The sequence below is a fragment of the Pseudophryne corroboree genome, unplaced genomic scaffold, assembly GCF_028390025.1.
Source record: "Pseudophryne corroboree isolate aPseCor3 unplaced genomic scaffold, aPseCor3.hap2 scaffold_299, whole genome shotgun sequence".
NCBI lineage: Eukaryota > Metazoa > Chordata > Amphibia > Anura > Myobatrachidae > Pseudophryne > Pseudophryne corroboree.
The window spans coordinates 121,335-387,146 of record NW_026969662.1 but is presented as its reverse complement, the minus strand read 5'-3'; the positions used below and the strand labels follow the sequence as shown (position 1 = coordinate 387,146).

The window sequence follows — 265,812 nt, the reverse complement described above, 5'->3', positions numbered from 1 at the left end:
AAAAATATGTGAATAAAAGTGACAAAATTGAAAAAAGTGACATTAAACACAAAATTAAAAGTGCACATGTGAGAAAACACAAAACAAATGTTTGTGGGTGATAAAGATGTTACCTTGATAGGTAATGTCAAAAAGTGTACCTAGTTGTTGTTCAAAACGGTCTAAAGAGTGTGTATATTCAAATAATAAGAATACTAGTGAGTACAGAATGTGTAAGAATTATAGAAATAAAAATAATGATAATAATAGAACTGGTGAAAAGTGGGGAGGAAAGGGAAAGGACGGTGAGTCAAGGAGGACACCAAGGGGGGAGTAGGTTAAAAATTGGGGTAATAGTTGTATATTGTTGAAATATACTGGTGATTTAATTTGCTATTGCAATTATTATGTTGATACATCTAATGAAAAGTGGCCTGATACACAGCATGTAATGAAAATAGGTCTTGCAGGCCGGGGTAGCACGAATTTGTTGGAGCCTAAGGAAAGGTTGAGTTAAGAAAGGGGAAAGAGAGAAAGAGAGAGAGCGCATACATTGGCGCCATCGAGATCTAAATGGCGTGTCTCAATATCACATGTAAATAATCATCATAGGAACACCGTATAGTTTATGTGTTCGTTGAGACCTGATGGAGCTAAACTTCCCAATAGGTAGGTCCACTGGCTCTCCTTTTTGAGTAGTTCCTGCATTACATCGCCCCCTCTGATTCCAAGTTTGACCTTTTCCAGGCCAAAAGCTTGCATTCGATGGGTGTTGTCATTATGGTGGAGATGAAAATGTCTGGCCACCGTGGTTATTTGTCGGAAGTTCTGCATATCCCTATCCACGTTTCGGATTGTTCCTGCATGTTCCAAAATCCGTTGTTTAAACATCCGTGTGGTTATTCCCACATATCTTTTGCCACACAGGCACTGTAGGCAATACACCACATTGGTTGTTTTGCAGTTGAAGTAATCGGAGATCCTGTGTTGGTTACCAAATTTGTCTGTGATTTCTTGTGTTGGCTTCATATAGTCACAGGCCCTGCAGGTCCCACAAGGGTATGTGCCTCTTACTGAAGGAGAGACGGAAGGGAGTCGTTGGTAATGACTTTGTACCCAATAGTCCTTTAGGTTGGGTGACCTTCTCCAGCTCATCGAGACCTTGTCTCCCAGGCTAGTTGCTAGGTCTGAGTCAGACAACAGAACATGCCAGTGTTTTTGTATACCTTCTTTAAGTTGTCTCCACTCCTGACAGAAGTCTCCCACAAATCTCAGGTCATCTTGATCCTTCACTTTCTTTTCTTGGAAGATGAGGGAATTCCTAGTTGTTTTCAAAAGGGAGTTCCGTGCCTTTTTAATGGATCTATTGCTGTAGCCTCGTTCCTTGAGACGGGCCGCTACCTCCTCACTTTTGTGTCGGTAGGTTGCCTCATCCGAACAGTTCCTCTTTAATCTTAGGAACTCCCCTTTGGGGATGTTCGCCTCCTGTTAGTGCTTCATCTACACGTTATAGCCCTGAATTTTCCAATGCCTAGCTCTTTGCAAAAGAGAGATATTGGCAAGGAAAAGCTGTATTGTACCTTTGCATTTTTCTCCCAAACGAAAGACACTAGAATGAAAATTTTAAAGCCTCCTGTTAGTGCTTCATCTACACGTTATAGCCCTGAATTTTCCAATGCCTATCTCTTTGCAAAAGAGAGATATCGGCAAGGAAAAGCTGTAATGTACCTTTGCATTTTTCTCCCAAACGAAGGACACTAGAATGAAAATTTTAAAGCCTCCTGTCAGTGCTTCATCTACACGTTATAGCCCTGAATTTTCAAATGCCTATCTCTTTGCAAAAGAGAGATATCGGCAAGGAAAAGCTGTATTGTACCTTTGCATTTTTCTCCCAAACGAAAGACACTAGAATGAAAATTTTAAAGCCTCCTGTTAGTGCTTCATCTAAACGTTATAGCCCTGAATTTTCCAATGCCTATCTCTTTGCAAAAGAGAGATATCGGCAAGGAAAAACTGTATTGTACCTTTGCATTTTTCTCCCAAACGAAAGACACTAGAATGAAAATTTTAAAGCCTCCTGTTAGTGCTTCATCTACACGTTATAGCCCTGAATTTTCCAATGCCTAGCTCTTTGCAAAAGAGAGATATTGGCAAGGAAAAGCTGTATTGTACCTTTGCATTTTTCTCCCAAACGAAAGACACTAGAATGAAAATTTTAAAGTCTACTGTTAGTGCTTCATCTACACGTTATAGCCCTGAATTTTCCAATGCCTAGCTCTTTGCAAAAGAGAGATATCGGCAAGGAAAAGCTGTATTGTACCTTTGCATTTTTCTCCCAAACGAAAGACACTAGAATGAAAATTTTAAAGCCTCCTGTTAGTGCTTCATCTACACGTTATAGCCCTGAATTTTCCAATGCCTATCTCTTTGCAAAAGAGAGATATCGGCAAGGAAAAGCTGTATTGTACCTTTGCATTTTTCTCCCAAACGAAGGACACTAGAATGAAAATTTTAAAGCCTCCTATTAGTGCTTCATCTACACGTTATAGCCCTGAATTTTCCAATGCCTATCTCTTTGCAAAAGAGAGATATCGGCAAGGAAAAGCTGTATTGTACCTTTGCATTTTTCTCCCAAACGAAGGACACTAGAATGAAAATTTTAAAGCCTCCTGTTAGTGCTTCATCTACACGTTATAGCCCTGAATTTTCCAATGCCTATCTCTTAGCAAAAGAGAGATATCGGCAAGGAAAAGCTGTATTGTACCTTTGCATTTTTCTCCCAAACGAAAGACACTAGAATGAAAATTTTAAAGCCTCCTGTTAGTGCTTCATATACACGTTATAGCCCTGAATTTTCTCATGCCTATCTCTTTGCAAAAGAGAGATATCGGCAAGGAAAAGCTGCATTGTACTTTTACATTTTTCTCCCAAACGAAAGACACTAGAATGAAAATTTTAAAGCCTCCTGTTAGTGCTTCATCTACACGTTATAGCCCTGAATTTTCCAATGCCTATCTCTTTGCAAAAGAGAGATATCGGCAAGGAAAAGCTGCATTGTACTTTTACATTTTTCTCCCAAACGAAAGACACTAGAATGAAAATTTTAAAGCCTCCTTTTAGTGCTTCATCTACACGTAATAGCCCTGAATTTTCCAATGCCTATCTCTTTGCAAAAGAGAGATATCGGCAAGGAAATGCTGTATTGTACCTTTGCATTTTTCTCCCAAACGAAAGACACTAGAATGAAAATTTTAAAGCCTCCTGTTAGTGCTTCATCTACACGTAATAGCCCTGAATTTTCCAATGCCTAGCTCTTTGCAAAAGAGAGATATTGGCAAGAAAAAGCTGTATTGTACCTTTGCATTTTTCTCCCAAACGAAGGACACTAGAATGAAAATTTTAAAGCCTCCTGTTAGTGCTTCATCTACACGTAATAGCCCTGAATTTTCCAATGCCTATCTCTTTGCAAAAGAGAGATATCGGCAAGGAAAAGCAGCATTGTACTTTTGCATTTTTCTCCCAAACGAAAGACACTAGAATGAAAATTTTAAAGCCTCCTATTAGTGCTTCATCTACACGTTATAGCCCTGAATTTTCCAATGCCTAGCTCTTTGCAAAAGAGAGATATCGGCAAGGAAAAGCTGTATTGTACCTTTGCATTTTTCTCCCAAACGAAAGACACTAGAATGAAAATGTTAAAGCCTCCTGTTAGTGCTTCATCTACACGTTATAGCCCTGAATTTTCCAATGCCTATCTCTTTGCAAAAGAGAGATATCGGCAAGGAAAAGCTGTATTGTACCTTTGCATGTTTCTCCCAAACGAAGGACACTAGAATGAAAATTTTAAAGCCTCCTATTAGTGCTTCATCTACACGTTATAGCCCTGAATTTTCCAATGCCTATCTCTTTGCAAAAGAGAGATATCGGCAAGGAAAAGCTGTATTGTACCTTTGCATTTTTCTCCCAAACGAAGGACACTAGAATGAAAATTTTAAAGCCTTCTGTTAGTGCTTCATCTACACGTTATAGCCCTGAATTTTCAAATGCCTATCTCTTTGCAAAAGAGAGATATCGGCAAGGAAAAGCTGTATTGTACCTTTGCATTTTTCTCCCAAACGAAAGACACTAGAATGAAAATTTTAAAGCCTCCTGTTAGTGCTTCATCTACACGTTATAGCCCTGAATTTTCCAATGCCTATCTCTTTGCAAAAGAGAGATATCGGCAAGGAAAACTGTATTGTACCTTTGCATTTTTCTCCCAAACGAAAGACACTAGAATGAAAATTTTAAAGCCTCCTGTTAGTGCTTCATCTACACGTTATAGCCCTGAATTTTCCAATGCCTAGCTCTTTGCAAAAGAGAGATATTGGCAAGGAAAAGCTGTATTGTACCTTTGCATTTTTCTCCCAAACGAAAGACACTAGAATGAAAATTTTAAAGTCTACTGTTAGTGCTTCATCTACACGTTATAGCCCTGAATTTTCCAATGCCTAGCTCTTTGCAAAAGAGAGATATCGGCAAGGAAAAGCTGTATTGTACCTTTGCATTTTTCTCCCAAACGAAAGACACTAGAATGAAAATTTTAAAGCCTCCTGTTAGTGCTTCATCTACACGTTATAGCCCTGAATTTTCCAATGCCTATCTCTTTGCAAAAGAGAGATATCGGCAAGGAAAAGCTGTATTGTACCTTTGCATTTTTCTCCCAAACGAAGGACACTAGAATGAAAATTTTAAAGCCTCCTATTAGTGCTTCATCTACACGTTATAGCCCTGAATTTTCCAATGCCTATCTCTTTGCAAAAGAGAGATATCGGCAAGGAAAAGCTGTATTGTACCTTTGCATTTTTCTCCCAAACGAAGGACACTAGAATGAAAATTTTAAAGCCTCCTTTTAGTGCTTCATCTACACGTTATAGCCCTGAATTTTCCAATGCCTATCTCTTAGCAAAAGAGAGATATCGGCAAGGAAAAGCTGTATTGTACCTTTGCATTTTTCTCCCAAACGAAAGACACTAGAATGAAAATTTTAAAGCCTCCTGTTAGTGCTTCATATACACGTTATAGCCCTGAATTTTCCAATGCCTATCTCTTTGCAAAAGAGAGATATCGGCAAGGAAAAGCTGCATTGTACTTTTACATTTTTCTCCCAAACGAAAGACACTAGAATGAAAATTTTAAAGCCTCCTGTTAGTGCTTCATCTACACGTTATAGCCCTGAATTTTCCAATGCCTATCTCTTTGCAAAAGAGAGATATCGGCAAGGAAAAGCTGCATTGTACTTTTACATTTTTCTCCCAAACGAAAGACACTAGAATGAAAATTTTAAAGCCTCCTTTTAGTGCTTCATCTACACGTAATAGCCCTGAATTTTCCAATGCCTATCTCTTTGCAAAAGAGAGATATCGGCAAGGAAAAGCTGTATTGTACCTTTGCATTTTTCTCCCAAACGAAGGACACTAGAATGAAAATTTTAAAGCCTCCTTTTAGTGCTTCATCTACACGTTATAGCCCTGAATTTTCCAATGCCTATCTCTTAGCAAAAGAGAGATATCGGCAAGGAAAAGCTGTATTGTACCTTTGCATTTTTCTCCCAAACGAAAGACACTAGAATGAAAATTTTAAAGTCTACTGTTAGTGCTTCATCTACACGTTATAGCCCTGAATTTTCAAATGCCTAGCTCTTTGCAAAAGAGAGATATCGGCAAGGAAAAGCTGTATTGTACCTTTGCATTTTTCTCCCAAACGAAAGACACTAGAATGAAAATTTTAAAGCCTCCTGTTAGTGCTTCATCTACACGTTATAGCCCTGAATTTTCCAATGCCTATCTCTTTGCAAAAGAGAGATATCGGCAAGGAAAAGCTGTATTGTACCTTTGCATTTTTCTCCCAAACGAAAGACACTAGAATGAAAATTTTAAAGCCTCCTGTTAGTGCTTCATATACACGTTATAGCCCTGAATTTTCCAATGCCTATCTCTTTGCAAAAGAGAGATATCGGCAAGGAAAAGCTGCATTGTACTTTTACATTTTTCTCCCAAACGAAAGACACTAGAATGAAAATTTTAAAGCCTCCTGTTAGTGCTTCATCTACACGTTATAGCCCTGAATTTTCCAATGCCTATCTCTTTGCAAAAGAGAGATATCGGCAAGGAAAAGCTGCATTGTACTTTTAAATTTTTCTCCCAAACGAAAGACACTAGAATGAAAATTTTAAAGCCTCCTTTTAGTGCTTCATCTACACGTAATACCCCTGAATTTTCCAATGCCTATCTCTGCAAAAGAGAGATATCGGCAAGGAAATGCTGTATTGTACCTTTGCATTTTTCTCCCAAACGAAAGACACTAGAATGAAAATTTTAAAGCCTCCTGTTAGTGCTTCATCTACACGTTATAGCCCTGAATTTTCCAATGCCTATCTCTTTGCAAAAGAGAGATATCGGCAAGGAAAAGCTGTATTGTACCTTTGCATTTTTCTCCCAAACGAAGGACACTAAAATGAAAATTTTAAAGCCTCCTTTTAGTGCTTCATCTACACGTTATAGCCCTGAATTTTCCAATGCCTATCTCTTAGCAAAAGAGAGATATCGGCAAGGAAAAGCTGTATTGTACCTTTGCATTTTTCTCCCAAACGAAAGACACTAGAATGAAAATTTTAAAGCCTCCTGTTAGTGCTTCATATACACGTTATAGCCCTGAATTTTCCAATGCCTATCTCTTTGCAAAAGAGAGATATCGGCAAGGAAAAGCTGCATTGTACTTTTACATTTTTCTCCCAAACGAAAGACACTAGAATGAAAATTTTAAAGCCTCCTGTTAGTGCTTCATCTACACGTTATAGCCCTGAATTTTCCAATGCCTATCTCTTTGCAAAAGAGAGATATCGGCAAGGAAAAGCTGCATTGTACTTTTACATTTTTCTCCCAAACGAAAGACACTAGAATGAAAATTTTAAAGCCTCCTTTTAGTGCTTCATCTACACGTAATAGCCCTGAATTTTCCAATGCCTATCTCTTTGCAAAAGAGAGATATCGGCAAGGAAATGCTGTATTGTACCTTTGCATTTTTCTCCCAAACGAAAGACACTAGAATGAAAATTTTAAAGCCTCCTGTTAGTGCTTCATCTACACGTTATAGCCCTGAATTTTCCAATGCCTAGCTCTTTGCAAAAGAGAGATATTGGCAAGGAAAAGCTGTATTGTACCTTTGCATTTTTCTCCCAAACGAAGGACACTAGAATGAAAATTTTAAAGCCTCCTGTTAGTGCTTCATCTACACGTTATAGCCCTGAATTTTCCAATGCCTATCTCTTTGCAAAAGAGAGATATCGGCAAGGAAAAACTGTATTGTACCTTTGCATTTTTCTCCCAAACGAAAGACACTAGAATGAAAATTTTAAAGCCTCCTGTTAGTGCTTCATCTACACGTTATAGCCCTGAATTTTCCAATGCCTAGCTCTTTGCAAAAGAGAGATATCGGCAAGGAAAAGCTGTATTGTACCTTTGCATTTTTCTCCCAAACGAAAGACACTAGAATGAAAATTTTAAAGCCTCCTGTTAGTGCTTCATCTACACGTTATAGCCCTGAATTTTCCAATGCCTATCTCTTTGCAAAAGAGAGATATCGGCAAGGAAAAGCTGTATTGTACCTTTGCATTTTTCTCCCAAACGAAGGACACTAGAATGAAAATTTTAAAGCCTCCTATTAGTGCTTCATCTACACGTTATAGCCCTGAATTTTCCAATGCCTATCTCTTTGCAAAAGAGAGATATCGGCAAGGAAAAGCTGTATTGTACCTTTGCATTTTTCTCCCAAACGAAGGACACTAGAATGAAAATTTTAAAGCCTCCTTTTAGTGCTTCATCTACACGTTATAGCCCTGAATTTTCCAATGCCTATCTCTTAGCAAAAGAGAGATATCGGCAAGGAAAAGCTGTATTGTACCTTTGCATTTTTCTCCCAAACGAAAGACACTAGAATGAAAATTTTAAAGCCTCCTGTTAGTGCTTCATATACACGTTATAGCCCTGAATTTTCCAATGCCTATCTCTTTGCAAAAGAGAGATATCGGCAAGGAAAAGCTGCATTGTACTTTTACATTTTTCTCCCAAACGAAAGACACTAGAATGAAAATTTTAAAGCCTCCTGTTAGTGCTTCATCTACACGTTATAGCCCTGAATTTTCCAATGCCTATCTCTTTGCAAAAGAGAGATATCGGCAAGGAAAAGCTGCATTGTACTTTTAAATTTTTCTCCCAAACGAAAGACACTAGAATGAAAATTTTAAAGCCTCCTTTTAGTGCTTCATCTACACGTAATACCCCTGAATTTTCCAATGCCTATCTCTTTGCAAAAGAGAGATATCGGCAAGGAAATGCTGTATTGTACCTTTGCATTTTTCTCCCAAACGAAAGACACTAGAATGAAAATTTTAAAGCCTCCTGTTAGTGCTTCATCTACACGTTATAGCCCTGAATTTTCCAATGCCTATCTCTTTGCAAAAGAGAGATATCGGCAAGGAAAAGCTGTATTGTACCTTTGCATTTTTCTCCCAAACGAAGGACACTAAAATGAAAATTTTAAAGCCTCCTTTTAGTGCTTCATCTACACGTTATAGCCCTGAATTTTCCAATGCCTATCTCTTAGCAAAAGAGAGATATCGGCAAGGAAAAGCTGTATTGTACCTTTGCATTTTTCTCCCAAACGAAAGACACTAGAATGAAAATTTTAAAGCCTCCTGTTAGTGCTTCATATAAACGTTATAGCCCTGAATTTTCCAATGCCTATCTCTTTGCAAAAGAGAGATATCGGCAAGGAAAAGCTGCATTGTACTTTTACATTTTTCTCCCAAACGAAAGACACTAGAATGAAAATTTTAAAGCCTCCTGTTAGTGCTTCATCTACACGTTATAGCCCTGAATTTTCCAATGCCTATCTCTTTGCAAAAGAGAGATATCGGCAAGGAAAAGCTGCATTGTACTTTTACATTTTTCTCCCAAACGAAAGACACTAGAATGAAAATTTTAAAGCCTCCTTTTAGTGCTTCATCTACACGTAATAGCCCTGAATTTTCCAATGCCTATCTCTTTGCAAAAGAGAGATATCGGCAAGGAAATGCTGTATTGTACCTTTGCATTTTTCTCCCAAACGAAAGACACTAGAATGAAAATTTTAAAGCCTCCTGTTAGTGCTTCATCTACACGTTATAGCCCTGAATTTTCCAATGCCTAGCTCTTTGCAAAAGAGAGATATTGGCAAGGAAAAGCTGTATTGTACCTTTGCATTTTTCTCCCAAACGAAGGACACTAGAATGAAAATTTTAAAGCCTCCTGTTAGTGCTTCATCTACACGTTATAGCCCTGAATTTTCCAATGCCTATCTCTTTGCAAAAGAGAGATATCGGCAAGGAAAAACTGTATTGTACCTTTGCATTTTTCTCCCAAACGAAAGACACTAGAATGAAAATTTTAAAGCCTCCTGTTAGTGCTTCATCTACACGTTATAGCCCTGAATTTTCCAATGCCTAGCTCTTTGCAAAAGAGAGATATCGGCAAGGAAAAGCTGTATTGTACCTTTGCATTTTTCTCCCAAACGAAAGACACTAGAATGAAAATTTTAAAGCCTCCTGTTAGTGCTTCATCTACACGTTATAGCCCTGAATTTTCCAATGCCTATCTCTTTGCAAAAGAGAGATATCGGCAAGGAAAAGCTGTATTGTACCTTTGCATTTTTCTCCCAAACGAAGGACACTAGAATGAAAATTTTAAAGCCTCCTGTTAGTGCTTCATCTACACGTTATAGCCCTGAATTTTCCAATGCCTAGCTCTTTGCAAAAGAGAGATATCGGCAAGGAAAAGCTGTATTGTACCTTTGCATTTTTCTCCCAAACGAAAGACACTAGAATGAAAATTTTAAAGCCTCCTGTTAGTGCTTCATCTACACGTTATAGCCCTGAATTTTCCAATGCCTATCTCTTTGCAAAAGAGAGATATCGGCAAGGAAAAGCTGTATTGTACCTTTGCATTTTTCTCCCAAACGAAGGACACTAGAATGAAAATTTTAAAGCCTCCTATTAGTGCTTCATCTACACGTTATAGCCCTGAATTTTCCAATGCCTATCTCTTTGCAAAAGAGAGATATCGGCAAGGAAAAGCTGTATTGTACCTTTGCATTTTTCTCCCAAACGAAGGACACTAGAATGAAAATTTTAAAGCCTCCTGTTAGTGCTTCATCTACACGTTATAGCCCTGAATTTTCCAATGCCTATCTCTTAGCAAAAGAGAGATATCGGCAAGGAAAAGCTGTATTGTACCTTTGCATTTTTCTCCCAAACGAAAGACACTAGAATGAAAATTTTAAAGCCTCCTGTTAGTGCTTCATATACACTTTATAGCCCTGAATTTTCTCATGCCTATCTCTTTGCAAAAGAGAGATATCGGCAAGGAAAAGCTGCATTGTACTTTTACATTTTTCTCCCAAACGAAAGACACTAGAATGAAAATTTTAAAGCCTCCTTTTAGTGCTTCATCTACACGTAATAGCCCTGAATTTTCCAATGCCTAGCTCTTTGCAAAAGAGAGATATTGGCAAGGAAAAGCTGTAATGTACCTTTGCATTTTTCTCCCAAACGAAGGACACTAGAATGAAAATTTTAAAGCCTCCTGTTAGTGCTTCATCTACACGTTATAGCCCTGAATTTTCCAATGCCTATCTCTTTGCAAAAGAGAGATATCGGCAAGGAAAAGCAGCATTGTACTTTTGCATTTTTCTCCCAAACGAAAGACACTAGAATGAAAATTTTAAAGCCTCCTATTAGTGCTTCATCTACACGTTATAGCCCTGAATTTTCCAATGCCTAGCTCTTTGCAAAAGAGAGATATCGGCAAGGAAAAGCTGTATTGTACCTTTGCATTTTTCTCCCAAACGAAAGTCACTAGAATGAAAATTTTAAAGCCTCCTGTTAGTGCTTCATCTACACGTTATAGCCCTGAATTTTCCAATGCCTATCTCTTTGCAAAAGAGAGATATCGGCAAGGAAAAGCTGTATTGTACCTTTGCATGTTTCTCCCAAACGAAGGACACTAGAATGAAAATTTTAAAGCCTCCTATTAGTGCTTCATCTACACGTTATAGCCCTGAATTTTCCAATGCCTATCTCTTTGCAAAAGAGAGATATCGGCAAGGAAAAGCTGTATTGTACCTTTGCATTTTTCTCCCAAACGAAGGACACTAGAATGAAAATTTTAAAGCCTCCTGTTAGTGCTTCATCTACACGTTATAGCCCTGAATTTTCAAATGCCTATCTCTTTGCAAAAGAGAGATATCGGCAAGGAAAAGCTGTATTGTACCTTTGCATTTTTCTCCCAAACGAAAGACACTAGAATGAAAATTTTAAAGCCTCCTGTTAGTGCTTCATCTACACGTTATAGCCCTGAATTTTCCAATGCCTATCTCTTTGCAAAAGAGAGATATCGGCAAGGAAAAACTGTATTGTACCTTTGCATTTTTCTCCCAAACGAAGGACACTAGAATGAAAATTTTAAAGCCTCCTATTAGTGCTTCATCTACACGTTATAGCCCTGAATTTTCCAATGCCTATCTCTTTGCAAAAGAGAGATATCGGCAAGGAAAAGCTGCATTGTACTTTTACATTTTTCTCCCAAACGAAAGACACTAGAATTAAAATTTTAAAGCCTCCTTTTAGTGCTTCATCTACACGTAATAGCCCTGAATTTTCCAATGCCTATCTCTTTGCAAAAGAGAGATATCGGCAAGGAAATGCTGTATTGTACCTTTGCATTTTTCTCCCAAACGAGAGACACTAGAATGAAAATTTTAAAGCCTCCTGTTAGTGCTTCATCTACACGTTATAGCCCTGAATTTTCCAATGCCTAGCTCTTTGCAAAAGAGAGATATCGGCAAGGAAAAGCTGTATTGTACCTTTGCATTTTTCTCCCAAACGAAAGACACTAGAATGAAAATTTTAAAGCCTCCTGTTAGTGCTTCATCTACACGTTATAGCCCTGAATTTTCCAATGCCTATCTCTTTGCAAAAGAGAGATATCGGCAAGGAAAAGCTGTATTGTACCTTTGCATTTTTCTCCCAAACGAAGGACACTAGAATGAAAATTTTAAAGCCTCCTATTAGTGCTTCATCTACACGTTATAGCCCTGAATTTTCCAATGCCTATCTCTTTGCAAAAGAGAGATATCGGCAAGGAAAAGCTGTATTGTACCTTTGCATTTTTCTCCCAAACGAAGGACACTAGAATGAAAATTTTAAAGCCTCCTTTTAGTGCTTCATCTACACGTTATAGCCCTGAATTTTCCAATGCCTATCTCTTAGCAAAAGAGAGATATCGGCAAGGAAAAGCTGTATTGTACCTTTGCATTTTTCTCCCAAACGAAAGACACTAGAATGAAAATTTTAAAGCCTCCTGTTAGTGCTTCATATACACGTTATAGCCCTGAATTTTCCAATGCCTATCTCTTTGCAAAAGAGAGATATCGGCAAGGAAAAGCTGCATTGTACTTTTACATTTTTCTCCCAAACGAAAGACACTAGAATGAAAATTTTAAAGCCTCCTGTTAGTGCTTCATCTACACGTTATAGCCCTGAATTTTCCAATGCCTATCTCTTTGCAAAAGAGAGATATCGGCAAGGAAAAGCTGCATTGTACTTTTACATTTTTCTCCCAAACGAAAGACACTAGAATGAAAATTTTAAAGCCTCCTTTTAGTGCTTCATCTACACGTAATAGCCCTGAATTTTCCAATGCCTATCTCTTTGCAAAAGAGAGATATCGGCAAGGAAATGCTGTATTGTACCTTTGCATTTTTCTCCCAAACGAAAGACACTAGAATGAAAATTTTAAAGCCTCCTGTTAGTGCTTCATCTACACGTTATAGCCCTGAATTTTCCAATGCCTAGCTCTTTGCAAAAGAGAGATATTGGCAAGGAAAAGCTGTATTGTACCTTTGCATTTTTCTCCCAAACGAAGGACACTAGAATGAAAATTTTAAAGCCTCCTGTTAGTGCTTCATCTACACGTTATAGCCCTGAATTTTCCAATGCCTATCTCTTTGCAAAAGAGAGATATCGGCAAGGAAAAACTGTATTGTACCTTTGCATTTTTCTCCCGAACGAAAGACACTAGAATGAAAATTTTAAAGCCTCCTGTTAGTGCTTCATCTACACGTTATAGCCCTGAATTTTCCAATGCCTAGCTCTTTGCAAAAGAGAGATATTGGCAAGGAAAAGCTGTATTGTACCTTTGCATTTTTCTCCCAAACGAAAGACACTAGAATGAAAATTTTAAAGTCTACTGTTAGTGCTTCATCTACACGTTATAGCCCTGAATTTTCCAATGCCTATCTCTTTGCAAAAGAGAGATATCGGCAAGGAAAAGCTGTATTGTACCTTTGCATTTTTCTCCCAAACGAAAGACACTAGAATGAAAATTTTAAAGCCTCCTGTTAGTGCTTCATCTACACGTTATAGCCCTGAATTTTCCAATGCCTAGCTCTTTGCAAAAGAGAGATATCGGCAAGGAAAAGCTGTATTGTACCTTTGCATTTTTCTCCCAAACGAAAGACACTAGAATGAAAATTTTAAAGCCTCCTGTTAGTGCTTCATCTACACGTTATAGCCCTGAATTTTCCAATGCCTATCTCTTTGCAAAAGAGAGATATCGGCAAGGAAAAGCTGTATTGTACCTTTGCATTTTTCTCCCAAACGAAAGACACTAGAATGAAAATTTTAAAGCCTCCTGTTAGTGCTTCATCTACACGTTATAGCCCTGAATTTTCCAATGCCTAGCTCTTTGCAAAAGAGAGATATCGGCAAGGAAAAGCTGTATTGTACCTTTGCATTTTTCTCCCAAACGAAAGACACTAGAATGAAAATTTTAAAGCCTCCTGTTAGTGCTTCATCTACACGTTATAGCCCTGAATTTTCCAATGCCTATCTCTTTGCAAAAGAGAGATATCGGCAAGGAAAAGCTGTATTGTACCTTTGCATTTTTCTCCCAAACGAAGGACACTAGAATGAAAATTTTATAACCTCCTATTAGTGCTTCATCTACACGTTATAGCCCTGAATTTTCCAATGCCTATCTCTTTGCAAAAGAGAGATATCGGCAAGGAAAAGCTGCATTTTACCTTTGCATTTTTCTCCCAAACGAAGGACACTAGAATGAAAAATTTAAAGCCTCCTGTTAGTGCTTCATCTACACGTTATAGCCCTGAATTTTCCAATGCCTATCTCTTTGCAAAAGAGAGATATCGGCAAGGAAAAGCTGTATTGTACCTTTGCATTTTTCTCCCAAACGAAGGACACTAGAATGAAAATTTTAAAGCCTCCTATTAGTGCTTCATCTACACGTTATAGCCCTGAATTTTCCAATGCCTATCTCTTTGCAAAAGAGAGATATCGGCAAGGAAAAGCTGCATTGTACCTTTGCATTTTTCTCCCAAACGAAGGACACTAGAATGAAAATTTTAAAGCCTCCTATTAGTGCTTCATCAACACGTTATAGCCCTGAATTTTCCAATGCCTATCTCTTTGCAAAAGAGAGATATCGGCAAGGAAAAGCTGTATTGTACCTTTGCATTTTTCTCCCAAACGAAGGACACTAGAATGAAAATTTTAAAGCCTCCTGTTAGTGCTTCATCTATACGTTATAGCCCTGAATTTTCAAATGCCTATCTCTTTGCAAAAGAGAGATATCGGCAAGGAAAAGCTGTATTGTACCTTTGCATTTTTCTCCCAAACGAAAGACACTAGAATGAAAATTTTAAAGCCTCCTGTTAGTGCTTCATCTACACGTTATAGCCCTGAATTTTCCAATGCCTATCTCTTTGCAAAAGAGAGATATCGGCAAGGAAAAGCTGTATTGTACCTTTGCATTTTTCTCCCAAACGAAGGACACTAGAATGAAAATGTAAAAGCCTCCTGTTAGTGCTTCATCTACACGGTATAGCCCTGAATTTTCCAATGCCTAGCTCTTTGCAAAAGAGAGATATTGGCAAGGAAAAGCTGTATTGTACCTTTGCATTTTTCTCCTAAACGAAGTACACTAGAATGAAAATTTTAAAGCCTCCTGTTAGTGCTTCATCTACACGTTATAGCCCTGAATTTTCCAATGCCTATCTCTTTGCAAAAGAGAGATATCGGCAAGGAAAAACTGTATTGTACCTTTGCATTTTTCTCCCAAACGAAAGACACTAGAATGAAAATTTTAAAGCCTCCTGTTAGTGCTTCATCTACACGTTATAGCCCTAAATTTTCCAATGCCTAGCTCTTTGCAAAAGAGAGATATTGGCAAGGAAAAGCTGTATTGTACCTTTGCATTTTTCTCCCAAACGAAAGACACTAGAATGAAAATTTTAAAGCCTCCTGTTAGTGCTTCATCTACACGTTATAGCCCTGAATTTTCCAATGCCTAGCTCTTTGCAAAAGAGAGATATTGGCAAGGAAAAGCTGTATTGTACCTTTGCATTTTTCTCCCAAACGAAAGACACTAGAATGAAAATTTTAAAGCCTCCTGTTAGTGCTTCATCTACACGTTATAGCCCTGAATTTTCCAATGCCTAGCTCTTTGCAAAAGAGAGATATCGGCAAGGAAAAGCTGTATTGTACCTTTGCATTTTTCTCCCAAACGAAAGACACTAGAATGAAAATTTTAAAGCCTCCTGTTAGTGCTTCATCTACACGTTATAGCCCTGAATTGTCCAATGCCTATCTCTTTGCAAAAGAGAGATATCGGCAAGGAAAAGCTGTATTGTACCTTTGCATTTTTCTCCCAAACGAAGGACACTAGAATGAAAATTTTAAAGCCTCCTGTTAGTGCTTCATCTACACGTTATAGCCCTGAATTTTCCAATGCCTATCTCTTTGCAAAAGAGAGATATCGGCAAGGAAAAGCTGTATTGTACCTTTGCATTTTTCTCCCAAACGAAAGACACTAGAATGAAAATTTTAAAGCCTCCTGTTAGTGCTTCATCTACACGTTATAGCCCTGAATTTTCCAATGCCTAGCTCTTTGCAAAAGAGAGATATTGGCAAGGAAAAGCTGTAATGTACCTTTGCATTTTTCTCCCAAACGAAGGACACTAGAATGAAAATTTTAAAGCCTCCTGTTAGTGCTTCATCTACACGTTATAGCCCTGAATTTTCCAAAGCCTATCTCTTTGCAAAAGAGAGATATCGGCAAGGAAAAGCAGCATTGTACTTTTGCATTTTTCTCCCAAACGAAAGACACTAGAATGAAAATTTTAAAGCCTCCTGTTAGTGCTTCATCTACACGTTATAGCCCTGAATTTTCCAATGCCTAGCTCTTTGCAAAAGAGAGATATCGGCAAGGAAAAGCTGTATTGTACCTTTGCATTTTTCTCCCAAACGAAAGACACTAGAATGAAAATTTTAAAGCCTCCTGTTAGTGCTTCATCTACACGTTATAGCCCTGAATTTTCCAATGCCTATCTCTTTGCAAAAGAGAGATATCGGCAAGGAAAAGCTGTATTGTACCTTTGCATGTTTCTCCCAAACGAAGGACACTAGAATGAAAATTTTAAAGCCTCCTATTAGTGCTTCATCTACACGTTATAGCCCTGAATTTTCCAATGCCTATCTCTTTGCAAAAGAGAGATATCGGCAAGGAAAAGCTGTATTGTACCTTTGCATTTTTCTCCCAAACGAAGGACACTAGAATGAAAATTTTAAAGCCTCCTGTTAGTGCTTCATCTACACGTTATAGCCCTGAATTTTCAAATGCCTATCTCTTTGCAAAAGAGAGATATCGGCAAGGAAAAGCTGTATTGTACCTTTGCATTTTTCTCCCAAACGAAGGACACTAGAATGAAAATTTTAAAGCCTCCTATTAGTGCTTCATCTACACGTTATAGCCCTGAATTTTCCAATGCCTATCTCTTTGCAAAAGAGAGATATCGGCAAGGAAAAGCTGCATTGTACTTTTACATTTTTCTCCCAAACGAAAGACACTAGAATGAAAATTTTAAAGCCTCCTTTTAGTGCTTCATCTACACGTAATAGCCCTGAATTTTCCAATGCCTATCTCTTTGCAAAAGAGAGATATCGGCAAGGAAAAGCTGTATTGTACCTTTGCATTTTTCTCCCAAACGAAGGACACTAGAATGAAAATTTTAAAGCCTCCTGTTAGTGCTTCATCTACACGTTATAGCCCTGAATTTTCCAATGCCTAGCTCTTTGCAAAAGAGAGATATTGGCAAGGAAAAGCTGTATTGTACCTTTGCATTTTTCTCCCAAACGAAGGACACTAGAATGAAAATTTTAAAGCCTCCTGTTAGTGCTTCATCTACACGTTATAGCCCTGAATTTTCCAATGCCTATCTCTTTGCAAAAGAGAGATATCGGCAAGGAAAAACTGTATTGTACCTTTGCATTTTTCTCCCAAACGAAAGACACTAGAATGAAAATTTTAAAGCCTCCTGTTAGTGCTTCATCTACACGTTATAGCCCTGAATTTTCCAATGCCTAGCTCTTTGCAAAAGAGAGATATCGGCAAGGAAAAGCTGTATTGTACCTTTGCATTTTTCTCCCAAACGAAAGACACTAGAATGAAAATTTTAAAGCCTCCTGTTAGTGCTTCATCTACACGTTATAGCCCTGAATTTTCCAATGCCTATCTCTTTGCAAAAGAGAGATATCGGCAAGGAAAAGCTGTATTGTACCTTTGCATTTTTCTCCCAAACGAAGGACACTAGAATGAAAATTTTAAAGCCTCCTGTTAGTGCTTCATCTACACGTTATAGCCCTGAATTTTCCAATGCCTAGCTCTTTGCAAAAGAGAGATATCGGCAAGGAAAAGCTGTATTGTACCTTTGCATTTTTCTCCCAAACGAAAGACACTAGAATGAAAATTTTAAAGCCTCCTGTTAGTGCTTCATCTACACGTTATAGCCCTGAATTTTCCAATGCCTATCTCTTTGCAAAAGAGAGATATCGGCAAGGAAAAGCTGTATTGTACCTTTGCATTTTTCTCCCAAACGAAGGACACTAGAATGAAAATTTTAAAGCCTCCTATTAGTGCTTCATCTACACGTTATAGCCCTGAATTTTCCAATGCCTATCTCTTTGCAAAAGAGAGATATCGGCAAGGAAAAGCTGTATTGTACCTTTGCATTTTTCTCCCAAACGAAGGACACTAGAATGAAAATTTTAAAGCCTCCTGTTAGTGCTTCATCTACACGTTATAGCCCTGAATTTTCCAATGCCTATCTCTTAGCAAAAGAGAGATATCGGCAAGGAAAAGCTGTATTGTACCTTTGCATTTTTCTCCCAAACGAAAGACACTAGAATGAAAATTTTAAAGCCTCCTGTTAGTGCTTCATATACACTTTATAGCCCTGAATTTTCTCATGCCTATCTCTTTGCAAAAGAGAGATATCGGCAAGGAAAAGCTGCATTGTACTTTTACATTTTTCTCCCAAACGAAAGACACTAGAATGAAAATTTTAAAGCCTCCTTTTAGTGCTTCATCTACACGTAATAGCCCTGAATTTTCCAATGCCTATCTCTTTGCAAAAGAGAGATATCGGCAAGGAAATGCTGTATTGTACCTTTGCATTTTTCTCCCAAACGAAAGACACTAGAATGAAAATTTTAAAGCCTCCTGTTGGTGCTTCATCTACACGTTATAGCCCTGAATTTTCCAATGCCTAGCTCTTTGCAAAAGAGAGATATTGGCAAGGAAAAGCTGTAATGTACCTTTGCATTTTTCTCCCAAACGAAGGACACTAGAATGAAAATTTTAAAGCCTCCTGTTAGTGCTTCATCTACACGTTATAGCCCTGAATTTTCCAATGCCTATCTCTTTGCAAAAGAGAGATATCGGCAAGGAAAAGCAGCATTGTACTTTTGCATTTTTCTCCCAAACGAAAGACACTAGAATGAAAATTTTAAAGCCTCCTATTAGTGCTTCATCTACACGTTATAGCCCTGAATTTTCCAATGCCTAGCTCTTTGCAAAAGAGAGATATCGGCAAGGAAAAGCTGTATTGTACCTTTGCATTTTTCTCCCAAACGAAAGTCACTAGAATGAAAATTTTAAAGCCTCCTGTTAGTGCTTCATCTACACGTTATAGCCCTGAATTTTCCAATGCCTATCTCTTTGCAAAAGAGAGATATCGGCAAGGAAAAGCTGTATTGTACCTTTGCATGTTTCTCCCAAACGAAGGACACTAGAATGAAAATTTTAAAGCCTCCTATTAGTGCTTCATCTACACGTTATAGCCCTGAATTTTCCAATGCCTATCTCTTTGCAAAAGAGAGATATCGGCAAGGAAAAGCTGTATTGTACCTTTGCATTTTTCTCCCAAACGAAGGACACTAGAATGAAAATTTTAAAGCCTCCTGTTAGTGCTTCATCTACACGTTATAGCCCTGAATTTTCAAATGCCTATCTCTTTGCAAAAGAGAGATATCGGCAAGGAAAAGCTGTATTGTACCTTTGCATTTTTCTCCCAAACGAAAGACACTAGAATGAAAATTTTAAAGCCTCCTGTTAGTGCTTCATCTACACGTTATAGCCCTGAATTTTCCAATGCCTATCTCTTTGCAAAAGAGAGATATCGGCAAGGAAAAACTGTATTGTACCTTTGCATTTTTCTCCCAAACGAAGGACACTAGAATGAAAATTTTAAAGCCTCCTATTAGTGCTTCATCTACACGTTATAGCCCTGAATTTTCCAATGCCTATCTCTTTGCAAAAGAGAGATATCGGCAAGGAAAAGCTGCATTGTACTTTTACATTTTTCTCCCAAACGAAAGACACTAGAATGAAAATTTTAAAGCCTCCTTTTAGTGCTTCATCTACACGTAATAGCCCTGAATTTTCCAATGCCTATCTCTTTGCAAAAGAGAGATATCGGCAAGGAAATGCTGTATTGTACCTTTGCATTTTTCTCCCAAACGAGAGACACTAGAATGAAAATTTTAAAGCCTCCTGTTAGTGCTTCATCTACACGTTATAGCCCTGAATTTTCCAATGCCTAGCTCTTTGCAAAAGAGAGATATCGGCAAGGAAAAGCTGTATTGTACCTTTGCATTGTTCTCCCAAACGAAAGACACTAGAATGAAAATTTTAAAGCCTCCTGTTAGTGCTTCATCTACACGTTATAGCCCTGAATTTTCCAATGCCTATCTCTTTGCAAAAGAGAGATATCGGCAAGGAAAAGCTGTATTGTACCTTTGCATTTTTCTCCCAAACGAAGGACACTAGAATGAAAATTTTAAAGCCTCCTATTAGTGCTTCATCTACACGTTATAGCCCTGAATTTTCCAATGCCTATCTCTTTGCAAAAGAGAGATATCGGCAAGGAAAAGCTGTATTGTACCTTTGCATTTTTCTCCCAAACGAAGGACACTAGAATGAAAATTTTAAAGCCTCCTTTTAGTGCTTCATCTACACGTTATAGCCCTGAATTTTCCAATGCCTATCTCTTAGCAAAAGAGAGATATCGGCAAGGAAAAGCTGTATTGTACCTTTGCATTTTTCTCCCAAACGAAAGACACTAGAATGAAAATTTTAAAGCCTCCTGTTAGTGCTTCATATACACGTTATAGCCCTGAATTTTCCAATGCCTATCTCTTTGCAAAAGAGAGATATCGGCAAGGAAAAGCTGCATTGTACTTTTACATTTTTCTCCCAAACGAAAGACACTAGAATGAAAATTTTAAAGCCTCCTGTTAGTGCTTCATCTACACGTTATAGCCCTGAATTTTCCAATGCCTATCTCTTTGCAAAAGAGAGATATCGGCAAGGAAAAGCTGCATTGTACTTTTACATTTTTCTCCCAAACGAAAGACACTAGAATGAAAATTTTAAAGCCTCCTTTTAGTGCTTCATCTACACGTAATAGCCCTGAATTTTCCAATGCCTATCTCTTTGCAAAAGAGAGATATCGGCAAGGAAATGCTGTATTGTACCTTTGCATTTTTCTCCCAAACGAAAGACACTAGAATGAAAATTTTAAAGCCTCCTGTTAGTGCTTCATCTACACGTTATAGCCCTGAATTTTCCAATGCCTAGCTCTTTGCAAAAGAGAGATATTGGCAAGGAAAAGCTGTATTGTACCTTTGCATTTTTCTCCCAAACGAAGGACACTAGAATGAAAATTTTAAAGCCTCCTGTTAGTGCTTCATCTACACGTTATAGCCCTGAATTTTCCAATGCCTATCTCTTTGCAAAAGAGAGATATCGGCAAGGAAAAACTGTATTGTACCTTTGCATTTTTCTCCCGAACGAAAGACACTAGAATGAAAATTTTAAAGCCTCCTGTTAGTGCTTCATCTACACGTTATAGCCCTGAATTTTCCAATGCCTAGCTCTTTGCAAAAGAGAGATATTGGCAAGGAAAAGCTGTATTGTACCTTTGCATTTTTCTCCCAAACGAAAGACACTAGAATGAAAATTTTAAAGTCTACTGTTAGTGCTTCATCTACACGTTATAGCCCTGAATTTTCCAATGCCTATCTCTTTGCAAAAGAGAGATATCGGCAAGGAAAAGCTGTATTGTACCTTTGCATTTTTCTCCCAAACGAAAGACACTAGAATGAAAATTTTAAAGCCTCCTGTTAGTGCTTCATATACACGTTATAGCCCTGAATTTTCCAATGCCTATCTCTTTGCAAAAGAGAGATATCGGCAAGGAAAAGCTGTATTGTACCTTTGCATTTTTCTCCCAAACGAAAGACACTAGAATGAAAATTTTAAAGCCTCCTGTTAGTGCTTCATCTACACGTTATAGCCCTGAATTTTCCAATGCCTAGCTCTTTGCAAAAGAGAGATATCGGCAAGGAAAAGCTGTATTGTACCTTTGCATTTTTCTCCCAAACGAAAGACACTAGAATGAAAATTTTAAAGCCTCCTGTTAGTGCTTCATCTACACGTTATAGCCCTGAATTTTCCAATGCCTATCTCTTTGCAAAAGAGAGATATCGGCAAGGAAAAGCTGTATTGTACCTTTGCATTTTTCTCCCAAACGAAGGACACTAGAATGAAAATTTTATAACCTCCTATTAGTGCTTCATCTACACGTTATAGCCCTGAATTTTCCAATGCCTATCTCTTTGCAAAAGAGAGATATCGGCAAGGAAAAGCTGCATTGTACCTTTGCATTTTTCTCCCAAACGAAGGACACTAGAATGAAAAATTTAAAGCCTCCTGTTAGTGCTTCATCTACACGTTATAGCCCTGAATTTTCCAATGCCTATCTCTTTGCAAAAGAGAGATATCGGCAAGGAAAAGCTGTATTGTACCTTTGCATTTTTCTCCCAAACGAAGGACACTAGAATTAAAAATTTAAAGCCTCCTGTTAGTGCTTCATCTACACGTTATAGCCCTGAATTTTCCAATGCCTAGCTCTTTGCAAAAGAGAGATATCGGCAAGGAAAAGCTGTATTGTACCTTTGCATTTTTCTCCCAAACGAAAGACACTAGAATGAAAATTTTAAAGCCTCCAGTTAGTGCTTCATCTACACGTTATAGCCCTGAATTTTCCAATGCCTATCTCTTTGCAAAAGAGAGATATCGGCAAGGAAAAGCTGTATTGTACCTTTGCATTTTTCTCCCAAACGAAGGACACTAGAATGAAAATTTTAAAGCCTCCTATTAGTGCTTCATCTACACGTTATAGCCCTGAATTTTCCAATGCCTATCTCTTTGCAAAAGAGAGATATCGGCAAGGAAAAGCTGTATTGTACCTTTGCATTTTTCTCCCAAACGAAGGACACTAGAATGAAAATTTTAAAGCCTCCTGTTAGTGCTTCATCTATACGTTATAGCCCTGAATTTTCAAATGCCTATCTCTTTGCAAAAGAGAGATATCGGCAAGGAAAAGCTGTATTGTACCTTTGCATTTTTCTCCCAAACGAAAGACACTAGAATGAAAATTTTAAAGCCTCCTGTTAGTGCTTCATCTACACGTTATAGCCCTGAATTTTCCAATGCCTATCTCTTTGCAAAAGAGAGATATCGGCAAGGAAAAGCTGTATTGTACTTTTGCATTTTTCTCCCAAACGAAGGACACTAGAATGAAAATGTAAAAGCCTCCTGTTAGTGCTTCATCTACACGGTATAGCCCTGAATTTTCCAATGCCTATCTCTTAGCAAAAGAGAGATATCGGCAAGGAAAAGCTGTATTGTACCTTTGCATTTTTCTCCCAAACGAAAGACACTAGAATGAAAATTTTAAAGCCTCCTGTTAGTGCTTCATATACACGTTATAGCCCTGAATTTTCCAATGCCTATCTCTTTGCAAAAGAGAGATATCGGCAAGGAAAAGCTGCATTGTACTTTTACATTTTTCTCCCAAACGAAAGACACTAGAATGAAAATTTTAAAGCCTCCTGTTAGTGCTTCATCTACACGTTATAGCCCTGAATTTTCCAATGCCTATCTCTTTGCAAAAGAGAGATATCGGCAAGGAAAAGCTGCATTGTACTTTTACATTTTTCTCCCAAACGAAAGACACTAGAATGAAAATTTTAAAGCCTCCTTTTAGTGCTTCATCTACACGTAATAGCCCTGAATTTTCCAATGCCTATCTCTTTGCAAAAGAGAGATATCGGCAAGGAAATGCTGTATTGTACCTTTGCATTTTTCTCCCAAACGAAAGACACTAGAATGAAAATTTTAAAGCCTCCTGTTAGTGCTTCATCTACACGTTATAGCCCTGAATTTTCCAATGCCTAGCTCTTTGCAAAAGAGAGATATTGGCAAGGAAAAGCTGTATTGTACCTTTGCATTTTTCTCCCAAACGAAGGACACTAGAATGAAAATTTTAAAGCCTCCTGTTAGTGCTTCATCTACACGTTATAGCCCTGAATTTTCCAATGCCTATCTCTTTGCAAAAGAGAGATATCGGCAAGGAAAAACTGTATTTTACCTTTGCATTTTTCTCCCGAACGAAAGACACTAGAATGAAAATTTTAAAGCCTCCTGTTAGTGCTTCATCTACACGTTATAGCCCTGAATTTTCCAATGCCTAGCTCTTTGCAAAAGAGAGATATTGGCAAGGAAAAGCTGTATTGTACCTTTGCATTTTTCTCCCAAACGAAAGACACTAGAATGAAAATTTTAAAGTCTACTGTTAGTGCTTCATCTACACGTTATAGCCCTGAATTTTCCAATGCCTATCTCTTTGCAAAAGAGAGATATCGGCAAGGAAAAGCTGTATTGTACCTTTGCATTTTTCTCCCAAACGAAAGACACTAGAATGAAAATTTTAAAGCCTCCTGTTAGTGCTTCATATACACGTTATAGCCCTGAATTTTCCAATGCCTATCTCTTTGCAAAAGAGAGATATCGGCAAGGAAAAGCTGTATTGTACCTTTGCATTTTTCTCCCAAACGAAAGACACTAGAATGAAAATTTTAAAGCCTCCTGTTAGTGCTTCATCTACACGTTATAGCCCTGAATTTTCCAATGCCTAGCTCTTTGCAAAAGAGAGATATCGGCAAGGAAAAGCTGTATTGTACCTTTGCATTTTTCTCCCAAACGAAAGACACTAGAATGAAAATTTTAAAGCCTCCTGTTAGTGCTTCATCTACACGTTATAGCCCTGAATTTTCCAATGCCTATCTCTTTGCAAAAGAGAGATATCGGCAAGGAAAAGCTGTATTGTACCTTTGCATTTTTCTCCCAAACGAAGGACACTAGAATGAAAATTTTATAACCTCCTATTAGTGCTTCATCTACACGTTATAGCCCTGAATTTTCCAATGCCTATCTCTTTGCAAAAGAGAGATATCGGCAAGGAAAAGCTGCATTGTACCTTTGCATTTTTCTCCCAAACGAAGGACACTAGAATGAAAAATTTAAAGCCTCCTGTTAGTGCTTCATCTACACGTTATAGCCCTGAATTTTCCAATGCCTATCTCTTTGCAAAAGAGAGATATCGGCAAGGAAAAGCTGTATTGTACCTTTGCATTTTTCTCCCAAACGAAGGACACTAGAATGAAAAATTTAAAGCCTCCTGTTAGTGCTTCATCTACACGTTATAGCCCTGAATTTTCCAATGCCTAGCTCTTTGCAAAAGAGAGATATCGGCAAGGAAAAGCTGTATTGTACCTTTGCATTTTTCTCCCAAACGAAAGACACTAGAATGAAAATTTTAAAGCCTCCAGTTAGTGCTTCATCTACACGTTATAGCCCTGAATTTTCCAATGCCTATCTCTTTGCAAAAGAGAGATATCGGCAAGGAAAAGCTGTATTGTACCTTTGCATTTTTCTCCCAAACGAAGGACACTAGAATGAAAATTTTAAAGCCTCCTATTAGTGCTTCATCTACACGTTATAGCCCTGAATTTTCCAATGCCTATCTCTTTGCAAAAGAGAGATATCGGCAAGGAAAAGCTGTATTGTACCTTTGCATTTTTCTCCCAAACGAAGGACACTAGAATGAAAATTTTAAAGCCTCCTGTTAGTGCTTCATCTATACGTTATAGCCCTGAATTTTCAAATGCCTATCTCTTTGCAAAAGAGAGATATCGGCAAGGAAAAGCTGTATTGTACCTTTGCATTTTTCTCCCAAACGAAGGACACTAGAATGAAAATTTTATAACCTCCTATTAGTGCTTCATCTACACGTTATAGCCCTGAATTTTCCAATGCCTATCTCTTTGCAAAAGAGAGATATCGGCAAGGAAAAGCTGCATTGTACCTTTGCATTTTTCTCCCAAACGAAGGACACTAGAATGAAAAATTTAAAGCCTCCTGTTAGTGCTTCATCTACACGTTATAGCCCTGAATTTTCCAATGCCTATCTCTTTGCAAAAGAGAGATATCGGCAAGGAAAAGCTGTATTGTACCTTTGCATTTTTCTCCCAAACGAAGGACACTAGAATGAAAAATTTAAAGCCTCCTGTTAGTGCTTCATCTACACGTTATAGCCCTGAATTTTCCAATGCCTAGCTCTTTGCAAAAGAGAGATATCGGCAAGGAAAAGCTGTATTGTACCTTTGCATTTTTCTCCCAAACGAAAGACACTAGAATGAAAATTTTAAAGCCTCCAGTTAGTGCTTCATCTACACGTTATAGCCCTGAATTTTCCAATGCCTATCTCTTTGCAAAAGAGAGATATCGGCAAGGAAAAGCTGTATTGTACCTTTGCATTTTTCTCCCAAACGAAGGACACTAGAATGAAAATTTTAAAGCCTCCTATTAGTGCTTCATCTACACGTTATAGCCCTGAATTTTCCAATGCCTATCTCTTTGCAAAAGAGAGATATCGGCAAGGAAAAGCTGTATTGTACCTTTGCATTTTTCTCCCAAACGAAGGACACTAGAATGAAAATTTTAAAGCCTCCTGTTAGTGCTTCATCTATACGTTATAGCCCTGAATTTTCAAATGCCTATCTCTTTGCAAAAGAGAGATATCGGCAAGGAAAAGCTGTATTGTACCTTTGCATTTTTCTCCCAAACGAAAGACACTAGAATGAAAATTTTAAAGCCTCCTGTTAGTGCTTCATCTACACGTTATAGCCCTGAATTTTCCAATGCCTATCTCTTTGCAAAAGAGAGATATCGGCAAGGAAAAGCTGTATTGTACTTTTGCATTTTTCTCCCAAACGAAGGACACTAGAATGAAAATGTAAAAGCCTCCTGTTAGTGCTTCATCTACACGGTATAGCCCTGAATTTTCCAATGCCTATCTCTTAGCAAAAGAGAGATATCGGCAAGGAAAAGCTGTATTGTACCTTTGCATTTTTCTCCCAAACGAAAGACACTAGAATGAAAATTTTAAAGCCTCCTGTTAGTGCTTCATATACACGTTATAGCCCTGAATTTTCCAATGCCTATCTCTTTGCAAAAGAGAGATATCGGCAAGGAAAAGCTGCATTGTACTTTTACATTTTTCTCCCAAACGAAAGACACTAGAATGAAAATTTTAAAGCCTCCTGTTAGTGCTTCATCTACACGTTATAGCCCTGAATTTTCCAATGCCTATCTCTTTGCAAAAGAGAGATATCGGCAAGGAAAAGCTGCATTGTACTTTTACATTTTTCTCCCAAACGAAAGACACTAGAATGAAAATTTTAAAGCCTCCTTTTAGTGCTTCATCTACACGTAATAGCCCTGAATTTTCCAATGCCTATCTCTTTGCAAAAGAGAGATATCGGCAAGGAAATGCTGTATTGTACCTTTGCATTTTTCTCCCAAACGAAAGACACTAGAATGAAAATTTTAAAGCCTCCTGTTAGTGCTTCATCTACACGTTATAGCCCTGAATTTTCCAATGCCTAGCTCTTTGCAAAAGAGAGATATTGGCAAGGAAAAGCTGTATTGTACCTTTGCATTTTTCTCCCAAACGAAGGACACTAGAATGAAAATTTTAAAGCCTCCTGTTAGTGCTTCATCTACACGTTATAGCCCTGAATTTTCCAATGCCTATCTCTTTGCAAAAGAGAGATATCGGCAAGGAAAAACTGTATTGTACCTTTGCATTTTTCTCCCGAACGAAAGACACTAGAATGAAAATTTTAAAGCCTCCTGTTAGTGCTTCATCTACACGTTATAGCCCTGAATTTTCCAATGCCTAGCTCTTTGCAAAAGAGAGATATTGGCAAGGAAAAGCTGTATTGTACCTTTGCATTTTTCTCCCAAACGAAAGACACTAGAATGAAAATTTTAAAGTCTACTGTTAGTGCTTCATCTACACGTTATAGCCCTGAATTTTCCAATGCCTATCTCTTTGCAAAAGAGAGATATCGGCAAGGAAAAGCTGTATTGTACCTTTGCATTTTTCTCCCAAACGAAAGACACTAGAATGAAAATTTTAAAGCCTCCTGTTAGTGCTTCATATACACGTTATAGCCCTGAATTTTCCAATGCCTATCTCTTTGCAAAAGAGAGATATCGGCAAGGAAAAGCTGTATTGTACCTTTGCATTTTTCTCCCAAACGAAAGACACTAGAATGAAAATTTTAAAGCCTCCTGTTAGTGCTTCATCTACACGTTATAGCCCTGAATTTTCCAATGCCTAGCTCTTTGCAAAAGAGAGATATCGGCAAGGAAAAGCTGTATTGTACCTTTGCATTTTTCTCCCAAACGAAAGACACTAGAATGAAAATTTTAAAGCCTCCTGTTAGTGCTTCATCTACACGTTATAGCCCTGAATTTTCCAATGCCTATCTCTTTGCAAAAGAGAGATATCGGCAAGGAAAAGCTGTATTGTACCTTTGCATTTTTCTCCCAAACGAAGGACACTAGAATGAAAATTTTATAACCTCCTATTAGTGCTTCATCTACACGTTATAGCCCTGAATTTTCCAATGCCTATCTCTTTGCAAAAGAGAGATATCGGCAAGGAAAAGCTGCATTGTACCTTTGCATTTTTCTCCCAAACGAAGGACACTAGAATGAAAAATTTAAAGCCTCCTGTTAGTGCTTCATCTACACGTTATAGCCCTGAATTTTCCAATGCCTATCTCTTTGCAAAAGAGAGATATCGGCAAGGAAAAGCTGTATTGTACCTTTGCATTTTTCTCCCAAACGAAGGACACTAGAATGAAAAATTTAAAGCCTCCTGTTAGTGCTTCATCTACACGTTATAGCCCTGAATTTTCCAATGCCTAGCTCTTTGCAAAAGAGAGATATCGGCAAGGAAAAGCTGTATTGTACCTTTGCATTTTTCTCCCAAACGAAAGACACTAGAATGAAAATTTTAAAGCCTCCAGTTAGTGCTTCATCTACACGTTATAGCCCTGAATTTTCCAATGCCTATCTCTTTGCAAAAGAGAGATATCGGCAAGGAAAAGCTGTATTGTACCTTTGCATTTTTCTCCCAAACGAAGGACACTAGAATGAAAATTTTAAAGCCTCCTATTAGTGCTTCATCTACACGTTATAGCCCTGAATTTTCCAATGCCTATCTCTTTGCAAAAGAGAGATATCGGCAAGGAAAAGCTGTATTGTACCTTTGCATTTTTCTCCCAAACGAAGGACACTAGAATGAAAATTTTAAAGCCTCCTGTTAGTGCTTCATCTATACGTTATAGCCCTGAATTTTCAAATGCCTATCTCTTTGCAAAAGAGAGATATCGGCAAGGAAAAGCTGTATTGTACCTTTGCATTTTTCTCCCAAACGAAAGACACTAGAATGAAAATTTTAAAGCCTCCTGTTAGTGCTTCATCTACACGTTATAGCCCTGAATTTTCCAATGCCTATCTCTTTGCAAAAGAGAGATATCGGCAAGGAAAAGCTGTATTGTACCTTTGCATTTTTCTCCCAAACGAAGGACACTAGAATGAAAATGTAAAAGCCTCCTGTTAGTGCTTCATCTACACGGTATAGCCCTGAATTTTCCAATGCCTAGCTCTTTGCAAAAGAGAGATATTGGCAAGGAAAAGCTGTATTGTACCTTTGCATTTTTCTCCTAAACGAAGTACACTAGAATGAAAATTTTAAAGCCTCCTGTTAGTGCTTCATCTACACGTTATAGCCCTGAATTTTCCAATGCCTATCTCTTTGCAAAAGAGAGATATCGGCAAGGAAAAACTGTATTGTACCTTTGCATTTTTCTCCCAAACGAAAGACACTAGAATGAAAATTTTAAAGCCTCCTGTTAGTGCTTCATCTACACGTTATAGCCCTAAATTTTCCAATGCCTAGCTCTTTGCAAAAGAGAGATATTGGCAAGGAAAAGCTGTATTGTACCTTTGCATTTTTCTCCCAAACGAAAGACACTAGAATGAAAATTTTAAAGCCTCCTGTTAGTGCTTCATCTACACGTTATAGCCCTGAATTTTCCAATGCCTAGCTCTTTGCAAAAGAGAGATATTGGCAAGGAAAAGCTGTATTGTACCTTTGCATTTTTCTCCCAAACGAAAGACACTAGAATGAAAATTTTAAAGCCTCCTGTTAGTGCTTCATCTACACGTTATAGCCCTGAATTTTCCAATGCCTAGCTCTTTGCAAAAGAGAGATATCGGCAAGGAAAAGCTGTATTGTACCTTTGCATTTTTCTCCCAAACGAAAGACACTAGAATGAAAATTTTAAAGCCTCCTGTTAGTGCTTCATCTACACGTTATAGCCCTGAATTGTCCAATGCCTATCTCTTTGCAAAAGAGAGATATCGGCAAGGAAAAGCTGTATTGTACCTTTGCATTTTTCTCCCAAACGAAGGACACTAGAATGAAAATTTTAAAGCCTCCTGTTAGTGCTTCATCTACACGTTATAGCCCTGAATTTTCCAATGCCTATCTCTTTGCAAAAGAGAGATATCGGCAAGGAAAAGCTGTATTGTACCTTTGCATTTTTCTCCCAAACGAAAGACACTAGAATGAAAATTTTAAAGCCTCCTGTTAGTGCTTCATCTACACGTTATAGCCCTGAATTTTCCAATGCCTAGCTCTTTGCAAAAGAGAGATATTGGCAAGGAAAAGCTGTAATGTACCTTTGCATTTTTCTCCCAAACGAAGGACACTAGAATGAAAATTTTAAAGCCTCCTGTTAGTGCTTCATCTACACGTTATAGCCCTGAATTTTCCAAAGCCTATCTCTTTGCAAAAGAGAGATATCGGCAAGGAAAAGCAGCATTGTACTTTTGCATTTTTCTCCCAAACGAAAGACACTAGAATGAAAATTTTAAAGCCTCCTGTTAGTGCTTCATCTACACGTTATAGCCCTGAATTTTCCAATGCCTAGCTCTTTGCAAAAGAGAGATATCGGCAAGGAAAAGCTGTATTGTACCTTTGCATTTTTCTCCCAAACGAAAGACACTAGAATGAAAATTTTAAAGCCTCCTGTTAGTGCTTCATCTACACGTTATAGCCCTGAATTTTCCAATGCCTATCTCTTTGCAAAAGAGAGATATCGGCAAGGAAAAGCTGTATTGTACCTTTGCATTTTTCTCCCAAACGAAGGACACTAGAATGAAAATGTAAAAGCCTCCTGTTAGTGCTTCATCTACACGGTATAGCCCTGAATTTTCCAATGCCTAGCTCTTTGCAAAAGAGAGATATTGGCAAGGAAAAGCTGTATTGTACCTTTGCATTTTTCTCCTAAACGAAGTACACTAGAATGAAAATTTTAAAGCCTCCTGTTAGTGCTTCATCTACACGTTATAGCCCTGAATTTTCCAATGCCTATCTCTTTGCAAAAGAGAGATATCGGCAAGGAAAAACTGTATTGTACCTTTGCATTTTTCTCCCAAACGAAAGACACTAGAATGAAAATTTTAAAGCCTCCTGTTAGTGCTTCATCTACACGTTATAGCCCTAAATTTTCCAATGCCTAGCTCTTTGCAAAAGAGAGATATTGGCAAGGAAAAGCTGTATTGTACCTTTGCATTTTTCTCCCAAACGAAAGACACTAGAATGAAAATTTTAAAGCCTCCTGTTAGTGCTTCATCTACACGTTATAGCCCTGAATTTTCCAATGCCTAGCTCTTTGCAAAAGAGAGATATTGGCAAGGAAAAGCTGTATTGTACCTTTGCATTTTTCTCCCAAACGAAAGACACTAGAATGAAAATTTTAAAGCCTCCTGTTAGTGCTTCATCTACACGTTATAGCCCTGAATTTTCCAATGCCTAGCTCTTTGCAAAAGAGAGATATCGGCAAGGAAAAGCTGTATTGTACCTTTGCATTTTTCTCCCAAACGAAAGACACTAGAATGAAAATTTTAAAGCCTCCTGTTAGTGCTTCATCTACACGTTATAGCCCTGAATTGTCCAATGCCTATCTCTTTGCAAAAGAGAGATATCGGCAAGGAAAAGCTGTATTGTACCTTTGCATTTTTCTCCCAAACGAAGGACACTAGAATGAAAATTTTAAAGCCTCCTGTTAGTGCTTCATCTACACGTTATAGCCCTGAATTTTCCAATGCCTATCTCTTTGCAAAAGAGAGATATCGGCAAGGAAAAGCTGTATTGTACCTTTGCATTTTTCTCCCAAACGAAAGACACTAGAATGAAAATTTTAAAGCCTCCTGTTAGTGCTTCATCTACACGTTATAGCCCTGAATTTTCCAATGCCTAGCTCTTTGCAAAAGAGAGATATTGGCAAGGAAAAGCTGTAATGTACCTTTGCATTTTTCTCCCAAACGAAGGACACTAGAATGAAAATTTTAAAGCCTCCTGTTAGTGCTTCATCTACACGTTATAGCCCTGAATTTTCCAAAGCCTATCTCTTTGCAAAAGAGAGATATCGGCAAGGAAAAGCAGCATTGTACTTTTGCATTTTTCTCCCAAACGAAAGACACTAGAATGAAAATTTTAAAGCCTCCTGTTAGTGCTTCATCTACACGTTATAGCCCTGAATTTTCCAATGCCTAGCTCTTTGCAAAAGAGAGATATCGGCAAGGAAAAGCTGTATTGTACCTTTGCATTTTTCTCCCAAACGAAAGACACTAGAATGAAAATTTTAAAGCCTCCTGTTAGTGCTTCATGTACACGTTATAGCCCTGAATTTTCCAATGCCTATCTCTTTGCAAAAGAGAGATATCGGCAAGGAAAAGCTGTATTGTACCTTTGCATGTTTCTCCCAAACGAAGGACACTAGAATGAAAATTTTAAAGCCTCCTATTAGTGCTTCATCTACACGTTATAGCCCTGAATTTTCCAATGCCTATCTCTTTGCAAAAGAGAGATATCGGCAAGGAAAAGCTGTATTGTACCTTTGCATTTTTCTCCCAAACGAAGGACACTAGAATGAAAATTTTAAAGCCTCCTGTTAGTGCTTCATCTACACGTTATAGCCCTGAATTTTCAAATGCCTATCTCTTTGCAAAAGAGAGATATCGGCAAGGAAAAGCTGTATTGTACCTTTGCATTTTTCTCCCAAACGAAAGACACTAGAATGAAAATTTTAAAGCCTCCTGTTAGTGCTTCATCTACACGTTATAGCCCTGAATTTTCCAATGCCTATCTCTTTGCAAAAGAGAGATATCGGCAAGGAAAAACTGTATTGTACCTTTGCATTTTTCTCCCAAACGAAGGACACTAGAATGAAAATTTTAAAGCCTCCTATTAGTGCTTCATCTACACGTTATAGCCCTGAATTTTCCAATGCCTATCTCTTTGCAAAAGAGAGATATCGGCAAGGAAAAGCTGCATTGTACTTTTACATTTTTCTCCCAAACGAAAGACACTAGAATGAAAATTTTAAAGCCTCCTTTTAGTGCTTCATCTACACGTAATAGCCCTGAATTTTCCAATGCCTATCTCTTTGCAAAAGAGAGATATCGGCAAGGAAATGCTGTATTGTACCTTTGCATTTTTCTCCCAAACGAGAGACACTAGAATGAAAATTTTAAAGCCTCCTGTTAGTGCTTCATCTACACGTTATAGCCCTGAATTTTCCAATGCCTAGCTCTTTGCAAAAGAGAGATATCGGCAAGGAAAAGCTGTATTGTACCTTTGCATTTTTCTCCCAAACGAAAGACACTAGAATGAAAATTTTAAAGCCTCCTGTTAGTGCTTCATCTACACGTTATAGCCCTGAATTTTCCAATGCCTATCTCTTTGCAAAAGAGAGATATCGGCAAGGAAAAGCTGTATTGTACCTTTGCATTTTTCTCCCAAACGAAGGACACTAGAATGAAAATTTTAAAGCCTCCTATTAGTGCTTCATCTACACGTTATAGCCCTGAATTTTCCAATGCCTATCTCTTTGCAAAAGAGAGATATCGGCAAGGAAAAGCTGTATTGTACCTTTGCATTTTTCTCCCAAACGAAGGACACTAGAATGAAAATTTTAAAGCCTCCTTTTAGTGCTTCATCTACACGTTATAGCCCTGAATTTTCCAATGCCTATCTCTTAGCAAAAGAGAGATATCGGCAAAGAAAAGCTGTATTGTACCTTTGCATTTTTCTCCCAAACGAAAGACACTAGAATGAAAATTTTAAAGCCTCCTGTTAGTGCTTCATATACACGTTATAGCCCTGAATTTTCCAATGCCTATCTCTTTGCAAAAGAGAGATATCGGCAAGGAAAAGCTGCATTGTACTTTTACATTTTTCTCCCAAACGAAAGACACTAGAATGAAAATTTTAAAGCCTCCTGTTAGTGCTTCATCTACACGTTATAGCCCTGAATTTTCCAATGCCTATCTCTTTGCAAAAGAGAGATATCGGCAAGGAAAAGCTGCATTGTACTTTTACATTTTTCTCCCAAACGAAAGACACTAGAATGAAAATTTTAAAGCCTCCTTTTAGTGCTTCATCTACACGTAATAGCCCTGAATTTTCCAATGCCTATCTCTTTGCAAAAGAGAGATATCGGCAAGGAAATGCTGTATTGTGCCTTTGCATTTTTCTCCCAAACGAAAGACACTAGAATGAAAATTTTAAAGCCTCCTGTTAGTGCTTCATCTACACGTTATAGCCCTGAATTTTCCAATGCCTATCTCTTTGCAAAAGAGAGATATCGGCAAGGAAAAGCTGTATTGTACCTTTGCATATTTCTCCCAAACGAAGGACACTAGAATGAAAATTTTAAAGCCTCCTATTAGTGCTTCATCTACACGTTATAGCCCTGAATTTTCCAATGCCTATCTCTTTGCAAAAGAGAGATATCGGCAAGGAAAAGCTGTATTGTACCTTTGCATTTTTCTCCCAAACGAAGGACACTAGAATGAAAATTTTAAAGCCTCCTGTTAGTGCTTCATCTACACGTTATAGCCCTGAATTTTCAAATGCCTATCTCTTTGCAAAAGAGAGATATCGGCAAGGAAAAGCTGTATTGTACCTTTGCATTTTTCTCCCAAACGAAAGACACTAGAATGAAAATTTTAAAGCCTCCTGTTAGTGCTTCATCTACACGTTATAGCCCTGAATTTTCCAATGCCTATCTCTTTGCAAAAGAGAGATATCGGCAAGGAAAAACTGTATTGTACCTTTGCATTTTTCTCCCAAACGAAGGACACTAGAATGAAAATTTTAAAGCCTCCTATTAGTGCTTCATCTACACGTTATAGCCCTGAATTTTCCAATGCCTATCTCTTTGCAAAAGAGAGATATCGGCAAGGAAAAGCTGCATTGTACTTTTACATTTTTCTCCCAAACGAAAGACACTAGAATGAAAATTTTAAAGCCTCCTTTTAGTGCTTCATCTACACGTAATAGCCCTGAATTTTCCAATGCCTATCTCTTTGCAAAAGAGAGATATCGGCAAGGAAATGCTGTATTGTACCTTTGCATTTTTCTCCCAAACGAGAGACACTAGAATGAAAATTTTAAAGCCTCCTGTTAGTGCTTCATCTACACGTTATAGCCCTGAATTTTCCAATGCCTAGCTCTTTGCAAAAGAGAGATATCGGCAAGGAAAAGCTGTATTGTACCTTTGCATTTTTCTCCCAAACGAAAGACACTAGAATGAAAATTTTAAAGCCTCCTGTTAGTGCTTCATCTTCACGTTATAGCCCTGAATTTTCCAATGCCTATCTCTTTGCAAAAGAGAGATATCGGCAAGGAAAAGCTGTATTGTACCTTTGCATTTTTCTCCCAAACGAAGGACACTAGAATGAAAATTTTAAAGCCTCCTATTAGTGCTTCATCTACACGTTATAGCCCTGAATTTTCCAATGCCTATCTCTTTGCAAAAGAGAGATATCGGCAAGGAAAAGCTGTATTGTACCTTTGCATTTTTCTCCCAAACGAAGGACACTAGAATGAAAATTTTAAAGCCTCCTTTTAGTGCTTCATCTACACGTTATAGCCCTGAATTTTCCAATGCCTATCTCTTAGCAAAAGAGAGATATCGGCAAAGAAAAGCTGTATTGTACCTTTGCATTTTTCTCCCAAACGAAAGACACTAGAATGAAAATTTTAAAGCCTCCTGTTAGTGCTTCATATACACGTTATAGCCCTGAATTTTCCAATGCCTATCTCTTTGCAAAAGAGAGATATCGGCAAGGAAAAGCTGCATTGTACTTTTACATTTTTCTCCCAAACGAAAGACACTAGAATGAAAATTTTAAAGCCTCCTGTTAGTGCTTCATCTACACGTTATAGCCCTGAATTTTCCAATGCCTATCTCTTTGCAAAAGAGAGATATCGGCAAGGAAAAGCTGCATTGTACTTTTACATTTTTCTCCCAAACGAAAGACACTAGAATGAAAATTTTAAAGCCTCCTTTTAGTGCTTCATCTACACGTAATAGCCCTGAATTTTCCAATGCCTATCTCTTTGCAAAAGAGAGATATCGGCAAGGAAATGCTGTATTGTACCTTTGCATTTTTCTCCCAAACGAAAGACACTAGAATGAAAATTTTAAAGCCTCCTATTAGTGCTTCATCTACACGTTATAGCCCTGAATTTTCCAATGCCTATCTCTTTGCAAAAGAGAGATATCGGCAAGGAAAAGCTGTATTGTACCTTTGCATATTTCTCCCAAACGAAGGACACTAGAATGAAAATTTTAAAGCCTCCTATTAGTGCTTCATCTACACGTTATAGCCCTGAATTTTCCAATGCCTATCTCTTTGCAAAAGAGAGATATCGGCAAGGAAAAGCTGTATTGTACCTTTGCATTTTTCTCCCAAACGAAGGACACTAGAATGAAAATTTTAAAGCCTCCTGTTAGTGCTTCATCTACACGTTATAGCCCTGAATTTTCAAATGCCTATCTCTTTGCAAAAGAGAGATATCGGCAAGGAAAAGCTGTATTGTACCTTTGCATTTTTCTCCCAAACGAAAGACACTAGAATGAAAATTTTAAAGCCTCCTGTTAGTGCTTCATCTACACGTTATAGCCCTGAATTTTCCAATGCCTATCTCTTTGCAAAAGAGAGATATCGGCAAGGAAAAACTGTATTGTACCTTTGCATTTTTCTCCCAAACGAAGGACACTAGAATGAAAATTTTAAAGCCTCCTATTAGTGCTTCATCTACACGTTATAGCCCTGAATTTTCCAATGCCTATCTCTTTGCAAAAGAGAGATATCGGCAAGGAAAAGCTGCATTGTACTTTTACATTTTTCTCCCAAACGAAAGACACTAGAATGAAAATTTTAAAGCCTCCTTTTAGTGCTTCATCTACACGTAATAGCCCTGAATTTTCCAATGCCTATCTCTTTGCAAAAGAGAGATATCGGCAAGGAAATGCTGTATTGTACCTTTGCATTTTTCTCCCAAACGAGAGACACTAGAATGAAAATTTTAAAGCCTCCTGTTAGTGCTTCATCTACACGTTATAGCCCTGAATTTTCCAATGCCTAGCTCTTTGCAAAAGAGAGATATCGGCAAGGAAAAGCTGTATTGTACCTTTGCATTTTTCTCCCAAACGAAAGACACTAGAATGAAAATTTTAAAGCCTCCTGTTAGTGCTTCATCTACACGTTATAGCCCTGAATTTTCCAATGCCTATCTCTTTGCAAAAGAGAGATATCGGCAAGGAAAAGCTGTATTGTACCTTTGCATTTTTCTCCCAAACGAAGGACACTAGAATGAAAATTTTAAAGCCTCCTATTAGTGCTTCATCTACACGTTATAGCCCTGAATTTTCCAATGCCTATCTCTTTGCAAAAGAGAGATATCGGCAAGGAAAAGCTGTATTGTACCTTTGCATTTTTCTCCCAAACGAAGGACACTAGAATGAAAATTTTAAAGCCTCCTTTTAGTGCTTCATCTACACGTTATAGCCCTGAATTTTCCAATGCCTATCTCTTAGCAAAAGAGAGATATCGGCAAAGAAAAGCTGTATTGTACCTTTGCATTTTTCTCCCAAACGAAAGACACTAGAATGAAAATTTTAAAGCCTCCTGTTAGTGCTTCATATACACGTTATAGCCCTGAATTTTCCAATGCCTATCTCTTTGCAAAAGAGAGATATCGGCAAGGAAAAGCTGCATTGTACTTTTACATTTTTCTCCCAAACGAAAGACACTAGAATGAAAATTTTAAAGCCTCCTGTTAGTGCTTCATCTACACGTTATAGCCCTGAATTTTCCAATGCCTATCTCTTTGCAAAAGAGAGATATCGGCAAGGAAAAGCTGCATTGTACTTTTACATTTTTCTCCCAAACGAAAGACACTAGAATGAAAATTTTAAAGCCTCCTTTTAGTGCTTCATCTACACGTAATAGCCCTGAATTTTCCAATGCCTATCTCTTTGCAAAAGAGAGATATCGGCAAGGAAATGCTGTATTGTACCTTTGCATTTTTCTCCCAAACGAAAGACACTAGAATGAAAATTTTAAAGCCTCCTGTTAGTGCTTCATCTACACGTTATAGCCCTGAATTTTCCAATGCCTAGCTCTTTGCAAAAGAGAGATATTGGCAAGGAAAAGCTGTATTGTACCTTTGCATTTTTCTCCCAAACGAAGGACACTAGAATGAAAATTTTAAAGCCTCCTGTTAGTGCTTCATCTACACGTTATAGCCCTGAATTTTCCAATGCCTATCTCTTTGCAAAAGAGAGATATCGGCAAGGAAAAACTGTATTGTACCTTTGCATTTTTCTCCCGAACGAAAGACACTAGAATGAAAATTTTAAAGCCTCCTGTTAGTGCTTCATCTACACGTTATAGCCCTGAATTTTCCAATGCCTAGCTCTTTGCAAAAGAGAGATATTGGCAAGGAAAAGCTGTATTGTACCTTTGCATTTTTCTCCCAAACGAAAGACACTAGAATGAAAATTTTAAAGTCTACTGTTAGTGCTTCATCTACACGTTATAGCCCTGAATTTTCCAATGCCTATCTCTTTGCAAAAGAGAGATATCGGCAAGGAAAAGCTGTATTGTACCTTTGCATTTTTCTCCCAAACGAAAGACACTAGAATGAAAATTTTAAAGCCTCCTGTTAGTGCTTCATATACACGTTATAGCCCTGAATTTTCCAATGCCTATCTCTTTGCAAAAGAGAGATATCGGCAAGGAAAAGCTGTATTGTACCTTTGCATATTTCTCCCAAACGAAGGACACTAGAATGAAAATTTTAAAGCCTCCTATTAGTGCTTCATCTACACGTTATAGCCCTGAATTTTCCAATGCCTATCTCTTTGCAAAAGAGAGATATCGGCAAGGAAAAGCTGTATTGTACCTTTGCATTTTTCTCCCAAACGAAGGACACTAGAATGAAAATTTTAAAGCCTCCTGTTAGTGCTTCATCTACACGTTATAGCCCTGAATTTTCAAATGCCTATCTCTTTGCAAAAGAGAGATATCGGCAAGGAAAAGCTGTATTGTACCTTTGCATTTTTCTCCCAAACGAAAGACACTAGAATGAAAATTTTAAAGCCTCCTGTTAGTGCTTCATCTACACGTTATAGCCCTGAATTTTCCAATGCCTATCTCTTTGCAAAAGAGAGATATCGGCAAGGAAAAACTGTATTGTACCTTTGCATTTTTCTCCCAAACGAAGGACACTAGAATGAAAATTTTAAAGCCTCCTATTAGTGCTTCATCTACACGTTATAGCCCTGAATTTTCCAATGCCTATCTCTTTGCAAAAGAGAGATATCGGCAAGGAAAAGCTGCATTGTACTTTTACATTTTTCTCCCAAACGAAAGACACTAGAATGAAAATTTTAAAGCCTCCTTTTAGTGCTTCATCTACACGTAATAGCCCTGAATTTTCCAATGCCTATCTCTTTGCAAAAGAGAGATATCGGCAAGGAAATGCTGTATTGTACCTTTGCATTTTTCTCCCAAACGAGAGACACTAGAATGAAAATTTTAAAGCCTCCTGTTAGTGCTTCATCTACACGTTATAGCCCTGAATTTTCCAATGCCTAGCTCTTTGCAAAAGAGAGATATCGGCAAGGAAAAGCTGTATTGTACCTTTGCATTTTTCTCCCAAACGAAAGACACTAGAATGAAAATTTTAAAGCCTCCTGTTAGTGCTTCATCTACACGTTATAGCCCTGAATTTTCCAATGCCTATCTCTTTGCAAAAGAGAGATATCGGCAAGGAAAAGCTGTATTGTACCTTTGCATTTTTCTCCCAAACGAAGGACACTAGAATGAAAATTTTAAAGCCTCCTATTAGTGCTTCATCTACACGTTATAGCCCTGAATTTTCCAATGCCTATCTCTTTGCAAAAGAGAGATATCGGCAAGGAAAAGCTGTATTGTACCTTTGCATTTTTCTCCCAAACGAAGGACACTAGAATGAAAATTTTAAAGCCTCCTTTTAGTGCTTCATCTACACGTTATAGCCCTGAATTTTCCAATGCCTATCTCTTAGCAAAAGAGAGATATCGGCAAAGAAAAGCTGTATTGTACCTTTGCATTTTTCTCCCAAACGAAAGACACTAGAATGAAAATTTTAAAGCCTCCTGTTAGTGCTTCATATACACGTTATAGCCCTGAATTTTCCAATGCCTATCTCTTTGCAAAAGAGAGATATCGGCAAGGAAAAGCTGCATTGTACTTTTACATTTTTCTCCCAAACGAAAGACACTAGAATGAAAATTTTAAAGCCTCCTGTTAGTGCTTCATCTACACGTTATAGCCCTGAATTTTCCAATGCCTATCTCTTTGCAAAAGAGAGATATCGGCAAGGAAAAGCTGCATTGTACTTTTACATTTTTCTCCCAAACGAAAGACACTAGAATGAAAATTTTAAAGCCTCCTTTTAGTGCTTCATCTACACGTAATAGCCCTGAATTTTCCAATGCCTATCTCTTTGCAAAAGAGAGATATCGGCAAGGAAATGCTGTATTGTACCTTTGCATTTTTCTCCCAAACGAAAGACACTAGAATGAAAATTTTAAAGCCTCCTGTTAGTGCTTCATCTACACGTTATAGCCCTGAATTTTCCAATGCCTAGCTCTTTGCAAAAGAGAGATATTGGCAAGGAAAAGCTGTATTGTACCTTTGCATTTTTCTCCCAAACGAAGGACACTAGAATGAAAATTTTAAAGCCTCCTGTTAGTGCTTCATCTACACGTTATAGCCCTGAATTTTCCAATGCCTATCTCTTTGCAAAAGAGAGATATCGGCAAGGAAAAACTGTATTGTACCTTTGCATTTTTCTCCCGAACGAAAGACACTAGAATGAAAATTTTAAAGCCTCCTGTTAGTGCTTCATCTACACGTTATAGCCCTGAATTTTCCAATGCCTAGCTCTTTGCAAAAGAGAGATATTGGCAAGGAAAAGCTGTATTGTACCTTTGCATTTTTCTCCCAAACGAAAGACACTAGAATGAAAATTTTAAAGTCTACTGTTAGTGCTTCATCTACACGTTATAGCCCTGAATTTTCCAATGCCTATCTCTTTGCAAAAGAGAGATATCGGCAAGGAAAAGCTGTATTGTACCTTTGCATTTTTCTCCCAAACGAAAGACACTAGAATGAAAATTTTAAAGCCTCCTGTTAGTGCTTCATATACACGTTATAGCCCTGAATTTTCCAATGCCTATCTCTTTGCAAAAGAGAGATATCGGCAAGGAAAAGCTGTATTGTACCTTTGCATTTTTCTCCCAAACGAAAGACACTAGAATGAAAATTTTAAAGCCTCCTGTTAGTGCTTCATCTACACGTTATAGCCCTGAATTTTCCAATGCCTAGCTCTTTGCAAAAGAGAGATATCGGCAAGGAAAAGCTGTATTGTACCTTAGCATTTTTCTCCCAAACGAAAGACACTAGAATGAAAATTTTAAAGCCTCCTGTTAGTGCTTCATCTACACGTTATAGCCCTGAATTTTCCAATGCCTATCTCTTTGCAAAAGAGAGATATCGGCAAGGAAAAGCTGTATTGTACCTTTGCATTTTTCTCCCAAACGAAGGACACTAGAATGAAAATTTTATAACCTCCTATTAGTGCTTCATCTACACGTTATAGCCCTGAATTTTCCAATGCCTATCTCTTTGCAAAAGAGAGATATCGGCAAGGAAAAGCTGTATTGTACCTTTGCATTTTTCTCCCAAACGAAGTACACTAGAATGAAAATGTTAAAGCCTCCTGTTAGTGCTTCATCTACACGTTATAGCCCTGCATTTTCCAATGCCTATCTCTTTGCAAAAGAGAGATATCGGCAAGGAAAAGCTGCATTGTACTTTTGCATTTTTCTCCCAAACGAAAGACACTAGAATGAAAATTTTAAAGCCTCCTGTTAGTGCTTCATCTACACGTTATAGCCCTGAATTTTCCAATGCCTATCTCTTTGCAAAAGAGAGATATCGGCAAGGAAAAGCTGTATTGTACCTTTGCATTTTTCTCCCAAACGAAGGACACTAGAATGAAAAATTTAAAGCCTCCTGTTAGTGCTTCATCTACACGTTATAGCCCTGAATTTTCCAATGCCTATCTCTTTGCAAAAGAGAGATATCGGCAAGGAAAAGCTGTATTGTACCTTTGCATTTTTCTCCCAAACGAAAGACACTAGAATGAAAATTTTAAAGCCTACTGTTAGTGCTTCATCTACACGTTATAGCCCTGAATTTTCCAATGCCTAGCTCTTTGCAAAAGAGAGATATCGGCAAGGAAATGCTGTATTGTACCTTTGCATTTTTCTCCCAAACGAAAGACACTAGAATGAAAATGTTAAAGCCTACTGTTAGTGCTTCATCTACACGTTATAGCCCTGAATTTTCCAATGCCTAGCTCTTTGCAAAAGAGAGATATCGGCAAGGAAAAGCTGCATTGTACCTTTGCATTTTTCTCCCAAACGAAAGACACTAGAATGAAAATTTTAAAGCCTCCTGTTAGTGCTTCATCTACACGTTATAGCCCTGAATTTTCCAATGCCTATCTCTTTGCAAAAGAGAGATATCAGCAAGGAAAAGCTGTATTGTACCTTTGCATTTTTCTCCCAAACGAAGGACACTAGAATGAAAATTTTAAAGCCTCCTATTAGTGCTTCATCTACACGTTATAGCCCTGAATTTTCCAATGCCTATCTCTTTGCAAAAGAGAGATATCGGCAAGGAAAAACTGTATTGTAACTTTGCATTTTTCTCCCAAACGAAAGACACTAAAATTAAAATTTTAAAGCCTCCTGTTAGTGCTTCATCTACACGTTATAGCCCTGAATTTTCCAATGCCTATCTCTTTGCAAAAGAGAGATATCGGCAAGGAAAAGCTGTATTGTACCTTTGCATTTTTCTCCCAAACGAAAGATACTAGAATGAAAATTTTAAATCCTACTGTTAGTGCTTCATCTGCACGTTATAGCCCTGAATTTTCCAATGCCTAGCTCTTTGCAAAAGAGAGATATCGGCAAGGAAAAGCTGTATTGTACCTTTGCATTTTTCTCCCAAACGAAAGACACTAGAATGAAAATTTTAAAGCCTACTGTTAGTGCTTCATCTACACGTTATAGCCCTGAATTTTCCAATGCCTATCTCTTTTCAAAAGAGAGATATCGGCAAGGAAAAGATGTATTGTACCTTTGCATTTTTCTCCCAAACGAAGGATACTAGAATGAAAATGTTAAAGCCTCCTATTAGTGCTTCATCTACACGTTATAGCCCTGAATTTTCCAATGCCTATCTCTTTGCAAAAGAGAGATATCGGCAAGGAAAAGTGTATTGTACTTTTGCATTTTTCTCCCAAACGAAAGACACTAGAATGAAAATTTTAAAGCCTCCTGTTAGTGCTTCATCTACACGTTATAGCCCTGCATTTTCCAATGCCTATCTCTTTGCAAAAGAGAGATATCGGCAAGGAAAAGCTGCATTGAACTTTTGCATTTTTCTCCCAAACGAAAGACACTAGAATGAAAATTTTAAAGCCTCCTGTTAGTGCTTCATCTACACGTTATAGCCCTGAATTTTCCAATGCCTATCTCTTTGCAAAAGAGAGATATCGGCAAGGAAAAGCTGTATTGTGCCTTTGCATTTTTCTCCCAAACGAAAGACACTGGAATGAAAATGTTAAAGCCTACTGTTAGTGCTTCATCTACACGTTATAGCCCTGAATTTTCCAATGCCTAGCTCTTTGCAAAAGAGAGATATCGGCAAGGAAAAGCTGTATTGTACCTTTGCATTTTTCTCCCAAACGAAAGACACTAGAATGAAAATTTTAAAGCCTCCTGTTAGTGCTTCATCTACACGTTATAGCCCTGAATTTTCCAATGCCTATCTCTTTGCAAAAGAGAGATATCGGCAAGGAAAAGCTGTATTGTACCTTTGCATTTTTCTCCCAAACGAAAGACACTAGAATGAAAATTTTAAATCCTACTGTTAGTGCTTCATCTACACGTTATAGCCCTGAATTTTCCAATGCCTAGCTCTTTGCAAAAGAGAGATATCGACAAGGAAAAGCTGTATTGTACCTTTGCATTTTTCTCCCAAACGAAAGACACTAGAATGAAAATTTTAAAGCCTCCTGTTAGTGCTTCATCTACACGTTATAGCCCTGAATTTTCCAATGCCTATCTCTTTGCAAAAGAGAGATATCGGCAAGGAAAAGCTGTATTGTACCTTTGCATTTTTCTCCCAAACGAAGGACACTAGAATGAAAATTTTAAAGCCTCCTGTTAGTGCTTCATCTACACGTAATAGCCCTGAATTTTCCAATGCCTATCTCTTTGCAAAAGAGAGATATCGGCAAGGAAATGCTGTATTGTACCTTTGCATTTTTCTCCCAAACGAAAGACACTAGAATGAAAATTTTAAAGCCTCCTGTTAGTGCTTCATCTACACGTTATAGCCCTGCATTTTCCAATGCCTATCTCTTTGCAAAAGAGAGATATCGGCAAGGAAAAGCTGTATTGTACCTTTGCATTTTTCTCCCAAACGAAAGACACTAGAATGAAAATGTTAAAGCCTACTGTTAGTGCTTCATCTACACGTTATAGCCCTGAATTTTCCAATGCCTATCTCTTTGCAAAAGAGAGATATCGGCAAGGAAAAGCTGTATTGTACCTTTGCATTTTTCTCCCAAACGAAAGACACTAGAATGAAAATTTTAAAGCCTCCTGTTAGTGCTTCATCTACACGTTATAGCCCTGAATTTTCCAATGCCTAGCTCTTTGCAAAAGAGAGATATCGGCAAGGAAAAGCTGTATTGTACCTTTGCATTTTTCTCCCAAACGAAAGACACTAGAATGAAAATTTTAAAGCCTCCTGTTAGTGCTTTATCTACACGTTATAGCCCTGAATTTTCCAATGCCTATCTCTTTGCAAAAGAGAGATATCGGCAAGGAAAAGCTGTATTGTACCTTTGCATTTTTCTCCCAAACGAAGGACACTAGAATGAAAATTTTAAAGCCTCCTATTAGTGCTTCATCTACACGTTATAGCCCTGAATTTTCCAATGCCTATCTCTTTGCAAAAGAGAGATATCGGCAAGGAAAAGCTGTATTGTACCTTTGCATTTTTCTCCCAAACGAAGTACACTAGAATGAAAATTTTAAAGCCTCCTGTTAGTGCTTCATCTACACGTTATAGCCCTGAATTTTCCAATGCCTATCTCTTTGCAAAAGAGAGATATCGGCAAGGAAATGCTGTATTGTACCTTTGCATTTTTCTCCCAAACGAAAGACACTAGAATGAAAATTTTAAAGCCTCCTGTTAGTGCTTCATCTACACGTTATAGCCCTGCATTTTCCAATGCCTATCTCTTTGCAAAAGAGAGATATCGGCAAGGAAAAGCTGCATTGTACTTTTGCATTTTTCTCCCAAACGAAAGACACTAGAATGAAAATTTTAAAGCCTCCTGTTAGTGCTTCATCTACACGTTATAGCCCTGAATTTTCCAATGCCTAGCTCTTTGCAAAAGAGAGATATTGGCAAGGAAAAGCTGTATTGTACCTTTGCATTTTTCTCCCAAACGAAAGACACTAGAATGAAAATTTTAAAGCCTCCTGTTAGTGCTTCATCTACACGATATAGCCCTGAATTTTCCAATGCCTATCTCTTTGCAAAAGAGAGATATCGGCAAGGAAAAGCTGTATTGTACCTTTGCATTTTTCTCCCAAACGAAGGACACTAGAATGAAAATTTTAAAGCCTCCTGTTAGTGCTTCATCTACACGTTATAGCCCTGAATTTTCCAATGCCTATTTCTTTGCAAAAGAGAGATATCGGCAAGGAAAAGCTGTATTGTACCTTTGCATTTTTCTCCCAAACGAAAGACACTAGAATGAAATTTTTAAAGCCTACTGTTAGTGCTTCATCTACACGTTATAGCCCTGAATTTTCCAATGCCTAGCTCTTTGCAAAAGAGAGATATCGGCAAGGAAAAGATGTATTGTACCTTTGCATTTTTCTCCCAAACGAAAGACACTAGAATGAAAATTTTAAAGCCTCCTGTTAGTGCTTCATCTACACGTTATAGCCCTGAATTTTCCAATGCCTATCTCTTTGCAAAAGAGAGATATCGGCAAGGAAAAGCTATATTGTACCTTTGTTTTTTTCTCCCAAACGAAAGACACTAGAATGAAAATTTTAAAGCCTCCTATTAGTGCTTCATCTACACGTTATAGCCCTGAATTTTCCAATGCCTATCTCTTTGCAAAAGAGAGATATCGGCAAGGAAAAGCTGCATTGTACTTTTGCATTTTTCTCCCAAACGAAAGACACTAGAATGAAAATTTTAAAGCCTCCTGTTAGTGCTTCATCTACACGTTATAGCCCTGAATTTTCCAATGCCTAGCTCTTTGCAAAAGAGAGATATTGGCAAGGAAAAGCTGTATTGTACCTTTGCATTTTTCTCCCAAACGAAAGACACTAGAATGAAAATTTAAAAGCCTCCTGTTAGTGCTTCATGTACGCGGTATAGCCCTGAATTTTCCAATGCCTAGCTCTTTGCAAAAGAGAGATATCGGCAAGGAAAAGCTGTATTGTACCTTTGCATTTTTCTCCCAAACGAAAGACACTAGAATGAAAATTTTAAAGCCTCCTGTTAGTGCTTCATCTACACGTTATAGCCCTGAATTTTCCAATGCCTATCTCTTTGCAAAAGAGAGATATCGGCAAGGAAATGCTGTATTGTACCTTTGCATTTTTCTCCCAAACGAAAGACACTAGAATGAAAATTTTAAAGCCTCCTGTTAGTGCTTCATCTACACGTTATAGCCCTGAATTTTCCAATGCCTATCTCTTTGCAAAAGAGAGATATCGGCAAGGAAATGCTGTATTGTACCTTTGCATTTTTCTCCCAAACGAAAGACACTAGAATGAAAATTTTAAAGCCTCCTGTTAGTGCTTCATCTACACGTTATAGCCCTGCATTTTCCAATGCCTATCTCTTTGCAAAAGAGAGATATCGGCAAGGAAAAGCTGCATTGTACTTTTGCATTTTTCTCCCAAACGAAAGACACTAGAATGAAAATTTTAAAGCCTCCTGTTAGTGCTTCATCTACACGTTATTGCCCTGAATTTTCCAATGCCTAGCTCTTTGCAAAAGAGAGATATTGGCAAGGAAAAGCTGTATTGTACCTTTGCATTTTTCTCCCAAACGAAAGACACTAGAATGAAAATTTTAAAGCCTCCTGTTAGTGCTTCATCTACACGTTATAGCCCTGAATTTTCCAATGCCTATCTCTTTGCAAAAGAGAGATATCGGCAAGGAAAAACTGTATTGTACCTTTGCATTTTTCTCCCAAACGAAAGACACTAGAATGAAAATTTTAAAGCCTCCTGTTAGTGCTTCATCTACACGTTATAGCCCTGAATTTTCCAATGCCTATCTCTTTGCAAAAGAGAGATATCGGCAAGGAAAAGCTGTATTGTACCTTTGCATTTTTCTCCCAAACGAAGGACACTAGAATGAAAATTTTAAAGCCTCCTATTAGTGCTTCATCTACACGTTATAGCCCTGAATTTTCCAATGCCTATCTCTTTGCAAAAGAGAGATATCGGCAAGGAAAAGCTGTATTGTACCTTTGCATTTTTCTCCCAAACGAAGTACACTAGAATGAAAATGTTAAAGCCTCCTGTTAGTGCTTCATCTACACGTTATAGCCCTGAAGTTTCCAATGCCTATCTCTTTGCAAAAGAGAGATATCGGCAAGGAAAAGCTGTATTGTACCTTTGCATTTTTCTCCCAAACGAAAGACACTAGAATGAAAATTTTAAAGCCTCCTGTTAGTGCTTCATCTACACGTTATAGCCCTGAATTTTCCAATGCCTATCTCTTTGCAAAAGAGAGATATCGGCAAGGAAATGCTGTATTGTACCTTTGCATTTTTCTCCCAAACGAAAGACACTAGAATGAAAATTTTAAAGCCTCCTGTTAGTGCTTCATCTACACGTTATAGCCCTGCATTTTCCAATGCCTATCTCTTTGCAAAAGAGAGATATCGGCAAGGAAAAGCTGCATTGTACTTTTGCATTTTTCTCCCAAACGAAAGACACTAGAATGAAAATTTTAAAGCCTCCTGTTAGTGCTTCATCTACACGTTATAGCCCTGAATTTTCCAATGCCTATCTCTTTGCAAAAGAGAGATATCGGCAAGGAAAAGCTGTATTGTACCTTTGCTTTTTTCTCCCAAACGAAAGACACTAGAATGAAAATTTTAAAGCCTCCTATTAGTGCTTCATCTACACGTTATAGCCCTGAATTTTCCAATGCCTATCTCTTTGCAAAAGAGAGATATCGGCAAGGAAAAGCTGCATTGTACTTTTGCATTTTTCTCCCAAACGAAAGACACTAGAATGAAAATTTTAAAGCCTCCTGTTAGTGCTTCATCTACACGTTATAGCCCTGAATTTTCCAATGCCTAGCTCTTTACAAAAGAGAGATATTGGCAAGGAAAAGCTGTATTGTACCTTTGCATTTTTCTCCCAAACGAAAGACACTAGAATGAAAATTTAAAAGCCTCCTGTTAGTGCTTCATCTACACGGTATAGCCCTGAATTTTCCAATGCCTAGCTCTTTGCAAAAGAGAGATATCGGCAAGGAAAAGCTGTATTGTACCTTTGCATTTTTCTCCCAAACGAAAGACACTAGAATGAAAATTTTAAAGCCTCCTGTTAGTGCTTCATCTACACGTTATAGCCCTGAATTTTCCAATGCCTATCTCTTTGCAAAAGAGAGATATCGGCAAGGAAATGCTGTATTGTACCTTTGCATTTTTCTCCCAAACGAAAGACACTAGAATGAAAATTTTAAAGCCTCCTGTTAGTGCTTCATCTACACGTTATAGCCCTGCATTTTCCAATGCCTATCTCTTTGCAAAAGAGAGATATCGGCAAGGAAAAGCTGCATTGTACTTTTGCATTTTTCTCCCAAACGAAAGACACTAGAATGAAAATTTTAAAGCCTCCTGTTAGTGCTTCATCTACACGCTATTGCCCTGAATTTTCCAATGCCTAGCTCTTTGCAAAAGAGAGATATTGGCAAGGAAAAGCTGTATTGTACCTTTGCATTTTTCTCCCAAACGAAAGACACTAGAATGAAAATTTTAAAGCCTCCTGTTAGTGCTTCATCTACACGTTATAGCCCTGAATTTTCCAATGCCTATCTCTTTGCAAAAGAGAGATATCGGCAAGGAAAAACTGTATTGTACCTTTGCATTTTTCTCCCAAACGAAAGACACTAAAATGAAAATTTTAAAGCCTCCTGTTAGTGCTTCATCTACACGTTATAGCCCTGAATTTTCCAATGCCTATCTCTTTGCAAAAGAGAGATATCGGCAAGGAAAAGCTGTATTGTACCTTTGCATTTTTCTCCCAAACGAAGGACACTAGAATGAAAATTTAAAAGCCTCCTGTTAGTGCTTCATCTACACGGTATAGCCCTGAATTTTCCAATGCCTATCTCTTTGCAAAAGAGAGATATCGGCAAGGAAAAGCTGTATTGTACCTTTGCATTTTTCTCCCAAACGAAAGACACTAGAATGAAAATTTTAAAGCCTCCTGTTAGTGCTTCATCTACACGTTATAGCCCTGAATTTTCCAATGCCTAGCTCTTTGCAAAAGAGAGATATTGTGCTTCCTAGCTGTTTTTTATAAAATCACTTAATTAAATCTAACTCTGATTACGTCAGAGAAGGCCAGGTACCCTACACCATAAGAGGGGGTTTGAAATTTTGACTTGTCTACTTAAAGATCACCAAAATCTGATGACAAGGTCAATTACATCCCTGGGTGGGATTGAACCTCCAACCTTTTGGTTAATAGCCCATGTAAGTGCAAGAAATCCTGAAGCACTCACTCATCATGGGAAAGTACCAATGTGTATCTTGATTATTTACTTTTTAAAGTTTTTCTAGGAAACGTTCTAGATGAATGATTATTAGCCTTTGTCAGTATTGACTTTTGCAAGGTGTCTCTGTGGCGCAATCAGTTAGTGTGTAAGGCTATTAACCAAAAGGTTGGTGGTTCAATCCCACCCAGGGACTTAATTGACCTTGTTATCAGATTTTGGTGATCTTTAAGTAGACAAGTCAAAATTTCAAACCCACTGTTATGGTGTAGGGTACCTGGCCTTCTCTGATGTTTAGATTTGATTCAGTGATTTTATAAAAACAGCTAGGAAGCACAATTTAGCAGTGGGTTGCAGAGAAAAAGAAATATGCTGGCAGAAAAATCCAATTGAGTGATTAAACAGCTCTTCATTTTCTGGCTTTATTTTTATACTAACAAATTTGTTCTCTGAAAAGTGTCCACAAAGCCAAGTCTCTGATTAACACCTTTGTAGGGATGGTTTTTCACCTATTACTAAATTAAACTTGCTTCATTGGAAAGGCAGCAAGATGCATCCTCATTTCAATGTCTACTGAAATAATACAGGTTGACACCAGGAAACATTAACGCCACTGCATCCTTGCTGCTTTCGCATGTGGAAGTCTGTTTAATGTGAAAACAAGGTGATATCTAATTAGCACACAGGTAAGGAATTAAGAAAATCTTTATTTAAGGGTGAAGATGTTTCTCACAAAATCGTTGCCCCAATGCATCATTGAAATTCAAGCTGGAAAGATGATTTTAATATATCACTTGTACATTTTGCATTGCTCTTCTGGTGACAATGTAGTTTGTTTTGTCAATTACCATTTTAATAATCGGGTAAAGAAAATTAATTGGATTTTTGAAAGAAAACAATACTGTCAATATACTATTAAAACAAATTAAAATGGTAAAAGTTATTGTACTTTAAGTAAAAATAAAAGAGCAAAAATATTAATCCCAGTTTTTGATTACTTTAATTAACAAAAAAAAATGCACATAGCAGAGGATAGTTTCGATCAATCAACCTCTGGGTTATGGGCCCAGCATGCTTCCATTGCACTACTCTGCTGCTCATGGAAGTGTAAGAGATCCTGAAGACTAAATTGATTAAAGGCCTAAAAATACTGGACTATAAGGAAAGACTTACTAGGCTGAATATTTATACACTAGAAAAGAGGTGCCTAAGAGGAGATATTATTAATATCTTCAAATATGTAAAGATACATAACAAAGAGTTATCAGAGGAATTATTTATTAAACGAACACGTGGTCACTCGCTGCGACTGGAGGAAAGTTCAGAACGCAATGGAGGAAAGGTTTCTTCACTGTTAGGGCAATCAGGATGTGGAATTCCCTGCCAGGGAAGGTGGTAATGGCGGACTCTGTAATTGGATTTAAAAAAGGAATGGATACATTTCTGAATGAAAAAGCTATCCAAGGTTATAATACTTAAAATATCAACATGGTTAATCCGGGGGTAACATGAGTTATAGTAGCTAACTAGTCATAAAACATTATTCAGCAAGTATGTAGAATCATCACAACTTAAAACAGGTTGAACACGATGGGCAATTTGCCTCTATTCAACCTCAAAAACTATGTTACTATATTACTATGTTATTGTAGTATACAGAACACCACAATGCAATGAGCAGTGATAGTGAGCACTGATGAGGATACTAGAACTGATCCTCATCAGTGGAAGATGCAGCACTGGACTATTAGTAATGTACTGTAGTATGCTGAGTACCACAATGCAGCACAAGACAATGAGCAGTGATACTGAGCACTGATGAGGATACTACTGAGAACTGACACTGAGCAGGAGAGACACACTACTAGTATTACTGAGCAGCAATAAGTAACCACTGATACTGAGCACTGATATTGAGATTTCCACTGAGAGAACATAGCCACGTCCTCTCCGCTTTCTCTTCAATGCACGAGTAAAAATGGCAGCAACGCGCAGCTCTTTATATGGAATCCGAATCTCGCGAGAATCCGACAGCGGGATGATGACATTTTCCCTTGTTCAGGTTTTCCGAGTCAGGCGGGAACAACCGAGCCTGCCTCGGACCAGTGTAAACAACGTGGAGTTCGTGGGGAATTCGGTTCTCGGAGAACCGAACCCGCTCCTCTCTACCTTATACCCATCAATTTTTTTATTTTCAATCTAAGCCCCTGCAGTTTTCTGTAAGCATCTGCTTCGCTATGATGATCAACAAGTCACAAGGGCAAACACTCAGGGTTTGAGGCGTAGATCTTAGGACCAGCTGCTACAAGCATGGCAGAGGTGTCACTATCACTGGTGACACCCAGAGAGGTGGCGAGGGAGATTGTAATGCAGTGCGCGCAGATAAGCAGCGCAATGGTAAAAAGGAGGCATGGTTTCATAGGTAGGGGCGTGGCCTGGTGGCCTGAATCTACATTTTGTTGCTCCGGGTGTCCCGGGGGCTGCACCCGGGGACTAGTGTGTGAGCGGTGCTGGCTCCTGCACAGTGACAGGGCATGGCCACCCAGCATGACGCCTCCCTTCTTGACCATGCTGTAATTGCAGTCGCACTGCAGTTCAGCGTGATCATAAAAAATGGTGTAGGCTCCTGCTGGTGCAGACTGTATGTGCGCGCAGGAAGCCGCCACCATTTTTGTGATCACAGCGGCTGAATGTGATGTCATACAGCCGCTGTGACCACGCCCCCTGTGTCTCCTCCGTTGCAGACCCCATTTTGAAGCCTTGCCCCCGCACCGCTCCATCCCTGACTTGGAAATGGAGTGTTGCTGACCCACCTCTCCCCCCCTTCCCCGCCCCGATTGACAGGCAGAGGCGATCACATTCTCTGCGGGGTGCCGCAGAAAATGCAGGCACATGCGTATGCTCTTAGCAATTTTTGCAGTTGGATCGCTTATTGCGATTGCAATCCAACCTGAATCAGGCCCTATTACCTATCACAATGCGCTGCGGGCAGTACAAAATTGGGTTAATATAGGAGAAAAACCCCCAGACCTGTGCTCCTTAACTGTACCTGGTGGCTAGTGGAGCGGCTGCCCAGTAATCAGTGTCCACCGCAGTGCGCACACGGCCCACCCCCTACGGCCTCGCTCCCCTTCATCAGCGGCCTCGTGATCCGGAAGGGTGGTGTGTGTGTGACTGACCTTAGGATGAAACCGGAGCCTCCGCTGCAGTGACCCAGCAACCAGGGCACGGGAGTATACAGCGCCGCTGGGAGTGATGAAGCTGCAGTAAAGATGTCTATTAGACCTAGCCTGCTGCAGCCCTTGTAGATTCTCATAAAACAAGTTCTTCTTTTCTTGTCAAAATTAATAGCTAAGAATAGGCTGCCTGAGGCAGGCCCCTGTTAATTGGCCTGCTACTGAAGGCACCAACTACAAACTGAGCTCCCTGTTCATGGAAGCGGGGTTATAGAGGAGAATGCACTGAGCTTCTTGGGAACAGTCAAAAGCTTTGAGCCGGTTGGTGCCTCAGATCAAGATCCTACTCTACACCCCAATGTGAATCCTTGTGGAGTCCAGTGTACCCCACAGAAGAAATTAATGTGTCACACCCATTGGCAGCAACCTTAGAATAGCTGCTGACGGGCACAATTGAGAAAGGAAGGGGGGGGGGGGGACATTTGAATCCAGCACATAGATGCAATTCAAATATGTAATTTGTACCTTCCTATTTTAAAATATAATGGATGAACCTCACCCTGTGAGAACAATCTTCATGATCAAGAGATCTAATATGTAAAATAAGTATGAGTTGGGATAGGGCTGGGGAGGGTGGCAGCTCGGGCAGCCCCTCCCCCGTCAAGTTAAGTAGATTCAACTGAGGAAGCACAAGGGAACTCTCGTCTGGGGACAACAACTGCAGGGAGACCACATCTTTTCAGATGAACATGGGAGGGCGGAAGGCTGCCTAATACTGAAGCACCATCAAATATCAAACCATATCCAACAACTAGTACAAGCATTCCTGGGGGAAGGTCTGCAGCAGACGGATTTGCATACGGTGATGTCATCCAAGCAGTGGGCCAAAGTTGGCTGGAACCCTCATCTGCATATAAAAAGAGAAAAGGGGCATGCAGGGCATGGCGGCCTTTTGCAGTGCTTGGATGACCCCTAGTTCGCATTAAACACCCCCACCCTCCTTTGGTGTGGGGCTCATGTTGGCCATGCCCCATCCCCTGAAGCATTCATGCTGATTTCTTGCAGCAGCTGGGCACTGTAACAGCTCCAGAGCTGCTCTGTAAGGCAAGTAAAAGGGTGTGGGCCCTGCAGCACCACCTGTAGTTCGCATTGTGCGTTGGAAGGCACAAAGTAAGCAGACGGGAGGAGAAGTCAGGATAGTACACAAGGGCATCCTTTTCTCTTAGTCCGTAGAGGATGCTGGGGTCACATTAAGAACCATGGGGTATAGACGGGATCCGCAAGAGACATGGGCACTTTAAGACTTTCAAAGGGTGTGAACTGGCTCCTCCCTCTATGCCCCTCCTCCAGACTCCAGTTATAGGAACTGTGCCCAGGGAGACGGACATTTCGAGGAAAGGATTTATTGTTAAACTAAGGTGAGCATCTTACCAGCTCACACCTTAAGCATGCCGCAGAACGTGGCATTCAACAGAACACAAGCCAACGGCATGAACAATTGCAGCAAAAAGCTGACCAGAACCGTAACACAACATGTGTATAACCACAAGTAATAACTGCAGACACAGTATGGACTGGGACGGGTGCCCAGCATCCTCTACGTACTAAGAGAAAAGGATTTACCGGTAGGTATTAAAATCCTATTTTCTCATACGACCTAGAGGATGCTGGGGTCACATTAAGAACCATGGGGTTATACCAAAGCTCTTGAACGGGTGGGAGAGTGCGTACGACTCTGCAGCACCGAATGACCCAACTTGAGGTTATCATCAGCCAAGGTATCAAACTTGTAAAACTTAGCAAAAGTGTTTACTAAATAGCTGCTCGGCAAAGTTGCAATGCCGAGACTCCCCGACCAGCTGCCCAGGATGAACCCACCTTTCTAGTAGAATGGGTCTTCACCTAATTCAGTAACGGCAATCCTGCCGTGGAATGAGCATGCTGAATCTTACCACAGATCCAGCGCATAATGGTCTGCATGGAAGCAGGACACCCAATCATGTTGGGAGCATACAGGACAAACAGAGCCTCTGTTTTCCTAATCTGAACCGTTCTGGTGACATAAATTTTCAAAGTTCTGACCACAGCCAGAGACTTTGACTCAACGAAGGTGTCAGTGGCCAAAGGCACCATGTGGAAAGATGAACCACCTTCGGCAGAAATTGTTGACGTGTCCTCAATTCTGCTCTATCTTCATGAAAGATCAAATAAAGGCTCTTGTGATACTGCATGGTTTGTACTGTTTTCCATGTGCTCCCAGATCTTTCAAGCAAGTAGCATGGTCAAGAAAGTTCTGTTTGAAAAGAAACAAACATTTACTGTCATTGTTATGCAAATAAACTTACATTAAAGCTAACAAGAAAGCACACTCGTTCTGTCTTTAAACTGATAAAAGAAACCCCAATAATATGGGGCATGCAAAAATTGAGATAAAACTCAGTTTTGCTCCTCTCCACGGAAATCTTTAATAAAAGGCGAAATATTTGTTAGTTCTGAAGAGAAACCAGAGCATGACCAAGATTCCACCTGTCGCCTGAGTGCCATGCCAGCAGTTCTCATTCAGCTCAAAGTGAGCACCCAATTTGAATGAAAGAAAGCAGATTTCTCACCAGGCTTCCCCTTGCTATAAACATGGTTTGTACTCTTTTCCATGTGCTCCCAGATCTTTCAAACAATTAGTGTGGTCAAGAAAGTTCTGTTTGAAAAGAAACAAACATTTACTGTCATTTCTATGCAAATGAGCTTACATTAAAGCACACTCGTTCTATCTTTAAACCAATAAAATAAAACCCCAATAAGATGGGGCATGCAAAAATTGAGATAAAACTCAGTTTTGCTCCTCTCCACGGAAATCTTTAGTAAAAGGCGAAAGATTTGTTCGTTCTGAAGAGAAACCACAGCATGACCAAGATTCTACCTGTCGCCTGAGTGCCATGCCAGCAGTCCTCATTCAGCTCAAAGTGAGCACCCAATTTGAAAGAAAGAAAGCAGATTTCTCACCAAGCTTCCCCTTGCTATAAACATGGTTTGTACTCTTTTCCATGTGCTCCCAGATCTTTCAAGCAATTAGTATAGTCAAGAAAGTTCTGTTTGAAAAGAAACAAACATTTACTGTCATTTCTACGCAAATGAGCTTACATTAAAGCACACTCGTTCTATCTTTAAACTGATAAAAGAAACCCCAATAAGACGGGGCATGCAAAAATTGAGATAAAACTCAGTTTTGCTCCTCTCCATGGAAATCTTTAGTAAAAGGCGAAAGATTTGTTCGTTCTGAAGAGAAACCAGAGCATGACCAAGATTCCACCTGTCGCCTGAGTGCCGTGCCAGCAGTCCTCATTCAGCTCAAAGTGAGCACCCAATTTGAAAGAAAGAAAGCAGATTTCTCACCAGGCTTCCCCTTGCTATAAGCATGGTTTGTACTCTTTTCCATGTGCTCCCAGATCTTTCAAGCAATTAGTATGGTCAAGAAAGTTCTGCTTGAAAAGAAACAGACATTTATTGTCATTGTTATGCAAATAAACTTACATTAAAGCTAACAAGAAAGCACACTCGTTCTGTCTTTAATCCGATAAAAGAAACCCCAATAATATGGGGCATGCAAAAATTGAGATAAAACTCAGTTTTGCTCCTCTCCACGGAAATCTTTAGTAAAAGGCGAAAGATTTGTTCGTTCTGAAGAGAAACCAGAGCATGACCAAGATTCCACCTGTCGCCTGAGTGCCGTGCCAGCAGTCCTTATTCAGATCAAAGTGAGCGCCCAATTTGAAAGAAAGCAGATTTCTCACCTGTCTTCTCCTTGCTATAAGCATGGTTTGTACTGTATTCCATGTGCTCCCAGATCTTTCAAGCAAGTAGCATGGTCAAGAAAGTTCTGTTTGAAAAGAAACAAACATTTACTGTCATTTCTATGCAAATGAGCTTACATTAAAGCACACTCATTCTATCTTTAAACCGATAAAAGAAACCCCAAAAAGATGGGGCATGCAAAAATTGAGATAAAACTCGGTTTTGCTCCTCTCCACGGAAATCTTTAGTAAAAGGCGAAAGATTTGTTCGTTCTGAAGAGAAACCAGAGCATGACCAAGATTTTTATCTGAAAATATGTGTTCTCCCTGCAGTTGTTGTCCCCAGATGAGAGTTCCCTTGTGCTGCCTCAGTTGAATCTCCTTTACTTGACAGGGGGATGCTCGAGCAGCGACCCTCCCCAGCTCTAGCCCAACTCCTACTTACCTGCCAGGTGAGATACTATGATCATGAAGGTGCTTCTCCCAGGGCAAGGCTCACCCATTGCACTCTGGGTGTGCTGCTTCTGCGATTTCCCCAAATGTGGGAAACTTGACTGCATAATTTGTGTTTCCCCTGGTCGGCTCTCGTATAATTCAGATCTCTTTGTCTCAGGTCTCTCTCCAGCCTAGTTTGCTGTCTGTTTCTACTTCTCTTTTCTTGAGCCGCTCCCTTCTATGCCCTTGCGCACTATCCTGACTTCTCCCGTCTGCTTACTTCGTGCCTTCCAACGCACAATGCAAACTACAGGTAGTGCTGCAGGACCCACACCCTTTTACTTGCCTTACAGAGCGTCTCTGGAGCAGTTACAGTGCCCAGCTGCTGCAAGAAATCAGCTTGAATGCTTCAGGGGCTGGGGAATAGCCAACATGAGCCCCACACCGAAGGAGGGTGGAGGTGTGTAATGCGAACTAGGGGTCATCCAAGCGCCGCAAAAGGCCGCCATGCCCTGCACGCCCCTTGTCTCTTTTCATATGCAGACGAGGGTTGAAGCCAACTTTGACCCACTGTTTGGATGACATCACCATATGCAAATCCATCTGCTGCAGGCCTTCCCCCAGGAATGCTTGCACTAGTTGTTGCATTTGGTTTGTTGTTTGGGGGTGCTTCAGTATTAGGCAGCCTTCTGCCCTCCCATGTTCATCTGAAAATATGTGTTCTCCCTGCAGTTGTTGTCCCCAGATGAGAGTTCCCTTGTGCTGCCTCAGTTGAATCTCCTTTACTTGACAGAGATGTGCCTGAGCAGCGGCCCTCCCCAGCCCTATCCCAAATCATACTTATTTTGCATAGGCGATACCATGGTCATGAAGATTGTTCTCCCAGGGTGAGGTTCATTCATTGCATTCTGGGTATGCTGACCCCTGTGATTTCCCCAAATGTGGGAAACTCGACTGCATTATTTGTGGTAGTGGGGGACTGTGTTTGTGCTTTCCTCTGGTCAGCTCTGGTAAAAATCAGATTTCTTTATCTCAGATCTTCCTCTAGCCTTGTTCTTCTTTCGAGAGTTCCCTTGTGCTGCCTCAGTTGGATCTCTTTCACTTGACAAGGGGGTGCCCGAGCAGCGACCCTCCCCAGCTCTAGCCCAACTCCTACTTACCTGCCAGGTGAGATACTATGATCATGAAGGTGCTTCTCCCAGGGCAAGGCTCACCCATTGCACTCTAGTTGTGCTGCCCCTGTGATTTCCCCAAATGTGGGAAACTTGACTGCATAATTTGTGTTTCCCTTGGTCGGCTCTCGTATAATTCAGATCTCTTTGTCTCAGGTTTCTCTCCAGCCTAGTTTGCTGTCTGTTTCCACTTCTCTTTTCTTGAGCCGCTCCCTTCTATGCCCTTGCGCACTATCCTGACTTCTCCCGTCTGCTTACTTCGTGCCTTCCAACGCACAATGCAAACTACAGGTAGTGCTGCAGGGCCCACACCCTTTTACTTGCCTTACAGAGCAGCTCTGGAGCAGTTACAGTGCCCAGCTGCTGCAAGAAATCAGCTTGAATGCTTCAGGGGCTGGGGCATAGCCAACATGAGCCCCACACCGAAGGAGGGTGGAGGTGTGTAATGCGAACTAGGGGTCATCCAAGCGCCGCAAAAGGCCGCCATGCCCTGCACGCCCCTTTTCTCTTTTCATATGCAGACGAGGGTTGAAGCCAACTTTGACCCACTGCTTGGATGGCATCACCATATGCAAATCCATCTGCTGCAGGCCTTCCCCCAGGAATGCTTGCACTAGTTGTTGCATTTGGTTTGTTGTTTGGGGGTGCTTCAGTATTAGGCAGCCTTCTGCCCTCCCATGTTCATCTGAAAATATGTGTTCTCCCTGCAGTTGTTGTCCCCAGATGAGAGTTCCCTTGTGCTGCCTCAGTTGAATCTCCTTTACTTGACAGAGATGTGCCTGAGCAGCGGCCCTCCCCAGCCCTATCCCAAATCATACTTATTTTGCATAGGAGAGACCATGGTCTTGAAGATTGTTCTCCCAGGGTGAGGTTCATTCATTGCATTCTGGGTATGCTGACCCATGTGATTTCCCCAAATGTGGGAAACTCAACTGCATTATTTGTGGTAGTGGGGGACTGTGTTTGTGCTTTCCTCTGGTCAGCTCTAGTAAAAGTCAGATTTCTTTGTTTCAGTTCTTCCTCTAGCCTTGTTCTTCTTTCGAGAGTTCCCTTGTGCTGCCTCAGTGTGTATGGTTAGTAATCAAAAGGTTGGTGGTTCAATCCCACTAAGGGACGTAATTGACCTTGTTATCAGATTTTGGTGATATTTAAGTAGACAAGTCAAAATTTCAAACCCCCTGTTATGGTGTAGGGTACCTGGCCTTCTCTGATGTAATCAGAGTTAGATTTGATTCAGTGATTTTATAAAAACAGCTAGGAAGCACAATTTAGCAGTGGGTTGCAGAGAAAAAGAAATATGCTGGCAAAAAAATCCAATTGAGTGATTAAACAGCTCTTCATTTTCTGGCTTTATTTTTATGCTAACAAATTTGTTCTCTGAAAAGTGTCCACAAAGCCAAGTCTCTGATTAACACCTTTGTAGGGATGGTTTTTCACCTATTACTAAATTAAACTTGCTTCATTGGAAAGGCAGCAAGATGCATCCTCATTTCAATGTCTACTGAAATAATACAGGTTGACACCAGGAAACATTAACGCCACTGCATCCTTGCTGCTTTCGCATGTGGAAGTCTGTTTAATGTGAAAACAAGGTGATATCTAATTAGCACACAGGTAAGGAATTAAGAAAATCTTTATTTAAGGGTGAAGGTGTTTCTCACAAAATCGTTGCCCCAATGCATCATTGAAATTCAAGCTGGAAAGATGATTTTAATATATCACTTGTACATTTTGTATTGCTCTTCTGGTGACAATGTAGTTTGTTTTTGTCAATTACCATTTTAATAATAGGGTAAAGAAAATTAAGTGGATTTTTGAAAGAAAACAATACTGTCAATATACTATTAAAACAAATTAAAATGGTAAAAGTTAGTGTACTTTAAGTAAAAATAAAAGAGCAAAAATATCAATCCCAGTTTTGGATTACTTTAATTAACAAAAAAAATGCATATAGCAGAGGATAGTTTCAATCTGCCTACCTCTGGGTTATGGGCCCAGCATTTTTCCATTGCAGTACTCTGCTGCACATGTAAGTGCAAGAGATCCTGAAGCACTCACTCATCATGGGAAAGTACCAATGTGTTTCTTCGTTGGTTGATGGAAGAAACATCTTACAAAAACTCTCCAGATTATTGACTTTTTAAAGTTTTTCTAGGAAACGTTCTAGATGAATGCTTATTAGCCTTTGTCAGTACGTACGTTTGTAAAGTGTCTCTGTGGCGCAATCTGTTAGTGTGTTTGGTTATTAATCAAAGGGTTGGTGGTTCAATCCCACCCAGGGATGTAATTGACCTTGTTATCAGATTTTGGTGATCTTTAAGTAGACAAGTCAAAATTTCAAACCCCCTTCTTATGGTGTAGGGTACCTGGCCTACTCTGATGTAATCAGAGTTAGATTTGAATCAGTGATTTTATAAAAAAAAACAGCTAGGAAGCACAATTTAGCAGTGGGTTGCAGAGAAAAAGAAATATGCTGGCAGAAAAATCCAATTGAGTGATTAAACAGCTCTTCATTTTCTGGCTTTATTTTTATGCTAACAAATTTGTTCTCTGAAAAGTGTCCACAAAGCTAAGTCTCTGATTAACACCTTTGTAGGGATGGTTTTTCACCTATTACTAAATTAAACTTGCTTCATTGGAAAGGCAGCAAGATGCATCCTCATTTCAATGTCTACTGAAATAATACAGGTTGACACCAGGAAACATTAACGCCACTGCATCCTTGCTGCTTTCGCATGTGGAAGTCTGTTTAATGTGAAAACAAGGTGATATCTAATTAGCACACAGGTAAGGAATTAAGAAAATCTTTATTTAAGGGTGAAGATGTTTCTCACAAAATCGTTGCCCCAATGCATCATTGAAATTCAAGCTGGAAAGATGATTTTAATATATCACTTGTACATTTTGTATTGCTCTTCTGGTGACAATGTAGTTTGTTTTTGTCAATTACCATTTTAATAATCGGGTAAAGAAAATTAATTGGATTTTTGAAAGAAAACAATACTGTCAATATACTATTAAAACAAATTAAAATGGTAAAAGTTATTGTACTTTAAGTAAAAATAAAAGAGCAAAAATATCAATCCCAGTTTTGGATTACTTTAATTAACAAAAAAAAAATGCATATAGCAGAGGATAGTTTCAATCTGCCTACCTCTGGGTTATGGACCCAGCATGCTTCCATTACAGTACTCTGCTGCACATGTAAGTGCAAGAGGTCCTGAAGCACTCACTTATCATGGGAAAGTACCAATGTGTTTCTTCATTGGTTGATGGAAGAAACATCTTACAAAAACTCTCCACATTATTGACTTTTTAAAATGTTTCTAGGAAACGTTCTAGATGAATGCTTATTAGCCTTTGTCAGTATGTACTTTTGCAAAGTGTCGCTGTGGCGCAATCAGTTAGTGTGTATGGTTATTAACCAAAAGGTTGGTGGTTCAATCCCACCCAGGGACGTAATTGACCTTGTTATCAGATTTTGGTGATCTTTAAGTAGACAAGTCAAAATTTCAAACCCCCTGTTATGGTGTAGGGTACCTGGCCTTCTCTGATGTAATCAGAGTTAGATTTGATTCAGTGATTTTATAAAAACAGCTAGGAAGCACAATTTAGCAGTGGGTTGCAGAGAAAAAGAAATATGCTGGCAAAAAAATCCAATTGAGTGATTAAACAGCTCTTCATTTTCTGGCTTTATTTTTATGCTAACAAATTTGTTCTCTGAAAAGTGTCCACAAAGCCAAGTCTCTGATTAACACCTTTGTAGGGATGGTTTTTCACCTATTACTAAATTAAACTTGCTTCATTGGAAAGGCAGCAAGATGCATCCTCATTTCAATGTCTACTGAAATAATACAGGTTGACACCAGGAAACATTAACGCCACTGCATCCTTGCTGCTTTCGCATGTGGAAGTCTGTTTAATGTGAAAACAAGGTGATATCTAATTAGCACACAGGTAAGGAATTAAGAAAATCTTTATTTAAGGGTGAAGGTGTTTCTCACAAAATCGTTGCCCCAATGCATCATTGAAATTCAAGCTGGAAAGATGATTTTAATATATCACTTGTACATTTTGTATTGCTCTTCTGGTGACAATGTAGTTTGTTTTTGTCAATTACCATTTTAATAATAGGGTAAAGAAAATTAAGTGGATTTTTGAAAGAAAACAATACTGTCAATATACTATTAAAACAAATTAAAATGGTAAAAGTTATTGTACTTTAAGTAAAAATAAAAGAGCAAAAATATCAATCCCAGTTTTGGATTACTTTAATTAACAAAAAAAAATGCATATAGCAGAGGATAGTTTCAATCTGCCTACCTCTGGGTTATGGGCCCAGCATTTTTCCATTGCAGTACTCTGCTGCACATGTAAGTGCAAGAGATCCTGAAGCACTCACTCATCATGGGAAAGTACCAATGTGTTTCTTCGTTGGTTGATGGAAGAAACATCTTACAAAAACTCTCCAGATTATTGACTTTTTAAAGTTTTTCTAGGAAACGTTCTAGATGAATGCTTATTAGCCTTTGTCAGTATGTACGTTTGTAAAGTGTCTCTGTGGCGCAATCTGTTAGTGTGTTTGGTTATTAATCAAAGGGTTGGTGGTTCAATCCCACCCAGGGATGTAATTGACCTTGTTATCAGATTTTGGTGATCTTTAAGTAGACAAGTCAAAATTTCAAACCCCCTTCTTATGGTGTAGGGTACCTGGCCTACTCTGATGTAATCAGAGTTAGATTTGAATCAGTGATTTTATAAAAAAAACAGCTAGGAAGCACAATTTAGCAGTGGGTTGCAGAGAAAAAGAAATATGCTGGCAGAAAAATCCAATTGAGTGATTAAACAGCTCTTCATTTTCTGGCTTTATTTTTATGCTAACGAATTTGTTCTCTGAAAAGTGTCCACAAAGCCAAGTATCTGATTAACATATTTGTAGGGATGGTTTTTCACCTATTACTAAATTAAACTTGCTTCATTGGAAAGGCAGCAAGATGCATCCTCATTTCAATATCTACTGAAATAATACAGGTTGACACCCGGAAACATTAACGCCACTGCATCCTTGCTGCTTTCTCATGTGGAAGTCTGTTTAATGTGAAAACAAGGTGATATCTAATTAGCACACAGGTAAGGAATTAAGAAAATCTTTATTTAAGGGTGAAGATGTTTCTCACAAAATCGTTGCCCCAATGCATCATTGAAATTCAAGCTGGAAAGATGATTTTAATATATCACTTGTACATTTTGTATTGCTCTTCTGGTGACACTGTAGTTTGTTTTTGTCAATTACCATTTTAATAATCGGGTAAAGAAAATTAATTGGATTTTTGAAAGAAAACAATACTGTCAATATACTATTAAAACAAATTAAAATGGTAAAAGTTATTGTACTTTAAGTAAATAAAAAAGCTAAAATATCAATCCCAGTTTTGGATTATTTTAATGAACAAAAAAAAATGCATATAGCAAAGGATAGTTTCAATCTGCCTACCTCTGGGTTATGGGCCCAGCATGCTTCCATTGCAGTACTCTGCTGCACATGTAAGTGCAAGAGATCCTGAAGCACTCACTCATCATGCGAAAGTAACAATGTGTTTCTTCATTGGTTGCTGGAAGAAACATCTTACAAAAACTCTCCAGATTATTGACTTTTTAAAGTTTTTCTAGGAAACGTTCTAGATGAATGCTTATTAGTCTTTGTCAGTATGTACTTTTCGCAAAGTGTCTCTGTGGCGCGATCGGTTAGTGTGTTCAGCTATTAATCAAAAGGTTGGTGGTTCAATCCCATCCAGGGACGTAATTGACCTTGTGATCAGATTTTGGTAATATTTAAGTAGACAAGTCAAAATTGCAAACCCCCTCTTATGGTGTAGGGTACCTGGCCTTCTCTGATGTAATCAGAGTTAGATTTGATTAAGTGATTTTATAAAAAAAACAGCTAGGAAGCACAATTTAGCAGTGGGTTGCAGAGAAAAAGAAAAATGCTGGCAGAAAAATCCAATTGAGTGATTAAACAGCTCTTCATTTTCTGGCTTTATTTTTATGATAACAAATTTGTTCTCTGAAAAGTGTCCACAAAGCCAAGTATCTGATTAACATCTTTGTAGGGATGGTTTTTCACCTATTACTAAATTAAACTTGCTTCATTGGAAAGGCAGCAAGATGCATCCTCATTTCAATATCTACGGAAATAATACAGGTTGACACCAGGAAACATTAACGCCACTGCATCTTTGCTGTTTTCTCATGTGGAAGTCTGTTTAATGTGAAAACAAGGTGATATCTAATTAGCACACAGGTAAGGAATTAAGAACATCTTTATTTAAGGGTGAAGATGTTTCTCACAAAATCGTTGCCCCAATGCATCATTGAAATTCAAGCTGGAAAGATGATTTTAATATATCACTTGTACATTTTGTATTGCTCTTCTGGTGACAATGTAGTTTGTTTTTGTCAATTACCATTTTAATAATCGGGTAAAGAAAATTAATTGGATTTTTGAAAGAAAACAATACTATTAAAACAAATTAAAATGGTAAAAGTTATTGTACTTTAAGTAAAAATAAAAGAGCAAAAATATCAATCCCAGTTTTGGATTACTTTAATTAACAAAAAAAATGCATATAGCAGAGGATAGTTTCAATCTGCCTACCTCTGGGTTATGGACCCAGCATGCTTCCATTACAGTACTCTGCTGCACATGTAAGTGCAAGAGATCCTGAAGCACTCACTCATCATGGGAAAGTACCAATGTGTTTCTTCATTGGTTGATGGAAGAAACATCTTACAAAAACTCTCCACATTATTGACTTTTTAAAATGTTTCTAGGAATCATTCTAGATGAATGCTTATTAGCCTTTGTCAGTAAGTACTTTTGCAAAGTGTCGCTGTGGCGCAATCAGTTAGTGTGTAAGGCTATTAACCAAAAGGTTGGTGGTTCAATCCCACCCAGGGACTTAATTGACCTTGTTATCAGATTTTGGTGATCTTTAAGTAGACAAGTCAAAATTTCAAACCCACTGTTATGGTGTAGGGTACCTGGCCTTCTCTGATGTTTAGATTTGATTCAGTGATTTTATAAAAACAGCTAGGAAGCACAATTTAGCAGTGGGTTGCAGAGAAAAAGAAATATGCTGGCAGAAAAATCCAATTGAGTGATTAAACAGCTCTTCATTTTCTGGCTTTATTTTTATACTAACAAATTTGTTCTCTGAAAAGTGTCCACAAAGCCAAGTCTCTGATTAACACCTTTGTAGGGATGGTTTTTCACCTATTACTAAATTAAACTTGCTTCATTGGAAAGGCAGCAAGATGCATCCTCATTTCAATGTCTACTGAAATAATACAGGTTGACACCAGGAAACATTAACGCCACTGCATCCTTGCTGCTTTCGCATGTGGAAGTCTGTTTAATGTGAAAACAAGGTGATATCTAATTAGCACACAGGTAAGGAATTAAGAAAATCTTTATTTAAGGGTGAAGATGTTTCTCACAAAATCGTTGCCCCAATGCATCATTGAAATTCAAGCTGGAAAGATGATTTTAATATATCACTTGTACATTTTGTATTGCTCTTCTGGTGACAATGTAGTTTGTTTTTGTCAATTACCATTTTAATAATCGGGTAAAGAAAATTAATTGGATTTTTGAAAGAAAACAATACTGTCAATATACTATTAAAACAAATTAAAATGGTAAAAGTTATTGTACTTTAAGTAAAAATAAAAGAGCAAAAATATCAATCCCAGTTTTGGATTACTTTAATTAACAAAAAAAAATGCATATAGCAGAGGATAGTTTCAATCTGCCTACCTCTGGGTTATGGACCCAGCATGCTTCCATTACAGTACTCTGTTGCACATGTAAGTGCAAGAGGTCCTGAAGCACTCACTTATCATGGGAAAGTACCAATGTGTTTCTTCATTGGTTGATGGAAGAAACATCTTACAAAAACTCTCCACATTATTGACTTTTTAAAATGTTTCTAGGAATCGTTCTAGATGAATGCTTATTAGCCTTTGTCAGTATGTTCTTTTGCAAAGTGTTGTTTTGGCGCAATCAGTTAGTGTGTAAGGCTATTAACCAAAAGGTTGGTGGTTCAATCCCACCCAGGGACTTAATTGACCTTGTTATCAGATTTTGGTGATCTTTAAGTAGACAAGTCAAAATTTCAAACCCCCTGTTATGGTGTAGGGTACCTGGCCTTCTCTAATGTAATCAGAGTTAGATTTGATTCAGTGATTTTATAAAAACAGCTAGGAAGAACAATTTAGCAGTGGGTTGCAGAGAAAAAGAAATATGCTGGCAGAAAAATCCAATTGAGTGATTAAACAGCTCTTCATTTTCTGGCTTTATTTTTATACTAACAAATTTGTTCTCTGAAAAGTGTCCACAAAGACAAGTCTCTGATTAACACCTTTGTAGGGATGGTTTTTCACCTATTACTAAATTAAACTTGCTTCATTGGAAAGGCAGCAAGATGCATCTTCATTTCAATGTCTACTGAAATAATACAGGTTGACACCAGGAAACATTAACGCCACTGCATCCTTGCTGCTTTCGCATGTGGAAGTCTGTTTAATGTGAAAACAAGGTGATATCTAATTAGCACACAGGTAAGGAATTAAGAAAATCTTTATTAAAGGGTGAAGATGTTTCTCACAAAATCGTTGCCCCAATGCATCATTGAAATTCAAGCTGGAAAGATGATTTTAATATATCACTTGTACATTTTGTATTGCTCTTCTGGTGACAATGTAGTTTGTTTTTGTCAATTACCATTTTAATAATCGGGTAAAGAAAATTAAGTGGATTTTTGAAAGAAAACAATACTGTCAATATACTATTAAAACAAATTAAAATGGTAAAAGTTATTGTACTTTAAGTAAAAATAAAAGAGCAAAAATATCAATCCCAGTTTTGGATTACTTTAATTAACAAAAAAAAATGCATATAGCAGAGGATAGTTTCAATTTGCCTACCTCTGGGTTATGGACCCAGCATGCTTCCATTACAGTACTCTGCTGCACATGTAAGTGCAAGAGGTCCTGAAGCACTCACTTATCATGGGAAAGTACCAATGTGTTTCTTCATTGGTTGATGGAAGAAACATCTTACAAAAACTCTCCACATTATTGACTTTTTAAAATGTTTCTAGGAATCGTTCTAGATGAATGCTTATTAGCCTTTGTCAGTATGTACTTTTGCTAAGTGTAGCTGTGGCGCAATCAGTTAGTGTGTAAGGCTATTAACCAAAAGGTTGGTTGTTCAATCCCACCCAGGGATTTAATTGACCTTGTTATCAGATTTTGGTGATCTTTAAATAGACAAGTCAAAATTTCAAACCCCCTGTTATGGTGTAGGGTACCTGGCCTTCTCTGATGTAATCAGAGTTAGATTTGATTCAGTGATTTTATAAAAACAGCTAGGAAGCACAATTTGGCAGTGGGTTGCAGAGAAAAAGAAATATGCTGGCACAAAAATCCAATTGAGTGTTTAAACAGCTCTTCATTTTCTGGCTTTATTTTTATGCTAACTAATTTGTTCTCTGAAAAGTGTCCACAAAGCCAAGTATCTGATTAACATATTTGTAGGGATGGTTTTTCACCTATTACTAAATTAAACTTGCTTCATTGGAAAGGCAGCAAGATGTATCCTCATTTCAATATCTACTGAAATAATACAGGTTGACACCAGGAAACATTAACGCCACTGCATCCTTGCTGCTTTCTCATGTGGAAGTCTGTTTAATGTGAAAACAAGGTGATATCTAATTAGCACACAGGTAAGGAATTAAGAAAATCTTTATTTAAGGGTGAAGATGTTTCTCACAAAATCGTTGCCCCAATGCATCATTGAAATTCAAGCTGGAAAGATGATTTTAATATATCACTTGTACATTTTGTATTGCTCTTATGGTGACAATGTAGTTTGTTTTTGTCAATTACCATTTTAATAATAGGGTAAAGAAAATTAAGTGGATTTTTGAAAGAAAACAATACTGTCAATATACTATTAAAACAAATTAAAATGGTAAAAGTTATTGTACTTTAAGTAAAAATAAAAGCGAAAATATCAATCCCAGTTTTGGATTACTTTAATGAACAAAAAAAAAAATTCATATAGCAAAGGATAGTTTCAATCTGCCTACCTCTGGGTTATGGGCCCAGCATGCTTCCATTGCAGTACTCTGCTGCACATGTAAGTGCAAGAGATCCTGAAGCACTCACTCATCATGCGAAAGTACTAATGTGTTTCTTCATTGGTTGCTGGAAGAAACATCTTACAAAAACTCTCCAGATTATTGACTTTTTAAAGTTTTTCTAGGAATCGTTCTAGATGAATGCTTATTAGTCTTTGTCAGTATGTGCTTTTTGCAAAGTGTCGCTGTGGCGCAATCAGTTAGTGTGTATGGTTATTAACCAAAAGGTTGGTGGTTCAATCCCACCCAGGGACGTAATTGACCTTGTTATCAGATTTTGGTGATCTTTAAGTAGACAAGTCAAAATTTCAAACCCCCTGTTATGGTGTAGGGTACCTGGCCTTCTCTGATGTAATCAGAGTTAGATTTGATTCAGTGATTTTATAAAAACAGCTAGGAAGCACAATTTAGCAGTGGGTTGCAGAGAAAAAGAAATATGCTGGCAAAAAAATCCAATTGAGTGATTAAACAGCTCTTCATTTTCTGGCTTTATTTTTATGCTAACAAATTTGTTCTCTGAAAAGTGTCCACAAAGCCAAGTCTCTGATTAACACCTTTGTAGGGATGGTTTTTCACCTATTACTAAATTAAACTTGCTTCATTGGAAAGGCAGCAAGATGCATCCTCATTTCAATGTCTACTGAAATAATACAGGTTGACACCAGGAAACATTAACGCCACTGCATCCTTGCTGCTTTCGCATGTGGAAGTCTGTTTAATGTGAAAACAAGGTGATATCTAATTAGCACACAGGTAAGGAATTAAGAAAATCTTTATTTAAGGGTGAAGGTGTTTCTCACAAAATCGTTGCCCCAATGCATCATTGAAATTCAAGCTGGAAAGATGATTTTAATATATCACTTGTACATTTTGTATTGCTCTTCTGGTGACAATGTAGTTTGTTTTTGTCAATTACCATTTTAATAATAGGGTAAAGAAAATTAAGTGGATTTTTGAAAGAAAACAATACTGTCAATATACTATTAAAACAAATTAAAATGGTAAAAGTTATTGTACTTTAAGTAAAAATAAAAGCTAAAATATCAATCCCAGTTTTGGATTACTTTAATGAACAAAAAAAAAATGCATATAGCAAAGGATAGTTTCAATCTGCCTACCTCTGGGTTATGGGCCCAGCATGCTTCCATTGCAGTACTCTGCTGCACATGTAAGTGCAAGAGATCCTGAAGCACTCACTCATCATGCGAAAGTACTAATGTGTTTCTTCATTGGTTGCTGGTGAAACATCTTACAAAAACTCTCCAGATTATTGACTTTTTAAAGTTTTTCTAGGAAACGTTCTAGATGAATGCTTATTAGTCTTTGTCAGTATGTGCTTTTTGCAAAGTGTCTCTGTGGCGCAATCGGTTAGTGTGTTCAGCTATTTATCAAAAGGTTGGTGGTTCAATCCCACCCAGGGACGTAATTGACCTTGTGATCACATTTTGGTGATATTTAAGTAGACAAGTCAAAATTGCAAACCCCCTCTTATGGTATAGGGTACCTGGCCTTCTCTGATGTAATCAGAGTTAGATTTGATTAAGTGATTTTATAAAAAAACAGCTAGGAAGCACAATTTAGCAGTGGGTTGCAGAGAAAAAGAAAAATGCTGGCAGAAAAATCCAATTGAGTGATTAAACAGCTCTTCATTTTCTGGCTTTATTTTTATGATTACAAATTTGTTCTCTGAAAAGTGTCCACAAAGCCAAGTATCTGATTAACATCTTTGTAGGGATGGTTTTTCACCTATTACTAAATTAAACTTGCTTCATTGGAAAGGCAGCAAGATGCATCCTCATTTCAATATCTACGGAAATAATACAGGTTGACACCAGGAAACATTAACGCCACTGCATCTTTGCTGTTTTCTCATGTGGAAGTCTGTTTAATGTGAAAACAAGGTGATATCTAATTAGCACACAGGTAAGGAATTAAGAAAATCTTTATTTAAGGGTGAAGATGTTTCTCACAAAATCGTTGCCCCAATGCATCATTGAAATTCAAGCTGGAAAGATGATTTTAATATATCACTTGTACATTTTGTATTGCTCTTCTGGTGACAATGTAGTTTGTTTTTGTCAATTACCATTTTAATAATCGGGTAAAGAAAATTAATTGGATTTTTGAAAGAAAACAATACTGTCAATATACTATTAAAACAAATTAAAATGGTAAAAGTTATTGTACTTTAAGTAAAAATAAAAGAGCAAAAATATCAATCCCAGTTTTGGATTACTTTAATTAACAAAAAAAAATGCATATAGCAGAGGATAGTTTCAATATGCCTACCTCTGGGTTATGGACCCAGCATGCTTCCATTACAGTACTCTGCTGCACATGTAAGTGCAAAAGATCCTGAAGCACTCACTCATCATGGGAAAGTACCAATGTGTTTCTTCATTGGTTGATGGAAGAAACATCTTACAAAAACTCTCCACATTATTGACTTTTTAAAGTTTTTCTAGGAAACGTTCTAGATGAATGCTTATTAGTCTTTGTCAGTATGTGCTTTTTGCAAAGTGTCTCTGTGGCGCAATCGGTTAGTGTGTTCAGCTATTTATCAAAAGGTTGGTGGTTCAATCCCACCCAGGGACGTAATTGACCTTGTGATCACATTTTGGTGATATTTAAGTAGACAAGTCAAAATTGCAAACCCCCTCTTATGGTATAGGGTACCTGGCCTTCTCTGATGTAATCAGAGTTAGATTTGATTAAGTGATTTTATAAAAAAACAGCTAGGAAGCACAATTTAGCAGTGGGTTGCAGAGAAAAAGAAAAATGCTGGCACAAAAATCCAATTGAGTGTTTAAACAGCTCTTCATTTTCTGGCTTTATTTTTATGCTAACTAATTTGTTCTCTGAAAAGTGTCCACAAAGCCAAGTATCTGATTAACATATTTGTAGGGATGGTTTTTCACCTATTACTAAATTAAACTTGCTTCATTGGAAAGGCAGCAAGATGTATCCTCATTTCAATATCTACTGAAATAATACAGGTTGACACCAGGAAACATTAACGCCACTGCATCCTTGCTGCTTTCTCATGTGGAAGTCTGTTTAATGTGAAAACAAGGTGATATCTAATTAGCACACAGGTAAGGAATTAAGAAAATCTTTATTTAAGGGTGAAGATGTTTCTCACAAAATCGTTGCCCCAATGCATCATTGAAATTCAAGCTGGAAAGATGATTTTAATATATCACTTGTACATTTTGTATTGCTCTTATGGTGACAATGTAGTTTGTTTTTGTCAATTACCATTTTAATAATAGGGTAAAGAAAATTAAGTGGATTTTTGAAAGAAAACAATACTGTCAATATACTATTAAAACAAATTAAAATGGTAAAAGTTATTGTACTTTAAGTAAAAATAAAAGCGAAAATATCAATCCCAGTTTTGGATTACTTTAATGAACAAAAAAAAAAATTCATATAGCAAAGGATAGTTTCAATCTGCCTACCTCTGGGTTATGGGCCCAGCATGCTTCCATTGCAGTACTCTGCTGCACATGTAAGTGCAAGAGATCCTGAAGCACTCACTCATCATGCGAAAGTACTAATGTGTTTCTTCATTGGTTGCTAGAAGAAACATCTTACAAAAACTCTCCAGATTATTGACTTTTTAAAGTTTTTCTAGGAAACGTTCTAGATGAATGCTTATTAGTCTTTGTCAGTATGTGCTTTTTGCAAAGTGTCGCTGTGGCGCAATCAGTTAGTGTGTATGGTTATTAACCAAAAGGTTGGTGGTTCAATCCCACCCAGGGACGTAATTGACCTTGTTATCAGATTTTGGTGATCTTTAAGTAGACAAGTCAAAATTTCAAACCCCCTGTTATGGTGTAGGGTACCTGGCCTTCTCTGATGTAATCAGAGTTAGATTTGATACAGTGATTTTATAAAAACAGCTAGGAAGCACAATTTAGCAGTGGGTTGCAGAGAAAAAGAAATATGCTGGCAAAAAAATCCAATTGAGTGATTAAACAGCTCTTCATTTTCTGGCTTTATTTTTATGCTAACAAATTTGTTCTCTGAAAAGTGTCCACAAAGCCAAGTCTCTGATTAACACCTTTGTAGGGATGGTTTTTCACCTATTACTAAATTAAACTTGCTTCATTGGAAAGGCAGCAAGATGCATCCTCATTTCAATGTCTACTGAAATAATACAGGTTGACACCAGGAAACATTAACGCCACTGCATCCTTGCTGCTTTCGCATGTGGAAGTCTGTTTAATGTGAAAACAAGGTGATATCTAATTAGCACACAGGTAAGGAATTAAGAAAATCTTTATTTAAGGGTGAAGGTGTTTCTCACAAAATCGTTGCCCCAATGCATCATTGAAATTCAAGCTGGAAAGATGATTTTAATATATCACTTGTACATTTTGTATTGCTCTTCTGGTGACAATGTAGTTTGTTTTTGTCAATTACCATTTTAATAATAGGGTAAAGAAAATTAAGTGGATTTTTGAAAGAAAACAATACTGTCAATATACTATTAAAACAAATTAAAATGGTAAAAGTTATTGTACTTTAAGTAAAAATAAAAGAGCAAAAATATCAATCCCAGTTTTGGATTACTTTAATTAACAAACAAAATGCATATAGCAGAGGATAGTTTCAATCTGCCTACCTCTGGGTTATGGGCCCAGCATTTTTCCATTGCAGTACTCTGCTGCACATGTAAGTGCAAGAGATCCTGAAGCACTCACTCATCATGGGAAAGTACCAATGTGTTTCTTCGTTGGTTGATGGAAGAAACATCTTACAAAAACTCTCCAGATTATTGACTTTTTAAAGTTTTTCTAGGAAACGTTCTAGATGAATGCTTATTAGCCTTTGTCAGTATGTACGTTTGTAAAGTGTCTCTGTGGCGCAATCTGTTAGTGTGTTTGGTTATTAATCAAAGGGTTGGTGGTTCAATCCCACCCAGGGATGTAATTGACCTTGTTATCAGATTTTGGTGATCTTTAAGTAGACAAGTCAAAATTTCAAACCCCCTTCTTATGGTGTAGGGTACCTGGCCTACTCTGATGTAATCAGAGTTAGATTTGAATCAGTGATTTTATAAAAAAAACAGCTAGGAAGCACAATTTAGCAGTGGGTTGCAGAGAAAAAGAAATATGCTGGCAGAAAAATCCAATTGAGTGATTAAACAGCTCTTCATTTTCTGGCTTTATTTTTATGCTAACGAATTTGTTCTCTGAAAAGTGTCCACAAAGCCAAGTATCTGATTAACATATTTGTAGGGATGGTTTTTCACCTATTACTAAATTAAACTTGCTTCATTGGAAAGGCAGCAAGATGCATCCTCATTTCAATATCTACTGAAATAATACAGGTTGACACCAGGAAACATTAACGCCACTGCATTCTTGCTGCTTTCTCATGTGGAAGTCTGTTTAATGTGAAAACAAGGTGATATCTAATTAGCACACAGGTAAGGAATTAAGAAAATCTTTATTTAAGGGTGAAGATGTTTCTCACAAAATCGTTGCCCCAATGCATCATTGAAATTCTAGCTGGAAAGATGATTTTAATATATCACTTGTACATTTGGTATTGCTCTTCTGGTGACAATGTAGTTTGTTTTTGTCAATTACCATTTTAATAATCGGATAAAGAAAATTAATTGGATTTTTGAAAGAAAACAATACTGTCAATATACTATTAAAACAAATTAAAATGGTAAAAGTTATTGTACTTTAAGTAAAAATAAAAGCTAAAATATCAATCCCAGTTTTGGATTACTTTAATGAACAAAAAAAAAATGCATATAGCAAAGGATAGTTTCAATCTGCCTACCTCTGGGTTATGGGCCCAGCATGCTTCCATTGCAGTACTCTGCTGCACATGTAAGTGCAAGAGATCCTGAAGCACTCACTCATCATGCGAAAGTACTAATGTGTTTCTTCATTGGTTGCTGGTGAAACATCTTACAAAAACTCTCCAGATTATTGACTTTTTAAAGTTTTTCTAGGAAACGTTCTAGATGAATGCTTATTAGTCTTTGTCAGTATGTGCTTTTTGCAAAGTGTCTCTGTGGCGCAATCGGTTAGTGTGTTCAGCTATTTATCAAAAGGTTGGTGGTTCAATCCCACCCAGGGACTTAATTGACCTTGTTATCAGATTTTGGTGATCTTTAAGTAGACAAGTCAAAATTTCAAACCCCCTGTTATGGTGTAGGGTACCTGGCCTTCTCTGATGTAATCAGAGTTAGATTTGATTCAGTGATTTTATAAAAACAGCTAGGAAGCACAATTTAGCAGTGGGTTGCAGAGAAAAAGAAATATGCTGGCAGAAAAATCCAATTGAGTGATTAAACAGCTCTTCATTTTCTGGCTTTATTTTTATGCTAACAAATTTGTGCTCTGAAAAGTGTCCACAAAGCCAAGTATCTGATTAACACCTTTGTAGGGATGGTTTTTCACCTATTATTAAATTAAGCTTGCTTCATTGGAAAGGCAGCAAGTGATGTCATCCAAGCATTGGGTCAAAGTTGGCTTCAAACCTCGTCTGCTTATGAAAAGAGAAAAGGGGTATGCAGGGCATGGCGGCCTTTTGCGGTGCTTGGATGACCCCTAGTTCGCATTAAATAATGCAGTCGAGTTTCCCACATTTGGGGAAATCACAGGGGTCAGCATACCCAGAATGCAATGAATGAACCGCACCCTGGGAGAACAGTCTTCATGACCATGGTATCTCCTATGCAAAATAAGTATGATTTGGGATAGGGCTGGGGAGGGCCGCTGCTCAGGCACATCTCTGTCAAGTAAAGGAGATTCAACTGAGGCAGCACAAGGGAACTCTCATCTGGGGACAACAACTGCAGGGAGAACACATATTTTCAGATGAACATGGGAGGGCAGAAGGCTGCCTAATACTGAAGCACCCCCAAACAACAAACCAAATGCAACAACTAGTGCAAGCATTCCTGGGGGAAGGCCTGCAGCAGATGGATTTGCATATGGCGATGTCATCCAAGCAGTGGGTCAAAGTTGGCTTCAACCCTCGTCTGCATATGAAAAGAGAAAAGGGGTGTGCAGGGCATGGCGGCCTTTTGCGGCACTTGGATGACCCCTAGTTCGCATTAAACACCTCCACCCTCCGTCGGTGTGGGGCTCATGTTGGCTATGCCCCAGCCCCTGAAGGATTCAAGCTGATTTCTTGCAGCAGCTGGGCACTGTAACAGCTCCAGAGCTGCTCTGTAAGGCAAGTAAAAGGGTGTGGGCCCTGCAGCAATACCTGTAGTTCGCATTGTGCGAGACCCCTAGTTCGCATTAAACACCCCCACCCTCCTTCGGTGTGGGGCTCATGTTGGCCATGCCCCAGCCCCTGAAGCATTCACGCTGATTTCTTGCAGCAGCTGGGCACTGTAACAGCTCAAGAGCTGCTCTGTAAGGCAAGTAAAAGGGTGTGGGCCCTGCAGCACTACCTGTAGTTTGCATTGTGCATTTTTAAGGCACAAAGTAAGCAGACGGGAGGAGAAGTCAGGATAGTGCACAAGGGTATAGACGGGAGGGGCTCAAGAAAAAAGAAGTGGAAACAGACAGCAAACTAGGCTTCCAATGCACAATGCAAACTACAGGTAGTGCTGCAGGGCCCACACCCTTTTACTTGCCTTACAGAGCAGCTCTGGAGCTGTTTAATCACTCAATTGGATTTTTCTGCCAGCATAATTTTTCTCTTACGTCCTAGAGGATGCTGGGGATTCCGTAAGGACCATGGGGGATAGACGGGCTCCGCAGGAGACATGGGCACTTTAAGAAAGACTTTAGATCTGGGTGTGCACTGGCTCCTCCCTCTATGCCCCTCCTCCAGACCTCAGTTTACTACTGTGCCCAGAGGAGACTGGGTGCTTTTCAGGGAGCTCTCCTGAGTTTCCTGACAGAAAGTATATTTGTTAGATTTTTTTATTTTCAGGGAGCCTGCTGGCAACAGACTCCCTGCATCGAGGGGCGGAGGGGAGAGATGCACACCTACTTCTGTGAGTTGATAGGCTCTGCTTCTTAGGCTACTGTACAGCATTAGCTCCAGAGGGATCGGTACGCAGGTCTCACCCTCGCCGTCCGTCCCAGAGCCGCGCCGCCGTCCCCCTCGCAGAGCCGGAAGATAGAAGCCGGGTGAGTATGAGAAGAAAAGAAGACTTCAGAGGCGGCGGAAGACTTCATGATCTTCACTGAGGTAACGCACAGCAGTAAAGCTGTGCTCCATTGCTCCAATACACCTCACACACGGCAGTCAGTGTAAGGGTGAAGGGCGCAGGGGGGACGCCCTGGGCAGCAATATAGACCTCTCTTTGGCAAAATAAATATATATGCAGCTAGGCACTGTATATATATATATAAGAGCCCCCGCCATTTTTTTACTATATTTGAGCGGGACAGAAGCCCGTCGCTGAGGGGGTGGGGCTTCTCCCTCAGCACTCACCAGCGCCATTTTCTCCACAGCACCGCTGAGGGGAAGCTCCACGGACTCTCCCCTGCTTATACCACGGTAGAAAGAGGGTCTTAAAGAAGAGGGGGGCACATAATTAGGCGCATATATATATGGAAATACAGCGCTACTGGGTAAACATAAAATTATTGTGTTTTTTTCCTGGGTCATATAGCGCTGGGGTGTGTGCTGGCATACTCTCTCTCTCTGTCTCTCCAAAGGGCCTTGTTGGGGAACTGTCCTCAGATAAGAGGATTCCCTGAGTGTATGGTGTGTCGGTACACGTGTGTCGACATGTCTGAGGTAGAAGGCTCTCCTAGAGAGGAGCAGGAGCAAATTAATGTGGTGTCTCCATCGACAACGCCGACACCTGACTGGATGGATATGTGGAATGTTTTAAGTGCTAATGTAAACTTATTACACAAGAGATTAGACAAAGCTGAAGCTAGGGAACAGTCAGGGAGTCAACCCATGCCTGTCCCTATGTCGCAGGGACCTTCGGGGTCTCAAAAGCGCCCACTATCCCAAATAGTTGACACAGATACCGACACAGATTCTGACTCCAGTGTCGACTACGATGATGCAAAGTTACAGCCAAAATTGGCTAAATGTATTCGATATATGATTATTGCAATAAAAGATGTTTTGCACATCACAGAGTCCCCTGTCCCTGACACGAGGGTACACATGTATAAGGGAAAGAAACCTGAGATAACCTTTCCCTCCTCACATGAGTTGAACGAATTATGTGAAAAAGCTTGGGAATCTCCAGACAAAAAGCTGCAGATTCCCAAAAGGATTCTTATGGCGTATCCTTTCCCGCCAATGGACAGGATACGGTGGGAATCCTCCCCTAGGGTGGATAAAGCATTGACACGCTTATCCAAAAAGGTAGCGCTGCCATCCCAGGATACGGCTACCATCAGGGACCCTGCTGACCGCAAGCAGGAGGTTACCCTAAAGTCCATTTACACACATTCTGGTACCTTACTCAGACCGGCAATTGCGTCGGCCGGGGTTGTAGCGCGGTGGCAGCATGGACAGATACCTTATCAGCAGAGATTGAGACCCTAGATAAGGATGCTATGTTATTGACCATAGGGCATATAAAAGATGCTGTCCTATATATGAGAGATGCTCAAAGTGACATTAGTCTACTGGGTTCTAGAATAAACGCTATGTCGATTTCTGCTAGACGAGTCCTATGGACCCGGCAATGGACAGGTGATGCCGACTCAAAAAGGCATATGGAGGTTTTACCTTACAGGGGTGAGGAATTGTTTGGGGAAGGTCTCTCGGACCTAGTCTCCACAGCTACAGCTGGTAAATCAAATTTTTTGCCTTATATTCCCTCACAGCCTAAGAAAGCACCACATTATCAAATACAGTCCTTTCGATCACAGAGAAACAAGAAAGTACGAGGTGCGTCCTTTCTTGCCAGAGGTAAGGGCAGAGGGAAGAAGCTGCACAACACAGCTAGTTCCCAGGAACAGAAGTCCTCCCCGGCCTCTACAAAATCCACCGCATGACGCTGGGGCTCCGCTAAAGGAGTCCGCCCAGTTGGGGGCACGTCTTCGAGTTTTCAGCCACATCTGGGTTCATTCGCAGGTGGATCCCTAGGCAATAGAAATTGTTTCTCAGGGTTACAAGCTGAAATTCGAAGAGGTGCCTCCTCGCCGGTTTTTCAAATCGGCCCTACCATCTTCTCCCCAGGAAAGGGAGATAGTGTTAAATGCAATTCACAAATTGTATCTTCAACATATGCAGATGAGGGTTCCAGCCAACTTTGGCCCACTGCTTGGATGACATCACCGTATGCAAATCCGTCTTCTGCAGACCTTCTCCCAGGAATGCTTGTACTAGTTGTTGCATTTGGTTTGTTGTTTGGGCGTGCTTCAGTATTAGGCAGCCTTCTGCCCTCCCATGTTCATCTGAAAATATGTGTTCTCCCGGCAGTTGTTGTCCCCAGATGAGAGTTCCCTTGTGCTGCCTCAGTTGAATCTCCTTTACTTGACAGAGATGTGCCTGAGCAGCGGCCCTCCCCAGCCCTATCTCAAATCATACTTATTTTGCATAGGAGATACCATGGTCATAAAGATTGTTCTCCCAGGGTGAGGTTCATTCATTGCATTCTGGGTATGCTGACCCCTGTGATTTCCCCAAATGTGGGAAACTCAACTGCATTATTTGTGGTAGTGGGGGACTGTGTTTGTGTTTTCCTCTGGTCAGCTCTGGTAAAAGTCAGATTTCTTTGTCTCAGATCTTCCTCTAGCCTTGTTCTTCTTTCGAGAGTTCCATTGTGCTGCCTCAGTTTGACCTCCTTCACTTGACAGGGGGGTACCCGAGCAGCGACCCTCCCCAGCTCTAGCCCAACTCCTACATACCTGCCAGGTGAGATACTATGATCATGAAGGTGCTTCTCCCAGGGCAAGGCTCACCCATTGCACTCTGGGTGTGCTGCTCCTGCGATTTCCCCAAATGTGGGAAACTTGACTGCATAATTTGTGTTTCCCCTGGTCGGCTCTCGTATAATTCAGATCTCTTTGTCTCAGGTCTCTCTCCAGCCTAGTTTGCTGTCTGTTTCCACTTCTGTTTTCTTGAGCCGCTCCCTTCTATGCCCTTGCGCACTATCCTGACTTCTCCCGTCTGCTTACTTTGTGCCTTCCAACGCACAATGCGAACTACAGGTAGTGCTGCAGGGCCCACACCCTTTTACTTGCCGTACAGAGCAGCTCTGGAGCTGTTACAGTGCCCAGCTGCTGCAAGAAATCAGCTTGAATGCTTCAGGGGCTGGGGCATAGCCAACATGAGCCCCACACCGAAGGAGGGTGGAGGTATTTAATGCGAACTAGGGGTCATCCAAGCACCGCAAAAGGCCGCCATGCCCTGCATAACCCTTTTCTCTTTTCATATGCAGATGAGGGTTCCAGCCAACTTTGGCCCACTGCTTGGATGACATCACCGTATGCAAATCCGTCTTCTGCAGACCTTCTCCCAGGAATGCTTTTACTAGTTGTTACATTTGGTTTGTTGTTTGGGGGTGCTTCAGTATTAGGCAGCCTTCTGCCCTCCCATGTTCATCTGAAAATATGTGTTCTCCCTGCAGTTGTTGTCCCCAGATGAGAGTTCCCTTGTGCTGCCTCAGTTGAATCTCCTTTACTTGACAGAGATGTGCCTGAGCAGCGGCCCTCCCCAGCCCTATCCCAAATCATACTTATTTTGCATAGAAGTTTCCATGGTCATGAAGATTGTTCTCCCAGGGTGAGGTTCATTCATTGCATTCTGGGTATGCTGACCCCTGTGATTTCCCCAAATGTGGGAAACTCGACTGCATTAATTGTGGTAGTGGGGGACTGTGTTTGTGCTTTCCTCTGGTCAGCTCTGGTAAAAGACAGATTTCTTTGTCTCAGATCTTCCTCTAGCCTTGTTCTTTTTTCGAGAGTTTCCTTGTGCTGCCTCAGTTGGATCTCCTTCACTTGACAGGGGGGTGCCCGAGCAGCGACCCTCCCCATCTCTAGCCCAACTCCTACTTACCTGCCAGGTGAGATACTATGATCAGGAAGGTGCTTCTCCCAGGGCAAGGCTCACCCATTGCACTCTGGGTGTGCTGCTCCTACGATTTCCCCAAATGTGGGACACTTGACTGCATAATTTGTGTTTCCTCTAGTCGGCTACTCGTATAATTCAGATCTCTTTGTCTCAGGTCTCTCTCCAGCCTAGTTTGCTGTCTGTTTCCACTTCTCTTTTCTTGAGCCGCTGCCTTCTATGCCCTTGTGCACTCTCCTGACTTCTCCTGTCTGCTTACTTTGTGCCTTCCAACGCACAATGCAAACTACAGGTAGTGCTGCAGGGCCCACACCCTTTTACTTGCCTTTCAGAGCAGCTCTGGAGCTGTTACAGTGCCCAGCTGCTGCAAGAAATCAGCTTGAATGCTTCAGGGGCTGGGGCATAGCCAACATGAGCCCCACACCGACGGAGGGTGGAGGTGTTTAATGCGAACTAAGGGTCATCCAAGCGCCGCAAAAGGCCGCCATGCCCTGCATACCCCTTTTCTCTTTTCATATGCAGATGAGGGTTCCAGCCAACTTTGGCCCACTGCTTGGATGACATCACCGTATGCAAATCCGTCTTCTGCAGACCTTCCCCCAGGAATGCTTGTACTAGTTGTTGCATTTGGTTTGTTGTTTGGGGTGCTTCAGTATTAGGCAGCCTTCAGCTCTCCCATGTTCATCTGAAAATATGTGTTCTCCCTGCAGTTGTTGTCCCCAGATGAGAGTTCCCTTGTGCTGCCTCAGTTGAATCTCCTTTACTTGAAAGAGATGTGCCTGAGCAGCGGCCCTCCCCAGCCCTATCCCAAATCATACTTATTTTGCATAGGAGATACCATGGTCATGAAGATTGTTCTCCCAGGGTGAGGTTCATTCATTGCATTCTGGGTATGCTGACCCCTGTGATTTCCCCAAATGTGGGAAACTCGACTGCATTATTTGTGGTAGTGGGGGACTGTGTTTGTGCTTTCCTCTGGTCAGCTCTGGTAAAAGTCAGATTTCTTTGTCTCAGATCTTCCTCTAGCCTTGTTCTTTTTTTGAGTGTTTCCTTGTGCTGCCTCAGTTGGATCTCCTTCACTTGACAGGGGGGTGCCCGAGCAGCGACCCTCCCCAGCTCAAGCCCAACTCCTACTTACCGGCCAAGTGAGATACTATGATCAGGAAGGTGCTTCTACCAGGGCAAGGCTCACCCATTGCACTCTGGGTGTGCTGCTCCTACGATTTCCCCAAATGTGGGACACTTGACTGCATAATTTGTGTTTCCTCTGGTCGGCTACTCGTATAATTCAGATCTCTTTGTCTCAGGTCTCTCTCCAGCCTAGTTTGCTGTCTGTTTCCACTTCTCTTTTCTTGAGCCCCCGCCTTCTATGCCCTTGTGCACTCTCCTGACTTCTCCTGTCTGCTTACTTTGTGCCTTCCAACGCACAATGCAAACTACAGGTAGTGCTGCAGGGCCAACACCCTTTTACTTGCCTTACAGAGCAGCTCTGGAGCTGTTACAGTGCCCAGCTGCTGCAAGAAATCAGCTTGAATGCTTCAGGGGCTGGGGCATAGCCAACATGAGCAGCAAGATGCAGCACTGGACTATTAGTAATGTACTGTTGTATGCTGAGCACCACAATGCAGCACAAGACAATGAGCAGTGATACTGAGCACTGATGAGGATACTACTGAGAACTGACACTGAGCAGGAGAGACACACTACTAGTATTACTGAGCAGCAATAAGTAACCACTGATACTGGGCACTGATATTGAGATTTCCACTGAGAGAACATAGCCACGTCCTCTCCGCTCTCTCTTCAATGCACGAGTAAAAATGGCGGCAACGCGCAGCTCTTTATATGGAATCCGAATCTCGCGAGAATCTGACAGCGGGATGATGACATTTTCCCTTGTTCAGGTTTTCATAGTCAGGCGGGAACAACCGAGCCTGCCACGGACCAGTGTAAACCACGTGGAGTTCGTCGGGAATTCGGTTCTCGGAGAACCGAACCCGCTCCTCTATATATACTATATTACTATGTTACTGTAGTATACAGAACACCACAATGCAATGAGCAGTGATAGTGAGCACTGATGAGGATACTAGAACTGACACTGAGCAGCAAGATGCAGCACTGGACTATTAGTAATGTACTGTAGTATGCTGAGCACCACAATGCAGCACAAGACAATGAGCAGTGATACTGAGCACTGATGAGGATACTACTGAGAACTGACACTGAGCAGGAGAGACACACTACTAGTATTACTGAGCAGCAATAAGTAACCACTGATACTGAGCACTGATATTGAGATTTCCACTGAGAGAACATAGCCACGTCCTCTCCGCTCTCTCTTCAATGCACGAGTAAAAATGGCAGCAACGCGCAGCTCTTTATATGGAATCCGAATCTCGCAAGAATCCGACAGCGGGATGATGACATTTTCCCTTGTTCAGGTTTTCCGAGTCAGGCGGGAACAACCGAGCCTGCCTCGGACCAGTGTAAACCACGTGGAGTTCGTGGGGAATTCGGTTCTCGGAGAACCGAACCCGCTCCTCTCTACCTTATACCCATCAATTTTTTTATTTTCAATCTAAGCCCCTGCAGTTTTCTGTAAGCATCTGCTTCGCTATGATGATCAACAAGTCACAAGGGCAAACACTCAGGGCTTGAGGCGTAGATCTTAGGACCAGCTGCTACAAGCATGGCAGAGGTGTCACTATCACTGGTGACACCCAGAAAGGTAGCGAGGGAGATTGTAATGCAGTGCGCGCAGATAAACAGCGCAATGGTAAAAAGGAGGCATGGTTTCATAGGTAGGGGCGTGGCCTGGTGGCCTGAATCTACATTTTGTTGCTCCGGGTGTCCCGGGGGTTGGGGGCTGCACCCGGGGACTAGTGTGTGAGCTGTGCTGGCTCCTGCACAGTGACAGGGCATGGCCACCCAGCATGACGCCTCCCTTCTTGACCATGATGTAATTGCAGTCGCACTGCAGTTCAGCGTGATCATAAAAAATGGTGTAGGCTCCTGCTGGTGCAGGCTGTAGAGAAAAGCTGCTGTGACCACGCCCCCTGTGTCTCCTCCGTTGCAGACCCCATTTTGAAGCCTTGCCCCCGGACTAAGAGAAAAGTATGCCCTTGCGCACTATCCTGACTTCTCCTCCCGTCTGCTTAATTTGTGCCTTCCAACGCACAATGCGAACAACAGGTGGTGCTGCAGGGCCCACACCCTTTTACTTGCCTTACAGAACAGCTCTGGAGCTGTTACAGTGCCCAGCTGCTGCAAGAAATCAGCTTGAATGCTTCAGGGGATGGGGCATGGCCAACATGAGCCCCACACCAAAGGAGGGTGGGGGTGTTTAATGCGAACTAGGGGTCATCCAAGCACTGCAAAAGGCCGCCATGCCCTGCATGCCCCTTTTCTCTTTTCATATGCAGATGAGGGTTCCAGTCAACTTTGGCCCACTGCTTGGATAACATCACCGTATGCAAATCCGTCTGCTGCAGACCTTCCCCAAGGAGTGCTTGTACTAGTTGTTGCATATGGTTTGATATTTGATGGTGCTTCAGTATTAGGCAGCCTTCCGCCCTCCCATGTTCATCTGAAAAGATGTGGTCTCCCTGCAGTTGTTGTCCCCAGATGAGAGTTCCCTTGTGCTGCCTCAGTTGAATCTCCTTTACTTGACAGAGATGTGCCTGAGCAGCGGCCCTCACCAGCCCTATCCCAAATCATACTTATTTTGCATAGGAGATACCATGGTCATGAAGATTGTTCTCCCAGGGTGAGGTTCATTCATTGCATTCTGGGTATGCTGACCCCTGTGATTTTCCCAAATGTGGGAAACTCGACTGCATTATTTGTGGTAGTGGGGGACTGTGTTTGTGCTTTCCTCTGGTCAGCTCTGGTAAAAGTCAGATTTCTTTGTCTCAGATCTTCCTCTAGCCTTGTTCTTCTTTCGAGAGTTCCCTTGTGCTGCCTCAGTTGGATCTCTTTCACTTGACAGGGGGGTGCCCGAACAGCGACCCTCCCCAGCTCTAGCCCAACTCCTACTTACCTGCCAGGTGAGATACTATGATCATGAAGGTGCTTCTCCCAGGGCAAGGCTCACCAATTGCACTCTGGGTGTGCTGCCCCTGCGATTTCCCCAAATGTGGGAAACTTGACTGCATAATTTGTGTTTCCCCTGGTCGGCTCTCGTATAATTCAGATCTCTTTGTCTCAGGTCTCTCTCCAGCCTAGTTTGCTGTCTGTTTCCACTTCTCTTTTCTTCAACCGCTCCCTTCTATACCCTTGTGCACTATCCTGACTTCTCCTCCCGTCTGCTTACTTTGTGCCTTCCAATGCACAATGCAAACTACAGGTAGTGCTGCAGGGCCCACACCCTTTTACTTGCCTTACAGAGCAGCTCTGGAGCTGTTACAGTGCCCAGCTGCTGCAAGAAATCAGCTTGAATGCTTCAGGGGATGGGGCATGGCCAACATGAGCCCCACACCAAAGGAGGGTGGAGGTGTTTAATGCGAACTAGGGGTCATCCAAGCACCACAAAAGGCCGCCATGCCCTGCACGCCCCTTTTCTCTTTTCATATGCAGATGAGGGTTGAAGCCAACTTTGACCCACTGCTTGGATGACATCACCGTATGCAAATCCGTCTTCTGCAGAACTTCCCCCAGGAATGCTTGCACTAGTTGTTGCATTTGGTTTGTTGTTTGGGGGTGCTTCAGTATTAGGCAGCCTTCTGCCCTCCCATGTTCATCTGAAAATATGTGTTCTCCCTGCAGTTGTTGTCCCCAGATGAGAGTTCCCTTGTGCTGCCTCAGTTGAATCTCCTTTACTTGACAGAGATGTGCATGAGCAGCGGCCCTCCCCAGCCCTATTCCAAATCATACTTATTTTGCATAGGAGATACCATGGTCATGAAGATTGTTCTCCCAGGGTGAGGTTCATTCATTGCATTTTGGGTATGCTGACCCCTGTGATTTCCCCAAATGTGGGAAACTTGACTGCATTATTTGTGGTAGTGGGGGACTGTGTTTGTGCTTTCCTCTGGTCAGCTCTGGTAAAAGTCAGATTTCTTTGTCTCAGATTTTCCTCTAGCCTTGTTCTTCTTTCGAGAGTTCCATTGTGCTGCCTCAGTTGGATCTCCTTCACTTGACAGGGGGGTACCCGAGCAGCGACCCTCCCCAGCTCTAGCCCAACTCCTACTTACCTGCCAGGTGAGATACTATGATCATGAAGGTGCTTCTCCCAGGGCAAGGCTCACCCATTGCACTCTGGGTGTGCTGCCCCTGCGATTTCCCCAAATGTGGGAAACTTGACTGCATAATTTGTGTTTCCCCTGGTCGGCTCTCGTATAATTCAGATCTATTTGTCTCAGGTCTCTCTCCAGCCTAGTTTGCTGTCTGTTTCCACTTCTCTTTTCTTCAGCCGCTCCCTTCTATACCCTTGTGCACTATCCTGACTTCTCCTCCCGTCTGCTTACTTTGTGCCTTCCAATGCACAATGCAAACTACAGGTAGTGCTGCAGGGCCCACACCCTTTTACTTGCCTTACAGAGCAGCTCTGGAGCTGTTACAGTGCCCAGCTGCTGCAAGAAATCAGCTTGAATGCTTCAGGGGATGGGGCATGGCCAACATGAGCCCCACACCAAAGGAGGGGGGAGGTGTTTAATGCGAACTAGGGGTCATCCAAGCACTGCAAAAGGCCGCCATGCCCTGCATGCCCCTTTTCTCTTTTCATATGCAGATGAGGGTTCCAGTCAACTTTGGCCCACTGCTTGGATAACATCACCGTATGCAAATCCGTCTGCTGCAGACCTTCCCCCAGGAGTGCTTGTACTAGTTGTTGCATATGGTTTGATATTTGATGGTGCTTCAGTATTAGGCAGCCTTCCGCCCTCCCATGTTCATCTGAAAAGATGTGGTCTCCCTGCAGTTGTTGTCCCCAGATGAGAGTTCACTTGTGCTGCCTCAGTTGAATCTCCTTTACTTGACAGAGATGTGCCTGAGCAGCTGCCCTCACCAGCCCTATCCCAAATCATACTTATTTTGCATAGGAGATACCATGGTCATGAAGATTGTTCTCCCAGGGTGAGGTTCATTCATTGCATTCTGGGTATGCTGACCCCTGTGATTTTCCCAAATGTGGGAAACTCGACTGCATTATTTGTGGTAGTGGGGGACTGTGTTTGTGCTTTCCTCTGGTCAGCTCTGGTAAAAGTCAGATTTCTTTGTCTCAGATCTTCCTCTAGCCTTGTTCTTCTTTCGAGAGTTCCCTTGTGCTGCCTCAGTTGGATCTCTTTCACTTGACAGGGGGGTGCCCGAACAGCGACCCTCCCCAGCTCTAGCCCAACTCCTACTTACCTGCCAGGTGAGATACTATGATCATGAAGGTGCTTCTCCCAGGGCAAGGCTCACCCATTGCACTCTGGGTGTGCTGCCCCTGCGATTTCCCCAAATGTGGGAAACTTGACTGCATAATTTGTGTTTCCCCTGGTCGGCTCTCGTATAATTCAGATCTCTTTGTCTCAGGTCTCTCTCCAGCCTAGTTTGCTGTCTGTTTCCACTTCTCTTTTCTTCAACCGCTCCCTTCTATACCCTTGTGCACTATCCTGACTTCTCCTCCCGTCTGCTTACTTTGTGCCTTCCAATGCACAATGCAAACTACAGGTAGTGCTGCAGGGCCCACACCCTTTTACTTGCCTTACAGAGCAGCTCTGGAGCTGTTACAGTGCCCAGCTGCTGCAAGAAATCAGCTTGAATGCTTCAGGGGATGGGGCATGGCCAACATGAGCCCCACACCAAAGGAGGGTGGAGGTGTTTAATGCGAACTAGGGGTCATCCAAGCACCACAAAAGGCCGCCATGCCCTGCACGCCCCTTTTCTCTTTTCATATGCAGATGAGGGTTGAAGCCAACTTTGACCCACTGCTTGGATGACATCACCGTATGCAAATCCGTCTTCTGCAGAACTTCCCCCAGGAATGCTTGCACTAGTTGTTGCATTTGGTTTGTTGTTTGGGGGTGCTTCAGTATTAGGCAGCCTTCTGCCCTCCCATGTTCATCTGAAAATATGTGTTCTCCCTGCAGTTGTTGTCCCCAGATGAGAGTTCCCTTGTGCTGCCTCAGTTGAATCTCCTTTACTTGACAGAGATGTGCATGAGCAGCGGCCCTCCCCAGCCCTATTCCAAATCATACTTATTTTGCATAGGAGATACCATGGTCATGAAGATTGTTCTCCCAGGGTGAGGTTCATTCATTGCATTTTGGGTATGCTGACCCCTGTGATTTCCCCAAATGTGGGAAACTTGACTGCATTATTTGTGGTAGTGGGGGACTGTGTTTGTGCTTTCCTCTGGTCAGCTCTGGTAAAAGTCAGATTTCTTTGTCTCAGATTTTCCTCTAGCCTTGTTCTTCTTTCGAGAGTTCCATTGTGCTGCCTCAGTTGGATCTCCTTCACTTGACAGGGGGGTACCCGAGCAGCGACCCTCCCCAGCTCTAGCCCAACTCCTACTTACCTGCCAGGTGAGATACTATGATCATGAAGGTGCTTCTCCCAGGGCAAGGCTCACCCATTGCACTCTGGGTGTGCTGCCCCTGCGATTTCCCCAAATGTGGGAAACTTGACTGCATAATTTGTGTTTCCCCTGGTCGGCTCTCGTATAATTCAGATCTATTTGTCTCAGGTCTCTCTCCAGCCTAGTTTGCTGTCTGTTTCCACTTCTCTTTTCTTCAGCCGCTCCCTTCTATACCCTTGTGCACTATCCTGACTTCTCCTCCCGTCTGCTTACTTTGTGCCTTCCAATGCACAATGCAAACTACAGGTAGTGCTGCAGGGCCCACACCCTTTTACTTGCCTTACAGAGCAGCTCTGGAGCTGTTACAGTGCCCAGCTGCTGCAAGAAATCAGCTTGAATGCTTCAGGGGATGGGGCATGGCCAACATGAGCCCCACACCAAAGGAGGGGGGAGGTGTTTAATGCGAACTAGGGGTCATCCAAGCACTGCAAAAGGCCGCCATGCCCTGCATGCCCCTTTTCTCTTTTCATATGCAGATGAGGGTTCCAGTCAACTTTGGCCCACTGCTTGGATAACATCACCGTATGCAAATCCGTCTGCTGCAGACCTTCCCCCAGGAGTGCTTGTACTAGTTGTTGCATATGGTTTGATATTTGATGGTGCTTCAGTATTAGGCAGCCTTCCGCCCTCCCATGTTCATCTGAAAAGATGTGGTCTCCCTGCAGTTGTTGTCCCCAGATGAGAGTTCACTTGTGCTGCCTCAGTTGAATCTCCTTTACTTGACAGAGATGTGCCTGAGCAGCTGCCCTCACCAGCCCTATCCCAAATCATACTTATTTTGCATAGGAGATACCATGGTCATGAAGATTGTTCTCCCAGGGTGAGGTTCATTCATTGCATTCTGGGTATGCTGACCCCTGTGATTTTCCCAAATGTGGGAAACTCGACTGCATTATTTGTGGTAGTGGGGGACTGTGTTTGTGCTTTCCTCTGGTCAGCTCTGGTAAAAGTCAGATTTCTTTGTCTCAGATCTTCCTCTAGCCTTGTTCTTCTTTCGAGAGTTCCCTTGTGCTGCCTCAGTTGGATCTCTTTCACTTGACAGGGGGGTGCCCGAACAGCGACCCTCCCCAGCTCTAGCCCAACTCCTACTTACCTGCCAGGTGAGATACTATGATCATGAAGGTGCTTCTCCCAGGGCAAGGCTCACCCATTGCACTCTGGGTGTGCTGCCCCTGCGATTTCCCCAAATGTGGGAAACTTGACTGCATAATTTGTGTTTCCCCTGGTCGGCTCTCGTATAATTCAGATCTCTTTGTCTCAGGTCTCTCTCCAGCCTAGTTTGCTGTCTGTTTCCACTTCTCTTTTCTTCAACCGCTCCCTTCTATACCCTTGTGCACTATCCTGACTTCTCCTCCCGTCTGCTTACTTTGTGCCTTCCAATGCACAATGCAAACTACAGGTAGTGCTGCAGGGCCCACACCCTTTTACTTGCCTTACAGAGCAGCTCTGGAGCTGTTACAGTGCCCAGCTGCTGCAAGAAATCAGCTTGAATGCTTCAGGGGATGGGGCATGGCCAACATGAGCCCCACACCAAAGGAGGGTGGAGGTGTTTAATGCGAACTAGGGGTCATCCAAGCACCGCAAAAGGCCGCCATGCCCTGCACGCCCCTTTTCTCTTTTCAAATGCAGATGAGGGTTGAAGCCAACTTTGACCCACTGCTTGGATGACATCACCGTATGCAAATCCGTCTTCTGCAGAACTTCCCCCAGGAATGCTTGCACTAGTTGTTGCATTTGGTTTGTTGTTTGGGGGTGCTTCAGTATTAGGCAGCCTTCTGCCCTCCCATGTTCATCTGAAAATATGTGTTCTCCCTGCAGTTGTTGTCCCCAGATGAGAGTTCCCTTGTGCTGCCTCAGTTGAATCTCCTTTACTTGACAGAGATGTGCATGAGCAGCGGCCCTCCCCAGCCCTATTCCAAATCATACTTATTTTGCATAGGAGATACCATGGTCATGAAGATTGTTCTCCCAGGGTGAGGTTCATTCATTGCATTTTGGGTATGCTGACCCCTGTGATTTCCCCAAATGTGGGAAACTTGACTGCATTATTTGTGGTAGTGGGGGACTGTGTTTGTGCTTTCCTCTGGTCAGCTCTGGTAAAAGTCAGATTTCTTTGTCTCAGATTTTCCTCTAGCCTTGTTCTTCTTTCGAGAGTTCCATTGTGCTGCCTCAGTTGGATCTCCTTCACTTGACAGGGGGGTACCCGAGCAGCGACCCTCCCCAGCTCTAGCCCAACTCCTACTTACCTGCCAGGTGAGATACTATGATCATGAAGGTGCTTCTCCCAGGGCAAGGCTCACCCATTGCACTCTGGGTGTGCTGCCCCTGCGATTTCCCCAAATGTGGGAAACTTGACTGCATAATTTGTGTTTCCCCTGGTCGGCTCTCGTATAATTCAGATCTATTTGTCTCAGGTCTCTCTCCAGCCTAGTTTGCTGTCTGTTTCCACTTCTCTTTTCTTCAGCCGCTCCCTTCTATACCCTTGTGCACTATCCTGACTTCTCCTCCCGTCTGCTTACTTTGTGCCTTCCAATGCACAATGCAAACTACAGGTAGTGCTGCAGGGCCCACACCCTTTTACTTGCCTTACAGAGCAGCTCTGGAGCTGTTACAGTGCCCAGCTGCTGCAAGAAATCAGCTTGAATGCTTCAGGGGATGGGGCATGGCCAACATGAGCCCCACACCAAAGGAGGGGGGAGGTGTTTAATGCGAACTAGGGGTCATCCAAGCACTGCAAAAGGCCGCCATGCCCTGCATGCCCCTTTTCTCTTTTCATATGCAGATGAGGGTTCCAGTCAACTTTGGCCCACTGCTTGGATAACATCACCGTATGCAAATCCGTCTGCTGCAGACCTTCCCCCAGGAGTGCTTGTACTAGTTGTTGCATATGGTTTGATATTTGATGGTGCTTCAGTATTAGGCAGCCTTCCGCCCTCCCATGTTCATCTGAAAAGATGTGGTCTCCCTGCAGTTGTTGTCCCCAGATGAGAGTTCACTTGTGCTGCCTCAGTTGAATCTCCTTTACTTGACAGAGATGTGCCTGAGCAGCTGCCCTCACCAGCCCTATCCCAAATCATACTTATTTTGCATAGGAGATACCATGGTCATGAAGATTGTTCTCCCAGGGTGAGGTTCATTCATTGCATTCTGGGTATGCTGACCCCTGTGATTTTCCCAAATGTGGGAAACTCGACTGCATTATTTGTGGTAGTGGGGGACTGTGTTTGTGCTTTCCTCTGGTCAGCTCTGGTAAAAGTCAGATTTCTTTGTCTCAGATCTTCCTCTAGCCTTGTTCTTCTTTCGAGAGTTCCCTGGTGCTGCCTCAGTTGGATCTCCTTCACTTCACAGGGGGGAACCCGAGCAGCGACCCTCCCCAGCTCTAGCCCAACTCCTACTTACCTGCCAGGTGAGATACTATGATCATGAAGGTGCTTCTCCCAGGGCAAGGCTCAACCATTGCACTCTGGGTGTGCTGCTCCTGCGATTTCCCCAAATGTGGGAAACTTGACTGCATAATTTGTGTTTCCCCTCGTCGGCTCTCGTATAATTCAGATCTCTTTGTCTCAGGTCTCTCTCCAGCCTAGTTTGCTGTCTGTTTCCACTTCTCTTTTCTTCAGCCGCTCCCTTCTATACCCTTGTGCACTATCCTGACTTCTCCTCCCGTCTGCTTACTTTGTGCCTTCCAATGCACAATGCAAACTACAGGTAGTGCTGCAGGGCCCACACCCTTTTACTTGCCTTACAGAGCAGCTCTGGAGCTGTTACAGTGCCCAGCTGCTGCAAGAAATCAGCTTGAATGCTTCAGGGGCTGGGGCATAGCCAACATGAGCCCCACACCAAAGGAGGGTGGAGGTGTTTAATGCAAACTAGGGGTCAGCCAAGCGCCGCAAAAGGCCACCATGCCCTGCACGCCCCTTTTCTCTTTTCATATGCAGACGAGGGTTGAAGCCAACTTTGACCCACTGCTTGGATGACATCACCATATGCAAATCCATCTGCGGCAGGCCTTCCCCCAGGAATGCTTGCACTAGTTGTTGCATTTGGTTTGTTGTTTGGGGGTGCTTCAGTATTAGGCAGCCTTCTGCCCTCCCATGTTCATCTTCAGGGGATGGGGCATGGCCAACATGAGCCCCACACCAAAGGAGGGTGGAGGTGTTTAATGCGAACTAGGGGTCATCCAAGCACCGCAAAAGGCCGCCATGCCCTGCACGCCCCTTTTCTCTTTTCATATGCAGATGAGGGTTGAAGCCAACTTTGACCCACTGCTTGGATGACATCACCGTATGCAAATCCGTCTTCTGCAGAACTTCACTTGACAGGGGGGTGCCCGAGCAGCGACCCTCCCCATCTCTAGCCCAACTCCTACTTACCTGCCAGGTGAGATACTATGATCAGGAAGGTGCTTCTCCCAGGGCAAGGCTCACCCATTGCACTCTGGGTGTGCTGCTCCTACGATTTCCCCAAATGTGGGACACTTGACTGCATAATTTGTGTTTCCTCTAGTCGGCTACTCGTATAATTCAGATCTCTTTGTCTCAGGTCTCTCTCCAGCCTAGTTTGCTGTCTGTTTCCACTTCTCTTTTCTTGAGCCGCTGCCTTCTATGCCCTTGTGCACTCTCCTGACTTCTCCTGTCTGCTTACTTTGTGCCTTCCAACGCACAATGCAAACTACAGGTAGTGCTGCAGGGCCCACACCCTTTTACTTGCCTTTCAGAGCAGCTCTGGAGCTGTTACAGTGCCCAGCTGCTGCAAGAAATCAGCTTGAATGCTTCAGGGGCTGGGGCATAGCCAACATGAGCCCCACACCGACGGAGGGTGGAGGTGTTTAATGCGAACTAAGGGTCATCCAAGCGCCGCAAAAGGCCGCCATGCCCTGCATACCCCTTTTCTCTTTTCATATGCAGATGAGGGTTCCAGCCAACTTTGGCCCACTGCTTGGATGACATCACCGTATGCAAATCCGTCTTCTGCAGACCTTCCCCCAGGAATGCTTGTACTAGTTGTTGCATTTGGTTTGTTGTTTGGGGTGCTTCAGTATTAGGCAGCCTTCAGCTCTCCCATGTTCATCTGAAAATATGTGTTCTCCCTGCAGTTGTTGTCCCCAGATGAGAGTACCCTTGTGCTGCCTCAGTTGAATCTCCTTTACTTGAAAGAGATGTGCCTGAGCAGCGGCCCTCCCCAGCCCTATCCCAAATCATACTTATTTTGCATAGGAGATACCATGGTCATGAAGATTGTTCTCCCAGGGTGAGGTTCATTCATTGCATTCTGGGTATGCTGACCCCTGTGATTTCCCCAAATGTGGGAAACTCGACTGCATTATTTGTGGTAGTGGGGGACTGTGTTTGTGCTTTCCTCTGGTCAGCTCTGGTAAAAGTCAGATTTCTTTGTCTCAGATCTTCCTCTAGCCTTGTTCTTTTTTTGAGAGTTTCCTTGTGCTGCCTCAGTTGGATCTCCTTCACTTGACAGGGGGGTGCCCGAGCAGCGACCCTCCCCAGCTCAAGCCCAACTCCTACTTACCTGCCAAGTGAGATACTATGATCAGGAAGGTGCTTCTACCAGGGCAAGGCTCACCCATTGCACTCTGGGTGTGCTGCTCCTACGATTTCCCCAAATGTGGGACACTTGACTGCATAATTTGTGTTTCCTCTGGTCGGCTACTCGTATAATTCAGATCTCTTTGTCTCAGGTCTCTCTCCAGCCTAGTTTGCTGTCTGTTTCCACTTCTCTTTTCTTGAGCCCCTGCCTTCTATGCCCTTGTGCACTCTCCTGACTTCTCCTGTCTGCTTACTTTGTGCCTTCCAACGCACAATGCAAACTACAGGTAGTGCTGCAGGGCCAACACCCTTTTACTTGCCTTACAGAGCAGCTCTGGAGCTGTTACAGTGCCCAGCTGCTGCAAGAAATCAGCTTGAATGCTTCAGGGGCTGGGGCATAGCCAACATGAGCAGCAAGATGCAGCACTGGACTATTAGTAATGTACTGTTGTATGCTGAGCACCACAATGCAGCACAAGACAATGAGCAGTGATACTGAGCACTGATGAGGATACTACTGAGAACTGACACTGAGCAGGAGAGACACACTACTAGTATTACTGAGCAGCAATAAGTAACCACTGATACTGGGCACTGATATTGAGATTTCCACTGAGAGAACATAGCCACGTCCTCTCCGCTCTCTCTTCAATGCACGAGTAAAAATGGCGGCAACGCGCAGCTCTTTATATGGAATCCGAATCTCGCGAGAATCCGACAGCGGGATGATGACATTTTCCCTTGTTCAGGTTTTCCGAGTCAGGCGGGAACAACCGAGCCTGCCACGGACCAGTGTAAACCACGTGGAGTTCGTCGGGAATTCGGTTCTCGGAGAACCGAACCCGCTCCTCTATATATACTATATTACTATGTTACTGTAGTATACAGAACACCACAATGCAATGAGCAGTGATAGTGAGCACTGATGAGGATACTAGAACTGACACTGAGCAGCAAGATGCAGCACTGGACTATTAGTAATGTACTGTAGTATGCTGAGCACCACAATGCAGCACAAGACAATGAGCAGTGATACTGAGCACTGATGAGGATACTACTGAGAACTGACACTGAGCAGGAGAGACACACTACTAGTATTACTGAGCAGCAATAAGTAACCACTGATACTGAGCACTGATATTGAGATTTCCACTGAGAGAACATAGCCACGTCCTCTCCGCTCTCTCTTCAATGCACGAGTAAAAATGGCAGCAACGCGCAGCTCTTTATATGGAATCCGAATCTCGCAAGAATCCGACAGCGGGATGATGACATTTTCCCTTGTTCAGGTTTTCCGAGTCAGGCGGGAACAACCGAGCCTGCCTCGGACCAGTGTAAACCACGTGGAGTTCGTGGGGAATTCGGTTCTCGGAGAACCGAACCCGCTCCTCTCTACCTTATACCCATCAATTTTTTTATTTTCAATCTAAGCCCCTGCAGTTTTCTGTAAGCATCTGCTTCGCTATGATGATCAACAAGTCACAAGGGCAAACACTCAGGGCTTGAGGCGTAGATCTTAGGACCAGCTGCTACAAGCATGGCAGAGGTGTCACTATCACTGGTGACACCCAGAAAGGTGGCGAGGGAGATTGTAATGCAGTGCGCGCAGATAAACAGCGCAATGGTAAAAAGGAGGCATGGTTTCATAGGTAGGGGCGTGGCCTGGTGGCCTGAATCTACATTTTGTTGCTCCGGGTGTCCCGGGGGTTGGGGGCTGCACCCGGGGACTAGTGTGTGAGCTGTGCTGGCTCCTGCACAGTGACAGGGCATGGCCACCCAGCATGACGCCTCCCTTCTTGACCATGCTGTAATTGCAGTCGCACTGCAGTTCAGCGTGATCATAAAAAATGGTGTAGGCTCCTGCTGGTGCAGGCTGTAGAGAAAAGCTGCTGTGACCACGCCCCCTGTGTCTCCTCCGTTGCAGACCCCATTTTGAAGCCTTGCCCCCGGACTAAGAGAAAAGTATGCCCTTGCGCACTATCCTGACTTCTCCTCCCGTCTGCTTAATTTGTGCCTTCCAACGCACAATGCGAACAACAGGTGGTGCTGCAGGGCCCACACCCTTTTACTTGCCTTACAGAACAGCTCTGGAGCTGTTACAGTGCCCAGCTGCTGCAAGAAATCAGCTTGAATGCTTCAGGGGATGGGGCATGGCCAACATGAGCCCCACACCAAAGGAGGGTGGGGGTGTTTAATGCGAACTAGGGGTCATCCAAGCACTGCAAAAGGCCGCCATGCCCTGCATGCCCCTTTTCTCTTTTCATATGCAGATGAGGGTTCCAGTCAACTTTGGCCCACTGCTTGGATAACATCACCGTATGCAAATCCGTCTGCTGCAGACCTTCCCCAAGGAGTGCTTGTACTAGTTGTTGCATATGGTTTGATATTTGATGGTGCTTCAGTATTAGGCAGCCTTCCGCCCTCCCATGTTCATCTGAAAAGATGTGGTCTCCCTGCAGTTGTTGTCCCCAGATGAGAGTTCCCTTGTGCTGCCTCAGTTGAATCTCCTTTACTTGACAGAGATGTGCCTGAGCAGCGGCCCTCACCAGCCCTATCCCAAATCATACTTATTTTGCATAGGAGATACCATGGTCATGAAGATTGTTCTCCCAGGGTGAGGTTCATTCATTGCATTCTGGGTATGCTGACCCCTGTGATTTTCCCAAATGTGGGAAACTCAACTGCATTATTTGTGGTAGTGGGGGACTGTGTTTGTGCTTTCCTCTGGTCAGCTCTGGTAAAAGTCAGATTTCTTTGTCTCAGATCTTCCTCTAGCCTTGTTCTTCTTTCGAGAGTTCCCTTGTGCTGCCTCAGTTGGATCTCTTTCACTTGACAGGGGGGTGCCCGAACAGCGACCCTCCCCAGCTCTAGCCCAACTCCTACTTACCTGCCAGGTGAGATACTATGATCATGAAGGTGCTTCTCCCAGGGCAAGGCTCACCCATTGCACTCTGGGTGTGCTGCCCCTGCGATTTCCCCAAATGTGGGAAACTTGACTGCATAATTTGTGTTTCCCCTGGTCGGCTCTCGTATAATTCAGATCTCTTTGTCTCAGGTCTCTCTCCAGCCTAGTTTGCTGTCTGTTTCCACTACTCTTTTCTTCAACCGCTCCCTTCTATACCCTTGTGCACTATCCTGACTTCTCCTCCCGTCTGCTTACTTTGTGCCTTCCAATGCACAATGCAAACTACAGGTAGTGCTGCAGGGCCCACACCCTTTTACTTGCCTTACAGAGCAGCTCTGGAGCTGTTACAGTGCCCAGCTGCTGCAAGAAATCAGCTTGAATGCTTCAGGGGATGGGGCATGGCCAACATGAGCCCCACACCAAAGGAGGGTGGAGGTGTTTAATGCGAACTAGGGGTCATCCAAGCACCGCAAAAGGCCGCCATGCCCTGCACGCCCCTTTTCTCTTTTCATATGCAGATGAGGGTTGAAGCCAACTTTGACCCACTGCTTGGATGACATCACCGTATGCAAATCCGTCTTCTGCAGAACTTCCCCCAGGAATGCTTGCACTAGTTGTTGCATTTGGTTTGTTGTTTGGGGGTGCTTCAGTATTAGGCAGCCTTCTGCCCTCCCATGTTCATCTGAAAATATGTGTTCTCCCTGCAGTTGTTGTCCCCAGATGAGAGTTCCCTTGTGCTGCCTCAGTTGAATCTCCTTTACTTGACAGAGATGTGCATGAGCAGCGGCCCTCCCCAGCCCTATTCCAAATCATACTTATTTTGCATAGGAGATACCATGGTCATGAAGATTGTTCTCCCAGGGTGAGGTTCATTCATTGCATTTTGGGTATGCTGACCCCTGTGATTTCCCCAAATGTGGGAAACTTGACTGCATTATTTGTGGTAGTGGGGGACTGTGTTTGTGCTTTCCTCTGGTCAGCTCTGGTAAAAGTCAGATTTCTTTGTCTCAGATTTTCCTCTAGCCTTGTTCTTCTTTCGAGAGTTCCATTGTGCTGCCTCAGTTGGATCTCCTTCACTTGACAGGGGGGTACCCGAGCAGCGACCCTCCCCAGCTCTAGCCCAACTCCTACTTACCTGCCAGGTGAGATACTATGATCATGAAGGTGCTTCTCCCAGGGCAAGGCTCACCCATTGCACTCTGGGTGTGCTGCCCCTGCGATTTCCCCAAATGTGGGAAACTTGACTGCATAATTTGTGTTTCCCCTGGTCGGCTCTCGTATAATTCAGATCTATTTGTCTCAGGTCTCTCTCCAGCCTAGTTTGCTGTCTGTTTCCACTTCTCTTTTCTTCAGCCGCTCCCTTCTATACCCTTGTGCACTATCCTGACTTCTCCTCCCGTCTGCTTACTTTGTGCCTTCCAATGCACAATGCAAACTACAGGTAGTGCTGCAGGGCCCACACCCTTTTACTTGCCTTACAGAGCAGCTCTGGAGCTGTTACAGTGCCCAGCTGCTGCAAGAAATCAGCTTGAATGCTTCAGGGGATGGGGCATGGCCAACATGAGCCCCACACCAAAGGAGGGGGGAGGTGTTTAATGCGAACTAGGGGTCATCCAAGCACTGCGAAAGGCCGCCATGCCCTGCATGCCCCTTTTCTCTTTTCATATGCAGATGAGGGTTCCAGTCAACTTTGGCCCACTGCTTGGATAACATCACCGTATGCAAATCCGTCTGCTGCAGACCTTCCCCCAGGAGTGCTTGTACTAGTTGTTGCATATGGTTTGATATTTGATGGTGCTTCAGTATTAGGCAGCCTTCCGCCCTCCCATGTTCATCTGAAAAGATGTGGTCTCCCTGCAGTTGTTGTCCCCAGATGAGAGTTCACTTGTGCTGCCTCAGTTGAATCTCCTTTACTTGACAGAGATGTGCCTGAGCAGCTGCCCTCACCAGCCCTATCCCAAATCATACTTATTTTGCATAGGAGATACCATGGTCATGAAGATTGTTCTCCCAGGGTGAGGTTCATTCATTGCATTCTGGGTATGCTGACCCCTGTGATTTTCCCAAATGTGGGAAACTCGACTGCATTATTTGTGGTAGTGGGGGACTGTGTTTGTGCTTTCCTCTGGTCAGCTCTGGTAAAAGTCAGATTTCTTTGTCTCAGATCTTCCTCTAGCCTTGTTCTTCTTTCGAGAGTTCCCTGGTGCTGCCTCAGTTGGATCTCCTTCACTTCACAGGGGGGAACCCGAGCAGCGACCCTCCCCAGCTCTAGCCCAACTCCTACTTACCTGCCAGGTGAGATACTATGATCATGAAGGTGCTTCTCCCAGGGCAAGGCTCAACCATTGCACTCTGGGTGTGCTGCTCCTGCGATTTCCCCAAATGTGGGAAACTTGACTGCATAATTTGTGTTTCCCCTCGTCGGCTCTCGTATAATTCAGATCTCTTTGTCTCAGGTCTCTCTCCAGCCTAGTTTGCTGTCTGTTTCCACTTCTCTTTTCTTCAGCCGCTCCCTTCTATACCCTTGTGCACTATCCTGACTTCTCCTCCCGTCTGCTTACTTTGTGCCTTCCAATGCACAATGCAAACTACAGGTAGTGCTGCAGGGCCCACACCCTTTTACTTGCCTTACAGAGCAGCTCTGGAGCTGTTACAGTGCCCAGCTGCTGCAAGAAATCAGCTTGAATGCTACAGGGGCTGGGGCATAGCCAACATGAGCCCCACACCAAAGGAGGGTGGAGGTGTTTAATGCAAACTAGGGGTCAGCCAAGCGCCGCAAAAGGCCGCCATGCCCTGCACGCCCCTTTTCTCTTTTCATATGCAGACGAGGGTTGAAGCCAACTTTGACCCACTGCTTGGATGACATCACCATATGCAAATCCATCTGCGGCAGGCCTTCCCCCAGGAATGCTTGCACTAGTTGTTGCATTTGGTTTGTTGTTTGGGGGTGCTTCAGTATTAGGCAGCCTTCTGCCCTCCCATGTTCATCTGAAAATATATGTTCTCCCTGCAGTTGTTGTCCCAAGATGAGAGTTCCCTTGTGCTGCCTCAGTTGAATCTCCTTTACTTGACAGAGATGTGCATGAGCAGCGGCCCTCCCCAGCCCTATTCCAAATCATACTTATTTTGCATAGGAGATACCATGGTCATGAAGATTTTTCTCCCAGGGTGAGGTTCATTCATTGCATTTTGGGTATGCTGACCCCTGTGATTTCCCCAAATGTGGGAAACTTGACTGCATTATTTGTGGTAGTGGGAGACTGTGTTTGTGCTTTCCTCTGGTCAGCTCTGGTAAAAGTCAGATTTCTTTGTCTCAGATTTTCCTATAGCCTTGTTCTTTTTTCGAGAGTTCCCTTGTGCTGCCTCAGTTGGATCTCCTTCACTTTATAGGGGGGTACCCGAGCAGCGACCCTCCCCAGCTCTAGCCCAACTCCTACTTACCTGCCAGGTGAGATACTATGATCATGAAGGTGCTTCTCCCAGGGCAAGGCTCACCCATTGTACTCTGGGTGTGCTGCTCCTGCGATTTCCCCAAATGTGGGAAACTTGACTGCATAATTTGTGTTTCCCCTGGTCGGCTCTCGTATAATTCAGATCTCTTTGTCTCAGGTCTCTCTCCAGCCTAGTTTGCTGTCTGTTTCCACTTCTCTTTTCTTCAGCCGCTCCCTTTTATACCCTTGTGCACTATCCTGACTTCTCCTCCCGTCTGCTTACTTTGTGCCTTCCAATGCACAATGCAAACTACAGGTAGTGCTGCAGGGCCCACACCCTTTTACTTGCCTTACAGAGCAGCTCTGGAGCTGTTACAGTGCCCAGCTGCTGCAAGAAATCAGCTTGAATGCTTCAGGGGATGGGGCATGGCCAACATGAGCCCCACACCAAAGGAGGGTGGAGGTGTTTAATGCGAACTAGGGGTCATCCAAGCACCGCAAAAGGCCGCCATGCCCTGCACGCCCCTTTTCTCTTTTCATATGCAGATGAGGGTTGAAGCCAACTTTGACCCACTGCTTGGATGACATCACCGTATGTAAATCCGTCTTCTGCAGAACTTCCCCCAGGAATGCTTGCACTAGTTGTTGCATTTGGTTTGTTGTTTGGGGGTGCTTCAGTATTAGGCAGCCTTCTGCCCTCCCATGTTCATCTGAAAATATGTGTTCTCCCTGCAGTTGTTGTCCCCAGATGAGAGTTCCCTTGTGCTGCCTCAGTTGAATCTCCTTTACTTGACAGAGATGTGCCTGAGCAGCGGCCCTCCCCAGCTCTATCCCAAATCATACTTATTTTGCATAGGAGATACCATGGTCATGAAGATTATTCTCCCAGGGTGAGGTTCATTCATTGCATTATGGGTATGCTGACCCCTGTGATTTCCCCAAATGTGGGAAACTCGACTGCTTTATTTGTGGTAGTGGGGGACTGTGTTTGTGTTTTCCTCTGGTCAGCTCTGGTAAAAGTCAGATTTCTTTGTTCAGATCTTCCTCTAGCCTTGTTCTTCTTTCGAGAGTTCCCTTGTGCTGCCTCAGTTGGATCTCCTTCACTTGACAGGGGGGTGCCCAAGCAGAGACCCTCCCCAGCTCTAGCCCAACTCCTACTTACCTGCCAGGTGAGATACTATGATCATGAAGGTGCTTCTCCCAGGGCAAGGCTCACCCATTGCACTCTGGGTGTGCTGCCCCTGCGATTTCCCCAAATGTGGGAAACTTGACTGCATAATTTGTGTTTCCCCTGGTCGGCTCTCGTGTAATTCAGATCTCTTTGTCTCAGGTCTCTCTCCAACCTAGTTTGCTGTCTGTTTCCACTTCTCTTTTCTTCAGCCGCTCCCTTCTATACCCTTGTGCACTATCCTGACTTCTCCTCCCGTCTGCTTACTTTGTGCCTTCCAATGCACAATGCAAACTACAGGTAGTGCTGCAGGGCCCACACCCTTTTACTTGCCTTACAGAGCAGCTCTGGAGATGTTACAGTGCCCAGCTGCTGCAAGAAATCAGCTTGAATGCTTCAGGGGATGGGGCATGGCCAACATGAGCCCCACACCAAAGGAGGGTGGAGGTGTTTAATGCGAACTAGGGGTCATCCAAGCACCGCAAAAGGCCGCCATGCCCTGCACGCTCCTTTTCTCTTTTCATATGCAGATGAGGGTTGAAGCCAACTTTGACCCACTGCTTGGATGACATCACCGTATGCAAATCCGTCTTCTGCAGAACTTCCCCCAGGAATGCTTGCACTAGTTGTTGCATTTGGTTTGTTGTTTGGGGGTGCTTCAGTATTAGGCAGCCTTCTGCCCTCCCATGTTCATCTGAAAATATGTGTTCTCCCTGCAGTTGTTGTCCCCAGATGAGAGTTCCCTTGTGCTGCCTCAGTTGAATCTCCTTTACTTGACAGAGATGTGCATGAGCAGCGGCCCTCCCCAGCCCTATTCCAAATCATACTTATTTTGCATAGGAGATACCATGGTCATGAAGATTGTTCTCCCAGGGTGAGGTTCATTCATTGCATTTTGGGTATGCTGACCCCTGTGATTTCCCCAAATGTGGGAAACTTGACTGCATTATTTGTGGTAGTGGGGGACTGTGTTTGTGCTTTCCTCTGGTCAGCTCTGGTAAAAGTCAGATTTCTTTGTCTCAGATTTTCCTCTAGCCTTGTTCTTCTTTCGAGAGTTCCCTTGTGCTGCCTCAGTTGGATCTCCTTCAGTTAACAGGGGGGTACCCGAGCAGCGATCCTCCCCAGCTCTAGCCCAACTCCTACTTACCTGCCAGGTGAGATACTATGATCATGAAGGTGCTTCTCCCAGGGCAAGGCTCACCCATTGCACTCTAGGTGTGCTGCTCCTGCGATTTCCCCAAATGTGGGAAACTTGACTGCATAATTTGTGTTTCCCCTGGTCGGCTCTCGTATAATTCAGATCTCTTTGTCTCAGGTCTCTCTCCAGCCTAGTTTGCTGTCTGTTTCCACTTCTCTTTTCTTGAGCCGCTCCCTTCTATGCCCTTGCGCACTATCCTGACTTCTCCTCCTGTCTGCTTACTTTGTGCCTTCCAACGCACAATGCGAACTACAGGTAGTGCTGCAGGGCCCACACCCTTTTACTTGCCTTACAGAGCAGCTCTGGAGCTGTTACAGTGCCCAGCTGCTGCAAGAAATCAGCTTGAATGCTTCAGGGGATGGGGCATGGCCAACATGAGCCCCACACCAAAGGAGGGTGGAGGTGTTTAATGCGAACTAGGGGTCATCCAAGCACCGCAAAAGGCCGCCATGCCCTGCACGCCCCTTTTCTCTTTTCATATGCAGATGAGGGTTGAAGCCAACTTTGACCCACTGCTTGGATGACATCACCGTATGCAAATCCGTCTTCTGCAGAACTTCCCCCAGGAATGCTTGCACTAGTTGTTGCATTTGGTTTGTTGTTTGGGGGTGCTTCAGTATTAGGCAGCCTTCTGCCCTCCCATGTTCATCTGAAAATATGTGTTCTCCCTGCAGTTGTTGTCCCCAGATGAGAGTTCCCTTGTGCTGCCTCAGTTGAATCTCCTTTACTTGACAGAGATGTGCCTGAGCAGCGGCCCTCCCCAGCTCTATCCCAAATCATACTTATTTTGCATAGGAGATACCATGGTCATGAAGATTATTCTCCCAGGGTGAGGTTCATTCATTGCATTATGGGTATGCTGACCCCTGTGATTTCCCCAAATGTGGGAAACTCGACTGCTTTATTTGTGGTAGTGGGGGACTGTGTTTGTGTTTTCCTCTGGTCAGCTCTGGTAAAAGTCAGATTTCTTTGTTCAGATCTTCCTCTAGCCTTGTTCTTCTTTCGAGAGTTCCCTTGTGCTGCCTCAGTTGGATCTCCTTCACTTGACAGGGGGGTGCCCAAGCAGAGACCCTCCCCAGCTCTAGCCCAACTCCTACTTACCTGCCAGGTGAGATACTATGATCATGAAGGTGCTTCTCCCAGGGCAAGGCTCACCCATTGCACTCTGGGTGTGCTGCCCCTGCGATTTCCCCAAATGTGGGAAACTTGACTGCATAATTTGTGTTTCCCCTGGTCGGCTCTCGTGTAATTCAGATCTCTTTGTCTCAGGTCTCTCTCCAACCTAGTTTGCTGTCTGTTTCCACTTCTCTTTTCTTCAGCCGCTCCCTTCTATACCCTTGTGCACTATCCTGACTTCTCCTCCCGTCTGCTTACTTTGTGCCTTCCAATGCACAATGCAAACTACAGGTAGTGCTGCAGGGCCCACACCCTTTTACTTGCCTTACAGAGCAGCTCTGGAGATGTTACAGTGCCCAGCTGCTGCAAGAAATCTGCTTGAATGCTTCAGGGGATGGGGCATGGCCAACATGAGCCCCACACCAAAGGAGGGTGGAGGTGTTTAATGCGAACTAGGGGTCATCCAAGCACCGCAAAAGGCCGCCATGCCCTGCACGCTCCTTTTCTCTTTTCATATGCAGATGAGGGTTGAAGCCAACTTTGACCCACTGCTTGGATGACATCACCGTATGCAAATCCGTCTTCTGCAGAACTTCCCCCAGGAATGCTTGCACTAGTTGTTGCATTTGGTTTGTTGTTTGGGGGTGCTTCAGTATTAGGCAGCCTTCTGCCCTCCCATGTTCATCTGAAAATATGTGTTCTCCCTGCAGTTGTTGTCCCCAGATGAGAGTTCCCTTGTGCTGCCTCAGTTGAATCTCCTTTACTTGACAGAGATGTGCATGAGCAGCGGCCCTCCCCAGCCCTATTCCAAATCATACTTATTTTGCATAGGAGATACCATGGTCATGAAGATTGTTCTCCCAGGGTGAGGTTCATTCATTGCATTTTGGGTATGCTGACCCCTGTGATTTCCCCAAATGTGGGAAACTTGACTGCATTATTTGTGGTAGTGGGGGACTGTGTTTGTGCTTTCCTCTGGTCAGCTCTGGTAAAAGTCAGATTTCTTTGTCTCAGATTTTCCTCTAGCCTTGTTCTTCTTTCGAGAGTTCCCTTGTGCTGCCTCAGTTGGATCTCCTTCAGTTTACAGGGGGGTACCCGAGCAGCGATCCTCCCCAGCTCTAGCCCAACTCCTACTTACCTGCCAGGTGAGATACTATGATCATGAAGGTGCTTCTCCCAGGGCAAGGCTCACCCATTGCACTCTAGGTGTGCTGCTCCTGCGATTTCCCCAAATGTGGGAAACTTGACTGCATAATTTGTGTTTCCCCTGGTCGGCTCTCGTATAATTCAGATCTCTTTGTCTCAGGTCTCTCTCCAGCCTAGTTTGCTGTCTGTTTCCACTTCTCTTTTCTTGAGCCGCTCCCTTCTATGCCCTTGCGCACTATCCTGACTTCTCCTCCTGTCTGCTTACTTTGTGCCTTCCAACGCACAATGCGAACTACAGGTAGTGCTGCAGGGCCCACACCCTTTTACTTGCCTTACAGAGCAGCTCTGGAGCTGTTACAGTGCCCAGCTGCTGCAAGAAATCAGCTTGAATGCTTCAGGGGCTGGGGCATAGCCAACATGAGCCCCACACCAAAGGAGGGTGGAGGTGTTTAATGCAAACTAGGGGTCAGCCAAGTGCCGCAAAAGGCCACCATGCCCTGCACGCCCCTTTTCTCTTTTCATATGCAGACGAGGGTTGAAGCCAACTTTGACCCACTGCTTGGATGACATCACCATATGCAAATCCATCTGCGGCAGGCCTTCCCCCAGGAATGCTTGCACTAGTTGTTGCATTTGGTTTGTTGTTTGGGGGTGCTTCAGTATTAGGCAGCTTTCTGCCCTCCCATGTTCATCTGAAAATATATGTTCTCCCTGCAGTTGTTGTCCCCAGATGAGAGTTCCCTTGTGCTGCCTCAGTTGAATCTCCTTTACTTGACAGAGATGTGCATGAGCAGCGGCCCTCCCCAGCCCTATTCCAAATCATACTTATTTTGCATAGGAGATACCATGGTCATGAAGATTTTTCTCCCAGGGTGAGGTTCATTCATTGCATTGTGGGTATGCTGACCCCTGTGATTTCCCCAAATGTGGGAAACTCAACTGCATTATTTGTGGTAGTGGGGGACTGTGTTTGTGCTTTCCTCTGGTCAGCTCTAGTAAAAGTCAGATTTCTTTGTCTCACATTTTCCTCTAGCCTTGTTCTTCTTTCGAGAGTTCCCTTGTGCTGCCTTTGTTGGATCTCCTTCACTTTACAGGGGGGTACCCGAGCAGCGACCCTCCCCAGCTCTAGCCCAACTCCTACTTACCTGCCAGGTGAGATACTATGATCATTAAGGTGCTTCTCCCAGGGCAAGGCTCACCCATTGTACTCTGGGTGTGCTGCTCCTGCGATTTCCCCAAATGTGGGAAACTTGACTGCATAATTTGTGTTTCCCCTCGTCGGCTCTCGTATAATTCAGATCTCTTTGTCTCAGGTCTCTCTCCAGCCTAGTTTGCTGTCTGTTTCCACTTCTCTTTTCTTCAGCCGCTCCCTTCTATACCCTTGTGCACTATCCTGACTTCTCCTCCCGTCTGCTTACTTTGTGCCTTCCAATGCACAATGCAAACTACAGGTAGTGCTGCCGGGCCCACACCCTTTTACTTGCCTTACAGAGCAGCTCTGGAGCTGTTACAGTGCCCAGCTGCTGCAAGAAATCAGCTTGAATGCTTCAGGGGCTGGGGCATAGCCAACATCAGCCCCACACCGAAGGAGGGTGGAGGTGTTTAATGCAAACTAGGGGTCAGTCAAGCGCCGCAAAAGGCCACCATGCCCTGCACGCCCCTTTTCTGTTTTCATATGCAGATGAGGGTTGAAGCCAACTTTGACCCACTGCTTGGATGACATCACCATATGCAAATCCATCTGCGGCAGGCCTTCCCCCAGGAATGCTTGCACTAGTTGTTGCATTTGGTTTGTTGTTTGGGGGTGCTTCAGTATTAGGCAGCCTTCTGCTGCACCCTGCTTTGGTGTGGGGCTCATGTTGGCCATGCCCCATCCCCTGAAGCTTTCAAGCAGATTTCTTGCAGCAGCTGGGCACTGTAACAGCTCAAGAGCTGCTCTGTAAGGCAAGTAAAAGGGTGTGGGCCCTGCAGCACTACCTGTAGTTTGCATTGTGCATTGGAAGGCACAAAGTAAGCAGACGGGAGGAGAAGTCAGGATAGTGCACAAGGGTATAGAAGGGAGCGGCTGAAGAAAAGAGAAGTGGAAACAGACAGCAAACTAGGCTGGAGAGAGATCTGAGACAAAGAGATCTGAATTATACGATAGCCGACCAGGGGAAACACAAATTATGCAGTCAAGTTTCCCACATTTGGGGAAATCGCAGGGGCAGCACACCCAGAGTGCAATGGGTGAGCCTTGCCCTGGGAGAAGCACCTTCATGATCATAGTATCTCACCTGGCAGGTAAGTATGAGTTGGGCTAGAGCTGGGGAGGGTCGCTGCTCGGGCACCCCCCTGTTAAGTGAAGGAGATCCAACTGAGGCAGCACAAGGGAACTCTCAAAAGAAGAACAAGGCTAGAGGAAGATCTGAAACAAAGAAATCTGACTTTTACCAGAGCTGACCAGAAGAAAACACAAACACAGTCCCCCACTACCACAAATAAAGCAGTCGAGGTGAGGTTCATTCATTGCATTTTGGGTATGCTGACCCCTGTGATTTCCCCAAATGTGGGAAACTCGACTGCTTTATTTGTGGTAGTGGGGGACTGTGTTTGTGTTTTCTTCTGGTCAGCTCTGGTAAAAGTCAGATTTCTTTGTTTCAGATCTTCCTCTAGCCTTGTTCTTCTTTTGAGAGTTCCCTTGTGCTGCCTCAGTTGGATCTCCTTCACTTAACAGGGGGGTGCCCGAGCAGCGACCCTCCCCAGCTCTAGCCCAACTCCTACTTACCTGCCAGGTGAGATACTATGATCATGAAGGTGCTTCTCCCAGGGCAAGGCTCACCCATTGCACTCTGGGTGTGCAGCCCCTGCGATTTCCCCAAATGTGGGAAACTTGACTGCATAATTTGTGTTTCCCCTGGTCGGCTCTCGTATAATTCAGATCTCTTTGTCTCAGATCTCTCTCCAGCCTAGTTTGCTGTCTGTTTCCACTTCTCTTTTCTTCAGCCGCTCCCTTCTATACCCTTGTGCACTATCCTGACTTCTCCTCCCGTCTGCTTACTTTGTGCCTTCCAATGCACAATGCAAACTACAGGTAGTGCTGCAGGGCCCACACCCTTTTACTTGCCTTACAGAGCAGCTCTGGAGCTGTTACAGTGCCCAGCTGCTGCAAGAAATCTGCTTGAATGCTTCAGGGGATGGGACATGGCCAACATGAGCCCCACACCAAAGGAGGGTGGAGCAGAAGGCTGACTAATACTGAAGCACCCCCAAACAACAAACCAAATGCAACAACTAGTGCAAGCATTCCTGGGGGAAGGCCTGCCGCAGATGGATTTGCATATGGTGATGTCATCCAAGCAGTGGGTCAAAGTTGGCTTCAACCCTCGTCTGCATATGAAAACAGAAAAGGGGCGTGCAGGGCATGGTGGCCTTTTGCGGCGCTTGACCGACCCCTAGTTTGCATTAAACACCTCCACCCTCCTTCGGTGTGGGGCTCATGTTGGCTATGCCCCAGCCCCTGAAGCATTCAAGCTGATTTCTTGCAGCAGCTGGGCACTGTAACAGCTCCAGAGCTGCTCTGTAAGGCAAGTAAAAGGGTGTGGGCCCCGCAGCACTACCTGTAGTTTGCATTGTGCATTGGAAGGCACAAAGTAAGCAGACGGGAGGAGAAGTCAGGATAGTGCACAAGGGTATAGAAGGGAGCGGCTGAAGAAAAGAGAAGTGGAAACAGACAGCAAACTAGGCTGGAGAGAGACAAAGAGATCTGAATTATACGAGAGCCGACCAGGGGAAACACAAATTATGCAGTCAAGTTTCCCACATTTGGGGAAATCGCAGGAGCAGCACACCCAGAGTGCAATGGGTGAGCCTTGCCCTGGGAGAAGCACCTTCATGATCATAGTATCTCACCTGGCAGGTAAGTAGGAGTTGGGCTAGAGCTGGGGAGGGTCGCTGCTCGGGTACCCCCCTGTCAAGTGAAGGAGATCCAACTGAGGCAGCACAAGGGAACTCTCGAAAGAAGAACAAGGCAAGAGGAAAATCTGAGACAAAGAAATCTGACTTTTACCAGAGCTGACCAGAGGAAAGCACAAACACAGTCCCCCACTACCACAAATAATGCAGTTGAGTTTCCCACATTTGGGGAAATCACAGGGGTCAGCATACCCAAAATGCAATGAATGAACCTCACCCTGGGAGAACAATCTTCATGACCATGGTATCTCCTATGCAAAATAAGTATGATTTGGAATAGGGCTGGGGAGGGCCGCTGCTCTGGCACATCTCTGTCAAGTAAAGGAGATTCAACTGAGGCAGCACAAGGGAACTCTCATCTGGGGACAACAACTGCAGGGAGAACACATATTTTCAGATGAACATGGGAGGGCAGAAGGCTGCCTAATACTGAAGCACCCCCAAACAACAAACCAAATGCAACAACTAGTGCAAGCATTCCTGGGGGAAGTTCTGCAGAAGACGGATTTGCATACGGTGATGTCATACAAGCAGTGGGTCAAAGTTGGCTTCAACCCTCATCTGCATATGAAAAGAGAAAAGGGGCGTGCAGGGCATGGCGGCCTTTTGCGGTGCTTGGATGACCCCTAGTTCGCATTAAACACCTCCACCCTCCTTTGGTGTGGGGCTCATGTTGGCCATGCCCCATCCCCTGAAGCATTCAAGCAGATTTCTTGCAGCAGCTGGGCACTGTAACAGCTCCAGAGCTGCTCTGTAAGGCAAGTAAAAGGGTGTGGGCCCTGCAGCACTACCTGTAGTTTGCATTGTGCATTGGAAGGCACAAAGTAAGCAGACGGGAGGAGAAGTCAGGATAGTGCACAAGGGTATAGAAGGGAGCGGCTGAAGAAAAGAGAAGTGGAAACAGACAGCAAACTAGGCTGGAGAGAGACCTGAGACAAAGAGATCTGAATTATACGAGAGCCGACCAGGGGAAACACAAATTATGCAGTCAAGTTTCCCACATTTGGGGAAATCGCAGGGGCAGCACACCCAGAGTGCAATGGGTGAGCCTTGCCCTGGGAGAAGCACCTTCATGATCATAGTATCTCACCTGGCAGGTAAGTAGGAGTTGGGCTAGAGCTGGGGAGGGTCTCTGCTCGGGCACCCCCCTGTCAAGTGAAGGAGATCCAACTGAGGCAGCACAAGGGAACTCTCAAAAGAAGAACAAGGCTCTGAAACAAAGAAATCTGACTTTTACCAGAGCTGACCAGAGGAAAACACAAACACAGTCCCCCACTACCACAAATAAAGCAGTCGAGTTTCCCACATTTGGGGAAATCACAGGGGTCAGCATACCCAGAATGCAATGAATGAACCTCACCCTGGGAGAATAATCTTCATGACCATGGTATCTCCTATGCAAAATAAGTATGATTTGGGATAGAGCTGGGGAGGGCCGCTGCTCAGGCACATCTCTGTCAAGTTAAGGAGATTCAACTGAGGCAGCACAAGGGAACTCTCATCTAGGGACAACAACTGCAGGGAGAACACATATTTTCAGATGAACATGGGAGGGCAGACGGCTGCCTAATACTGAAGCACCCCCAAACAACAAACCAAATGCAACAACTAGTGCAAGCATTCCTGGGGGAAGGCCTGCCGCAGATGGATTTTCATATGGTGATGTCATCCAAGCAGTGGGTCAAAGTTGGCTTCAACCCTCGTCTGCATATGAAAAGAGAAAAGGGGCGTGCAGGGCATGGTGGCCTTTTGCGGCGCTTGGCTGACCCCTAGTTTGCATTAAACACCTCCACCCTCCTTTGGTGTGGGGCTCATGTTGGCTATGCCCCAGCCCCTGAAGCATTCAAGCTGATTTCTTGCAGCAGCTGGGCACTGTAACAGCTCCAGAGCTGCTCTGTAAGGCAAGTAAAAGGGTCTGGGCCCTGCAGCACTACCTGTAGATCGCATTGTGCGTTGGAAGGCACAAAGTAAGCAGACAGGAGGAGAAGTCAGGATAGTGCGCAAGGGCATAGAAGGGAGCGGCTCAAGAAAAGAGAAGTGGACACAGACAGCAAACTAGGCTGGAGAGAGACCTGAGACAAAGAGATCTGAATTATACGAGAGCCGACCAGGGGAAACACAAATTATGCAGTCAAGTTTCCCACATTTGGGGAAATCGCAGGGGCAGCACACCCAGAGTGCAATGGGTGAGCCTTGCCCTGGGAGAAGCACCTTCATGATCATAGTATCTCACCTGGCAGGTAAGTAGGAGTTGGGCTAGAGCTGGGGAGGGTCGCTGTTCGGGCACCCCCCTGTCAAGTGAAAGAGATCCAACTGAGGCAGCACAAGGGAACTCTCGAAAGAAGAACAAGGCTAGAGGAAGATCTGAGACAAAGAAATCTGACTTTTTCCAGAGCTGACCAGAGGAAAGCACAAACACAGTCCCCCACTACCACAAATAATGCAGTCGAGTTTCCCACATTTGGGGAAATCACAGGGGTCAGCATACCCAGAATGCAATGAATGAACCTCACCTTGGGAGAACAATCTTCATGACCATGGTATCGCCTATGCAAAATAAGTATGATTTGGGATAGGGCTGGGGAGGGCCGCTGCTCAGGCACATCTCTGTCAAGTAAAGGAGATTCAACTGAGGCAGCACAAGGGAACTCTCATCTGGGGACAACAACTGCAGGGAGAACACATATTTTCAGATGAACATGTGAGGGCAGAAGGCTGCCTAATACTGAAGCACCCCCAAACAACAAACCAAATGCAACAACTAGTGCAAGCATTCCTGGGGGAAGGCCTGCAGCAGATGGATTTGCATATGGTGATGTCATCCAAGCAGTGGGTCAAAGTTGGCTTCAACCCTCGTCTGCATATGAAAAGAGAAAAGGGGCGTGCAGGGCATGGCGGCCTTTTGCAGCGCTTGGATGACCCCTAGTTCGCATTACACACCTCCACCCTCCTTCGGTGTGGGGCTCATGTTGGCTATGCCCCAGCCCCTGAAGCATTCAAGCTGATTTCTTGCAGCAGCTGGGCACTGTAACTGCTCCAGAGCTACTCTGTAAGGCAAGTAAAAGGGTGTGGGCCCTGCAGCACTACCTGTAGTTCGCATTGTGCGTTGGAAGGCACGAAGTAAGCAGACGGGAGAAGTCAGGATAGTGCGCAAGGGCATAGAAGGGAGCGGCTCAAGAAAAGAGAAGTGGAAACAGACAGCAAACTAGGCTGGAGAGAGACCTGAGACAAAGAGATCTGAATTATACGAGAGCCGACGAGGGGAAACACAAATTATGCAGTCACGTTTCCCACATTTGGGGAAATCGCAGGAGCAGCACACCCAGAGTGCAATGGTTGAGCCTTGCCCTGGGAGAAGCACCTTCATGATCATAGTATCTCACCTGGCAGGTAAGTAGGAGTTGGGCTAGAGCTGGGGAGGGTCGCTGCTCGGGTTCCCCCCTGTGAAGTGAAGGAGATCCAACTGAGGCAGCACCAGGGAACTCTCGAAAGAAGAACAAGGCTAGAGGAAGATCTGAGACAAAGAAATCTGACTTTTACCAGAGCTGACCAGAGGAAAGTACAAACACAGTCTCCCACTACCACAAATAATGCAGTCAAGTTTCCCACATTTGGGGAAATCACAGGGGTCAGCATACCCAAAATGCAATGAATGAACCTCACCCTGGGAGAAAAATCTTCATGACCATGGTATCTCCTATGCAAAATAAGTATGATTTGGAATAGGGCTGGGGAGGGCCGCTGCTCATGCACATCTCTGTCAAGTAAAGGAGATTCAACTGAGGCAGCACAAGGGAACTCTCATCTTGGGACAACAACTGCAGGGAGAACATATATTTTCAGATGAACATGGGAGGGCAGAGGACTGCCTAATACTGAAGCACCCCCAAACAACAAACCAAATGCAACAACTAGTGCAAGCATTCCTGGGGGAAGGCCTGCCGCAGATGGATTTGCATATGGTGATGTCATCCAAGCAGTGGGTCAAAGTTGGCTTCAACCCTCGTCTGCATATGAAAAGAGAAAAGGGGCGTGCAGGGCATGGTGGCCTTTTGCGGCGCTTGGCTGACCCCTAGTTTGCATTAAACACCTCCACCCTCCTTTGGTGTGGGGCTCATGTTGGCTATGCCCCAGCCCCTGAAGCATTCAAGCTGATTTCTTGCAGCAGCTGGGCACTGTAACAGCTCCAGAGCTGCTCTGTAAGGCAAGTAAAAGGGTGTGGGCCCTGCAGCACTACCTGTAGTTCGCATTGTGCGTTGGAAGGCACAAAGTAAGCAGACAGGAGGAGAAGTCAGGATAGTGCGCAAGGGCATAGAAGTAAGCGGCTCAAGAAAAGAGAAGTGGAAACAGACAGCAAACTAGGCTGGAGAGAGATCTGAGACAAAGAGATCTGAATTATACGAGAGCCGACCAGGGGAAACACAAATTATACAGTCAAGTTTCCCACATTTGGGGAAATCGCAGGAGCAGCACACCCAGAGTGCAATGGGTTAGCCTTGCCCTGGGAGAAGCACCTTCATGATCATAGTATCTCACCTGGCAGGTAAGTAGGAGTTGGGCTAGAGCTGGGGAGGGTCGCTGCTAGGGTACCCCCCTGTAAAGTGAAGGAGATCCAATTAAGGCAGCACAAGGGAACTCTCGAAAGAAGAACAAGGCTAGAGGAAAATCTGAGACAAAGAAATCTGACTTTTACCAGAGCTGACCAGAGGAAAGCACAAACACAGTCCCCCACTACCACAAATAATGCAGTTGAGTTTCCCACATTTGGGGAAATCACAGGGGTCAGCATACCCAAAATGCAATGAATGAACCTCACCCTGGGAGAAAAATCTTCATGACCATGGTATCTCCTATGCAAAATAAGTATGATTTGGAATAGGGCTGGGGAGGGCCGCTGCTCATGCACATCTCTGTCAAGTAAAGGAGATTTAACTGAGGCAGCACAAGGGAACTCTCATCTGGGGACAACAACTGCAGGGAGAACACATATTTTCAGATGAACATGGGAGGGCAGAAGGCTGCCTAATACTGAAGCACCCCCAAACAACAAACCAAATGCAACAACTAGTGCAAGCATTCCTGGGGGAAGTTCTGCAGAAGACGGATTTGCATACGGTGATGTCATCCAAGCAGTGGGTCAAAGTTGGCTTCAACCCTCATCTGCATATGAAAAGAGAAAAGGGGCGTGCAGGGCATGGCGGCCTTTTGCGGTGCTTGGATGACCCCTAGTTCGCATTAAACACCTCCACCCTCCTTTGGTGTGGGGCTCATGTTGGCCATGCCCCATCCCCTGGAGCATTCAAGCTGATTTCTTGCAGCAGCTGGGCACTGTAACAGCTCCAGAGCTGCTCTGTAAGGCAAGTAAAAGGGTGTGGGCCCTGCAGCACTACCTGTAGTTTGCATTGTGCATTGGAAGGCACAAAGTAAGCAGACGGGAGGAGAAGTCAGGATAGTGCACAAGGGTATAGAAGGGAGCGGCTGAAGAAAAGAGAAGTGGAAGCCTTGCCCCCGGACTAAGAGAAAAGAATGCCCTTGCGCACTATCCTGACTTCTCCTCCCGTCTGCTTAATTTGTGCCTTCCAACGCACAATGCGAACAACAGGTGGTGCTGCAGGGCCCACACACTTTTACTTGCCTTACAGAACAGCTCTGGAGCTGTTACAGTGCCCAGCTGCTGCAAGAAATCAGCTTGAATGCATCAGGGGATGGGGCATGGCCAACATGAGCCCCACACCAAAGGAGGGTGGGGGTGTTTAATGCGAACTAGGGGTCATCCAAGCACTGCAAAAGGCCGCCATGCCCTGCATGCCCCTTTTCTCTTTTCATATGCAGATGAGGGTTCCAGTCAACTTTGGCCCACTGCTTGGATTTACATCACCGTATGCAAATCCGTCTGCTGCAGACCTTCCCCCAGGAGTGCTTGTACTAGTTGTTGCATATGGGCCCTCATTCCGAGTCGTTCGCTCTGTAAATTTCATCGCATCGCAGTGAAATTCTGCTTAGTACGCATGCGCAATATTCGCACTGCGACTGCGCCAAGTAATTTTACAATGAAGAAAGTATTTTTACTCACGGCTTTTTCTTCGCTCCGGCGATCGTAATGTGATTGACAGGAAATGGGTGTTACTGGGCGGAAACAGGCCGTTTTATGGGCGTGTGGGAAAAAACGCTACAGTTTCCGGAAAAAACGCAGGAGTGGCCGGAGAAACGGGGGAGTGTCTGGGCGAACTCTGGGAGTGTTTGTGACGTCAAACCAGGAACGACAAGCACTGAACTGATCGCAGATGCAGAGTAAGTCTGAAGCTACTCTGAAACTGCTAAGTAGTTTGTAATCGCAATATTGCGAATACATCGGTCGCAATTTTAAGAAGCTAAGATTCACTCCCAGTAGGCGGCGGCTTAGCGTGTGTAACTCTGCTAAAATCGCCTTGCGAGCGATCAACTCGGAATGAGGGCCATGGTTTGATATTTGATGGTGCTTCAGTATTAGGCAGCCTTCCGCCCTCCCATGTTCATCTGAAAAGATGTGGTCTCCCTGCAGTTGTTGTCCCCAGATGAGAGTTCCCTTGTGCTGCCTCAGTTGAATCTCCTTTACTTGACAGAGATGTGCCTGAGCAGCGGCCCTCACCAGCCCTATCCCAAATCATACTTATTTTGCATAGGAGATACCATGGTCATGAAGATTGTTCTCCCAGGGTTAGGTTCATTCATTGCATTCTGGGTATGCTGACCCCAGTGATTTTCCCAAATGTGGGAAACTCGACTGCATTATTTGTGGTAGTGGGGGACTGTGTTTGTGCTTTCCTCTGGTCAGCTCTGGTAAAAGTCAGATTTCTTTGTCTCAGATCTTCCTCTAGCCTTGTTCTTCTTTCGAGAGTTCCCTGGTGCTGCTTCAGTTGGATCTCCTTCACTTCACAGGGGGGAACCCGAGCAGCGACCCTCCCCAGCTCTAGCCCAACTCCTACTTACCTGCCAGGTGAGATACTATGATCATGAAGGTGCTTCTCCCAGGGCAAGGCTCAACCATTGCACTCTGGGTGTGCTGCTCCTGCGATTTCCCCAAATGTGGGAAACTTGACTGCATAATTTGTGTTTCCCCTCGTCGGCTCTCGTATAATTCAGATCTCTTTGTCTCAGGTCTCTCTCCAGCCTAGTTTGCTGTCTGTTTCCACTTCTCTTTTCTTGAGCCGCTCCCTTCTATGCCCTTGCGCACTATCCTGACTTCTCCCGTCTGCTTACTTCGTGCCTTCCAACGCACAATGCGAACTACAGGTAGTGCTGCAGGGCCCACACCCTTTTACTTGCCTTACAGAGTAGCTCTGGAGCAGTTACAGTGCCCAGCTGCTGCAAGAAATCAGCTTTAATGCTTCAGGGGCTGGGGCATAGCCAACATGAGCCCCACACAGAAGGAGGGAGGAGGTGTGTAATGCAAACTAGGGGTCATCCAAGCGCTGCAAAAGGCCGCCATGCCCTGCACGCCCCTTTTCTCTTTTCATATGCAGACGAGGGTTGAAGCCAACTTTGACCCACTGCTTGGATGACATCACCATATGCAAATCCATCTGCTGCAGGCCTTCCCCCAGGAATGCTTGCACTAGTTGTTGCATTTGGTTTGTTGTTTGGGGGTGCTTCAGTATTAGGCAGCCTTCTGCCCTCCCATGTTCATCTGAAAATATGTGTTCTCCCTGCAGTTGTTGTCCCCAGATGAGAGTTCCCTTGTGCTGCCTCAGTTAAATCTCCTTTACTTGACAGAGATGTGCATGAGCAGCGGCCCTCCCCAGCCCTATTCCAAATCATACTTATTTTGCATAGGAGATACCATGGTCATGAAGATTTTTCTCCCAGGGTGAGGTTCATTCATTGCATTTTGGGTATGCTGACCCCTGTGATTTCCCCAAATGTGGGAAACTCAACTGCATTATTTGTGGTAGTGGGGGACTGTGTTTGTGCTTTCCTCTGGTCAGCTCTGGTAAAAGTCAGATTTCTTTGTCTCAGATTTTCCTCTAGCCTTGTTCTTCTTTCGAGAGTTCCCTTGTGCTGCCTTAATTGGATCTCCTTCACTTTACAGGGGGGTACCCTAGCAGCGACCCTCCCCAGCTCTAGCCCAACTCCTACTTACCTGCCAGGTGAGATACTATGATCATGAAGGTGCTTCTCCCAGGGCAAGGCTCACCCATTGCACTCTGGGTGTGCTGCTCCTGCGATTTCCCCAAATGTGGGAAACTTGACTGTATAATTTGTGTTTCCCCTGGTCGGCTCTCGTATAATTCAGATCTCTTTGTCTCAGATCTCTCTCCAGCCTAGTTTGCTGTCTGTTTCCACTTCTCTTTTCTTGAGCCGCTTACTTCTATGCCCTTGCGCACTATCCTGACTTCTCCTCCTGTCTGCTTACTTTGTGCCTTCCAACGCACAATGCGAACTACAGGTAGTGCTGCAGGGCCCACACCCTTTTACTTGCCTTACAGAGCAGCTCTGGAGCTGTTACAGTGCCCAGCTGCTGCAAGAAATCAGCTTGAATGCTTCAGGGGCTGGGGCATAGCCAACATGAGCCCCACACCAAAGGAGGGTGGAGGTGTTTAATGCAAACTAGGGGTCAGCCAAGCGCCGCAAAAGGCCACCATGCCCTGCACGCCCCTTTTCTCTTTTCATATGCAGACGAGGGTTGAAGCCAACTTTGACCCACTGCTTGGATGACATCACCATATGCAAATCCATCTGCGGCAGGCCTTCCCCCAGGAATGCTTGCACTAGTTGTTGCATTTGGTTTGTTGTTTGGGGGTGCTTCAGTATTAGGCAGTCCTCTGCCCTCCCATGTTCATCTGAAAATATATGTTCTCCCTGCAGTTGTTGTCCCAAGATGAGAGTTCCCTTGTGCTGCCTCAGTTGAATCTCCTTTACTTGACAGAGATGTGCATGAGCAGCGGCCCTCCCCAGCCCTATTCCAAATCATACTTATTTTGCATAGGAGATACCATGGTCATGAAGATTTTTCTCCCAGGGTGAGGTTCATTCATTGCATTTTGGGTATGCTGACCCCTGTGATTTCCCCAAATGTGGGAAACTTGACTGCATTATTTGTGGTAGTGGGAGACTGTGTTTGTGCTTTCCTCTGGTCAGCTCTGGTAAAAGTCAGATTTCTTTGTCTCAGATCTTCCTCTAGCCTTGTTCTTCTTTCGAGAGTTCCCTGGTGCTGCCTCAGTTGGATCTCCTTCACTTCACAGGGGGGAACCCGAGCAGCGACCCTCCCCAGCTCTAGCCCAACTCCTACTTACCTGCCAGGTGAGATACTATGATCATGAAGGTGCTTCTCCCAGGGCAAGGCTCAACCATTGCACTCTGGGTGTGCTGCTCCTGCGATTTCCCCAAATGTGGGAAACGTGACTGCATAATTTGTGTTTCCCCTCGTCGGCTCTCGTATAATTCAGATCTCTTTGTCTCAGGTCTCTCTCCAGCCTAGTTTGCTGTCTGTTTCCACTTCTCTTTTCTTGAGCCGCTCCCTTCTATGCCCTTGCGCACTATCCTGACTTCTCCCGTCTGCTTACTTCGTGCCTTCCAACGCACAATGCGAACTACAGGTAGTGCTGCAGGGCCCACACCCTTTTACTTGCCTTACAGAGTAGCTCTGGAGCAGTTACAGTGCCCAGCTGCTGCAAGAAATCAGCTTGAATGCTTCAGGGGCTGGGGCATAGCCAACATGAGCCCCACACCGAAGGAGGGTGGAGGTGTGTAATGCGAACTAGGGGTCATCCAAGCGCTGCAAAAGGCCGCCATGCCCTGCACGCCCCTTTTCTCTTTTCATATGCAGACGAGGGTTGAAGCCAACTTTGACCCACTGCTTGGATGACATCACCATATGCAAATCCATCTGCTGCAGGCCTTCCCCCAGGAATGCTTGCACTAGTTGTTGCATTTGGTTTGTTGTTTGGGGGTGCTTCAGTATTAGGCAGCCTTCTGCCCTCACATGTTCATCTGAAAATATGTGTTCTCCCTGCAGTTGTTGTCCCCAGATGAGAGTTCCCTTGTGCTGCCTCAGTTGAATCTCCTTTACTTGACAGAGATGTGCCTGAGCAGCGGCCCTCCCCAGCCCTATCCCAAATCATACTTATTTTGCATAGGCGATACCATGGTCATGAAGATTGTTCTCCCAAGGTGAGGTTCATTCATTGCATTCTGGGTATGCTGACCCCTGTGATTTCCCCAAATGTGGGAAACTCGACTGCATTATTTGTGGTAGTGGGGGACTGTGTTTGTGCTTTCCTCTGGTCAGCTCTGGAAAAAGTCAGATTTCTTTGTCTCAGATCTTCCTCTAGCCTTGTTCTTCTTTCGAGAGTTCCCTTGTGCTGCCTCAGTTGGATCTCTTTCACTTGACAGGGGGGTGCCCGAACAGCGACCCTCCCCAGCTCTAGCCCAACTCCTACTTACCTGCCAGGTGAGATACTATGATCATGAAGGTGCTTCTCCCAGGGCAAGGCTCACCCATTGCACTCTGGGTGTGCTGCCCCTGCGATTTCCCCAAATGTGGGAAACTTGACTGCATAATTTGTGTTTCCCCTGGTCGGCTCTCGTATAATTCAGATCTCTTTGTCTCAGGTCTCTCTCCAGCCTAGTTTGCTGTCTGTTTCCACTTCTCTTTTCTTGAGCCGCTCCCTTCTATGCCCTTGCGCACTATCCTGACTTCTCCTCCTGTCTGCTTACTTTGTGCCTTCCAACGCACAATGCGATCTACAGGTAGTGCTGCAGGGCCCAGACCCTTTTACTTGCCTTACAGAGCAGCTCTGGAGCTGTTACAGTGCCCAGCTGCTGCAAGAAATCAGCTTGAATGCTTCAGGGGCTGGGGCATAGCCAACATGAGCCCCACACCAAAGGAGGGTGGAGGTGTTTAATGCAAACTAGGGGTCAGCCAAGCGCCGCAAAAGGCCACCATGCCCTGCACGCCCCTTTTCTCTTTTCATATGCAGACGAGGGTTGAAGCCAACTTTGACCCACTGCTTGGATGACATCACCATATGCAAATCCATCTGCGGCAGGCCTTCCCCCAGGAATGCTTGCACTAGTTGTTGCATTTGGTTTGTTGTTTGGGGGTGCTTCAGTATTAGGCAGCCTTCTGCCCTCCCATGTTCATCTGAAAATATATGTTCTCCCTGCAGTTGTTGTCCCAAGATGAGAGTTCCCTTGTGCTGCCTCAGTTGAATCTCCTTTACTTGACAGAGATGTGCATGAGCAGCGGCACTCCCCAGCCCTATTCCAAATCATACTTATTTTGCATAGGAGATACCATGGTCATGAAGATTTTTCTCCCAGGGTGAGGTTCATTCATTGCATTTTGGGTATGCTGACCCCTGTGATTTCCCCAAATGTGGGAAACTTGACTGCATTATTTGTGGTAGTGGGAGACTGTGTTTGTGCTTTCCTCTGGTCAGCTCTGGTAAAAGTCAGATTTCTTTGTCTCAGATTTTCCTTTAGCCTTGTTCTTCTTTCGAGAGTTCCCTTGTGCTGCCTCAGTTGGATCTCCTTCACTTTACAGGGGGGTACCCGAGCAGCGACCCTCCCCAGCTCTAGCCCAACTCCTACTTACCTGCCAGGTGAGATACTATGATCATGAAGGTGCTTCTCCCAGGGCAAGGCTCACCCATTGTACTCTGGGTGTGCTGCTCCTGCGATTTCCCCAAATGTGGGAAACTTGACTGCATAATTTGTGTTTCCCCTGGTCGGCTCTCGTATAATTCAGATCTCTTTGTCTCAGGTCTCTCTCCAGCCTAGTTTGCTGTCTGTTTCCACTTCTCTTTTCTTCAGCCGCTCCCTTCTATACCCTTGTGCACTATCCTGACTTCTCCTCCCGTCTGCTTACTTTGTGCCTTCCAATGCACAATGCAAACTACAGGTAGTGCTGCAGGGCCCACACCCTTTTACTTGCCTTACAGAGCAGCTCTGGAGCTGTTGCAGTGCCAAGCTGCTGCAAGAAATCAGCTTGAATGCTTCAGGGGCTGGGGCATAGCCAACATGAGCCCCACACCGAAGAAGGGTGGAGGTGTTTAATGCAAACTAGGGGTCAGACAAGCGCAGCAAAAGGCCACCATGCCCTGCACGCCCCTTTTCTGTTTTCATATGCAGACGAGGGTTGAAGCCAACTTTGACCCACTGCTTGGATGACATCACCATATGCAAATCCATCTGCGGCAGGCCTTCCCCCAGGAATGCTTGCACTAGTTGTTGCATTTGGTTTGTTGTTTGGGGGTGCTTCAGTATTAGGCAGCCGTCTGCCCTCCCATGTTCATCTGAAAATATGTGTTCTCCCTGCAGTTGTTGTCCCTAGATGAGAGTTCCCTTGTGCTGCCTCAGTTGAATCTCCTTAACTTGACAGAGATGTGCCTGAGCAGCGGCCCTCCCCAGCTCTATCCCAAATCATACTTATTTTGCATAGGAGATACCATGGTCATGAAGATTATTCTCCCAGGGTGAGGTTCATTCATTGCATTCTGGGTATGCTGACCCCTGTGATTTCCCCAAATGTGGGAAACTCGACTGCTTTATTTGTGGTAGTGGGGGACTGTGTTTGTGTTTTCCTCTGGTCAGCTCTGGTAAAAGTCAGATTTCTTTGTTTCAGAGCCTTGTTCTTCTTTTGAGAGTTCCCTTGTGCTGCCTCAGTTGGATCTCCTTCACTTGACAGGGGGGTGCCCGAGCAGAGACCCTCCCCAGCTCTAGCCCAACTCCTACTTACCTGCCAGGTGAGATACTATGATCATGAAGGTGCTTCTCCCAGGGCAAGGCTCACCCATTGCACTCTGGGTGTGCTGCCCCTGCGATTTCCCCAAATGTGGGAAACTTGACTGCATAATTTGTGTTTCCCCTGGTCGGCTCTCGTATAATTCAGATCTCTTTGTCTCAGGTCTCTCTCCAGCCTAGTTTGCTGTCTGTTTCCACTTCTCTTTTCTTCAGCCGCTCCCTTCTATACCCTTGTGCACTATCCTGACTTCTCCTCCCGTCTGCTTACTTTGTGCCTTCCAATGCACAATGCAAACTACAGGTAGTGCTGCAGGGCCCACACCCTTTTACTTGCCTTACAGAGCAGCTCTGGAGCTGTTACAGTGCCCAGCTGCTGCAAGAAATCTGCTTGAATGCTTCAGGGGATGGGGCATGGCCAACATGAGCCCCACACCAAAGGAGGGTGGAGGTGTTTAATGCGAACTAGGGGTCATCCAAGCACCGCAAAAGGCCGCCATGCCCTGCACGCCCCTTTTCTCTTTTCATATGCAGATGAGGGTTGAAGCCAACTTTGACCCACTGCTTGTATGACATCACCGTATGCAAATCCGTCTTCTGCAGAACTTCCCCCAGGAATGCTTGCACTAGTTGTTGCATTTGGTTTGTTGTTTGGGGGTGCTTCAGTATTAGGCAGCCTTCTGCCCTCCCATGTTCATCTGAAAATATGTGTTCTCCCTGCAGTTGTTGTCCCCAGATGAGAGTTCCCTTGTGCTGCCTCAGTTGAATCTCCTTTACTTGACAGAGATGTGCCAGAGCAGCGGCCCTCCCCAGCCCTATTCCAAATCATACTTATTTTGCATAGGAGATACCATGGTCATGAAGATTGTTCTCCCAGGGTGAGGTTCATTCATTGCATTTTGGGTATGCTGACCCCTGTGATTTCCCCAAATGTGGGAAACTCAACTGCATTATTTGTGGTAGTGGGGGACTGTGTTTGTGCTTTCCTCTGGTCAGCTCTGGTAAAAGTCAGATTTCTTTGTCTCAGATTTTCCTCTTGCCTTGTTCTTCTTTCGAGAGTTCCCTTTTGCTGCCTCAGTTGGATCTCCTTCACTTGACAGGGGGGTACCCGAGCAGCGACCCTCCCCAGCTCTAGCCCAACTCCTACTTACCTGCCAGGTGAGATACTATGATCATGAAGGTGCTTCTCCCAGGGCAAGGCTCACCCATTGCACTCTGGGTGTGCTGCTCCTGCGATTTCCCCAAATGTGGGAAACTTGACTGCATAATTTGTGTTTCCCCTGGTCGGCTCTCGTATAATTCAGATCTCTTTGTCTCTCTCCAGCCTAGTTTGCTGTCTGTTTCCACTTCTCTTTTCTTCAGCCGCTCCCTTCTATACCCTTGTGCACTATCCTGACTTCTCCTCCCGTCTGCTTACTTTGTGCCTTCCAATGCACAATGCAAACTACAGGTAGTGCTGCAGGGCCCACACCCTTTTACTTGCCTTACAGAGCAGCTCTGGAGCTGTTACAGTGCCCAGCTGCTGCAAGAAATCAGCTTGAATGCTTCAGGGGCTGGGGCATAGCCAACATGAGCCCCACACCGAAGGAGGGTGGAGGTGTTTAATGCAAACTAGGGGTCGGTCAAGCGCCGCAAAAGGCCACCATGCCCTGCACGCCCCTTTTCTGTTTTCATATGCAGACGAGGGTTGAAGCCAACTTTGACCCACTGCTTGGATGACATCACCATATGCAAATCCATCTGCGGCAGGCCTTCCCCCAGGAATGCTTGCACTAGTTGTTGCATTTGGTTTGTTGTTTGGGGGTGCTTCAGTATTAGTCAGCCTTCTGCTCCACCCTCCTTTGGTGTGGGGCTCATGTTGGCCATGTCCCATCCCCTGAAGCATTCAAGCAGATTTCTTGCAGCAGCTGGGCACTGTAACAGCTCCAGAGCTGCTCTGTAAGGCAAGTAAAAGGGTGTGGGCCCTGCAGCACTACCTGTAGTTTGCATTGTGCATTGGAAGGCACAAAGTAAGCAGACGGGAGGAGAAGTCAGGATAGTGCACAAGGGTATAGAAGGGAGCGGCTGAAGAAAAGAGAAGTGGAAACAGACAGCAAACTAGGCTGGAGAGAGATCTGAGACAAAGAGATCTGAATTATACGAGAGCCGACCAGGGGAAACACAAATTATGCAGTCAAGTTTCCCACATTTGGGGAAATCGCAGGGGCTGCACACCCAGAGTGCAATGGGTGAGCCTTGCCCTGGGAGAAGCACCTTCATGATCATAGTATCTCACCTGGCAGGTAAGTAGGAGTTGGGCTAGAGCTGGGGAGGGTCGCTGCTCGGGCACCCCCCTGTTAAGTGAAGGAGATCCAACTGAGGCAGCACAAGGGAACTCTCAAAAGAAGAACAAGGCTAGAGGAAGATCTGAAACAAAGAAATCTGACTTTTACCAGAGCTGACCAGAAGAAAACACAAACACAGTCCCCCACTACCACAAATAAAGCAGTCGAGTTTCCCACATTTGGGGAAATCACAGGGGTCAGCATACCCAAAATGCAATGAATGAACCTCACCTCGACTGCTTTATTTGTGGTAGTGGGGGACTGTGTTTGTGTTTTCTTCTGGTCAGCTCTGGTAAAAGTCAGATTTCTTTGTTTCAGATCTTCCTCTAGCCTTGTTCTTCTTTTGAGAGTTCCCTTGTGCTGCCTCAGTTGGATCTCCTTCACTTAACAGGGGGGTGCCCGAGCAGCGACCCTCCCCAGCTCTAGCCCAACTCATACTTACCTGCCAGGTGAGATACTATGATCATGAAGGTGCTTCTCCCAGGGCAAGGCTCACCCATTGCACTCTGGGTGTGCTGCCCCTGCGATTTCCCCAAATGTGGGAAACTTGACTGCATAATTTGTGTTTCCCCTGGTCGGCTATCGTATAATTCAGATCTCTTTGTCTCAGATCTCTCTCCAGCCTAGTTTGCTGTCTGTTTCCACTTCTCTTTTCTTCAGCCGCTCCCTTCTATACCCTTGTGCACTATCCTGACTTCTCCTCCCGTCTGCTTACTTTGTGCCTTCCAATGCACAATGCAAACTACAGGTAGTGCTGCAGGGCCCACACCCTTTTACTTGCCTTACAGAGCAGCTCTTGAGCTGTTACAGTGCCCAGCTGCTGCAAGAAATCTGCTTGAAAGCTTCAGGGGATGGGGCATGGCCAACATGAGCCCCACACCAAAGCAGGGTGCAGCAGAAGGCTGCCTAATACTGAAGCACCCCCAAACAACAAACCAAATGCAACAACTAGTGCAAGCATTCCTGGGGGAAGGCCTGCCGCAGATGGATTTGCATATGGTGATGTCATCCAAGCAGTGGGTCAAAGTTGGCTTCAACCCTCATCTGCATATGAAAACAGAAAAGGGGCGTGCAGGGCATGGTGGCCTTTTGCGGCGCTTGACTGACCCCTAGTTTGCATTAAACACCTCCACCCTCCTTCGGTGTGGGGCTGATGTTGGCTATGCCCCAGCCCCTGAAGCATTCAAGCTGATTTCTTGCAGCAGCTGGGCACTGTAACAGCTCCAGAGCTGCTCTGTAAGGCAAGTAAAAGGGTGTGGGCCCTGCAGCACTACCTGTAGTTTGCATTGTGCATTGGAAGGCACAAAGTAAGCAGACGGGAGGAGAAGTCAGGATAGTGCACAAGGGTATAGAAGGGAGCGGCTGAAGAAAAGAGAAGTGGAAACAGACAGCAAACTAGGCTGGAGAGAGACCTGAGACAAAGAGATCTGAATTATACGAGAGCCGACGAGGGGAAACACAAATTATGCAGTCAAGTTTCCCACATTTGGGGAAATCGCAGGAGCAGCACACCCAGAGTACAATGGGTGAGCCTTGCCCTGGGAGAAGCACCTTAATGATCATAGTATCTCACCTGGCAGGTAAGTAGGAGTTGGGCTAGAGCTGGGGAGGGTCGCTGCTCGGGTACCCCCCTGTAAAGTGAAGGAGATCCAACAAAGGCAGCACAAGGGAACTCTCGAAAGAAGAACAAGGCTAGAGGAAAATGTGAGACAAAGAAATCTGACTTTTACTAGAGCTGACCAGAGGAAAGCACAAACACAGTCCCCCACTACCACAAATAATGCAGTTGAGTTTCCCACATTTGGGGAAATCACAGGGGTCAGCATACCCAAAATGCAATGAATGAACCTCACCCTGGGAGAAAAATCTTCATGACCATGGTATCTCCTATGCAAAATAAGTATGATTTGGAATAGGGCTGGGGAGGGCCGCTGCTCATGCACATCTCTGTCAAGTAAAGGAGATTCAACTGAGGCAGCACAAGGGAACTCTCATCTGGGGACAACAACTGCAGGGAGAACATATATTTTCAGATGAACATGGGAGGGCAGAAAGCTGCCTAATACTGAAGCACCCCCAAACAACAAACCAAATGCAACAACTAGTGCAAGCATTCCTGGGGGAAGGCCTGCCGCAGATGGATTTGCATATGGTGATGTCATCCAAGCAGTGGGTCAAAGTTGGCTTCAACCCTCGTCTGCATATGAAAAGAGAAAAGGGGCGTGCAGGGCATGGTGGCCTTTTGCGGCACTTGGCTGACCCCTAGTTTGCATTAAACACCTCCACCCTCCTTTGGTGTGGGGCTCATGTTGGCTATGCCCCAGCCCCTGAAGCATTCAAGCTGATTTCTTGCAGCAGCTGGGCACTGTAACAGCTCCAGAGCTGCTCTGTAAGGCAAGTAAAAGGGTGTGGGCCCTGCAGCACTACCTGTAGTTCGCATTGTGCGTTGGAAGGCACAAAGTAAGCAGACAGGAGGAGAAGTCAGGATAGTGCGCAAGGGCATAGAAGGGAGCGGCTCAAGAAAAGAGAAGTGGAAACAGACAGCAAACTAGGCTGGAGAGAGACCAGAGACAAAGAGATCTGAATTATACGAGAGCCGACCACGGGAAACACAAATTATGCAGTCAAGTTTCCCACATTTGGGGAAATCGCAGGAGCAGCACACCTAGAGTGCAATGGGTGAGCCTTGCCCTGGGAGAAGCACCTTCATGATCATAGTATCTCACCTGGCAGGTAAGTAGGAGTTGGGCTAGAGCTGGGGAGGATCGCTGCTCGGGTACCCCCCTGTAAACTGAAGGAGATCCAACTGAGGCAGCACAAGGGAACTCTCGAAAGAAGAACAAGGCTAGAGGAAAATCTGAGACAAAGAAATCTGACTTTTACCAGAGCTGACCAGAGGAAAGCACAAACACAGTCCCCCACTACCACAAATAATGCAGTCAAGTTTCCCACATTTGGGGAAATCACAGGGGTCAGCATACCCAAAATGCAATGAATGAACCTCACCCTGGGAGAACAATCTTCATGACCATGGTATCTCCTATGCAAAATAAGTATGATTTGGAATAGGGCTGGGGAGGGCCGCTGCTCATGCACATCTCTGTCAAGTAAAGGAGATTCAACTGAGGCAGCACAAGGGAACTCTCATCTGGGGACAACAACTGCAGGGAGAACACATATTTTCAGATGAACATGGGAGGGCAGAAGGCTGCCTAATACTGAAGCACCCCCAAACAACAAACCAAATGCAACAACTAGTGCAAGCATTCCTGGGGGAAGTTCTGCAGAAGACGGATTTGCATACGGTGATGTCATCCAAGCAGTGGGTCAAAGTTGGCTTCAACCCTCATCTGCATATGAAAAGAGAAAAGGAGCGTGCAGGGCATGGCGGCCTTTTGCGGTGCTTGGATGACCCCTAGTTCGCATAAAACACCTCCACCCTCCTTTGGTGTGGGGCTCATGTTGGCCATGCCCCATCCCCTGAAGCATTCAAGCTGATTTCTTGCAGCAGCTGGGCACTGTAACATCTCCAGAGCTGCTCTGTAAGGCAAGTAAAAGGGTGTGGGCCCTGCAGCACTACCTGTAGTTTGCATTGTGCATTGGAAGGCACAAAGTAAGCAGACGGGAGGAGAAGTCAGGATAGTGCACAAGGGTATAGAAGGGAGCGGCTGAAGAAAAGAGAAGTGGAAACAGACAGCAAACTAGGTTGGAGAGAGACCTGAGACAAAGAGATCTGAATTACACGAGAGCCGACCAGGGGAAACACAAATTATGCAGTCAAGTTTCCCACATTTGGGGAAATCGCAGGGGCAGCACACCCAGAGTGCAATGGGTGAGCCTTGCCCTGGGAGAAGCACCTTCATGATCATAGTATCTCACCTGGCAGGTAAGTAGGAGTTGGGCTAGAGCTGGGGAGGGTCTCTGCTTGGGCACCCCCCTGTCAAGTGAAGGAGATCCAACTGAGGCAGCACAAGGGAACTCTCGAAAGAAGAACAAGGCTAGAGGAAGATCTGAACAAAGAAATCTGACTTTTACCAGAGCTGACCAGAGGAAAACACAAACACAGTCCCCCACTACCACAAATAAAGCAGTCGAGTTTCCCACATTTGGGGAAATCACAGGGGTCAGCATACCCATAATGCAATGAATGAACCTCACCCTGGGAGAATAATCTTCATGACCATGGTATCTCCTATGCAAAATAAGTATGATTTGGGATAGAGCTGGGGAGGGCCGCTGCTCAGGCACATCTCTGTCAAGTAAAGGAGATTCAACTGAGGCAGCACAAGGGAACTCTCATCTGGGGACAACAACTGCAGGGAGAACACATATTTTCAGATGAACATGGGAGGGCAGAAGGCTGCCTAATACTGAAGCACCCCCAAACAACAAACCAAATGCAACAACTAGTGCAAGCATTCCTGGGGGAAGTTCTGCAGAAGACGGATTTGCATACGGTGATGTCATCCAAGCAGTGGGTCAAAGTTGGCTTCAACCCTCATCTGCATATGAAAAGAGAAAAGGGGCGTGCAGGGCATGCGGCCTTTTGCGGTGCTTGGATGACCCCTAGTTCGCATTAAACACCTCCACCCTCCTTTGGTGTGGGGCTCATGTTGGCCATGCCCCATCCCCTGAAGCATTCAAGCTGATTTCTTGCAGCAGCTGGGCACTGTAACAGCTCCAGAGCTGCTCTGTAAGGCAAGTAAAAGGGTGTGGGCCCTGCAGCACTACCTGTAGTTTGCATTGTGCATTGGAAGGCACAAAGTAAGCAGACGGGAGGAGAAGTCAGGATAGTGCACAAGGGTATAAAAGGGAGCGGCTGAAGAAAAGAGAAGTGGAAACAGACAGCAAACTAGGCTGGAGAGAGACCTGAGACAAAGAGATCTGAATTATACGAGAGCCGACCAGGGGAAACACAAATTATGCAGTCAAGTTTCCCACATTTGGGGAAATCGCAGGAGCAGCACACCCAGAGTACAATGGGTGAGCCTTGCCCTGGGAAAAGCACCTTCATGATCATAGTATCTCACCTGGCAGGTAAGTAGGAGTTGGGCTAGAGCTGGGGAGGGTCGCTGCTCGGGTACCCCCCTGTAAAGTGAAGGAGATCCAACTGAGGCAGCACAAGGGAACTCTCGAAAAAAGAACAAGGCTAAAGGAAAATCTGAGACAAAGAAATCTGACTTTTACCAGAGCTGACCAGAGGAAAGCACAAACACAGTCTCCCACTACCACAAATAATGCAGTCAAGTTTCCCACATTTGGGGAAATCACAGGGGTCAGCATACCCAAAATGCAATGAATGAACCTCACCCTGGGAGAAAAATCTTCATGACCATGGTATCTCCTATGCAAAATAAGTATGATTTGGAATAGGGCTGGGGAGGGCCGCTGCTCATGCACATCTCTGTCAAGTAAAGGAGATTCAACTGAGGCAGCACAAGGGAACTCTCATCTTGGGACAACAACTGCAGGGAGAACATATATTTTCAGATGAACATGGGAGGGCAGAAGGCTGCCTAATACTGAAGCACCCCCAAACAACAAACCAAATGCAACAACTAGTGCAAGCATTCCTGGGGGAAGGCCTGCCGCAGATGGATTTGCATATGGTGATGTCATCCAAGCAGTGGGTCAAAGTTGGCTTCAACCCTCGTCTGCATATGAAAAGAGAAAAGGGGCGTGCAGGGCATGGTGGCCTTTTGCGGCGCTTGGCTGACCCCTAGTTTGCATTAAACACCTCCACCCTCCTTTGGTGTGGGGCTCATGTTGGCTATGCCCCAGCCCCTGAAGCATTCAAGCTGATTTCTTGCAGCAGCTGGGCACTGTAACAGCTCCAGAGCTGCTCTGTAAGGCAAGTAAAAGGGTGTGGGCCCTGCAGCACTACCTGTAGTTTGCATTGTGCATTGGAAGGCACAAAGTAAGCAGACGGGAGGAGAAGTCAGGATAGTGCACAAGGGTATAGAAGGGAGCGGCTGAAGAAAAGAGAAGTGGAAACAGACAGCAAACTAGGCTGGAGAGAGACCTGAGACAAAGAGATCTGAATTATACGAGAGCCGACGAGGGGAAACACAAATTATGCAGTCAAGTTTCCCACATTTGGGGAAATCGCAGGAGCAGCACACCCAGAGTGCAATGGTTGAGCCTTGCCCTGGGAGAAACACCTTCATGATCATAGTATCTCACCTGGCAGGTAAGTAGGAGTTGGGCTAGAGCTGGGGAGGGTCGCTGCTCGGGTTCCCCCCTGTGAAGTGAAGGAGATCCAACTGAGGCAGCACCAGGGAACTCTCGAAAGAAGAACAAGGCTAGAGGAAGATCTGAGACAAAGAAATCTGACTTTTACCAGAGCTGACCAGAGGAAAGCACAAACACAGTCCCCCACTACCACAAATAATGCAGTCGAGTTTCCCACATTTGGGAAAATCACAGGGGTCAGCATACCCAGAATGCAATGAATGAACCTCACCCTGGGAGAACAATCTTCATGACCATGGTATCTCCTATGCAAAATAAGTATGATTTGGGATAGGGCTGGTGAGGGCAGCTGCTCAGGCACATCTCTGTCAAGTAAAGGAGATTCAACTGAGGCAGCACAAGTGAACTCTCATCTGGGGACAACAACTGCAGGGAGACCACATCTTTTCAGATGAACATGGGAGGGCGGAAGGCTGCCTAATACTGAAGCACCATCAAATATCAAACCATATGCAACAACTAGTACAAGCACTCCTGGGGGAAGGTCTGCAGCAGACGGATTTGCATACGGTGATGTTATCCAAGCAGTGGGCCAAAGTTGACTGGAACCCTCATCTGCATATGAAAAGAGAAAAGGGGCATGCAGGGCATGGCGGCCTTTCGCAGTGCTTGGATGACCCCTAGTTCGCATTAAACACCTCCCCCCTCCTTTGGTGTGGGGCTCATGTTGGCCATGCCCCATCCCCTGAAGCATTCAAGCTGATTTCTTGCAGCAGCTGGGCACTGTAACAGCTCCAGAGCTGCTCTGTAAGGCAAGTAAAAGGGTGTGGGCCCTGCAGCACTACCTGTAGTTTGCATTGTGCATTGGAAGGCACAAAGTAAGCAGACGGGAGGAGAAGTCAGGATAGTGCACAAGGGTATAGAAGGGACCGGCTGAAGAAAAGAGAAGTGGAAACAGACAGCAAACTAGGCTGGAGAGAGACCTGAGACAAATAGATCTGAATTATACGAGAGCCGACCAGGGGAAACACAAATTATGCAGTCAAGTTTCCCACATTTGGGGAAATCGCAGGGGCAGCACACCCAGAGTGCAATGGGTGAGCCTTGCCCTGGGAGAAGCACCTTCATGATCATAGTATCTCACCTGGCAGGTAAGTAGGAGTTGGGCTAGAGCTGGGGAGGGTCGCTGCTCGGGTACCCCCCTGTCAAGTGAAGGAGATCCAACTGAGGCAGCACAATGGAACTCTCGAAAGAAGAACAAGGCTAGAGGAAAATCTGAGACAAAGAAATCTGACTTTTACCAGAGCTGACCAGAGGAAAGCACAAACACAGTCCCCCACTACCACAAATAATGCAGTCAAGTTTCCCACATTTGGGGAAATCACAGGGGTCAGCATACCCAAAATGCAATGAATGAACCTCACCCTGGGAGAACAATCTTCATGACCATGGTATCTCCTATGCAAAATAAGTATGATTTGGAATAGGGCTGGGGAGGGCCGCTGCTCATGCACATCTCTGTCAAGTAAAGGAGATTCAACTGAGGCAGCACAAGGGAACTCTCATCTGGGGACAACAACTGCAGGGAGAACACATATTTTCAGATGAACATGGGAGGGCAGAAGGCTGCCTAATACTGAAGCACCCCCAAACAACAAACCATATGCAACAACTAGTACAAGCACTCCTGGGGGAAGGTCTGCAGCAGACGGATTTGCATACGGTGATGTCATCCAAGCAGTGGGCCAAAGTTGACTGGAACCCTCATCTGCATATGAAAAGAGAAAAGGGGCATGCAGGGCATGGCGGCCTTTCGCAGTGCTTGGATGACCCCTAGTTCGCATTAAACACCTCCACCCTCCTTTGGTGTGGGGCTCATGTTGGCCATGCCCCATCCCCTGAAGCATTCAAGCTGATTTCTTGCAGCAGCTGGGCACTGTAACAGCTCCAGAGCTGCTCTGTAAGGCAAGTAAAAGGGTGTGGGCCCTGCAGCACTACCTGTAGTTTGCATTGTGCATTGGAAGGCACAAAGTAAGCAGACGGGAGGAGAAGTCAGGATAGTGCACAAGGGTATAGAAGGGAGCGGCTGAAGAAAAGAGAAGTGGAAACAGACAGCAAACTAGGCTGGAGAGAGACCTGAGACAAATAGATCTGAATTATACGAGAGCCGACCAGGGGAAACACAAATTATGCAGTCAAGTTTCCCACATTTGGGGAAATCGCAGGGGCAGCACACCCAGAGTGCAATGGGTGAGCCTTGCCCTGGGAGAAGCACCTTCATGATCATAGTATCTCACCTGGCAGGTAAGTAGGAGTTGGGCTAGAGCTGGGGAGGGTCGCTGCTCGGGTACCCCCCTGTCAAGTGAAGGAAATCCAACTGAGGCAGCACAATGGAACTCTCGAAAGAAGAACAAGGCTAGAGGAAAATCTGAGACAAAGAAATCTGACTTTTACCAGAGCTGACCAGAGGAAAGCACAAACACAGTCCCCCACTACCACAAATAATGCAGTCAAGTTTCCCACATTTGGGGAAATCACAGGGGTCAGCATACCCAAAATGCAATGAATGAACCTCACCCTGGGAGAACAATCTTCATGACCATGGTATCTCCTATGCAAAATAAGTATGATTTGGAATAGGGCTGGGGAGGGCCGCTGCTCATGCACATCTCTGTCAAGTAAAGGAGATTCAACTGAGGCAGCACAAGGGAACTCTCATCTGGGGACAACAACTGCAGGGAGAACACATATTTTCAGATGAACATGGGAGGGCAGAAGGCTGCCTAATACTGAAGCACCCCCAAACAACAAACCAAATGCAACAACTAGTGCAAGCATTCCTGGGGGAAGTTCTGCAGAAGACGGATTTGCATACGGTGATGTCATCCAAGCAGTGGGTCAAAGTTGGCTTCAACCCTCATCTGCATATGAAAAGAGAAAAGGGGCGTGCAGGGCATGGCGGCCTTTTGCGGTGCTTGGATGACCCCTAGTTCGCATTAAACACCTCCACCCTCCTTTGGTGTGGGGCTCATGTTGGCCATGCCCCATCCCCTGAAGCATTCAAGCTGATTTCTTGCAGCAGCTGGGCACTGTAACAGCTCCAGAGCTGCTCTGTAAGGCAAGTAAAAGGGTGTGGGCCCTGCAGCACTACCTGTAGTTTGCATTGTGCATTGGAAGGCACAAAGTAAGCAGACGGGAGGAGAAGTCAGGATAGTGCACAAGGGTATAGAAGGGAGCGGTTGAAGAAAAGAGAAGTGGAAACAGACAGCAAACTAGGCTGGAGAGAGACCTGAGACAAAGAGATCTGAATTATACGAGAGCCGACCAGGGGAAACACAAATTATGCAGTCAAGTTTCCCACATTTGGGGAAATCGCAGGGGCAGCACACCCAGAGTGCAATGGGTGAGCCTTGCCCTGGGAGAAGCACCTTCATGATCATAGTATCTCACCTGGCAGGTAAGTAGGAGTTGGGCTAGAGCTGGGGAGGGTCGCTGTTCGGGCACCCCCCTGTCAAGTGAAAGAGATCCAACTGAGGCAGCACAAGGGAACTCTCGAAAGAAGAACAAGGCTAGAGGAAGATCTGAGACAAAGAAATCTGACTTTTACCAGAGCTGACCAGAGGAAAGCACAAACACAGTCCCCCACTACCACAAATAATGCAGTCGAGTTTCCCACATTTGGGAAAATCACAGGGGTCAGCATACCCAGAATGCAATGAATGAACCTCACCCTGGGAGAACAATCTTCATGACCATGGTATCTCCTATGCAAAATAAGTATGATTTGGGATAGGGCTGGTGAGGGCCGCTGCTCAGGCACATCTCTGTCAAGTAAAGGAGATTCAACTGAGGCAGCACAAGGGAACTCTCATCTGGGGACAACAACTGCAGGGAGACCACATCTTTTCAGATGAACATGGGAGGGCGGAAGGCTGCCTAATACTGAAGCACCATCAAATATCAAACCATATGCAACAACTAGTACAAGCACTCCTTGGGGAAGGTCTGCAGCAGACGGATTTGCATACGGTGATGTTATCCAAGCAGTGGGCCAAAGTTGACTGGAACCCTCATCTGCATATGAAAAGAGAAAAGGGGCATGCAGGGCATGGCGGCCTTTTGCAGTGCTTGGATGACCCCTAGTTCGCATTAAACACCCCCACCCTCCTTTGGTGTGGGGCTCATGTTGGCCATGCCCCATCCCCTGAAGCATTCAAGCTGATTTCTTGCAGCAGCTGGGCACTGTAACAGCTCCAGAGCTGTTCTGTAAGGCAAGTAAAAGGGTGTGGGCCCTGCAGCACCACCTGTTGTTCGCATTGTGCGTTGGAAGGCACAAATTAAGCAGACGGGAGGAGAAGTCAGGATAGTGCGCAAGGGCATACTTTTCTCTTAGTCCGGGGGCAAGGCTTCAAAATGGGGTCTGCAACGGAGGAGACACAGGGGGCGTGGTCACAGCAGCTTTTCTCTACAGCCTGCACCAGCAGGAGCCTACACCATTTTTTATGATCACGCTGAACTGCAGTGCGACTGCAATTACAGCATGGTCAAGAAGGGAGGCGTCATGCTGGGTGGCCATGCCCTGTCACTGTGCAGGAGCCAGCACAGCTCACACACTAGTCCCCGGGTGCAGCCCCCAACCCCCGGGACACCCGGAGCAACAAAATGTAGATTCAGGCCACCAGGCCACGCCCCTACCTATGAAACCATGCCTCCTTTTTACCATTGCGCTGTTTATCTGCGCGCACTGCATTACAATCTCCCTCGCCACCTTTCTGGGTGTCACCAGTGATAGTGACACCTCTGCCATGCTTGTAGCAGCTGGTCCTAAGATCTACGCCTCAAGCCCTGAGTGTTTGCCCTTGTGACTTGTTGATCATCATAGCGAAGCAGATGCTTACAGAAAACTGCAGGGGCTTAGATTGAAAATAAAAAAATTGATGGGTATAAGGTAGAGAGGAGCGGGTTCGGTTCTCCGAGAACCGAATTCCCCACGAACTCCACGTGGTTTACACTGGTCCGAGGCAGGCTCGGTTGTTCCCGCCTGACTCGGAAAACCTGAACAAGGGAAAATGTCATCATCCCGCTGTCGGATTCTTGCGAGATTCGGATTCCATATAAAGAGCTGCGCGTTGCTGCCATTTTTACTCGTGCATTGAAGAGAGAGCGGAGAGGACGTGGCTATGTTCTCTCAGTGGAAATCTCAATATCAGTGCTCAGTATCAGTGGTTACTTATTGCTGCTCAGTAATACTAGTAGTGTGTCTCTCCTGCTCAGTGTCAGTTCTCAGTAGTATCCTCATCAGTGCTCAGTATCACTGCTCATTGTCTTGTGCTGCATTGTGGTGCTCAGCATACTACAGTACATTACTAATAGTCCAGTGCTGCATCTTGCTGCTCAGTGTCAGTTCTAGTATCCTCATCAGTGCTCACTATCACTGCTCATTGCATTGTGGTGTTCTGTATACTACAGTAACATAGTAATATAGTATATATAGAGGAGCGGGTTCGGTTCTCCGAGAACCGAATTCCCGACGAACTCCACGTGGTTTACACTGGTCCGTGGCAGGCTCGGTTGTTCCCGCCTGACTCGGAAAACCTGAACAAGGGAAAATGTCATCATCCCGCTGTCGGATTCTCGCGAGATTCGGATTCCATATAAAGAGCTGCGCGTTGCCGCCATTTTTACTCGTGCATTGAAGAGAGAGCGGAGAGGACGTGGCTATGTTCTCTCAGTGGAAATCTCAATATCAGTGCCCAGTATCAGTGGTTACTTATTGCTGCTCAGTAATACTAGTAGTGTGTCTCTCCTGCTCAGTGTCAGTTCTCAGTAGTATCCTCATCAGTGCTCAGTATCACTGCTCATTGTCTTGTGCTGCATTGTGGTGCTCAGCATACAACAGTACATTACTAATAGTCCAGTGCTGCATCTTGCTGCTCATGTTGGCTATGCCCCAGCCCCTGAAGCATTCAAGCTGATTTCTTGCAGCAGCTGGGCACTGTAACAGCTCCAGAGCTGCTCTGTAAGGCAAGTAAAAGGGTGTTGGCCCTGCAGCACTACCTGTAGTTTGCATTGTGCGTTGGAAGGCACAAAGTAAGCAGACAGGAGAAGTCAGGAGAGTGCACAAGGGCATAGAAGGCAGGGGCTCAAGAAAAGAGAAGTGGAAACAGACAGCAAACTAGGCTGGAGAGAGACCTGAGACAAAGAGATCTGAATTATACGAGTAGCCGACCAGAGGAAACACAAATTATGCAGTCAAGTGTCCCACATTTGGGGAAATCGTAGGAGCAGCACACCCAGAGTGCAATGGGTGAGCCTTGCCCTGGTAGAAGCACCTTCCTGATCATAGTATCTCACTTGGCAGGTAAGTAGGAGTTGGGCTTGAGCTGGGGAGGGTCGCTGCTCGGGCACCCCCCTGTCAAGTGAAGGAGATCCAACTGAGGCAGCACAAGGAAACTCTCAAAAAAAGAACAAGGCTAGAGGAAGATCTGAGACAAAGAAATCTGACTTTTACCAGAGCTGACCAGAGGAAAGCACAAACACAGTCCCCCACTACCACAAATAATGCAGTCGAGTTTCCCACATTTGGGGAAATCACAGGGGTCAGCATACCCAGAATGCAATGAATGAACCTCACCCTGGGAGAACAATCTTCATGACCATGGTATCTCCTATGCAAAATAAGTATGATTTGGGATAGGGCTGGGGAGGGCCGCTGCTCAGGCACATCTCTGTCAAGTAAAGGAGATTCAACTGAGGCAGCACAAGGGTACTCTCATCTGGGGACAACAACTGCAGGGAGAACACATATTTTCAGATGAACATGGGAGAGCTGAAGGCTGCCTAATACTGAAGCACCCCAAACAACAAACCAAATGCAACAACTAGTACAAGCATTCCTGGGGGAAGGTCTGCAGAAGACGGATTTGCATACGGTGATGTCATCCAAGCAGTGGGCCAAAGTTGGCTGGAACCCTCATCTGCATATGAAAAGAGAAAAGGGGTATGCAGGGCATGGCGGCCTTTTGCGGCGCTTGGATGACCCTTAGTTCGCATTAAACACCTCCACCCTCCGTCGGTGTGGGGCTCATGTTGGCTATGCCCCAGCCCCTGAAGCATTCAAGCTGATTTCTTGCAGCAGCTGGGCACTGTAACAGCTCCAGAGCTGCTCTGAAAGGCAAGTAAAAGGGTGTGGGCCCTGCAGCACTACCTGTAGTTTGCATTGTGCGTTGGAAGGCACAAAGTAAGCAGACAGGAGAAGTCAGGAGAGTGCACAAGGGCATAGAAGGCAGCGGTTGAAGAAAAGAGAAGTGGAAACAGACAGCAAACTAGGCTGGAGAGAGACCTGAGACAAAGAGATCTGAATTATACGAGTAGCCGACTAGAGGAAACACAAATTATGCAGTCAAGTGTCCCACATTTGGGGAAATCGTAGGAGCAGCACACCCAGAGTGCAATGGGTGAGCCTTGCCCTGGGAGAAGCACCTTCCTGATCATAGTATCTCACCTGGCAGGTAAGTAGGAGTTGGGCTAGAGATGGGGAGGGTCGCTGCTCGGGCACCCCCCTGTCAAGTGAAGTTCTGCAGAAGACGGATTTGCATACGGTGATGTCATCCAAGCAGTGGGTCAAAGTTGGCTTCAACCCTCATCTGCATATGAAAAGAGAAAAGGGGCGTGCAGGGCATGGCGGCCTTTTGCGGTGCTTGGATGACCCCTAGTTCGCATTAAACACCTCCACCCTCCTTTGGTGTGGGGCTCATGTTGGCCATGCCCCATCCCCTGAAGATGAACATGGGAGGGCAGAAGGCTGCCTAATACTGAAGCACCCCCAAACAACAAACCAAATGCAACAACTAGTGCAAGCATTCCTGGGGGAAGGCCTGCAGCAGATGGATTTGCATATGGTGATGTCATCCAAGCAGTGGGTCAAAGTTGGCTTCAACCCTCGTCTGCATATGAAAAGAGAAAAGGGGCGTGCAGGGCATGGTGGCCTTTTGCGGCGCTTGGCTGACCCCTAGTTTGCATTAAACACCTCCACCCTCCTTTGGTGTGGGGCTCATGTTGGCTATGCCCCAGCCCCTGAAGCATTCAAGCTGATTTCTTGCAGCAGCTGGGCACTGTAACAGCTCCAGAGCTGCTCTGTAAGGCAAGTAAAAGGGTGTGGGCCCTGCAGCACTACCTGTAGTTTGCATTGTGCATTGGAAGGCACAAAGTAAGCAGACGGGAGGAGAAGTCAGGATAGTGCACAAGGGTATAGAAGGGAGCGGCTGAAGAAAAGAGAAGTGGAAACAGACAGCAAACTAGGCTGGAGAGAGACCTGAGACAAAGAGATCTGAATTATACGAGAGCCGACGAGGGGAAACACAAATTATGCAGTCAAGTTTCCCACATTTGGGGAAATCGCAGGAGCAGCACACCCAGAGTGCAATGGTTGAGCCTTGCCCTGGGAGAAGCACCTTCATGATCATAGTATCTCACCTGGCAGGTAAGTAGGAGTTGGGCTAGAGCTGGGGAGGGTCGCTGCTCGGGTTCCCCCCTGTGAAGTGAAGGAGATCCAACTGAGGCAGCACAAGGGAACTCTCGAAAGAAGAACAAGGCTAGAGGAAGATCTGAGACAAAGAAATCTGACTTTTACCAGAGCTGACCAGAGGAAAGCACAAACACAGTCCCCCACTACCACAAATAATGCAGTCGAGTTTCCCACATTTGGGAAAATCACAGGGGTCAGCATACCCAGAATGCAATGAATGAACCTCACCCTGGGAGAACAATCTTCATGACCATGGTATCTCCTATGCAAAATAAGTATGATTTGGGATAGGGCTGGTGAGGGCAGCTGCTCAGGCACATCTCTGTCAAGTAAAGGAGATTCAACTGAGGCAGCACAAGTGAACTCTCATCTGGGGACAACAACTGCAGGGAGACCACATCTTTTCAGATGAACATGGGAGGGCGGAAGGCTGCCTAATACTGAAGCACCATCAAATATCAAACCATATGCAACAACTAGTACAAGCACTCCTGGGGGAAGGTCTGCAGCAGACGGATTTGCATACGGTGATGTTATCCAAGCAGTGGGCCAAAGTTGACTGGAACCCTCATCTGCATATGAAAAGAGAAAAGGGGCATGCAGGGCATGGCGGCCTTTTGCAGTGCTTGGATGACCCCTAGTTCGCATTAAACACCTCCCCCCTCCTTTGGTGTGGGGCTCATGTTGGCCATGCCCCATCCCCTGAAGCATTCAAGCTGATTTCTTGCAGCAGCTGGGCACTGTAACAGCTCCAGAGCTGCTCTGTAAGGCAAGTAAAAGGGTGTGGGCCCTGCAGCACTACCTGTAGTTTGCATTGTGCATTGGAAGGCACAAAGTAAGCAGACGGGAGGAGAAGTCAGGATAGTGCACAAGGGTATAGAAGGGAGCGGCTGAAGAAAAGAGAAGTGGAAACAGACAGCAAACTAGGCTGGAGAGAGACCTGAGACAAATAGATCTGAATTATACGAGAGCCGACCAGGGGAAACACAAATTATGCAGTCAAGTTTCCCACATTTGGGGAAATCGCAGGGGCAGCACACCCAGAGTGCAATGGGTGAGCCTTGCCCTGGGAGAAGCACCTTCATGATCATAGTATCTCACCTGGCAGGTAAGTAGGAGTTGGGCTAGAGCTGGGGAGGGTCGCTGCTCGGGTACCCCCCTGTCAAGTGAAGGAGATCCAACTGAGGCAGCACAATGGAACTCTCGAAAGAAGAACAAGGCTAGAGGAAAATCTGAGACAAAGAAATCTGACTTTTACCAGAGCTGACCAGAGGAAAGCACAAACACAGTCCCCCACTACCACAAATAATGCAGTCAAGTTTCCCACATTTGGGGAAATCACAGGGGTCAGCATACCCAAAATGCAATGAATGAACCTCACCCTGGGAGAACAATCTTCATGACCATGGTATCTCCTATGCAAAATAAGTATGATTTGGAATAGGGCTGGGGAGGGCCGCTGCTCATGCACATCTCTGTCAAGTAAAGGAGATTCAACTGAGGCAGCACAAGGGAACTCTCATCTGGGGACAACAACTGCAGGGAGAACACATATTTTCAGATGAACATGGGAGGGCAGAAGGCTGCCTAATACTGAAGCACCCCCAAACAACAAACCAAATGCAACAACTAGTGCAAGCATTCCTGGGGGAAGTTCTGCAGAAGACGGATTTGCATACGGTGATGTCATCCAAGCAGTGGGTCAAAGTTGGCTTCAACCCTCATCTGCATTTGAAAAGAGAAAAGGGGCGTGCAGGGCATGGCGGCCTTTTGCGGTGCTTGGATGACCCCTAGTTCGCATTAAACACCTCCACCCTCCTTTGGTGTGGGGCTCATGTTGGCCATGCCCCATCCCCTGAAGCATTCAAGCTGATTTCTTGCAGCAGCTGGGCACTGTAACAGCTCCAGAGCTGCTCTGTAAGGCAAGTAAAAGGGTGTGGGCCCTGCAGCACTACCTGTAGTTTGCATTGTGCATTGGAAGGCACAAAGTAAGCAGACGGGAGGAGAAGTCAGGATAGTGCACAAGGGTATAGAAGGGAGCGGTTGAAGAAAAGAGAAGTGGAAACAGACAGCAAACTAGGCTGGAGAGAGACCTGAGACAAAGAGATCTGAATTATACGAGAGCCGACCAGGGGAAACACAAATTATGCAGTCAAGTTTCCCACATTTGGGGAAATCGCAGGGGCAGCACACCCAGAGTGCAATGGGTGAGCCTTGCCCTGGGAGAAGCACCTTCATGATCATAGTATCTCACCTGGCAGGTAAGTAGGAGTTGGGCTAGAGCTGGGGAGGGTCGCTGTTCGGGCACCCCCCTGTCAAGTGAAAGAGATCCAACTGAGGCAGCACAAGGGAACTCTCGAAAGAAGAACAAGGCTAGAGGAAAATCTGAGACAAAGAAATCTGACTTTTACCAGAGCTGACCAGAGGAAAGCACAAACACAGTCCCCCACTACCACAAATAATGCAGTCGAGTTTCCCACATTTGGGAAAATCACAGGGGTCAGCATACCCAGAATGCAATGAATGAACCTCACCCTGGGAGAACAATCTTCATGACCATGGTATCTCCTATGCAAAATAAGTATGATTTGGGATAGGGCTGGTGAGGGCAGCTGCTCAGGCACATCTCTGTCAAGTAAAGGAGATTCAACTGAGGCAGCACAAGTGAACTCTCATCTGGGGACAACAACTGCAGGGAGACCACATCTTTTCAGATGAACATGGGAGGGCGGAAGGCTGCCTAATACTGAAGCACCATCAAATATCAAACCATATGCAACAACTAGTACAAGCACTCCTGGGGGAAGGTCTGCAGCAGACGGATTTGCATACGGTGATGTTATCCAAGCAGTGGGCCAAAGTTGACTGGAACCCTCATCTGCATATGAAAAGAGAAAAGGGGCATGCAGGGCATGGCGGCCTTTTGCAGTGCTTGGATGACCCCTAGTTCGCATTAAACACCTCCCCCCTCCTTTGGTGTGGGGCTCATGTTGGCCATGCCCCATCCCCTGAAGCATTCAAGCTGATTTCTTGCAGCAGCTGGGCACTGTAACAGCTCCAGAGCTGCTCTGTAAGGCAAGTAAAAGGGTGTGGGCCCTGCAGCACTACCTGTAGTTTGCATTGTGCATTGGAAGGCACAAAGTAAGCAGACGGGAGGAGAAGTCAGGATAGTGCACAAGGGTATAGAAGGGAGCGGCTGAAGAAAAGAGAAGTGGAAACAGACAGCAAACTAGGCTGGAGAGAGACCTGAGACAAATAGATCTGAATTATACGAGAGCCGACCAGGGGAAACACAAATTATGCAGTCAAGTTTCCCACATTTGGGGAAATCGCAGGGGCAGCACACCCAGAGTGCAATGGGTGAGCCTTGCCCTGGGAGAAGCACCTTCATGATCATAGTATCTCACCTGGCAGGTAAGTAGGAGTTGGGCTAGAGCTGGGGAGGGTCGCTGCTCGGGTACCCCCCTGTCAAGTGAAGGAGATCCAACTGAGGCAGCACAATGGAACTCTCGAAAGAAGAACAAGGCTAGAGGAAAATCTGAGACAAAGAAATCTGACTTTTACCAGAGCTGACCAGAGGAAAGCACAAACACAGTCCCCCACTACCACAAATAATGCAGTCAAGTTTCCCACATTTGGGGAAATCACAGGGGTCAGCATACCCAAAATGCAATGAATGAACCTCACCCTGGGAGAACAATCTTCATGACCATGGTATCTCCTATGCAAAATAAGTATGATTTGGAATAGGGCTGGGGAGGGCCGCTGCTCATGCACATCTCTGTCAAGTAAAGGAGATTCAACTGAGGCAGCACAAGGGAACTCTCATCTGGGGACAACAACTGCAGGGAGAACACATATTTTCAGATGAACATGGGAGGGCAGAAGGCTGCCTAATACTGAAGCACCCCCAAACAACAAACCAAATGCAACAACTAGTGCAAGCATTCCTGGGGGAAGTTCTGCAGAAGACGGATTTGCATACGGTGATGTCATCCAAGCAGTGGGTCAAAGTTGGCTTCAACCCTCATCTGCATATGAAAAGAGAAAAGGGGCGTGCAGGGCATGGCGGCCTTTTGTGGTGCTTGGATGACCCCTAGTTCGCATTAAACACCTCCACCCTCCTTTGGTGTGGGGCTCATGTTGGCCATGCCCCATCCCCTGAAGCATTCAAGCTGATTTCTTGCAGCAGCTGGGCACTGTAACAGCTCCAGAGCTGCTCTGTAAGGCAAGTAAAAGGGTGTGGGCCCTGCAGCACTACCTGTAGTTTGCATTGTGCATTGGAAGGCACAAAGTAAGCAGACGGGAGGAGAAGTCAGGATAGTGCACAAGGGTATAGAAGGGAGCGGTTGAAGAAAAGAGAAGTGGAAACAGACAGCAAACTAGGCTGGAGAGAGACCTGAGACAAAGAGATCTGAATTATACGAGAGCCGACCAGGGGAAACACAAATTATGCAGTCAAGTTTCCCACATTTGGGGAAATCGCAGGGGCAGCACACCCAGAGTGCAATGGGTGAGCCTTGCCCTGGGAGAAGCACCTTCATGATCATAGTATCTCACCTGGCAGGTAAGTAGGAGTTGGGCTAGAGCTGGGGAGGGTCGCTGTTCGGGCACCCCCCTGTCAAGTGAAAGAGATCCAACTGAGGCAGCACAAGGGAACTCTCGAAAGAAGAACAGGGCTAGAGGAAGATCTGAGACAAAGAAATCTGACTTTTACCAGAGCTGACCAGAGGAAAGCACAAACACAGTCCCCCACTACCACAAATAATGCAGTCGAGTTTCCCACATTTGGGAAAATCACAGGGGTCAGCATACCCAGAATGCAATGAATGAACCTCACCCTGGGAGAACAATCTTCATGACCATGGTATCTCCTATGCAAAATAAGTATGATTTGGGATAGGGCTGGTGAGGGCCGCTGCTCAGGCACATCTCTGTCAAGTAAAGGAGATTCAACTGAGGCAGCACAAGGGAACTCTCATCTGGGGACAACAACTGCAGGGAGACCACATCTTTTCAGATGAACATGGGAGGGTGGAAGGCTGCCTAATACTGAAGCACCATCAAATATCAAACCATATGCAACAACTAGTACAAGCACTCCTTGGGGAAGGTCTGCAGCAGACGGATTTGCATACGGTGATGTTATCCAAGCAGTGGGCCAAAGTTGACTGGAACCCTCATCTGCATATGAAAAGAGAAAAGGGGCATGCAGGGCATGGCGGCCTTTTGCAGTGCTTGGATGACCCCTAGTTCGCATTAAACACCCCCACCCTCCTTTGGTGTGGGGCTCATGTTGGCCATGCCCCATCCCCTGAAGCATTCAAGCTGATTTCTTGCAGCAGCTGGGCACTGTAACAGCTCCAGAGCTGTTCTGTAAGGCAAGTAAAAGGGTGTGGGCCCTGCAGCACCACCTGTTGTTCGCATTGTGCGTTGGAAGGCACAAATTAAGCAGACGGGAGGAGAAGTCAGGATAGTGCGCAAGGGCATACTTTTCTCTTAGTCCGGGGGCAAGGCTTCAAAATGGGGTCTGCAACGGAGGAGACACAGGGGGCGTGGTCACAGCAGCTTTTCTCTACAGCCTGCACCAGCAGGAGCCTACACCATTTTTTATGATCACGCTGAACTGCAGTGCGACTGCAATTACAGCATGGTCAAGAAGGGAGGCGTCATGCTGGGTGGCCATGCCCTGTCACTGTGCAGGAGCCAGCACAGCTCACACACTAGTCCCCGGGTGCAGCCCCCAACCCCCGGGACACCCGGAGCAACAAAATGTAGATTCAGGCCACCAGGCCACGCCCCTACCTATGAAACCATGCCTCCTTTTTACCATTGCGCTGTTTATCTGCGCGCACTGCATTACAATCTCCCTCGCTACCTTTCTGGGTGTCACCAGTGATAGTGACACCTCTGCCATGCTTGTAGCAGCTGGTCCTAAGATCTACGCCTCAAGCCCTGAGTGTTTGCCCTTGTGACTTGTTGATCATCATAGCGAAGCAGATGCTTACAGAAAACTGCAGGGGCTTAGATTGAAAATAAAAAAATTGATGGGTATAAGGTAGAGAGGAGCGGGTTCGGTTCTCCGAGAACCGAATTCCCCACGAACTCCACGTGGTTTACACTGGTCCGAGGCAGGCTCGGTTGTTCCCGCCTGACTCGGAAAACCTGAACAAGGGAAAATGTCATCATCCCGCTGTCGGATTCTTGCGAGATTCGGATTCCATATAAAGAGCTGCGCGTTGCTGCCATTTTTACTCGTGCATTGAAGAGAGAGCGGAGAGGACGTGGCTATGTTCTCTCAGTGGAAATCTCAATATCAGTGCTCAGTATCAGTGGTTACTTATTGCTGCTCAGTAATACTAGTAGTGTGTCTCTCCTGCTCAGTGTCAGTTCTCAGTAGTATCCTCATCAGTGCTCAGTATCACTGCTCATTGTCTTGTGCTGCATTGTGGTGCTCAGCATACTACAGTACATTACTAATAGTCCAGTGCTGCATCTTGCTGCTCAGTGTCAGTTCTAGTATCCTCATCAGTGCTCACTATCACTGCTCATTGCATTGTGGTGTTCTGTATACTACAGTAACATAGTAATATAGTATATATAGAGGAGCGGGTTCGGTTCTCCGAGAACCGAATTCCCGACGAACTCCACGTGGTTTACACTGGTCCGTGGCAGGCTCGGTTGTTCCCGCCTGACTATGAAAACCTGAACAAGGGAAAATGTCATCATCCCGCTGTCAGATTCTCGCGAGATTCGGATTCCATATAAAGAGCTGCGCGTTGCCGCCATTTTTACTCGTGCATTGAAGAGAGAGCGGAGAGGACGTGGCTATGTTCTCTCAGTGGAAATCTCAATATCAGTGCCCAGTATCAGTGGTTACTTATTGCTGCTCAGTAATACTAGTAGTGTGTCTCTCCTGCTCAGTGTCAGTTCTCAGTAGTATCCTCATCAGTGCTCAGTATCACTGCTCATTGTCTTGTGCTGCATTGTGGTGCTCAGCATACAACAGTACATTACTAATAGTCCAGTGCTGCATCTTGCTGCTCATGTTGGCTATGCCCCAGCCCCTGAAGCATTCAAGCTGATTTCTTGCAGCAGCTGGGCACTGTAACAGCTCCAGAGCTGCTCTGTAAGGCAAGTAAAAGGGTGTTGGCCCTGCAGCACTACCTGTAGTTTGCATTGTGCGTTGGAAGGCACAAAGTAAGCAGACAGGAGAAGTCAGGAGAGTGCACAAGGGCATAGAAGGCAGGGGCTCAAGAAAAGAGAAGTGGAAACAGACAGCAAACTAGGCTGGAGAGAGACCTGAGACAAAGAGATCTGAATTATACGAGTAGCCGACCAGAGGAAACACAAATTATGCAGTCAAGTGTCCCACATTTGGGGAAATCGTAGGAGCAGCACACCCAGAGTGCAATGGGTGAGCCTTGCCCTGGTAGAAGCACCTTCCTGATCATAGTATCTCACTTGGCAGGTAAGTAGGAGTTGGGCTTGAGCTGGGGAGGGTCGCTGCTCGGGCACCCCCCTGTCAAGTGAAGGAGATCCAACTGAGGCAGCACAAGGAAACTCTCAAAAAAAGAACAAGGCTAGAGGAAGATCTGAGACAAAGAAATCTGACTTTTACCAGAGCTGACCAGAGGAAAGCACAAACACAGTCCCCCACTACCACAAATAATGCAGTCGAGTTTCCCACATTTGGGGAAATCACAGGGGTCAGCATACCCAGAATGCAATGAATGAACCTCACCCTGGGAGAACAATCTTCATGACCATGGTATCTCCTATGCAAAATAAGTATGATTTGGGATAGGGCTGGGGAGGGCCGCTGCTCAGGCACATCTCTTTCAAGTAAAGGAGATTCAACTGAGGCAGCACAAGGGAACTCTCATCTGGGGACAACAACTGCAGGGAGAACACATATTTTCAGATGAACATGGGAGAGCTGAAGGCTGCCTAATACTGAAGCACCCCAAACAACAAACCAAATGCAACAACTAGTACAAGCATTCCTGGGGGAAGGTCTGCAGAAGACGGATTTGCATACGGTGATGTCATCCAAGCAGTGGGCCAAAGTTGGCTGGAACCCTCATCTGCATATGAAAAGAGAAAAGGGGTATGCAGGGCATGGCGGCCTTTTGCGGCGCTTGGATGACCCTTAGTTCGCATTAAACACCTCCACCCTCCGTCGGTGTGGGGCTCATGTTGGCTATGCCCCAGCCCCTGAAGCATTCAAGCTGATTTCTTGCAGCAGCTGGGCACTGTAACAGCTCCAGAGCTGCTCTGAAAGGCAAGTAAAAGGGTGTGGGCCCTGCAGCACTACCTGTAGTTTGCATTGTGCGTTGGAAGGCACAAAGTAAGCAGACAGGAGAAGTCAGGAGAGTGCACAAGGGCATAGAAGGCAGCGGCTCAAGAAAAGAGAAGTGGAAACAGACAGCAAACTAGGCTGGAGAGAGACCTGAGACAAAGAGATCTGAATTATACGAGTAGCCGACTAGAGGAAACACAAATTATGCAGTCAAGTGTCCCACATTTGGGGAAATCGTAGGAGCAGCACACCCAGAGTGCAATGGGTGAGCCTTGCCCTGGGAGAAGCACCTTCCTGATCATAGTATCTCACCTGGCAGGTAAGTAGGAGTTGGGCTAGAGATGGGGAGGGTCGCTGCTCGGGCACCCCCCTGTCAAGTGAAGGAGATCCAACTGAGGCAGCACAAGGAAACTCTCGAAAAAAGAACAAGGCTAGAGGAAGATCTGAGACAAAGAAATCTGTCTTTTACCAGAGCTGACCAGAGGAAAGCACAAACACAGTCCCCCACTACCACAATTAATGCAGTCGAGTTTCCCACATTTGGGGAAATCACAGGGGTCAGCATACCCAGAATGCAATGAATGAACCTCACCCTGGGAGAACAATCTTCATGACCATGGAAACTTCTATGCAAAATAAGTATGATTTGGGATAGGGCTGGGGAGGGCCGCTGCTCAGGCACATCTCTGTCAAGTAAAGGAGATTCAACTGAGGCAGCACAAGGGAACTCTCATCTGGGGACAACAACTGCAGGGAGAACACATATTTTCAGATGAACATGGGAGGGCAGAAGGCTGCCTAATACTGAAGCACCCCAAACAACAAACCAAATGTAACAACTAGTAAAAGCATTCCTGGGAGAAGGTCTGCAGAAGACGGATTTGCATACGGTGATGTCATCCAAGCAGTGGGCCAAAGTTGGCTGGAACCCTCATCTGCATATGAAAAGAGAAAAGGGTTATGCAGGGCATGGCGGCCTTTTGCGGTGCTTGGATGACCTCTAGTTCGCATTAAATACCTCCACCCTCCTTCGGTGTGGGGCTCATGTTGGCTATGCCCCAGCCCCTGAAGCATTCAAGCTGATTTCTTGCAGCAGCTGGGCACTGTAACAGCTCCAGAGCTGCTCTGTACGGCAAGTAAAAGGGTGTGGGCCCTGCAGCACTACCTGTAGTTCGCATTGTGCGTTGGAAGGCACAAAGTAAGCAGACGGGAGAAGTCAGGATAGTGCGCAAGGGCATAGAAGGGAGCGGCTCAAGAAAACAGAAGTGGAAACAGACAGCAAACTAGGCTGGAGAGAGACCTGAGACAAAGAGATCTGAATTATACGAGAGCCGACCAGGGGAAACACAAATTATGCAGTCAAGTTTCCCACATTTGGGGAAATCGCAGGAGCAGCACACCCAGAGTGCAATGGGTGAGCCTTGCCCTGGGAGAAGCACCTTCATGATCATAGTATCTCACCTGGCAGGTATGTAGGAGTTGGGCTAGAGCTGGGGAGGGTCGCTGCTCGGGTACCCCCCTGTCAAGTGAAGGAGGTCAAACTGAGGCAGCACAATGGAACTCTCGAAAGAAGAACAAGGCTAGAGGAAGATCTGAGACAAAGAAATCTGACTTTTACCAGAGCTGACCAGAGGAAAACACAAACACAGTCCCCCACTACCACAAATAATGCAGTTGAGTTTCCCACATTTGGGGAAATCACAGGGGTCAGCATACCCAGAATGCAATGAATGAACCTCACCCTGGGAGAACAATCTTTATGACCATGGTATCTCCTATGCAAAATAAGTATGATTTGAGATAGGGCTGGGGAGGGCTGCTGCTCAGGCACATCTCTGTCAAGTAAAGGAGATTCAACTGAGGCAGCACAAGGGAACTCTCATCTGGGGACAACAACTGCCGGGAGAACACATATTTTCAGATGAACATGGGAGGGCAGAAGGCTGCCTAATACTGAAGCACGCCCAAACAACAAACCAAATGCAACAACTAGTACAAGCATTCCTGGGAGAAGGTCTGCAGAAGACGGATTTGCATACGGTGATGTCATCCAAGCAGTGGGCCAAAGTTGGCTGGAACCCTCATCTGCATATGTTGAAGATACAATTTGTGAATTGCATTTAACACTATCTCCCTTTCCTGGGGAGAAGATGGTAGGGCCGATTTGAAAAACCGGCGAGGAGGCACCTCTTCGAATTTCAGCTTGTAACCCTGAGAAACAATTTCTATTGCCTAGGGCAGGCCTGGCCAACCTGTGGCTCTCCAGATGTTGTGAAACTACACATCCCAGCATGCCGTGCCACAGTTTTAGCATTCCCCAATAGCAAAATTGTGGCAAAGCATGATGGGACTTGTAGTTTTACAACAGCTGGAGAGCCACAGGTTGGCCAGTCCTGGCCTAGGGATCCACCTGCGAATGAACCCAGATGTGGCTGAAAACTCGAAGACGTGCCCCCAACTGGGCGGACTCCTTTAGCGGAGCCCCAGCGTCATGCGGTGGATTTTGTAGAGGCCGGGGAGGACTTCTGTTCCTGGGAACTAGCTGTGTTGTGCAGCTTCTTCCCTCTGCCCTTACCTCTGGCAAGAAAGGACGCACCTCGTACTTTCTTGTTTCTCTGTGATCGAAAGGACTGTATTTGATAATGTGGTGCTTTCTTAGGCTGTGAGGGAATATAAGGCAAAAAATTTGATTTACCAGCTGTAGCTGTGGAGACTAGGTCCGAGAGACCTTCCCCAAACAATTCCTCACCCCTGTAAGGTAAAACCTCCATATGCCTTTTTGAGTCGGCATCACCTGTCCATTGCCGGGTCCATAGGACTCGTCTAGCAGAAATCGACATAGCGTTTATTCTAGAACCCAGTAGACTAATGTCACTTTGAGCATCTCTCATATATAGGACAGCATCTTTTATATGCCCTATGGTCAATAACATAGCATCCTTATCTAGGGTCTCAATCTCTGCTGATAAGGTATCTGTCCATGCTGCCACCGCGCTACAACCCCGGCCGACGCAATTGCCGGTCTGAGTAAGGTACCAGAATGTGTGTAAATGGACTTTAGGGTAACCTCCTGCTTGCGGTCAGCAGGGTCCCTGATGGTAGCCGTATCCTGGGATGGCAGCGCTACCTTTTTGGATAAGCGTGTCAATGCTTTATCCACCCTAGGGGAGGATTCCCACCGTATCCTGTCCATTGGCGGGAAAGGATACGCCATAAGAATCCTTTTGGGAATCTGCAGCTTTTTGTCTGGAGATTCCCAAGCTTTTTCACATAATTCGTTCAACTCATGTGAGGAGGGAAAGGTTATCTCAGGTTTCTTTCCCTTATACATGTGTACCCTCGTGTCAGGGACAGGGGACTCTGTGATGTGCAAAACATCTTTTATTGCAATAATCATATATCGAATACATTTAGCCAATTTTGGCTGTAACTTTGCATCATCGTAGTCGACACTGGAGTCAGAATCTGTGTCGGTATCTGTGTCAACTATTTGGGATAGTGGGCGCTTTTGAGACCCCGAAGGTCCCTGCGACATAGGGACAGGCATGGGTTGACTCCCTGACTGTTCCCTAGCTTCAGCTTTGTCTAATCTCTTGTGTAATAAGTTTACATTAGCACTTAAAACATTCCACATATCCATCCAGTCAGGTGTCGGCGTTGTCGATGGAGACACCACATTAATTTGCTCCTGCTCCTCTCTAGGAGAGCCTTCTACCTCAGACATGTCGACACACGTGTACCGACACACCATACACTCAGGGAATCCTCTTATCTGAGGACAGTTCCCCAACAAGGCCCTTTGGAGAGACAGAGAGAGAGAGTATGCCAGCACACACCCCAGCGCTATATGACCCAGGAAAAAAACACAATAATTTTATGTTTACCCAGTAGCGCTGTATTTCCATATATATATGCGCCTAATTATGTGCCCCCCTCTTCTTTAAGACCCTCTTTCTACCGTGGTATAAGCAGGGGAGAGTCCGTGGAGCTTCCCCTCAGCGGTGCTGTGGAGAAAATGGCGCTGGTGAGTGCTGAGGGAGAAGCCCCACCCCCTCAGCGACGGGCTTCTGTCCCGCTCAAATATAGTAAAAAAATGGCGGGGGCTCTTATATATATATATACAGTGCCTAGCTGCATATATATTTATTTTGCCAAAGAGAGGTCTATATTGCTGCCCAGGGCGTCCCCCCTGCGCCCTTCACCCTTACACTGACTGCCGTGTGTGAGGTGTATTGGAGCAATGGAGCACAGCTTTACTGCTGTGCGTTACCTCAGTGAAGATCATGAAGTCTTCCGCCGCCTCTGAAGTCTTCTTTTCTTCTCATACTCACCCGGCTTCTATCTTCCGGCTCTGCGAGGGGGACGGCGGCGCGGCTCTGGGACGGACGGCGAGGGTGAGACCTGCGTACCGATCCCTCTGGAGCTAATGCTGTACAGTAGCCTAAGAAGCAGAGCCTATCAACTCACAGAAGTAGGTGTGCATCTCTCCCCTCCGCCCCTCGATGCAGGGAGTCTGTTGCCAGCAGGCTCCCTGAAAATAAAAAAATCTAACAAATATACTTTCTGTCAGGAAACTCAGGAGAGCTCCCTGAAAAGCACCCAGTCTCCTCTGGGCACAGTAGTAAACTGAGGTCTGGAGGAGGGGCATAGAGGGAGGAGCCAGTGCACACCCAGATCTAAAGTCTTTCTTAAAGTGCCCATGTCTCCTGCGGAGCCCGTCTATCCCCCATGGTCCTTACGGAATCCCCAGCATCCTCTAGGACGTAAGAGAAAAATTATGCTGGCAGAAAAATCCAATTGAGTGATTAAACAGCTCCAGAGCTGCTCTGTAAGGCAAGTAAAAGGGTGTGGGCCCTGCAGCACTACCTGTAGTTTGCATTGTGCATTGGAAGCCTAGTTTGCTGTCTGTTTCCACTTCTTTTTTCTTGAGCCCCTCCCGTCTATACCCTTGTGCACTATCCTGACTTCTCCTCCCGTCTGCTTACTTTGTGCCTTAAAAATGCACAATGCAAACTACAGGTAGTGCTGCAGGGCCCACACCCTTTTACTTGCCTTACAGAGCAGCTCTTGAGCTGTTACAGTGCCCAGCTGCTGCAAGAAATCAGCGTGAATGCTTCAGGGGCTGGGGCATGGCCAACATGAGCCCCACACCGAAGGAGGGTGGGGGTGTTTAATGCGAACTAGGGGTCTCGCACAATGCGAACTACAGGTATTGCTGCAGGGCCCACACCCTTTTACTTGCCTTACAGAGCAGCTCTGGAGCTGTTACAGTGCCCAGCTGCTGCAAGAAATCAGCTTGAATCCTTCAGGGGCTGGGGCATAGCCAACATGAGCCCCACACCGACGGAGGGTGGAGGTGTTTAATGCGAACTAGGGGTCATCCAAGTGCCGCAAAAGGCCGCCATGCCCTGCACACCCCTTTTCTCTTTTCATATGCAGACGAGGGTTGAAGCCAACTTTGACCCACTGCTTGGATGACATCGCCATATGCAAATCCATCTGCTGCAGGCCTTCCCCCAGGAATGCTTGCACTAGTTGTTGCATTTGGTTTGTTGTTTGGGGGTGCTTCAGTATTAGGCAGCCTTCTGCCCTCCCATGTTCATCTGAAAATATGTGTTCTCCCTGCAGTTGTTGTCCCCAGATGAGAGTTCCCTTGTGCTGCCTCAGTTGAATCTCCTTTACTTGACAGAGATGTGCCTGAGCAGCGGCCCTCCCCAGCCCTATCCCAAATCATACTTATTTTGCATAGGAGATACCATGGTCATGAAGACTGTTCTCCCAGGGTGCGGTTCATTCATTGCATTCTGGGTATGCTGACCCCTGTGATTTCCCCAAATGTGGGAAACTCGACTGCATTATTTAATGCGAACTAGGGGTCATCCAAGCACCGCAAAAGGCCGCCATGCCCTGCATACCCCTTTTCTCTTTTCATAAGCAGACGAGGTTTGAAGCCAACTTTGACCCAATGCTTGGATGACATCACTTGCTGCCTTTCCAATGAAGCAAGCTTAATTTAATAATAGGTGAAAAACCATCCCTACAAAGGTGTTAATCAGATACTTGGCTTTGTGGACACTTTTCAGAGCACAAATTTGTTAGCATAAAAATAAAGCCAGAAAATGAAGAGCTGTTTAATCACTCAATTGGATTTTTCTGCCAGCATATTTCTTTTTCTCTGCAACCCACTGCTAAATTGTGCTTCCTAGCTGTTTTTATAAAATCACTGAATCAAATCTAACTCTGATTACATCAGAGAAGGCCAGGTACCCTACACCATAACAGGGGGTTTGAAATTTTGACTTGTCTACTTAAAGATCACCAAAATCTGATAACAAGGTCAATTAAGTCCCTGGGTGGGATTGAACCACCAACCTTTTGATAAATAGCTGAACACACTAACCGATTGCGCCACAGAGACACTTTGCAAAAAGCACATACTGACAAAGACTAATAAGCATTCATCTAGAACGTTTCCTAGAAAAACTTTAAAAAGTCAATAATCTGGAGAGTTTTTGTAAGATGTTTCACCAGCAACCAATGAAGAAACACATTAGTACTTTCGCATGATGAGTGAGTGCTTCAGGATCTCTTGCACTTACATGTGCAGCAGAGTACTGCAATGGAAGCATGCTGGGCCCATAACCCAGAGGTAGGCAGATTGAAACTATCCTTTGCTATATGCATTTTTTTTTTGTTCATTAAAGTAATCCAAAACTGGGATTGATATTTTAGCTTTTATTTTTACTTAAAGTACAATAACTTTTACCATTTTAATTTGTTTTAATAGTATATTGACAGTATTGTTTTCTTTCAAAAATCCAATTAATTTTCTTTATCCGATTATTAAAATGGTAATTGACAAAAACAAACTACATTGTCACCAGAAGAGCAATACCAAATGTACAAGTGATATATTAAAATCATCTTTCCAGCTAGAATTTCAATGATGCATTGGGGCAACGATTTTGTGAGAAACATCTTCACCCTTAAATAAAGATTTTCTTAATTCCTTACCTGTGTGCTAATTAGATATCACCTTGTTTTCACATTAAACAGACTTCCACATGAGAAAGCAGCAAGAATGCAGTGGCGTTAATGTTTCCTGGTGTCAACCTGTATTATTTCAGTAGATATTGAAATGAGGATGCATCTTGCTGCCTTTCCAATGAAGCAAGTTTAATTTAGTAATAGGTGAAAAACCATCCCTACAAATATGTTAATCAGATACTTGGCTTTGTGGACACTTTTCAGAGAACAAATTCGTTAGCATAAAAATAAAGCCAGAAAATGAAGAGCTGTTTAATCACTCAATTGGATTTTTCTGCCAGCATATTTCTTTTTCTCTGCAACCCACTGCTAAATTGTGCTTCCTAGCTGTTTTTTTTATAAAATCACTGATTCAAATCTAACTCTGATTACATCAGAGTAGGCCAGGTACCCTACACCATAAGAAGGGGGTTTGAAATTTTGACTTGTCTACTTAAAGATCACCAAAATCTGATAACAAGGTCAATTACATCCCTGGGTGGGATTGAACCACCAACCCTTTGATTAATAACCAAACACACTAACAGATTGCGCCACAGAGACACTTTACAAACGTACATACTGACAAAGGCTAATAAGCATTCATCTAGAACGTTTCCTAGAAAAACTTTAAAAAGTCAATAATCTGGAGAGTTTTTGTAAGATGTTTCTTCCATCAACCAACGAAGAAACACATTGGTACTTTCCCATGATGAGTGAGTGCTTCAGGATCTCTTGCACTTACATGTGCAGCAGAGTACTGCAATGGAAAAATGCTGGGCCCATAACCCAGAGGTAGGCAGATTGAAACTATCCTCTGCTATATGCATTTTGTTTGTTAATTAAAGTAATCCAAAACTGGGATTGATATTTTTGCTCTTTTATTTTTACTTAAAGTACAATAACTTTTACCATTTTAATTTGTTTTAATAGTATATTGACAGTATTGTTTTCTTTCAAAAATCCACTTAATTTTCTTTACCCTATTATTAAAATGGTAATTGACAAAAACAAACTACATTGTCACCAGAAGAGCAATACAAAATGTACAAGTGATATATTAAAATCATCTTTCCAGCTTGAATTTCAATGATGCATTGGGGCAACGATTTTGTGAGAAACACCTTCACCCTTAAATAAAGATTTTCTTAATTCCTTACCTGTGTGCTAATTAGATATCACCTTGTTTTCACATTAAACAGACTTCCACATGCGAAAGCAGCAAGGATGCAGTGGCGTTAATGTTTCCTGGTGTCAACCTGTATTATTTCAGTAGACATTGAAATGAGGATGCATCTTGCTGCCTTTCCAATGAAGCAAGTTTAATTTAGTAATAGGTGAAAAACCATCCCTACAAAGGTGTTAATCAGAGACTTGGCTTTGTGGACACTTTTCAGAGAACAAATTTGTTAGCATAAAAATAAAGCCAGAAAATGAAGAGCTGTTTAATCACTCAATTGGATTTTTTTGCCAGCATATTTCTTTTTCTCTGCAACCCACTGCTAAATTGTGCTTCCTAGCTGTTTTTATAAAATCACTGTATCAAATCTAACTCTGATTACATCAGAGAAGGCCAGGTACCCTACACCATAACAGGGGGTTTGAAATTTTGACTTGTCTACTTAAAGATCACCAAAATCTGATAACAAGGTCAATTACGTCCCTGGGTGGGATTGAACCACCAACCTTTTGGTTAATAACCATACACACTAACTGATTGCGCCACAGCGACACTTTGCAAAAAGCACATACTGACAAAGACTAATAAGCATTCATCTAGAACGTTTCCTAGAAAAACTTTAAAAAGTCAATAATCTGGAGAGTTTTTGTAAGATGTTTCTTCTAGCAACCAATGAAGAAACACATTAGTACTTTCGCATGATGAGTGAGTGCTTCAGGATCTCTTGCACTTACATGTGCAGCAGAGTACTGCAATGGAAGCATGCTGGGCCCATAACCCAGAGGTAGGCAGATTGAAACTATCCTTTGCTATATGAATTTTTTTTTTTGTTCATTAAAGTAATCCAAAACTGGGATTGATATTTTCGCTTTTATTTTTACTTAAAGTACAATAACTTTTACCATTTTAATTTGTTTTAATAGTATATTGACAGTATTGTTTTCTTTCAAAAATCCACTTAATTTTCTTTACCCTATTATTAAAATGGTAATTGACAAAAACAAACTACATTGTCACCATAAGAGCAATACAAAATGTACAAGTGATATATTAAAATCATCTTTCCAGCTTGAATTTCAATGATGCATTGGGGCAACGATTTTGTGAGAAACATCTTCACCCTTAAATAAAGATTTTCTTAATTCCTTACCTGTGTGCTAATTAGATATCACCTTGTTTTCACATTAAACAGACTTCCACATGAGAAAGCAGCAAGGATGCAGTGGCGTTAATGTTTCCTGGTGTCAACCTGTATTATTTCAGTAGATATTGAAATGAGGATACATCTTGCTGCCTTTCCAATGAAGCAAGTTTAATTTAGTAATAGGTGAAAAACCATCCCTACAAATATGTTAATCAGATACTTGGCTTTGTGGACACTTTTCAGAGAACAAATTAGTTAGCATAAAAATAAAGCCAGAAAATGAAGAGCTGTTTAAACACTCAATTGGATTTTTGTGCCAGCATATTTCTTTTTCTCTGCAACCCACTGCCAAATTGTACTTCCTAGCTGTTTTTATAAAATCACTGAATCAAATCTAACTCTGATTACATCAGAGAAGGCCAGGTACCCTACACCATAACAGGGGGTTTGAAATTTTGACTTGTCTACTTAAAGATCACCAAAATCTGATAACAAGGTCAATTAAATCCCTGGGTGGGATTGAACAACCAACCTTTTGGTTAATAGCCTTACACACTAACTGATTGCGCCACAGCTACACTTAGCAAAAGTACATACTGACAAAGGCTAATAAGCATTCATCTAGAACGATTCCTAGAAACATTTTAAAAAGTCAATAATGTGGAGAGTTTTTGTAAGATGTTTCTTCCATCAACCAATGAAGAAACACATTGGTACTTTCCCATGATAAGTGAGTGCTTCAGGACCTCTTGCACTTACATGTGCAGCAGAGTACTGTAATGGAAGCATGCTGGGTCCATAACCCAGAGGTAGGCAAATTGAAACTATCCTCTGCTATATGCATTTTTTTTTGTTAATTAAAGTAATCCAAAACTGGGATTGATATTTTTGCTCTTTTATTTTTACTTAAAGTACAATAACTTTTACCATTTTAATTTGTTTTAATAGTATATTGACAGTATTGTTTTCTTTCAAAAATCCACTTAATTTTCTTTACCCGATTATTAAAATGGTAATTGACAAAAACAAACTACATTGTCACCAGAAGAGCAATACAAAATGTACAAGTGATATATTAAAATCATCTTTCCAGCTTGAATTTCAATGATGCATTGGGGCAACGATTTTGTGAGAAACATCTTCACCCTTAAATAAAGATTTTCTTAATTCCTTACCTGTGTGCTAATTAGATATCACCTTGTTTTCACATTAAACAGACTTCCACATGCGAAAGCAGCAAGGATGCAGTGGCGTTAATGTTTCCTGGTGTCAACCTGTATTATTTCAGTAGACATTGAAATGAAGATGCATCTTGCTGCCTTTCCAATGAAGCAAGTTTAATTTAGTAATAGGTGAAAAACCATCCCTACAAAGGTGTTAATCAGAGACTTGTCTTTGTGGACACTTTTCAGAGAACAAATTTGTTAGTATAAAAATAAAGCCAGAAAATGAAGAGCTGTTTAATCACTCAATTGGATTTTTCTGCCAGCATATTTCTTTTTCTCTGCAACCCACTGCTAAATTGTTCTTCCTAGCTGTTTTTATAAAATCACTGAATCAAATCTAACTCTGATTACATTAGAGAAGGCCAGGTACCCTACACCATAACAGGGGGTTTGAAATTTTGACTTGTCTACTTAAAGATCACCAAAATCTGATAACAAGGTCAATTAAGTCCCTGGGTGGGATTGAACCACCAACCTTTTGGTTAATAGCCTTACACACTAACTGATTGCGCCAAAACAACACTTTGCAAAAGAACATACTGACAAAGGCTAATAAGCATTCATCTAGAACGATTCCTAGAAACATTTTAAAAAGTCAATAATGTGGAGAGTTTTTGTAAGATGTTTCTTCCATCAACCAATGAAGAAACACATTGGTACTTTCCCATGATAAGTGAGTGCTTCAGGACCTCTTGCACTTACATGTGCAACAGAGTACTGTAATGGAAGCATGCTGGGTCCATAACCCAGAGGTAGGCAGATTGAAACTATCCTCTGCTATATGCATTTTTTTTTGTTAATTAAAGTAATCCAAAACTGGGATTGATATTTTTGCTCTTTTATTTTTACTTAAAGTACAATAACTTTTACCATTTTAATTTGTTTTAATAGTATATTGACAGTATTGTTTTCTTTCAAAAATCCAATTAATTTTCTTTACCCGATTATTAAAATGGTAATTGACAAAAACAAACTACATTGTCACCAGAAGAGCAATACAAAATGTACAAGTGATATATTAAAATCATCTTTCCAGCTTGAATTTCAATGATGCATTGGGGCAACGATTTTGTGAGAAACATCTTCACCCTTAAATAAAGATTTTCTTAATTCCTTACCTGTGTGCTAATTAGATATCACCTTGTTTTCACATTAAACAGACTTCCACATGCGAAAGCAGCAAGGATGCAGTGGCGTTAATGTTTCCTGGTGTCAACCTGTATTATTTCAGTAGACATTGAAATGAGGATGCATCTTGCTGCCTTTCCAATGAAGCAAGTTTAATTTAGTAATAGGTGAAAAACCATCCCTACAAAGGTGTTAATCAGAGACTTGGCTTTGTGGACACTTTTCAGAGAACAAATTTGTTAGTATAAAAATAAAGCCAGAAAATGAAGAGCTGTTTAATCACTCAATTGGATTTTTCTGCCAGCATATTTCTTTTTCTCTGCAACCCACTGCTAAATTGTGCTTCCTAGCTGTTTTTATAAAATCACTGAATCAAATCTAAACATCAGAGAAGGCCAGGTACCCTACACCATAACAGTGGGTTTGAAATTTTGACTTGTCTACTTAAAGATCACCAAAATCTGATAACAAGGTCAATTAAGTCCCTGGGTGGGATTGAACCACCAACCTTTTGGTTAATAGCCTTACACACTAACTGATTGCGCCACAGCAACACTTTGCAAAAGTACTTACTGACAAAGGCTAATAAGCATTCATCTAGAATGATTCCTAGAAACATTTTAAAAAGTCAATAATGTGGAGAGTTTTTGTAAGATGTTTCTTCCATCAACCAATGAAGAAACACATTGGTACTTTCCCATGATGAGTAAGTGCTTCAGGATCTCTTGCACTTACATGTGCAGCAGAGTACTGTAATGGAAGCATGCTGGGTCCATAACCCAGAGGTAGGCAGATTGAAACTATCCTCTGCTATATGCATTTTTTTTGTTAATTAAAGTAATCCAAAACTGGGATTGATATTTTTGCTCTTTTATTTTTACTTAAAGTACAATAACTTTTACCATTTTAATTTGTTTTAATAGTATTGTTTTCTTTAAAAAATCCTATTAATTTTCTTTACCCGATTATTAAAATGGTAATTGACAAAAACAAACTACATTGTCACCAGAAGAGCAATACAAAATGTACAAGTGATATATTAAAATCATCTTTCCAGCTTGAATTTCAATGATGCATTGGGGCAACGATTTTGTGAGAAACATCTTCACCCTTAAATAAAGATGTTCTTAATTCCTTACCTGTGTGCTAATTAGATATCACCTTGTTTTCACATTAAACAGACTTCCACATGAGAAAACAGCAAAGATCCAGTGGCGTTAATGTTTCCTGGTGTCAACCTGTATTATTTCCGTAGATATTGAAATGAGGATGCATCTTGCTGCCTTTCCAATGAAGCAAGTTTAATTTAGTAATAGGTGAAAAACCATCCCTACAAAGATGTTAATCAGATACTTGGCTTTGTGGACACTTTTCAGAGAACAAATTTGTTATCATAAAAATAAAGCCAGAAAATGAAGAGCTGTTTAATCACTCAATTGGATTTTTCTGCCAGCATTTTTCTTTTTCTCTGCAACCCACTGCTAAATTGTGCTTCCTAGCTGTTTTTTTTATAAAATCACTTAATCAAATCTAACTCTGATTACATCAGAGAAGGCCAGGTACCCTACACCATAAGAGGGGGTTTGCAATTTTGACTTGTCTACTTAAATATTACCAAAATCTGATCACAAGGTCAATTACGTCCCTGGATGGGATTGAACCACCAACCTTTTGATTAATAGCTGAACACACTAACCGATCGCGCCACAGAGACACTTTGCGAAAAGTACATACTGACAAAGACTAATAAGCATTCATCTAGAACGTTTCCTAGAAAAACTTTAAAAAGTCAATAATCTGGAGAGTTTTTGTAAGATGTTTCTTCCAGCAACCAATGAAGAAACACATTGTTACTTTCGCATGATGAGTGAGTGCTTCAGGATCTCTTGCACTTACATGTGCAGCAGAGTACTGCAATGGAAGCATGCTGGGCCCATAACCCAGAGGTAGGCAGATTGAAACTATCCTTTGCTATATGCATTTTTTTTTGTTCATTAAAATAATCCAAAACTGGGATTGATATTTTAGCTTTTTTTTTTACTTAAAGTACAATAACTTTTACCATTTTAATTTGTTTTAATAGTATATTGACAGTATTGTTTTCTTTCAAAAATCCAATTAATTTTCTTTACCCGATTATTAAAATGGTAATTGACAAAAACAAACTACAGTGTCACCAGAAGAGCAATACAAAATGTACAAGTGATATATTAAAATCATCTTTCCAGCTTGAATTTCAATGATGCATTGGGGCAACGATTTTGTGAGAAACATCTTCACCCTTAAATAAAGATTTTCTTAATTCCTTACCTGTGTGCTAATTAGATATCACCTTGTTTTCACATTAAACAGACTTCCACATGAGAAAGCAGCAAGGATGCAGTGGCGTTAATGTTTCCGGGTGTCAACCTGTATTATTTCAGTAGATATTGAAATGAGGATGCATCTTGCTGCCTTTCCAATGAAGCAAGTTTAATTTAGTAATAGGTGAAAAACCATCCCTACAAATATGTTAATCAGATACTTGGCTTTGTGGACACTTTTCAGAGAACAAATTCGTTAGCATAAAAATAAAGCCAGAAAATGAAGAGCTGTTTAATCACTCAATTGGATTTTTCTGCCAGCATATTTCTTTTTCTCTGCAACCCACTGCTAAATTGTGCTTCCTAGCTGTTTTTTTTATAAAATCACTGATTCAAATCTAACTCTGATTACATCAGAGTAGGCCAGGTACCCTACACCATAAGAAGGGGGTTTGAAATTTTGACTTGTCTACTTAAAGATCACCAAAATCTGATAACAAGGTCAATTACATCCCTGGGTGGGATTGAACCACCAACCCTTTGATTAATAACCAAACACACTAACAGATTGCGCCACAGAGACACTTTACAAACGTACATACTGACAAAGGCTAATAAGCATTCATCTAGAACGTTTCCTAGAAAAACTTTAAAAAGTCAATAATCTGGAGAGTTTTTGTAAGATGTTTCTTCCATCAACCAACGAAGAAACACATTGGTACTTTCCCATGATGAGTGAGTGCTTCAGGATCTCTTGCACTTACATGTGCAGCAGAGTACTGCAATGGAAAAATGCTGGGCCCATAACCCAGAGGTAGGCAGATTGAAACTATCCTCTGCTATATGCATTTTTTTTTGTTAATTAAAGTAATCCAAAACTGGGATTGATATTTTTGCTCTTTTATTTTTACTTAAAGTACAATAACTTTTACCATTTTAATTTGTTTTAATAGTATATTGACAGTATTGTTTTCTTTCAAAAATCCACTTAATTTTCTTTACCCTATTATTAAAATGGTAATTGACAAAAACAAACTACATTGTCACCAGAAGAGCAATACAAAATGTACAAGTGATATATTAAAATCATCTTTCCAGCTTGAATTTCAATGATGCATTGGGGCAACGATTTTGTGAGAAACACCTTCACCCTTAAATAAAGATTTTCTTAATTCCTTACCTGTGTGCTAATTAGATATCACCTTGTTTTCACATTAAACAGACTTCCACATGCGAAAGCAGCAAGGATGCAGTGGCGTTAATGTTTCCTGGTGTCAACCTGTATTATTTCAGTAGACATTGAAATGAGGATGCATCTTGCTGCCTTTCCAATGAAGCAAGTTTAATTTAGTAATAGGTGAAAAACCATCCCTACAAAGGTGTTAATCAGAGACTTGGCTTTGTGGACACTTTTCAGAGAACAAATTTGTTAGCATAAAAATAAAGCCAGAAAATGAAGAGCTGTTTAATCACTCAATTGGATTTTTTTGCCAGCATATTTCTTTTTCTCTGCAACCCACTGCTAAATTGTGCTTCCTAGCTGTTTTTATAAAATCACTGAATCAAATCTAACTCTGATTACATCAGAGAAGGCCAGGTACCCTACACCATAACAGGGGGTTTGAAATTTTGACTTGTCTACTTAAAGATCACCAAAATCTGATAACAAGGTCAATTACGTCCCTGGGTGGGATTGAACCACCAACCTTTTGGTTAATAACCATACACACTAACTGATTGCGCCACAGCGACACTTTGCAAAAGTACATACTGACAAAGGCTAATAAGCATTCATCTAGAACGTTTCCTAGAAACATTTTAAAAAGTCAATAATGTGGAGAGTTTTTGTAAGATGTTTCTTCCATCAACCAATGAAGAAACACATTGGTACTTTCCCATGATAAGTGAGTGCTTCAGGACCTCTTGCACTTACATGTGCAGCAGAGTACTGTAATGGAAGCATGCTGGGTCCATAACCCAGAGGTAGGCAGATTGAAACTATCCTCTGCTATATGCATTTTTTTTTTGTTAATTAAAGTAATCCAAAACTGGGATTGATATTTTTGCTCTTTTATTTTTACTTAAAGTACAATAACTTTTACCATTTTAATTTGTTTTAATAGTATATTGACAGTATTGTTTTCTTTCAAAAATCCAATTAATTTTCTTTACCCGATTATTAAAATGGTAATTGACAAAAACAAACTACATTGTCACCAGAAGAGCAATACAAAATGTACAAGTGATATATTAAAATCATCTTTCCAGCTTGAATTTCAATGATGCATTGGGGCAACAATTTTGTGAGAAACATCTTCACCCTTAAATAAAGATTTTCTTAATTCCTTACCTGTGTGCTAATTAGATATCACCTTGTTTTCACATTAAACAGACTTCCACATGCGAAAGCAGCAAGGATGCAGTGGCGTTAATGTTTCCTGGTGTCAACCTGTATTATTTCAGTAGACATTGAAATGAGGATGCATCTTGCTGCCTTTCCAATGAAGCAAGTTTAATTTAGTAATAGGTGAAAAACCATCCCTACAAAGGTGTTAATCAGAGACTTAGCTTTGTGGACACTTTTCAGAGAACAAATTTGTTAGCATAAAAATAAAGCCAGAAAATGAAGAGCTGTTTAATCACTCAATTGGATTTTTCTGCCAGCATATTTCTTTTTCTCTGCAACCCACTGCTAAATTGTGCTTCCTAGCTGTTTTTTTTTATAAAATCACTGATTCAAATCTAACTCTGATTACATCAGAGTAGGCCAGGTACCCTACACCATAAGAAGGGGGTTTGAAATTTTGACTTGTCTACTTAAAGATCACCAAAATCTGATAACAAGGTCAATTACATCCCTGGGTGGGATTGAACCACCAACCCTTTGATTAATAACCAAACACACTAACAGATTGCGCCACAGAGACACTTTACAAACGTACGTACTGACAAAGGCTAATAAGCATTCATCTAGAACGTTTCCTAGAAAAACTTTAAAAAGTCAATAATCTGGAGAGTTTTTGTAAGATGTTTCTTCCATCAACCAACGAAGAAACACATTGGTACTTTCCCATGATGAGTGAGTGCTTCAGGATCTCTTGCACTTACATGTGCAGCAGAGTACTGCAATGGAAAAATGCTGGGCCCATAACCCAGAGGTAGGCAGATTGAAACTATCCTCTGCTATATGCATTTTTTTTGTTAATTAAAGTAATCCAAAACTGGGATTGATATTTTTGCTCTTTTATTTTTACTTAAAGTACACTAACTTTTACCATTTTAATTTGTTTTAATAGTATATTGACAGTATTGTTTTCTTTCAAAAATCCACTTAATTTTCTTTACCCTATTATTAAAATGGTAATTGACAAAAACAAACTACATTGTCACCAGAAGAGCAATACAAAATGTACAAGTGATATATTAAAATCATCTTTCCAGCTTGAATTTCAATGATGCATTGGGGCAACGATTTTGTGAGAAACACCTTCACCCTTAAATAAAGATTTTCTTAATTCCTTACCTGTGTGCTAATTAGATATCACCTTGTTTTCACATTAAACAGACTTCCACATGCGAAAGCAGCAAGGATGCAGTGGCGTTAATGTTTCCTGGTGTCAACCTGTATTATTTCAGTAGACATTGAAATGAGGATGCATCTTGCTGCCTTTCCAATGAAGCAAGTTTAATTTAGTAATAGGTGAAAAACCATCCCTACAAAGGTGTTAATCAGAGACTTGGCTTTGTGGACACTTTTCAGAGAACAAATTTGTTAGCATAAAAATAAAGCCAGAAAATGAAGAGCTGTTTAATCCCTCAATTGGATTTTTTTGCAAGCATTTTTCTTTTTCTCTGCAACCCACTGCTAAATTGTGCTTCCTAGCTGTTTTTATAAAATCACTGAATCAAATCTAACTCTGATTACATCAGAGAAGGCCAGGTACCCTACACCATAACAGGGGGTTTGAAATTTTGACTTGTCTACTTAAATATCACCAAAATCTGATAACAAGGTCAATTACGTCCCTTAGTGGGATTGAACCACCAACCTTTTGATTAATAACCATACACACTGAGGCAGCACAAGGGAACTCTCGAAAGAAGAACAAGGCTAGAGGAAGAACTGAAACAAAGAAATCTGACTTTTACTAGAGCTGACCAGAGGAAAGCACAAACACAGTCCCCCACTACCACAAATAATGCAGTTGAGTTTCCCACATTTGGGGAAATCACATGGGTCAGCATACCCAGAATGCAATGAATGAACCTCACCCTGGGAGAACAATCTTCAAGACCATGGTCTCTCCTATGCAAAATAAGTATGATTTGGGATAGGGCTGGGGAGGGCCGCTGCTCAGGCACATCTCTGTCAAGTAAAGGAGATTCAACTGAGGCAGCACAAGGGAACTCTCATCTGGGGACAACAACTGCAGGGAGAACACATATTTTCAGATGAACATGGGAGGGCAGAAGGCTGCCTAATACTGAAGCACCCCCAAACAACAAACCAAATGCAACAACTAGTGCAAGCATTCCTGGGGGAAGGCCTGCAGCAGATGGATTTGCATATGGTGATGCCATCCAAGCAGTGGGTCAAAGTTGGCTTCAACCCTCGTCTGCATATGAAAAGAGAAAAGGGGCGTGCAGGGCATGGCGGCCTTTTGCGGCGCTTGGATGACCCCTAGTTCGCATTACACACCTCCACCCTCCTTCGGTGTGGGGCTCATGTTGGCTATGCCCCAGCCCCTGAAGCATTCAAGCTGATTTCTTGCAGCAGCTGGGCACTGTAACTGCTCCAGAGCTGCTCTGTAAGGCAAGTAAAAGGGTGTGGGCCCTGCAGCACTACCTGTAGTTTGCATTGTGCGTTGGAAGGCACGAAGTAAGCAGACGGGAGAAGTCAGGATAGTGCGCAAGGGCATAGAAGGGAGCGGCTCAAGAAAAGAGAAGTGGAAACAGACAGCAAACTAGGCTGGAGAGAGACCTGAGACAAAGAGATCTGAATTATACGAGAGCCGACCAAGGGAAACACAAATTATGCAGTCAAGTTTCCCACATTTGGGGAAATCACAGGGGCAGCACAACTAGTGTGCAATGGGTGAGCCTTGCCCTGGGAGAAGCACCTTCATGATCATAGTATCTCACCTGGCAGGTAAGTAGGAGTTGGGCTAGAGCTGGGGAGGGTCGCTGCTCGGGCACCCCCCTGTCAAGTGAAAGAGATCCAACTGAGGCAGCACAAGGGAACTCTCGAAAGAAGAACAAGGCTAGAGGAAGATCTGAGATAAAGAAATCTGATTTTTACCAGAGCTGACCAGAGGAAAGCACAAACACAGTCCCCCACTACCACAAATAATGCAGTCGAGTTTCCCACATTTGGGGAAATCACAGGGGTCAGCATACCCAGAATGCAATGAATGAACCTCACCCTGGGAGAACAATCTTCATGACCATGGTATCGCCTATGCAAAATAAGTATGATTTGGGATAGGGCTGGGGAGGGCCGCTGCTCAGGCACATCTCTGTCAAGTAAAGGAGATTCAACTGAGGCAGCACAAGGGAACTCTCATCTGGGGACAACAACTGCAGGGAGAACACATATTTTCAGATGAACATGGGAGGGCAGAAGGCTGCCTAATACTGAAGCACCCCCAAACAACAAACCAAATGCAACAACTAGTGCAAGCATTCCTGGGGGAAGGCCTGCAGCAGATGGATTTGCATATGGTGATGTCATCCAAACAGTGGGTCAAAGTTGGCTTCAACCCTCGTCTGCATATGAAAAGAGACAAGGGGCGTGCAGGGCATGGCGGCCTTTTGCGGCGCTTGGATGACCCCTAGTTCGCATTACACACCTCCACCCTCCTTCGGTGTGGGGCTCATGTTGGCTATTCCCCAGCCCCTGAAGCATTCAAGCTGATTTCTTGCAGCAGCTGGGCACTGTAACTGCTCCAGAGACGCTCTGTAAGGCAAGTAAAAGGGTGTGGGTCCTGCAGCACTACCTGTAGTTTGCATTGTGCGTTGGAAGGCACGAAGTAAGCAGACGGGAGAAGTCAGGATAGTGCGCAAGGGCATAGAAGGGAGCGGCTCAAGAAAAGAGAAGTAGAAACAGACAGCAAACTAGGCTGGAGAGAGACCTGAGACAAAGAGATCTGAATTATACGAGAGCCGACCAGGGGAAACACAAATTATGCAGTCAAGTTTCCCACATTTGGGGAAATCGCAGAAGCAGCACACCCAGAGTGCAATGGGTGAGCCTTGCCCTGGGAGAAGCACCTTCATGATCATAGTATCTCACCTGGCAGGTAAGTAGGAGTTGGGCTAGAGCTGGGGAGGGTCGCTGCTCGAGCATCCCCCTGTCAAGTAAAGGAGATTCAACTGAGGCAGCACAAGGGAACTCTCATCTGGGGACAACAACTGCAGGGAGAACACATATTTTCAGATAAAAATCTTGGTCATGCTCTGGTTTCTCTTCAGAACGAACAAATCTTTCGCCTTTTACTAAAGATTTCCGTGGAGAGGAGCAAAACCGAGTTTTATCTCAATTTTTGCATGCCCCATCTTTTTGGGGTTTCTTTTATCGGTTTAAAGATAGAATGAGTGTGCTTTAATGTAAGCTCATTTGCATAGAAATGACAGTAAATGTTTGTTTCTTTTCAAACAGAACTTTCTTGACCATGCTACTTGCTTGAAAGATCTGGGAGCACATGGAATACAGTACAAACCATGCTTATAGCAAGGAGAAGACAGGTGAGAAATCTGCTTTCTTTCAAATTGGGCGCTCACTTTGATCTGAATAAGGACTGCTGGCACGGCACTCAGGCGACAGGTGGAATCTTGGTCATGCTCTGGTTTCTCTTCAGAACGAACAAATCTTTCGCCTTTTACTAAAGATTTCCGTGGAGAGGAGCAAAACTGAGTTTTATCTCAATTTTTGCATGCCCCATATTATTGGGGTTTCTTTTATCGGATTAAAGACAGAACGAGTGTGCTTTCTTGTTAGCTTTAATGTAAGTTTATTTGCATAACAATGACAATAAATGTCTGTTTCTTTTCAAGCAGAACTTTCTTGACCATACTAATTGCTTGAAAGATCTGGGAGCACATGGAAAAGAGTACAAACCATGCTTATAGCAAGGGGAAGCCTGGTGAGAAATCTGCTTTCTTTCTTTCAAATTGGGTGCTCACTTTGAGCTGAATGAGGACTGCTGGCACGGCACTCAGGCGACAGGTGGAATCTTGGTCATGCTCTGGTTTCTCTTCAGAACGAACAAATCTTTCGCCTTTTACTAAAGATTTCCATGGAGAGGAGCAAAACTGAGTTTTATCTCAATTTTTGCATGCCCCGTCTTATTGGGGTTTCTTTTATCAGTTTAAAGATAGAACGAGTGTGCTTTAATGTAAGCTCATTTGCGTAGAAATGACAGTAAATGTTTGTTTCTTTTCAAACAGAACTTTCTTGACTATACTAATTGCTTGAAAGATCTGGGAGCACATGGAAAAGAGTACAAACCATGTTTATAGCAAGGGGAAGCCTGGTGAGAAATCTGCTTTCTTTCTTTCAAATTGGGTGCTCACTTTGAGCTGAATGAGGACTGCTGGCATGGCACTCAGGCGACAGGTAGAATCTTGGTCATGCTGTGGTTTCTCTTCAGAACGAACAAATCTTTCGCCTTTTACTAAAGATTTCCGTGGAGAGGAGCAAAACTGAGTTTTATCTCAATTTTTGCATGCCCCATCTTATTGGGGTTTTATTTTATTGGTTTAAAGATAGAACGAGTGTGCTTTAATGTAAGCTCATTTGCATAGAAATGACAGTAAATGTTTGTTTCTTTTCAAACAGAACTTTCTTGACCACACTAATTGTTTGAAAGATCTGGGAGCACATGGAAAAGAGTACAAACCATGTTTATAGCAAGGGGAAGCCTGGTGAGAAATCTGCTTTCTTTCATTCAAATTGGGTGCTCACTTTGAGCTGAATGAGAACTGCTGGCATGGCACTCAGGCGACAGGTGGAATCTTGGTCATGCTCTGGTTTCTCTTCAGAACTAACAAATATTTCGCCTTTTATTAAAGATTTCCGTGGAGAGGAGCAAAACTGAGTTTTATCTCAATTTTTGCATGCCCCATATTATTGGGGTTTCTTTTATCAGTTTAAAGACAGAACGAGTGTGCTTTCTTGTTAGCTTTAATGTAAGTTTATTTGCATAACAATGACAGTAAATGTTTGTTTCTTTTCAAACAGAACTTTCTTGACCATGCTACTTGCTTGAAAGATCTGGGAGCACATGGAAAACAGTACAAACCATGCAGTATCACAAGAGCCTTTATTTGATCTTTCATGAAGATAGAGCAGAATTGAGGACACGTCAACAATTTCTGCCGAAGGTGGTTCATCTTTCCACATGGTGCCTTTGGCCACTGACACCTTCGTTGAGTCAAAGTCTCTGGCTGTGGTCAGAACTTTGAAAATTTATGTCACCAGAACGGTTCAGATTAGGAAAACAGAGGCTCTGTTTGTCCTGTATGCTCCCAACATGATTGGGTGTCCTGCTTCCATGCAGACCATTATGCGCTGGATCTGTGGTAAGATTCAGCATGCTCATTCCACGGCAGGATTGCCGTTACTGAATTAGGTGAAGACCCATTCTACTAGAAAGGTGGGTTCATCCTGGGCAGCTGGTCGGGGAGTCTCGGCATTGCAACTTTGCCGAGCAGCTATTTAGTAAACACTTTTGCTAAGTTTTACAAGTTTGATACCTTGGCTGATGATAACCTCAAGTTGGGTCATTCGGTGCTGCAGAGTCGTACGCACTCTCCCACCCGTTCAAGAGCTTTGGTATAACCCCATGGTTCTTAATGTGACCCCAGCATCCTCTAGGTCGTATGAGAAAATAGGATTTTAATACCTACCGGTAAATCCTTTTCTCTTAGTACGTAGAGGATGCTGGGCACCCGTCCCAGTCCATACTGTGTCTGCAGTTATTACTTGTGGTTATACACATGTTGTGTTACGGTTCTGGTCAGCTTTTTGCTGCAATTGTTCATGCCGTTGGCTTGTGTTCTGTTGAATGCCACGTTCTGCGGCATGCTTAAGGTGTGAGCTGGTAAGATGCTCACCTTAGTTTAACAATAAATCCTTTCCTCGAAATGTCCGTCTCCCTGGGCACAGTTCCTATAACTGGAGTCTGGAGGAGGGGCATAGAGGGAGGAGCCAGTTCACACCCTTTGAAAGTCTTAAAGTGCCCATGTCTCTTGCGGATCCCGTCTATACCCCATGGTTCTTAATGTGACCCCAGCATCCTCTACGGACTAAGAGAAAAGGATGCCCTTGTGTACTATCCTGACTTCTCCTCCCGTCTGCTTACTTTGTGCCTTCCAACGCACAATGCGAACTACAGGTGGTGCTGCAGGGCCCACACCCTTTTACTTGCCTTACAGAGCAGCTCTGGAGCTGTTACAGTGCCCAGCTGCTGCAAGAAATCAGCATGAATGCTTCAGGGGATGGGGCATGGCCAACATGAGCCCCACACCAAAGGAGGGTGGGGGTGTTTAATGCGAACTAGGGGTCATCCAAGCACTGCAAAAGGCCGCCATGCCCTGCATGCCCCTTTTCTCTTTTTATATGCAGATGAGGGTTCCAGCCAACTTTGGCCCACTGCTTGGATGACATCACCGTATGCAAATCCGTCTGCTGCAGACCTTCCCCCAGGAATGCTTGTACTAGTTGTTGGATATGGTTTGATATTTGATGGTGCTTCAGTATTAGGCAGCCTTCCGCCCTCCCATGTTCATCTGAAAAGATGTGGTCTCCCTGCAGTTGTTGTCCCCAGACGAGAGTTCCCTTGTGCTTCCTCAGTTGAATTTCCTTAACTTGACGGGGGAGGGGCTGCCCGAGCTGCCACCCTCCCCAGCCCTATCCCAACTCATACTTATTTTACATATTAGATCTCTTGATCATGAAGATTGTTCTCACAGGGTGAGGTTCATCCATTATATTTTAAAATAGGAAGGTACAAATTACATATTTGAATTGCATCTATGTGCTGGATTCAAATGTCCCCCCCCCCCTTCCTTTCTCAATTGTGCCCGTCAGCAGCTATTCTAAGGTTGCTGCCAATGGGTGTGACACATTAATTTCTTCTGTGGGGTACACTGGACTCCACAAGGATTCACATTGGGGTGTAGAGTAGGATCTTGATCTGAGGCACCAAGCTTTTGACTGTTCCCAAGAAGCTCAGTGCATTCTCCTCTATAACCCCGCTTCCATGAACAGGGAGCTCAGTTTGTAGTTGGTGCCTTCAGTAGCAGGCCAATTAACAGGGGCCTGCCTCAGGCAGCCTATTCTTAGCTATTAATTTTGACAAGAAAAGAAGAACTTGTTTTATGAGAATCTACAAGGGCTGCAGCAGGCTAGGTCTAATAGACATCTTTACTGCAGCTTCATCACTCCCAGCGGCGCTGTATACTCCCGTGCCCTGGTTGCTGGGTCACTGCAGCGGAGGCTCCGGTTTCATCCTAAGGTCAGTCACACACACACCACCCTTCCGGATCACGAGGCCGCTGATGAAGGGGAGCGAGGCCGTAGGGGGTGGGCCGTGTGCGCACTGCGGTGGACACTGATTACTGGGCAGCCGCTCCACTAGCCACCAGGTACAGTTAAGGAGCACAGGTCTGGGGGTTTTTCTCCTATATTAACCCAATTTTGTACTGCCCGCAGCGCATTGTGATAGGTAATAGGGCCTGATTCAGGTTGGATTGCAATCGCAATAAGCGATCCAACTGCAAAAATTGCTAAGAGCATACGCATGTGCCTGCATTTTCTGCGGCACCCCGCAGAGAATGTGATCGCCTCTGCCTGTCAATCGGGGCGGGGAAGGGGGGGAGAGGTGGGTCAGCAACACTCCATTTCCAAGTCAGGGATGGAGCGGTGCGGGGGCAAGGCTTCAAAATGGGGTCTGCAACGGAGGAGACACAGGGGGCGTGGTCACAGCGGCTGTATGACATCACATTCAGCCGCTGTGATCACAAAAATGGTGGCGGCTTCCTGCGCGCACATACAGTCTGCACCAGCAGGAGCCTACACCATTTTTTATGATCACGCTGAACTGCAGTGCGACTGCAATTACAGCATGGTCAAGAAGGGAGGCGTCATGCTGGGTGGCCATGCCCTGTCACTGTGCAGGAGCCAGCACCGCTCACACACTAGTCCCCGGGTGCAGCCCCCAACCCCCGGGACACCCGGAGCAACAAAATGTAGATTCAGGCCACCAGGCCACGCCCCTACCTATGAAACCATGCCTCCTTTTTACCATTGCGCTGCTTATCTGCGCGCACTGCATTACAATCTCCCTCGCCACCTCTCTGGGTGTCACCAGTGATAGTGACACCTCTGCCATGCTTGTAGCAGCTGGTCCTAAGATCTACGCCTCAAACCCTGAGTGTTTGCCCTTGTGACTTGTTGATCATCATAGCGAAGCAGATGCTTACAGAAAACTGCAGGGGCTTAGATTGAAAATAAAAAAATTGATGGGTATAAGGTAGAGAGGAGTGGGTTCGGTTCTCCGAGAACCGAATTCCCCACGAACTCCACGTTGTTTACACTGGTCCGAGGCAGGCTCGGTTGTTCCCGCCTGACTCGGAAAACCTGAACAAGGGAAAATGTCATCATCCCGCTGTCGGATTCTCGCGAGATTCGGATTCCATATAAAGAGCTGCGCGTTGCTGCCATTTTTACTCGTGCATTGAAGAGAGAGCGGAGAGGACGTGGCTATGTTCTCTCAGTGGAAATCTCAATATCAGTGCTCAGTATCAGTGGTTACTTATTGCTGCTCAGTAATACTAGTAGTGTGTCTCTCCTGCTCAGTGTCAGTTCTCAGTAGTATCCTCATCAGTGCTCAGTATCACTGCTCATTGTCTTGTGCTGCATTGTGGTGCTCAGCATACTACAGTACATTACTAATAGTCCAGTGCTGCATCTTGCTGCTCAGTGTCAGTTCTAGTATCCTCATCAGTGCTCACTATCACTGCTCATTGCATTGTGGTGTTCTGTATACTACAATAACATAGTAATATAGTAACATAGTTTTTGAGGTTGAATAGAGGCAAATTGCCCATCGTGTTCAACCTGTTTTAAGTTGTGATGATTCTACATACTTGCTGAATAATGTTTTATGACTAGTTAGCTACTATAACTCATGTTACCCCCGGATTAACCATGTTGATATTTTAAGTATTATAACCTTGGATAGCTTTTTCATTCAGAAATGTATCCATTCCTTTTTTAAATCCAATTACAGAGTCCGCCATTACCACCTTCCCTGGCAGGGAATTCCACATCCTGATTGCCCTAACAGTGAAGAAACCTTTCCTCCATTGCGTTCTGAACTTTCCTCCAGTCGCAGCGAGTGACCACGTGTTCGTTTAATAAATAATTCCTCTGATAACTCTTTGTTATGTATCTTTACATATTTGAAGATATTAATAATATCTCCTCTTAGGCACCTCTTTTCTAGTGTATAAATATTCAGCCTAGTAAGTCTTTCCTTATAGTCCAGTACTTTTAGGCCTTTAATCAATTTAGTCTTCAGGATCTCTTACACTTCCATGAGCAGCAGAGTAGTGCAATGGAAGCATGCTGGGCCCATAACCCAGAGGTTGATTGATCGAAACTATCCTCTGCTATGTGCATTTTTTTTTGTTAATTAAAGTAATCAAAAACTGGGATTGATATTTTTGCTCTTTTATTTTTACTTAAAGTACAATAACTTTTACCATTTTAATTTGTTTTAATAGTATATTGACAGTATTGTTTTCTTTCAAAAATCCAATTAATTTTCTTTACCCGATTATTAAAATGGTAATTGACAAAACAAACTACATTGTCACCAGAAGAGCAATGCAAAATGTACAAGTGATATATTAAAATCATCTTTCCAGCTTGAATTTCAATGATGCATTGGGGCAACGATTTTGTGAGAAACATCTTCACCCTTAAATAAAGATTTTCTTAATTCCTTACCTGTGTGCTAATTAGATATCACCTTGTTTTCACATTAAACAGACTTCCACATGCGAAAGCAGCAAGGATGCAGTGGCGTTAATGTTTCCTGGTGTCAACCTGTATTATTTCAGTAGACATTGAAATGAGGATGCATCTTGCTGCCTTTCCAATGAAGCAAGTTTAATTTAGTAATAGGTGAAAAACCATCCCTACAAAGGTGTTAATCAGAGACTTGGCTTTGTGGACACTTTTCAGAGAACAAATTTGTTAGTATAAAAATAAAGCCAGAAAATGAAGAGCTGTTTAATCACTCAATTGGATTTTTCTGCCAGCATATTTCTTTTTCTCTGCAACCCACTGCTAAATTGTGCTTCCTAGCTGTTTTTATAAAATCACTGAATCAAATCTAAACATCAGAGAAGGCCAGGTACCCTACACCATAACAGTGGGTTTGAAATTTTGACTTGTCTACTTAAAGATCACCAAAATCTGATAACAAGGTCAATTAAGTCCCTGGGTGGGATTGAACCACCAACCTTTTGGTTAATAGCCTTACACACTAACTGATTGCGCCACAGAGACACCTTGCAAAAGTCAATACTGACAAAGGCTAATAATCATTCATCTAGAACGTTTCCTAGAAAAACTTTAAAAAGTCAATAATCAAGATACACATTGGTACTTTCCCATGATGAGTGAGTGCTTCAGGATTTCTTGCACTTACATGGGCTATTAACCAAAAGGTTGGAGGTTCAATCCCACCCAGGGATGTAATTGACCTTGTCATCAGATTTTGGTGATCTTTAAGTAGACAAGTCAAAATTTCAAACCCCCTCTTATGGTGTAGGGTACCTGGCCTTCTCTGACGTAATCAGAGTTAGATTTAATTAAGTGATTTTATAAAAAACAGCTAGGAAGCACAATATCTCTCTTTTGCAAAGAGCTAGGCATTGGAAAATTCAGGGCTATAACGTGTAGATGAAGCACTAACAGGAGGCTTTAAAATTTTCATTCTAATGTCTTTCGTTTGGGAGAAAAATGCAAAGGTACAATACAGCTTTTCCTTGCCGATATCTCTCTTTTGCAAAGAGATAGGCATTGGAAAATTCAGGGCTATACCGTGTAGATGAAGCACTAACAGGAGGCTTTTAAATTTTCATTCTAGTGTCCTTCGTTTGGGAGAAAAATGCAAAGGTACAATACAGCTTTTCCTTGCCGATATCTCTCTTTTGCAAAGAGATAGGCATTGGAAAATTCAGGGCTATAACGTGTAGATGAAGCACTAACAGGAGGCTTTAAAATTTTCATTCTAGTGTCTTTCGTTTGGGAGAAAAATGCAAAGGTACAATACAGCTTTTCCTTGCCAATATCTCTCTTTTGCAAAGAGCTAGGCATTGGAAAATTCAGGGCAATAACGTGTAGATGAAGCACTAACAGGAGGCTTTAAAATTTTCATTCTAGTGTCTTTCGTTTGGGAGAAAAATGCAAAAGTACAATGCAGCTTTTCCTTGCCGATATCTCTCTTTTGCAAAGAGATAGGCATTGGAAAATGCAGGGCTATAACGTGTAGATGAAGCACTAACAGGAGGCTTTAAAATTTTCATTCTAGTGTCTTTCGTTTGGGAGAAAAATGCAAAGGTACAATACAGCATTTCCTTGCCGATATCTCTCTTTTGCAAAGAGATAGGCATTGGAAAATTCAGGGCTATAACGTGTAGATGAAGCACTAACAGGAGGCTTTAAAATTTTCATTCTAGTGTCTTTCGTTTGGGAGAAAAATGCAAAGGTACAATACAGCTTTTCCTTGCCGATATCTCTCTTTTGCAAAGAGCTAGGCATTGGAAAATTCAGGGCTATACCGTGTAGATGAAGCACTAACAGGAGGCTTTTAAATTTTCATTCTAGTGTCTTTCGTTTGGGAGAAAAATGCAAAGGTACAATACAGCTTTTCCTTGCCAATATCTCTCTTTTGCAAAGAGCTAGGCATTGGAAAATTCAGGGCTATAACGTGTAGATGAAGCACTAACAGGAGGCTTTAAAATTTTCATTCTAGTGTCTTTCGTTTGGGAGAAAAATGCAAAAGTACAATGCAGCTTTTCCTTGCCGATATCTCTCTTTTGCAAAGAGATAGGCATTGGAAAATTCAGGGCTATAACGTGTAGATGAAGCACTAATAGGAGGCTTTAAAATTTTCATTCTAGTGTCTTTCGTTTGGGAGAAAAAAGCAAAGGTACAATACAGCTTTTCCTTGCCGATATCTCTCTTTTGCAAAGAGATAGGCATTGGAAAATTCAGGGCTATAACGTGTAGATGAAGCACTAATAGGAGGCTTTAAAATTTTCATTCTAGTGTCTTTCGTTTGGGAGAAAAATGCAAAGGTACAATACAGCTTTTCCTTGCCGATATCTCTCTTTTGCAAAGAGCTAGGCATTGGAAAATTCAGGGCTATAACGTGTAGATGAAGCACTAACAGTAGGCTTTAAAATTTTCATTCTAGTGTCTTTCGTTTGGGAGAAAAATGCAAAGGTACAATACAGCTTTTCCTTGCCAATATCTCTCTTTTGCAAAGAGCTAGGCATTGGAAAATTCGGGGCTATAACGTGTAGATGAAGCACTAACAGGAGGCTTTAAAATTTTCATTCTAGTGTCTTTCGTTTGGGAGAAAAATGCAAAAGTACAATGCAGCTTTTCCTTGCCGATATCTCTCTTTTGCAAAGAGATAGGCATTGGAAAATGCAGGGCTATAACGTGTAGATGAAGCACTAACAGGAGGCTTTAAAATTTTCATTCTAGTGTCTTTCGTTTGGGAGAAAAATGCAAAGGTACAATACAGCATTTCCTTGCCGATATCTCTCTTTTGCAAAGAGATAGGCATTGGAAAATTCAGGGCTATAACGTGTAGATGAAGCACTAACAGGAGGCTTTAAAATTTTCATTCTAGTGTCTTTCGTTTGGGAGAAAAATGCAAAGGTACAATACAGCTTTTCCTTGCCGATATCTCTCTTTTGCAAAGAGATAGGCATTGGAAAATTCAGGGCTATAACGTGTAGATGAAGCACTAACAGGAGGCTTTAACATTTTCATTCTAGTGTACTTCGTTTGGGAGAAAAATGCAAAGGTACAATACAGCTTTTCCTTGCCGATATCTCTCTTTTGCAAAGAGATAGGCATTGGAAAATTCAGGGCTATAACGTGTAGATGAAGCACTAATAGGAGGCTTTAAAATTTTCATTCTAGTGTCCTTCGTTTGGGAGAAAAATGCAAAGGTACAATACAGCTTTTCCTTGCCGATATCTCTCTTTTGCAAAGAGATAGGCATTGGAAAATTCAGGGCTATAACGTGTAGATGAAGCACTAACAGGAGGCTTTAAAATTTTCATTCTAGTGTCTTTCGTTTGGGAGAAAAATGCAAAGGTACAATACAGTTTTTCCTTGCCGATATCTCTCTTTTGCAAAGAGATAGGCATTGGAAAATTCAGGGCTATAACGTGTAGATGAAGCACTAACAGGAGGCTTTAAAATTTTCATTCTAGTGTCTTTCGTTTGGGAGAAAAATGCAAAGGTACAATACAGCTTTTCCTTGCCAATATCTCTCTTTTGCAAAGAGCTAGGCATTGGAAAATTCAGGGCAATAACGTGTAGATGAAGCACTAACAGGAGGCTTTAAAATTTTCATTCTAGTGTCTTTCGTTTGGGAGAAAAATGCAAAAGTACAATGCAGCTTTTCCTTGCCGATATCTCTCTTTTGCAAAGAGATAGGCATTGGAAAATTCAGGGCTATAACGTGTAGATGAAGCACTAACAGGAGGCTTTAAAATTTTCATTCTAGTGTCTTTCGTTTGGGAGAAAAATGCAAAGGTACAATACAGCTTTTCCTTGCCGATATCTCTCTTTTGCAAAGAGCTAGGCATTGGAAAATTCAGGGCTATAACGTGTAGATGAAGCACTAACAGTAGGCTTTAAAATTTTCATTCTAGTGTCTTTCGTTTGGGAGAAAAATGCAAAGGTACAATACAGCTTTTCCTTGCCGATATCTCTCTTTTGCAAAGAAATAGGCATTGGAAAATTCAGGGCTATAACGTGTAGATGAAGCACTAACAGGAGGCTTTAAAATTTTCATTCTAGTGTCCTTCGTTTGGGAGAAAAATGCAAAGGTACAATACAGCTTTTCCTTGCCGATATCTCTCTTTTGCAAAGAGATAGGCATTGGAAAATTCAGGGCTATATCGTGTAGATGAAGCACTAACAGGAGGCTTTAAAATTTTCATTCTAGTGTCTTTCGTTTGGGAGAAAAATGCAAAGGTACAATACAGCTTTTCCTTGCCAATATCTCTCTTTTGCAAAGAGCTAGGCATTGGAAAATTCAGGGCTATAACGTGTAGATGAAGCACTAACAGTAGACTTTAAAATTTTCATTCTAGTGTCTTTCGTTTGGGAGAAAAATGCAAAGGTACAATACAGCTTTTCCTTGCCAATATCTCTCTTTTGCAAAGAGCTAGGCATTGGAAAATTCAGGGCTATAACGTGTAGATGAAGCACTAACAGGAGGCTTTAAAATTTTCATTCTAGTGTCTTTCGTTTGGGAGAAAAATGCAAAGGTACAATACAGTTTTTCCTTGCCGATATCTCTCTTTTGCAAAGAGATAGGCATTGGAAAATTCAGGGCTATAACGTTTAGATGAAGCACTAACAGGAGGCTTTAAAATTTTCATTCTAGTGTCTTTCGTTTGGGAGAAAAATGCAAAGGTACAATACAGCTTTTCCTTGCCGATATCTCTCTTTTGCAAAGAGATAGGCATTTGAAAATTCAGGGCTATAACGTGTAGATGAAGCACTAACAGGAGGCTTTAAAATTTTCATTCTAGTGTCCTTCGTTTGGGAGAAAAATGCAAAGGTACATTACAGCTTTTCCTTGCCGATATCTCTCTTTTGCAAAGAGATAGGCATTGGAAAATTCAGGGCTATAACGTGTAGATGAAGCACTAACAGGAGGCTTTAAAATTTTCATTCTAATGTCTTTCGTTTGGGAGAAAAATGCAAAGGTACAATACAGCTTTTCCTTGCCAATATCTCTCTTTTGCAAAGAGCTAGGCATTGGAAAATTCAGGGCTATAACGTGTAGATGAAGCACTAACAGGAGGCGAACATCCCCAAAGGGGAGTTCCTAAGATTAAAGAGGAACTGTTCGGATGAGGCAACCTACCGACACAAAAGTGAGGAGGTAGCGGCCCGTCTCAAGGAACGAGGCTACAGCAATAGATCCATTAAAAAGGCACGGAACTCCCTTTTGAAAACAACTAGGAATTCCCTCATCTTCCAAGAAAAGAAAGTGAAGGATCAAGATGACCTGAGATTTGTGGGAGACTTCTGTCAGGAGTGGAGACAACTTAAAGAAGGTATACAAAAACACTGGCATGTTCTGTTGTCTGACTCAGACCTAGCAACTAGCCTGGGAGACAAGGTCTCAATGAGCTGGAGAAGGTCACCCAACCTAAAGGACTATTGGGTACAAAGTCATTACCAACGACTCCCTTCCGTCTCTCCTTCAGTAAGAGGCACATACCCTTGTGGGACCTGCAGGGCCTGTGACTATATGAAGCCAACACAAGAAATCACAGACAAATTTGGTAACCAACACAGGATCTCCGATTACTTCAACTGCAAAACAACCAATGTGGTGTATTGCCTACAGTGCCTGTGTGGCAAAAGATATGTGGGAATAACCACACGGATGTTTAAACAACGGATTTTGGAACATGCAGGAACAATCCGAAACGTGGATAGGGATATGCAGAACTTCCGACAAATAACCACGGTGGCCAGACATTTTCATCTCCACCATAATGACAACACCCATCGAATGCAAGCTTTTGGCCTGGAAAAGGTCAAACTTGGAATCAGAGGGGGCGATGTAATGCAGGAACTACTCAAAAAGGAGAGCCAGTGGACCTACCTATTGGGAAGTTTAGCTCCATCAGGTCTCAACGAACACATAAACTATACGGTGTTCCTATGATGATTATTTACATGTGATATTGAGACACGCCATTTAGATCTCGATGGCGCCAATGTATGCGCTCTCTCTCTTTCTCTCTTTCCCCTTTCTTAACTCAACCTTTCCTTAGGCTCCAACAAATTCGTGCTACCCCGGCCTGCAAGACCTATTTTCATTACATGCTGTGTATCAGGCCACTTTTCATTAGATGTATCAACATAATAATTGCAATAGCAAATTAAATCACCAGTATATTTCAACAATATACAACTATTACCCCAATTTTTAACCTACTCCCCCCTTGGTGTCCTCCTTGACTCACCGTCCTTTCCCTTTCCTCCCCACTTTTCACCAGTTCTATTATTATCATTATTTTTATTTCTATAATTCTTACACATTCTGTACTCACTAGTATTCTTATTATTTGAATATACACACTCTTTAGACCGTTTTGAACAACAACTAGGTACACTTTTTGACATTACCTATCAAGGTAACATCTTTATCACCCACAAACATTTGTTTTGTGTTTTCTCACATGTGCACTTTTAATTTTGTGTTTAATGTCACTTTTTTCAATTTTGTCACTTTTATTCACATATTTTTCATCTCTGATACCACAACCATCAGGTCACAATTACATCTGCTCGATGATTTTTCGAGCAGACCTACACATAGAACCTAAATTAATCACCTGCAGTCAATTTCTACACAATCAGGTTTCATAACATTCACAATACAGAGCACCAACACTAATGATACACAACAACCAAACAAGCCTCCCCTGCACTGTAGTCACCCATTTCCCATTATTTAACCCTTTTTTCCCCATTCTGTCATCCCTTCCCCCTCCCCTTCCAATTTTCCCTTCCCTCAATTACACCCCCCTTTTCTCCTCCCCCTTTTGTTTTCACTTCCCTCCCCCCCCTCCCCCTTTCCCCCCTCTTTTTCCCCCCTCCCCCCCCTCCCTTTTCCTCCCCCCCCCCTCCCCCGCTTTTTTCCCCCTGGTCCCTCCATACCCATTCCCCCCCCCCCCCCCCCTCCCAAACCCCCGCCCCCCCCACCCCCCTTTTATAAAAAAAAAAAAAATTTATATTTATATTTATCTTTATAATCTCTAATCCTTAATTTTCATGTTTCATTTTTAATTTCTAATTTTATATTTATATTTATTCTTATTTTTACATTCTTTATATTTATTTTTATTTTACAGTTATATTTATTGTCTTATCTATACCTATCTCATACCCATTTACATTTATCATTATTATTACTATTATTTTCAAATTTATACTCATTTTTATTCTTATTTATTATTTTTTATTATTATCATTATTACTTTTATTTATTTTGCATTTTTCTCTCCTCCGTATTTCCCCAAATTTCAACTTCGTATTCATCAGTGCATAATTTTACTCTATACGGACTTTGGCGGGAAAGCCTAAACTTTAAGGTTATATTATCAAAGATGAATATTCGGCGAGGATAATGCACAATATTTCCATCTCCAGAACAAGATTTGTTCCTCTAAATAGAGTTTTATTTATTTATTATTTATCATAACCGTCTATTAATTAGTAAATTACAGTCACTTTTATCTTACTTACGACGATTGGGTCACCAACCTCTGTCACTGGCATATTTTGATTAACAGGTCGGTCATGTTTATATCTATTTTCATTATTTTTTATTATTATTTCCTATTATCCCTATTATGATTATTACTTTTATTTTGATATCACTATTATTATTAGTATTATCACAGGAGATATTTCCTCTTACTAATCAATTAATTTCTGCATTAAGAATGTCATAGCTTAAATCTCCTGAAACATATTGTCGATTCTAATTATGTTAAATGTATGTTTAGAAAACGCACATTGTCTTTAATCTTATTTTTCTGTTGGATTTTCAGCTTATATAACTGTGATTTGATTAACCATTATCCTCCATAAAAAAATTCTGTTTATTAATTAAACCGTTATTCGATATTTTTGATCTAACACACCATACGCTTTGAACATTACTTTAATTGATTCCATTGTGATCCACATATATTAACTTTCATTTATGGAGGTTTAATAGAATAAGCACTGCCTGGTGGATAGAATTGTTTAACAAAAATTATGCCATAATTAGTGGTCTACGTATATTAACTATTACTTATGGAGCTTCAATAGAATAAGCACAGCCAGGTGGATGGAAGCGCTGAACAAACCTATGCCATAATTAGGCAATTAAGAACTCAGGAAAGGGATTGGTTGATGATCCCCTTTTTAAATGCACCATCTGAACACCACCATAGGCTGCCAGGTGAGCAAGCCCAGGTGGTGAAACGTACGTCCAACTAACGGCCTCACGCACGGACTCCTCACTGCAGGAGGAGCCGTGACCAACAGCAGTCATTCAGAACGGCTGAGCGGCAATGATCCATCGAGTTCGGGGAGATCGCGAGTGGTAATGTACAATAACCTACGGGTCAGACTCACTCACCCGACACTCCCCACACACTCTCTCTCTTCCTGTCAACTTTCACTTTCACGGACAGACACCCGGTCTCCGGTGGCGCATCCGGACCCTGCAAGGCAAGTGGCAACAGGGTCCGCCTAACACCACATACGGCTTCTCAGGCTGCCGTCCGCTGCCTTTCTTTCCACGGCACAACCCACGATCCCACTCTCATCTGTCCTCCGCTCCAATGATGAGGTCAGACAGCAGATGGGATCAGTGAACTGGAGTGCCGACTATCCTTTGCCCTCAGAGTTACAGTCTCACACTTGACCAGTTACCTGCAGGTAATTTTGATAAAATAACAAGTACCAACGCATACAAAAACATGGCAATAAACAAGGCGCAATTATTGGGGATATAAACACCTGTGATTTTGTTTTAACTTGTGCCTATTAAGATAATATCAATTGTTACCTAGCAACAGCAATGTTTTTTATTAGGAGCAGGTCTGTTTTGTGCAATCTCATTGCACAATAAATGTTGTTAAATGATGCAGTGTTATTAACACAATTGTGATTTAGTCTATTACTGTGGGCCTTTTTATTTCATTTTCGGACTCTGGCTCAGACCCAAGTGGCGCATTTAGGACCCTGCAAGGCTCATAAGCATCAGGGCCCATCTAACACCACGTTGGGGTCTCTAGCCAGTGTGCCAGTTCTATCTTTTTTCTGTGACACAGTCGACGGTCCTACTCTCATCTTTCCTCCGCTCATGAATGAGGTTAGACAGCAGATGGGACTAGCAGACTAGAGTGTCACTATCTAATTTTCTACTATCCATGCCAGCATAATCTTGTTTTTTCTTTATTTGCATTTGTTACATACCTGACAAACAACACTAATGTGTCAGTTTTTCATTCAAGATACAAATGAATCATTTTGGAGACAGAATGTTGCAGTAAAACCCAATTGTAACTATGTATTCTCTAACAGACATGGATATTATTTTCTCTTTAACATGGAAGAGATGTTAAAACACAGATTTACTCTGTGAAATATGGGGAGAAGCTGATCTCACATACACAGCAGTATTTTTCTGCAAGGTGTAATTAATTATATCACCAATATCATCTCTGCTGCTCACAGGATATTTTTGATAGATTACTATCATTTTTTGTCATTAATTTCTGTGATTACTGCTGTTCATTGGATAAGTTTGATAGATTACTATCATTTTTCTTATCATCCATTGTTGAGCAAAATATACAAATAATTTTAAGATGATGATATTTGCTCTTTTTTAAATTATTCATATTTTTACCACTGTTTAAAAGGGGAATAAGTAATTGATACGTCTAATATACCCCTGTTATTTTATTTTAGTTGAGTATTGGATAAATAAAAGCTAAGTTTTAATTATAGACAGTTTTCATCTTTTTCACATCATTAATCATCAAAAGAGTGCTCCAAATATAGGAATTTCTTCTATTTGGTAAGATGTGGGCTCTTCCACACCCACCAAATCATTCTGTATCTGGTACACTATTCCTGGGAGCACCTCCAACGTCAGAATAGTTGCCCACTTGGGCTTGATATATTTTTTCTGTTTAGTTGGTTGTTTGAGATTTAGTCATTCAATTATAACCAGTCTGGTGCAGGGTAAACCAAGTTTTGCCACAAAAGTCAATACTGACAAAGGCTAATAATCATTCATCTAGAACGTTTCCTAGAAAAACTTTAAAAAGTCAATAATCTGGAGAATTTTTGTAAGAAACACATTGGTACTTTCCCATGATGAGTGAGTGCTTCAGGATTTCTTGCACTTACATGGGCTATTAACCAAAAGGTTGGTGGTTCAATCCCACCCAGGGATGTAATTGACCTTGTCATCAGATTTTGGTGATCTTTAAGTAGACAAGTCAAAATTTCAAACCCCCTCTTATGGTGTGGGGTACCTGGCCTTCTCTGACGTAATCAGAGTTAGATTTAATTAAGTGATTTTATAAAAAACAGCTAGGAAGCACAATTTAGCAGTGGGTTGCAGAGAAAAAAATAACATTTTAAACCTACCGGTAATTTTTTTTTCTCGTAGTCCGTAGAGGATGATGGGGACTCCGTAAGGACCATGGGGGATAGACGGGCTCCGCAGCAGACATGGGCACTTTAAGAAAGACTTTAGATCTGGGTGTGCACTGGCTCCTCCCTCTATGCCCCTCCTCCATACCTCAGTTAGAGAAACTGTGCCCAGAGGAGACGGACAGTACGAGGAAAGGATTTTTGTTAATCCAAGGTCAAGATTCATACCAGCCACACCAATCACACCGTATAACTTGTGATATACTACCCAGTTAACAGTATGAATCAAATCTAACTCTGATTACATCAGAGAAGGCCAGGTACCCTACACCATAGCAGGGGTTTTCGAAATTTTGACTTGTCTACTTAAAGATCAACAAAATCTGATAATAAGTTCAATTACATCCCTGGGTGGGATTGAACCACCAACCTTTTGGTTAACAACTGAACACGCTAACTGTTTGTGCCTCAGAGACACTTTGCGAAAGTACATACTGACAAAGGCTAATAAGCATTCATCTAGAACGTTTCCTATAAAAACTTTAAATAGTCAATAATCTGGAGAGTTTTTGTAAGATGTTTCTTCCATCAACCAATGAAGAAACACATTGGTACTTTCCCATGATGAGTGAGTGCTTCAGGATCTCTTGCACTTACATGTGCAGCAGAGTACTGTAATGGAAGCATGCTGGGTCCATAACCCAGAGGTAGGCAGATTGAAACTATCCTCTGCTATATGACTTGTCTACTTAAATATTACCAAAATTTGATCACAAGGTCAATTACGTCCCTGGATGGGATTGAACCACCAACCTTTTGATTAATAGCTGAACACACTAACCGATTGCGCCACAGAGACACTTTGCAAAAAGTACATACTGACAAAGACTAATAAGCATTCATCTAGAACGTTTCCTAGAAAAACTTTAAAAAGTCAATAACCTGGAGAGTTTTTGTAAGATGTTTCTTCCAGCAACCAATGAAGAAACACATTGGTACTTTCCCATGATGAGTGAGTGCTTCAGGATCTCTTGCACTTACATGTGCAGCAGAGTACTGCAATGGAAGCATGCTGGGCCCATAACCCAGAGGTAGGCAGATTGATACTATCCTTTGCTATATGCATTTTTTTTGTTCATTAAAGTAATCCAAAACTGGGATTGATATTTTAGCTTTTATTTTTACTTAAAGTACAATAACTTTTACCATTTTAATTTGTTTTAATAGTATATTGACAGTGTTGTTTTCTTTCAAAAATCCAATTAATTTTCTTTACCCGATTATTAAAATGGTAAGTGACAAAAACAAACTACATTGTCACCAGAAGAGCAATACAAAATGTACAAGTGATATATTAAAATCATCTTTCCAGCTTGAATTTCAATGATGCATTGGGGCAACGATTTTGTGAGAAACATCTTCACCCTTAAATAAAGATTTTCTTAATTCCTTACCTGTGTGCTAATTAGATATCACCTTGTTTTCACATTAAACAGACTTCCACATGAGAAAGCAGCAAGGATGCAGTGGCGTTAATGTTTCCTGGTGTCAACCTGTATTATTTCAGTAGATATTGAAATGAGGATGCATCTTGCTGCCTTTCCAATGAAGCAAGTTTAATTTAGTAATAGGTGAAAAACCATCCCTACAAATATGTTAATCAGATACTTGGCTTTGTGGACACTTTTCAGAGAACAAATTAGTTAGCATAAAAATAAAGCCAGAAAATGAAGAGCTGTTTAATCACTCAATTGGATTTTTCTGCCAGCATATTTCTTTTTCTCTGCAACCCACTGCTAAATTGTGCTTCCTAGCTCTTTTTTTTATAAAATCACTGATTCAAATCTAACTCTGATTACATCAGAGTAGGCCAGGTACCCTACACCATAAGAAGGGGGTTTGAAATTTTGACTTGTCTACTTAAAGATCACCAAAATCTGATAACAAGGTCAATTACATCGCTGGGTGGGATTGAACCACCAACCCTTTGATTAATAACCAAACACACTAACCGATTGCGCCACAGAGACACTTTACAAACATACATACTGACAAAGGCTAATAAGCATTCATCTAGAACGTTTCCTAGAAAAACTTTAAAAAGTCAATAATCTGGAGAGTTTTTGTAAGATGTTTCTTCCATCAACCAACGAAGAAACACATTGGTACTTTCCCATGATGAGTGAGTGCTTCAGGATCTCTTGCACTTACATGTGCAGCAGAGTACTGCAATGGAAACATGCTGGGCCCATAACCCAGAGGTAGGCAGGTTGAAACTATCCTCTGCTATATGCATTTTTTTTTTGTTAATTAAAGTAATCCAAAACTGGGATTGATATTTTTGCTCTTTTATTTTTACTTAAAGTACAATAACTTTTACCATTTTAATTTGTTTTAATAGTATATTGACAGTATTGTTTTCTTTCAAAAATCCACTTAATTTTCTTTACCCTATTATTAAAATGGTAATTGACAAAAACAAACTACATTGTCACCAGAAGAGCAATACAAAATGTACAAGTGATATATTAAAATCATCTTTCCAGCTTGAATTTCAATGATGCATTGGGGCAACGATTTTGTGAGAAACACCTTCACCCTTAAATAAAGATTTTCTTAATTCCTTACCTGTGTGCTAATTAGATATCACCTTGTTTTCACATTAAACAGACTTCCACATGCGAAAGCAGCAAGGATGCAGTGGCGTTAATGTTTCCTGGTGTCAACCTGTATTATTTCAGTAGACATTGAAATGAGGATGCATCTTGCTGCCTTTCCAATGAAGCAAGTTTAATTCAGTAATAGGTGAAAAACCATTCCTACAAAGGTGTTAATCAGAGACTTGGCTTTGTGGACACTTTTCAGAGAGCAAATTTGTTAGCATAAACATAAAATCAGAAAATGAAGAGCTGTTTAAACAGCTACTGCCTGAGGGTCTCTTGACCTGGTGCAATACCTCTGTAGCTTTTTGTTGAGGCGGGACGCCATCATGTCTATCTGGAACAGTCCCCACCGACTTGCAATCTGTGCGAAGACTTCCTGATGGAGTCCCCACTCTCCTGGATGTAGGTCGTGTCTGCTGAGGAAGTCTGCTTCCCAGTTGTCCACTCCCGGAATGAACACTGCTGACAGTGCGCTTACATGATTCTCCACCCAGCGAAGAATTCTGGTGGCTTCCGCCATCGCCACTCTGCTCCTTGTGCCGCCTTGGCGGTTTACATGAACTACTGCGGTGACGTTGTCTGACTGGATCAGAACTGGTTGGTCGCGAAGTAAGGTCTCCGCTTGACATAGGGCGTTGTATATGGCCCTTAGCTCCAGGATGTTGATGTGAAGACAAGTCTCCTGACTTGACCAAAGACCTTGGAAATTTCTTCCCTGTGTGGCTGCTCCCCAACCTCGGAGGCTCGCGTTCGTGGTCACCAGGATCCAGTCCTGAATGCCGAACCTGCGGCCCTCTAGAAGGTGAGCACTCTGCAGCCACCACAGGAGAGATACCCTGGCCCTGGGGGACAGGGTGATCAACTGATGAATCTGTAGATGTGACCCGGACCACTTGTCCAGTAGGTCCCATTGCAAGATCCTCGCATGGAACCTGCCGAAGGGAATGGCCTCGTATGATGCCACCATCATTCCCAGGACTCGAGTGCAGTGATGCACTGACACCTGTTTTGGTTTCAATAGGTTCCTGACCAGAGTCATGAGTTCCTGGGCCTTTTCTATCGGAAGATAAACCCTTTTCTGGTCCGTATCCAGAATAATGCCCAAGCAAAGTCAGACGAGTCGCAGGAACCAACTGCGACTTCGGGATATTGAGAATCCAGCCGTTTTGCTGTAACACCTTCAATGAAAGTTATACGCTGTTCAGCAACTGCTCTCTTGATCTCGCTTTTATGAGGAGATCGTTCAAGTACGGGATAATTGTGACACCTTGCTTTCGCAGGAGCACCATAATTTCTGTCATTACCTTGGTGAAAATTCTCGGAGAAAATTCTGGAGAGACCAAACGGCAACGTCTGAAATTGGTAATGACAATACTGTACCGCAAATCTTAGGTACGCCTGATGAGGTGGATAAATGAGTACATGAAGGTATGCATCCTTTATGTCCAGAGATATCATAAAATCCCCCCCTTCTAGGCTGGTGATGACCGCTCTTAGCGATTCCATCTTGAACTTGAACCTTTTCAAGTATAGGTTCAGGGATTTTAAATTTAATATGGGTCTGACCAAACCGTCCGGTTTTGGGACTACAAACAGGGTCGAATAATTTCCCTTTCCTTGTTGAAGCAGGGGAACCTTGACCACCACCTGTTGAAGATACAATTTGTGAATTGCATTTAACACTATCTCCCTTTCCTGGGGAGAAGATGGTAGGGCCGATTTGAAAAACCGGCGAGGAGGCACCTCTTCGAATTTCAGCTTGTAACCCTGAGAAACAATTTCTATTGCCTAGGGATCCACCTGCGAATGAACCCAGATGTGGCTGAAAACTCGAAGACGTGCCCCCAACTGGGCGGACTCCTTTAGCGGAGCCCCAGCGTCATGCGGTGGATTTTGTAGAGGCCGGGGAGGACTTCTGTTCCTGGGAACTAGCTGTGTTGTGCAGCTTCTTCCCTCTGCCCTTACCTCTGGCAAGAAAGGACGCACCTCGTACTTTCTTGTTTCTCTGTGATCGAAAGGACTGCATTTGATAATGTGGTGCTTTCTTAGGCTGTGAGGGAATATAAGGCAAAAAATTTGATTTACCAGCTGTAGCTGTGGAGACTAGGTCCGAGAGACCTTCCCCAAACAATTCCTCACCCCTGTAAGGTAAAACCTCCATATGCCTTTTTGAGTCGGCATCACCTGTCCATTGCCGGGTCCATAGGACTCGTCTAGCAGAAATCGACATAGCGTTTATTCTAGAACCCAGTAGACTAATGTCACTTTGAGCATCTCTCATATATAGGACAGCATCTTTTATATGCCCTATGGTCAATAACATAGCATCCTTATCTAGGGTCTCAATCTCTGCTGATAAGGTATCTGTCCATGCTGCCACCGCGCTACAACCTCGGCCGACGCAATTGCCGGTCTGAGTAAGGTACCAGAATGTGTGTAAATGGACTTTAGGGTAACCTCCTGCTTGCGGTCAGCAGGGTCCCTGATGGTAGCCGTATCCTGGGATGGCAGCGCTACCTTTTTGGATAAGCGTGTCAATGCTTTATCCACCCTAGGGGAGGATTCCCACCGTATCCTGTCCATTGGCGGGAAAGGATACGCCATAAGAATCCTTTTGGGAATCTGCAGCTTTTTGTCTGGAGATTCCCAAGCTTTTTCACATAATTCGTTCAACTCATGTGAGGGGGGAAAGGTTATCTCAGGTTTCTTTCCCTTATACATGTGTACCCTCGTGTCAGGGACAGGGGACTCTGTGATGTGCAAAACATCTTTTATTGCAATAATCATATATCGAATACATTTAGCCAATTTTGGTTGTAACTTTGCATCATCGTAGTCGACACTGGAGTCAGAATCCGTGTCGGTATCTGTGTCAACTATTTGGGATAGTGGGCGCTTTTGAGACCCCGAAGGTCCCTGCGACATAGGGACAGGCATGGGTTGACTCCCTGACTGTTCCCTAGCTTCAGCTTTGTCTAATCTCTTGTGTAATAAGTTTACATTAGCACTTAAAACATTCCACATATCCATCCAGTCAGGTGTCGGCGTTGTCGATGGAGACACCACATTAATTTGCTCCTGCTCCTCTCTAGGAGAGCCTTCTACCTCAGACATGTCGACACACGTGTACCGACACACCATACACTCAGGGAATCCTCTTATCTGAGGACAGTTCCCCAACAAGGCCCTTTGGAGAGACAGAGAGAGAAAGTATGCCAGCACACACCCCAGCGCTATATGACCCAGGAAAAAAACACAATCATTTTATGTTTACCCAGTAGCGCTGTATTTCCATATATATATGCGCCTAATTATGTGCCCTCTCTTCTTTAAGACCCTCTTTCTACCGTGGTATAAGCAGGGGAGAGTCCATGGAGCTTCCCCTCAGCGGTGCTGTGGAGAAAATGGCGCTGGTGAGTGCTGAGGGAGAAGCCCCACCCCCTCAGCGACGGGCTTCTGTCCCGCTCAAATATAGTAAAAAAATGGCGGGGGCTCTTATATATATATACAGTGCCTAGCTGCATATATATTTATTTTGCCAAAGAGAGGTCTATATTGCTGCCCAGGGCGTCCCCCCTGCGCCCTTCACCCTTACACTGACTGCCGTGTGTGAGGTGTATGGGAGCAATGGAGCACAGCTTTACTGCTGTGCGTTACCTCAGTGAAGATCATGAAGTCTTCCGCCGCCTCTGAAGTCTTCTTTTCTTCTCATACTCACCCGGCTTCTATCTTCCGGCTCTGCGAGGGGGACGGCGGCGCGGCTCTGGGACGGACGGCGAGGGTGAGACCTGCGTACCGATCCCTCTGGAGCTAATGCTGTACAGTAGCCTAAGAAGCAGAGCCTATCAACTCACAGAAGTAGGTGTGCATCTCTCCCCTCCGCCCCTCGATGCAGGGAGTCTGTTGCCAGCAGGCTCCCTGAAAATAAAAAAATCTAACAAATATACTTTCTGTCAGGAAACTCAGGAGAGCTCCCTGAAAAGCACCCAGTCTCCTCTGGGCACAGTAGTAAACTGAGGTCTGGAGGAGGGGCATAGAGGGAGGAGCCAGTGCACACCCAGATCTAAAGTCTTTCTTAAAGTGCCCATGTCTCCTGCGGAGCCCGTCTATCCCCCATGGTCCTTACGGAGTCCCCAGCATCCTCTAGGACGTAAGAGAAAAATTATGCTGGCAGAAAAATCCAATTGAGTGATTAAACAGCTCCAGAGCTGCTCTGTAAGGCAAGTAAAAGGGTGTGGGCCCTGCAGCACTACCTGTAGTTTGCATTGTGCATTGGAAGCCTAGTTTGCTGTCTGTTTCCACTTCTTTTTTCTTGAGCCCCTCCCGTCTATACCCTTGTGCACTATCCTGACTTCTCCTCCCGTCTGCTTACTTTGTGCCTTCCAATGCACAATGCAAACTACAGGTAGTGCTGCAGGGCCCACACCCTTTTACTTGCCTTACAGAGCAGCTCTTGAGCTGTTACAGTGCCCAGCTGCTGCAAGAAATCAGCGTGAATGCTTCAGGGGCTGGGGCATGGCCAACATGAGCCCCACACCGAAGGAGGGTGGGGGTGTTTAATGCGAACTAGGGGTCTCGCACAATGCGAACTACAGGTAGTGCTGCAGGGCCCACACCCTTTTACTTGCATTACAGAGCAGCTCTGGAGCTGTTACAGTGCCCAGCTGCTGCAAGAAATCAGCTTGAATCCTTCAGGGGCTGGGGCATAGCCAACATGAGCCCCACACCGACGGAGGGTGGAGGTGTTTAATGCGAACTAGGGGTCATCCAAGTGCCGCAAAAGGCCGCCATGCCCTGCACGCCCCTTTTCTCTTTTCATATGCAGACGAGGGTTGAAGCCAACTTTGACCCACTGCTTGGATGACATCGCCATATGCAAATCCATCTGCTGCAGGCCTTCCCCCAGGAATGCTTGCACTAGTTGTTGCATTTGGTTTGTTGTTTGGGGGTGCTTCAGTATTAGGCAGCCTTCTGCCCTCCCATGTTCATCTGAAAATATGTGTTCTCCCTGCAGTTGTTGTCCCCAGATGAGAGTTCCCTTGTGCTGCCTCAGTTGAATCTCCTTTACTTGACAGAGATGTGCCTGAGCAGCGGCCCTCCCCAGCCCTATCCCAAATCATACTTATTTTGCATAGGAGATACCATGGTCATGAAGACTGTTCTCCCAGGGTGCGGTTCATTCATTGCATTCTGGGTATGCTGACCCCTGTGATTTCCCCAAATGTGGGAAACTCGACTGCATTATTTAATGCGAACTAGGGGTCATCCAAGCACCGCAAAAGGCCGCCATGCCCTGCATACCCCTTTTCTCTTTTCATAAGCAGACGAGGTTTGAAGCCAACCTTGACCCACTGCTTGGATGACATCACTTGCTGCCTTTCCAATGAAGCAAGTTTAATTTAATAATAGGTGAAAAACCATCCCTACAAAGGTGATAATCAGATACTTGGCTTTGTGGACACTTTTCAGAGCACAAATTTGTTAGCATAAAAATAAAGCCAGAAAATGAAGAGCTGTTTAATCACTCAATTGGATTTTTCTGCCAGCATATTTCTTTTTCTCTGCAACCCACTGCTAAATTGTGCTTTGTGGCTGTTTTTTTTATAAAATCACTTAATCAAATCTAACTCTGATTACATCAGAGAAGGCCAGGTACCCTACACCATAAGAGGTGGTTTGAAATTTTTACTTGTCTACTTAAAGATCACCAAAATCTGATAACAAGGTCAATTACGTCCCTAGGTGGGATTGAACCACCAACCTTTTGGTTAACAACTGAACACGCTAACTGTTTGTGCCTCAGAGACACTTTGCGAAAGTACATACTGACAAAGGCTAATAAGCATTCATCTAGAACGTTTCCTAGAAAAACTTTAAAAAGTCAATAATCTGGAGAGTTTTTGTAAGATGTTTCTTCCATCAACCAATGAAGAAACACATTGGTACTTTCCCATGATGAGTGAGTGCTTCAGGATCTCTTGCACTTACATGTGCAGCAGAGTACTGTAATGGAAGCATGCTGGGTCCATAACCCAGAGGTAGGCAGATTGAAACTATCCTCTGCTATATGCATTGTTTTTTGTTAATTAAAGTAATCCAAAACTGGGATTGATATTTTTGCTCTTTTATTTTTACTTAAAGTACAATAACTTTTACCATTTTAATTTGTTTTAATAGTATATTGACAGTATTGTTTTCTTTCAAAAATCCACTTAATTTTCTTTACCCTATTATTAAAATGGTAATTGACAAAAACAAACTACATTGTCACCAGAAGAGCAGTACAAAATATACAAGTGATATATTAAAATCATCTTTCCAGCTTTAATTTCAATGATGCCTTGGTGCAACAATTTTGTGAGAAACATCTTCACCCATAAAGAAAGATTTTCTTAATTCCTTACCTGTGTGCTGATTAGATATCACCTTGTTTTCACATTAAACAGACTTCCCCTTGAGGAAGCAGCAAGGATGCAGTGACGTTTATGTTTCCTGGTGTCAACCTGTATTATTTCAGTAGACATTGAAATGAGGATGCATCTTGCTGCCTTTCCAATAAAGCAAGTTTAATTCAGTAATAGGTGAAAAACCATTCCTACTAAAGGTGTTAATCAGAGACTTGGCTTTGTGGACACTTTTCAGAGAGCAAATTTGTTAGCATAAACATAAAATCAGAAAATGAAGAGCTGTTTAATCACTCAATTGGACTTTTCTGCCAGCATAATTTTTTTTCTCTGCAACCCACTGCTAAATTGTGCTTCCTAGCTGTTTTTTATAAAATCACTTAATCAAATCTAACTCTGATTACATCAGAGAAGGCCGGGTACCCTACACCATAAGAGGGGGTTTGAAATTTTGACTTGTCTACTTAAAGATCACCAAAATCTGATAACAAGGTCAATTACGTCCCTGGGTGGGATTGAATCACCAACCTTTAGGTTAATAGCCATACACACTAACTGATTGCGCCATAGCGACACTTTGCGAAAGTACATACTGACAAAGGCTAATAAGCATTCATCTAGAACGTTTCCTAGAAAAACTTTAAAAAGTCAATAATCTGGAGAATTTTTGTAAGAAACACATTGGTACTTTCCCATGATGAGTGAGTGCTTCAGGATCTCTTGCACTTACATGGGCTATTAACCAAAAGGTTCCCACCCAGTGATGTAATTGACCTTGTGATCAGATTTTGGTGATCTTTAAGTAGACAAGTCAAAATTTCAAACCCCCTCTTATGGTGTAGGGTACCTGGCCTTCTCTGACGTAATCAGAGTTAGATTTAATTAAGGTGCGCAAGGGCATAGAAGGGAGCGGTTTAAGAAAAGAGAAGTGGAAACAGACAGCAAACTAGGCTGGAGAGAGACCTGAGACAAAGAGATCTGAATTATACGAGAGCCGACCAGGGGAAACACAAATTATGCAGTCAAGTTTCCCACATTTGGGGAAATCGCAGGAGCAGCACACCCAGAGTGCAATGGGTGAGCCTTGCCCTGGGAGAAGCACCTTCATGATCATAGTATCTCACCTGGCAGGTAAGTAGGAGTTGGGCTAGTGCTGGGGAGGGTCGCTGCTCGGGTACGCCCCTGTCAAGTGAAGGAGATCCAACTGAGGCAGCACAAGGGAACTCTCGAAAGAAGAACAAGGCTAGAGGAAGATCTGAGACAAAGAAATCTGACTTTTACCAGAGCTGACCAGAGGAAAGCACAAACACAGTCCCCCACTACCACCAGGAAACATTAACGCCACTGCATCCTTGCTGCTTTCTCATGTGGTAGTCTATTTAATGTGAAAACAAGGTGATATCTAATTAGCACACAGAAAAGAAAATTAAGTGAATTTTTGAAAGAAAACAATACTGTCAATATACTATTAAAACAAATTAAAATGGTAAAAGTTATTGTACTTTAAGTAAAAATAAAAGAGCAAAAATGTCAATCCCAGTTTTGGATTACTTTAATTAACAAAAAAAATGCATATAGCAGAGGATAGTTTCAATCTGCCTACCTCTGGGTTATGGAATCAGCATGCTTCCATTACAGTACTCTGCTGCACATGTATGTGCAAGAGATCCTGAAGCACTCACTCATCATGGGAAAGTACCAATGTGTTTCTTCATTGGTTGATGGAAGAAACATCTTACAAAAACTCTCCACATTATTGACTTTTTAAAATGTTTCTAGGAAACGTTCTAGATGAATGCTTATTAGCCTTTTTCAGTATATGCTTTTGCAAAGTTGTAGCATTTGGTTTGTTGTTTGGGGGTGCTTCAGTATTAGGCAGCCTTCTGCCCTCCCATGTTCATCTGAAAATATGTGTTCTCCCTGCAGTTGTTGTCCCCAGATGAGAGTTCCCTTGTGCTGCCTCAGTTGAATCTCCTTTACTTGACAGAGATGTGCCTGAGCAGCGGCCCTCCCCAGCCCTATCCCAAATCATACTTATTTTGCATAGGAGAGACCATGGTCTTGAAGATTGTTCTCCCAGGGTGAGGTTCATTCATTGCATTCTGGGTATGCTGACCCCTGTGATTTCCCCAAATGTGGGAAACTCAACTGCATTATTTGTGGTAGTGGGGGACTGTGTTTGTGCTTTCCTCTGGTCAGCTCTGGTAAAAGTCAGATTTCTTTGTTTCAGTTCTTCCTCTAGCCTTGTTCTTCTTTCGAGAGTTCCCTTGTGCTGCCTCAGTTGGATCTCCTTCACTTGACAGGGGGGTGCCCGAGCAGCGACCCTCCCCAGCTCTAGCCCAACTTCTACTTACCTGCCAGGTGAGATACTATAATCATGAAGGTGCTTCTCCCAGGGCAAGGCTCACCCATTGCACTCTGGATTTGCTGCCCCTGCGATTTCCCCAAATGTGGGAAACTTGACTGCATAATTTGTGTTTCCCCTGGTCGGCTCTCGTATAATTCAGATCTCTTTGTCTCAGGTCTCTCTCCAGCCTAGTTTGCTGTCTGTTTCCACTTCTCTTTTCTTAAGCCGCTCCATTCTATGGCCTTGCGCACTATCCTTACTTCTCCCGTCTGCTTACTTTGTGCCTTCCAATGCACAATGCAAACTACAGGTAGTGCTGCTGGGCCCACACCCTTTTACTTGCTTTACAGAGCAGCTCTGGAGCTGTTACAGTGCCCAGCTGCTGCAAGAAATCAGCTTGAATGCTTCAGGGGCTGGGGCATAGCCAACATGAGCCCCACACCGAAGGAGGGTGGAGGTGTTTAATGCGAACTAGGGGTCATCCAAGCGCCGCAAAAGGCAGCCATGCCCTGCACACCCCTTTTTTATTTTCATATGCAGACGAGGGTTGAATCCAACTTTGACCCACTGCTTGGATGACATCACCATATGCAAATCCGTCTGCTGCAGGCCTTCCCCCAGGAATGCTTGCACTAGTAGTTGCATTTGGTTTGTTGTTTGGGGGTGCTTCAGTATTAGGCAGCCTTCTGCCCTCCCATGTTCATCTGAAAATATGTGTTCTCCCTGCAGTTGTTGTCCCCAGATGAGAGTTCCCTTGTGCTGCCTCAGTTGAATCTCCTTTACTTGACAGAGATGTGCCTGAGCAGCGGCCCTCCCCAGCCCTATCCCAAATCATACTTATTTTGCATAGGAGATACCATGGTCATGAAGATTGTTCTCCCAGGGTGAGGTTCATTCATTGCACTCTGGGTATGCTGACCCCTGTGATTTCCCCAAATGTGGGAAACTCGACTGCATTATTTGTGGTAGTGGGGGACTGTGTTTGTGCTTTCCTCTGGTCAGCTCTGGTAAAAGTCAGATTTCTTTGTCTCAGATCTTCCTCTAGCCTTGTTCTTCTTTCGAGAGTTCCCTTGTGCTGCCTCAGTTGGATCTCCTTCACTTGACAGGGGGTGCCCGAGCAGCAATCCTCCACAGCTCTAGCCCAACTCCTACTTACCTGCCAGGTGAGATACTATGATCTTCACTGTTAGGGCAATCAGGATGTGGAATTCCCTGCCAGGGAAGGTGGTAATGGCGGACTCTGTAATTGGATTTAAAAAAGGAATGGATACATTTCTGAATGAAAAAGCTATCCAAGGTTATAATACTTAAAATATCAACATGGTTAATCCGGGGGTAACATGAGTTATAGTAGCTAACTAGTCATAAAACATTATTCAGCAAGTATGTAGAATCATCACAACTTAAAACAGGTTGAACACGATGGGCAATTTGCCTCTATTCAACCTCAAAAACTATGTTACCATATGTTACTATATTACTATGTTACTGTAGTATACAGAACACCACAATGTAATGAGCAGTGATAGTGAGCACTGATGAGGATACTAGAACTGACACTGAGCAGCAAGATGCAGCACTGGACTATTAGTAATGTACTGTAGTATGCTGAGCACCACAATGCAGCACAAGACAATGAGCAGTGATACTGAGCACTGATGAGTATACTACTGAGAACTGACACTGAGCAGGAGAGACACACTACTAGTATTACTGAGCAGCAATAAGTAACCACTGATACTGAGCACTGATATTGAGATTTCCACTGAGAGAACATAGCCACGTCCTCTCCGCTCTCTCTTCAATGCACGAGTAAAAATGGCGGCAACGCGCAGCTCTTTATATGGAATCCGAATCTCGCGAGAATCCGACAGCGGGATGATGACATTTTCCCTTGTTCAGGTTTTCCGAGTCAGGCGGGAACAACCGAGCCTGCCTCGGACCAGTGTAAACCACGTGGAGTTCGTCGGGAATTCGGTTCTCGGAGAACCGAACCCGCTCCTCTATATATACTATATTACTATGTTACTGTAGTATACAGAACACCACAATGCAATGAGCAGTGATAGTGAGCACTGATGAGGATACTAGAACTGACACTGAGCAGCAAGATGCAGCACTGGACTATTAGTAATGTACTGTAGTATGCTGAGCACCACAATGCAGCACAAGACAATGAGCAGTGATACTGAGCACTGATGAGGATACTACTGAGAACTGACACTGAGCAGGAGAGACACACTACTAGTATTACTGAGCAGCAATAAGTAACCACTGATACTGAGCACTGATATTGAGATTTCCACTGAGAGAACATAGCCACGTCCTCTCCGCTCTCTCTTCAATGCACGAGTAAAAATGGCAGCAACGCGCAGCTCTTTATATGGAATCCGAATCTCACGAGAATCTGACAGCGGGATGATGACATTTTCCCTTGTTCAGGTTTTCCGAGTCAGGCAGGAACAACCGAGCCTGCCTCGGACCAATGTAAACCACGTGGAGTTCGTGGGGAATTCGGTTCTCGGAGAACCGAACCCGCTCCTCTCTACCTTATACCCATCAATTGTTTTTATTTTCAATCTAAGCCCCTGCAGTTTTCTGTAAGCATCTGCTTCGCTATGATGATCAACAAGTCACAAGGGCAAACACTCAGGGCTTGAGGCGTAGATCTTAGGACCAGCTGCTACAAGCATGGCAGAGGTGTCACTATCACTGGTGACACCCAGAGAGGTGGCGAGGGAGATTGTAATGCAGTGCGCGCAGATAAACAGCGCAATGGTAAAAAGGAGGCATGGTTTCATAGGTAGGGGCGTGGCCTGGTGGCCTGAATCTACATTTTGTTGCTCCGGGTGTCCCGGGGGTTGGGGGCTGCACCCGGGGACTAGTGTGTGAGCGGTGCTGGCTCCTGCACAGTGACAGAGCATGGCCACCCAGCATGACGCCTCCCTTCTTGACCATGCTGTAATTGCAGTCGCACTGCAGTTCAGCGTGATCATAAAAAATGGTGTAGGCTCCTGCTGGTGCAGACTGTAGAGAAAAGCTGCTGTGACCACGCCCCCTGTGTCTCCTCCGTTGCAGACCCCATTTTGAAGCCTTGCCCCCGGACTAAGAGAAAAGAATGCCCTTGCGCACTATCCTGACTTCTCCTCCCGTCTGCTTAATTTGTGCCTTCCAACGCACAATGCGAACAAGAGGTGGTGCTGCAGGGCCCACACCCTTTTACTTGCCTTACAGAACAGCTCTGGAGCTGTTACAGTGCCCAGCTGCTGCAAGAAATCAGCTTGAATGCATCAGGGGATGGGGCATGGCCAACATGAGCCCCACACCAAAGGAGGGTGGAGGTGTTTAATGCGAACTAGGGGTCATCCAAGCACTGCAAAAGGCCGCCATGCCCTGCATGCCCCTTTTCTCTTTTCATATGCAGATGAGGGTTCCAGTCAACTTTGGCCCACTGCTTGGATTTACATCACCGTATGCAAATCCGTCTGCTGCAGACCTTCCCCCAGGAGTGCTTGTACTAGTTGTTGCATATGGGCCCTCATTCCGAGTCGTTCGCTCTGTAAATTTCATCGCATCGCAGTGAAATTCTGCTTAGTACGCATGCGCAATATTCGCACTGCGACTGCGCCAAGTAATTTTACAATGAAGAAAGTATTTTTACTCACGGCTTTTTCTTCGCTCCGGCGATCGTAATGTGATTGACAGGAAATGGGTGTTACTGGGCGGAAACAGGCCGTTTTATGGGCGTGTGGGAAAAAACGCTACAGTTTCCGGAAAAAACGCAGGAGTGGCCGGAGAAACGGGGGAGTGTCTGGGCGAACTCTGGGAGTGTTTGTGACGTCAAACCAGGAACGACAAGCACTGAACTGATCGCAGATGCCGAGTAAGTCTGAAGCTACTCTGAAACTGCTAAGTAGTTTGTAATCGCAATATTGCGAATACATCGGTCGCAATTTTAAGAAGCTAAGATTCACTCCCAGTAGGCGGCGGCTTAGCGTGTGTAACTCTGCTAAAATCGCCTTGCGAGCGATCAACTCGGAATGAGGGCCATGGTTTGATATTTGATGGTGCTTCAGTATTAGGCTGCCTTCCGCCCTCCCATGTTCATCTGAAAAGATGTGGTCTCCCTGCAGTTGTTGTCCCAAGATGAGAGTTCCCTTGTGCTGCCTCAGTTGAATCTCCTTTACTTGACAGAGATGTGCCTGAGCAGCGGCCCTCACCAGCCCTATCCCAAATCATACTTATTTTGCATAGGAGATACCATGGTCATGAAGATTGTTCTCCCAGGGTGAGGTTCATTCATTGCATTCTGGGTATGCTGACCCCTGTGATTTTCCCAAATGTGGGAAACTCGACTGCATTATTTGTGGTAGTGGGGGACTGTGTTTGTGCTTTCCTCTGGTCAGCTCTGGTAAAAGTCAGATTTCTTTGTCTCAGATCTTCCTCTAGCCTTGTTCTTCTTTCGAGAGTTCCCTGGTGCTGCTTCAGTTGGATCTCCTTCACTTCACAGGGGGGAACCCGAGCAGCGACCCTCCCCAGCTCTAGCCCAACTCCTACTTACCTGCCAGGTGAGATACTATGATCATGAAGGTGCTTCTCCCAGGGCAAGGCTCAACCATTGCACTCTGGGTGTGCTGCTCTTGCGATTTCCCCAAATGTGGGAAACTTGACTGCATAATTTGTGTTTCCCCTCGTCGGCTCTCGTATAATTCAGATCTCTTTGTCTCAGGTCTCTCTCCAGCCTAGTTTGCTGTCTGTTTCCACTTCTCTTTTCTTGAGCCGCTCCCTTCTATGCCCTTGCGCACTATCCTGACTTCTCCCGTCTGCTTACTTCGTGCCTTCCAACGCACAATGCGAACTACAGGTAGTGCTGCAGGGCCCACACCCTTTTACTTGCCTTACAGAGTAGCTCTGGAGCAGTTACAGTGCCCAGCTGCTGCAAGAAATCAGCTTGAATGCTTCAGGGGCTGGGGCATAGCCAACATGAGCCCCACACCGAAGGAGGGAGGAGGTGTGTAATGCAAACTAGGGGTCATCCAAGCGCTGCAAAAGGCCGCCATGCCCTGCACGCCCCTTTTCTCTTTTCATATGCAGACGAGGGTTGAAGCCAACTTTGACCCACTGCTTGGATGACATCACCATATGCAAATCCATCTGCTGCAGGCCTTCCCCCAGGAATGCTTGCACTAGTTGTTGCATTTGGTTTGTTGTTTGGGGGTGCTTCAGTATTAGGCAGCCTTCTGCCCTCACATGTTCATCTGAAAATATGTGTTCTCCCTGCAGTTGTTGTCCCCAGATGAGAGTTCCCTTGTGCTGCCTCAGTTGAATCTCCTTTACTTGACAGAGATGTGCCTGAGAAGCGGCCCTCCCCAGCCCTATCCCAAATCATACTTATTTTGCATAGGCGATACCATGGTCATGAAGATTGTTCTCCCAGGGTGAGGTTCATTCATTGCATTCTGGGTATGCTGACCCCTGTGATTTCCCCAAATGTGGGAAACTCGACTGCATTATTTGTGGTAGTGGGGGACTGTGTTTGTGCTTTCCTCTGGCCAGCTCTGGAAAAAGTCAGATTTCTTTGTCTCAGATCTTCCTCTAGCCTTGTTCTTCTTTCGAGAGTTCCCTTGTGCTGCCTCAGTTGGATCTCTTTCACTTGACAGGGGGGTGCCCGAACAGCGACCCTCCCCAGCTCTAGCCCAACTCCTACTTACCTGCCAGGTGAGATACTATGATCATGAAGGTGCTTCTCCCAGGGCAAGGCTCACCCATTGCACTCTGGGTGTGCTGCCCCTGCGATTTCCCCAAATGTGGGAAACTTGACTGCATAATTTGTGTTTCCCTTGGTCGGCTCTCGTATAATTCAGATCTCTTTGTCTCAGGTCTCTCTCCAGCCTAGTTTGCTGTCTGTTTCCACTTCTCTTTTCTTCAGCCGCTCCCTTCTATACCCTTGTGCACTATCCTGACTTCTCCTCCCGTCTGCTTACTTTGTGCCTTCCAATGCACAATGCAAACTACAGGTAGTGCTGCAGGGCCCACACCCTTTTACTTGCCTTACAGAGCAGCTCTGGAGCTGTTACAGTGCCCAGCTGCTGCAAGAAATCAGCTTGAATGCTTCAGGGGATGGGGCATGGCCAACATGAGCCCCACACCAAAGGAGGGTGGAGGTGTTTAATGCGAACTAGGGGTCATCCAAGCACCGCAAAAGGCCGCCATGCCCTGCACGCCCCTTTTCTCTTTTCATATGCAGATGAGGGTTGAAGCCAACTTTGACCCACTGCTTGGATGACATCACCGTATGCAAATCCGTCTTCTGCAGAACTTCCCCCAGGAATGCTTGCACTAGTTGTTGCATTTGGTTTGTTGTTTGGGGGTGCTTCAGTATTAGGCAGCCTTCTGCCCTCCCATGTTCATCTGAAAATATGTGTTCTCCCTGCAGTTGTTGTCCCCAGATGAGAGTTCCCTTGTGCTGCCTCAGTTAAATCTCCTTTACTTGACAGAGATGTGCATGAGCAGCGGCCCTCCCCAGCCCTATTCCAAATCATACTTATTTTGCATAGGAGATACCATGGTCATGAAGATTTTTCTCCCAGGGTGAGGTTCATTCATTGCATTTTGGGAATGCTGACCCCTGTGATTTCCCCAAATGTGGGAAACTCAGCTGCATTATTTGTGGTAGTGGGGGACTGTGTTTGTGCTTTCCTCTGGTCAGCTCTGGTAAAAGTCAGATTTCTTTGTCTCAGATTTTCCTCTAGCCTTGTTCTTCTTTCGAGAGTTCCCTTGTGCTGCCTTAGTTGGATCTCCTTCACTTTACAGGGGGGTACCCGAGCAGCGACCCTCCCCAGCTCTAGCCCAACTCCTACTTACCTGCCAGGTGAGATACTATGATCATGAAGGTGCTTCTCCCAGGGCAAGGCTAACCCATTGCACTCTGGGTGTGCTGCTCCTGCGATTTCCCCAAATGTGGGAAACTTGACTGTATAATTTGTGTTTCCCCTGGTCGGCTCTCGTATAATTCAGATCTCTTTGTCTCAGGTCTCTCTCCAGCCTAGTTTGCTGTCTGTTTCCACTTCTCTTTTCTTGAGCCGCTCCCTTCTATGCCCTTGCGCACTATCCTGACTTCTCCTCCTGTCTGCTTACTTTGTGCCTTCCAACGCACAATGCGAACTACAGGTAGTGCTGCAGGGCCCACACCCTTTTACTTGCCTTACAGAGCAGCTCTGGAGCTGTTACAGTGCCCAGCTGCTGCAAGAAATCAGCTTGAATGCTTCAGGGGCTGGGGCATAGCCAACATGAGCCCAACACCAAAGGAGGGTGGAGGTGTTTAATGCAAACTAGGGGTCAGCCAAGCGCCGCAAAAGGCCACCATGCCCTGCACGCCCCTTTTCTCTTTTCATATGCAGACGAGGGTTGAAGCCAACTTTGACCCACTGCTTGGATGACATCACCATATGCAAATCCATCTGCGGCAGGCCTTCCCCCAGGAATGCTTGCACTAGTTGTTGCATTTGGTTTGTTGTTTGGGGGTGCTTCAGTATTAGGCAGCCTCCTGCCCTCCCATGTTCATCTGAAAATATATGTTCTCCCTGCAGTTGTTGTCCCAAGATGAGAGTTCCCTTGTGCTGCCTCAGTTGAATCTCCTTTACTTGACAGAGATGTGCATGAGCAGCGGCCCTCCCCAGCCCTATTCCAAATCATACTTATTTTGCATAGGAGATACCATGGTCATGAAGATTTTTCTCCCAGGGTGAGGTTCATTCATTGCATTTTGGGTATGCTGACCCCTGTGATTTCCCCAAATGTGGGAAACTTGACTGCATTATTTGTGGTAGTGGGAGACTGTGTTTGTGCTTTCCTCTGGTCAGCTCTGGTAAAAGTCAGATTTCTTTGTCTCAGATCTTCCTCTAGCCTTGTTCTTCTTTCAAGAGTTCCCTGGTGCTGCCTCAGTTGGATCTCCTTCACTTCACAGGGGGGAACCCGAGCAGCGACCCTCCCCAGCTCTAGCCCAACTCCTACTTACCTGCCAGGTGAGATACTATGATCATGAAGGTGCTTCTCCCAGGGCAAGGCTCAACCATTGCACTCTGGGTGTGCTGCTCCTGCGATTTCCCCAAAATGTGGGAAACTTGACTGCATAATTTGTGTTTCCCCTCGTCGGCTCTCGTATAATTCAGATCTCTTTGTCTCAGGTCTCTCTCCAGCCTAGTTTGCTGTCTGTTTCCACTTCTCTTTTCTTGAGCCGCTCCCTTCTATGCCCTTGCGCACTATCCTGACTTCTCCCGTCTGCTTACTTCGTGCCTTCCAACGCACAATGCGAACTACAGGTAGTGCTGCAGGGTCCACACCCTTTTACTTGCCTTACAGAGTAGCTCTGGAGCAGTTACAGTGCCCAGCTGCTGCAAGAAATCAGCTTGAATGCTTCAGGGGCTGGGGCATAGCCAACATGAGCCCCACACTGAAGGAGGGTGGAGGTGTGTAATGCGAACTAGGGGTCATCCAAGCGCTGCAAAAGGCCGCCATGCCCTGCACGCCCCTTTTCTCTTTTCATATGCAGACGAGGGTTGAAGCCAACTTTGACCCACTGCTTGGATGACATCACCATATGCAAATCCATCTGCTGCAGGCCTTCCCCCAGGAATGCTTGCACTAGTTGTTGCATTTGGTTTGTTGTTTGGGGGTGCTTCAGTATTAGGCAGCCTTCTGCCCTCACATGTTCATCAGAAAATATGTGTTCTCCCTGCAGTTGTTGTCCCCAGATGAGAGTTCCCTTGTGCTGCCTCAGTTGAATCTCCTTTACTTGACAGAGATGTGCCTGAGCAGCGGCCCTCCCCAGCCCTATCCCAAATCATACTTATTTTGCATAGGCGATACCATGGTCATGAAGATTGTTCTCCCAAGGTGAGGTTCATTCATTGCATTCTGGGTATGCTGACCCCTGTGATTTCCCCAAATGTGGGAAACTCGACAGCATTATTTGTGGTAGTGGGGGACTGTGTTTGTGCTTTCCTCTGGTCAGCTCTGGAAAAAGTCAGATTTCTTTGTCTCAGATCTTCCTCTAGCCTTGTTCTTCTTTCGAGAGTTCCCTCGTGCTACCTCAGTTGGATCTCTTTCACTTGACAGGGGGGTGCCCGAACAGCGACCCTCTCCAGCTCTAGCCCAACTCCTACTTACCTGCCAGGTGAGATACTATGATTATGAAGGTGCTTCTCCCAGGGCAAGGCTCACCCATTGCACTCTGGGTGTGCTGCCCCTGCGATTTCCCCAAATGTGGGAAACTTGACTGCATAATTTGTGTTTCCCCTGGTCGGCTCTCGTATAATTCAGATCTCTTTGTCTCAGGTCTCTCTCCAGCCTAGTTTGCTGTCTGTTTCCACTTCTCTTTTCTTGAGCCGCTCCCTTCTATGCCCTTGCGCACTATCCTGACTTCTCCTCCTGTCTGCTTACTTTGTGCCTTCCAACGCACAATGCGATCTACAGGTAGTGCTGCAGGGCCCAGACCCTTTTACTTGCCTTACAGAGCAGCTCTGGAGCTGTTACAGTGCCCAGCTGCTGCAAGAAATCAGCTTGAATGCTTCAGGGGCTGGGGCATAGCCAACATGAGCCCCACACCAAAGGAGGGTGGAGGTGTTTAATGCAAACTAGGGGTCAGCCAAGCGCCGCAAAAGGCCACCATGCCCTGCACGCCCCTTTTCTCTTTTCATATGCAGACGAGGGTTGAAGCCAACTTTGACCCACTGCTTGGATGACATCACCATATGCAAATCCCTCTGCGGCAGGCCTTCCCCCAGGAATGCTTGCACTAGTTGTTGCATTTGGTTTGTTGTTTGGGGGTGCTTCAGTATTAGGCAGCCTTCTGCCCTCCCATGTTCATCTGAAAATATATGTTCTCCCTGCAGTTGTTGTCCCAAGATGAGAGTTCCCTTGTGCTGCCTCAGTTGAATCTCCTTTACTTGACAGAGATGTGCATGAGCAGCGGCCCTCCCCAGCCCTATTCCAAATCATACTTATTTTGCATAGGAGATACCATGGTCATGAAGATTTTTCTCCCAGGGTGAGGTTCATTCATTGCATTTTGGGTATGCTGACCCCTGTGATTTCCCCAAATGTGGGAAACTTGACTGCATTATTTGTGGTAGTGGGAGACTGTGTTTGTGCTTTCCTCTGGTCAGCTCTGGTAAAAGTCAGATTTCTTTGTCTCAGATTTTCCTTTAGCCTTGTTCTTCTTTCGAGAGTTCCCTTGTGCTGCCTCAGTTGGATCTCCTTCACTTTACAGGGGGGTGCCCGAGCAGCGACCCTCCCCAGCTCTAGCCCAACTCCTACTTACCTGCCAGGTGAGATACTATGATCATGAAGGTGCTTCTCCCAGGGCAAGGCTCACCCATTGTACTCTGGGTGTGCTGCTCCTGCGATTTCCCCAAATGTGGGAAACTTGACTGCATAATTTGTGTTTCCCCTGGTCGGCTCTCGTATAATTCAGATCTCTTTGTCTCAGGTCTCTCTCCAGCCTAGTTTGCTGTCTGTTTCCACTTCTCTTTTCTTCAGCCGCTCCCTTCTATACCCTTGTGCACTATCCTGACTTCTCCTCCCGTCTGCTTACTTTGTGCCTTCCAATGCACAATGCAAACTACAGGTAGTGCTGCAGGGCCCACACCCTTTTACTTGCCTTACAGAGCAGCTCTGGAGCTGTTGCAGTGCCAAGCTGCTGCAAGAAATCAGCTTGAATGCTTCAGGGGCTGGGGCATAGCCAACATGAGCCCCACACCGAAGGAGGGTGGAGGTGTTTAATGCAAACTAGGGGTCAGACAAGCGCAGCAAAAGGCCACCATGCGCTGCACGCCCCTTTTCTGTTTTCATATGCAGACTAGGGTTGAAGCCAACTTTGACCCACTGCTTGGATGACATCACCATATGCAAATCCATCTGCGGCAGGCCTTCCCCCAGGAATGCTTGCACTAGTTGTTGCATTTGGTTTGTTGTTTGGGGGTGCTTCAGTATTAGGCAGCCTTCTGCCCTCCCATGTTCATCTGAAAATATGTGTTCTCCCTGCAGTTGTTGTCCCTAGATGAGAGTTCCCTTGTGCTGCCTCAGTTGAATCTCCTTAACTTGACAGAGATGTGCCTGAGCAGCGGCCCTCCCCAGCTCTATCCCAAATCATACTTATTTTGCATAGGAGATACCATGGTCATGAAGATTATTCTCCCAGGGTGAGGTTCATTCATTGCATTCTGGGTATGCTGACCCCTGTGATTTCCCCAAATGTGGGAAACTCGACTGCTTTATTTGTGGTAGTGGGGGACTGTGTTTGTGTTTTCCTCTGGTCAGCTCTGGTAAAAGTCAGATTTCTTTGTTTCAGAGCCTTGTTCTTCTTTTGAGAGTTCCCTTGTGCTGCCTCAGTTGGATCTCCTTCACTTGACAGGGGGGTGCCCGAGCAGAGACCCTCCCCAGCTCTAGCCCAACTCCTACTTACCTGCCAGGTGAGATACTATGATCATGAAGGTGCTTCTCCCAGGGCAAGGCTCACCCATTGCACTCTGGGTGTGCTGCCCCTGCGATTTCCCCAAATGTGGGAAACTTGACTGCATAATTTGTGTTTCCCCTGGTCGGCTCTCGTATAATTCAGATCTCTTTGTCTCAGGTCTCTCTCCAGCCTAGTTTGCTGTCTGTTTCCACTTCTCTTTTCTTCAGCCGCTCCCTTCTATGCCCTTGTGCACTATCCTGACTTCCCCGTCTGCTTACTTTGTGCCTTCCAACGCACAATGCAAACTACAGGTAGTGCTGCAGGGCCCACACCCTTTTACTTGCTTTACAGAGCAGCTCTGGAGCTGTTACAGTGCCCAGCTGCTGCAAGAAATCAGCTTGAATGCTTCAGGGGCTGGGGCATAGCCAACATGAGCCCCACACCGAAGGAGGGTGGAGGTGTTTAATGCGAACTAGGGGTCATCCAAGCGCCGCAAAAGGCAGCCATGCCCTGCACACCCCTTTTTTATTTTCATATGCAGACGAGGGTTGAAGCCAACTTTGACCCACTGCTTGGATGACATCACCATATGCAAATCCGTCTGCTGCAGGCCTTCCCCCAGGAATGCTTGCACTAGTAGTTGCATTTGGTTTGTTGTTTGGGGGTGCTTCAGTATTAGGCAGCCTTCTGCCCTCCCATGTTCATCTGAAAATATGTGTTCTCCCTGCAGTTGTTGTCCCCAGATGAGAGTTCCCTTGTGCTGCCTCAGTTGAATCTCCTTTACTTGACAGAGATGTGCCTGAGCAGCGGCCCTCCCCAGCCCTATCCCAAATCATACTTATTTTGCATAGGAGATACCATGGTCATGAAGATTGTTCTCCCAGGGTGAGGTTCATTCATTGCACTCTGGGTATGCTGACCCCTGTGATTTCCCCAAATGTGGGAAACTCGACTGCATTATTTGTGGTAGTGGGGGACTGTGTTTGTGCTTTCCTCTGGTCAGCTCTGGTAAAAGTCAGATTTCTTTGTCTCAGATCTTCCTCTAGCCTTGTTCTTCTTTCGAGAGTTCCCTTGTGCTGCCTCAGTTGGATCTCCTTCACTTGACAGGGGGTGCCCGAGCAGCAATCCTCCACAGCTCTAGCCCAACTCCTACTTACCTGCCAGGTGAGATACTATGATCTTCACTGTTAGGGCAATCAGGATGTGGAATTCCCTGCCAGGGAAGGTGGTAATGGCGGACTCTGTAATAGGATTTAAAAAAGGAATGGATACATTTCTGAATGAAAAAGCTATCCAAGGTTATAATACTTAAAATATCAACATGGTTAATCCGGGGGTAACATGAGTTATAGTAGCTAACTAGTCATAAAACATTATTCAGCAAGTATGTAGAATCATCACAACTTAAAACAGGTTGAACACGATGGGCAATTTGCCTCTATTCAACCTCAAAAACTATGTTACCATATGTTACTATATTACTATGTTACTGTAGTATACAGAACACCACAATGTAATGAGCAGTGATAGTGAGCACTGATGAGGATACTAGAACTGACACTGAGCAGCAAGATGCAGCACTGGACTATTAGTAATGTACTGTAGTATGCTGAGCACCACAATGCAGCACAAGACAATGAGCAGTGATACTGAGCACTGATGAGGATACTACTGAGAACTGACACTGAGCAGGAGAGACACACTACTAGTATTACTGAGCAGCAATAAGTAACCACTGATACTGAGCACTGATATTGAGATTTCCACTGAGAGAACATAGCCACGTCCTCTCCGCTCTCTCTTCAATGCACGAGTAAAAATGGCGGCAACGCGCAGCTCTTTATATGGAATCCGAATCTCGCGAGAATCCGACAGCGGGATGATGACATTTTCCCTTGTTCAGGTTTTCCGAGTCAGGCAGGAACAACCGAGCCTGCCTCGGACCAGTGTAAACCACGTGGAGTTCGTCGGGAATTCGGTTCTCGGAGAACCGAACCCGCTCCTCTATATATACTATATTACTATGTTACTGTAGTATACAGAACACCACAATGCAATGAGCAGTGATAGTGAGCACTGATGAGGATACTAGAACTGACACTGAGCAGCAAGATGCAGCACTGGACTATTAGTAATGTACTGTAGTATGCTGAGCACCACAATGCAGCACAAGACAATGAGCAGTGATACTGAGCACTGATGAGGATACTACTGAGAACTGACACTGAGCAGGAGAGACACACTACTAGTATTACTGAGCAGCAATAAGTAACCACTGATACTGAGCACTGATATTGAGATTTCCACTGAGAGAACATAGCCACGTCCTCTCCGCTCTCTCTTCAATGCACGAGTAAAAATGGCAGCAACGCGCAGCTCTTTATATGGAATCCGAATCTCACGAGAATCTGACAGCGGGATGATGACATTTTCCCTTGTTCAGGTTTTCCGAGTCAGGCAGGAACAACCGAGCCTGCCTCGGACCAATGTAAACCACGTGGAGTTCGTGGGGAATTCGGTTCTCGGAGAACCGAACCCACTCCTCTCTACCTTATACCCATCAATTGTTTTTATTTTCAATCTAAGCCCCTGCAGTTTTCTGTAAGCATCTGCTTCGCTATGATGATCAACAAGTCACAAGGGCAAACACTCAGGGCTTGAGGCGTAGATCTTAGGACCAGCTGCTACAAGCATGGCAGAGGTGTCACTATCACTGGTGACACCCAGAGAGGTGGCGAGGGAGATTGTAATGCAGTGCGCGCAGATAAACAGCGCAATGGTAAAAAGGAGGCATGGTTTCATAGGTAGGGGCGTGGCCTGGTTGCCTGAATCTACATTTTGTTGCTCCGGGTGTCCCGGGGGTTGGGGGCTGCACCCGGGGACTAGTGTGTGAGCGGTGCTGGCTCCTGCACAGTGACAGGGCATGGCCACCCAGCATGACGCCTCCCTTCTTGACCATGCTGTAATTGCAGTCGCACTGCAGTTCAGCGTGATCATAAAAAATGGTGTAGGCTCCTGCTGGTGCAGACTGTAGAGAAAAGCTGCTGTGACCACGCCCCCTGTGTCTCCTCCGTTGCAGACCCCATTTTGAAGCCTTGCCCCCGGACTAAGAGAAAAGAATGCCCTTGCGCACTATCCTGACTTCTCCTCCCGTCTGCTTAATTTGTGCCTTCCAACGCACAATGCGAACAACAGGTGGTGCTGCAGGGCCCACACACTTTTACTTGCCTTACAGAACAGCTCTGGAGCTGTTACAGTGCCCAGCTGCTGCAAGAAATCAGCTTGAATGCATCAGGGGATGGGGCATGGCCAACATGAGCCCCACACCAAAGGAGGGTGGGGGTGTTTAATGCGAACTAGGGGTCATCCAAGCACTGCAAAAGGCCGCCATGCCCTGCATGCCCCTTTTCTCTTTTCATATGCAGATGAGGGTTCCAGTCAACTTTGGCCCACTGCTTGGATTTACATCACCGTATGCAAATCCGTCTGCTGCAGACCTTCCCCCAGGAGTGCTTGTACTAGTTGTTGCATATGGGCCCTCATTCCGAGTCGTTCGCTCTGTAAATTTCATCGCATCGCAGTGAAATTCTGCTTAGTACGCATGCGCAATATTCGCACTGCGACTGCGCCAAGTAATTTTACAATGAAGAAAGTATTTTTACTCACGGATTTTTCTTCGCTCCGGCGATCGTAATGTGATTGACAGGAAATGGGTGTTACTGGGCGGAAACAGGCCGTTTTATGGGCGTGTGGGAAAAAACGCTACAGTTTCCGGAAAAAACGCAGGAGTGGCCGGAGAAACGGGGGAGTGTCTGGGCGAACTCTGGGAGTGTTTGTGACGTCAAACCAGGAACGACAAGCACTGAACTGATCGCAGATGCAGAGTAAGTCTGAAGCTACTCTGAAACTGCTAAGTAGTTTGTAATCGCAATATTGCGAATACATCGGTCGCAATTTTAAGAAGCTAAGATTCACTCCCAGTAGGCGGCGGCTTAGCGTGTGTAACTCTGCTAAAATCGCCTTGCGAGCGATCAACTCGGAATGAGGGCCATGGTTTGATATTTGATGGTGCTTCAGTATTAGGCAGCCTTCCGCCCTCCCATGTTCATCTGAAAAGATGTGGTCTCCCTGCAGTTGTTGTCCCCAGATGAGAGTTCCCTTGTGCTGCCTCAGTTGAATCTCCTTTACTTGACAGAGATGTGCCTGAGCAGCGGCCCTCACCAGCCCTATCCCAAATCATACTTATTTTGCATAGGAGATACCATGGTCATGAAGATTGTTCTCCCAGGGTTAGGTTCATTCATTGCATTCTGGGTATGCTGACCCCTGTGATTTTCCCAAATGTGGGAAACTCGACTGCATTATTTGTGGTAGTGGGGGACTGTGTTTGTGCTTTCCTCTGGTCAGCTCTGGTAAAAGTCAGATTTCTTTGTCTCAGATCTTCCTCTAGCCTTGTTCTTCTTTCGAGAGTTCCCTGGTGCTGCTTCAGTTGGATCTCCTTCACTTCACAGGGGGGAACCCGAGCAGCGACCCTCCCCAGCTCTAGCCCAACTCCTACTTACCTGCCAGGTGAGATACTATGATCATGAAGGTGCTTCTCCCAGGGCAAGGCTCAACCATTGCACTCTGGGTGTGCTGCTCCTGCGATTTCCCCAAATGTGGGAAACTTGACTGCATAATTTGTGTTTCCCCTCGTCGGCTCTCGTATAATTCAGATCTCTTTGTCTCAGGTCTCTCTCCAGCCTAGTTTGCTGTCTGTTTCCACTTCTCTTTTCTTGAGCCGCTCCCTTCTATGCCCTTGCGCACTATCCTGACTTCTCCCGTCTGCTTACTTCGTGCCTTCCAACGCACAATGCGAACTACAGGTAGTGCTGCAGGGCCCACACCCTTTTACTTGCCTTACAGAGTAGCTCTGGAGCAGTTACAGTGCCCAGCTGCTGCAAGAAATCAGCTTTAATGCTTCAGGGGCTGGGGCATAGCCAACATGAGCCCCACACCGAAGGAGGGAGGAGGTGTGTAATGCAAACTAGGGGTCATCCAAGCGCTGCAAAAGGCCGCCATGCCCTGCACGCCCCTTTTCTCTTTTCATATGCAGACGAGGGTTGAAGCCAACTTTGACCCACTGCTTGGATGACATCACCATATGCAAATCCATCTGCTGCAGGCCTTCCCCCAGGAATGCTTGCACTAGTTGTTGCATTTGGTTTGTTGTTTGGGGGTGCTTCAGTATTAGGCAGCCTTCTGCCCTCACATGTTCATCTGAAAATATGTGTTCTCCCTGCAGTTGTTGTCCCCAGATGAGAGTTCCCTTGTGCTGCCTCAGTTGAATCTCCTTTACTTGACAGAGATGTGCCTGAGCAGCGGCCCTCCCCAGCCCTATCCCAAATCATACTTATTTTGCATAGGCGATACCATGGTCATGAAGATTGTTCTCCCAGGGTGAGGTTCATTCATTGCATTCTGGGTATGCTGACCCCTGTGATTTCCCCAAATGTGGGAAACTCGACTGCATTATTTGTGGTAGTGGGGGACTGTGTTTGTGCTTTCCTCTGGCCAGCTCTGGAAAAAGTCAGATTTCTTTGTCTCAGATCTTCCTCTAGCCTTGTTCTTCTTTCGAGAGTTCCCTTGTGCTGCCTCAGTTGGATCTCTTTCACTTGACAGGGGGGTGCCCGAACAGCGACCCTCCCCAGCTCTAGCCCAACTCCTACTTACCTGCCAGGTGAGATACTATGATCATGAAGGTGCTTCTCCCAGGGCAAGGCTCACCCATTGCACTCTGGGTGTGCTGCCCCTGCGATTTCCCCAAATGTGGGAAACTTGACTGCATAATTTGTGTTTCCCTTGGTCGGCTCTCGTATAATTCAGATCTCTTTGTCTCAGGTCTCTCTCCAGCCTAGTTTGCTGTCTGTTTCCACTTCTCTTTTCTTCAGCCGCTCCCTTCTATACCCTTGTGCACTATCCTGACTTCTCCTCCCGTCTGCTTACTTTGTGCCTTCCAATGCACAATGCAAACTACAGGTAGTGCTGCAGGGCCCACACCCTTTTACTTGCCTTACAGAGCAGCTCTGGAGCTGTTACAGTGCCCAGCTGCTGCAAGAAATCAGCTTGAATGCTCCAGGGGATGGGGCATGGCCAACATGAGCCCCACACCAAAGGAGGGTGGAGGTGTTTAATGCGAACTAGGGGTCATCCAAGCACCGCAAAAGGCCGCCATGCCCTGCACGCCCCTTTTCTCTTTTCATATGCAGATGAGGGTTGAAGCCAACTTTGACCCACTGCTTGGATGACATCACCGTATGCAAATCCGTCTTCTGCAGAACTTCCCCCAGGAATGCTTGCACTAGTTGTTGCATTTGGTTTGTTGTTTGGGGGTGCTTCAGTATTAGGCAGCCTTCTGCCCTCCCATGTTCATCTGAAAATATGTGTTCTCCCTGCAGTTGTTGTCCCCAGATGAGAGTTCCCTTGTGCTGCCTCAGTTAAATCTCCTTTACTTGACAGAGATGTGCATGAGCAGCGGCCCTCCCCAGCCCTATTCCAAATCATACTTATTTTGCATAGGAGATACCATGGTCATGAAGATTTTTCTCCCAGGGTGAGGTTCATTCATTGCATTTTGGGTATGCTGACCCCTGTGATTTCCCCAAATGTGGGAAACTCAACTGCATTATTTGTGGTAGTGGGGGACTGTGTTTGTGCTTTCCTCTGGTCAGCTCTGGTAAAAGTCAGATTTCTTTGTCTCAGATTTTCCTCTAGCCTTGTTCTTCTTTCGAGAGTTCCCTTGTGCTGCCTTAATTGGATCTCCTTCACTTTACAGGGGGGTACCCTAGCAGCGACCCTCCCCAGCTCTAGCCCAACTCCTACTTACCTGCCAGGTGAGATACTATGATCATGAAGGTGCTTCTCCCAGGGCAAGGCTAACCCATTGCACTCTGGGTGTGCTGCTCCTGCGATTTCCCCAAATGTGGGAAACTTGACTGTATAATTTGTGTTTCCCCTGGTCGGCTCTCGTATAATTCAGATCTCTTTGTCTCAGGTCTCTCTCCAGCCTAGTTTGCTGTCTGTTTCCACTTCTCTTTTCTTGAGCCGCTTACTTCTATGCCCTTGCGCACTATCCTGACTTCTCCTCCTGTCTGCTTACTTTGTGCCTTCCAACGCACAATGCGAACTACAGGTAGTGCTGCAGGGCCCACACCCTTTTACTTGCCTTACAGAGCAGCTCTGGAGCTGTTACAGTGCCCAGCTGCTGCAAGAAATCAGCTTGAATGCTTCAGGGGCTGGGGCATAGCCAACATGAGCCCCACACCAAAGGAGGGTGGAGGTGTTTAATGCAAACTAGGGGTCAGCCAAGCGCCGCAAAAGGCCACCATGCCCTGCACGCCCCTTTTCTCTTTTCATATGCAGACGAGGGTTGAAGCCAACTTTGACCCACTGCTTGGATGACATCACCATATGCAAATCCATCTGCGGCAGGCCTTCCCCCAGGAATGCTTGCACTAGTTGTTGCATTTGGTTTGTTGTTTGGGGGTGCTTCAGTATTAGGCAGTCCTCTGCCCTCCCATGTTCATCTGAAAATATATGTTCTCCCTGCAGTTGTTGTCCCAAGATGAGAGTTCCCTTGTGCTGCCTCAGTTGAATCTCCTTTACTTGACAGAGATGTGCATGAGCAGCGGCCCTCCCCAGCCCTATTCCAAATCATACTTATTTTGCATAGGAGATACCATGGTCATGAAGATTTTTCTCCCAGGGTGAGGTTCATTCATTGCATTTTGGGTATGCTGACCCCTGTGATTTCCCCAAATGTGGGAAACTTGACTGCATTATTTGTGGTAGTGGGAGACTGTGTTTGTGCTTTCCTCTGGTCAGCTCTGGTAAAAGTCAGATTTCTTTGTCTCAGATCTTCCTCTAGCCTTGTTCTTCTTTCGAGAGTTCCCTGGTGCTGCCTCAGTTGGATCTCCTTCACTTCACAGGGGGGAACCCGAGCAGCGACCCTCCCCAGCTCTAGCCCAACTCCTACTTACCTGCCAGGTGAGATACTATGATCATGAAGGTGCTTCTCCCAGGGCAAGGCTCAACCATTGCACTCTGGGTGTGCTGCTCCTGCGATTTCCCCAAATGTGGGAAACGTGACTGCATAATTTGTGTTTCCCCTCGTCGGCTCTCGTATAATTCAGATCTCTTTGTCTCAGGTCTCTCTCCAGCCTAGTTTGCTGTCTGTTTCCACTTCTCTTTTCTTGAGCCGCTCCCTTCTATGCCCTTGCGCACTATCCTGACTTCTCCCGTCTGCTTACTTCGTGCCTTCCAACGCACAATGCGAACTACAGGTAGTGCTGCAGGGCCCACACCCTTTTACTTGCCTTACAGAGTAGCTCTGGAGCAGTTACAGTGCCCAGCTGCTGCAAGAAATCAGCTTGAATGCTTCAGGGGCTGGGGCATAGCCAACATGAGCCCCACACCAAAGGAGGGTGGAGGTGTTTAATGCAAACTAGGGGTCAGCCAAGCGCCGCAAAAGGCCACCATGCCCTGCACGCCCCTTTTCTCTTTTCATATGCAGACGAGGGTTGAAGCCAACTTTGACCCACTGCTTGGATGACATCACCATATGCAAATCCATCTGCGGCAGGCCTTCCCCCAGGAATGCTTGCACTAGTTGTTGCATTTGGTTTGTTGTTTGGGGGTGCTTCAGTATTAGGCAGCCTTCTGCCCTCCCATGTTCATCTGAAAATATATGTTCTCCCTGCAGTTGTTGTCCCAAGATGAGAGTTCCCTTGTGCTGCCTCAGTTGAATCTCCTTTACTTGACAGAGATGTGCATGAGCAGCGGCCCTCCCCAGCCCTATTCCAAATCATACTTATTTTGCATAGGAGATACCATGGTCATGAAGATTTTTCTCCCAGGGTGAGGTTCATTCATTGCATTTTGGGTATGCTGACCCCTGTGATTTCCCCAAATGTGGGAAACTTGACTGCATTATTTGTGGTAGTGGGAGACTGTGTTTGTGCTTTCCTCTGGTCAGCTCTGGTAAAAGTCAGATTTCTTTGTCTCAGATTTTCCTTTAGCCTTGTTCTTCTTTCGAGAGTTCCCTTGTGCTGCCTCAGTTGGATCTCCTTCACTTTACAGGGGGGTACCCGAGCAGCGACCCTCCCCAGCTCTAGCCCAACTCCTACTTACCTGCCAGGTGAGATACTATGATCATGAAGGTGCTTCTCCCAGGGCAAGGCTCACCCATTGTACTCTGGGTGTGCTGCTCCTGCGATTTCCCCAAATGTGGGAAACTTGACTGCATAATTTGTGTTTCCCCTGGTCGGCTCTCGTATAATTCAGATCTCTTTGTCTCAGGTCTCTCTCCAGCCTAGTTTGCTGTCTGTTTCCACTTCTCTTTTCTTCAGCCGCTCCCTTCTATACCCTTGTGCACTATCCTGACTTCTCCTCCCGTCTGCTTACTTTGTGCCTTCCAATGCACAATGCAAACTACAGGTAGTGCTGCAGGGCCCACACCCTTTTACTTGCCTTACAGAGCAGCTCTGGAGCTGTTGCAGTGCCAAGCTGCTGCAAGAAATCAGCTTGAATGCTTCAGGGGCTGGGGCATAGCCAACATGAGCCCCACACCGAAGAAGGGTGGAGGTGTTTAATGCAAACTAGGGGTCAGACAAGCGCAGCAAAAGGCCACCATGCCCTGCACGCCCCTTTTCTGTTTTCATATGCAGACGAGGGTTGAAGCCAACTTTGACCCACTGCTTGGATGACATCACCATATGCAAATCCATCTGCGGCAGGCCTTCCCCCAGGAATGCTTGCACTAGTTGTTGCATTTGGTTTGTTGTTTGGGGGTGCTTCAGTATTAGGCAGCCGTCTGCCCTCCCATGTTCATCTGAAAATATGTGTTCTCCCTGCAGTTGTTGTCCCTAGATGAGAGTTCCCTTGTACTGCCTCAGTTGAATCTCCTTAACTTGACAGAGATGTGCCTGAGCAGCGGCCCTCCCCAGCTCTATCCCAAATCATACTTATTTTGCATAGGAGATACCATGGTCATGAAGATTATTCTCCCAGGGTGAGGTTCATTCATTGCATTCTGGGTATGCTGACCCCTGTGATTTCCCCAAATGTGGGAAACTCGACTGCTTTATTTGTGGTAGTGGGGGACTGTGTTTGTGTTTTCCTCTGGTCAGCTCTGGTAAAAGTCAGATTTCTTTGTTTCAGAGCCTTGTTCTTCTTTTGAGAGTTCCCTTGTGCTGCCTCAGTTGGATCTCCTTCACTTGACAGGGGGGTGCCCGAGCAGAGACCCTCCCCAGCTCTAGCCCAACTCCTACTTACCTGCCAGGTGAGATACTATGATCATGAAGGTGCTTCTCCCAGGGCAAGGCTCACCCATTGCACTCTGGGTGTGCTGCCCCTGCGATTTCCCCAAATGTGGGAAACTTGACTGCATAATTTGTGTTTCCCCTGGTCGGCTCTCGTATAATTCAGATCTCTTTGTCTCAGGTCTCTCTCCAGCCTAGTTTGCTGTCTGTTTCCACTTCTCTTTTCTTCAGCCGCTCCCTTCTATACCCTTGTGCACTATCCTGACTTCTCCTCCCGTCTGCTTACTTTGTGCCTTCCAATGCACAATGCAAACTACAGTTAGTGCTGCAGGGCCCACACCCTTTTACTTGCCTTACAGAGCAGCTCTGGAGCTGTTACAGTGCCCAGCTGCTGCAAGAAATCTGCTTGAATGCTTCAGGGGATGGGGCATGGCCAACATGAGCCCCACACCAAAGGAGGGTGGAGGTGTTTAATGCGAACTAGGGGTCATCCAAGCACCGCAAAAGGCCGCCATGCCCTGCACGCCCCTTTTCTCTTTTCATATGCAGATGAGGGTTGAAGCCAACTTTGACCCACTGCTTGTATGACATCACCGTATGCAAATCCGTCTTCTGCAGAACTTCCCCCAGGAATGCTTGCACTAGTTGTTGCATTTGGTTTGTTGTTTGGGGGTGCTTCAGTATTAGGCAGCCTTCTGCCCTCCCATGTTCATCTGAAAATATGTGTTCTCCCTGCAGTTGTTGTCCCCAGATGAGAGTTCCCTTGTGCTGCCTCAGTTGAATCTCCTTTACTTGACAGAGATGTGCATGAGCAGCGGCCCTCCCCAGCCCTATTCCAAATCATACTTATTTTGCATAGGAGATACCATGGTCATGAAGATTGTTCTCCCAGGGTGAGGTTCATTCATTGCATTTTGGGTATGCTGACCCCTGTGATTTCCCCAAATGTGGGAAACTCAACTGCATTATTTGTGGTAGTGGGGGACTGTGTTTGTGCTTTCCTCTGGTCAGCTCTGGTAAAAGTCAGATTTCTTTGTCTCAGATTTTCCTCTTGCCTTGTTCTTCTTTCGAGAGTTCCCTTGTGCTGCCTCAGTTGGATCTCCTTCACTTGACAGGGGGGTACCCGAGCAGCGACCCTCCCCAGCTCTAGCCCAACTCCTACTTACCTGCCAGGTGAGATACTATGATCATGAAGGTGCTTCTCCCAGGGCAAGGCTCACCCATTGCACTCTGGGTGTGCTGCTCCTGCGATTTCCCCAAATGTGGGAAACTTGACTGCATAATTTGTGTTTCCCCTGGTCGGCTCTCGTATAATTCAGATCTCTTTGTCTCAGGTCTCTCTCCAGCCTAGTTTGCTGTCTGTTTCCACTTCTCTTTTCTTCAGCCGCTCCCTTCTATACCCTTGTGCACTATCCTGACTTCTCCTCCCGTCTGCTTACTTTGTGCCTTCCAATGCACAATGCAAACTACAGGTAGTGCTGCAGGGCCCACACCCTTTTACTTGCCTTACAGAGCAGCTCTGGAGCTGTTAAAGTGCCCAGCTGCTGCAAGAAATCAGCTTGAATGCTTCAGGGGCTGGGGCATAGCCAACATGAGCCCCACACCGAAGGAGGGTGGAGGTGTTTAATGCAAACTAGGGGTCGGTCAAGCGCCGCAAAAGGCCACCATGCCCTGCACGCCCCTTTTCTGTTTTCATATGCAGACGAGGGTTGAAGCCAACTTTGACCCACTGCTTGGATGACATCACCATATGCAAATCCATCTGCGGCAGGCCTTCCCCCAGGAATGCTTGCACTAGTTGTTGCATTTGGTTTGTTGTTTGGGGGTGCTTCAGTATTAGTCAGCCTTCTGCTCCACCCTCCTTTGGTGTGGGGCTCATGTTGGCCATGTCCCATCCCCTGAAGCATTCAAGCAGATTTCTTGCAGCAGCTGGGCACTGTAACAGCTCCAGAGCTGCTCTGTAAGGCAAGTAAAAGGGTGTGGGCCCTGCAGCACTACCTGTAGTTTGCATTGTGCATTGGAAGGCACAAAGTAAGCAGACGGGAGGAGAAGTCAGGATAGTGCACAAGGGTATAGAAGGGAGCGGCTGAAGAAAAGAGAAGTGGAAACAGACAGCAAACTAGGCTGGAGAGAGATCTGAGACAAAGAGATCTGAATTATACGAGAGCCGACCAGGGGAAACACAAATTATGCAGTCAAGTTTCCCACATTTGGGGAAATCGCAGGGGCTGCACACCCAGAGTGCAATGGGTGAGCCTTGCCCTGGGAGAAGCACCTTCATGATCATAGTATCTCACCTGGCAGGTAAGTAGGAGTTGGGCTAGAGCTGGGGAGGGTCGCTGCTCGGGCACCCCCCTGTTAAGTGAAGGAGATCCAACTGAGGCAGCACAAGGGAACTCTCAAAAGAAGAACAAGGCTAGAGGAAGATCTGAAACAAAGAAATCTGACTTTTACCAGAGCTGACCAGAAGAAAACACAAACACAGTCCCCCACTACCACAAATAAAGCAGTCGAGTTTCCCACATTTGGGGAAATCACAGGGGTCAGCATACCCAAAATGCAATGAATGAACCTCACCTCGACTGCTTTATTTGTGGTAGTGGGGGACTGTGTTTGTGTTTTCTTCTGGTCAGCTCTGGTAAAAGTCAGATTTCTTTGTTTCAGATCTTCCTCTAGCCTTGTTCTTCTTTTGAGAGTTCCCTTGTGCTGCCTCAGTTGGATCTCCTTCACTTAACAGGGGGGTGCCCGAGCAGCGACCCTCCCCAGCTCTAGCCCAACTCATACTTACCTGCCAGGTGAGATACTATGATCATGAAGGTGCTTCTCCCAGGGCAAGGCTCACCCATTGCACTCTGGGTGTGCTGCCCCTGCGATTTCCCCAAATGTGGGAAACTTGACTGCATAATTTGTGTTTCCCCTGGTCGGCTATCGTATAATTCAGATCTCTTTGTCTCAGATCTCTCTCCAGCCTAGTTTGCTGTCTGTTTCCACTTCTCTTTTCTTCAGCCGCTCCCTTCTATACCCTTGTGCACTATCCTGACTTCTCCTCCCGTCTGCTTACTTTGTGCCTTCCAATGCACAATGCAAACTACAGGTAGTGCTGCAGGGCCCACACCCTTTTACTTGCCTTACAGAGCAGCTCTTGAGCTGTTACAGTGCCCAGCTGCTGCAAGAAATCTGCTTGAAAGCTTCAGGGGATGGGGCATGGCCAACATGAGCCCCACACCAAAGCAGGGTGCAGCAGAAGGCTGCCTAATACTGAAGCACCCCCAAACAACAAACCAAATGCAACAACTAGTGCAAGCATTCCTGGGGGAAGGCCTGCCGCAGATGGATTTGCATATGGTGATGTCATCCAAGCAGTGGGTCAAAGTTGGCTTCAACCCTCATCTGCATATGAAAACAGAAAAGGGGCGTGCAGGGCATGGTGGCCTTTTGCGGCGCTTGACTGACCCCTAGTTTGCATTAAACACCTCCACCCTCCTTCGGTGTGGGGCTGATGTTGGCTATGCCCCAGCCCCTGAAGCATTCAAGCTGATTTCTTGCAGCAGCTGGGCACTGTAACAGCTCCAGAGCTGCTCTGTAAGGCAAGTAAAAGGGTGTGGGCCCTGCAGCACTACCTGTAGTTTGCATTGTGCATTGGAAGGCACAAAGTAAGCAGACGGGAGGAGAAGTCAGGATAGTGCACAAGGGTATAGAAGGGAGCGGCTGAAGAAAAGAGAAGTGGAAACAGACAGCAAACTAGGCTGGAGAGAGACCTGAGACAAAGAGATCTGAATTATACGAGAGCCGACGAGGGGAAACACAAATTATGCAGTCAAGTTTCCCACATTTGGGGAAATCGCAGGAGCAGCACACCCAGAGTACAATGGGTGAGCCTTGCCCTGGGAGAAGCACCTTAATGATCATAGTATCTCACCTGGCAGGTAAGTAGGAGTTGGGCTAGAGCTGGGGAGGGTCGCTGCTCGGGTACCCCCCTGTAAAGTGAAGGAGATCCAACAAAGGCAGCACAAGGGAACTCTCGAAAGAAGAACAAGGCTAGAGGAAAATGTGAGACAAAGAAATCTGACTTTTACTAGAGCTGACCAGAGGAAAGCACAAACACAGTCCCCCACTACCACAAATAATGCAGTTGAGTTTCCCACATTTGGGGAAATCACAGGGGTCAGCATACCCAAAATGCAATGAATGAACCTCACCCTGGGAGAAAAATCTTCATGACCATGGTATCTCCTATGCAAAATAAGTATGATTTGGAATAGGGCTGGGGAGGGCCGCTGCTCATGCACATCTCTGTCAAGTAAAGGAGATTCAACTGAGGCAGCACAAGGGAACTCTCATCTGGGGACAACAACTGCAGGGAGAACATATATTTTCAGATGAACATGGGAGGGCAGAAAGCTGCCTAATACTGAAGCACCCCCAAACAACAAACCAAATGCAACAACTAGTGCAAGCATTCCTGGGGGAAGGCCTGCCGCAGATGGATTTGCATATGGTGATGTCATCCAAGCAGTGGGTCAAAGTTGTGACAATGCTAAATTCCTTTGTCGTATAAACAACCCTTTATGAAGCTAAGAACACTGTACGCTGTTTACTGAAGAAGTACCGTAATGGTACGCTAGTTGCGTAACGATCGCTCAGCCGTAGGCGAGACGCTCAAGCGTCACGTTCGCTCACGGCCCAGGGATCACAGGACACGTTATTGGTTATGTCTAGGGTAATGATTCGCTATGGCGTAGCTTACGCTCGAGACCACGAGGAGGTCACCAGCGATGCAGACGCTCACAACACTATACCTTTATGATAAAACCTTATACCAATGAAATACACTGAATACCTTAATGTGAGTACAGGGTGTAAGTGCAACCTTGTGTAACCTGACTAACTACAAAGCTGCTTGAGCGTCACCGACGCTCAAGTGAACACTTATCACTATAGAAAATGCACAGATACTGGTTTAGGTTCCAAAGCCTATTAACTGTATTATATCTAATATACTTGTAAAAAGGGGATAACAGTACAAATGATACACTACAATATAACAGAGACTTCCTAACCACAGAACTAAACAATAAATACAAAAAGACAATACTACACTGACCTAAATGCAATACAATACAATACTATCTAATACAATACAATACTAGCCTAGTCTAGGGGAGATATGAGAGAACAGAACAGAGAGAGAGAGAGAGAGAGAGAGAGAGAGATGAGATGAGAGAAATTGGCTCACAGAAAGACAATGATTACGGAGAGAAACTTACGCACAAAGGGTATGATCGCCTGCGCCTCGATATCCAGCTCCCGGCTATCAGCAGATAACCGTTGATGAGAGAGTCAGAGCTGGATGTGGTCGGCCTGCCTATTTATGCCCCACACACAATGCAATCTCCTGGTCCTACAATCCCATTGTCCATTGGCCGAAGGAATTCGGCCCTGTATCATAACAAAAGGTCATAGGGTGATTCATACAGGTGGGCTGTGACGATTTCCAACAGCTCAGGTGGGTGGGAAACTGGGTTTCCCGCCGCATACCTGAGTATGTGTAATTAATAGAAATGGACATAAACTTCTTATGTCCATAACTATTCGCACGAGCGATTAATACGCTCCAAACCAACACCGGAATATTGCTAATTAAATACTCTTCCGATGGGTACCAAACACTGCTGTGTGATTCCTGTTAGACCCTTTGTACGATATAAAGAGGGATTCCTCAGCTCTGGGACATTGTATTTTAACCAAACTTTCAGAATCTATCAAAGGGACCATGATCTATAAACTACATTAATTGTGAACATTTGTAACGAATGAGTCGCACGCTACGACTACATAAACTCTACCGTAAATACGCATACCGCGCCTGCGAGTGCACGTTATTGCGGGTATGCGAATCCACGGGAGAGCGCATGCACGCGCAGCGCGGACCAGTGTGCGGTGCAAATATGGCAACGTGCATTGAGACATTTTTCTGACTTTGACAGTCCACCCTTTGGCAGTCAATAATAACTGCCACAAAACATTTAAGGAGAAAAATGTAAGTCAGGGGTTAATTGATTTCCATGGTTGGGTAGGGGAGGAGAGAGGAGAAGGTGTGAAGAGGGTATGACCTAGTGAGAAAGCAGAAGCATGTGTGTATGAGTCCATGTTTGGAGGGTCATGTATCATCGTGCCGTACGTGTGGTAAATCAAGCTTCGAGGTATTGCGAAGTATACATTTGAATTCCTTCTTATCCTGTGGTACAGGTCTGTGGATGGGCTGTCAAACTTTACCGAGCTCATTTCGGCTGTGGTTGTAACAAAATGGGGATGCACATTTTAGTTGATGATACATGAATGGGGGAGGTATGTGGTTGCTGATATCTGTGCCTGTATTCCCTATCGTCTATGTGTGTCGTTACCTGAGGGTTGTAGAGATGAAGATAAAGAACACTTACGAAAAATGCAATGATATTCTATGTCAGGGAAATGTACATCTGTCGTCGAAGTTGTTTTCGGTATCTGTTGAGAGTCGTCTTCTTTGCGCTGTATTGCTCCTTAGGCATGAGCAAATAGCTTTGTCTGAGCCATCAGATTTACAAAAATGTTGGGCTAGCGTGAGTTTAAAGATACTAGGGAAACTGGGGATCTATGGCAAAGTTCATCAAGTGTCCATATTTAAAGTTGTCAAATCTTCTTCTTTGGTCAATCCGTTGTCTGTATACATCTCGTCTCGTCAGCTTCCTCGTCCAAGGGGGTCTTTGTATCTGGGAGAAAAGCAGAAAAACAGGTGAAAGAAACGGACCGCATAATCGCATTTTTCATCACATTCTGGTTTCTATCATTGGGTCATAAATCAAATCCAGGTTAATTACAGTTTCCTCACTCGTCAAGCTCATCACTTTTGTACTTTGTTTGCACCTCATTAAAGCCTGCCCGCATCTAAATATCAATCCAATCGATATAACGACACCCAAGATACATAGTAGAAACTTTCCAACATCCATTATGACTCCTTGAGCCCACTCTCCTAAACCGGAGAACCAATTTCGCGGGTTCAACCATGACACCCAACCAGTCAGCTCATTACCTACAGCAGCAAGGGTGAGATTGTGTTTTCGACGAAATTCCCACTTCAATTGGAGAATATCGTCCATCTTTTGGTCTATGACCTCTACCGGATCCTCGGTGCTATTTGTGATATACGTGCAACACTTTATGCCGTACTGTGTTGCCAATGTAACACAATATCCGCCTGTTACTGCTGTAAGATAATTAAGAACCATCCTATGCTGAACTAGTTCTGTTTTGTAAGCTTGAAGTTCTCTTCCAGTGTATCTAAACGTGTCATCATACATTTCAGTGATATTATCTAACAAATTGGCGAGTGCGGAAATGTATTTATAATTCATCACTCCTCGAGCGGTACGAGTGAAATCTAACGCTACCAGAACCTGAATCCCGGTGGATTCATGGATAAGATCAGAGGCCGGATGCTCTAGCCTTTCTGACAGTTGTCTTTTAACTCGGTGCTCGTAATGAGTGTGAGTATAAGGAGCTTGGGCACCACGGTGTATGTCCTTCATTTTGTCATGTGTAACAGTCATCACTTCAGGCAATACTTTTCCAATATAACACAATCCTTCAGAGTTTGGGGCAAGCCACTTGTACGCCTTTCTCCCGCATATGAAATATGCATCATCGGGGAGAACATATGGGACGGAGAAGGACATGACCATGTTACAAACCTTCCAGGTGAAATCTCCTGACCCTAATTCTTCCAACTGCTTAATGCACGTATCGGTTTGTACGATATGTGCACAGTATCCTGGTGATACCTCTCCAACTCTAGTAATCCTATTTCCTAAGGTATATCGATACCGGAAAGATTTTCCTCTACTGGCTATGTGGCGTACGAGCTCTGTATCTGTAGGCATTCTATCTGCTCTGTGTGAAAAGGTCATGGTAAGGTTGCTCCATGACACTTCCCAATTTCCCGGTTTTCTGGGATTGGAGATGTTAAAACATAAGAGGGACCTATCCACATGGTATTGGTGGAGCTTCAAACTAGGAGGGCTGGAGATATTAAACCTCCGGTCCACCGGTCTCCCACCACTTAGCTCAAGTACCTCCCCTAACGTTAAAGGAAATGGTACTAGCCCTGATTTGCTGTGACCCTGAGGTACTTGAGAGCATACCCAACAATCTGTTTGGTTTAACACGTTACCCACTAAGGAGTGATAGTCACTCAATGGATGCCGGTCTATATGGATATTAAAACTAGATTGGCATTTCTTTATGCATCCATCTTCAACCAGATTATCACAGAGCCTACAGATACAATTTTCTTCAGCTAACAATCCATCACAATTTCTTCTATCGGATCGTTTTCTGATACTCGCCTTTGCTTGTTGGTTTGGTTGATCTTGGAAAACTACGCCTCCATCATCATAATCGGAACCCATTCCAGAACCTCTTTCGACCTCTATGGTACTCTCGCCGGAACAGACTGCTCTGGTCAACATCATGGTTAACATCAAAATCCGGATCACAGTCTCTTGGGGCAAGTCCATCTTTGAGGAGGAAATAGAGAAGAATGAGGAGGGGGAAAAAGAAATTTTAAGGGAGAGGGGCTGGGAAGTGGAGAAAAACAATAAAAGGGAGAAGGGAGTCGACAGCTGCTTTCGATTTTCAAGGCTCAGGTGCCGCCTCAATCCTCCTGGAACAGACACTCCAGTGATACAACCTCTACCGTCTGTTCCTTATCGCGGGACTTCTCTGGATCAGCAACCTTTTTGCAGTGGGATGAATGGACCCAAGTCTCTCTCTCAGCAACCTTCAATGCTGTGGTGCTAGTCAATAAGACCTGGTATGGTCCTTCCCATCTATCAATAAGACAACCTGAGCGTAGAAAATTTCGTATCATTACATAATCCCCAGGTTCAATGTCATGACAATTACTATCTGGTAAATCAGGAATCACCAACTTCAGATTATCATTTTGATTCCTCAACTGTTTACTCATGTTAATCAAGTACTTTACAGTTACTTCATTGTTACATTTCAAATCATCCTGAGGGTTAATCATGACATGCGGTTGTCGACCAAACAAGATTTCAAAAGGAGACAGATTAAGAGGGGACCTGGGAGTGGTTCTGATGCTATACAAAACAATGGGTAAAGCTTCTGGCCACGTCAATCCTGTCTCTGCCATTACTTTACTCAATTTATTTTTAATAGTGCTGTTCACTCTTTCGACCTTCGCACTCGCCTGTGGACGGTACGGAGTGTGTAGCTTACTATCAATACCCATCAATTTACACATTCCTTGAAAGACATCACCTGTAAAATGGATACCCCTATCACTTTCAATGATTCTAGGGATACCATATCTACATACAAATTCCTGCACAATTTTCTTAGCTGTAAACATAGCGGTATTTGTAGCTGCTGGAAAAGCCTCGACCCAATTCGAGAAAACATCTATACAGACAAGTACATATTTCAAATTTCGACATGGGGGTAATTGAATGAAGTCAATTTGTATTACCTGGAAAGGGCCGCCGGCAGGTGGGATATGGGATGGTTCTGTAGGTATTGCTTTTCCAATATTCTTTCTCAGACAGGTAAGGCATGACATTGCTCTTTTACTCGCATGAGAGGAGAATCCTGGGGCGCACCAGTATGCTCTTACCAATTTGCACATCCCCTCCTTGCCTAGATGAGTCAGCCCGTGAGCTGCTTCAGCCAGACATGGAAGGTATGCCCTGGGGGCCACTGGTTTACCATGTCCATCCGTCCAGAGCCCTGAGGACTCCTGGCCATATCCCTTTGCCTTCCAGACTGCTCTTTCCTGTGTGGAACACAGATTCTGCATCTCACACAACTTCTGTGTGTTGATGGTATTAAATACCATCAACTGTGTGGTGTCTGTCCGTGTGGGGGTAGCAGCTGCAAGCTTTGCGGCTTCGTCTGCTCGGCTGTTACCAAGGGATACTGGGTCTTGGCTATATGTATGTGCTTTACATTTGATAACAGCCACTCTGTCGGGTTCCTGTATCGCTGTTAGAAGCCTTTTTATGTGAGCTGCATGCGCTATCGGTGTACCAGCTGCCGTCATGAAATTTCTGAGCCGCCATAGGGCTCCGAAATCATGGACTACCCCGAACGCGTATCTGGAATCGGTGTAGATATTGGCTGACTTACCCTTAGCCAATTCACATGCTCTGGTTAGGGCGACCAGTTCAGCAACCTGGGCTGAGTGAGGTGGGCCTAGCGGTTCCGCTTCTATGGTGTCTTGGTCATCTACGACTGCGTATCCAGTACACAAGTCTCCCGAGTCTGACTGTCTGTGACAACTACCATCCGTGTAGAACGTGAGTTCTGCATCTTCCAGTGGATTGTCACTGATGTCAGGCCTTGCGGTAAAATTTTGGGTCAAATATTCCATACAATCATGTGTATCTTCCTTTGCATTAAATCCTCCTTCCCCATCACTCTCACCTTCCACCCTTTGTGTCTGACCAGGCACACCTGGGAGAAATGTTGCAGGATTTAATGCGCTGCATCTCCTTATGGTGATGTTTACGGGGGCCATTAATGCCAATTCCCATCTTGTAAACCTTGCAGATGAGACGTGTCTGGTTTGGGCAGAATTCAATAAGGCAGATACCGCATGCGGTGTATGGATTGTGAGGTTGTGGCCTAGCACGACATCTTCGCTTTTCGTTACTAGCAATGCTATCGCCGCAACGCTACGCAAGCATGTGGGGAGGGATCGCGCTACCGTATCTAGCTGGGCGCTGTAGTATGCAATTGGCCTGCTGGCATCACCGTGTTTTTGTGTTAGTACACCTGCTGCGCACCCAGCACTTTCTGTTCCGTATAGTTCAAAGGGTTTCCCATAGTCTGGCATACCTAGTGCTGGTGCCTGCGTTAGGCACTGTTTGAGTCTCTCAAATGCTGTTTCAGATTCGTCTGTATGCGAAATCCGATCAGGTTTGTTTGAAGAGACCATTTCCTGCAAAGGTAGCGCCAATATGGAAAACCCTGGGATCCAATTACGGCAATACCCACACATTCCTAAAAACGTCCTGATCTGTTGCTGGGTTTGTGGCAGTGTCATGTCTCTAATGGCTTGGATTCTATCAGCGGTCAGGTGTCTCAGTCCTTGTGTTAGACAGTGTCCCAAATATTTTACCTTAGCTTGGCATAATTGCAACTTGTCTTTGGAAACCTTGTGACCTGTGTCTGAAAGATGAAACAGGAGCTGTTTCGTATCCTTCAGAGATGCTTCCAGTGAATCTGAACACAGTAATAAATCGTCCACATACTGTATCAATACTGATCCACTGTCTGGTTGGAAAGACTGTAAACAATCATACAAAGCCTGAGAAAATATACTTGGACTATCTATGAAACCTTGGGGTAACCGAGTCCACGTGTATTGGACTCCTCTGTATGTGAATGCAAACAAATATTGGCTGTCAGGGTGCAGAGGTACCGAAAAGAAAGCGGAGCAGAGGTCAATAACAGTGAAAAATTTGGCAGTGGGAGGAATTTGCATTAGGATGACAGCTGGATTAGGCACTACGGGGAACTGACTCTCAACTATTTTGTTAATCCCCCTTAGATCCTGCACTAGCCTGTAACCCCTCCCCCCACTCTTTTTAACAGGGAAGATGGGACTATTTGCGGTGCTGGACGTTCTTACTAGAATGCCCTGTTGTAGCAAGCGCTCTATTACGGGAAAAACTCCTAGCTCCACCTCTGGCTTCAGAGGATACTGTGGGATTTTTGGAGCTATCCTACCATCTTTTACTTGCACAACTACTGGAGCTACGTTTGCCATTAATCCAGTGTCCTGTCCATCTTTTGTCCAAAGTGACTCTGGTATCTGAGATATCATCTCTTCTACTTGGGATGGATTCCTATTTGTCATAATGGAATGTGACATTAATTTTGATGGGGAGTCTAACATGTCTCGTACTTCCTGAGCGTGATTCTCAGGAATGTCCAAGAATACACCTTCAGGGGTACAATAAATGACGCAACCCATTTTACATAGTAAGTCTCTCCCCAGGAGATTAGTTGGTGCCGATGCAGCCAGCAAAAAGGAATGCTTGGTATACAAAGGCCCTATTGTAATCTCGGCTGGTTTGCTAACAGGGTAGTGCTGGACTACTCCTGTTACTCCCATGGCTGGAATTGTCCTACCAGTGGTTCTCATGCCCACTGTCGAATTTATCACTGACTTGGCCGCCCCTGTGTCTACAAGAAAGTTTAAAGTTTTACCAGCCACATTGATTGCAATCTCTGGTTCGCTTCCAAGACTGGCAATCAACTTAACTGGCTGCAGATTACAGGTATGGCCACACCCCTATTGGGTATGCTGACCTCCCAGAATCCCGCTGGCAGCAACTACTTGTGAGGGAGTTAGCTGGAAACTACCAGAGGCATGCCAGTCTCTGTTTGGGGGATATCTTTTTGTTTCCCCTGTATGTGGCTCAAAACTCCGCCTCTGTGGACCCTGCTCCCAATGTCGTGTGTTGTGTTGTTGTCTAGGGGGTTGAAAAGACCTTTGTACATTCTTTGTTCTACATTCTCGTGCAAAGTGTCCCGGTCTGTTACAAGAAAAACATGTTATTACACTTGCCTTACCCACAGGATTCGGTGGTACATACGCAGGCTGCCTTGTGGTCAGCGCCTGTATACTTACGGACATCAACTTATCACTTTGCGATTCCCTGTGCCTAGTGATGTTTCTGTCGTGATCAATAGCAGCCTCTCTCAAGCCGGACACTGACAGACCTCGCCAGCACGGTTGCGTGGTCTGAACCCTAGTCCTTAATGTTTCCTTTAAACCATCCATCAGTACGGATACTGCTACTTCCCGATGGTTTGGATTGGTCTTAATGTCTTCTATACCAGTGTACTTTGCCATTTCTAATAGTGCCCGGTGAAAATATTCTGTTGCCGTTTCGGACTCCTTTTGCTTAATGGAAAATATTTTATTCCATTTAACAACGGCTGGGAAATACTCTTTTAGCTGTAAATTTATCCTCTTTACATTATCCTTGTTGTACACGTCTGTAAGCGGTACATCTTTATCCAATGCACAATCAGCTAAAAACTGAGTTGCATCAACATTGGAAGGTAAACAAGCTCTTAGCAGTATCTGCCAATCCTTGTTGTTGGGTTCTACAGTGTTACCTAGATCCCTGATGTATTTTTGGCTAGCAACTAAATCCTTCCTGGGGTCAGGAAATTCGGACACTATTGTTCTTAATTCCATTCTGGAAAATGGAGTGTACATGGCAATGTTCCTTATGGGAGTGGCTCCAGACACATCTGTTTTTCCATTGGGAACTGCTATTACCCTTACAGGAGCAATTCTAACAGCCTCTTCCTGTGTAGATTCTACTGCTTGTTGTGGTACAATTGTTTCAGTGTAGTGCATGGTGCCGTACTTACCCGTTGACACGACCTCACCTATCCCTCCGCTAGGGGCTTTCACTAATCTCGTGGGTGTCGCTGTGCCTACTGTGGTCTCTGCTATGGTGGCTGCAAGAGAGAGAGCTGAAATTGTTGCTGAATCGTCTTCTTGATCACACTCCTGAGGAAGGTTCAAAACAGGGTACATCTTGCACGGGTTAATACTTGCATGAGTTATTTGGTTAACATCATTAACATTTACAGGGTTACTAAGAGTTTGTGTTTTACAACCCAGTGCGTTTCTCTCCGCAATCAACTTCTCTCCTGCAATGTATGGTGGAGGAGGAGCTGTGGCAATCAACTTCCTGACTGCCCCAGATCCTGCCGCCAGAGCCAAACCTCTCTGTATCTCACCTTCCTGGTGCCATAACTGTAAACAATCATGATGTTGAATTCGTCTCTTTGTTGATTTTACGAGACATATCCTCCTCCTTAAATTTTGTAACACTTCTGGACTAAAGCTACCTATTCTTGGGAATTTGTCCCTGTCTTGTACAGTCATTCTCTCCCATTCATCACATAAAGATTCGGTGTGAATTCCATATTTTTCACACATTACATATCGTGCCGACCCAACTGGTCGGTTCACAGAATCAACCTGAACCAGGGTTGATCGCCCCCTACCTGAACAAATGGCCCCCATAATCTGCAGGCGTTGCTTATTCCTCCTTGAATATCAAGGCTTTCAGCGAACCCTTACAAACAAACCAAGATGTCCTTGGGCAGGCCGGCGGTGGTGGTTTATCAAGTACCCCACTTACTTCTCGCCCACGTTGGCCTGAGCTGCAATCACTGTAGCCAGAGCTGCTGTACCCAACCTAGGGCCCCTGTGAACCTTTAGTTTACTGGAACATATGAGGGTTACCCGCAGGACACTTACTCTTTCCAGTAAAGTTGGGGTTGTTAGATAGTTCCTGAGTGACCAGCGAACTTCCCTTCCAAAAATAAAAAATTACACAAATCACGTCAGAATGTACAGATAGCGTTTGTGACCACTTTACTCTAATGGTATTAGGTCAGATTACTAACTACTGCACACAATAACGTGCGGTCCAATCGTTCAGTATACGAGCACTACTTGTCATGTACTGAAAGATCAATGGAATCTATGTTTCCGGCTGCGATTCCTTCAGCCAGAGCTTGTATGGCCTATATGGGTTCTGCACCAACACCCCAGGCGTTGTGCCACTGGACTTTTATAGCGGACCTTTTACCTTATGACCTCCTGGTCTTGTTACCTTATGACCTCCTGGTCTTGTTACCTTATGACCTCCTGGTCTTGTTACCTTATGGTCCGCTATACTCTAATGCTCAAATATTATTTAACCAGGGATGCCTCCCTGGCCACCGTATATGTCACTTACACGTATGTCCCTTGACGAGTACCCGGCTTTCCTTTTGGTTCCACCTTAAAGTTATATAAACTTTTGTATACAAAACACACTCACTCAACACATGTACACTTTGTTTCTATGTCTATTTCTGCGCAGAAATTGTCTTTAGGCCAAAAGTGTTACCAATTAGGAGCAGGATCTGTTAAACTAAATTTCAGATTTTCCAAAAATAGATTTGCGTTATTTACCGCTTCGCGTTATCTACCGCTGTGCGTTAATTATCGCCTTTGCGTTACTTCACTTTATCACAACTTGAGCTACGTGGGCGTAACCGGACGCTACGTTGCGTAATGAACGCTGCGTGCGTCTGCCTTTTGGATTGCGTACGCTAGTCTTTGTTAGCGACACGTGTATGCAATGCAAAGGATCCACCGTAACACAATATATTTTTATCAATGTAAATGATCCCTGATCATCTACCGCAATCCACACTGACTGCCTTGTATCTCAGACAAACCGTGTGTTTGTTCTATACTTTAACTATCACCTCTACTATTAAATAACAGCAAATCTCTTTTTAGCACTTTCTATCAACTATAAAATTGGCAAACAGGAATAGTGATATACGAAAAATGAAACAGAAATGCAGATATATGTATGCGTGCGTGTATACGCAAGACAGAAGAGAAATAAAAGTTTTAAAAGACACAAGCGTTTTGTTCTTACTTCCGGTTCCCGGATTCCTTCAGCATTCTTTATCTAAGCGAAGCAGACGCTTATCCCGCCAGCACTATGAGACAACCTCCCACCCTTTGCTGGAGGGATAATGTCTGCTGATCTACCTAGTGCAGATATGAGAAGGATAGGACGAGCCCGCAATTGACAATGCTAAATTCCTTTGTCGTATAAACAACCCTTTATGAAGCTAAGAACACTGTACGCTGTTTACTGAAGAAGTACCGTAATGGTACGCTAGTTGCGTAACGATCGCTCAGCCGTAGGCGAGACGCTCAAGCGTCACGTTCGCTCACGGCCCAGGGATCACAGGACACGTTATTGGTTATGTCTAGGGTAATGATTCGCTATGGCGTAGCTTACGCTCGAGACCACGAGGAGGTCACCAGCGATGCAGACGCTCACAACACTATACCTTTATGATAAAACCTTATACCAATGAAATACACTGAATACCTTAATGTGAGTACAGGGTGTAAGTGCAACCTTGTGTAACCTGACTAACTACAAAGCTGCTTGAGCGTCACCGACGCTCAAGTGAACACTTATCACTATAGAAAATGCACAGATACTGGTTTAGGTTCCAAAGCCTATTAACTGTATTATATCTAATATACTTGTAAAAAGGGGATAACAGTACAAATGATACACTACAATATAACAGAGACTTCCTAACCACAGAACTAAACAATAAATACAAAAAGACAATACTACACTGACCTAAATGCAATACAATACAATACTATCTAATACAATACAATACTAGCCTAGTCTAGGGGAGATATGAGAGAACAGAACAGAAAAAGAGAGAGAGAGAGAGAGAGAGAGAGAGAGAGATGAGATGAGAGAAATTGGCTCACAGAAAGACAATGATTACGGAGAGAAACTTACGCACAAAGGGTATGATCGCCTGCGCCTCGATATCCAGCTCCCGGCTATCAGCAGATAACCGTTGATGAGAGAGTCAGAGCTGGATGTGGTCGGCCTGCCTATTTATGCCCCACACACAATGCAATCTCCTGGTCCTACAATCCCATTGTCCATTGGCCGAAGGAATTCGGCCCTGTATCATAACAAAAGGTCATAGGGTGATTCATACAGGTGGGCTGTGACGATTTCCAACAGCTCAGGTGGGTGGGAAACTGGGTTTCCCGCCGCATACCTGAGTATGTGTAATTAATAGAAATGGACATAAACTTCTTATGTCCATAACTATTCGCACGAGCGATTAATACGCTCCAAACCAACACCGGAATATTGCTAATTAAATACTCTTCCGATGGGTACCAAACACTGCTGTGTGATTCCTGTTAGACCCTTTGTACGATATAAAGAGGGATTCCTCAGCTCTGGGACATTGTATTTTAACCAAACTTTCAGAATCTATCAAAGGGACCATGATCTATAAACTACATTAATTGTGAACATTTGTAACGAATGAGTCGCACGCTACGACTACATAAACTCTACCGTAAATACGCATACCGCGCCTGCGAGTGCACGTTATTGCGGGTATGCGAATCCACGGGAGAGCGCATGCACGCGCAGCGCGGACCAGTGTGCGGTGCAAATATGGCAACGTGCATTGAGACATTTTTCTGACTTTGACAGTTGGCTTCAACCCTCGTCTGCATATGAAAAGAGAAAAGGGGCGTGCAGGGCATGGTGGCCTTTTGCGGCACTTGGCTGACCCCTAGTTTGCATTAAACACCTCCACCCTCCTTTGGTGTGGGGCTCATGTTGGCTATGCCCCAGCCCCTGAAGCATTCAAGCTGATTTCTTGCAGCAGCTGGGCACTGTAACAGCTCCAGAGCTGCTCTGTAAGGCAAGTAAAAGGGTGTGGGCCCTGCAGCACTACCTGTAGTTCGCATTGTGCGTTGGAAGGCACAAAGTAAGCAGACAGGAGGAGAAGTCAGGATAGTGCGCAAGGGCATAGAAGGGAGCGGCTCAAGAAAAGAGAAGTGGAAACAGACAGCAAACTAGGCTGGAGAGAGACCTGAGACAAAGAGATCTGAATTATACGAGAGCCGACCAGGGGAAACACAAATTATGCAGTCAAGTTTCCCACATTTGGGGAAATCGCAGGAGCAGCACACCTAGAGTGCAATGGGTGAGCCTTGCCCTGGGAGAAGCACCTTCATGATCATAGTATCTCACCTGGCAGGTAAGTAGGAGTTGGGCTAGAGCTGGGGAGGATCGCTGCTCGGGTACCCCCCTGTAAACTGAAGGAGATCCAACTGAGGCAGCACAAGGGAACTCTCGAAAGAAGAACAAGGCTAGAGGAAAATCTGAGACAAAGAAATCTGACTTTTACCAGAGCTGACCAGAGGAAAGCACAAACACAGTCCCCCACTACCACAAATAATGCAGTCAAGTTTCCCACATTTGGGGAAATCACAGGGGTCAGCATACCCAAAATGCAATGAATGAACCTCACCCTGGGAGAACAATCTTCATGACCATGGTATCTCCTATGCAAAATAAGTATGATTTGGAATAGGGCTGGGGAGGGCCGCTGCTCATGCACATCTCTGTCAAGTAAAGGAGATTCAACTGAGGCAGCACAAGGGAACTCTCATCTGGGGACAACAACTGCAGGGAGAACACATATTTTCAGATGAACATGGGAGGGCAGAAGGCTGCCTAATACTGAAGCACCCCCAAACAACAAACCAAATGCAACAACTAGTGCAAGCATTCCTGGGGGAAGTTCTGCAGAAGACGGATTTGCATACGGTGATGTCATCCAAGCAGTGGGTCAAAGTTGGCTTCAACCCTCATCTGCATATGAAAAGAGAAAAGGAGCGTGCAGGGCATGGCGGCCTTTTGCGGTGCTTGGATGACCCCTAGTTCGCATTAAACACCTCCACCCTCCTTTGGTGTGGGGCTCATGTTGGCCATGCCCCATCCCCTGAAGCATTCAAGCTGATTTCTTGCAGCAGCTGGGCACTGTAACATCTCCAGAGCTGCTCTGTAAGGCAAGTAAAAGGGTGTGGGCCCTGCAGCACTACCTGTAGTTTGCATTGTGCATTGGAAGGCACAAAGTAAGCAGACGGGAGGAGAAGTCAGGATAGTGCACAAGGGTATAGAAGGGAGCGGCTGAAGAAAAGAGTTGTGGAAACAGACAGCAAACTAGGTTGGAGAGAGACCTGAGACAAAGAGATCTGAATTACACGAGAGCCGACCAGGGGAAACACAAATTATGCAGTCAAGTTTCCCACATTTGGGGAAATCGCAGGGGCAGCACACCCAGAGTGCAATGGGTGAGCCTTGCCCTGGGAGAAGCACCTTCATGATCATAGTATCTCACCTGGCAGGTAAGTAGGAGTTGGGCTAGAGCTGGGGAGGGTCTCTGCTTGGGCACCCCCCTGTCAAGTGAAGGAGATCCAACTGAGGCAGCACAAGGGAACTCTCGAAAGAAGAACAAGGCTAGAGGAAGATCTGAACAAAGAAATCTGACTTTTACCAGAGCTGACCAGAGGAAAACACAAACACAGTCCCCCACTACCACAAATAAAGCAGTCGAGTTTCCCACATTTGGGGAAATCACAGGGGTCAGCATACCCAAAATGCAATGAATGAACCTCACCCTGGGTGAAAAATCTTCATGACCATGGTATCTCCTATGCAAAATAAGTATGATTTGGAATAGGGCTGGGGAGGGCCGCTGCTCATGCACATCTCTGTCAAGTAAAGGAGATTCAACTGAGGCAGCACAAGGGAACTCTCATCTTGGGACAACAACTGCAGGGAGAACATATATTTTCAGATGAACATGGGAGGGCAGAAGGCTGCCTAATACTGAAGCACCCCCAAACAACAAACCAAATGCAACAACTAGTGCAAGCATTCCTGGGGGAAGGCCTGCCGCAGATGGATTTGCATATGGTGATGTCATCCAAGCAGTGGGTCAAAGTTGGCTTCAACCCTCGTCTGCATATGAAAAGAGAAAAGGGGCGTGCAGGGCATGGTGGCCTTTTGCGGCGCTTGGCTGACCCCTAGTTTGCATTAAACACCTCCACCCTCCTTTGGTGTGGGGCTCATGTTGGCTATGCCCCAGCCCCTGAAGCATTCAAGCTGATTTCTTGCAGCAGCTGGGCACTGTAACAGCTCCAGAGCTGCTCTGTAAGGCAAGTAAAAGGGTGTGGGCCCTGCAGCACTACCTGTAGTTTGCATTGTGCATTGGAAGGCACAAAGTAAGCAGACGGGAGGAGAAGTCAGGATAGTGCACAAGGGTATAGAAGGGAGCGGCTGAAGAAAAGAGAAGTGGAAACAGACAGCAAACTAGGCTGGAGAGAGACCTGAGACAAAGAGATCTGAATTATACGAGAGCCGACGAGGGGAAACACAAATTATGCAGTCAAGTTTCCCACATTTGGGGAAATCGCAGGAGCAGCACACCCAGAGTGCAATGGTTGAGCCTTGCCCTGGGAGAAGCACCTTCATGATCATAGTATCTCACCTGGCAGGTAAGTAGGAGTTGGGCTAGAGCTGGGGAGGGTCGCTGCTCGGGTTCCCCCCTGTGAAGTGAAGGAGATCCAACTGAGGCAGCACCAGGGAACTCTCGAAAGAAGAACAAGGCTAGAGGAAGATCTGAGACAAAGAAATCTGACTTTTACCAGAGCTGACCAGAGGAAAGCACAAACACAGTCCCCCACTACCACAAATAATGCAGTCGAGTTTCCCACATTTGGGAAAATCACAGGGGTCAGCATACCCAGAATGCAATGAATGAACCTCACCCTGGGAGAAAAATCTTCATGACCATGGTATCTCCTATGCAAAATAAGTATGATTTGGGATAGGGCTGGTGAGGGCAGCTGCTCAGGCACTTCTCTGTCAAGTAAAGGAGATTCAACTGAGGCAGCACAAGTGAACTCTCATCTGGGGACAACAACTGCAGGGAGACCACATCTTTTCAGATGAACATGGGAGGGCGGAAGGCTGCCTAATACTGAAGCACCATCAAATATCAAACCATATGCAACAACTAGTACAAGCACTCCTGGGGGAAGGTCTGCAGCAGACGGATTTGCATACGGTGATGTTATCCAAGCAGTGGGCCAAAGTTGACTGGAACCCTCATCTGCATATGAAAAGAGAAAAGGGGCATGCAGGGCATGGCGGCCTTTTGCAGTGCTTGGATGACCCCTAGTTCGCATTAAACACCTCCCCCCTCCTTTGGTGTGGGGCTCATGTTGGCCATGCCCCATCCCCTGAAGCATTCAAGCTGATTTCTTGCAGCAGCTGGGCACTGTAACAGCTCCAGAGCTGCTCTGTAAGGCAAGTAAAAGGGTGTGGGCCCTGCAGCACTACCTGTAGTTTGCATTGTGCATTGGAAGGCACAAAGTAAGCAGATGGGAGGAGAAGTCAGGATAGTGCACAAGGGTATAGAAGGGAGCGGCTGAAGAAAAGAGAAGTGGAAACAGACAGCAAACTAGGCTGGAGAGAGACCTGAGACAAATAGATCTGAATTATACGAGAGCCGACCAGGGGAAACACAAATTATGCAGTCAAGTTTCCCACATTTGGGGAAATCGCAGGGGCAGCACACCCAGAGTGCAATGGGTGAGCCTTGCCCTGGGAGAAGCACCTTCATGATCATAGTATCTCACCTGGCAGGTAAGTAGGAGTTGGGCTAGAGCTGGGGAGGGTCGCTGCTCGGGTACCCCCCTGTCAAGTGAAGGAGATCCAACTGAGGCAGCACAATGGAACTCTCGAAAGAAGAACAAGGCTAGAGGAAAATCTGAGACAAAGAAATCTGACTTTTACCAGAGCTGACCAGAGGAAAGCACAAACACAGTCCCCCACTACCACAAATAATGCAGTCAAGTTTCCCACATTTGGGGAAATCACAGGGGTCAGCATACCCAAAATGCAATGAATGAACCTCACCCTGGGAGAACAATCTTCATGACCATGGTATCTCCTATGCAAAATAAGTATGATTTGGAATAGGGCTGGGGAGGGCCGCTGCTCATGCACATCTCTGTCAAGTAAAGGAGATTCAACTGAGGCAGCACAAGGGAACTCTCATCTGGGGACAACAACTGCAGGGAGAACACATATTTTCAGATGAACATGGGAGGGCAGAAGGCTGCCTAATACTGAAGCACCCCCAAACAACAAACCAAATGCAACAACTAGTGCAAGCATTCCTGGGGGAAGTTCTGCAGAAGACGGATTTGCATACGGTGATGTCATCCAAGCAGTGGGTCAAAGTTGGCTTCAACCCTCATCTGCATATGAAAAGAGAAAAGGGGCGTGCAGGGCATGGCGGCCTTTTGCGGTGCTTGGATGACCCCTAGTTCGCATTAAACACCTCCACCCTCCTTTGGTGTGGGGCTCATGTTGGCCATGCCCCATCCCCTGAAGCATTCAAGCTGATTTCTTGCAGCAGCTGGGCACTGTAACAGCTCCAGAGCTGCTCTGTAAGGCAAGTAAAAGGGTGTGGGCCCTGCAGCACTACCTGTAGTTTGCATTGTGCATTGGAAGGCACAAAGTAAGCAGACGGGAGGAGAAGTCAGGATAGTGCACAAGGGTACAGAAGGGAGCGGTTGAAGAAAAGAGAAGTGGAAACAGACAGCAAACTAGGCTGGAGAGAGACCTGAGACAAAGAGATCTGAATTATACGAGAGCCGACCAGGGGAAACACAAATTATGCAGTCAAGTTTCCCACATTTGGGGAAATCGCAGGGGCAGCACACCCAGAGTGCAATGGGTGAGCCTTGCCCTGGGAGAAGCACCTTCATGATCATAGTATCTCACCTGGCAGGTAAGTAGGAGTTGGGCTAGAGCTGGGGAGGGTCGCTGTTCGGGCACCCCCCTGTCAAGTGAAAGAGATCCAACTGAGGCAGCACAAGGGAACTCTCGAAAGAAGAACAAGGCTAGAGGAAGATCTGAGACAAAGAAATCTGACTTTTACCAGAGCTGACCAGAGGAAAGCACAAACACAGTCCCCCACTACCACAAATAATGCAGTCGAGTTTCCCACATTTGGGAAAATCACAGGGGTCAGCATACCCAGAATGCAATGAATGAACCTCACCCTGGGAGAACAATCTTCATGACCATGGTATCTCCTATGCAAAATAAGTATGATTTGGGATAGGGCTGGTGAGGGCCGCTGCTCAGGCACATCTCTGTCAAGTAAAGGAGATTCAACTGAGGCAGCACAAGGGAACTCTCATCTGGGGACAACAACTGCAGGGAGACCACATCTTTTCAGATGAACATGGGAGGGCGGAAGGCTGCCTAATACTGAAGCACCATCAAATATCAAACCATATGCAACAACTAGTACAAGCACTCCTTGGGGAAGGTCTGCAGCAGACGGATTTGCATACGGTGATGTTATCCAAGCAGTGGGACAAAGTTGACTGGAACCCTCATCTGCATATGAAAAGAGAAAAGGGGCATGCAGGGCATGGCGGCCTTTTGCAGTGCTTGGATGACCCCTAGTTCGCATTAAACACCCCCACCCTCCTTTGGTGTGGGGCTCATGTTGGCCATGCCCCATCCCCTGAAGCATTCAAGCTGATTTCTTGCAGCAGCTGGGCACTGTAACAGCTCCAGAGCTGTTCTGTAAGGCAAGTAAAAGGGTGTGGGCCCTGCAGCACCACCTGTTGTTCGCATTGTGCGTTGGAAGGCACAAATTAAGCAGACGGGAGGAGAAGTCAGGATAGTGCGCAAGGGCATACTTTTCTCTTAGTCCGGGGGCAAGGCTTCAAAATGGGGTCTGCAACGGAGGAGACACAGGGGGCGTGGTCACAGCAGCTTTTCTCTACAGCCTGCACCAGCAGGAGCCTACACCATTTTTTATGATCACGCTGAACTGCAGTGCGACTGCAATTACAGCATGGTCAAGAAGGGAGGCGTCATGCTGGGTGGCCATGCCCTGTCACTGTGCAGGAGCCAGCACAGCTCACACACTAGTCCCCGGGTGCAGCCCCCAACCCCCGGGACACCCGGAGCAACAAAATGTAGATTCAGGCCACCAGGCCACGCCCCTACCTATGAAACCATGCCTCCTTTTTACCATTGCGCTGTTTATCTGCGCGCACTGCATTACAATCTCCCTCGCCACCTTTCTGGGTGTCACCAGTGATAGTGACACCTCTGCCATGCTTGTAGCAGCTGGTCCTAAGATCTACGCCTCAAGCCCTGAGTGTTTGCCCTTGTGACTTGTTGATCATCATAGCGAAGCAGATGCTTACAGAAAACTGCAGGGGCTTAGATTGAAAATAAAAAAATTGATGGGTATAAGGTAGAGAGGAGCGGGTTCGGTTCTCCGAGAACCGAATTCCCCACGAACTCCACGTGGTTTACACTGGTCCGAGGCAGGCTCGGTTGTTCCCGCCTGACTCGGAAAACCTGAACAAGGGAAAATGTCATCATCCCGCTGTCGGATTCTTGCGAGATTCGGATTCCATATAAAGAGCTGCGCGTTGCTGCCATTTTTACTCGTGCATTGAAGAGAGAGCGGAGAGGACGTGGCTATGTTCTCTCAGTGGAAATCTCAATATCAGTGCTCAGTATCAGTGGTTACTTATTGCTGCTCAGTAATACTAGTAGTGTGTCTCTCCTGCTCAGTGTCAGTTCTCAGTAGTATCCTCATCAGTGCTCAGTATCACTGCTCATTGTCTTGTGCTGCATTGTGGTGCTCAGCATACTACAGTACATTACTAATAGTCCAGTGCTGCATCTTGCTGCTCAGTGTCAGTTCTAGTATCCTCATCAGTGCTCACTATCACTGCTCATTGCATTGTGGTGTTCTGTATACTACAGTAACATAGTAATATAGTATATATAGAGGAGCGGGTTCGGTTCTCCGAGAACCGAATTCCCGACGAACTCCACGTGGTTTACACTGGTCCGTGGCAGGCTCGGTTGTTCCCGCCTGACTCGGAAAACCTGAACAAGGGAAAATGTCATCATCCCGCTGTCGGATTCTCGCGAGATTCGGATTCCATATAAAGAGCTGCGCGTTGCCGCCATTTTTACTCGTGCATTGAAGAGAGAGCGGAGAGGACGTGGCTATGTTCTCTCAGTGGAAATCTCAATATCAGTGCCCAGTATCAGTGGTTACTTATTGCTGCTCAGTAATACTAGTAGTGTGTCTCTCCTGCTCAGTGTCAGTTCTCAGTAGTATCCTCATCAGTGCTCAGTATCACTGCTCATTGTCTTGTGCTGCATTGTGGTGCTCAGCATACAACAGTACATTACTAATAGTCCAGTGCTGCATCTTGCTGCTCATGTTGGCTATGCCCCAGCCCCTGAAGCATTCAAGCTGATTTCTTGCAGCAGCTGGGCACTGTAACAGCTCCAGAGCTGCTCTGTAAGGCAAGTAAAAGGGTGTTGGCCCTGCAGCACTACCTGTAGTTTGCATTGTGCGTTGGAAGGCACAAAGTAAGCAGACAGGAGAAGTCAGGAGAGTGCACAAGGGCATAGAAGGCAGGGGCTCAAGAAAAGAGAAGTGGAAACAGACAGCAAACTAGGCTGGAGAGAGACCTGAGACAAAGAGATCTGAATTATACGAGTAGCCGACCAGAGGAAACACAAATTATGCAGTCAAGTGTCCCACATTTGGGGAAATCGTAGGAGCAGCACACCCAGAGTGCAATGGGTGAGCCTTGCCCTGGTAGAAGCACCTTCCTGATCATAGTATCTCACTTGGCAGGTAAGTAGGAGTTGGGCTTGAGCTGGGGAGGGTCGCTGCTCGGGCACCCCCCTGTCAAGTGAAGGAGATCCAACTGAGGCAGCACAAGGAAACTCTCAAAAAAAGAACAAGGCTAGAGGAAGATCTGAGACAAAGAAATCTGACTTTTACCAGAGCTGACCAGAGGAAAGCACAAACACAGTCCCCCACTACCACAAATAATGCAGTCGAGTTTCCCACATTTGGGGAAATCACAGGGGTCAGCATACCCAGAATGCAATGAATGAACCTCACCCTGGGAGAACAATCTTCATGACCATGGTATCTCCTATGCAAAATAAGTATGATTTGGGATAGGGCTGGGGAGGGCCGCTGCTCAGGCACATCTCTTTCAAGTAAAGGAGATTCAACTGAGGCAGCACAAGGGAACTCTCATCTGGGGACAACAACTGCAGGGAGAACACATATTTTCAGATGAACATGGGAGAGCTGAAGGCTGCCTAATACTGAAGCACCCCAAACAACAAACCAGATGCAACAACTAGTACAAGCATTCCTGGGGGAAGGTCTGCAGAAGACGGATTTGCATACGGTGATGTCATCCAAGCAGTGGGCCAAAGTTGGCTGGAACCCTCATCTGCATATGAAAAGAGAAAAGGGGTATGCAGGGCATGGCGGCCTTTTGCGGCGCTTGGATGACCCTTAGTTCGCATTAAACACCTCCACCCTCCGTCGGTGTGGGGCTCATGTTGGCTATGCCCCAGCCCCTGAAGCATTCAAGCTGATTTCTTGCAGCAGCTGGGCACTGTAACAGCTCCAGAGCTGCTCTGAAAGGCAAGTAAAAGGGTGTGGGCCCTGCAGCACTACCTGTAGTTTGCATTGTGCGTTGGAAGGCACAAAGTAAGCAGACAGGAGAAGTCAGGAGAGTGCACAAGGGCATAGAAGGCAGCGGCTCAAGAAAAGAGAAGTGGAAACAGACAGCAAACTAGGCTGGAGAGAGACCTGAGACAAAGAGATCTGAATTATACGAGTAGCCGACTAGAGGAAACACAAATTATGCAGTCAAGTGTCCCACATTTGGGGAAATCGTAGGAGCAGCACACCCAGAGTGCAATGGGTGAGCCTTGCCCTGGGAGAAGCACCTTCCTGATCATAGTATCTCACCTGGCAGGTAAGTAGGAGTTGGGCTAGAGATGGGGAGGGTCGCTGCTCGGGCACCCCCCTGTCAAGTGAAGTTCTGCAGAAGACGGATTTGCATACGGTGATGTCATCCAAGCAGTGGGTCAAAGTTGGCTTCAACCCTCATCTGCATATGAAAAGAGAAAAGGGGCGTGCAGGGCATGGCGGCCTTTTGCGGTGCTTGGATGACCCCTAGTTCGCATTAAACACCTCCACCCTCCTTTGGTGTGGGGCTCATGTTGGCCATGCCCCATCCCCTGAAGATGAACATGGGAGGGCAGAAGGCTGCCTAATACTGAAGCACCCCCAAACAACAAACCAAATGCAACAACTAGTGCAAGCATTCCTGGGGGAAGGCCTGCCGCAGATGGATTTGCATATGGTGATGTCATCCAAGCAGTGGGTCAAAGTTGGCTTCAACCCTCGTCTGCATATGAAAAGAGAAAAGGGGCGTGCAGGGCATGGTGGCCTTTTGCGGCGCTTGGCTGACCCCTAGTTTGCATTAAACACCTCCACCCTCCTTTGGTGTGGGGCTCATGTTGGCTATGCCCCAGCCCCTGAAGCATTCAAGCTGATTTCTTGCAGCAGCTGGGCACTGTAACAGCTCCAGAGCTGCTCTGTAAGGCAAGTAAAAGGGTGTGGGCCCTGCAGCACTACCTGTAGTTTGCATTGTGCATTGGAAGGCACAAAGTAAGCAGACGGGAGGAGAAGTCAGGATAGTGCACAAGGGTATAGAAGGGAGCGGCTGAAGAAAAGAGAAGTGGAAACAGACAGCAAACTAGGCTGGAGAGAGACCTGAGACAAAGAGATCTGAATTATACGAGAGCCGACGAGGGGAAACACAAATTATGCAGTCAAGTTTCCCACATTTGGGGAAATCGCAGGAGCAGCACACCCAGAGTGCAATGGTTGAGCCTTGCCCTGGGAGAAGCACCTTCATGATCATAGTATCTCACCTGGCAGGTAAGTAGGAGTTGGGCTAGAGCTGGGGAGGGTCGCTGCTCGGGTTCCCCCCTGTGAAGTGAAGGAGATCCAACTGAGGCAGCACCAGGGAACTCTCGAAAGAAGAACAAGGCTAGAGGAAGATCTGAGACAAAGAAATCTGACTTTTACCAGAGCTGACCAGAGGAAAGCACAAACACAGTCCCCCACTACCACAAATAATGCAGTCGAGTTTCCCACATTTGGGAAAATCACAGGGGTCAGCATACCCAGAATGCAATGAATGAACCTCACCCTGGGAGAAAAATCTTCATGACCATGGTATCTCCTATGCAAAATAAGTATGATTTGGGATAGGGCTGGTGAGGGCAGCTGCTCAGGCACTTCTCTGTCAAGTAAAGGAGATTCAACTGAGGCAGCACAAGTGAACTCTCATCTGGGGACAACAACTGCAGGGAGACCACATCTTTTCAGATGAACATGGGAGGGCGGAAGGCTGCCTAATACTGAAGCACCATCAAATATCAAACCATATGCAACAACTAGTACAAGCACTCCTGGGGGAAGGTCTGCAGCAGACGGATTTGCATACGGTGATGTTATCCAAGCAGTGGGCCAAAGTTGACTGGAACCCTCATCTGCATATGAAAAGAGAAAAGGGGCATGCAGGGCATGGCGGCCTTTTGCAGTGCTTGGATGACCCCTAGTTCGCATTAAACACCTCCCCCCTCCTTTGGTGTGGGGCTCATGTTGGCCATGCCCCATCCCCTGAAGCATTCAAGCTGATTTCTTGCAGCAGCTGGGCACTGTAACAGCTCCAGAGCTGCTCTGTAAGGCAAGTAAAAGGGTGTGGGCCCTGCAGCACTACCTGTAGTTTGCATTGTGCATTGGAAGGCACAAAGTAAGCAGACGGGAGGAGAAGTCAGGATAGTGCACAAGGGTATAGAAGGGAGCGGCTGAAGAAAAGAGAAGTGGAAACAGACAGCAAACTAGGCTGGAGAGAGACCTGAGACAAATAGATCTGAATTATACGAGAGCCGACCAGGGGAAACACAAATTATGCAGTCAAGTTTCCCACATTTGGGGAAATCGCAGGGGCAGCACACCCAGAGTGCAATGGGTGAGCCTTGCCCTGGGAGAAGCACCTTCATGATCATAGTATCTCACCTGGCAGGTAAGTAGGAGTTGGGCTAGAGCTGGGGAGGGTCGCTGCTCGGGTACCCCCCTGTCAAGTGAAGGAGATCCAACTGAGGCAGCACAATGGAACTCTCGAAAGAAGAACAAGGCTAGAGGAAAATCTGAGACAAAGAAATCTGACTTTTACCAGAGCTGACCAGAGGAAAGCACAAACACAGTCCCCCACTACCACAAATAATGCAGTCAAGTTTCCCACATTTGGGGAAATCACAGGGGTCAGCATACCCAAAATGCAATGAATGAACCTCACCCTGGGAGAACAATCTTCATGACCATGGTATCTCCTATGCAAAATAAGTATGATTTGGAATAGGGCTGGGGAGGGCCGCTGCTCATGCACATCTCTGTCAAGTAAAGGAGATTCAACTGAGGCAGCACAAGGGAACTCTCATCTGGGGACAACAACTGCAGGGAGAACACATATTTTCAGATGAACATGGGAGGGCAGAAGGCTGCCTAATACTGAAGCACCCCCAAACAACAAACCAAATGCAACAACTAGTGCAAGCATTCCTGGGGGAAGTTCTGCAGAAGACGGATTTGCATACGGTGATGTCATCCAAGCAGTGGGTCAAAGTTGGCTTCAACCCTCATCTGCATATGAAAAGAGAAAAGGGGCGTGCAGGGCATGGCGGCCTTTTGCGGTGCTTGGATGACCCCTAGTTCGCATTAAACACCTCCACCCTCCTTTGGTGTGGGGCTCATGTTGGCCATGCCCCATCCCCTGAAGCATTCAAGCTGATTTCTTGCAGCAGCTGGGCACTGTAACAGCTCCAGAGCTGCTCTGTAAGGCAAGTAAAAGGGTGTGGGCCCTGCAGCACTACCTGTAGTTTGCATTGTGCATTGGAAGGCACAAAGTAAGCAGACGGGAGGAGAAGTCAGGATAGTGCACAAGGGTATAGAAGGGAGCGGTTGAAGAAAGAGAAGTGGAAACAGACAGCAAACTAGGCTGGAGAGAGACCTGAGACAAAGAGATCTGAATTATACGAGAGCCGACCAGGGGAAACACAAATTATGCAGTCAAGTTTCCCACATTTGGGGAAATCGCAGGGGCAGCACACCCAGAGTGCAATGGGTGAGCCTTGCCCTGGGAGAAGCACCTTCATGATCATAGTATCTCACCTGGCAGGTAAGTAGGAGTTGGGCTAGAGCTGGGGAGGGTCGCTGTTCGGGCACCCCCCTGTCAAGTGAAAGAGATCCAACTGAGGCAGCACAAGGGAACTCTCGAAAGAAGAACAAGGCTAGAGGAAGATCTGAGACAAAGAAATCTGACTTTTACCAGAGCTGACCAGAGGAAAGCACAAACACAGTCCCCCACTACCACAAATAATGCAGTCGAGTTTCCCACATTTGGGAAAATCACAGGGGTCAGCATACCCAGAATGCAATGAATGAACCTCACCCTTGGAGAACAATCTTCATGACCATGGTATCTCCTATGCAAAATAAGTATGATTTGGGATAGGGCTGGTGAGGGCAGCTGCTCAGGCACATCTCTGTCAAGTAAAGGAGATTCAACTGAGGCAGCACAAGTGAACTCTCATCTGGGGACAACAACTGCAGGGAGACCACATCTTTTCAGATGAACATGGGAGGGCGGAAGGCTGCCTAATACTGAAGCACCATCAAATATCAAACCATATGCAACAACTAGTACAAGCACTCCTGGGGGAAGGTCTGCAGCAGACGGATTTGCATACGGTGATGTTATCCAAGCAGTGGGCCAAAGTTGACTGGAACCCTCATCTGCATATGAAAAGAGAAAAGGGGCATGCAGGGCATGGCGGCCTTTTGCAGTGCTTGGATGACCCCTAGTTCGCATTAAACACCTCCCCCCTCCTTTGGTGTGGGGCTCATGTTGGCCATGCCCCATCCCCTGAAGCATTCAAGCTGATTTCTTGCAGCAGCTGGGCACTGTAACAGCTCCAGAGCTGCTCTGTAAGGCAAGTAAAAGGGTGTGGGCCCTGCAGCACTACCTGTAGTTTGCATTCTAGTGTCTTTCGTTTGGGAGAAAAATGCAAAGGTACAATACAGCTTTTCCTTGCCGATATCTCTCTTTTGCAAAGAGCTAGGCATTGGAAAATTCAGGGCTATACCGTGTAGATGAAGCACTAACAGGAGGCTTTTAAATTTTCATTCTAGTGTCTTTCGTTTGGGAGAAAAATGCAAAGGTACAATACAGCTTTTCCTTGCCAATATCTCTCTTTTGCAAAGAGCTAGGCATTGGAAAATTCAGGGCTATAATGTGTAGATGAAGCACTAACAGGAGGCTTTAAAATTTTCATTCTAGTGTCTTTCGTTTGGGAGAAAAATGCAAAAGTACAATGCAGCTTTTCCTTGCCGATATCTCTCTTTTGCAAAGAGATAGGCATTGGAAAATTCAGGGCTATAACGTGTAGATGAAGCACTAATAGGAGGCTTTAAAATTTTCATTCTAGTGTCTTTCGTTTGGGAGAAAAAAGCAAAGGTACAATACAGCTTTTCCTTGCCGATATCTCTCTTTTGCAAAGAGATAGGCATTGGAAAATTCAGGGCTATAACGTGTAGATGAAGCACTAACAGGAGGCTTTGAAATTTTCATTCTAGTGTCTTTCGTTTGGGAGAAAAATGCAAAGGTACAATACAGCTTTTCCTTGCCGATATCTCTCTTTTGCAAAGAGCTAGGCATTGGAAAATTCAGGGCTATAACGTGTAGATGAAGCACTAACAGTAGGCTTTAAAATTTTCATTCTAGTGTCTTTCGTTTGGGAGAAAAATGCAAAGGTACAATACAGCTTTTCCTTGCCAATATCTCTCTTTTGCAAAGAGCTAGGCATTGGAAAATTCAGGGCTATAACGTGTAGATGAAGCACTAACAGGAGGCTTTAAAATTTTCATTCTAGTGTCTTTCGTTTGGGAGAAAAATGCAAAAGTACAATGCAGCTTTTCCTTGCCGATATCTCTCTTTTGCAAAGAGATAGGCATTGGAAAATGCAGGGCTATAACGTGTAGATGAAGCACTAACAGGAGGCTTTAAAATTTTCATTCTAGTGTCTTTCGTTTGGGAGAAAAATGCAAAGGTACAATACAGCATTTCCTTGCCGATATCTCTCTTTTGCAAAGAGATAGGCATTGGAAAATTCAGGGCTATAACGTGTAGATGAAGCACTAACAGGAGGCTTTAAAATTTTCATTCTAGTGTCTTTCGTTTGGGAGAAAAATGCAAAGGTACAATACAGCTTTTCCTTGCCGATATCTCTCTTTTGCAAAGAGATAGGCATTGGAAAATTCAGGGCTATAACGTGTAGATGAAGCACTAACAGGAGGCTTTAACATTTTCATTCTAGTGTACTTCGTTTGGGAGAAAAATGCAAAGGTACAATACAGCTTTTCCTTGCCGATATCTCTCTTTTGCAAAGAGATAGGCATTGGAAAATTCAGGGCTATAACGTGTAGATGAAGCACTAATAGGAGGCTTTAAAATTTTCATTCTAGTGTCCTTCGTTTGGGAGAAAAATGCAAAGGTACAATACAGCTTTTCCTTGCCGATATCTCTCTTTTGCAAAGAGATAGGCATTGGAAAATTCAGGGCTATAACGTGTAGATGAAGCACTAACAGGAGGCTTTAAAATTTTCATTCTAGTGTCTTTCGTTTGGGAGAAAAATGCAAAGGTACAATACAGTTTTTCCTTGCCGATATCTCTCTTTTGCAAAGAGATAGGCATTGGAAAATTCAGGGCTATAACGTGTAGATGAAGCACTAACAGGAGGCTTTAAAATTTTCATTCTAGTGTCTTTCGTTTGGGAGAAAAATGCAAAGGTACAATACAGCTTTTCCTTGCCAATATCTCTCTTTTGCAAAGAGCTAGGCATTGGAAAATTCAGGGCAATAACGTGTAGATGAAGCACTAACAGGAGGCTTTAAAATTTTCATTCTAGTGTCTTTCGTTTAGGAGAAAAATGCAAAAGTACAATGCAGCTTTTCCTTGCCGATATCTCTCTTTTGCAAAGAGATAGGCATTGGAAAATGCAGGGCTATAACGTGTAGATGAAGCACTAACAGGAGGCTTTAAAATTTTCATTCTAGTGTCTTTCGTTTGGGAGAAAAATGCAAAGGTACAATACAGCATTTCCTTGCCGATATCTCTCTTTTGCAAAGAGATAGGCATTGGAAAATTCAGGGCTATAACGTGTAGATGAAGCACTAACAGGAGGCTTTAAAATTTTCATTCTAGTGTCTTTCGTTTGGGAGAAAAATGCAAAGGTACAATACAGCTTTTCCTTGCCGATATCTCTCTTTTGCAAAGAGCTAGGCATTGGAAAATTCAGGGCTATACCGCGTACATGAAGCACTAACAGGAGGCTTTTAAATTTTCATTCTAGTGTCTTTCGTTTGGGAGAAAAATGCAAAGGTACAATACAGCTTTTCCTTGCCAATATCTCTCTTTTGCAAAGAGCTAGGCATTGGAAAATTGAGGGCTATAACGTGTAGATGAAGCACTAACAGGAGGCTTTAAAATTTTCATTCTAGTGTCTTTCGTTTGGGAGAAAAATGCAAAAGTACAATGCAGCTTTTCCTTGCCGATATCTCTCTTTTGCAAAGAGATAGGCATTGGAAAATTCAGGGCTATAACGTGTAGATGAAGCACTAATAGGAGGCTTTAAAATTTTCATTCTAGTGTCTTTCGTTTGGGAGAAAAAAGCAAAGGTACAATACAGCTTTTCCTTGCCGATATCTCTCTTTTGCAAAGAGATAGGCATTGGAAAATTCAGGGCTATAACGTGTAGATGAAGCACTAACAGGAGGCTTTAAAATTTTCATTCTAGTGTCTTTCGTTTGGGAGAAAAATGCAAAGGTACAATACAGCTTTTCCTTGCCGATATCTCTCTTTTGCAAAGAGATAGGCATTGGAAAATTCAGGGCTATAACGTGTAGATGAAGCACTAACAGTAGGCTTTAAAATTTTCATTCTAGTGTCTTTCGTTTGGGAGAAAAATGCAAAGGTACAATACAGCTTTTCCTTGCCGATATCTCTCTTTTGCAAAGAAATAGGCATTGGAAAATTCAGGGCTATAACGTGTAGATGAAGCACTAACAGGAGGCTTTAAAATTTTCATTCTAGTGTCCTTCGTTTGGGAGAAAAATGCAAAGGTACAATACAGCTTTTCCTTGCCGATATCTCTCTTTTGCAAAGAGATAGGCATTGGAAAATTCAGGGCTATATCGTGTAGATGAAGCACTAACAGGAGGCTTTAAAATTTTCATTCTAGTGTCTTTCGTTTGGGAGAAAAATGCAAAGGTACAATACAGCTTTTCCTTGCCAATATCTCTCTTTTGCAAAGAGCTAGGCATTGGAAAATTCAGGGCTATAACGTGTAGATGAAGCACTAACAGGAGGCTTTAAAATTTTCATTCTAGTGTCTTTCGTTTGGGAGAAAAATGCAAAAGTACAATGCAGCTTTTCCTTGCCGATATCTCTCTTTTGCAAAGAGATAGGCATTGGAAAAAGCAGGGCTATAACGTGTAGATGAAGCACTAACAGGAGGCTTTAAAATTTTCATTCTAGTGTCTTTCGTTTGGGAGAAAAATGCAAAAGTACAATGCAGCTTTTCCTTGCCGATATCTCTCTTTTGCAAAGAGATAGGCATTGGAAAAAGCAGGGCTATAACGTGTAGATGAAGCACTAACAGGAGGCTTTAAAATTTTCATTCTAGTGTCTTTCGTTTGGGAGAAAAATGCAAAGGTACAATACAGCATTTCCTTGCCGATATCTCTCTTTTGCAAAGAGATAGGCATTGGAAAATTCAGGGCTATAACGTGTAGATGAAGCACTAACAGTAGGCTTTAAAATTTTCATTCTAGTGTCTTTCGTTTGGGAGAAAAATGCAAAGGTACAATACAGCTTTTCCTTGCCGATATCTCTCTTTTGCAAAGAAATAGGCATTGGAAAATTCAGGGCTATAACGTGTAGATGAAGCACTAACAGGAGGCTTTAAAATTTTCATTCTAGTGTCCTTCGTTTGGGAGAAAAATGCAAAGGTACAATACAGCTTTTCCTTGCCGATATCTCTCTTTTGCAAAGAGATAGGCATTGGAAAATTCAGGGCTATATCGTGTAGATGAAGCACTAACAGGAGGCTTTAAAATTTTCATTCTAGTGTCTTTCGTTTGGGAGAAAAATGCAAAGGTACAATACAGCTTTTCCTTGCCAATATCTCTCTTTTGCAAAGAGCTAGGCATTGGAAAATTCAGGGCTATAACGTGTAGATGAAGCACTAACAGGAGGCTTTAAAATTTTCATTCTAGTGTCTTTCGTTTGGGAGAAAAATGCAAAAGTACAATGCAGCTTTTCCTTGCCGATATCTCTCTTTTGCAAAGAGATAGGCATTGGAAAAAGCAGGGCTATAACGTGTAGATGAAGCACTAACAGGAGGCTTTAAAATTTTCATTCTAGTGTCTTTCGTTTGGGAGAAAAATGCAAAGGTACAATACAGCATTTCCTTGCCGATATCTCTCTTTTGCAAAGAGATAGGCATTGGAAAATTCAGGGCTATAACGTGTAGATGAAGCACTAACAGGAGGCTTTAAAATTTTCATTCTAGTGTCTTTCGTTTGGGAGAAAAATGCAAAGGTACAATACAGCTTTTCCTTGCCGATATCTCTCTTTTGCAAAGAGATAGGCATTGGAAAATTCAGGGCTATAACGTGTATATGAAGCACTAACAGGAGGCTTTAAAATTTTCATTCTAGTGTCTTTCGTTTGGGAGAAAAATGCAAAGGTACAATACAGCTTTTCCTTGCCGATATCTCTCTTTTGCAAAGAGATAGGCATTGGAAAATTCAGGGCTATAACGTGTAGATGAAGCACTAACAGTAGACTTTAAAATTTTCATTCTAGTGTCTTTCGTTTGGGAGAAAAATGCAAAGGTACAATACAGCTTTTCCTTGCCAATATCTCTCTTTTGCAAAGAGCTAGGCATTGGAAAATTCAGGGCTATAACGTGTAGATGAAGCACTAACAGGAGGCTTTAAAATTTTCATTCTAGTGTCTTTCGTTCGGGAGAAAAATGCAAAGGTACAATACAGTTTTTCCTTGCCGATATCTCTCTTTTGCAAAGAGATAGGCATTGGAAAATTCAGGGCTATAACGTGTAGATGAAGCACTAACAGGAGGCTTTAAAATTTTCATTCTAGTGTCCTTCGTTTGGGAGAAAAATGCAAAGGTACAATACAGCTTTTCCTTGCCAATATCTCTCTTTTGCAAAGAGCTAGGCATTGGAAAATTCAGGGCTATAACGTGTAGATGAAGCACTAAAAGGAGGCTTTAAAATTTTCATTCTAGTGTCTTTCGTTTGGGAGAAAAATGTAAAAGTACAATGCAGCTTTTCCTTGCCGATATCTCTCTTTTGCAAAGAGATAGGCATTGGAAAATTCAGGCCTATAACGTGTAGATGAAGCACTAACAGGAGGCTTTAAAATTTTCATTCTAGTGTCTTTCGTTTGGGAGAAAAATGTAAAAGTACAATGCAGCTTTTCCTTGCCGATATCTCTCTTTTGCAAAGAGATAGGCATTGGAAAATTCAGGGCTATAACGTGTATATGAAGCACTAACAGGAGGCTTTAAAATTTTCATTCTAGTGTCTTTCGTTTGGGAGAAAAATGCAAAGGTACAATACAGCTTTTCCTTGCCGATATCTCTCTTTTGCTAAGAGATAGGCATTGGAAAATTCAGGGCTATAACGTGTAGATGAAGCACTAAAAGGAGGCTTTAAAATTTTCATTCTAGTGTCCTTCGTTTGGGAGAAAAATGCAAAGGTACAATACAGCTTTTCCTTGCCGATATCTCTCTTTTGCAAAGAGATAGGCATTGGAAAATTCAGGGCTATAACGTGTAGATGAAGCACTAATAGGAGGCTTTAAAATTTTCATTCTAGTGTCCTTCGTTTGGGAGAAAAATGCAAAGGTACAATACAGCTTTTCCTTGCCGATATCTCTCTTTTGCAAAGAGATAGGCATTGGAAAATTCAGGGCTATAACGTGTAGATGAAGCACTAACAGGAGGCTTTAAAATTTTCATTCTAGTGTCTTTCGTTTGGGAGAAAAATGCAAAGGTACAATACAGCTTTTCCTTGCCGATATCTCTCTTTTGCAAAGAGCTAGGCATTGGAAAATTCAGGGCTATAACGTGTAGATGAAGCACTAACAGTAGACTTTAAAATTTTCATTCTAGTGTCTTTCGTTTGGGAGAAAAATGCAAAGGTACAATACAGCTTTTCCTTGCCAATATCTCTCTTTTGCAAAGAGCTAGGCATTGGAAAATTCAGGGCTATAACGTGTAGATGAAGCACTAACAGGAGGCTTTAAAATTTTCATTCTAGTGTCTTTCGTTTGGGAGAAAAATGCAAAGGTACAATACAGTTTTTCCTTGCCGATATCTCTCTTTTGCAAAGAGATAGGCATTGGAAAATTCAGGGCTATAACGTGTAGATGAAGCACTAACAGGAGGCTTTAAAATTTTCATTCTAGTGTCTTTCGTTTGGGAGAAAAATGCAAAGGTACAATACAGCTTTTCCTTGCCGATATCTCTCTTTTGCAAAGAGATAGGCATTTGAAAATTCAGGGCTATAACGTGTAGATGAAGCACTAACAGGAGGCTTTAAAATTTTCATTCTAGTGTCCTTCGTTTGGGAGAAAAATGCAAAGGTACAATACAGCTTTTCCTTGCCGATATCTCTCTTTTGCAAAGAGATAGGCATTGGAAAATTCAGGGCTATAACGTGTAGATGAAGCACTAATAGGAGGCTTTAAAATTTTCATTCTAGTGTCCTTCGTTTGGGAGAAACATGCAAAGGTACAATACAGCTTTTCCTTGCCGATATCTCTCTTTTGCAAAGAGATAGGCATTGGAAAATTCAGGGCTATAACGTGTAGATGAAGCACTAACAGGAGGCTTTAAAATTTTCATTCTAGTGTCTTTCGTTTGGGAGAAAAATGCAAAGGTACAATACAGCTTTTCCTTGCCGATATCTCTCTTTTGCAAAGAGCTAGGCATTGGAAAATTCAGGGCTATAACGTGTAGATGAAGCACTAATAGGAGGCTTTAAAATTTTCATTCTAGTGTCTTTCGTTTGGGAGAAAAATGCAAAAGTACAATGCTGCTTTTCCTTGCCGATATCTCTCTTTTGCAAAGAGATAGGCATTGGAAAATTCAGGGCTATAACGTGTAGATGAAGCACTAACAGGAGGCTTTAAAATTTTCATTCTAGTGTCCTTCGTTTGGGAGAAAAATGCAAAGGTACATTACAGCTTTTCCTTGCCAATATCTCTCTTTTGCAAAGAGCTAGGCATTGGAAAATTCAGGGCTATAACGTGTAGATGAAGCACTAACAGGAGGCTTTAAAATTTTCATTCTAGTGTCCTTCGTTTGGGAGAAAAATGCAAAGGTACAATACAGCTTTTCCTTGCCGATATCTCTCTTTTGCAAAGAGATAGGCATTGGAAAATTCAGGGCTATAACGTGTAGATGAAGCACTAACAGGAGGCTTTAAAATTTTCATTCTAGTGTCTTTCGTTTGGGAGAAAAATGCAAAGGTACAATACAGCTTTTCCTTGCCGATATCTCTCTTTTGCAAAGAGCTAGGCATTGGAAAATTCAGGGCTATAACGTGTAGATGAAGCACTAACAGTAGACTTTAAAATTTTCATTCTAGTGTCTTTCGTTTGGGAGAAAAATGCAAAGGTACAATACAGCTTTTCCTTGCCAATATCTCTCTTTTGCAAAGAGCTAGGCATTGGAAAATTCAGGGCTATAACGTGTAGATGAAGCACTAACAGGAGGCTTTAAAATTTTCATTCTAGTGTCTTTCGTTTGGGAGAAAAATGCAAAGGTACAATACAGTTTTTCCTTGCCGATATCTCTCTTTTGCAAAGAGATAGGCATTGGAAAATTCAGGGCTATAACGTGTAGATGAAGCACTAACAGGAGGCTTTAAAATTTTCATTCTAGTGTCTTTCGTTTGGGAGAAAAATGCAAAGGTACAATACAGCTTTTCCTTGCCGATATCTCTCTTTTGCAAAGAGATAGGCATTGGAAAATTCAGGGCTATAACGTGTAGATGAAGCACTAACAGGAGGCTTTAACATTTTCATTCTAGTGTCCTTCGTTTGGGAGAAAAATGCAAAGGTACAATACAGCTTTTCCTTGCCGATATCTCTCTTTTGCAAAGAGATAGGCATTGGAAAATTCAGGGCTATAACGTGTAGATGAAGCACTAATAGGAGGCTTTAAAATTTTCATTCTAGTGTCCTTCGTTTGGGAGAAACATGCAAAGGTACAATACAGCTTTTCCTTGCCGATATCTCTCTTTTGCAAAGAGATAGGCATTGGAAAATTCAGGGCTATAACGTGTAGATGAAGCACTAACAGGAGGCTTTAAAATTTTCATTCTAGTGTCTTTCGTTTGGGAGAAAAATGCAAAGGTACAATACAGTTTTTCCTTGCCGATATCTCTCTTTTGCAAAGAGATAGGCATTGGAAAATTCAGGGCTATAACGTGTAGATGAAGCACTAACAGGAGGCTTTAAAATTTTCATTCTAGTGTCTTTCGTTTGGGAGAAAAATGCAAAGGTACAATACAGCTTTTCCTTGCCGATATCTCTCTTTTGCAAAGAGCTAGGCATTGGAAAATTCAGGGCTATAACGTGTAGATGAAGCACTAATAGGAGGCTTTAAAATTTTCATTCTAGTGTCTTTCGTTTGGGAGAAAAATGCAAAAGTACAATGCTGCTTTTCCTTGCCGATATCTCTCTTTTGCAAAGAGATAGGCATTGGAAAATTCAGGGCTATAACGTGTAGATGAAGCACTAACAGGAGGCTTTAAAATTTTCATTCTAGTGTCCTTCGTTTGGGAGAAAAATGCAAAGGTACATTACAGCTTTTCCTTGCCAATATCTCTCTTTTGCAAAGAGCTAGGCATTGGAAAATTCAGGGCTATAACGTGTAGATGAAGCACTAACAGGAGGCTTTAAAATTTTCATTCTAGTGTCCTTCGTTTGGGAGAAAAATGCAAAGGTACAATACAGCTTTTCCTTGCCGATATCTCTCTTTTGCAAAGAGATAGGCATTGGAAAATTCAGGGCTATAACGTGTAGATGAAGCACTAACAGGAGGCTTTAAAATTTTCATTCTAGTGTCTTTCGTTTGGGAGAAAAATGCAAAGGTACAATACAGCTTTTCCTTGCCGATATCTCTCTTTTGCAAAGAGCTAGGCATTGGAAAATTCAGGGCTATAACGTGTAGATGAAGCACTAACAGTAGACTTTAAAATTTTCATTCTAGTGTCTTTCGTTTGGGAGAAAAATGCAAAGGTACAATACAGCTTTTCCTTGCCAATATCTCTCTTTTGCAAAGAGCTAGGCATTGGAAAATTCAGGGCTATAACGTGTAGATGAAGCACTAACAGGAGGCTTTAAAATTTTCATTCTAGTGTCCTTCGTTTGGGAGAAAAATGCAAAGGTACATTACAGCTTTTCCTTGCCAATATCTCTCTTTTGCAAAGAGCTAGGCATTGGAAAATTCAGGGCTATAACGTGTAGATGAAGCACTAACAGGAGGCTTTAAAATTTTCATTCTAGTGTCTTTCGTTTGGGAGAAAAATGCAAAGGTACAATACAGCATTTCCTTGCCGATATCTCTCTTTTGCAAAGAGATAGGCATTGGAAAATTCAGGGCTATTACGTGTAGATGAAGCACTAAAAGGAGGCTTTAAAATTTTCATTCTAGTGTCTTTCGTTTGGGAGAAAAATGTAAAAGTACAATGCCGCTTTTCCTTGCCGATATCTCTCTTTTGCAAAGAGATAGGCATTGGAAAATTCAGGGCTATAACGTGTAGATGAAGCACTAACAGGAGGCTTTAAAATTTTCATTCTAGTGTCTTTCGTTTGGGAGAAAAATGTAAAAGTACAATGCAGCTTTTCCTTGCCGATATCTCTCTTTTGCAAAGAGATAGGCATGAGAAAATTCAGGGCTATAAAGTGTATATGAAGCACTAACAGGAGGCTTTAAAATTTTCATTCTAGTGTCTTTCGTTTGGGAGAAAAATGCAAAGGTACAATACAGCTTTTCCTTGCTGATATCTCTCTTTTGCTAAGAGATAGGCATTGGAAAATTCAGGGCTATAACGTGTAGATGAAGCACTAACAGGAGGCTTTAAAATTTTCATTCTAGTGTCCTTCGTTTGGGAGAAAAATGCAAAGGTACATTACAGCTTTTCCTTGCCAATATCTCTCTTTTGCAAAGAGCTAGGCATTGGAAAATTCAGGGCTATAACGTGTAGATGAAGCACTAACAGGAGGCTTTAAAATTTTCATTCTAGTGTCTTTCGTTTGGGAGAAAAATGCAAAGGTACAATACAGCATTTCCTTGCCGATATCTCTCTTTTGCAAAGAGATAGGCATTGGAAAATTCAGGGCTATTACGTGTAGATGAAGCACTAAAAGGAGGCTTTAAAATTTTCATTCTAGTGTCTTTCGTTTGGGAGAAAAATGTAAAAGTACAATGCCGCTTTTCCTTGCCGATATCTCTCTTTTGCAAAGAGATAGGCATTGGAAAATTCAGGGCTATAACGTGTAGATGAAGCACTAACAGGAGGCTTTAAAATTTTCATTCTAGTGTCTTTCGTTTGGGAGAAAAATGTAAAAGTACAATGCAGCTTTTCCTTGCCGATATCTCTCTTTTGCAAAGAGATAGGCATGAGAAAATTCAGGGCTATAAAGTGTATATGAAGCACTAACAGGAGGCTTTAAAATTTTCATTCTAGTGTCTTTCGTTTGGGAGAAAAATGCAAAGGTACAATACAGCTTTTCCTTGCTGATATCTCTCTTTTGCTAAGAGATAGGCATTGGAAAATTCAGGGCTATAACGTGTAGATGAAGCACTAACAGGAGGCTTTAAAATTTTCATTCTAGTGTCCTTCGTTTGGGAGAAAAATGCAAAGGTACAATACAGCTTTTCCTTGCCGATATCTCTCTTTTGCAAAGAGATAGGCATTGGAAAATTCAGGGCTATAACGTGTAGATGAAGCACTAATAGGAGGCTTTAAAATTTTCATTCTAGTGTCCTTCGTTTGGGAGAAAAATGCAAAGGTACAATACAGCTTTTCCTTGCCGATATCTCTCTTTTGCAAAGAGATAGGCATTGGAAAATTCAGGGCTATAACGTGTAGATGAAGCACTAACAGGAGGCTTTAAAATTTTCATTCTAGTGTCTTTCGTTTGGGAGAAAAATGCAAAGGTACAATACAGCTTTTCCTTGCCGATATCTCTCTTTTGCAAAGAGCTAGGCATTGGAAAATTCAGGGCTATAACGTGTAGATGAAGCACTAACAGGAGGCTTTAAAATTTTCATTCTAGTGTCTTTCGTTTGGGAGAAAAATGCAAAGGTACAATACAGTTTTTCCTTGCCGATATCTCTCTTTTGCAAAGGGATAGGCATTGGAAAATTCAGGGCTATAACGTGTAGATGAAGCACTAACAGGAGGCTTTAAAATTTTCATTCTAGTGTCCTTCGTTTGGGAGAAAAATGCAAAGGTACAATACAGCTTTTCCTTGCCAATATCTCTCTTTTGCAAAGAGCTAGGCATTGGAAAATTCAGGGCTATAACGTGTAGATGAAGCACTAACAGGAGGCTTTAAAATTTTCATTCTAGTGTCTTTCGTTTGGGAGAAAAATGTAAAAGTACAATGCAGCTTTTCCTTGCCGATATCTCTCTTTTGCAAAGAGATAGGCATTGGAAAATTCAGGGCTATAACGTGTATATGAAGCACTAACAGGAGGCTTTAAAATTTTCATTCTAGTGTCTTTCGTTTGGGAGAAAAATGCAAAGGTACAATACAGCTTTTCCTTGCCGATATCTCTCTTTTGTTAAGAGATAGGCATTGGAAAATTCAGGGCTATAACGTGTAGATGAAGCACTAAAAGGAGGCTTTAAAATTTTCATTCTAGTGTCCTTCGTTTGGGAGAAAAATGCAAAGGTACAATACAGCTTTTCCTTGCCGATATCTCTCTTTTGCAAAGAGATAGGCATTGGAAAATTCAGGGCTATAACGTGTAGATGAAGCACTAACAGGAGGCTTTAAAATTTTCATTCTAGTGTCTTTCGTTTGGGAGAAAAATGCAAAGGTACAATACAGCATTTCCTTGCCGATATCTCTCTTTTGCAAAGAGATAGGCATTGGAAAATTCAGGGGTATTACGTGTAGATGAAGCACTAAAAGGAGGCTTTAAAATTTTCATTCTAGTGTCTTTCGTTTGGGAGAAAAATGTAAAAGTACAATGCAGCTTTTCCTTGCCGATATCTCTCTTTTGCAAAGAGATAGGCATTGGAAAATTCAGGGCTATAACGTGTAGATGAAGCACTAACAGGAGGCTTTAAAATTTTCATTCTAGTGTCTTTCGTTTGGGAGAAAAATGTAAAAGTACAATGCAGCTTTTCCTTGCCGATATCTCTCTTTTGCAAAGAGATAGGCATTGGAAAATTCAGGGCTATAACGTGTATATGAAGCACTAACAGGAGGCTTTAAAATTTTCATTCTAGTGTCTTTCGTTTGGGAGAAAAATGCAAAGGTACAATACAGCTTTTCCTTGCCGATATCTCTCTTTTGCAAAGAGATAGGCATTGGAAAATTCAGGGCTATAACGTGTAGATGAAGCACTAACAGGAGGCTTTAAAATTTTCATTCTAGTGTCCTTCGTTTGGGAGAAAAATGCAAAGGTACAATACAGCTTTTCCTTGCCGATATCTCTCTTTTGCAAAGAGATAGGCATTGGAAAATTCAGGGCTATAACGTGTAGATGAAGCACTAATAGGAGGCTTTAAAATTTTCATTCTAGTGTCCTTCGTTTGGGAGAAACATGCAAAGGTACAATACAGCTTTTCCTTGCCGATATCTCTCTTTTGCAAAGAGATAGGCATTGGAAAATTCAGGGCTATAACGTGTAGATGAAGCACTAACAGGAGGCTTTAAAATTTTCATTCTAGTGTCTTTCGTTTGGGAGAAAAATGCAAAGGTACAATACAGCTTTTCCTTGCCGATATCTCTCTTTTGCAAAGAGCTAGGCATTGGAAAATTCAGGGCTATAACGTGTAGATGAAGCACTAATAGGAGGCTTTAAAATTTTCATTCTAGTGTCTTTCGTTTGGGAGAAAAATGCAAAAGTACAATGCTGCTTTTCCTTGCCGATATCTCTCTTTTGCAAAGAGATAGGCATTGGAAAATTCAGGGCTATAACGTGTAGATGAAGCACTAACAGGAGGCTTTAAAATTTTCATTCTAGTGTCCTTCGTTTGGGAGAAAAATGCAAAGGTACATTACAGCTTTTCCTTGCCAATATCTCTCTTTTGCAAAGAGCTAGGCATTGGAAAATTCAGGGCTATAACGTGTAGATGAAGCACTAACAGGAGGCTTTAAAATTTTCATTCTAGTGTCCTTCGTTTGGGAGAAAAATGCAAAGGTACAATACAGCTTTTCCTTGCCGATATCTCTCTTTTGCAAAGAGATAGGCATTGGAAAATTCAGGGCTATAACGTGTAGATGAAGCACTAACAGGAGGCTTTAAAATTTTCATTCTAGTGTCTTTCGTTTGGGAGAAAAATGCAAAGGTACAATACAGCTTTTCCTTGCCGATATCTCTCTTTTGCAAAGAGCTAGGCATTGGAAAATTCAGGGCTATAACGTGTAGATGAAGCACTAACAGTAGACTTTAAAATTTTCATTCTAGTGTCTTTCGTTTGGGAGAAAAATGCAAAGGTACAATACAGCTTTTCCTTGCCAATATCTCTCTTTTGCAAAGAGCTAGGCATTGGAAAATTCAGGGCTATAACGTGTAGATGAAGCACTAACAGGAGGCTTTAAAATTTTCATTCTAGTGTCTTTCGTTTGGGAGAAAAATGCAAAGGTACAATACAGTTTTTCCTTGCCGATATCTCTCTTTTGCAAAGAGATAGGCATTGGAAAATTCAGGGCTATAACGTGTAGATGAAGCACTAACAGGAGGCTTTAAAATTTTCATTCTAGTGTCTTTCGTTTGGGAGAAAAATGCAAAGGTACAATACAGCTTTTCCTTGCCGATATCTCTCTTTTGCAAAGAGATAGGCATTGGAAAATTCAGGGCTATAACGTGTAGATGAAGCACTAACAGGAGGCTTTAAAATTTTCATTCTAGTGTCCTTCGTTTGGGAGAAAAATGCAAAGGTACAATACAGCTTTTCCTTGCCGATATCTCTCTTTTGCAAAGAGATAGGCATTGGAAAATTCAGGGCTATAACGTGTAGATGAAGCACTAATAGGAGGCTTTAAAATTTTCATTCTAGTGTCCTTCGTTTGGGAGAAACATGCAAAGGTACAATACAGCTTTTCCTTGCCGATATCTCTCTTTTGCAAAGAGATAGGCATTGGAAAATTCAGGGCTATAACGTGTAGATGAAGCACTAACAGGAGGCTTTAAAATTTTCATTCTAGTGTCTTTCGTTTGGGAGAAAAATGCAAAGGTACAATACAGCTTTTCCTTGCCGATATCTCTCTTTTGCAAAGAGCTAGGCATTGGAAAATTCAGGGCTATAACGTGTAGATGAAGCACTAATAGGAGGCTTTAAAATTTTCATTCTAGTGTCTTTCGTTTGGGAGAAAAATGCAAAAGTACAATGCTGCTTTTCCTTGCCGATATCTCTCTTTTGCAAAGAGATAGGCATTGGAAAATTCAGGGCTATAACGTGTAGATGAAGCACTAACAGGAGGCTTTAAAATTTTCATTCTAGTGTCCTTCGTTTGGGAGAAAAATGCAAAGGTACATTACAGCTTTTCCTTGCCAATATCTCTCTTTTGCAAAGAGCTAGGCATTGGAAAATTCAGGGCTATAACGTGTAGATGAAGCACTAACAGGAGGCTTTAAAATTTTCATTCTAGTGTCTTTCGTTTGGGAGAAAAATGCAAAGGTACAATACAGCATTTCCTTGCCGATATCTCTCTTTTGCAAAGAGATAGGCATTGGAAAATTCAGGGCTATTACGTGTAGATGAAGCACTAAAAGGAGGCTTTAAAATTTTCATTCTAGTGTCTTTCGTTTGGGAGAAAAATGTAAAAGTACAATGCCGCTTTTCCTTGCCGATATCTCTCTTTTGCAAAGAGATAGGCATTGGAAAATTCAGGGCTATAACGTGTAGATGAAGCACTAACAGGAGGCTTTAAAATTTTCATTCTAGTGTCTTTCGTTTGGGAGAAAAATGTAAAAGTACAATGCAGCTTTTCCTTGCCGATATCTCTCTTTTGCAAAGAGATAGGCATGAGAAAATTCAGGGCTATAAAGTGTATATGAAGCACTAACAGGAGGCTTTAAAATTTTCATTCTAGTGTCTTTCGTTTGGGAGAAAAATGCAAAGGTACAATACAGCTTTTCCTTGCTGATATCTCTCTTTTGCTAAGAGATAGGCATTGGAAAATTCAGGGCTATAACGTGTAGATGAAGCACTAACAGGAGGCTTTAAAATTTTCATTCTAGTGTCCTTCGTTTGGGAGAAAAATGCAAAGGTACAATACAGCTTTTCCTTGCCGATATCTCTCTTTTGCAAAGAGATAGGCATTGGAAAATTCAGGGCTATAACGTGTAGATGAAGCACTAATAGGAGGCTTTAAAATTTTCATTCTAGTGTCCTTCGTTTGGGAGAAAAATGCAAAGGTACAATACAGCTTTTCCTTGCCGATATCTCTCTTTTGCAAAGAGATAGGCATTGGAAAATTCAGGGCTATAACGTGTAGATGAAGCACTAACAGGAGGCTTTAAAATTTTCATTCTAGTGTCTTTCGTTTGGGAGAAAAATGCAAAGGTACAATACAGCTTTTCCTTGCCGATATCTCTCTTTTGCAAAGAGCTAGGCATTGGAAAATTCAGGGCTATAACGTGTAGATGAAGCACTAACAGGAGGCTTTAAAATTTTCATTCTAGTGTCTTTCGTTTGGGAGAAAAATGCAAAGGTACAATACAGTTTTCCTTGCCGATATCTCTCTTTTGCAAAGGGATAGGCATTGGAAAATTCAGGGCTATAACGTGTAGATGAAGCACTAACAGGAGGCTTTAAAATTTTCATTCTAGTGTCCTTCGTTTGGGAGAAAAATGCAAAGGTACAATACAGCTTTTCCTTGCCAATATCTCTCTTTTGCAAAGAGCTAGGCATTGGAAAATTCAGGGCTATAACGTGTAGATGAAGCACTAACAGGAGGCTTTAAAATTTTCATTCTAGTGTCTTTCGTTTGGGAGAAAAATGCAAAGGTACAATACAGCATTTCCTTGCCGATATCTCTCTTTTGCAAAGAGATAGGCATTGGAAAATTCAGGGCTATTACGTGTAGATGAAGCACTAAAAGGAGGCTTTAAAATTTTCATTCTAGTGTCTTTCGTTTGGGAGAAAAATGTAAAAGTACAATGCAGCTTTTCCTTGCCGATATCTCTCTTTTGCAAAGAGATAGGCATTGGAAAATTCAGGGCTATAACGTGTAGATGAAGCACTAACAGGAGGCTTTAAAATTTTCATTCTAGTGTCTTTCGTTTGGGAGAAAAATGTAAAAGTACAATGCAGCTTTTCCTTGCCGATATCTCTCTTTTGCAAAGAGATAGGCATTGGAAAATTCAGGGCTATAACGTGTATATGAAGCACTAACAGGAGGCTTTAAAATTTTCATTCTAGTGTCTTTCGTTTGGGAGAAAAATGCAAAGGTACAATACAGCTTTTCCTTGCCGATATCTCTCTTTTGTTAAGAGATAGGCATTGGAAAATTCAGGGCTATAACGTGTAGATGAAGCACTAAAAGGAGGCTTTAAAATTTTCATTCTAGTGTCCTTCGTTTGGGAGAAAAATGCAAAGGTACAATACAGCTTTTCCTTGCCGATATCTCTCTTTTGCAAAGAGATAGGCATTGGAAAATTCAGGGCTATAACGTGTAGATGAAGCACTAACAGGAGGCTTTAAAATTTTCATTCTAGTGTCTTTCGTTTGGGAGAAAAATGCAAAGGTACAATACAGCATTTCCTTGCCGATATCTCTCTTTTGCAAAGAGATAGGCATTGGAAAATTCAGGGGTATTACGTGTAGATGAAGCACTAAAAGGAGGCTTTAAAATTTTCATTCTAGTGTCTTTCGTTTGGGAGAAAAATGTAAAAGTACAATGCAGCTTTTCCTTGCCGATATCTCTCTTTTGCAAAGAGATAGGCATTGGAAAATTCAGGGCTATAACGTGTAGATGAAGCACTAACAGGAGGCTTTAAAATTTTCATTCTAGTGTCTTTCGTTTGGGAGAAAAATGTAAAAGTACAATGCAGCTTTTCCTTGCCGATATCTCTCTTTTGCAAAGAGATAGGCATTGGAAAATTCAGGGCTATAACGTGTATATGAAGCACTAACAGGAGGCTTTAAAATTTTCATTCTAGTGTCTTTCGTTTGGGAGAAAAATGCAAAGGTACAATACAGCTTTTCCTTGCCGATATCTCTCTTTTGCAAAGAGATAGGCATTGGAAAATTCAGGGCTATAACGTGTAGATGAAGCACTAACAGGAGGCTTTAAAATTTTCATTCTAGTGTCTTTCGTTTGGGAGAAAAATGCAAAGGTACAATACAGCTTTTCCTTGCCGATATCTCTCTTTTGCAAAGAGCTAGGCATTTGAAAATTCAGGGCTATAACGTGTAGATGAAGCACTAACAGTAGACTTTAAAATTTTCATTCTAGTGTCTTTCGTTTG

The 265,812-nt window shown here is 44.0% G+C and overlaps 161 non-coding genes and 20 pseudogenes across 161 annotated transcripts; 101 read left to right on the top strand and 80 right to left on the bottom strand.

The window, feature by feature from the left end:
- Positions 1-55,569: 55,569 nt before the first annotated feature.
- Positions 55,570-55,685, bottom strand: LOC135016511 (U5 spliceosomal RNA). The gene has a single exon (XR_010214596.1). It is a non-coding gene; the product is annotated as a U5 spliceosomal RNA (small nuclear RNA).
- Positions 55,686-55,960: 275 nt separating this feature from the next.
- On the bottom strand, positions 55,961-56,076 carry LOC135016497 (U5 spliceosomal RNA). The gene has a single exon (XR_010214581.1). It is a non-coding gene; the product is annotated as a U5 spliceosomal RNA (small nuclear RNA).
- Positions 56,077-56,350: 274 nt separating this feature from the next.
- LOC135016503 (U5 spliceosomal RNA) lies at positions 56,351-56,466 on the bottom strand. Its single transcript, XR_010214587.1, has one exon. It is a non-coding gene; the product is annotated as a U5 spliceosomal RNA (small nuclear RNA).
- Positions 56,467-56,752: 286 nt separating this feature from the next.
- LOC135016485 (U5 spliceosomal RNA) lies at positions 56,753-56,868 on the bottom strand. Its single transcript, XR_010214569.1, has one exon. It is a non-coding gene; the product is annotated as a U5 spliceosomal RNA (small nuclear RNA).
- A 270-nt stretch (positions 56,869-57,138) lies between these two features.
- On the bottom strand, positions 57,139-57,254 carry LOC135016487 (U5 spliceosomal RNA). Its single transcript, XR_010214571.1, has one exon. It is a non-coding gene; the product is annotated as a U5 spliceosomal RNA (small nuclear RNA).
- A 144-nt stretch (positions 57,255-57,398) lies between these two features.
- Positions 57,399-57,561, top strand: LOC135016367 (U1 spliceosomal RNA). Its single transcript, XR_010214500.1, has one exon. It is a non-coding gene; the product is annotated as a U1 spliceosomal RNA (small nuclear RNA).
- A 671-nt stretch (positions 57,562-58,232) lies between these two features.
- On the top strand, positions 58,233-58,396 carry LOC135016205 (U1 spliceosomal RNA). Its single transcript, XR_010214340.1, has one exon. It is a non-coding gene; the product is annotated as a U1 spliceosomal RNA (small nuclear RNA).
- Positions 58,397-58,548: 152 nt separating this feature from the next.
- On the top strand, positions 58,549-58,711 carry LOC135016462 (U1 spliceosomal RNA). The gene has a single exon (XR_010214560.1). It is a non-coding gene; the product is annotated as a U1 spliceosomal RNA (small nuclear RNA).
- Positions 58,712-59,382: 671 nt separating this feature from the next.
- On the top strand, positions 59,383-59,546 carry LOC135016226 (U1 spliceosomal RNA). Its single transcript, XR_010214361.1, has one exon. It is a non-coding gene; the product is annotated as a U1 spliceosomal RNA (small nuclear RNA).
- Positions 59,547-75,313: 15,767 nt separating this feature from the next.
- Positions 75,314-75,492, bottom strand: LOC135016471 (U1 spliceosomal RNA; annotated as a pseudogene).
- A 3,774-nt stretch (positions 75,493-79,266) lies between these two features.
- On the top strand, positions 79,267-79,430 carry LOC135016192 (U1 spliceosomal RNA). Its single transcript, XR_010214328.1, has one exon. It is a non-coding gene; the product is annotated as a U1 spliceosomal RNA (small nuclear RNA).
- A 152-nt stretch (positions 79,431-79,582) lies between these two features.
- LOC135016377 (U1 spliceosomal RNA) lies at positions 79,583-79,745 on the top strand. The gene has a single exon (XR_010214510.1). It is a non-coding gene; the product is annotated as a U1 spliceosomal RNA (small nuclear RNA).
- Positions 79,746-80,416: 671 nt separating this feature from the next.
- LOC135016276 (U1 spliceosomal RNA) lies at positions 80,417-80,580 on the top strand. Its single transcript, XR_010214411.1, has one exon. It is a non-coding gene; the product is annotated as a U1 spliceosomal RNA (small nuclear RNA).
- Positions 80,581-80,732: 152 nt separating this feature from the next.
- LOC135016405 (U1 spliceosomal RNA) lies at positions 80,733-80,896 on the top strand. The gene has a single exon (XR_010214533.1). It is a non-coding gene; the product is annotated as a U1 spliceosomal RNA (small nuclear RNA).
- Positions 80,897-81,566: 670 nt separating this feature from the next.
- On the top strand, positions 81,567-81,730 carry LOC135016315 (U1 spliceosomal RNA). Its single transcript, XR_010214450.1, has one exon. It is a non-coding gene; the product is annotated as a U1 spliceosomal RNA (small nuclear RNA).
- Positions 81,731-81,882: 152 nt separating this feature from the next.
- Positions 81,883-82,046, top strand: LOC135016479 (U1 spliceosomal RNA). Its single transcript, XR_010214567.1, has one exon. It is a non-coding gene; the product is annotated as a U1 spliceosomal RNA (small nuclear RNA).
- A 2,424-nt stretch (positions 82,047-84,470) lies between these two features.
- LOC135016490 (U1 spliceosomal RNA) lies at positions 84,471-84,634 on the top strand. Its single transcript, XR_010214574.1, has one exon. It is a non-coding gene; the product is annotated as a U1 spliceosomal RNA (small nuclear RNA).
- A 152-nt stretch (positions 84,635-84,786) lies between these two features.
- LOC135016437 (U1 spliceosomal RNA) lies at positions 84,787-84,949 on the top strand. The gene has a single exon (XR_010214547.1). It is a non-coding gene; the product is annotated as a U1 spliceosomal RNA (small nuclear RNA).
- A 674-nt stretch (positions 84,950-85,623) lies between these two features.
- On the top strand, positions 85,624-85,787 carry LOC135016185 (U1 spliceosomal RNA). The gene has a single exon (XR_010214321.1). It is a non-coding gene; the product is annotated as a U1 spliceosomal RNA (small nuclear RNA).
- Positions 85,788-85,939: 152 nt separating this feature from the next.
- LOC135016326 (U1 spliceosomal RNA) lies at positions 85,940-86,102 on the top strand. The gene has a single exon (XR_010214460.1). It is a non-coding gene; the product is annotated as a U1 spliceosomal RNA (small nuclear RNA).
- Positions 86,103-86,776: 674 nt separating this feature from the next.
- On the top strand, positions 86,777-86,940 carry LOC135016478 (U1 spliceosomal RNA). Its single transcript, XR_010214566.1, has one exon. It is a non-coding gene; the product is annotated as a U1 spliceosomal RNA (small nuclear RNA).
- Positions 86,941-87,092: 152 nt separating this feature from the next.
- Positions 87,093-87,255, top strand: LOC135016306 (U1 spliceosomal RNA). Its single transcript, XR_010214440.1, has one exon. It is a non-coding gene; the product is annotated as a U1 spliceosomal RNA (small nuclear RNA).
- Positions 87,256-87,929: 674 nt separating this feature from the next.
- On the top strand, positions 87,930-88,093 carry LOC135016184 (U1 spliceosomal RNA). The gene has a single exon (XR_010214320.1). It is a non-coding gene; the product is annotated as a U1 spliceosomal RNA (small nuclear RNA).
- Positions 88,094-88,245: 152 nt separating this feature from the next.
- Positions 88,246-88,408, top strand: LOC135016325 (U1 spliceosomal RNA). The gene has a single exon (XR_010214459.1). It is a non-coding gene; the product is annotated as a U1 spliceosomal RNA (small nuclear RNA).
- Positions 88,409-89,082: 674 nt separating this feature from the next.
- LOC135016466 (U1 spliceosomal RNA) lies at positions 89,083-89,246 on the top strand. Its single transcript, XR_010214563.1, has one exon. It is a non-coding gene; the product is annotated as a U1 spliceosomal RNA (small nuclear RNA).
- A 152-nt stretch (positions 89,247-89,398) lies between these two features.
- LOC135016304 (U1 spliceosomal RNA) lies at positions 89,399-89,561 on the top strand. The gene has a single exon (XR_010214439.1). It is a non-coding gene; the product is annotated as a U1 spliceosomal RNA (small nuclear RNA).
- Positions 89,562-90,235: 674 nt separating this feature from the next.
- LOC135016183 (U1 spliceosomal RNA) lies at positions 90,236-90,399 on the top strand. Its single transcript, XR_010214319.1, has one exon. It is a non-coding gene; the product is annotated as a U1 spliceosomal RNA (small nuclear RNA).
- A 152-nt stretch (positions 90,400-90,551) lies between these two features.
- Positions 90,552-90,714, top strand: LOC135016324 (U1 spliceosomal RNA). Its single transcript, XR_010214458.1, has one exon. It is a non-coding gene; the product is annotated as a U1 spliceosomal RNA (small nuclear RNA).
- A 674-nt stretch (positions 90,715-91,388) lies between these two features.
- On the top strand, positions 91,389-91,552 carry LOC135016454 (U1 spliceosomal RNA). Its single transcript, XR_010214555.1, has one exon. It is a non-coding gene; the product is annotated as a U1 spliceosomal RNA (small nuclear RNA).
- Positions 91,553-91,704: 152 nt separating this feature from the next.
- On the top strand, positions 91,705-91,840 carry LOC135016417 (U1 spliceosomal RNA; annotated as a pseudogene).
- Positions 91,841-92,675: 835 nt separating this feature from the next.
- Positions 92,676-92,839, top strand: LOC135016404 (U1 spliceosomal RNA). Its single transcript, XR_010214532.1, has one exon. It is a non-coding gene; the product is annotated as a U1 spliceosomal RNA (small nuclear RNA).
- A 670-nt stretch (positions 92,840-93,509) lies between these two features.
- LOC135016303 (U1 spliceosomal RNA) lies at positions 93,510-93,673 on the top strand. Its single transcript, XR_010214438.1, has one exon. It is a non-coding gene; the product is annotated as a U1 spliceosomal RNA (small nuclear RNA).
- A 152-nt stretch (positions 93,674-93,825) lies between these two features.
- On the top strand, positions 93,826-93,989 carry LOC135016456 (U1 spliceosomal RNA). The gene has a single exon (XR_010214557.1). It is a non-coding gene; the product is annotated as a U1 spliceosomal RNA (small nuclear RNA).
- Positions 93,990-96,413: 2,424 nt separating this feature from the next.
- LOC135016224 (U1 spliceosomal RNA) lies at positions 96,414-96,577 on the top strand. The gene has a single exon (XR_010214359.1). It is a non-coding gene; the product is annotated as a U1 spliceosomal RNA (small nuclear RNA).
- Positions 96,578-96,729: 152 nt separating this feature from the next.
- Positions 96,730-96,892, top strand: LOC135016302 (U1 spliceosomal RNA). The gene has a single exon (XR_010214437.1). It is a non-coding gene; the product is annotated as a U1 spliceosomal RNA (small nuclear RNA).
- Positions 96,893-97,566: 674 nt separating this feature from the next.
- Positions 97,567-97,730, top strand: LOC135016182 (U1 spliceosomal RNA). Its single transcript, XR_010214318.1, has one exon. It is a non-coding gene; the product is annotated as a U1 spliceosomal RNA (small nuclear RNA).
- Positions 97,731-97,882: 152 nt separating this feature from the next.
- Positions 97,883-98,045, top strand: LOC135016323 (U1 spliceosomal RNA). The gene has a single exon (XR_010214457.1). It is a non-coding gene; the product is annotated as a U1 spliceosomal RNA (small nuclear RNA).
- Positions 98,046-98,719: 674 nt separating this feature from the next.
- LOC135016442 (U1 spliceosomal RNA) lies at positions 98,720-98,883 on the top strand. The gene has a single exon (XR_010214548.1). It is a non-coding gene; the product is annotated as a U1 spliceosomal RNA (small nuclear RNA).
- A 152-nt stretch (positions 98,884-99,035) lies between these two features.
- On the top strand, positions 99,036-99,171 carry LOC135016416 (U1 spliceosomal RNA; annotated as a pseudogene).
- A 701-nt stretch (positions 99,172-99,872) lies between these two features.
- LOC135016260 (U1 spliceosomal RNA) lies at positions 99,873-100,036 on the top strand. Its single transcript, XR_010214395.1, has one exon. It is a non-coding gene; the product is annotated as a U1 spliceosomal RNA (small nuclear RNA).
- A 152-nt stretch (positions 100,037-100,188) lies between these two features.
- Positions 100,189-100,351, top strand: LOC135016360 (U1 spliceosomal RNA). The gene has a single exon (XR_010214493.1). It is a non-coding gene; the product is annotated as a U1 spliceosomal RNA (small nuclear RNA).
- A 674-nt stretch (positions 100,352-101,025) lies between these two features.
- Positions 101,026-101,189, top strand: LOC135016242 (U1 spliceosomal RNA). The gene has a single exon (XR_010214376.1). It is a non-coding gene; the product is annotated as a U1 spliceosomal RNA (small nuclear RNA).
- A 151-nt stretch (positions 101,190-101,340) lies between these two features.
- On the top strand, positions 101,341-101,503 carry LOC135016280 (U1 spliceosomal RNA). The gene has a single exon (XR_010214415.1). It is a non-coding gene; the product is annotated as a U1 spliceosomal RNA (small nuclear RNA).
- Positions 101,504-102,177: 674 nt separating this feature from the next.
- LOC135016181 (U1 spliceosomal RNA) lies at positions 102,178-102,341 on the top strand. The gene has a single exon (XR_010214317.1). It is a non-coding gene; the product is annotated as a U1 spliceosomal RNA (small nuclear RNA).
- Positions 102,342-102,493: 152 nt separating this feature from the next.
- On the top strand, positions 102,494-102,656 carry LOC135016432 (U1 spliceosomal RNA). The gene has a single exon (XR_010214545.1). It is a non-coding gene; the product is annotated as a U1 spliceosomal RNA (small nuclear RNA).
- A 674-nt stretch (positions 102,657-103,330) lies between these two features.
- On the top strand, positions 103,331-103,494 carry LOC135016241 (U1 spliceosomal RNA). The gene has a single exon (XR_010214375.1). It is a non-coding gene; the product is annotated as a U1 spliceosomal RNA (small nuclear RNA).
- Positions 103,495-103,645: 151 nt separating this feature from the next.
- Positions 103,646-103,808, top strand: LOC135016279 (U1 spliceosomal RNA). Its single transcript, XR_010214414.1, has one exon. It is a non-coding gene; the product is annotated as a U1 spliceosomal RNA (small nuclear RNA).
- A 674-nt stretch (positions 103,809-104,482) lies between these two features.
- LOC135016180 (U1 spliceosomal RNA) lies at positions 104,483-104,646 on the top strand. The gene has a single exon (XR_010214316.1). It is a non-coding gene; the product is annotated as a U1 spliceosomal RNA (small nuclear RNA).
- A 152-nt stretch (positions 104,647-104,798) lies between these two features.
- LOC135016430 (U1 spliceosomal RNA) lies at positions 104,799-104,961 on the top strand. The gene has a single exon (XR_010214543.1). It is a non-coding gene; the product is annotated as a U1 spliceosomal RNA (small nuclear RNA).
- A 674-nt stretch (positions 104,962-105,635) lies between these two features.
- On the top strand, positions 105,636-105,799 carry LOC135016189 (U1 spliceosomal RNA). Its single transcript, XR_010214325.1, has one exon. It is a non-coding gene; the product is annotated as a U1 spliceosomal RNA (small nuclear RNA).
- Positions 105,800-105,951: 152 nt separating this feature from the next.
- On the top strand, positions 105,952-106,087 carry LOC135016425 (U1 spliceosomal RNA; annotated as a pseudogene).
- An 855-nt stretch (positions 106,088-106,942) lies between these two features.
- LOC135016286 (U1 spliceosomal RNA) lies at positions 106,943-107,105 on the bottom strand. Its single transcript, XR_010214421.1, has one exon. It is a non-coding gene; the product is annotated as a U1 spliceosomal RNA (small nuclear RNA).
- Positions 107,106-107,573: 468 nt separating this feature from the next.
- On the top strand, positions 107,574-107,736 carry LOC135016354 (U1 spliceosomal RNA). Its single transcript, XR_010214487.1, has one exon. It is a non-coding gene; the product is annotated as a U1 spliceosomal RNA (small nuclear RNA).
- An 821-nt stretch (positions 107,737-108,557) lies between these two features.
- Positions 108,558-108,720, bottom strand: LOC135016333 (U1 spliceosomal RNA). The gene has a single exon (XR_010214466.1). It is a non-coding gene; the product is annotated as a U1 spliceosomal RNA (small nuclear RNA).
- A 152-nt stretch (positions 108,721-108,872) lies between these two features.
- LOC135016202 (U1 spliceosomal RNA) lies at positions 108,873-109,036 on the bottom strand. Its single transcript, XR_010214337.1, has one exon. It is a non-coding gene; the product is annotated as a U1 spliceosomal RNA (small nuclear RNA).
- A 674-nt stretch (positions 109,037-109,710) lies between these two features.
- LOC135016301 (U1 spliceosomal RNA) lies at positions 109,711-109,873 on the bottom strand. The gene has a single exon (XR_010214436.1). It is a non-coding gene; the product is annotated as a U1 spliceosomal RNA (small nuclear RNA).
- A 142-nt stretch (positions 109,874-110,015) lies between these two features.
- On the bottom strand, positions 110,016-110,179 carry LOC135016236 (U1 spliceosomal RNA). Its single transcript, XR_010214371.1, has one exon. It is a non-coding gene; the product is annotated as a U1 spliceosomal RNA (small nuclear RNA).
- A 674-nt stretch (positions 110,180-110,853) lies between these two features.
- LOC135016300 (U1 spliceosomal RNA) lies at positions 110,854-111,016 on the bottom strand. Its single transcript, XR_010214435.1, has one exon. It is a non-coding gene; the product is annotated as a U1 spliceosomal RNA (small nuclear RNA).
- A 152-nt stretch (positions 111,017-111,168) lies between these two features.
- LOC135016248 (U1 spliceosomal RNA) lies at positions 111,169-111,332 on the bottom strand. Its single transcript, XR_010214383.1, has one exon. It is a non-coding gene; the product is annotated as a U1 spliceosomal RNA (small nuclear RNA).
- Positions 111,333-112,030: 698 nt separating this feature from the next.
- On the bottom strand, positions 112,031-112,166 carry LOC135016447 (U1 spliceosomal RNA; annotated as a pseudogene).
- A 152-nt stretch (positions 112,167-112,318) lies between these two features.
- LOC135016250 (U1 spliceosomal RNA) lies at positions 112,319-112,482 on the bottom strand. The gene has a single exon (XR_010214385.1). It is a non-coding gene; the product is annotated as a U1 spliceosomal RNA (small nuclear RNA).
- A 674-nt stretch (positions 112,483-113,156) lies between these two features.
- On the bottom strand, positions 113,157-113,319 carry LOC135016393 (U1 spliceosomal RNA). Its single transcript, XR_010214523.1, has one exon. It is a non-coding gene; the product is annotated as a U1 spliceosomal RNA (small nuclear RNA).
- Positions 113,320-113,471: 152 nt separating this feature from the next.
- On the bottom strand, positions 113,472-113,635 carry LOC135016525 (U1 spliceosomal RNA). The gene has a single exon (XR_010214610.1). It is a non-coding gene; the product is annotated as a U1 spliceosomal RNA (small nuclear RNA).
- A 1,778-nt stretch (positions 113,636-115,413) lies between these two features.
- LOC135016220 (U1 spliceosomal RNA) lies at positions 115,414-115,577 on the top strand. Its single transcript, XR_010214355.1, has one exon. It is a non-coding gene; the product is annotated as a U1 spliceosomal RNA (small nuclear RNA).
- Positions 115,578-115,729: 152 nt separating this feature from the next.
- On the top strand, positions 115,730-115,865 carry LOC135016415 (U1 spliceosomal RNA; annotated as a pseudogene).
- Positions 115,866-116,563: 698 nt separating this feature from the next.
- LOC135016524 (U1 spliceosomal RNA) lies at positions 116,564-116,727 on the top strand. Its single transcript, XR_010214609.1, has one exon. It is a non-coding gene; the product is annotated as a U1 spliceosomal RNA (small nuclear RNA).
- Positions 116,728-116,879: 152 nt separating this feature from the next.
- LOC135016329 (U1 spliceosomal RNA) lies at positions 116,880-117,042 on the top strand. The gene has a single exon (XR_010214463.1). It is a non-coding gene; the product is annotated as a U1 spliceosomal RNA (small nuclear RNA).
- A 674-nt stretch (positions 117,043-117,716) lies between these two features.
- LOC135016259 (U1 spliceosomal RNA) lies at positions 117,717-117,880 on the top strand. The gene has a single exon (XR_010214394.1). It is a non-coding gene; the product is annotated as a U1 spliceosomal RNA (small nuclear RNA).
- Positions 117,881-118,032: 152 nt separating this feature from the next.
- LOC135016446 (U1 spliceosomal RNA) lies at positions 118,033-118,168 on the top strand (annotated as a pseudogene).
- Positions 118,169-118,866: 698 nt separating this feature from the next.
- LOC135016246 (U1 spliceosomal RNA) lies at positions 118,867-119,030 on the top strand. The gene has a single exon (XR_010214381.1). It is a non-coding gene; the product is annotated as a U1 spliceosomal RNA (small nuclear RNA).
- Positions 119,031-119,182: 152 nt separating this feature from the next.
- On the top strand, positions 119,183-119,345 carry LOC135016299 (U1 spliceosomal RNA). Its single transcript, XR_010214434.1, has one exon. It is a non-coding gene; the product is annotated as a U1 spliceosomal RNA (small nuclear RNA).
- A 674-nt stretch (positions 119,346-120,019) lies between these two features.
- On the top strand, positions 120,020-120,183 carry LOC135016257 (U1 spliceosomal RNA). The gene has a single exon (XR_010214392.1). It is a non-coding gene; the product is annotated as a U1 spliceosomal RNA (small nuclear RNA).
- A 152-nt stretch (positions 120,184-120,335) lies between these two features.
- Positions 120,336-120,498, top strand: LOC135016359 (U1 spliceosomal RNA). Its single transcript, XR_010214492.1, has one exon. It is a non-coding gene; the product is annotated as a U1 spliceosomal RNA (small nuclear RNA).
- A 674-nt stretch (positions 120,499-121,172) lies between these two features.
- Positions 121,173-121,336, top strand: LOC135016234 (U1 spliceosomal RNA). The gene has a single exon (XR_010214369.1). It is a non-coding gene; the product is annotated as a U1 spliceosomal RNA (small nuclear RNA).
- Positions 121,337-121,478: 142 nt separating this feature from the next.
- On the top strand, positions 121,479-121,641 carry LOC135016298 (U1 spliceosomal RNA). Its single transcript, XR_010214433.1, has one exon. It is a non-coding gene; the product is annotated as a U1 spliceosomal RNA (small nuclear RNA).
- Positions 121,642-122,315: 674 nt separating this feature from the next.
- On the top strand, positions 122,316-122,479 carry LOC135016190 (U1 spliceosomal RNA). The gene has a single exon (XR_010214326.1). It is a non-coding gene; the product is annotated as a U1 spliceosomal RNA (small nuclear RNA).
- Positions 122,480-122,631: 152 nt separating this feature from the next.
- On the top strand, positions 122,632-122,794 carry LOC135016331 (U1 spliceosomal RNA). The gene has a single exon (XR_010214465.1). It is a non-coding gene; the product is annotated as a U1 spliceosomal RNA (small nuclear RNA).
- An 821-nt stretch (positions 122,795-123,615) lies between these two features.
- On the bottom strand, positions 123,616-123,778 carry LOC135016353 (U1 spliceosomal RNA). Its single transcript, XR_010214486.1, has one exon. It is a non-coding gene; the product is annotated as a U1 spliceosomal RNA (small nuclear RNA).
- A 468-nt stretch (positions 123,779-124,246) lies between these two features.
- On the top strand, positions 124,247-124,409 carry LOC135016285 (U1 spliceosomal RNA). The gene has a single exon (XR_010214420.1). It is a non-coding gene; the product is annotated as a U1 spliceosomal RNA (small nuclear RNA).
- An 855-nt stretch (positions 124,410-125,264) lies between these two features.
- Positions 125,265-125,400, bottom strand: LOC135016424 (U1 spliceosomal RNA; annotated as a pseudogene).
- A 152-nt stretch (positions 125,401-125,552) lies between these two features.
- On the bottom strand, positions 125,553-125,716 carry LOC135016523 (U1 spliceosomal RNA). The gene has a single exon (XR_010214608.1). It is a non-coding gene; the product is annotated as a U1 spliceosomal RNA (small nuclear RNA).
- Positions 125,717-126,401: 685 nt separating this feature from the next.
- LOC135016434 (U1 spliceosomal RNA) lies at positions 126,402-126,553 on the bottom strand (annotated as a pseudogene).
- A 152-nt stretch (positions 126,554-126,705) lies between these two features.
- On the bottom strand, positions 126,706-126,869 carry LOC135016178 (U1 spliceosomal RNA). The gene has a single exon (XR_010214314.1). It is a non-coding gene; the product is annotated as a U1 spliceosomal RNA (small nuclear RNA).
- Positions 126,870-127,543: 674 nt separating this feature from the next.
- Positions 127,544-127,706, bottom strand: LOC135016278 (U1 spliceosomal RNA). The gene has a single exon (XR_010214413.1). It is a non-coding gene; the product is annotated as a U1 spliceosomal RNA (small nuclear RNA).
- Positions 127,707-127,857: 151 nt separating this feature from the next.
- Positions 127,858-128,021, bottom strand: LOC135016240 (U1 spliceosomal RNA). The gene has a single exon (XR_010214374.1). It is a non-coding gene; the product is annotated as a U1 spliceosomal RNA (small nuclear RNA).
- Positions 128,022-128,694: 673 nt separating this feature from the next.
- Positions 128,695-128,857, bottom strand: LOC135016381 (U1 spliceosomal RNA). Its single transcript, XR_010214514.1, has one exon. It is a non-coding gene; the product is annotated as a U1 spliceosomal RNA (small nuclear RNA).
- A 152-nt stretch (positions 128,858-129,009) lies between these two features.
- LOC135016256 (U1 spliceosomal RNA) lies at positions 129,010-129,173 on the bottom strand. The gene has a single exon (XR_010214391.1). It is a non-coding gene; the product is annotated as a U1 spliceosomal RNA (small nuclear RNA).
- A 701-nt stretch (positions 129,174-129,874) lies between these two features.
- Positions 129,875-130,010, bottom strand: LOC135016383 (U1 spliceosomal RNA; annotated as a pseudogene).
- A 152-nt stretch (positions 130,011-130,162) lies between these two features.
- LOC135016431 (U1 spliceosomal RNA) lies at positions 130,163-130,326 on the bottom strand. Its single transcript, XR_010214544.1, has one exon. It is a non-coding gene; the product is annotated as a U1 spliceosomal RNA (small nuclear RNA).
- Positions 130,327-131,000: 674 nt separating this feature from the next.
- LOC135016322 (U1 spliceosomal RNA) lies at positions 131,001-131,163 on the bottom strand. Its single transcript, XR_010214456.1, has one exon. It is a non-coding gene; the product is annotated as a U1 spliceosomal RNA (small nuclear RNA).
- Positions 131,164-131,315: 152 nt separating this feature from the next.
- Positions 131,316-131,479, bottom strand: LOC135016177 (U1 spliceosomal RNA). Its single transcript, XR_010214313.1, has one exon. It is a non-coding gene; the product is annotated as a U1 spliceosomal RNA (small nuclear RNA).
- Positions 131,480-132,153: 674 nt separating this feature from the next.
- Positions 132,154-132,316, bottom strand: LOC135016321 (U1 spliceosomal RNA). Its single transcript, XR_010214455.1, has one exon. It is a non-coding gene; the product is annotated as a U1 spliceosomal RNA (small nuclear RNA).
- Positions 132,317-132,468: 152 nt separating this feature from the next.
- Positions 132,469-132,632, bottom strand: LOC135016176 (U1 spliceosomal RNA). Its single transcript, XR_010214312.1, has one exon. It is a non-coding gene; the product is annotated as a U1 spliceosomal RNA (small nuclear RNA).
- Positions 132,633-133,306: 674 nt separating this feature from the next.
- Positions 133,307-133,469, bottom strand: LOC135016297 (U1 spliceosomal RNA). The gene has a single exon (XR_010214432.1). It is a non-coding gene; the product is annotated as a U1 spliceosomal RNA (small nuclear RNA).
- A 152-nt stretch (positions 133,470-133,621) lies between these two features.
- On the bottom strand, positions 133,622-133,785 carry LOC135016420 (U1 spliceosomal RNA). Its single transcript, XR_010214537.1, has one exon. It is a non-coding gene; the product is annotated as a U1 spliceosomal RNA (small nuclear RNA).
- Positions 133,786-136,209: 2,424 nt separating this feature from the next.
- Positions 136,210-136,373, bottom strand: LOC135016455 (U1 spliceosomal RNA). The gene has a single exon (XR_010214556.1). It is a non-coding gene; the product is annotated as a U1 spliceosomal RNA (small nuclear RNA).
- Positions 136,374-136,525: 152 nt separating this feature from the next.
- Positions 136,526-136,689, bottom strand: LOC135016292 (U1 spliceosomal RNA). Its single transcript, XR_010214427.1, has one exon. It is a non-coding gene; the product is annotated as a U1 spliceosomal RNA (small nuclear RNA).
- A 670-nt stretch (positions 136,690-137,359) lies between these two features.
- LOC135016403 (U1 spliceosomal RNA) lies at positions 137,360-137,523 on the bottom strand. The gene has a single exon (XR_010214531.1). It is a non-coding gene; the product is annotated as a U1 spliceosomal RNA (small nuclear RNA).
- Positions 137,524-138,358: 835 nt separating this feature from the next.
- LOC135016414 (U1 spliceosomal RNA) lies at positions 138,359-138,494 on the bottom strand (annotated as a pseudogene).
- Positions 138,495-138,646: 152 nt separating this feature from the next.
- Positions 138,647-138,810, bottom strand: LOC135016408 (U1 spliceosomal RNA). Its single transcript, XR_010214536.1, has one exon. It is a non-coding gene; the product is annotated as a U1 spliceosomal RNA (small nuclear RNA).
- A 674-nt stretch (positions 138,811-139,484) lies between these two features.
- Positions 139,485-139,647, bottom strand: LOC135016320 (U1 spliceosomal RNA). Its single transcript, XR_010214454.1, has one exon. It is a non-coding gene; the product is annotated as a U1 spliceosomal RNA (small nuclear RNA).
- A 152-nt stretch (positions 139,648-139,799) lies between these two features.
- On the bottom strand, positions 139,800-139,963 carry LOC135016175 (U1 spliceosomal RNA). The gene has a single exon (XR_010214311.1). It is a non-coding gene; the product is annotated as a U1 spliceosomal RNA (small nuclear RNA).
- A 674-nt stretch (positions 139,964-140,637) lies between these two features.
- LOC135016296 (U1 spliceosomal RNA) lies at positions 140,638-140,800 on the bottom strand. The gene has a single exon (XR_010214431.1). It is a non-coding gene; the product is annotated as a U1 spliceosomal RNA (small nuclear RNA).
- A 152-nt stretch (positions 140,801-140,952) lies between these two features.
- Positions 140,953-141,116, bottom strand: LOC135016397 (U1 spliceosomal RNA). Its single transcript, XR_010214526.1, has one exon. It is a non-coding gene; the product is annotated as a U1 spliceosomal RNA (small nuclear RNA).
- Positions 141,117-141,790: 674 nt separating this feature from the next.
- On the bottom strand, positions 141,791-141,953 carry LOC135016319 (U1 spliceosomal RNA). Its single transcript, XR_010214453.1, has one exon. It is a non-coding gene; the product is annotated as a U1 spliceosomal RNA (small nuclear RNA).
- A 152-nt stretch (positions 141,954-142,105) lies between these two features.
- LOC135016174 (U1 spliceosomal RNA) lies at positions 142,106-142,269 on the bottom strand. Its single transcript, XR_010214310.1, has one exon. It is a non-coding gene; the product is annotated as a U1 spliceosomal RNA (small nuclear RNA).
- Positions 142,270-142,943: 674 nt separating this feature from the next.
- Positions 142,944-143,106, bottom strand: LOC135016295 (U1 spliceosomal RNA). Its single transcript, XR_010214430.1, has one exon. It is a non-coding gene; the product is annotated as a U1 spliceosomal RNA (small nuclear RNA).
- Positions 143,107-143,258: 152 nt separating this feature from the next.
- Positions 143,259-143,422, bottom strand: LOC135016384 (U1 spliceosomal RNA). Its single transcript, XR_010214516.1, has one exon. It is a non-coding gene; the product is annotated as a U1 spliceosomal RNA (small nuclear RNA).
- Positions 143,423-145,846: 2,424 nt separating this feature from the next.
- On the bottom strand, positions 145,847-146,010 carry LOC135016453 (U1 spliceosomal RNA). The gene has a single exon (XR_010214554.1). It is a non-coding gene; the product is annotated as a U1 spliceosomal RNA (small nuclear RNA).
- Positions 146,011-146,162: 152 nt separating this feature from the next.
- Positions 146,163-146,326, bottom strand: LOC135016281 (U1 spliceosomal RNA). Its single transcript, XR_010214416.1, has one exon. It is a non-coding gene; the product is annotated as a U1 spliceosomal RNA (small nuclear RNA).
- A 670-nt stretch (positions 146,327-146,996) lies between these two features.
- Positions 146,997-147,160, bottom strand: LOC135016402 (U1 spliceosomal RNA). The gene has a single exon (XR_010214530.1). It is a non-coding gene; the product is annotated as a U1 spliceosomal RNA (small nuclear RNA).
- A 152-nt stretch (positions 147,161-147,312) lies between these two features.
- Positions 147,313-147,476, bottom strand: LOC135016274 (U1 spliceosomal RNA). The gene has a single exon (XR_010214409.1). It is a non-coding gene; the product is annotated as a U1 spliceosomal RNA (small nuclear RNA).
- A 670-nt stretch (positions 147,477-148,146) lies between these two features.
- On the bottom strand, positions 148,147-148,309 carry LOC135016376 (U1 spliceosomal RNA). The gene has a single exon (XR_010214509.1). It is a non-coding gene; the product is annotated as a U1 spliceosomal RNA (small nuclear RNA).
- A 152-nt stretch (positions 148,310-148,461) lies between these two features.
- LOC135016191 (U1 spliceosomal RNA) lies at positions 148,462-148,625 on the bottom strand. Its single transcript, XR_010214327.1, has one exon. It is a non-coding gene; the product is annotated as a U1 spliceosomal RNA (small nuclear RNA).
- A 3,940-nt stretch (positions 148,626-152,565) lies between these two features.
- Positions 152,566-152,744, top strand: LOC135016470 (U1 spliceosomal RNA; annotated as a pseudogene).
- Positions 152,745-164,999: 12,255 nt separating this feature from the next.
- Positions 165,000-165,163, bottom strand: LOC135016225 (U1 spliceosomal RNA). Its single transcript, XR_010214360.1, has one exon. It is a non-coding gene; the product is annotated as a U1 spliceosomal RNA (small nuclear RNA).
- A 671-nt stretch (positions 165,164-165,834) lies between these two features.
- LOC135016477 (U1 spliceosomal RNA) lies at positions 165,835-165,997 on the bottom strand. Its single transcript, XR_010214564.1, has one exon. It is a non-coding gene; the product is annotated as a U1 spliceosomal RNA (small nuclear RNA).
- A 152-nt stretch (positions 165,998-166,149) lies between these two features.
- Positions 166,150-166,313, bottom strand: LOC135016204 (U1 spliceosomal RNA). The gene has a single exon (XR_010214339.1). It is a non-coding gene; the product is annotated as a U1 spliceosomal RNA (small nuclear RNA).
- A 671-nt stretch (positions 166,314-166,984) lies between these two features.
- LOC135016366 (U1 spliceosomal RNA) lies at positions 166,985-167,147 on the bottom strand. Its single transcript, XR_010214499.1, has one exon. It is a non-coding gene; the product is annotated as a U1 spliceosomal RNA (small nuclear RNA).
- Positions 167,148-167,291: 144 nt separating this feature from the next.
- Positions 167,292-167,407, top strand: LOC135016486 (U5 spliceosomal RNA). Its single transcript, XR_010214570.1, has one exon. It is a non-coding gene; the product is annotated as a U5 spliceosomal RNA (small nuclear RNA).
- Positions 167,408-167,677: 270 nt separating this feature from the next.
- LOC135016483 (U5 spliceosomal RNA) lies at positions 167,678-167,793 on the top strand. The gene has a single exon (XR_010214568.1). It is a non-coding gene; the product is annotated as a U5 spliceosomal RNA (small nuclear RNA).
- Positions 167,794-168,079: 286 nt separating this feature from the next.
- Positions 168,080-168,195, top strand: LOC135016502 (U5 spliceosomal RNA). Its single transcript, XR_010214586.1, has one exon. It is a non-coding gene; the product is annotated as a U5 spliceosomal RNA (small nuclear RNA).
- A 274-nt stretch (positions 168,196-168,469) lies between these two features.
- LOC135016496 (U5 spliceosomal RNA) lies at positions 168,470-168,585 on the top strand. The gene has a single exon (XR_010214580.1). It is a non-coding gene; the product is annotated as a U5 spliceosomal RNA (small nuclear RNA).
- Positions 168,586-168,860: 275 nt separating this feature from the next.
- On the top strand, positions 168,861-168,976 carry LOC135016510 (U5 spliceosomal RNA). Its single transcript, XR_010214595.1, has one exon. It is a non-coding gene; the product is annotated as a U5 spliceosomal RNA (small nuclear RNA).
- A 23,163-nt stretch (positions 168,977-192,139) lies between these two features.
- On the top strand, positions 192,140-192,318 carry LOC135016469 (U1 spliceosomal RNA; annotated as a pseudogene).
- Positions 192,319-194,401: 2,083 nt separating this feature from the next.
- Positions 194,402-194,564, bottom strand: LOC135016336 (U1 spliceosomal RNA). Its single transcript, XR_010214469.1, has one exon. It is a non-coding gene; the product is annotated as a U1 spliceosomal RNA (small nuclear RNA).
- An 891-nt stretch (positions 194,565-195,455) lies between these two features.
- Positions 195,456-195,619, top strand: LOC135016164 (U1 spliceosomal RNA). Its single transcript, XR_010214301.1, has one exon. It is a non-coding gene; the product is annotated as a U1 spliceosomal RNA (small nuclear RNA).
- A 152-nt stretch (positions 195,620-195,771) lies between these two features.
- Positions 195,772-195,934, top strand: LOC135016443 (U1 spliceosomal RNA). The gene has a single exon (XR_010214549.1). It is a non-coding gene; the product is annotated as a U1 spliceosomal RNA (small nuclear RNA).
- A 671-nt stretch (positions 195,935-196,605) lies between these two features.
- LOC135016275 (U1 spliceosomal RNA) lies at positions 196,606-196,769 on the top strand. Its single transcript, XR_010214410.1, has one exon. It is a non-coding gene; the product is annotated as a U1 spliceosomal RNA (small nuclear RNA).
- A 3,240-nt stretch (positions 196,770-200,009) lies between these two features.
- Positions 200,010-200,173, top strand: LOC135016373 (U1 spliceosomal RNA). The gene has a single exon (XR_010214506.1). It is a non-coding gene; the product is annotated as a U1 spliceosomal RNA (small nuclear RNA).
- Positions 200,174-200,325: 152 nt separating this feature from the next.
- On the top strand, positions 200,326-200,461 carry LOC135016439 (U1 spliceosomal RNA; annotated as a pseudogene).
- A 698-nt stretch (positions 200,462-201,159) lies between these two features.
- Positions 201,160-201,323, top strand: LOC135016203 (U1 spliceosomal RNA). The gene has a single exon (XR_010214338.1). It is a non-coding gene; the product is annotated as a U1 spliceosomal RNA (small nuclear RNA).
- A 152-nt stretch (positions 201,324-201,475) lies between these two features.
- Positions 201,476-201,638, top strand: LOC135016343 (U1 spliceosomal RNA). Its single transcript, XR_010214476.1, has one exon. It is a non-coding gene; the product is annotated as a U1 spliceosomal RNA (small nuclear RNA).
- Positions 201,639-202,312: 674 nt separating this feature from the next.
- On the top strand, positions 202,313-202,476 carry LOC135016217 (U1 spliceosomal RNA). Its single transcript, XR_010214352.1, has one exon. It is a non-coding gene; the product is annotated as a U1 spliceosomal RNA (small nuclear RNA).
- A 152-nt stretch (positions 202,477-202,628) lies between these two features.
- On the top strand, positions 202,629-202,791 carry LOC135016392 (U1 spliceosomal RNA). The gene has a single exon (XR_010214522.1). It is a non-coding gene; the product is annotated as a U1 spliceosomal RNA (small nuclear RNA).
- A 674-nt stretch (positions 202,792-203,465) lies between these two features.
- LOC135016255 (U1 spliceosomal RNA) lies at positions 203,466-203,629 on the top strand. The gene has a single exon (XR_010214390.1). It is a non-coding gene; the product is annotated as a U1 spliceosomal RNA (small nuclear RNA).
- A 152-nt stretch (positions 203,630-203,781) lies between these two features.
- On the top strand, positions 203,782-203,918 carry LOC135016435 (U1 spliceosomal RNA; annotated as a pseudogene).
- A 698-nt stretch (positions 203,919-204,616) lies between these two features.
- Positions 204,617-204,780, top strand: LOC135016272 (U1 spliceosomal RNA). The gene has a single exon (XR_010214407.1). It is a non-coding gene; the product is annotated as a U1 spliceosomal RNA (small nuclear RNA).
- A 152-nt stretch (positions 204,781-204,932) lies between these two features.
- LOC135016374 (U1 spliceosomal RNA) lies at positions 204,933-205,095 on the top strand. Its single transcript, XR_010214507.1, has one exon. It is a non-coding gene; the product is annotated as a U1 spliceosomal RNA (small nuclear RNA).
- A 674-nt stretch (positions 205,096-205,769) lies between these two features.
- LOC135016254 (U1 spliceosomal RNA) lies at positions 205,770-205,933 on the top strand. The gene has a single exon (XR_010214389.1). It is a non-coding gene; the product is annotated as a U1 spliceosomal RNA (small nuclear RNA).
- A 152-nt stretch (positions 205,934-206,085) lies between these two features.
- Positions 206,086-206,248, top strand: LOC135016358 (U1 spliceosomal RNA). The gene has a single exon (XR_010214491.1). It is a non-coding gene; the product is annotated as a U1 spliceosomal RNA (small nuclear RNA).
- Positions 206,249-206,922: 674 nt separating this feature from the next.
- Positions 206,923-207,086, top strand: LOC135016233 (U1 spliceosomal RNA). Its single transcript, XR_010214368.1, has one exon. It is a non-coding gene; the product is annotated as a U1 spliceosomal RNA (small nuclear RNA).
- A 142-nt stretch (positions 207,087-207,228) lies between these two features.
- LOC135016294 (U1 spliceosomal RNA) lies at positions 207,229-207,391 on the top strand. Its single transcript, XR_010214429.1, has one exon. It is a non-coding gene; the product is annotated as a U1 spliceosomal RNA (small nuclear RNA).
- Positions 207,392-208,061: 670 nt separating this feature from the next.
- Positions 208,062-208,225, top strand: LOC135016161 (U1 spliceosomal RNA). Its single transcript, XR_010214298.1, has one exon. It is a non-coding gene; the product is annotated as a U1 spliceosomal RNA (small nuclear RNA).
- Positions 208,226-211,465: 3,240 nt separating this feature from the next.
- LOC135016196 (U1 spliceosomal RNA) lies at positions 211,466-211,629 on the top strand. Its single transcript, XR_010214331.1, has one exon. It is a non-coding gene; the product is annotated as a U1 spliceosomal RNA (small nuclear RNA).
- Positions 211,630-211,781: 152 nt separating this feature from the next.
- Positions 211,782-211,917, top strand: LOC135016413 (U1 spliceosomal RNA; annotated as a pseudogene).
- Positions 211,918-212,615: 698 nt separating this feature from the next.
- On the top strand, positions 212,616-212,779 carry LOC135016201 (U1 spliceosomal RNA). The gene has a single exon (XR_010214336.1). It is a non-coding gene; the product is annotated as a U1 spliceosomal RNA (small nuclear RNA).
- Positions 212,780-212,931: 152 nt separating this feature from the next.
- On the top strand, positions 212,932-213,094 carry LOC135016342 (U1 spliceosomal RNA). The gene has a single exon (XR_010214475.1). It is a non-coding gene; the product is annotated as a U1 spliceosomal RNA (small nuclear RNA).
- A 674-nt stretch (positions 213,095-213,768) lies between these two features.
- Positions 213,769-213,932, top strand: LOC135016522 (U1 spliceosomal RNA). The gene has a single exon (XR_010214607.1). It is a non-coding gene; the product is annotated as a U1 spliceosomal RNA (small nuclear RNA).
- A 152-nt stretch (positions 213,933-214,084) lies between these two features.
- Positions 214,085-214,247, top strand: LOC135016391 (U1 spliceosomal RNA). Its single transcript, XR_010214521.1, has one exon. It is a non-coding gene; the product is annotated as a U1 spliceosomal RNA (small nuclear RNA).
- A 674-nt stretch (positions 214,248-214,921) lies between these two features.
- On the top strand, positions 214,922-215,085 carry LOC135016253 (U1 spliceosomal RNA). Its single transcript, XR_010214388.1, has one exon. It is a non-coding gene; the product is annotated as a U1 spliceosomal RNA (small nuclear RNA).
- Positions 215,086-215,237: 152 nt separating this feature from the next.
- LOC135016445 (U1 spliceosomal RNA) lies at positions 215,238-215,373 on the top strand (annotated as a pseudogene).
- Positions 215,374-216,071: 698 nt separating this feature from the next.
- LOC135016252 (U1 spliceosomal RNA) lies at positions 216,072-216,235 on the top strand. The gene has a single exon (XR_010214387.1). It is a non-coding gene; the product is annotated as a U1 spliceosomal RNA (small nuclear RNA).
- A 152-nt stretch (positions 216,236-216,387) lies between these two features.
- Positions 216,388-216,550, top strand: LOC135016357 (U1 spliceosomal RNA). The gene has a single exon (XR_010214490.1). It is a non-coding gene; the product is annotated as a U1 spliceosomal RNA (small nuclear RNA).
- Positions 216,551-217,224: 674 nt separating this feature from the next.
- On the top strand, positions 217,225-217,388 carry LOC135016232 (U1 spliceosomal RNA). The gene has a single exon (XR_010214367.1). It is a non-coding gene; the product is annotated as a U1 spliceosomal RNA (small nuclear RNA).
- A 142-nt stretch (positions 217,389-217,530) lies between these two features.
- Positions 217,531-217,693, top strand: LOC135016293 (U1 spliceosomal RNA). The gene has a single exon (XR_010214428.1). It is a non-coding gene; the product is annotated as a U1 spliceosomal RNA (small nuclear RNA).
- Positions 217,694-218,367: 674 nt separating this feature from the next.
- Positions 218,368-218,531, top strand: LOC135016179 (U1 spliceosomal RNA). The gene has a single exon (XR_010214315.1). It is a non-coding gene; the product is annotated as a U1 spliceosomal RNA (small nuclear RNA).
- A 152-nt stretch (positions 218,532-218,683) lies between these two features.
- LOC135016335 (U1 spliceosomal RNA) lies at positions 218,684-218,846 on the top strand. The gene has a single exon (XR_010214468.1). It is a non-coding gene; the product is annotated as a U1 spliceosomal RNA (small nuclear RNA).
- An 828-nt stretch (positions 218,847-219,674) lies between these two features.
- Positions 219,675-219,837, bottom strand: LOC135016352 (U1 spliceosomal RNA). Its single transcript, XR_010214485.1, has one exon. It is a non-coding gene; the product is annotated as a U1 spliceosomal RNA (small nuclear RNA).
- Positions 219,838-220,305: 468 nt separating this feature from the next.
- Positions 220,306-220,468, top strand: LOC135016284 (U1 spliceosomal RNA). Its single transcript, XR_010214419.1, has one exon. It is a non-coding gene; the product is annotated as a U1 spliceosomal RNA (small nuclear RNA).
- An 855-nt stretch (positions 220,469-221,323) lies between these two features.
- LOC135016423 (U1 spliceosomal RNA) lies at positions 221,324-221,459 on the bottom strand (annotated as a pseudogene).
- Positions 221,460-221,611: 152 nt separating this feature from the next.
- LOC135016521 (U1 spliceosomal RNA) lies at positions 221,612-221,775 on the bottom strand. Its single transcript, XR_010214606.1, has one exon. It is a non-coding gene; the product is annotated as a U1 spliceosomal RNA (small nuclear RNA).
- A 13,304-nt stretch (positions 221,776-235,079) lies between these two features.
- On the bottom strand, positions 235,080-235,242 carry LOC135016429 (U1 spliceosomal RNA). The gene has a single exon (XR_010214541.1). It is a non-coding gene; the product is annotated as a U1 spliceosomal RNA (small nuclear RNA).
- A 152-nt stretch (positions 235,243-235,394) lies between these two features.
- Positions 235,395-235,558, bottom strand: LOC135016173 (U1 spliceosomal RNA). The gene has a single exon (XR_010214309.1). It is a non-coding gene; the product is annotated as a U1 spliceosomal RNA (small nuclear RNA).
- Positions 235,559-236,232: 674 nt separating this feature from the next.
- LOC135016277 (U1 spliceosomal RNA) lies at positions 236,233-236,395 on the bottom strand. The gene has a single exon (XR_010214412.1). It is a non-coding gene; the product is annotated as a U1 spliceosomal RNA (small nuclear RNA).
- A 151-nt stretch (positions 236,396-236,546) lies between these two features.
- Positions 236,547-236,710, bottom strand: LOC135016268 (U1 spliceosomal RNA). Its single transcript, XR_010214403.1, has one exon. It is a non-coding gene; the product is annotated as a U1 spliceosomal RNA (small nuclear RNA).
- Positions 236,711-237,411: 701 nt separating this feature from the next.
- LOC135016412 (U1 spliceosomal RNA) lies at positions 237,412-237,547 on the bottom strand (annotated as a pseudogene).
- A 152-nt stretch (positions 237,548-237,699) lies between these two features.
- LOC135016199 (U1 spliceosomal RNA) lies at positions 237,700-237,863 on the bottom strand. The gene has a single exon (XR_010214334.1). It is a non-coding gene; the product is annotated as a U1 spliceosomal RNA (small nuclear RNA).
- Positions 237,864-238,537: 674 nt separating this feature from the next.
- LOC135016318 (U1 spliceosomal RNA) lies at positions 238,538-238,700 on the bottom strand. The gene has a single exon (XR_010214452.1). It is a non-coding gene; the product is annotated as a U1 spliceosomal RNA (small nuclear RNA).
- A 152-nt stretch (positions 238,701-238,852) lies between these two features.
- LOC135016171 (U1 spliceosomal RNA) lies at positions 238,853-239,016 on the bottom strand. Its single transcript, XR_010214308.1, has one exon. It is a non-coding gene; the product is annotated as a U1 spliceosomal RNA (small nuclear RNA).
- A 674-nt stretch (positions 239,017-239,690) lies between these two features.
- On the bottom strand, positions 239,691-239,853 carry LOC135016291 (U1 spliceosomal RNA). The gene has a single exon (XR_010214426.1). It is a non-coding gene; the product is annotated as a U1 spliceosomal RNA (small nuclear RNA).
- A 152-nt stretch (positions 239,854-240,005) lies between these two features.
- Positions 240,006-240,169, bottom strand: LOC135016361 (U1 spliceosomal RNA). The gene has a single exon (XR_010214494.1). It is a non-coding gene; the product is annotated as a U1 spliceosomal RNA (small nuclear RNA).
- Positions 240,170-242,593: 2,424 nt separating this feature from the next.
- LOC135016452 (U1 spliceosomal RNA) lies at positions 242,594-242,757 on the bottom strand. Its single transcript, XR_010214553.1, has one exon. It is a non-coding gene; the product is annotated as a U1 spliceosomal RNA (small nuclear RNA).
- A 152-nt stretch (positions 242,758-242,909) lies between these two features.
- LOC135016269 (U1 spliceosomal RNA) lies at positions 242,910-243,073 on the bottom strand. Its single transcript, XR_010214404.1, has one exon. It is a non-coding gene; the product is annotated as a U1 spliceosomal RNA (small nuclear RNA).
- A 670-nt stretch (positions 243,074-243,743) lies between these two features.
- Positions 243,744-243,907, bottom strand: LOC135016401 (U1 spliceosomal RNA). The gene has a single exon (XR_010214529.1). It is a non-coding gene; the product is annotated as a U1 spliceosomal RNA (small nuclear RNA).
- Positions 243,908-244,742: 835 nt separating this feature from the next.
- LOC135016411 (U1 spliceosomal RNA) lies at positions 244,743-244,878 on the bottom strand (annotated as a pseudogene).
- Positions 244,879-245,030: 152 nt separating this feature from the next.
- Positions 245,031-245,194, bottom strand: LOC135016198 (U1 spliceosomal RNA). Its single transcript, XR_010214333.1, has one exon. It is a non-coding gene; the product is annotated as a U1 spliceosomal RNA (small nuclear RNA).
- Positions 245,195-245,868: 674 nt separating this feature from the next.
- Positions 245,869-246,031, bottom strand: LOC135016317 (U1 spliceosomal RNA). The gene has a single exon (XR_010214451.1). It is a non-coding gene; the product is annotated as a U1 spliceosomal RNA (small nuclear RNA).
- Positions 246,032-246,183: 152 nt separating this feature from the next.
- Positions 246,184-246,347, bottom strand: LOC135016170 (U1 spliceosomal RNA). Its single transcript, XR_010214307.1, has one exon. It is a non-coding gene; the product is annotated as a U1 spliceosomal RNA (small nuclear RNA).
- Positions 246,348-247,020: 673 nt separating this feature from the next.
- LOC135016290 (U1 spliceosomal RNA) lies at positions 247,021-247,183 on the bottom strand. The gene has a single exon (XR_010214425.1). It is a non-coding gene; the product is annotated as a U1 spliceosomal RNA (small nuclear RNA).
- A 152-nt stretch (positions 247,184-247,335) lies between these two features.
- Positions 247,336-247,499, bottom strand: LOC135016169 (U1 spliceosomal RNA). Its single transcript, XR_010214306.1, has one exon. It is a non-coding gene; the product is annotated as a U1 spliceosomal RNA (small nuclear RNA).
- Positions 247,500-265,812: the final 18,313 nt, after the last annotated feature.